At 57.8% G+C, this 280,099-nt stretch overlaps 3 protein-coding genes and 2 long non-coding RNA genes across 28 annotated transcripts in view; 2 read left to right on the forward strand and 3 right to left on the reverse strand.

Annotated features, from left to right (window-relative positions):
- Positions 1-26,161: 26,161 nt before the first annotated feature.
- On the reverse strand, positions 26,162-66,969 carry EPPK1 (epiplakin 1). The gene is made up of 3 exons (XM_037892100.1): positions 59,395-66,969; positions 44,148-59,330; positions 26,162-27,277 (listed from the first exon to the last, which is right to left on the reverse strand). The coding sequence occupies exons 1-3, from the start codon at positions 66,967-66,969 to the stop codon at positions 26,162-26,164; spliced, it is 23,874 nt and encodes a 7,957-aa protein (XP_037748028.1).
- Positions 66,970-87,939: 20,970 nt separating this feature from the next.
- LOC122464369 lies at positions 87,940-108,882 on the forward strand. Of its 2 annotated transcripts, none has more exons than XR_006288319.1 (3): positions 87,940-88,105; positions 89,720-89,870; positions 108,720-108,882. It is a non-coding gene; the product is annotated as an uncharacterized LOC122464369 (long non-coding RNA). The 2 variants fall into 2 exon arrangements; XR_006288318.1 differs by lacking the exon at positions 108,720-108,882 and adding an exon at positions 107,729-107,767.
- Positions 108,883-121,465: 12,583 nt separating this feature from the next.
- LOC102930879 (dystonin) lies at positions 121,466-224,596 on the reverse strand. The gene is made up of 40 exons (XM_043538898.1): positions 224,491-224,596; positions 222,004-222,561; positions 219,322-219,393; positions 218,769-218,939; positions 217,895-218,061; positions 198,562-198,721; positions 198,196-198,280; positions 188,159-188,400; positions 186,460-186,579; positions 184,926-185,033; positions 184,451-184,669; positions 182,666-182,869; positions 181,968-182,199; positions 180,382-180,608; positions 180,030-180,152; positions 179,113-179,202; positions 176,917-177,018; positions 176,210-176,356; positions 175,396-175,551; positions 172,783-172,980; positions 171,488-171,616; positions 170,379-170,549; positions 169,198-169,353; positions 167,876-168,082; positions 167,654-167,773; positions 163,030-163,199; positions 156,207-156,366; positions 154,941-155,138; positions 153,730-153,855; positions 153,074-153,217; positions 151,867-152,055; positions 149,894-150,008; positions 146,301-146,470; positions 143,355-143,517; positions 142,849-143,003; positions 135,862-135,936; positions 133,454-133,571; positions 131,869-132,053; positions 122,156-122,276; positions 121,466-122,015 (listed from the first exon to the last, which is right to left on the reverse strand). Exons 2-40 carry the CDS (start codon positions 222,499-222,501, stop codon positions 121,990-121,992), a joined length of 6,219 nt encoding a protein of 2,072 aa, XP_043394833.1. The 5' UTR covers positions 222,502-222,561; positions 224,491-224,596; the 3' UTR covers positions 121,466-121,989.
- On the forward strand, positions 163,535-164,811 carry LOC122464370. Its single transcript, XR_006288320.1, has 3 exons — positions 163,535-163,669; positions 164,283-164,285; positions 164,774-164,811. It is a non-coding gene; the product is annotated as an uncharacterized LOC122464370 (long non-coding RNA).
- Positions 224,597-277,740: 53,144 nt separating the features above from the next.
- The window catches only part of PLEC (plectin), a 180,879-nt gene continuing 178,520 nt past the window's right edge, over positions 277,741-280,099 (reverse strand). For all 23 annotated transcript variants that reach the window (XM_037891746.1, XM_037891743.1, XM_037891741.1 and 20 more), the window contains one exon: positions 277,741-280,099. This exon is cut by the window's right edge and continues 4,117 nt beyond it. In XM_037891746.1, coding sequence (XP_037747674.1) covers positions 277,881-280,099 — 2,219 coding nt within the window. In that variant the 3' untranslated portion in view covers positions 277,741-277,880.

Raw genomic sequence — 280,099 nt, forward strand, 5'->3', positions numbered from 1 at the left:
TTTTTCTAAGCAACTGGATCAGGTTGCAAAGGGTTGGCTGGCATGTTTACGGGCGGTCGCAGCTACTGCCCTAGTGCTTGAGGAAGCCGAGAAGCTAATATTGGGAGGGGTTATGCAAATCTATACTCCCCATATGGTCCGAGCCCTGCTAGACACCAAGGGTGGGCTTTGGCTCACCCAGGCTCGGATTGCTCGGTACCAGGCTAAGCTGTTAGAGAATTCTGAAGTCACCTTACAGCCTTGCCCCTCCCTTAACCCAGCCACCCTCTTGCCAGAAACAGAGGAACAGAAACATGACTGTTTAGAGATCATAGATGCCCAGTACTCCAGCCGTCCGAATTTAAAGGATGTACCCCTCCCAAATGCAGATTATGAGTGGTACACTGATGCTAGCAGTACTGTAATAGATGGGCAAAGGAGGGCGGGTTATGCTGTTGTGACCCTCCATGACACTGTGGAAGCTGAAGGTTTGCCTGCTGGGACCTCTGCCCAGCTGGCCGAACTAGTAGCCCTGACCCGTGCACTTGAACTGTCAAAAGGAAAGCAGGTCAACATTTTTACTGATTCAAAGTATGCTTTTGGTGTGCTGCATGCTCATGCTGGCCTATGGAAGCAAAGGGGAATGCTGACAGCCCAAGGCTCCCCAGTCAAGTACGGGCCCCAAATCCTCCGGCTCCTAGAAGCCGTACAACTTCCCTCGGAAGTGGCGGTGGTACACTGCAAAGCCCATCAAAAGGAGGATCAAGATGTGGCCAGAGGTAATGCCCGGGCAGACAGAGAGGCTAAGCATGCTGCCACCCTGCCATCCCCTCAGACTGAGAACGCCCATATGCATGCCCTTATCCCATCAGTAGGGGAGCTTCCAGCCCCTCAGTACTCTGGGGAGGAGAGACAGCTAACTGACAAACTCGGTCTCCGGGAAAAGGAGGGATGGCTCCATTCCTCAGAAGAGAAGGTCCTCTGACCAAAGGGCCTAATCCAGCCAGTGCTGCAGAAACTACGTCAAACCACTCATGCTGGCAGGGAAGCACTTATCCAGCTAATGGGAAAATACTGTATCACTTCCGGACTCCGACCCCTGGCTGCCCAGGTACAAGCGGACTGCTTAGTCTGCCAAAAGAATAACCCCCGACCGGGACATCCTGTGCCACCAGCTGCCCTAGAACCCACTCTGGGCCCCGGACGAGTGTCGCAAATAGACTTTACTGAGTTTCCCCGGACCCAAGGGTTCAAATATCTCCTTGTTATAGTGGATCGGTTCAGCGGATGGCCAGAAGCCTTCCCCTGCCATAATTGCACTGCCAGAACAGTGGCCCTCAAGTTTGTGAAGGAGATCATTCCTCGCTTTGGACTCCCCCTGTGGATGGAATCTGACAACGGGACACACTTCACGTCAAAAATCATTCAAAGCATCTCACATGCCTTACAGATCCCCTGGAAACTCCATACGCCCTGGAGATCGCAAGCCAGTGGGGTAGTGGAGCGTACCAATCAGACCCTTCAACGGCATCTCTCAAAAGTGTGCCAAGAAGCCTCACTGCGATGGCCTGATGCTTTGCCCCTCCTCCTACTTCGTATCCGCGTTCTCCCAAAGGGTAGATTAGGGCTCAGTCCCTTTGAAATTATGTTTGGAAGGGCATGGCCTATGAATGGCACCCCAGTTCTGTCAGGGGAATGGGAGCTGGGTAATGGTTTTTTGTCACAGTATATGTGTTCCCTGTCTGCTGTTCTCTTGTCTCTTCACAGGATACCAAGGATTCCCAGCCTCTCCCCTTGGACTCTCCCGTCCACTCCTTACAGCCCGGTGACTCTGTGCTTGTTCGCACCTGGAAAGACGAGCCTCTCCAGGAAAAGTGGAAAGGACCCTATACCGTCCTGCTGGTCTCCCATACAGCGGCAAAGATCGAGGGACACAAGAACTGGATCCATCACTCTCGTGTGAAGGCAGCACCCGCCCCCCTCGTCAGCAGAACAGTGGACCGTCCAACCTGCTGACTCCTCATCTAGTGACGATCTCGGGCTAAAGCTACTGTTTAAGAGACACAAATAGCGGGCACCTTAACACCAAAATGAGCCCACCCAAGTACTGTAGACCCTGGGCTGGGAAGACTCTGGTGATAATTAATTGGGTAACATTGTTATTCTCTGTATTGGTATTTCCAAACTGTGCATATCGGGAGCATAACTCCTTTGTTTCGCTTGCGCACCATGTTGCTACTTTAACAAACCAGACTGATTGCTGGGTATGTGCTCCAACTCCACTGTCCCCCAAAACGGGAATGCCCCTTGACATGCTGCCCTTGACCCTAGCAGAATTAGCCGCCACCAAAGAGCAGGAAAGAACGGACTCGCCGTTCTGGAATAAGACCTCTTTACAGCAAGCCACCTATCAGGACCAGGAGTTGCAGTACTCACTGAGGGAGTGTTATGTTTTACCCGAAACCAATCGGATCACTATGGGCGTCCTGTGGGAAAAAGCTCCTGTGTTATTACACAGTGGGCTGATGGGTATTGGATAAAGACCAAGAGGGGAGGTCAGCAGTGTGGGTGTAATGGTTCCTCCTCTTTTGGGGAAACTCTTACAAATAATCTTACCACAAAAGAGGGGTTTGGAAATATAACTTGCCGTCCAGTTAATATCTCCAATGTAGCAAGCCAATGGTGGGTTTGCAGTGGTCTCTATGGCGAGTGTAATTTGAATGGCACAATTAGAAACGCCCCCACTTGTACCCAATCAGGAGGATGGGATGCCCCCCTAGGAGCATATGAACTGTTTGGAAAAGCAGCCAAAGCAGCTTTAAATATCCCAGGAATCCCCTTAAGAAACAGTCCTTACTGGGCCCTACAGGCTCACTATTTTTTATGTGGCCAAAGGCTTACAAGGTGCTGCCAGCCAACTGGACAGGTAGCTGTTATATAGCTCATGAAGTTCCTCATTTGTCAATAACTGCCACACTGCCCAAAGGAAAGATTAGAAAACCCCGAGATACCTCTGTTGAGTCACGAGAAAAGACCCTGCGGCGACTGACTACGGCATTGGAGGGCAATATGAAGAATCCCTTCACAACCGAGAAGCTTGTAGGGTGCTCTGTATTGGGAATAGCGCCACTGTTTTCCGGGCCAGCCATGGCATGCACAGGCCGCTATACTGTAAGGCTGCAAATGGTACTTGAGAAGGTGGCCTTAGAGTTAGAGGACTCGGTTAGTAATTTAGGGTCACCAGTAAAAACATTAAATAAAGAGGTACAGCAGCTCAGGACCTTTTCCCTCCAAAACAGGCTGGCTTTGGACTATCTCTTGGCATCCCAAGGAGGGGTCTGTGCCCTCATCGGGCCCCGATGTTGTGTATATGTAAATGATAGCAGTTATGAGATCTATGAAAAGGTGGTACAGGCTGAGGCCCATGCCCGAGCCGGAGCACAGGTTGCCTATACTGCCCCAGAGAGTGATTGGTTGCAAACCTTGTTTTCAGGCTGGGGTTTGTCGTCTTGGCTTGGTGGTTTATTTAGCCTGTTATTGAAACTTCTCTTTCCTGTATTGCTTGTATTAATGGTGGTATGCTGTGCAGTCTCATGTGTCAGGGCCCTTTTGCAAAAGTTAATAAGTCATTCTCTTCAGGGCTATCACAAAGTGCTTATGCAAAGTCCTACTGTAAAGAAATAAGTAGCCCAAGTGAGAAAACTCAGAGCCAAGGCTGCTGAGTGTTCTCAAAGGAGGGAGTTGTTGGGGACACTGGGGCATGGCCACTAGGTAACTCGAGGGGATGGAAGACCACGAGTGTCGATGAAGCCCCCTTGCACTAGGCCCAAGTGTCCTTGGCCCCCCCGCCGGGAGGCACTCGCAGCAGTTATGCTGAGGATCTGCAACAATATGTTGCAGAGTCAGACTGCCTGAAACTAAGCAAGGCCAAACAGGGCAGATATGGAAGAACAATGCTGAATAAAGCAGCTTTATGTCTAGGTTAACAAATGATACAGAGAACAAGGGAACTAGCTGGGAACTGGATTGGCTGGCTAGATGGATACTTAGGGCAGCTTGCTATTGGATGAGTATGCTGAAGAAAGGATGTATAAAAGCCTGTGTAGCTTCCTGCTCTGGGTGCAGGATTTGAGATTCTATTCTCCCTGGACCTTTTTGCAGCTGCAAATAAACTTTTCTGCTTCTCCACCCCGTTGTGATTATTGGGTGACGCACACCGGGTATCGGACCCCCCCCCCCCAGCTGTTTTTTTGCCTCTCGGCTCTGGGTGCCGGCAACACAGTTAAGACTCCACTTGGGAGCACACCTCCTGTATGAAACTCCAGGGGGAGAGGGCAGAGCCCCCACTTCTTCCCCCTAAATGGCGCCCCTGGTAATGCCCAGGCAGAGGGCCAGGGGAGCTAGATGCACAGGGAGTCGCTAGGTTCCTGCAGGAGACCCCAGGGCAGGGGAGAGGCCCTGGTTCAGAGCCTGCCTACAGTTTGTGTGTCCACATTTTAAAAGGATGTTGGAAAATTGGAGAGGGGCAGAGAAGAGCCACAGAAATATTGGAGGGCTGGAGAAAATGGCTGACAGTGAGCGGCGTAAGCTGCTCACGCTGTTAGCTAGTCGGAACGCAGACTGAGGGGAGCTGTCACTGCAGTGTCTAGGTACCGTCCCGGGGAGCACACACTGCTTACCAAAGGGCTCTGTGATCTAGCCAAGTCAAGCAGAGCAAGAACCAGCGACTGGAAGCTGAAGCCAGACCCATTCAAATCAGAAGTAAATTTCCAGAAGGGGGGGTGATTAACCATTGGCGCAAATGCCCAAGGAGCAGGGTGGCAGCGCTGTCTCTGGGTGTTTTCAGCTCCAGGCTGGCTGCTGGCTGGAAGACACTTTGGCCAAGCAGAAGTGACTGGGCTCTGTTCAGTGTTGGGGTGAGTCTTTGGTGTGTGCCATACAGGGGGTCTGACCAGGTGATCTAACGGTTGCCTTGGGCCTGTGACACCTTGGTTCACACGTGGAAACAGTTGAGCTGTTTTATTCTGGAGGATGAAAGCTCAGCCCTGAAGACAAGGGGCTGAAAGCGGCTGTTCTGGGTGTGGGTTTTATACACAGGCTGATACATTGGCCCACGAGCTTCTTTCAACTCACTGTGTGTCCCTATAGGGCTCCACGACCCTCCCTCCTCCCCTTTACTTCGGAGTTCGAATAGTTGGCTCTGCAGTAGGGAAGGAACTGAGGAGGGATTGCATGCTGGTTAGCCTTGTGGCAGGCGGGGAGCAGCCAGGGGTGAAATTAACTTAAAGGACTTACTGGAACCCTGGAGCCCTGAGCAGGGGGGCGGGGCCTCAACTGGAAGGGGCGTGGCCTCAACCGGAAGAGGGGGGGCCTTTAGTGTCTCAGATATTTAAAGGGCCCCGGGCGGTAGCGGTGGCTGGAACCCCAGGCCCTTTAAATCATCCCTGGAGCCATGCTGCCAGTGCCCTGGGGAGGCAGCGGTGGGGGTCCGTCGGCAATTTAAAGGGCCTGGGTCAGTAGCTGCGGCAGGAGCCCCGGGCCCTTTAAATCACCGCCCAAGCCCCGCCGCCCCTTCCCCACTGCCAGGAGCCCAGGCCCTTTAAATTGCCCCCTGGGGAAGCTGGTCTGGTACACCGCACCGGCTCTCGTTAACATCGTGGGTGGAGTTTTTAAATCTCCAACGGGTTCGGCTGACCGGTGAAAGATGAATGTGAAGGGCGAAGGCTAGAGCCCTGGCAGTGGTAATCATGCTTTGAATTCAGTGCAATGAAACCACAAAGACACATGGTGTCATTGACCATGAAGGTGGTGGGGGCTGGACACTGCTGTCTGCCTAGCAGGGATAATGCTGCTCGCGTGGTGAGTCCTCCTAGGTGCCACTACCTCAGAGGGTAGCATTGGATTGCTGCTGTTCTGCCCAGAGCTCTCTTGGGCGGTGCTGCACGGTTTGTTTCTGCAACCCCTTCTGTTTCACGTGTGGCCACAGAGGGAGAAACAGTGGCATAGTTGGGCGGCAGTGCCAGGAGAGTCCTGACAATGGCCAACTCTAAAACTTCCATTGGGTCCAGGTGATAGTGTCTTCGTTGTGTCTAATCTCCATTCAGTTTTGGATAAGGGCTGAAATTCCAATCCAGACAAAAAGAGGGTGGCGGTGGTTGTCTGGGTGCAGACGTCTAGTGAAAGGAAAGGGGGTTTCCCACCTTTTGTGAGCAAGATGTTTAATCTAGAGGCACTTTTGGATTGAGGGAGTTTAACACAATTGAAAAGCAAACACAAATGAAAAACACACTCTCTCCACAGCAAGACAGGGCAGCTATTTTTTCTCATATAGAGGTGGTGTAAATTTTTGAGGGGTGTTTGGCAGGAATTTTGTTCAGTGGAGGGTTTTTAACTCTGGAATACACTCCCACACACGTGAAGACAGAGGTAGCGTTTGATCTTTAGTTTGTGCAATGGGGCCTGTCCATCTGTCCGGACCTTTTCTTGAACATCCACTCTGGGAAAGGTTTGAGGCTTCACTGGGGTAGGGACTTCAGCAAATCAACTGATTAATTATTCACGTGTTATTGTTTCATATTTTCAGTTTTGTGCAAACACAAAGTATTTTATAAGCACTTTGTAGAGATTGCAATGGATAAATGCTACGGTCGCCATATTACAAGAGCAACAAGGGTTGGAAGATTGGGAAGGGCAAGCAACAAGGGTTGGAAGATTGGGAAGGGCAAGCAAAAAATGCCAAAAATGAACGGTAACGGAATCCGTAATCTCTTTATAACAGTAGCAAATCGTCGTTCAACACGGCAATCCTGGAAAAATGGGAGTCAGGGAGGAGGGTGAAGAATGAGTATAAGGGAAAATTATATTGGCAGCAAAGAAACATGTTAAATGATTCAGATTGGCTTTAAAGTTCCCATTCACCTCGGTGATAGGGGGTGGGGCAGGGACAGAAGTAACTTTTGCATTGGAAAGGTTAACTAAGAACTTTTTAAAATAAGAACACTAAGATTTTTTAAAAGGGCTCCAGAGATGACCCCGGCAATTACAGGCCTGTAAGCCTGATTTCAGTACCGCAGAAACTGGTTGAAACTATAATAAAGAACAATATTGTCAGACATATAGATGAACATAATTTGTTGAGGAAGATTCAACATGTTTTTTGTAAAGGGAAATCATGCCTCACAAATCTACTACAATTCTTTGAGGGTGTCAACAAGCATGTGGACCAAGGGGATCCCGTGGATATAGTGTACTTAGATTTTCAGAAAGCCTCATTCATGATCTGGAGGATGGTGTGGATTGCAGCCTCAGCAAGTTTGCAGATGACACTAAACTGGGAGGAGAGGGAGATACGCTGGAGGGGAGGGATAGGATACAGAGGGACCTAGACAAATTAGAGGATTGGGCCAAAAGAAATCTGATGAGGTTCAACAAGGACAAGTGCAGAGTCCTGCACTTAAGACGGAAGAATCCCATGCACCGCTACAGACTAGGGACCGAATGGCTCGGCAGCAGTTCTGCAGAGAAGGACCTAGGGGTGACAGTGGACGAGAAGCTGGATATGAGTCAGCAGTGTGCCCTTGTTGCCAAGAAGGCTAACAGCATTTTGGGCTGTATAAGTAGGAGCATTGCCAGCAGATCGAGGGACGTGATCGTTCCCCTCTATTAGACATTGGTGAGGCCTCATCTGGAGTACTGTGTCCAGTTTTGGGCCCCACACTACAAGAAGGATGTGGAAAAATTGGAAAGTGTCCAGCGAAGGGCAACAAAAATGATTAGGAGACTAGAACATGTGATTTATGAGGAGAGGCTGAGGGAACTGGGGATGTTTAGTCTGCAGAAGAGAAGAATGAGGGGGGATTTGATAGCTGCTTTCAACTACCTGAAAGGGGGTTCCAAAGAGGATGGAGCTCGGCTGTTCTCAGTGGTAGCAGATGACAGAACAAGGAGTAATGGTCTCAAGTTGCAGTGGGGGAGGTTTAGGTTGGATATTAGGAAAAACTTTTTCACTAGGAGGGTGGTGAAGCACTGGAATGGGTTCCCTAGGGAGGTGGTGGAATCTCCTTCCTTAGAGGTTTTTAAGGTCAGGCTTGACAAAGCCCTGTCTGGGATGATTTAGTTGGGGATTGGTCCTGCTTTGAGCAGGGGGTTGGACTAGATGACCTCCTGAGGTCCCTTTCAACCCTGATATTCCATGATTCTATGATTCTTTGACAACATCCCTCACCAAAGGCTCTTATGCAAAGTAAACTGCCACGGGATAAGAGGGAAGGTCCTCTCATGGATTGGTGACTGGTTAAAAGATAGGAAACAAAGGGTAGGTATAAATGGTCCGTTTTCAGAATGGAGAGAGGTAAATAGTGGTGTCCCCCCAGGGGTCTGTACTGGGACCAGTCCTATTCAACATATTCATAAATGATCTGGAAAAGGGGGTAAACAGTGAGGTGGCAAAATTTGGAGATGATACAAAATTACTAAAGGAAGTTAAGACCCAGGCAGATTGCAAAGAGCTACAAAAGGATATCTCAAAATTGGGTGGCTGGGCAACAAAATGGCAGATGAAATTCAATGTTGATAAATGCAAAGTAATGCACATTGGAAAACATAATCCCAACTATACGTATAAAATGATGGGGTCTAAATTAGCTGTTACCCCTCAAGAAAGATCTTGGAGTCATTGTGGATAGTTCTCTGAAAATATCCACTCAGTGAGCAGCAGCAGTCAAAAAAGCGAACGGAATGCTGGGAATCATTAAGAAAGGGATAGAGAATAAGACAGAAAATATCACGTTGCCTTTATAGAAATCCAAGGTACGCCCACATCTTGAATACTGCGTGCAGATGTGGTCGCCCCATCTCAAAAAAGATATATTGGAATTGGAAAAGGTTTAGAAAAGGGCAACAAAAATGATGAGGGGTATGGAGCGGCTTCCGTATGAGGAGAGATTAATAAGACTGGGACTTTTCAGCTTGGAAAAGAGATGGCTAAGGAGGTCTATAAAATCATGATTGGTGTAGAGAAAGTAGATAAGGAAGTGTTGTTTACTACTTTTCATAACACAAGAACTAGTGGTCACCAAATGAAATTAATAGGCATCAGGTTTAAAACAAATAAAAGGAAGTATTTCTTCACACAATGCACAGTCAACCTGTAGAACTCCTTGCCAGAGGATGTTGTGAAGGCCGAGACAATAGCAGGGTTAAAAAAAGAACTAGATAAGTCCATGGAGGATAGGTCCATCAATGGCTATTAGCCAGGATGGGCAGGGTTGGTGTCCCTAGCCTCTGTTTGCCAGAAGCTGGGAATAAGCGACAGGGGATGGATCACTTGATTATTCCCTGTTCTATTCATTCCCTCTGGGACACCTGGCATGGGCCACTGTCAGAAGACAGGTTACTGGGCTAGGTGGACCTTTGGTGTCACCCAGTATGGCCGTTTTTATGTTCTTATGTTTTTAAGATTCTCCAGGAAACAGCACAAATTATGATTACGGAATCAAACTGTTCTTTGCTCAGACTTGCAATGGCCCTGCTAAAACAAAGTACATAATTTATAATATGTAAATAAAAGCAGGCTCAGGAATGACGGATATAGGAGTGACTAGCATGTAGCATGAAGAAAAGAGGGTGACAGAGAAGCTGTGGAAGTAGATTTTTCAAACTGTATTTTAGCTCCCGGTTTATGTAGTTTTATAATGTGTTTTAAGATGGGACTTCCACATGCACTAAACCTCGCTGCATGGCAATGGGTAGAAGGCCCTGTCCCTTCCATTGGACTCCAGCCGTGATGGAAATTATCAAGTTGCTTTTGGAATTCTGCTGCTCTTGAAAGATATCGCTGTTTTCCCTCATCAGTCTGTCGTTGCCAACGTAATCACTTCACGTTATGCTACACTAAGTGACAGCCTGTTCTGAGTGTGTAATCGAGCAGGTTGGTTTTCAAAGTACAACATTTATTTTTGGCCTGAAATCAACTTTTTGTTTCTCTTTAAAGGATTGTGCATATAGATCCACACACGTGGCATGTAGGTGTGCGCTGTACGGAAAGCAGAAACTCTCTCTAAAAGCCGTCTCTGTTGGGACCACATGCGTGCTAGTGTTACGAATTATACCTGGTAGGACTCGCACACAAATACGACGAATTACACCTTGTAGGACACGCACACAAATGCTGCGAATTACACCTGGTAGGACACGCACAGTTCGAATCTAGGCTGAGGCACATAAACAAAGTCCACAACTGCAGAGTTCCCAAAAAACACCAAGTTTATTATGCTCGAGCGTGGTGCCCCCCTGCTAGCCAGGAGGGGACCCCGAATACAGATTATACAAAGATTATATACCTCTTAGCAAAGCATGTTGCCCTCGTGCATCGGAAACCTTAGCCAATAAACAAACCCTTTTCTTATCTACCACCTATCCCTGCTTGGTGCATTCCTCGTGCTAAACCAGTATGTTAATGACACAGCATGGTCCTAAAGCCATGCATCAGTAACTTTTATTATCAGGATGGGAGGCCTCACATCAAAGGCCAGGAGATAGGGAGTTAGGGACAGACAAAGAACAGATACCGGGAGTCAAGGCAGGCTGGAGACAAGGAGGAGGATTTTCACAGGAATGCAGTATCTAAGGAACACTCCTCCTGGTGCATGATGTGCTTGCTTTTAGACAACGGTGAGCCCCAAACCAAAATGGAGTCACATGTGCTAACTTTTCCTTAACAGTCCTCCCTTTTTTTTTTTTTTTTGTAGGTCAGTAAGCTATATCAGGGCTGAGTAACCGCGATGCAGGGTTAGCAGTTGCCGATAGCACATACCACAACATTGTAGGCATACAAAAAATAACACAAAAGCAATAACAGCCAAAAGGATGAAATACAAAATACACCGTCCCCAAGCCCCCACATCCGGTAGCCATGAGGTGAGCCAGTTCCAGACCTCCTGGAACCCAGTGCTGGTATTCGCAAAAAGAAAAGGAGTACTTGTGGCACCTTAGAGACTAACCAATTTATTTGAGCATGAGCTTTCGTGAGCTACAGCTCACTTCTATTGTTGAGGCTGGCGTGGTGGAATAGGGCTGCCTGCTGCATGAGGATGTGGATATCAGTTTTTACCCTGTGCTACTGATTTACAAATACACAACAGCTTGAGGAGGTTTTGCAACAGGTTTGCAAGGAGATAATCCAGGGCTAGGCGGTTTTGCAATGTAGTTTGGGAAGGCTGAGTTACTTCAATTTGAAGGGCAGATAAGGCATCTGCAGTTGCATTTGCCATTAATTTCAAAGCAGCTGAAATGTTAACTATAGCTTTTTCTAGCTTGCTTACTCCCAACCATGGCAGAAACCAACGCACAAAGGAGTGAAAGCCTTTGAGCCGTTGAGAAAGGGGGTTTAAAGGAATACTTCGTCGGTCCCTCCATACTAGATTGCGGGTTTCTCCTCGGGTCAGGTTCTGGTGTACTGTCACGGCGGGTACTATAGCCCCTAAGGTACATGTACCACACCATCCTGCTGGGAGAACCTTATAGGCTGTGTGATTGCATAACCAATACCAGCCAGACCCCTCGGGGACTGGCCACCGGGTCCTGGAGTAGGTAGAGGGGCCTCCCGCACCAGAGCTGATTTGGGTGGTGTCCTTGCACCCCACAAAATTCCCTACAAAAACTGTATTTTCTATGCCCTTACTTCGTGACACACATAAAGCATAATTACCCTGGGCCACCATATCAATAGACCATATTTGGATTGTAACATTTCAGTTAAATGTAGTGTTTGCCCATAGCTTAGTTTGGAGTGTTCGATTAAGGGGAATAGGTACCCCTACGAACGGGACCCTCTGACCCAAATATATGGGGGTATGAATACTAATCCAACGCTGCGTTTGATTTACACCCTGTTTGATAGCGCGGGTTAAATTCAAGAAGCTATTGCCCTCCCATCCTTGTACTGGAATTGGGAATAGGGAGAAGAACCCCCCAGGCAAACCATACCAATGTCGGCATCCTCCTCTATACCATACAAAAAACAACACCACCAATGTAAGTCCGATAAACAGGAACACAAGAAGTCCTGGTGGGCTGTAAAGGTTCCAATAGCTGGAAAGCTTAGTCCATGGGTTGGTCGTGGTGTTCATTCGTGAAGTGGCTCGTCCAATGGCTTGTCAGGGTCAGGTGGGGGTCCCAGCGCTAACTTAACGTAGCTATGATGGATCCAGGAACCTTTACCTGCAAAGGAGTGGTGGCAGTAATGTTCGTGGCTGTAAGGCGTTTTTGGTATTCATACTTGCCCACAAGTACAGATTCCAGCCCCTGGAATAAACCCATCCCACCACTTCACTGCACATTCCCAAGAATATATCCCGCAACTGCCTCCCTGCCAATGTACAATGCTCCGTCTTTGCCACCAAGGCCAATTTTCAGTGTCTTTTGCAGTCAGGAATCCTTGGATCTTGGTGGTTTCAGCAGAGCAGGCGTTTCTTCTTTTTTCTTGGAACAGTCATGGTTTTGCATTATACAGGGGAGAGGTTACTAGCACGTCACCCTGTAGTGCTTTGGTTTCTTTAGCAAATACTGAATGCAGGTTAGCTCTGTCAGTGGACAAGGGAGAGGTGACTAGCACTTCACCTTGTCCTTTTCCCTGCTGTCCAAAAGGAGGAAAGAAAAAAAAAACCCAGAAGGAGGGACAGGCTGACCAGTAGTCGAAGTGAAGTCATCTCGAGGTGGAGGGGTCTTTTTGCAATAAGAAGCATGGGTCCAGGCAGTCAGTTCTTGGCACTTCACAGCGGTGTTGGTAGTTAGCAGGTCTTAATAAGGGCCTTTCCAGCATGGGGCCAGAGTAGTCTTTTGTTGATGGACCTTTATGTAGACCCAGTTACTTGGTTTTAACAAATGGCAGGTTTGCTCAGGATTCTTGAAGCAGGACTTCTTTTACCTGTAAATACAGAGACCTCACACATTTCATTAATGTCTGGCAGTGTGTTGCAGATCTCACAGCTGCTTGGGCACATTCAAGCCCCCCTCTTTCTTGGCTGTTAGCCAAATCCTAGCTGTGAGGATTGTCCTTGGGCAGGCCAGCGTCTTATCTTTGGACTGAGCCTGCCAGGCCGTCCTCCGTTTTATTTCTTTTCCCCTTCTTGGCTTTTATTAACCTGCAAAGGAAACTTTCACTTTCCACTCACACACCTTTGTTCAGAAATGAACACATGTACATTGCCCATTATACAGCACTTTAGTCTTATTGTTCAATGTATGCCACATACACCCTTCTAGGAAAATGACTTTATTACAGAGCTTTGGAGCTACAAGCCAGGACAAGCACACCCACTTTTGAGGAGTCCACTGGTACAACCTCTGGTGTCCAATAGCTTTCCTCCCTTCCCAGCCCTCTGGCTAGAAATTTGAGGTAGCCAGAAGGATCCCATGTATAATATGGGGAGTGGGTTAACCTTTCATGTCATTGCTTCCAAAGACTGTTGGTGTGCAAATTTTAACAACAATTTTTTTCAATTAAAAGATCTGGCCAATGAAATTTTTTTTTTTTTACTTAAGCAAATGTATTAAACTTTAGTATATCACATTTTCCTGATATTATCCAAACACTTTGTATTCCAAGTTGAATAAAACAAGTATCTGCATTTTGATTTAACCCTTCTATTTAGTTTTAAACTAAACTGTCCTATGAAAAATTAAACACAGCAATTCTGGCCACAAGACAAACACCACAAGACAGGACACATAGAACACAGAACAGAATTCCTATTGTGCCAGTAAATTTATGATATGTTGAATTGCTTTTTAGCTGGCATCAGTTTTCTCTGATTTTCTGAGAGACAAAAAGAACATAGATCTACCACTTCTGGTCAGTCAGTCATTGCTTAAAATATTTTCTTTTTATACAAATACCCTTGTTAATTGCAGGCAAAACAGAGGAATTACACATATTTTCTCGTATTTGTTTCATAGGCAGCCCAGGTTTTAGTGGTTTCTACCTTATTAGTTAGGTAATTTACATTAAAACAAATGCTTTCCGGCTTGCTTTTGGATCCACAGCTTAAAAATTCTTACTTTAAAAAGTATAAATAAAAGCACAATAAACTTTACCAGACTTTTGATTGCCTTTTACTTTTAACTCCTGCTGTCAAAAACACAGCGACCTGAAAAGGAAGACACCACCTATTGTAGCCCCTTGGAGCCTAATAAGATATTAATTATGTAGCACTGTATAATTGCATTCCTTTGGAAAAGGGCCCATTTTCCTCCAAATGGCTGCAGAGAAACCAAGAATTCTTTTTTTTCTCAGTATTTTACAAAGTTCAACTGCTTAATTCTTTCCAGCAACTACAGAGTTAACTTCTCACTTTTCTTTCTTAAATCACTTGCTTATCTCCCAAAACGACACCCAATTAACTTAGATTTTACCATTCCAAGTATTATTCCAGGATTTACGTTTCCCATTCCTGTAATTATTTACTCCTCTTTTTTCACTATGACCTTCAAGTTTTCAACCTGTTTTCCAATCTCTCTATCTGTTGCCTGCCCGCTTGGGCCCGATCCTGTTTTTTTTCTCTGAACTGTCCCTTCCATGAGCACCAGCTTTGTTTCACTACCAATTTAACAAGGAGGGTGGGCTTCTTAACTAGCCCCCCAGCACTCCTGGTCTCTTCTCTTAAATATTCTCACTCACAAGGGCTACCCGAGTCCTCCCCCCGTAAGGCTTGTCACCTGGACAGAAAGCACGGCTAATTGGCAAGCAAGGAAGTGACGGGCATAAGTCAGAAAGCCGAGGGTAAGCCGAAGGAGGGGCAGAAGCAGGCATAGCACAGAGCGGGGCTTGAGACCCCTGAGACGAATAAGAAAAGGAGGAGGAAAGAGGACGTCCTTTTGCATGCGCATAAGCCCAGTTGTCCCATACATACCAATAATCCATCTGGGCTGGAGCTTTGTTCTCCAGCCTTTTTCTAAGTGCTGTTAATTTTTCCCCAGCAAAGGAACCATCCGGTGGCCATTCGAAAGGTGTTTGAGTTGTTAGTGCTGGCCACTCAACCTTGAACAAGATTACAGCTTTTTTTTTTTTTTTTTTTTTAACCTAACCCATGGGTACCAGAAAGATTCCCCCAATTCTCGAGAATTTCAGCCAAAGGGGTCCCCTTACTTACACTCTGCCCAGAACCCATAATGGGCTACCAAAAGGACACCAAATGTGCCACCTTATCGCCTAAGCGACGGCTCACACCCCCCCTCCTCGGAGTTCTCAAAGGTGAACTCACCCTGTGCCGGCTGGAGCTGTCCGAGAGGAGGAGTGTAGTCTCGCTTGTCGGGGCGAGCCTAGAGTCCCTTCGTGGTCGCCAAAACTGTTACGAATTATACCTGATAGGACACGCACACAACTGCTGTGAATTACACCTGGTAGGACACGCACGCAAGTGCTACGAATTATATCTGATAGGTCACGCACAGTTCGAATCTAGGCTGAGGCACATAAACAAAGTCCACAACTGCAGAGTTCCCAAAAAACACCAGTTTATTACGCTCGAGCGTGGTGCCCCCCGCTAGCCAGGAGGGGACCCCGAATACAGATTATATAAAGGTTATATACCTCTTAGCAAAGCATGTTGCCCCCGTGCATCGGAAACCTTAGCCAATAAACAAACTCTTTTCTTATCTACCACCTATCCCTGCTTGGTGCATTTCTCGTGCTAAACTAGCATGTTAATGACACAGCATGGTCCTAAAGCAATGCATCAGTAACTTTTATTATCAGGATGGGAGGCCTCACATCAAAGGCCAGGAGATAGGGAGTTAGGGACAGACAAAGAACAGATACCGGGAATCAAGGCAGGCTGGAGGCAAGGAGGAGGATTTTCACAGGAATGCAGTATCTAAGGAACACTCCTCCTGGTGTATGATGTGCTTGCTTTTAGACAATGGTGAGCCCCAAACCAAAATGGAGTCACATGTGCTAACTTTTCCTTAACACTAGCTAGTGGATCTGAACATTCAGACTTGAGGATATATGCACTGTGGCCTTGACGCCACCCAGTTTTTGTTAATCTACTGTGATAAAGAACTTCAAAGGTTGGGTCGTCTGTATTTACCTTGAGGAGCTTTTTGCCTGTTTTGTTTCGTGGTGTTAACAGTTAAAAGACAACTCCCGTGGTACAACTCGTCCTGAGCAGTGCCTGCTGTCCTGGTTCGTCCCGCACCCTTCAGCGGCTGGGCCCTGGTGGCACTGAAGCGTCAGGATTCCTCCAATGCCTCTTGGAAGACTGCTTGTCTCTGTACACCTTGCTCAAGTGCCTTTGAGAGGGACCTTCCCTCCCCTCCCTGGGCCTGCTCTATTTGTACGCACTTATGTGCAAATCAAGGAAAGGCTGAGAACCAGCTGAAGACTTTTCTATTGGAATTGGTCTTACATATTCAGTATTCAGTTTCTCATGTCCCTAGGCAAAGCACCTGCTTGACACCAACTCTGTTTTGAAGTTCCTGAGGCAGAAGTGCACAGCCTCTTTGAGATGCCAATCTGACTGAAGGCTGGCTTCAATCTACATTCCTCTCCACCCCATACCCCTGACTATAGACTCTCCAGATTTGAGTAATAGGAGACACCATGGATCCATCTGGTCATTTACTGATCCAGAGGGGCACAGGGTCATTTTGGGCTAGGTCTGCACTGCACAGCTTTTAGCAACATGGCTATCTCGCCACTGCCATGCCGGTAAAAGTCACGCAGCGTAGCTGCTGTTTGTCGGCTCTCCTGCCGACAAAAAACGTCCACCCACAATGAGCGATGCGCTGTTCACACTGGCACTTGTCGTGGCCGGGCTTTTGTATTTCAGGGTGGTTTTTTTTTTAACACCTCTGAGGGACGGGAGTTTTGTCGTTCAATTGCCAGAGTAGACACGGCCTTAGTGACCAGTGACTCTCTGTTTAGTAATTCTTCTCCACCTGCCAGCAGCAGCAGCTCTTGGCAGATTCTGCTCTCCCCCGTGACACCCACTTTTCTGATTCTTCCTCTTTGTTGAATCTCAGTGGAACTTGCACTATCTCTTGGGGTTCATCTGCTTGTAAGATCTGAGATCGGGATTCAGGGTTTGGACTCTGCACCATCTGGGATTTTGATAAAATCCCTTTTCAGAGCTCAAAGTGGTAGCCGTGTTAGTCTGTATCAGCAAAAACAATGAGGAGTCCTTGTGGCACCTTAGAGACTAACAAATTTATTTGGGCATAAGCTTTCATGGGCTAGAATGCACTTCATCAGATGCATGCAGTGGAAAATACAGGAGCAGGTATAAATACATAAAAAGATGTGAGTTGCCTTACCAAGTGTGAGGTCAGTCTAACGAGACAATTCAATTGACAGCAGAATACCAAGGCGGGAAAAATAACTTTTGAAGTGGGAATGAGAGTGGCCCATTTCAGACAGTTGACAAGAAGGCGTGAGTAACAGTAGGGGAAATTAGTATGGGGGAAATTAGGTTTAGGTTTTGTAATGACCCAACCACTCCCAGTCTCTATTCAGGCCTAATCTGATGGTGTCCAGTTTGCAAATTAATTCCAGTTCTGCAGTTTCACGTTGGAGTCTGGTTTTGAAGTTTTTTTGTTGAAGAATTGCCACTTTTAGGTCTGTAATCGAGTGACCAGAGAGGTTGAAGTGTTCTCCAACTGGTTTTTGAATGTTATGATTCCTGATGTCAGATTTGTGTCCATTTATTCTTTTGCGTAGAGACTGTCCATTTTGACCAATGTACATGGCAGAGGGGCATTGCTGGCACATGATGGCATAGATCACATTGGTAGATGTGCAGGTGAACGAGCCCCGGATGGTGTGGCTGATGTGATTAGGTCCTATGATGGTGTCCCTTGAATAGATACGTGGACAGAGTTGGCTCCGGGGTTTGTTGCAGGGTTTGGTTCCTGGGTTGGTGTTTTTGTTGTGTGGTGTGTAGTTGCTGGTGAGTACTTGCTTCAGCCACACCACCACTGTTATCACGTCCCCTCTCAGTCTTCTCTTCACCAGACTGAACAAACTCAGGTTTTTCTTAAACCTTCCTTCAGAGGTCATGTTTTCTAGCTCTTTAATCTTTTCGTTGCTCTTCTCTGGACTTCCTCCAATTTGCCCATATCTTTCCTGAAATGTAGCACCCAGAACTGGAGACAGTACTCCAGCTGAGCCCTTATCAGTGCAGAGTAGAGCAGCAAAATTACTTCTCGTGTCTTGCTTACAACACTTGTACTAATACATCACAGAATGATGTCCACTTTTTTTTGCACCAGGATTACTTTGTTGATGCATATAAGTTTGTGATCCACTATGACCCAACATCCTCTGGCAAGGAGTTCCACAGGTTGACTGTACGTTGTGTGAAGAAATACGTCCTTTGGCTTGTTTTAAACCTGCTGCCTATTCATTTCATTTGGTGACCCCTAGTTCTTGTGTTATGAGAAGGAGTAAATAACACTTCCTTGTTTACAGGTTTCAGAGTAGCAGCCGTGTTAGCCTGTATCCGCAAAAAGAAAAAGAGGACTTGTGGCACCGTAGAGACTAACAAATTTATTTGAGCATAAGCTTTCGTGAGCTACATTTATAGACCTCAGTCATATCCCGGCTTAGTCGTCTCTTTTCCAAGGTGAGAAGTCCCAGTTTTATTAATCTCTCCTCATATGGCAGCCGTTCCATACCCCTAATCATTTTTGTTGCCCTTTTCTGTACCTTTTCCAATTCTAATATATCTTTTTTGAGATGCGGCGACAACATCTGCATGCAGTATTCCAGATGTGGGCGTACCATGGATTTCTATAGAGGCAACATGATATTTTCTATCTTATTATCTATCCCTTTCTTAACGATTCCCAACATTCTGTTAGCTTACTTGAGTGGTAATAGCTAATATAGACCCCCACTATGTTGTATGTATAGTTGGGATTATGTTTTCCAATGTGCATTACTTTACATTTATCAACAATTGAATTTCATCAGCCATTTTGTTGCCCAGTCACCCAGTTTTGAGAGATCCTTTTTAGCTCTTCACAGTCTGCCTGGGAGTTAACTATCTTGAGTAGTTTTGTATCATCTGCAAATTTTGCCACCTCACTGTTTACCCCTTTTTCCAGATCATTTATGAATATGTTGAATAGGACTGGGCCCAGTACAGATCCCTGGGGGACACCACTATTTACCTCTCTCCATTCTGAAAACTGACCATTTATTCCTACCCTTTGTTTCCTATCTTTTAACCAGTTACCAATCCATGAAAGGACCTTCCCTCTTAACCCATGACAGCTTACTTTGCTTAAGAGCCTTTGGTGAGGGACCTTGTCAAAGGCCTTCTGAAAATCTACAAAACCAGTCAGAGAACACTTCAATCTCTCTGGTCACTCGATTACAGACCTAAAAGTGGCAATTCTTCAACAGAAAAACTTCAAAAACAGACTCCAATGAGAGACTGCTGAATTGGAATTAATTTGCAAACTGGTTACAATTAACTGAGGCTTGAATAGAGACTGGGAGTGGATGGGTCATTACACAAAGTAAAACTATTTCCCCTTGTTTATCCCCACCCCACCCCCCGACTGTTCCTCAGACGTTCTTGTCAACTGCTGGAAATGGCCCACCTTGATTATCACTACAAAAGGTCTTCGTGTCCCACCGCCCGCCGACACCCCCGCTGTCCGGCTGGTAATAGCTCACCTTACCTGATCACTCTGGTTACAGTCTGTATGGTAACATCCATTGTTTCATGTTCTCTGTGTACATAAATCTCCCCACTGTATTTTCCACAGTATGCATCCAATGAAGTGAGCTGTAGCTCACGAAAGCTTATGCTCAGATAAATTGTTAGTCTCTAAGGTGCCACAAGTCCTCCTTTTCTTTTTGCGGATACAGACTAACACGGCTGCTACTCTGAGACCTGAAAATCTAAGTACACTATATCCACTGGATCCTTTTGGTCCAAATGCTTGTTGACCCCCTCCATCATTGAAGCCTTCTTTTGCTCAGTGCTTGATGGGGGTCTCAGTCTGGAACCACGTCCCTGATCAACCTCCTGGTTGCTGTTTGCAGTGTTGTCGCCTTGTTGGTCCCAGGATATTAGAGAGACCAGGTGGGTGAGGGAATATCTTTTATTGGACCCATTTGTGTTGGTGAGAGAGGCAAGCTTTCAAGCGACACAGAGTTCTCCTCCAGGCCCAGTGTGTCACCAGTAAATACAAGGGGCAACAGACTGTTTAGCATAAACTGGAAGACCCTGTGTTAGCTGTGTACGCTAAACAATCCGTCCCCTTGTATTTACTGGTGACGCACTGGGCACCTTTCCCAGCCCTGAGGGAGAATTCTGTGTAGCTCGAAAGCTTGAATACTCGTATCTGACACTGGCTTCTCCGGGGCAGGCGTTGGCACTCGGGTGCTGTGCAGACACTGCCCTATAACACAGAACACAGAGACGAGGCAGAGTGCAGCCATGTCAAGTGAGCCACGTGAGCACGTGGCAGTTCTCTGCAGAGGCTTGTTGTATGGGAGCAGCTAGTTCAGTGGCCTCGTCTGTTGTCAGCTGCAGCCCGGGGGGGTGCTGGGGCTAGTGCTTTGGCTCTCCTGTGTGGTTGCAGGACTGGGGGGGCCTGTGCTCTGTACTTAGCAGTTCTGGAGGCAAGTTTGCTCTCAGAGGTCACGTTCAAGTAGAGAAAGTTAAAGCGGATTGAAGCTCAAGGATGCAGTAGGTTTAACGTTGCAGTGAAAGGTGGATATGAGGAGGTGGGGGAGTGCCTGCGGCTGGTGCACGGGTGCTCCGGGAGCATGGCCAAAGTGCACTTTACATCTCAATACGGTGTAGCCGGACTCTGCCTTGTAGGCACATTCATCCAGACCAGGCCTCTTCACCGTGCCCAGTAAATCTCCCATGTCAGCTGCTGCCTCCCTTTCAAGGCCTCAGCAAGCAGGGCAGGGGAGGCCCTGTATGCAGCATGTATGCAGTGGGATGGGTGAGTCACGTGGGACAGGAGGTGCTGCTGAGAACGCCCCAGGCTGCAGGAGCCTGGAACAACATGAGAGAGAACTGTGCAGAGACTCTGGTTTTTCAAGCGCTCTGTGGCATGGGGCTGTCTTGGGTGGGTCTTTCTTGGGTATTTGAGTTGGGAAAACCTCCTTCCCTAGAGCTGAGGTCATAGAATCGTAAGAATATCAGGGTTTGAAGGGACCTCAGGAGGTCATCTAGTCCAACCCCCTGCTCAAAGCAGGACCAACACCAACTAAATCATCCCAGCCAGGGCTTTATCAAGCCGGGCCTTAAAAAGCTCGAAGGATGGAGATTCCACCACCTCCCTAGTAACCCATTCCAGTGCTTCACCACACTCCTAGTGAAATAGTGTTTCCTAATATCCAACCTAGACCTCCCCCACTGCAACTTGAGACCATTGTTCCTTGTTCTGTCATCTGCCTCCACTGAGAACAGTCTAGAGCCATCCTCTTTGGAACCCCCTTTCAGGTAGTTGAAAGCAGCTATCAAATCCCCCCTCACTCTTCTCTTCTGCAGACTAAACAATCCCAGTTCCCTCAGCCTCTCCTCATAAGTCATGTGCCCCAGACCCCTAATCATTTTCATTGTCTTTCGCTGGACTCTCTCCAATTTGTCCATATCCCTTCTGTAGTGGGGGGCCCAAAACTGGACACAGTTCTCCAGATGTGGCCTCACCAATGTCGAATAGAGGGGAACGATCACGTCCCTCGATCTGCTGGCAATGCCCCCATTTATACAGCCCAAAATGCCATTGGCCTTCTTGGCAAGAAGGGCACACTGTTGACTCATATCCAGCTTCTCGTCCACTGTAACCCCTAGGTCCTTTGCTGCAGAACTGCTGCCGAGCCATTCGGTCCCTGGTCTGTAGTGGTGCATGGGATTCTTCCGTCCTAAGTGCAGGACTCTGCACTTGTCCTTGTTGAACCTCATCAGATTTCTTTTGGCCCAATCCTACAATTTCTCTAGGTTACTCTGGACCCTATCCCTACCCTCCAGCATATCTACCTCTCCCCCCAGCTTAGTGTCATCCACGAACTTGCTGAGGGTGCAGTTCATCAAGGGGTGAGGTGGTGACATACGTCCTTTATTTCTGTGCCTCTCTGGGTGCCTGGTGCAGCTTCCTTGCCAGTAGGCAAAGCTCCGTGCATTGGGCAGCTGTATCAGACTGGGCAGCCCAGCCATGTCTGCCGAGTGTGAAACCTTCAATAACTATCTGTCTCACTGCAAGGGTGCTGAGAAAGCAGCGGAAAGTAGAATCCATGCCCGAGCTGGCAGGAAGCCCCCAGGGCAGGCGCAAAGCAGGGCTGTGAGGCTGATGAGAGCAATGGAAAGCCTGCCCTGGGGGCTTCCTGCCAGCCCCAGGAAGTGTGGTTTGTGTGACGGACTCACAGGACTCGTGCTCTCTCTCGGCTCTGTACGGTCCCTGGCAGGAACCCCCTTCAGTGGGACAGCCCTTCTTGGAGGTTCACGCTCTCTCAGGGTTAAGCCGTAGGCCCCTCCGCCTCCTAGAACCGCACCTCACTGAGCCTCCAGCACGCCCATCTCTGCCATGGGCCCCCTTGTAGGGGGAAAACGTCGGTGCTTAACATCATAGGTGCCCCTTCTTGGAATGCCCAAACAATAACCAGGAATCCTTCTTGGTTGCCCTTCTTCCCCCTCCTCAGCTGTAGTTTCCTGCCCTTTCTGCTGAAAGGCGGGACCATAGGACCTGTGATCTGCCAGTAACAGCCGGGCCTGTAAGGGCCAGCACAGCGGAGGGAAGGGGCCGAGTCTGGAGGTGCTGCGGCTCCTGCGGCCATTGGCGAGCACAGGAGACACCTCAGCGCCCTAGGTGGCTTCAGAGAAGTACGCTGAGCACCGTGCTCGTTCGCCCGGGTGCGGGAGGGTGAGTCTCACTTGCACACAGGGAGTGTCACCAGCTGCCACTCGTTCACCGAGGACAAACACCCCCCACGACGGTGCAGGGGGAGCACAAGCCGAGTCATTGCTGGGGCAGAGCCGTCAGCGCCTGACCCTGAGGTCCCTCCTCACCTGGGGGTTCCACCTTCCTGGCCGAGGCCGGAGCTGTCCTGGCGTCGCGAGGGGCCTCGGAGCTGCAGGACAGGGGCGTGGTCCATTGATCCTCCATCCTCTTACCTGGGTCCCGTCCTAGGGGAGGGAACTTACCCTTAGTCACAGCACATTGCCGGGCCTTTACTTACCGTATATCACCTGTTGTGCGGGTCCTTGCTTCACCTGTGTTCCTAGTCATTTGGTTCAACTCAGCTTCACCTTGTTTGGAACTGTTGATGGTCTAATAAATACCTTGGTTGTCTACACCCACACATCCTAGTTGATTTACTTGTGTTTTTAAGGGCTGACAGCAAACCCCGATGATCGATGCGGTTGGAGGACGTTCCTTTAGACTGATTCTCTGTTGGCCTTACTAGCTAGTCAACACCCACAGGGAGTCCACTCGCTCTAGGCCCTTGGGGCCTCCACCCCCAGAGGGAGCAACGCAACCCGGTCTCTAGACCGGAGCAGCCCTCAGCCAGCGTAAAACAGGAGGGTTTATTGAACGTCTGAACCCAGCATAGGAGGTTATCAGGACCCTTGGGCCTAGAATCCCTCAACACAGGTCATCTAGGTCTCTCCTGCATCTAGATGGGCTTCGGCCGCTATCTCTCCCCATTCCAGAAGCCCCCTCCTTCCAGCCGATCACCCTATATCACCTTCCCCCAAGCCCCGCCTCTGTCCTTTGTCTTCTGTCCCACGTAAACAGGCTGCTGGGGCCATCTCTCCTCTGCCCTTTGTTCCCTCACTGGCAGGAACCGGCTGACTTCCAAGCTGGGCTGGGCTGGGCCTCTTGGTCACCAGGTCACTGGTCAGTAGGATCCCCCATCTCCAGGCCATTGTCTGGGGTCCCGACTGCTAGGCGAAGTCACCGCTGGTCCTGTGCAACAACAAACTTCCTCTCGCACCACCTCGTTACACAAGCAACACACAGGGAGACCGAATCCCACACACTCTGCATGCAAAGCACTGAAAAAACAAGACCCCCCCTAGCCCCACTTAGTCACAGCTTGTTTAGCCTAAAATGCAGGGGCCTGGGGATTGGATTGCTCCCCATAATTACATTGGGGATGGGTGTAAACAGCAGGAAGGGGGAGGAGCCACTGAAGTTAAAGGACGAGGCTGGCACAAGAACAAAGGGGCCAGGAGGAGGCTGGAAATTCGTATCTCTCACCATTGGAGGAGTGAGGTGCTGGAGCAGCCTCCCCTTCGGCGTCGCAGCAAACAACTCAACTGGCTTCGAGCTGGAGCTTGATGAGCGTACAAAGGGGATGATCTGGTGGGGCTGCCCGGGAGGGCTGAGACTGGCCTCTGCCCCACGAGGTCCCTGCCAGCCCTATATTCTTCTGACTCAGAAACTGGATGACATACGCAAACCCTCCATTTATTAATATTTAAAACCTCTTCATTGTTAAGTCAATTTAATGAATTTTGGGGCCAGACTCGGAGTTCTGGAATGCTTGGGGTGACGCTCAACGCATTTCCATTATGTGGTGTTTAAAAACCTGTTAACTCCTGGACCTAGATTTGCCAAGGTGCCCAGGGCCAGATGGAAAGGTGGACGTTTATGGCCAGATGTTCAGCACCCCCTCTCCCCCCATTGGGACATGCATGGCCAGATGTTCTGCGCCCCCATTGGGATGTGTCTAGCCAGATGTTCAGCATGCCCCCTTGGGACTGCCTGGCCAGATGTTCAGCGCCCCCACATCGGGACATGCCTGGCCAGATATTCAGCGCCCCCCCCCCCCCCGCCGCTGTTGGGACATGCCTGGCCTGATGTTCAGGAGAGTTCAGTGCCGCGCGTGCTGATGCTTTGGGGAGTCAGGTCTCTCGTGCAGCGTGGGGGTGACACTGTTAGGCTTGTCTACACGATGCAGCTTTTAGCGACAGCTCTGCGGCTACAGCCGTGCAGCTACAAGGGGCGCGGTGCAGCTGCTGTCTGTCGGCCAGAGAAAGCTCTCCCGCCGACAAAACACTTCCACCCCCTCGAGTGGCAGGAGCGACGAAGCTCGACTCACACCGCCGCTCTCTGTCGGCCAAACACCCTGAACCACAGAAATGTTGCCGACGAAGCTCCAGTGCAGACAAAGCCTGAGACAGGTGAGCTGGTGGCCGGCAGCTTTAGCAGGTAAAGCTGTTAAAGCCTGTGTGTACCTGCTGCTTTCCGGTTTGAACCCCACTTAATTAAGTGCAATCCCCCCCCCAAAAAACAACCCACCCCCTTTTTCCTCCTCCAGCAGGGTCTAGGGCTCAGCTGAGGGGCTTGGGAGAGGCGTGGGCAGACAGAGAACAAACTCCTGTCACTCCCTGGCTCCAGGAAACAAGATTTCACAACTCTGAACGCTCAGGGAAACAGAACACCCCACCCCCTGCATGGGATTCCTGAGAACTGGGGCCTGGCTGCCTCTCTCATGCATCCATCTGGGCAGTGCAGGCCTGGGAGGGGAGGGACCCAACCAACCTGTCCCTATCCTGTTCTGCAGGGACTCCAGCACCCTGCCCAGCCAGTAGCTGCTCCATTTAACCCTTTCCCGGCTGTTCGGAAAATGCTCTGAATTTGCTTTCCCAGGTTCCCGGCAGGAGACTGTTCCTCTTTGCAGCTCCCCAGACCCGAGCCAGCAGCAGCAGTGGCCACGGAGCTGCGCAGACAGAGACTCTAGGTATTGGGACAGTAGCCTCTGCCTCTCATACAGGTGGGTGGGCGCCCAGCACAGCAGGGCCTGTCCTGACGAGCTGCACACAGGGACCGCAGACAAGAAGCAATCACAGGAACGCGAGGGTCCGTTCCACTGCTGACCGGGTTGGCTGCCGGCCCCCGTCCTTTCTGTGTCCCTGTCACTCCCGCCAGGCCTGCTTCCCACAGCTGGATACAGGGTCCAGCTGTCCCTGTCGCAAATTCAGATGCAAACGTGTCCCCTCATTTCCAGGCAGTGGGGCCTGGGCCTCATGCAGTTAATCAAGGGCGGCAAGCTCATGAGCGACCAGGACAAATTTCAGCTCCAAGGGCAATTTCTGCAGCCTAAGAGCTGGCAAACCCAGCCCATGGGCATGGGGGGCCCTCCTGTCCCAAGGCTCAGACGCCAGCTGTCAGGGGTAAGAGCACACCTTTCAGGGGAACGATATGTGGATCAGCACAGTGGGGATCCAGTACGTGATAACCCAATCCCAGCGTTCCCCGCGCCGGCCCCGCCCCGGGCGCCGATCCCAGCGTTCCCCGCGCCGGCCCCGCCCCAGGCGCCAATCCCAGCGTTCCCCGCGCCGGCCCCGCCCCGGGCGCCAATCCCAGCGTTCCCCGCGCCGGCCCCGCCCCGGGCGCCAATCCCAGCGTTCCCCGCGCCGGCCCCGCCCCAGACGCCAATCCCAGCGTTCCCCGCGCTGGCCCTGCACCGGGCGCCGATCCCAGCGTTCCCCGCGCCGGCCCCGCCCCGGGCGCCGATCCCAGCGTTCCCTGCGCCGGCCCCGCCCCGGGCGCCAATCCCAGCGTTCCCCGTGCTGGCCCCGCACCGGGCACCGATCCCAGCGTTCCCCGCGCCGGCCCCGCCCCGGGCGCCGATCCCAGCGTTCCCCGCGCCGGCCCCGCCCCAGACGCCAATCCCAGCGTTCCCCGCGCCGGCCCCGCCCCGGTCGCCAATCCCAGCGTTCCCCGCGCTGGCCCCGCACCGGGCACCGATCCCAGCGTTCCCTGCGCCGGCCCCGCACCGGGCGCCGATCCCAGCGTTCCTCGCGCCGGCCCCGCCCTGGGCGCCAATCCCAGCGTTCCCCGCACCGGCCCCGCCCCGGGCGCCAATCCCAGCGTTCCCCGTGCTGGCCCCGCACCGGGCGCCGATCCCAGCGTTCCCTGCGCCGGCCCCGCACCGGGCGCCGATCCCAGCGTTCCCCACGCCGGCCCCGCCCTGGGCGCCAATCCCAGCGTTCCCCGCGCCGGCCCTGCACCGGGCGCCGATCCCAGCGTACCCCGCGCCGGCCCCGCCCCGGGCGCCGATCCCAGCGTACCCCGCGCCGGCCCCGCCCCGGGCGCCGATCCCAGCGTTCCCCACGCCGGCCCCGCACCGGGCGCCAATCCCAGCGTTCCCCGCGCCGGCCCCGCCCCGGGCGCCAATCCCAGCGTTCCCCACGCCGGCCCCGCCCCGGGCGCCGATCCCAGCGTTCCCCGCGCCGGCCCCGCCCCGGGCGCCAATCCCAGCGTTCCCCGCGCCGGCCCCGCACCGGGCGCCGATCCCAGCGTTCCCCGCGCCGGCCCCGCCCTGGGCGCCAATCCCAGCGTTCCCCGCGCCGGCCCAACATAATTTGCTTCAACGTGACCGAGCAGTGAGCACATGGATGCTGTTAAGCTTCATGGCAAAGTGCTCCAAGGTTTTAGGCACGGGGTGCAGAGATTCCTGTGGTCAGGAGGGAGCTGATCTGGGAGAAGGATTTGTTACCAGGGAAAATGGCAGAACTAGAACTGGTGGGAGGTTACAAAGTCCTTGCACCTTGAGCTACGATGCAGGTGGAAACTGGTGATTTGCAGGCTGCGCCGAGTACTGCAGTGGTGGCCCACAATTTTGCACTGTTTCTACTGGGGAATGACTTTTTCGATGTGGCAGAATCTGTCCCAGGGTTTGTGAGCAGCAAGAAGGAATCTTGTGCTGAATGCCCCAGAGGGGAGGGTAAAGTCACAAGTGTTGCTGGAGAAATAGGGGAGTGTCTCTTTAATTCCTTGGTCGCAGCAGGGATGGTCATAACCAGTTCCTGTAGCCCCATGACTCTAGGCAAGTTCCTGGGGGAAGAGATGGATAAAGCCAGCTCCTGTCCTGTGATCATCTCCCTGGGGGAGGGGGATGCTCCACCTTGTAACAGGGAGGCCTTCCCAGCTTCTCACTGCCAGGAAGTTGCAGGTCAGCAGGGGACAGGTCCTGCCCTGGGCTGCACAGGGACATGTATTCTGGAGATCACAGAATCATATTATATCAGGGTTGGAAGGGACCTCAGGAGGTCATCTAATCCAACCCCCTGCTCAAAGCAAGGCCAATCCCCAACTAAATCATTCCAGCCAGGGCTTCCTCAAGACTGACCTTAAAAACCTCAAAGGAAGGAGATTCCGCCACTGTGAGGCAGCAGGGAGGGGGGGAGTGTTGACCTGGGAATGTGGCAGGGGAGTTTCACTGGGGATGGGAGACCTGAGAGCCTGTCACCTGAGCCAGGGGAGGGGTAGGTAACACCTCTTCCCGAGAATGTGGACAAAGGCTGCAGGAGAGAGCCTGCTGATGGGGGGGAGTTGGTTTCAGTTTTGTGCTGGGTGGTGGAACGCAGGGAACCCCAGGGCTGGGGTCTAAGCTCCCTGCTCCCCAGAAGGACTTGACTGAGGGGTCCTGGTTGTTACCACGAGCTCTGTTTGAGACTGTGTTCCAGTGTCCAAAAAACCTTCTGTTTTACTGGCTGGCTGAGAGTCTCAGTGAATCCCAGGAAGAGGGGTGCAGGGCCTGGACTCCCCCACAGTCCGTGACAACCACCTCCCCAGGTAACCCATTCCAGTGCTTCACCACCCTCCTAGTGAAAAAGTTTTTCCTAATATCCAACCTAAACCTCCCCCACTGGAAGTTGGGTTCCTGACGACTGCTGCGGTGGGAGCAGACCCCAAGGACTCTGTAGCTGGAAGCAAGCCCAATCTGAATGAAAGGGCTGGGGGGGATTTTGCTGGCCAGTGAAGGGTCTGTCACAGCTGGTAGCTGTGAGCCCACAGCTGGATCGGGGTCACCTTCCTTTTTGGGGGACACAGGAATGTCCCACAAGCATGTTGCTTTTGAGTTTCTACCTGTAAACAGGCTTAGAGCTTGGCACAGCATCAAAAGCATAACAGGCCAACACTGCCGTGTGGAAGGGGAAACTGAGGCACACCGCCTCATAGCATTGGTGGCTAAATGCCAAGACTCCTACACTTGAACAGATGTTGTTGTCTGCGTTCTGTTAGCAATACTACACCCCAACCTGTTTTCAGGCACCAGGGGACCAGGAACCCTGCACCTTGCTAGGACACCTCTGAGTGACATTGTAGGGTTTAGAGGGGCTGGGAGGGTGTGTAACCAGAGACAAACCGGGATTTTACATGGACTGCCGCCACCATGGACAGTGTCCAAGGCTCTGGCAGTAAGTTCAGGAGGAGGGTGTGACACTGCACTCCATATGCACTGCCATATTTTATGGAAATATGCTAATGAGTGTGAATATGAGGTAACTAGAATATGCTTCATGCAAAAGGTCTCTTGTAAGGTATCATTACAAAGCTTATAATCTACTGAGTGTGGTCATCCCATTTGTTTAAATGTATCATTCTTGTATCTGAAACTAGAAATATGAAGTATTACTCTGAGGGCCTATTGTAACTATGCAAAGTGTGGGCCATCAATAATGGCTTGGAATCTTGATGGCTCCCGTTAACCAGGACAATTGGTTGTAAATGGCTCTGTTTACTCGCAAACCTTCCTGGTAACCTGCAGGCCAACCCTGAAAGAATGGAGAATGAGGTCTTACAGTGACATGTGACCATGTCACCTGGAACTGGAATCCATCTTAAACCTGGTGCTTTTCCATTTAGAGGGAAGGGTGGGAACCCAGAGAGAGAGAGACAAAGGATTCCCACCTTGTGCCAAAGCTATAAAAGGGGGTGGAACAGAACAAGGGGGCTGCCAGTTATGAGAAATCCCCAAGTTACCACCTGAGTTGGAACTAACAAGGACTGTACCAGGGGAAAGGATTGGGCCCAGACTAGGAAGACTCTAGTCTGTGAAAGAAGCTTATTGGAACATCTCGGAGGGTTAGATTTACCTGTATTCAGTTTCTTAAATGTATTAGGCTTAGACTTGCATGGTTTTGCTTTATTTTACTTGGTGACTTACTTTGTTCTGTCTGGTTTCAGAGTAGCAGCCGTATTAGTCTGTATCCACAAAAAGAAAAGGAGGACTTGTGGCACCTTAGAGACTAACAAATTTATTTGAGCATCAGCTTTCGTGAGCATCCTTTTCTTTTTGTTCTGTTTGTTATCACTTGGAACCACTTAAATCCTGCTTTTTATTCTTAATAAATCACTTTTGTTTATTAATTAATCAATCCAGAGTAAGTGATTAATACCTGGGGGGAGCAAACAGCTGTGCATATCTCTCTATCAGTGTTATCAAGGACAGACAATTTATGAGTTTACCCTGTATAAGCTTTATACAGAGTAAAATGGATTTATTTGGGGTTTGGATACCATTGGGAGCTGGGTGTCTGGGTGCTAGGGACAGGAGTACCTGCTGAGTGGTTTTCAGTTAAACCCTGCAGCTTTGGGGACGTGGTTCAGACCCTGGGTCTGTGTTTGCAGCAGGCTGGCGTGTCTGGCTCAACAAGGCAGGGGTCTGGAGTCCCAAGCTGGCAGGCGTCAGGGAGGCCAGAAAAGGTGGGGGAGTTGCACTGTGTGTAAGGGAGCAGTATGACTGCTCAGAGCTCAAGTTTGAAACTGCAGAAAAACCTGAGAGTCTCTGGATTAAGTTTAGAAGTGTGAGCAACAAGGGTGATGTCGTGGTGGGAGTCTGCTATAGACCACCGGACCAGGGGGATGAGGTGGACGAGGCTTTCTTCCGGCAACTCGCAGAAGCTACTAGATCGCATGCCCTGGTTCTCATGGGCGACTTCAATCATCCTGATATCTGCTGGGAGAGCAATACAGCGGTGCACAGACAATCCAGGAAGTTTTTGGAAACTGTAGGGGACAATTTCCTGGTGCAAGTGCTGGAGGAACCAACTAGGGGCTGAGCTCTTCTTGACGTGCTGCTCACAAACGGGGAAGAATTAGTAGGGGAAGCAAAAGTGGATGGGAACCTGGGAGGCAGTGACCATGAGATGGTCGAGTTCAGGATCCTGACACAAGGAAGAAAGGAAAGCAGCAGAATACAGACCCTGGACTTCAGAAAAGCAGACTTTGACTCCCTCAGGGAACTGATGGGCAAGATCCCCTGGGAGAATAACATGAGGGGGAAAGGAGTCCAGGAGAGCTGGCTGTATTTTAAAGAATCCTTATTGAGGTTACAGGGACAAACCATCCCGATGTGTAGAAAGAATAGTAAATATGGCAGGCGACTAGCTTGGCTTCACAGTGAAATCCTTGCTGATCTTAAACACAAAAAAGAGGCTTACAAGAAGTGGAAGATTGGACAAATGACCAGGGATGAGTATAAAAATATTGCTCAGGCATGCAGGAGTGAAATCAGGAAGGCTAAATCACACCTGGAGTTGCAGCTAGCGAGGGATGTTAAGAGTAACAAAAAGGGTTTCTTCAGATATGTTGGCAATAAGAAGAAAGTCAAGGATAGTGTGGGCCCCTTACTGAATGAGGGAGGCAACCTAGTGACAGAAGATGTGGAAAAAGCTAATGTAAAGGAATTGGCGGCTGTGATTGCAGAGCCCTTGGCCATTATCTTTGAAAACTCGTGGCGAACGGGGGAAGTCCCGGATGACTGGAAAAAGGCTAATGTAGTGCAAATCTTTAAAAAAGGGAAGAAGGAGGATCCTGGGAACTACAGGCCAGTCAGCCTCACCTCAGTCCCTGGAAAAATCATGGAGCAGGTCCTCAAAGAATCAATCCTGAAGCACTTACATGAGAGGAAAGTGATCAGGAACAGTCAGCATGGATTCACCAAGGGAAGGTCATGCCTGACTAATCTAATCGCCTTTTATGATGAGATTACTGGTTCTGTGGATGAAGGGAAAGCAGTGGATGTATTGTTTCTTGACTTTAGCAAAGCTTTTGACACGGTCTCCCACAGTATTCTTGTCAGCAAGTTAAGGAAGTATGGGCTGGATGAATGCACTATAAGGTGGGTAGAAAGCTGGCTAGATTGTCGGGCTCAACGGGTAGTGATCAATGGCTCCATGTCTAGTTGGCAGCCGGTGTCAAGTGGAGTGCCCCAGGGGTCGGTCCTGGGGCCGGTTTTGTTCAATATCTTCATAAATGATCTGGAGGATGGTGTGGATTGCACTCTCAGCAAATTTGCAGATGATACTAAACTGGGAGGAGTGGTAGATACGCTGGAGGGGAGGGATAGGATACAGAAGGACCTAGACAAATTGGAGGATTGGGCCAAAAGAAATCTGATGAGGTTCAATAAGGATAAGTGCAGGGTCCTGCACTTAGGATGGAAGAATCCAATGCACCGCTACAGACTAGGGACCGAATGGCTAGGCAGCAGTTCTGCGGAAAAGGACCTAGGGGTGACAGTGGACGAGAAGCTGGATATGAGTCAGCAGTGTGCCCTTGTTGCCAAGAAGGCCAATGGCATTTTGGGATGTATAAGTAGGGGCATAGCAAGCAGATCGAGGGACGTGATCGTTCCCCTCTATTCGACACTGGTGAGGCCTCATCTGGAGTACTGTGTCCAGTTTTGGGCCCCACACTACAAGAAGGATGTGGATAAATTGGAGAGAGTCCAGCGAAGGGCAACAAAAATGATTAGGGGTCTAGAGCACATGACTTATGAGGAGAGGCTGAGGGAACTGGGATTGTTTAGTCTGCAGAAGAGAAGAATGAGGGGGGATTTGATAGCTGCTTTCAGCTACCTGAAAGGGGGTTCCAAAGAGGATGGCTCTAGACTGTTCTCAATGGTAGCAGATGACAGAACGAGGAGTAATGGTCTCAAGTTGCAATGGGGGAGGTTTAGATTGGATATTAGGAAAAACTTTTTCACTAAGAGGGTGGTGAAACACTGGAATGCGTTACCTAGGGAGGTGGTAGAATCTCCTTCCTTAGAGGTTTTTAAGGTCAGGCTTGACAAAGCCCTGGCTGGGATGATTTAACTGGGAATTGGTACTGCTTCGAGCAGGGGTTGGACTAGATGACCTTCTGGGGTCCCTTCCAACCCTGATATTCTATGATTCTATGATACTCAATGCTTTTTTTGCCTCTGTCTTCACGAACAAGGTCAGCTCCCAGACTACTGCACTGGGCAGCACAGCATGGGGAGGAGGTGGCCAGCCCTCTGTGAAGGAAGAAGTGGTTCGGGACTATTTAGAAAAACTGGACATGCACAAGTCCATGGGGCCGGATGCGTTGCATCCGAGAGTGCTAAAGGAATTGGCAGATGTGATTGCAGAGCCATTGGCCATTATCTTTGAAAACTCATGGCGATCGGGAGAAGTCCAGGATGACTGGAAAAAGCCTAATGTAGTGCAAATCTTTAAAAAAGGGAAGAAGGAGGATCCTGGGAACTACAGGCTGGTCAGCCTCACCTCAGTCCCCGGAAAAATCATGGAGCATGTCTTCAAGGAATCAATTCTGAAGCACTTAGAGGAGAGGAAAGTGATCAGGACCAGTCAGCATGGATTCACCAAGGGAAAGTCATGCCTGACTAGTCTAATTGCCTTCTATGATGAGATAACTGGTTCTGTGGATGAAGGGAAAGCAGTGGACCTGTTATTCCTCGACTTTAGCAAAGCTTTTGACACGTATTCTTGTCAGGAAGTTAAAGAAGTATGGGCTGGATGGATGCACTACAAGGTGGGTAGAAAGTTGGCTAGATTGTCAGGCTCAACGGGTAGTGATCAATGGCTCCATGTCTAGTTGGCAGCCGGTATCTAGCGGAGTGCCCCAAGGGTCGGTCCTGGGGCTGGTTTTGTTCAATATCTTCATTAATGATCTGGAGGATGGTGTGGATTGCACCCTCAGCAAGTTTGCGGATGACACTAAACTGGGAGGAGAGGTAGATACGCTGGAGGGTAGGGATAGGATACAGAGGGACCTAGACAAATTGGAGGATTGGGCCAAAAGAAATCTGATGGGGTTCAACAAGGACAAGTGCAGAGTCCTGCACTTAGGACAGAAGAATCCCATGCACCGCTACAGACTAGGGACTGAATGGCTCGGCAGCAGTTCTGTGGAGAAGGACCTAGGGGTGACAGTGGACGAGAAGCTGGATATGAGTCAAGAGTGTGCCCTTGTTGCCAAGAAGGCCAATGGCATTTTGGGCTGTATAAGTAGGGGCATTGCCAGCAGATCGAGGGACGTGATCATTCCCCTCTATTTGACATTGGTGAGGCCTCATCTGGAATACTGTGTCCAGTTTTGGGCCCCACACTACAAGAAGGATGTGGAGAAATTGGAGAGAGTCCAGCGAAGGGCAACAAAAATTATTAGGGGTCTGGAACACATGACTTATGAGGAGAGGCTGAGGGAACTGGGATTGTTTAGTCTACGGAAGAGAAGAATGAGGGGGGATTTGATAGCTGCTTTTAACTACCTGAAAGGTGGATCCAAAGAGGATGGATCTAGACTATTCTCAGTGATAGCAGATGACAGGACAAGGAGTAATGGTCTCAAGTTGCAGTGGGGGAGATTTAGGTTGGATATTAGGAAAAACTTTTTCACTAGGAGGGTGGTGAAGCACTGGAATGCGTTACCTAGGGAGGTGGTAGAATCTCCTTCCTTAGAAGTTTTTAAGGTCAGGCTTGACAAAGCCCTGGCTGGGATGATTTAGTTGGGATTGGTCCTGCTCTGGGCAGGGGGTTGGACTAGATGGCCTCCAGAGGTCCCTTCCAACTCTGTTATTCTATGATTCTATGATTCTGTGACAGGGAAAACCGGCTCAGAGGTAGTTTCAGCACATCAGGTGACAGTCCCAAGGGGGTCTCTGTGACCGAACCCGTCATAGTGCCTGAAGCTGCTTCCCCGCCTTGGCCTGGAACAGAGCTGCCTTCAACCTTTCCTTAAAACCCTGCTCTCGTTCCCTGCTCGGCCTGGCTGGGGGGAGCTCTTTGGGGCGCACCCGGGAAGAACCAGGCAGCAGAGGCAATAGGCATCCCTGGCACGCTCACACCACAGGCCGGGCGCTCAGAGCTGCAGTCTTCAGAAAGGCCGGTGCTCAGCAATTCTGGAGGTTGCACCCACCCTGGGCAAGGGGGCGGTGCCCCAAGAGAAAAGACGCCCCTGGGGGACCCATGAGAGCCGTTGCCTGGCCAGCGCGGGGGAAGGGGAGGGCGTGACGAGCAGGGAGTGGGGAGGATTGATCTGGGGATGTTGCAGGGGAGTTTCATTGGGGATGGGAGACTTCACCGGAGGGAAGATACCTGAGCCTGTAACCTGAGCCAGGAGGGGGGCTGGGGCAAGGTGATACCTTCTGCCCGGGAAACTGGACAAAGGCTGGGTGGCGGGGGGGAGCTGCAGGGAGGCTAGGGGACACGGCTGGAGGGGTTTCCAGTTTTGGGGGAGTTGGCTGGCCAAGAGGAGGGAGCCCCAAGCCCCCATCTCTGAGGCCCCACCCCACTCACTCCATTCTCCCTCGCTTGCTCTCCCCCATCCTCCCTCACTTTCACCTGGCTGGGGCAGGGGGTTGGGGTGCAGGAGGGGTTGGGGGCTCTGGGCTGGGGCCAAGGGGTTCGGAGTGTGGGAGGGGGCTCCAGGCTGAGCCTGGGGCAGAGGGCTGGGTTGCAGGAAGGGATGCAGGGTGCAAGCTCTGGGAGGGAGGTTGTGTGCAGGAAGGGGCTCCAGGCTGGGGCAGGGGGTTGGGGTGCAGGAGGGGCTGTGGGCTCTGGGAGGGAGTTTGTGTGCAGGAAGGGGCTCCAGGCTGGGGCAGGGGGTTGGGGTGCAGGAGGGGCTGTGGGCTCTGGGAGGGAGTTTGGGTGCAGGAAGGGGCTCCAGGCTGGGGCAGGGGGTTGGGGTGCAGGAGGGGCTGTGGGCTCTGGGAGGGAGTTTGTGTGCAGGAAGGGGCTCCAGGCTGGGGCAGGGGGTTGGGGTGCAGGAGGGGCTGTGGGCTCTGGGAGGGAGTTTGGGTGCAGGAGGGGGCTCCAGGCTGGGGCAGGGGGTTGGGGTGCAGGAGGGGCTGTGGGCTCTGGAAGGGAGTTTGGGTACAGGAAGGGGCTCCAGGCTGGGGCAGGGGGTTGGGGTGCAGGAGGGGCTGTGGGCTCTGGGAGGGAGGTTGTGTGCAGGAGGGGGCTCCAGGCTGGGGCAGGGGGTTGGGGTGCAGGAGGGGCTGTGGGCTCTGGAAGGGAGTTTGTGTGCAGGAGGGGGCTCCAGGCTGGGGCAGGGGGTTGGGGTGCAGGAGGGGCTGTGGGCTCTGGGAGGGAGTTTGTGTGCAGGAAGGGGCTCCAGGCTGGGGCAGGGGGTTGGGGTGCAGGAGGGGCTGTGGGCTCTGGGAGGGAGTTTGTGTGCAGGAAGGGGCTCCAGGCTGGGGCAGGGGGTTGGGGTGCAGGAGGGGCTGTGGGCTCTGGGAGGGAGTTTGGGTACAGGAGGGGGCTCCAGGCTGGGGCAGGGGGTTGGGGTGCAGGAGGGGCTGTGGGCTCTGTAAGGGAGTTTGGGTGCAGGAAGGGGCTCCAGGCTGGGGCAGGGGGTTGGGGTGCAGGAGGGGCTGTGGGCTCTGGGAGGGAGTTTGTGTGCAGGAAGGGGCTCCAGGCTGGGGCAGGGGGTTGGGGTGCAGAAGGGGCTGTGGGCTCTGGGAGGGAGTTTGTGTGCAGGAGGGGGCTCCAGGCTGGGGCAGGGGGTTGGGGTGCAGGAGGGGCTGTGGGCTCTGGGAGGGAGTTTGTGTGCAGGAAGGGGCTCCAGGCTGGGGCAGGGGGTTGGGGTGCAGGAGGGGCTGTGGGCTCTGTAAGGGAGTTTGGGTGCAGGAAGGGGCTCCAGGCTGGGGCAGGGGGTTGGGGTGCAGGAGGGGCTGTGGGCTCTGGGAGGGAGTTTGGGTGCAGGAAGGGGCTCCAGGCTGGGGCAGGGGGTTGGGGTGCAGGAGGGGCTGTGGGCTCTGGGAGGGAGTTTGGGTGCAGGAAGGGGCTCCAGGCTGGGGCAGGGGGTTGGGGTGCAGGAGGGGCTGTGGGCTCTGGGAGGGAGTTTGGGTGCAGGAAGGGGCTCCAGGCTGGGGCAGGGGGTTGGGGTGCAGAAGGGGCTGTGGGCTCTGGGAGGGAGTTTGTGTGCAGGAAGGGGCTCCAGGCTGGGGCAGGGGGTTGGGGTGCAGGAGGGGCTGTGGGCTCTGGGAGGGAGTTTGGGTGCAGGAAGGGGCTCCAGGCTGGGGCAGGGGGTTGGGGTGCAGGAGGGGCTGTGGGCTCTGGGAGGGAGTTTGGGTACAGGAAGGGGCTCCAAGCTGGGGCAGGGGGTTGGGGTGCAGGAGGGGCTGTGGGCTCTGGGAGGGAGTTTGGGTACAGGAGGGGGCTCCAGGCTGGGGCAGGGGGTTGGGGTGCAGGAGGGGCTGTGGGCTCTGGGAGGGAGTTTGGGTACAGGAAGGGGCTCCAGGCTGGGGCAGGGGGTTGGGGTGCAGGAGGGGCTGTGGGCTCTGGGAGGGAGTTTGTGTGCAGGAAGGGGCTCCAGGCTGGGGCAGGGGGTTGGGGTGCAGGAGGGGCTGTGGGCTCTGGGAGGGAGTTTGGGTGCAGGAGGGGGCTCCAGGCTGGGGCAGGGGGTTGGGGTGCAGGAGGGGCTGTGGGCTCTGGAAGGGAGTTTGGGTACAGGAAGGGGCTCCAGGCTGGGGCAGGGGGTTGGGGTGCAGGAGGGGCTGTGGGCTCTGGGAGGGAGTTTGGGTGCAGGAAGGGGCTCCAGGCTGGGGCAGGGGGTTGGGGTGCAGGAGGGGCTGTGGGCTCTGGAAGGGAGTTTGGGTGCAGGAAGGGGCTCCAGGCTGGGGCAGGGGGTTGGGGTGCAGGAGGGGCTGTGGGCTCTGGGAGGGAGTTTGGGTGCAGGAAGGGGCTCCAGGCCGGGGCAGGGGGTTGGGGTGCAGGAGGGGCTGTGGGCTCTGGAAGGGAGTTTGGGTCCAGGAAGGGGCTCCAGGCTGGGGCAGGGGGTTGGGGTGCAGGAGGGGCTGTGGGCTCTGGGAGGGAGTTTGGGTGCAGGAGGGGGCTCCAGGCTGGGGCAGGGGGTTGGGGTGCAGGAGGGGCTGTGGGCTCTGGAAGGGAGTTTGGGTGCAGGAAGGGGCTCCAGGCTGGGGCAGGGGGTTGGGGTGCAGGAGGGGCTGTGGGCTCTGGGAGGGAGTTTGGGTGCAGGAAGGGGCTCCAGGCTGGGGCAGGGGGTTGGGGTGCAGAAGGGGCTGTGGGCTCTGGGAGGGAGGTTGTGTGCAGGAAGGGGCTCCAAGCTGGGGCAGGGGGTTGGGGTGCAGGAGGGGCTGTGGGCTCTGGGAGGGAGTTTGTGTGCAGGAAGGGGCTCCAGGCCGGGGCAGGGGGTTGGGGTGCAGGAGGGGCTGTGGGCTCTGGGAGGGAGTTTGTGTGCAGGAAGGGGCTCCAGGCTGGGGCAGGGGGTTGGGGTGCAGGAGGGGCTGTGGGCTCTGGGAGGGAGTTTGTGTGCAGGAAGGGGCTCCAGGCTGGGGCAGGGGGTTGGGGTGCAGGAGGGGCTGTGGGCTCTGGGAGGGAGTTTGGGTACAGGAAGGGGCTCCAGGCTGGGGCAGGGGGTTGGGGTGCAGGAGGGGCTGTGGGCTCTGGGAGGGAGTTTGGGTACAGGAAGGGGCTCCAGGCTGGGGCAGGGGGTTGGGGTGCAGGAGGGGCTGTGGGCTCTGGGAGGGAGTTTGGGTGCAGGAAGGGGCTCCAGGCTGGGGCAGGGGGTTGGGGTGCAGGAGGGGCTGTGGGCTCTGGGAGGGAGTTTGGGTACAGGAAGTGGCTCCAGGCTGGGGCAGGGGGTTGGGGTGCAGGAGGGGCTGTGGGCTCTGGGAGGGAGTTTGTGTGCAGGAAGGGGCTCCAGGCTGGGGCAGGGGGTTGGGGTGCAGGAGGGGCTGTGGGCTCTGGGAGGGAGTTTGGGTGCAGGAAGGGGCTCCAGGCTGGGGCAGGGGGTTGGGGTGCAGGATGGAGTGCAGGCTCCGGCCGGGCAGTGCTTACCTCGGGCGGTGTCCGGGTGGTGGCACAGTGGAGCTAAGGCAGGCTCCCTGCCTGCCCTGGCCCCGCACCACTCCTGGACGCGGCCGCTATGTCCCTGTCGGGGGGTAAGGGGGGCGCGGAGGGGTCTCCGTGTGCTGCCTGAGCCTGCAAGTGCCACCCCCGCAGCTCCCATTGGCTGCAGTTCCCAGCCAATGGGAGCTGCGGAGTTGGTGCTCGAGGTGCAGGCAGCGTGCGGAGACACCTGCCCCCACCCCTCAGGGGTTGCAGGGACGTGCCAGCCGCTTCCAGGAGTGGCACGGAGCCAAGGCAGGTAAAGAGCCTGCCCGATTCTGGGAGACTCCCAGCGAAATCAGGAGGGTTGGGAACCCTACCAGAGCCCCCTGTTCAAGCCGTTTCGTGGCATGTGACGGTCCCAAGTCCAGCCCTGTCTCTCCCACGGGGACACAGCGGTGCGCGGGAGAATTTCACAGGTGTGGCAGTGCCCCTAGGAGCCCCAGGGACGGCTCGAGGCCTCCGCACACAGCCTGTTCTATGGGAACAGGGCAAAGAAGAGGCCAGGCTGCCCGTGCTGCTCACCGTGGGCTGTGCTTTCGAGGCCCCCAGAAGCCAGCCAAAAGAGCAGTGTAGGTAGCCAGGTGTGGTGTCTTTGCGGATCACCAGTAAGCCACCGACCTGTCCCCAGCCGGGCTCTGGGGTTTCAGAGAGAAAGACCCAAGAGTAGTGACAGTGGTAATGAACCCGCTGAGCAGGAGCCTATGAGTCCCATCAGCTCCCTCCCCACTGCACAGCCCCTCCTCCCGGCCCAGGGCCTGTCCAGCACTTCTGGCCAGGGCACTACGGTGCCCAGCAGCCTCCTCCCTAGGGCACTTTCCGTTGCCCTGGCCAGGCAGGAGGAAAGACCTTGAGCCAGGCAGTGACGGGGCCTGTGGGAAGCAGCAGCCACACCCCGGCTGGCCAGGAGCTGCAGAGGGGCTCCTGGGACTGCACAGAGTCATGCCTGGGATGGGCCGGGAGCGCCGGCCATGGCAGCTGGGGCAGGTCTGTCTGTAGGGCTCCCATATTTCTGGTCGGGGGGGTGGCTGCAGTTGGGGGAGCTGGAGGGGTGCCTGCGGTGGGGTACTCGCTGGAGGCGGGGGGCAGTGTTGCTCTCTCCCACGGTGGCAGGGCGGCTGGCACAAGCCCAGGATGCAGAGACAGTGCCTCCCCTCGGCAGAGACCCTCGCCAGGGCTGGGAGCTGGGGCTTGGGAGGGCAGGGTCCGGCAGCTGGGGCTTGCAGGGGAATGGGCCCATCAGCTGCGGATGCAGGGGAGGGACCAATCGGGAAGTGGGCCAATCGGGGCTCTCTCTGAGCTGCAGCTTGTCTGGTCTGCCTGTTGTTTGAAAAGTGCCCGGACAGAGGGCGGAGGCTCAAAGACGAGGCTGGCCTGGGAAAGCCCAGCCGTGGCCCTGGGTGCATGGGACCTAGGGGGAGCAGCAGCGGCTGGGCAGGGAGCGGTACAGAGGCCCCCAGTGAGAGACACGAACTGAGCCTGGCCTGGAACCTGCCAGCTCCTGCAGGCCTGGACAGACACAGGCCTGGGAAGGGCAGCCCAGACACTAGACCTGAGAAGCCCTGACTCTCAGGTTGGACCGGCCCCAAACAGGCCCCACCGCTGCTCACCATGCACTGTAACTGTCTACGCTTCTGCAGGATTTCCCCTGTCCTGCCAGCCCTAGTACAAACCTTTCCTTGAGCCTTGGCTTTGAGTGGTTATTGGCACCCACCAGGGCTAGGACCTACAAGCCCAAGCTGCTGAAGTGCCTGCAGTGCTGGCCTCAGTCCGGGTGCCCCTGGCATGCTGCTGGCACCTTGAGGTATGGTGCGCTCCAGCCCTGAGCATCTGCAATAATTTCACGTGTGGGCTCACTCCCGAGGAAAGCCCAGTAACCTCTTGCAGCTTAGAGGCTCTCAGGCTCTCAGGCTCTCAGCACAGGCTGTAAGGGCATCTTCCGGGTTATCTGCATCCCCAGGGAGAGGAGGAGCGCAGAGTTCCCAGCAATCTGGACAGGTTTCAGAGTAACAGCCTGTTAGGATATAGATATTCAGGCCTGTCTGTAAAGGCCTGTACTTTAAGAATTTAGGGGTATTCTTATTACTTGTCTAGTTAGAGGTATAAAAGAAAGAATCAAAATCAATGTCTGCCGGTGTAAGGGCCTTCTCTCCCTGTGACAGTCTGAGGCCTTGTGCTTAGGCTAAGGCCTTTGGCTAAGCAGCAGAGGCAGCCATAAGCCAGGAAGCGACCGGTCACCTCCTCACATTCCAAACTAGCCACATTGAAAGAAGGTGCTATTGGGCTGTTAGGAACACAATCCTGTCCTGATAATTCCTATCACCTCCAGAGAAAGGGAAGTGCCTAGAAAATGTAAAAGGAAACTTAGTTTAATAGCATCCTGTCTGGCAAGAACTCACTTATCAATAGCTGGGATGTGAAATCCTCACTTCTGTATTGTTTTGTCATTAGAGTTCCCACTTTGCTATTGTTTGTCTGTATAATCTCTGTCTGGTTCTGTGATTGTTTCTGTCTGCTGTATAATTAATTTTGCTGGGTGTAATCTAATTAAGGTGGTGGGATATAATTGGTTAGCTAATCACGTTACAATATGTTAGGATTGGTTAGTTAAATTTCAGTAGAATGATTGGTTAAGGTATAGCTAAGAATATTACTATATAAATTAGGGGCAAACAGGAAGTAAGTTGGGATTCGAAAATAAGGAAAAAGGAACTTGTATTTAAGCTTGCTGGAAGTTCACCCCAATAAACATTGAATTGTTTGCACCTTCGGACTTCGGGTATTGTTGCTCTCTGTTCATGTGAGAAGGACCAGGGAAGTGGGAGAGTGAAGGAATAAGCTCTCTAACACAGCCGTGTTAGTCTGTATTCGCAAAAAGAAAAGGAGTACTTGTGGCACCTTAGAGACTAACCAATTTATTTGAGCATAAGCTTTCGTGAGCTACAGCTCACTTCATCGGATGCATACCGTGGAAAGTACAGAAGATCTTTTTATACACACAAAGCATGAAAAAATGGGTGTTTACCACTACAAAAGGTTTTCTCTCCCCCCACCCCACTCTCCTGCTGGTAATAGCTTATTATGATAATCAAGGTGGGCCATTTCCAGCACAAATCCAGGGTTTAAAGTACAGAAGATAGATCTTCTGTACTTTAAACCCTGGATTTGTGCTGGAAATGGCCCACCTTGATTATCATACACATTGTAAGGAGAGTGATCACTTTAGATAAGCTATTACCAACAGGAGAGTGGGTTTGTGGGGGCGGGGGAGGAGAAAACCTGGATTTGTGCTGGAAATGGCCCAACTTGATTATCATACACATTGTAAGGAGAGTGATCACTTTAGATAAGCTATTACCAGCAGGAGAGTGGGTTTGTGGGGGGAGAGAAAACCTTTTATAGTGGTAAACATCCATTTTTTCATGCTTTGTGTGTATAAAAAGATCTTCTGTACTTTCCACAGTATGCATCTGATGAAGTGAGCTGTAGCTCATGAAAGCTTATGCTCAAATAAATTGGTTAGTCTCTAAGGTGCAGCAATCTGGAGGAGTGGTTTCAAAGCTGTCAGTTTGCACGAGCTCAGGAATTATGGCTTCCTGCAGATGGCACTGCACTGCCACAGACTAGGGCTGCGAAGACTGGCCGGCCTAATCCCAGCACAGACAGGTGTGGTTTAGCCTCCTGGATGGGGATGGGGACAGGGACTGACCGGCCTCCTGTGGAGGGAGGGCCCAGGGACTAATCAGGTCGTTAACCCGTAAACTGCCTTCCACACTGATAGTGCTGCATCCTGCCGCTGTCACGGTAATAGGGCAACTCTGGGCCTCTTTCCTGCTCCCCAAATCTCTCGGGGTTTGTCCACAGCCAATGCACAGCGTTGGCTTCTGAGAGTCCCAGGGTCTGTAATAGGGAGACACAGGTTTCCTACTGGAACAAAGCTGCCTCCCCTTCTGCTAAGATCTCTGCTCTCTGCCTGGCTCAGGGCTTGATCTGGATCTGAGCACTGACACGCTGCCCTTTATCCAGTGGCAGCTTTAGAAGTCCTGGGGTTGAATCCATTTTCCATCACACAGCTGCAGAGGCCACTTTGGCGGGGTTAGTTAAGACAAAGATCCATTCTGCTCACGTCATCCTCTGCAGGTGTTTAAACATTCCCTTTATTGAGAGAGGAGAGCTGGTCAGCGCCTGGGAACCCCCGGGCTTCAAGCAGGCGCAGAACGTTGGCAAAGTGAGCTCAGGAGTTGGAAGGAGAAGAGGAGCTGAGCCTGGGATAGACCTGTCTGGAAATGCCCTGTCAGACAGGAAAGGCCCCTTTATTTCTGGCTGCTCCACTGAAAAGTCCATGTTGCAAACCCAATTTTGAATAAACAAACCCTTCTGAAAATATGCCTCATGATTCCTCAGCTCCTGGCTAGAGTTCACAGACCTCAGCTCGAGGGCAGCTGTCAGGCGGGAAGGGGGACTTTGAAAACAACACACCACTGTGTTTGTGAGTGAGTCTAGTGCTTGAAAGGGGAGGGACACAGTATCCCCAGCTACAGACTAGCATGGCATTGGATCGCTCAGGGAGGGGTGCACTTGGAGAAACTAAATCAAATAGACGAGAACAGTGCAGGCCAATGCTGCGCAACCCTCTGCCGCTCAGCTCTGCCAATGCAACCCACTCCCCCGACAAGTTCCCATGGTCTTCAAGTTCTGGCCTCCACCCAGCTCTGCTGATACGCCTCGATCCAGACCTGTAGTCTCCCCCCGCACTCAGCCTCAACTCTGACTTGAAAAACATTGGAATTCCGATTCTGGAACTATCCTGAGCAGAACCTGTAAAGAGAAGACCCAGCCACTTCCTCCCTTACCCTGGCCTATGCTGAGCACCTTTCTTTCCCACAGCGGCTGCAATGCATTCTTTGGTCCAGGAGAATCACGGGGATTGCATGTTACACTGAGATTCCCTGAGGTAATTCAGTACAATTGCTGCATGACCCAGAGCGCTGTGCAATATCAGGGACCCAATATCCCTGACAACCTGGGAGACATTTTACATGGCATTCCACAGCAAGCAGTAAGCAGACAGGCCTGAGAAAAAGAGGATGATAACAAAGAGAAGCATCGCTGAGACCTTTGTCCTGCAAAGCATGCTGGGAATTTCACCAAACAACCAGAGGGACAGAACAACAGTGCTCACAGAGACAGAATGACTACAGACAAAGGGATAAAAAGTGCTATTTGCAAAATAAAACAAAACTCGGATCAGAGTCATAAAATGAAATATAATTAGCTCATCCCCACCTTCAGCAAACAGAGCCCCGTGTCTGGGTCTGGGACGCATCTGCTGAGGAGCTGCATGTAAGTGAGGTTCTCGTGAGTGTTGGGGTCGAAGAAGCCCTTGGTGTCATCGCTGGGGTCACAGAGGATCCGGTTCATCTCTTCGTCGAAGTAGCCCCGCTTGTAAGCCACCTCCACGGGGAGGCGGTGACTGTGCACGGGGTCGATGATGCCCCCGGTGGCGATCTGGGCTTCCAGCAGGCGGATGCCGTGGTCTTTGACAAGCAGGTCTTTCTTCATGGCCTGGAAGAGGGAGATCTTGTTGCCTGTGTAGGGGTCAGTGTATCCGGTCACTGCTCTCTCTGCAGAGAGCAGCTTCTCGTGGACCTCACTGCCCACCAGGCCGGCGGAGACGGCTTCATCGACGGACAGCTTCTCGTTCTTCAGCGGGTCAGTGATAAAGCCGGTGGCAGCCTGCGCCTCCAGCAGCACCAGCGCGGTGCCCGGCCTCAGAATTCCCTTCCACATGGCCTGGTAGATGCTCATCTTCTCTGTCCTGGATGGGTCTGTGTTGGATGGCACAAGGACTCCGGCAATGCAGCTAGTTCCTTCAAGGTATCTCTTTACGGAATCCATTTCCGTGATCTCCTGCACCGTCTTGGTGCCCTGGGTGAGTTCAGTCAGCGTGTTCTGGTCAATAATGTCAGAGCTGAACAGCTCTGAGGCAGTCACCTGCCTCCTGAGGCCGGAGAATTTCAGTTTGCTGCTTCTCTCTTCTTTCTCCTCAACGATGGTGGTGAGGATTCTGACCAGCTCCTCCAGAGTCACGGTCCCTGCTCTGTACTTCTCCAGCACCTCCTGCCTTTTCTCTTCCGAGAGGTATTTGGAGAAGAGAAGTTCCCACACGGAGACCTTTCGCCCTTGGAACTCGCCGACCGATACATCGACGGTGGCGAGCCGGAGAGTCTTTTCCGCTTGTTCGTCCTGCGGAGAAGGGGCGCGGGCAGCTCTCCCGGATGTTCTCTCCTCTCGGCAGGGGCCTTCCACACCTCTGGGCTCTTTGCCGCTCTTTTTCTCGGTCTCGGTGATGAGGGTGGTGATGATGGTTGTCATTTCCTGAATGGTTAGCGTCCCCGCTTTGTACTTCTTCAGAAGCTCCTGCCTTTTTTGGTCAGGGACGTATCTGGAGAAGAGAAGCTCCCACACGGTCACGTTCTGCCCCTGGAAGAGTCCCACGCTGACGGTGGCAGGGGCAGACTGTAAGGAGATTCGTGTTTGTTCATCTAGCTGGAAGAGCACGGAGCCTTTGTGCATCAGCTGAAGCATAAGGAGCCCCGTGTCTGGGTCTGGGACGCATCTGCTGAGGAGCTGCATGTAGGTGAGGTTCTCGTGAGTGTTGGGGTCGAAGAAGCCCTTGGTGTCGTCGCTGGGGTCACAGAGGATCCGGTTCATCTCTTCGTCGAAGTAGCCCCGCTTGTAAGCCACCTCCACGGGGAGGCGGTGACTGTGCACGGGGTCGATGATGCCCCCGGTGGCGATCTGGGCTTCCAGCAGGCGGATGCCGTGGTCTTTGACGAGCAGGTCTTTCTTCATGGCCTGGAAGAGGGAGATCTTGTTGCCTGTGTAGGGGTCAGTGTATCCGGTCACTGCTCTCTCTGCAGAGAGCAGCTTCTCGTGAACCTCACTGCCCACTAGGCCGGCGGAGACGGCTTCATCGACGGACAGCTTCTCGTTCTTCAGCGGGTCAGTGATAAAGCCGGTGGCAGCCTGCGCCTCCAGCAGCACCAGCGCGGTGCCCGGCCTCAGAATCCCCTTCCACATGGCCTGGTAGATGCTCATCTTCTCTGTCCTGGATGGGTCTGTGTTGGATGGCACAAGGACTCCGGCAATGCAGCTAGTTCCTTCAAGGTATCTCTTTACGGAATCCATTTCCGTGATCTCCTGCACCGTCTTGGTGCCCTGGGTGAGTTCAGTCAGCGTGTTCTGGTCAATAATGTCAGAGCTGAACAGCTCTGAGGCAGTCACCTGCCTCCTGAGGCCGGAGAACTTCAGTTTGCTGCTTCTCTCTTCTTTCTCCTCAACGATGGTGGTGAGGATTCTGACCAGCTCCTCCAGGGTCACGGTCCCTGCTCTGTACTTCTCCAGCACCTCCTGCCTTTTCTCTTCCGAGAGGTATTTGGAGAAGAGAAGTTCCCACACGGAGACCTTTCGCCCTTGGAACTCGCCGACCGATACATCGACGGTGGCGAGCCGGAGAGTCTTTTCCGCTTGTTCGTCCTGCGGAGAAGGGGCGCTGGCAGCTCTCCCGGATGTTCTCTCCTCTCGGCAGGGGCCTTCCACACCTCTGGGCTCTTTGCCGCTCTTTTTCTCGGTCTCGGTGATGAGGGTGGTGATGATGGTTGTCATTTCCTGAATGGTTAGCGTCCCCGCTTTGTACTTCTTCAGAAGCTCCTGCCTTTTTTGGTCAGGGATGTATCTGGAGAAGAGAAGCTCCCACACGGTAACGTTCTGCCCCTGGAAGAGTCCCACGCTGACGGTGGCAGGGGCAGACTGTAAGGAGATTCGTGTTTGTTCGTCTAGCTGGAAGAGCACGGAGCCTTTGTGCATCAGCTGAAGCATAAGGAGCCCCGTGTCTGGGTCTGGGATGCATCTGGTGAGGAGCTGCATGTAGGTGAGGTTCTCGTGAGTGTTGGGGTCGAAGAAGCCCTTGGTGTCGTTGCTGGGGTCACAGAGGATCCGGTTCATCTCTTCGTCGAAGTAGCCCCGCTTGTAAGCCACCTCCACGGGGAGGCGGTGACTGTGCACGGGGTCGATGATGCCCCCGGTGGCGATCTGGGCTTCCAGCAGGCGGATGCCGTGGTCTTTGACGAGCAGGTCTTTCTTCATGGCCTGGAAGAGGGAGATCTTGTTGCCTGTGTAGGGGTCAGTGTATCCGGTCACTGCTCTCTCTGCAGAGAGCAGCTTCTCGTGAACCTCACTGCCCACCAGGCCGGCGGAGACGGCTTCATCGACGGACAGCTTCTCGTTCTTCAGCGGGTCAGTGATAAAGCCGGTGGCAGCCTGCGCCTCCAGCAGCACCAGCGCGGTGCCCGGCCTCAGAATCCCCTTCCACATGGCCTGGTAGATGCTCATCTTCTCTGTCCTGGATGGGTCTGTGTTGGATGGCACAAGGACTCCGGCAATGCAGCTAGTTCCTTCAAGGTATCTCTTTACGGAATCCATTTCCGTGATCTCCTGCACCGTCTTGGTGCCCTGGGTGAGTTCAGTCAGCGTGTTCTGGTCAATAATGTCAGAGCTGAACAGCTCTGAGGCAGTCACCTGCCTCCTGAGGCCGGAGAACTTCAGTTTGCTGCTTCTCTCTTCTTTCTCCTCAACGATGGTGGTGAGGATTCTGACCAGCTCCTCCAGGGTCACGGTCCCTGCTCTGTACTTCTCCAGCACCTCCTGCCTTTTCTCTTCCGAGAGGTATTTGGAGAAGAGAAGTTCCCACACGGAGACCTTTCGCCCTTGGAACTCGCCGACCGATACATCGACGGTGGCGAGCCGGAGAGTCTTTTCCGCTTGTTCGTCCTGCGGAGAAGGGGCGCTGGCAGCTCTCCCGGATGTTCTCTCCTCTCGGCAGGGGCCTTCCACACCTCTGGGCTCTTTGCCGCTCTTTTTCTCGGTCTCGGTGATGAGGGTGGTGATGATGGTTGTCATTTCCTGAATGGTTAGCGTCCCCGCTTTGTACTTCTTCAGAAGCTCCTGCCTTTTTTGGTCAGGGATGTATCTGGAGAAGAGAAGCTCCCACACGGTCACGTTCTGCCCCTGGAAGAGTCCCACGCTGACGGTGGCAGGGGCAGACTGTAAGGAGATTCGTGTTTGTTCGTCTAGCTGGAAGAGCACGGAGCCTTTGTGCATCAGCTGAAGCATAAGGAGCCCCGTGTCTGGGTCTGGGACGCATCTGCTGAGGAGCTGCATGTAGGTGAGGTTCTCGTGAGTGTTGGGGTCGAAGAAGCCCTTGGTGTCGTCGCTGGGGTCACAGAGGATCCGGTTCATCTCTTCGTCGAAGTAGCCCCGCTTGTAAGCCACCTCCACGGGGAGGCGGTGACTGTGCACGGGGTCGATGATGCCCCCGGTGGCGATCTGGGCTTCCAGCAGGCGGATGCCGTGGTCTTTGACGAGCAGGTCTTTCTTCATGGCCTGGAAGAGGGAGATCTTGTTGCCTGTGTAGGGGTCAGTGTATCCGGTCACTGCTCTCTCTGCAGAGAGCAGCTTCTCGTGAACCTCACTGCCCACTAGGCCGGCGGAGACGGCTTCATCGACGGACAGCTTCTCGTTCTTCAGCGGGTCAGTGATAAAGCCGGTGGCAGCCTGCGCCTCCAGCAGCACCAGCGCGGTGCCCGGCCTCAGAATCCCCTTCCACATGGCCTGGTAGATGCTCATCTTCTCTGTCCTGGACGGGTCTGTGTTGGATGGCACAAGGACTCCGGCAATGCAGCTAGTTCCTTCAAGGTATCTCTTTACGGAATCCATTTCCGTGATCTCCTGCACCGTCTTGGTGCCCTGGGTGAGTTCAGTCAGCGTGTTCTGGTCAATAATGTCAGAGCTGAACAGCTCTGAGGCAGTCACCTGCCTCCTGAGGCCGGAGAACTTCAGTTTGCTGCTTCTCTCTTCTTTCTCCTCAACGATGGTGGTGAGGATTCTGACCAGCTCCTCCAGGGTCACGGTCCCTGCTCTGTACTTCTCCAGCACCTCCTGCCTTTTCTCTTCCGAGAGGTATTTGGAGAAGAGAAGTTCCCACACGGAGACCTTTCGCCCTTGGAACTCGCCGACCGATACATCGACGGTGGCGAGCCGGAGAGTCTTTTCCGCTTGTTCGTCCTGCGGAGAAGGGGCGTGGGCAGCTCTCCCGGATGTTCTCTCCTCTCGGCAGGGGCCTTCCACACTTCTGGGCTGTTTGCCGCTCTTTTTCTCGGTCTCGGTGATGAGGGTGGTGATGATGGTTGTCATTTCCTGAATGGTTAGCGTCCCCGCTTTGTACTTCTTCAGAAGCTCCTGCCTTTTTTGGTCAGGGACGTATCTGGAGAAGAGAAGCTCCCACACGGTCACGTTCTGCCCCTGGAAGAGTCCCACGCTGACGGTGGCAGGGGCAGACTGTAAGGAGATTCGTGTTTGTTCATCTAGCTGGAAGAGCACGGAGCCTTTGTGCATCAGCTGAAGCATAAGGAGCCCCGTGTCTGGGTCTGGGACGCATCTGCTGAGGAGCTGCATGTAGGTGAGGTTCTCGTGAGTGTTTGGGTCGAAGAAGCCCTTGGTGTCGTCGCTGGGGTCACAGAGGATCCGGTTCATCTCTTCGTCGAAGTAGCCCCGCTTGTAAGCCACCTCCACGGGGAGGCGGTGACTGTGCACGGGGTCGATGATGCCCCCGGTGGCGATCTGGGCTTCCAGCAGGCGGATGCCGTGGTCTTTGACAAGCAGGTCTTTCTTCATGGCCTGGAAGAGGGAGATCTTGTTGCCTGTGTAGGGGTCAGTGTATCCGGTCACTGCTCTCTCTGCAGAGAGCAGCTTCTCGTGGACCTCACTGCCCACCAGGCCGGCGGAGACGGCTTCATCGACGGACAGCTTCTCGTTCTTCAGCGGGTCAGTGATAAAGCCGGTGGCAGCCTGCGCCTCCAGCAGCACCAGCGCGGTGCCCGGCCTCAGAATTCCCTTCCACATGGCCTGGTAGATGCTCATCTTCTCTGTCCTGGATGGGTCTGTGTTGGATGGCACAAGGACTCCGGCAATGCAGCTAGTTCCTTCAAGGTATCTCTTTACGGAATCCATTTCCGTGATCTCCTGCACCGTCTTGGTGCCCTGGGTGAGTTCAGTCAGCGTGTTCTGGTCAATAATGTCAGAGCTGAACAGCTCTGAGGCAGTCACCTGCCTCCTGAGGCCGGAGAATTTCAGTTTGCTGCTTCTCTCTTCTTTCTCCTCAACGATGGTGGTGAGGATTCTGACCAGCTCCTCCAGAGTCACGGTCCCTGCTCTGTACTTCTCCAGCACCTCCTGCCTTTTCTCTTCCGAGAGGTATTTGGAGAAGAGAAGTTCCCACACGGAGACCTTTCGCCCTTGGAACTCGCCGACCGATACATCGACGGTGGCGAGCCGGAGAGTCTTTTCCGCTTGTTCGTCCTGCGGAGAAGGGGCGCGGGCAGCTCTCCCGGATGTTCTCTCCTCTCGGCAGGGGCCTTCCACACCTCTGGGCTCTTTGCCGCTCTTTTTCTCGGTCTCGGTGATGAGGGTGGTGATGATGGTTGTCATTTCCTGAATGGTTAGCGTCCCCGCTTTGTACTTCTTCAGAAGCTCCTGCCTTTTTTGGTCAGGGACGTATCTGGAGAAGAGAAGCTCCCACACGGTCACGTTCTGCCCCTGGAAGAGTCCCACGCTGACGGTGGCAGGGGCAGACTGTAAGGAGATTCGTGTTTGTTCATCTAGCTGGAAGAGCACGGAGCCTTTGTGCATCAGCTGAAGCATAAGGAGCCCCGTGTCTGGGTCTGGGACGCATCTGCTGAGGAGCTGCATGTAGGTGAGGTTCTCGTGAGTGTTGGGGTCGAAGAAGCCCTTGGTGTCGTCGCTGGGGTCACAGAGGATCCGGTTCATCTCTTCGTCGAAGTAGCCCCGCTTGTAAGCCACCTCCACGGGGAGGCGGTGACTGTGCACGGGGTCGATGATGCCCCCGGTGGCGATCTGGGCTTCCAGCAGGCGGATGCCGTGGTCTTTGACGAGCAGGTCTTTCTTCATGGCCTGGAAGAGGGAGATCTTGTTGCCTGTGTAGGGGTCAGTGTATCCGGTCACTGCTCTCTCTGCAGAGAGCAGCTTCTCGTGAACCTCACTGCCCACTAGGCCGGCGGAGACGGCTTCATCGACGGACAGCTTCTCGTTCTTCAGCGGGTCAGTGATAAAGCCGGTGGCAGCCTGCGCCTCCAGCAGCACCAGCGCGGTGCCCGGCCTCAGAATCCCCTTCCACATGGCCTGGTAGATGCTCATCTTCTCTGTCCTGGATGGGTCTGTGTTGGATGGCACAAGGACTCCGGCAATGCAGCTAGTTCCTTCAAGGTATCTCTTTACGGAATCCATTTCCGTGATCTCCTGCACCGTCTTGGTGCCCTGGGTGAGTTCAGTCAGCGTGTTCTGGTCAATAATGTCAGAGCTGAACAGCTCTGAGGCAGTCACCTGCCTCCTGAGGCCGGAGAACTTCAGTTTGCTGCTTCTCTCTTCTTTCTCCTCAACGATGGTGGTGAGGATTCTGACCAGCTCCTCCAGGGTCACGGTCCCTGCTCTGTACTTCTCCAGCACCTCCTGCCTTTTCTCTTCCGAGAGGTATTTGGAGAAGAGAAGTTCCCACACGGAGACCTTTCGCCCTTGGAACTCGCCGACCGATACATCGACGGTGGCGAGCCGGAGAGTCTTTTCCGCTTGTTCGTCCTGCGGAGAAGGGGCGCTGGCAGCTCTCCCGGATGTTCTCTCCTCTCGGCAGGGGCCTTCCACACCTCTGGGCTCTTTGCCGCTCTTTTTCTCGGTCTCGGTGATGAGGGTGGTGATGATGGTTGTCATTTCCTGAATGGTTAGCGTCCCCGCTTTGTACTTCTTCAGAAGCTCCTGCCTTTTTTGGTCAGGGATGTATCTGGAGAAGAGAAGCTCCCACACGGTAACGTTCTGCCCCTGGAAGAGTCCCACGCTGACGGTGGCAGGGGCAGACTGTAAGGAGATTCGTGTTTGTTCGTCTAGCTGGAAGAGCACGGAGCCTTTGTGCATCAGCTGAAGCATAAGGAGCCCCGTGTCTGGGTCTGGGATGCATCTGGTGAGGAGCTGCATGTAGGTGAGGTTCTCGTGAGTGTTGGGGTCGAAGAAGCCCTTGGTGTCGTTGCTGGGGTCACAGAGGATCCGGTTCATCTCTTCGTCGAAGTAGCCCCGCTTGTAAGCCACCTCCACGGGGAGGCGGTGACTGTGCACGGGGTCGATGATGCCCCCGGTGGCGATCTGGGCTTCCAGCAGGCGGATGCCGTGGTCTTTGACGAGCAGGTCTTTCTTCATGGCCTGGAAGAGGGAGATCTTGTTGCCTGTGTAGGGGTCAGTGTATCCGGTCACTGCTCTCTCTGCAGAGAGCAGCTTCTCGTGAACCTCACTGCCCACCAGGCCGGCGGAGACGGCTTCATCGACGGACAGCTTCTCGTTCTTCAGCGGGTCAGTGATAAAGCCGGTGGCAGCCTGCGCCTCCAGCAGCACCAGCGCGGTGCCCGGCCTCAGAATCCCCTTCCACATGGCCTGGTAGATGCTCATCTTCTCTGTCCTGGATGGGTCTGTGTTGGATGGCACAAGGACTCCGGCAATGCAGCTAGTTCCTTCAAGGTATCTCTTTACGGAATCCATTTCCGTGATCTCCTGCACCGTCTTGGTGCCCTGGGTGAGTTCAGTCAGCGTGTTCTGGTCAATAATGTCAGAGCTGAACAGCTCTGAGGCAGTCACCTGCCTCCTGAGGCCGGAGAACTTCAGTTTGCTGCTTCTCTCTTCTTTCTCCTCAACGATGGTGGTGAGGATTCTGACCAGCTCCTCCAGGGTCACGGTCCCTGCTCTGTACTTCTCCAGCACCTCCTGCCTTTTCTCTTCCGAGAGGTATTTGGAGAAGAGAAGTTCCCACACGGAGACCTTTCGCCCTTGGAACTCGCCGACCGATACATCGACGGTGGCGAGCCGGAGAGTCTTTTCCGCTTGTTCGTCCTGCGGAGAAGGGGCGCTGGCAGCTCTCCCGGATGTTCTCTCCTCTCGGCAGGGGCCTTCCACACCTCTGGGCTCTTTGCCGCTCTTTTTCTCGGTCTCGGTGATGAGGGTGGTGATGATGGTTGTCATTTCCTGAATGGTTAGCGTCCCCGCTTTGTACTTCTTCAGAAGCTCCTGCCTTTTTTGGTCAGGGATGTATCTGGAGAAGAGAAGCTCCCACACGGTCACGTTCTGCCCCTGGAAGAGTCCCACGCTGACGGTGGCAGGGGCAGACTGTAAGGAGATTCGTGTTTGTTCGTCTAGCTGGAAGAGCACGGAGCCTTTGTGCATCAGCTGAAGCATAAGGAGCCCCGTGTCTGGGTCTGGGACGCATCTGCTGAGGAGCTGCATGTAGGTGAGGTTCTCGTGAGTGTTGGGGTCGAAGAAGCCCTTGGTGTCGTCGCTGGGGTCACAGAGGATCCGGTTCATCTCTTCGTCGAAGTAGCCCCGCTTGTAAGCCACCTCCACGGGGAGGCGGTGACTGTGCACGGGGTCGATGATGCCCCCGGTGGCGATCTGGGCTTCCAGCAGGCGGATGCCGTGGTCTTTGACGAGCAGGTCTTTCTTCATGGCCTGGAAGAGGGAGATCTTGTTGCCTGTGTAGGGGTCAGTGTATCCGGTCACTGCTCTCTCTGCAGAGAGCAGCTTCTCGTGAACCTCACTGCCCACTAGGCCGGCGGAGACGGCTTCATCGACGGACAGCTTCTCGTTCTTCAGCGGGTCAGTGATAAAGCCGGTGGCAGCCTGCGCCTCCAGCAGCACCAGCGCGGTGCCCGGCCTCAGAATCCCCTTCCACATGGCCTGGTAGATGCTCATCTTCTCTGTCCTGGACGGGTCTGTGTTGGATGGCACAAGGACTCCGGCAATGCAGCTAGTTCCTTCAAGGTATCTCTTTACGGAATCCATTTCCGTGATCTCCTGCACCGTCTTGGTGCCCTGGGTGAGTTCAGTCAGCGTGTTCTGGTCAATAATGTCAGAGCTGAACAGCTCTGAGGCAGTCACCTGCCTCCTGAGGCCGGAGAACTTCAGTTTGCTGCTTCTCTCTTCTTTCTCCTCAACGATGGTGGTGAGGATTCTGACCAGCTCCTCCAGGGTCACGGTCCCTGCTCTGTACTTCTCCAGCACCTCCTGCCTTTTCTCTTCCGAGAGGTATTTGGAGAAGAGAAGTTCCCACACGGAGACCTTTCGCCCTTGGAACTCGCCGACCGATACATCGACGGTGGCGAGCCGGAGAGTCTTTTCCGCTTGTTCGTCCTGCGGAGAAGGGGCGTGGGCAGCTCTCCCGGATGTTCTCTCCTCTCGGCAGGGGCCTTCCACACTTCTGGGCTGTTTGCCGCTCTTTTTCTCGGTCTCGGTGATGAGGGTGGTGATGATGGTTGTCATTTCCTGAATGGTTAGCGTCCCCGCTTTGTACTTCTTCAGAAGCTCCTGCCTTTTTTGGTCAGGGACGTATCTGGAGAAGAGAAGCTCCCACACGGTCACGTTCTGCCCCTGGAAGAGTCCCACGCTGACGGTGGCAGGGGCAGACTGTAAGGAGATTCGTGTTTGTTCATCTAGCTGGAAGAGCACGGAGCCTTTGTGCATCAGCTGAAGCATAAGGAGCCCCGTGTCTGGGTCTGGGACGCATCTGCTGAGGAGCTGCATGTAGGTGAGGTTCTCGTGAGTGTTTGGGTCGAAGAAGCCCTTGGTGTCGTCGCTGGGGTCACAGAGGATCCGGTTCATCTCTTCGTCGAAGTAGCCCCGCTTGTAAGCCACCTCCACGGGGAGGCGGTGACTGTGCACGGGGTCGATGATGCCCCCGGTGGCGATCTGGGCTTCCAGCAGGCGGATGCCGTGGTCTTTGATGAGCAGGTCTTTCTTCATGGCCTGGAAGAGGGAGATCTTGTTGCCTGTGTAGGGGTCAGTGTATCCGGTCACTGCTCTCTCTGCAGAGAGCAGCTTCTCGTGAACCTCACTGCCCACCAGGCCGGCGGAGACGGCTTCATCGACGGACAGCTTCTCGTTCTTCAGCGGGTCAGTGATAAAGCCGGTGGCAGCCTGCGCCTCCAGCAGCACCAGCGCGGTGCCCGGCCTCAGAATCCCCTTCCACATGGCCTGGTAGATGCTCATCTTCTCTGTCCTGGATGGGTCTGTGTTGGATGGCACAAGGACTCCGGCAATGCAGCTAGTTCCTTCAAGGTATCTCTTTACGGAATCCATTTCCGTGATCTCCTGCACCGTCTTGGTGCCCTGGGTGAGTTCAGTCAGCGTGTTCTGGTCAATAATGTCAGAGCTGAACAGCTCTGAGGCAGTCACCTGCCTCCTGAGGCCGGAGAACTTCAGTTTGCTGCTTCTCTCTTCTTTCTCCTCAACGATGGTGGTGAGGATTCTGACCAGCTCCTCCAGGGTCACGGTCCCTGCTCTGTACTTCTCCAGCACCTCCTGCCTTTTCTCTTCCGAGAGGTATTTGGAGAAGAGAAGTTCCCACACGGAGACCTTTCGCCCTTGGAACTCGCCGACCGATACATCGACGGTGGCGAGCCGGAGAGTCTTTTCCGCTTGTTCGTCCTGCGGAGAAGGGGCGTGGGCAGCTCTCCCGGATGTTCTCTCCTCTCGGCAGGGGCCTTCCACACCTCTGGGCTCTTTGCCGCTCTTTTTCTCGGTCTCGGTGATGAGGGTGGTGATGATGGTTGTCATTTCCTGAATGGTTAGTGTCCCCGCTTTGTACTTCTTCAGAAGCTCCTGCCTTTTTTGGTCAGGGATGTATCTGGAGAAGAGAAGCTCCCACACGGTAACGTTCTGCCCCTGGAAGAGTCCCACGCTGACGGTGGCAGGGGCAGACTGTAAGGAGATTCGTGTTTGTTCGTCTAGCTGGAAGAGCACGGAGCCTTTGTGCATCAGCTGAAGCATAAGGAGCCCCGTGTCTGGGTCTGGGATGCATCTGGTGAGGAGCTGCATGTAGGTGAGGTTCTCGTGAGTGTTGGGGTCGAAGAAGCCCTTGGTGTCGTTGCTGGGGTCACAGAGGATCCGGTTCATCTCTTCGTCGAAGTAGCCCCGCTTGTAAGCCACCTCCACGGGGAGGCGGTGACTGTGCACGGGGTCGATGATGCCCCCGGTGGCGATCTGGGCTTCCAGCAGGCGGATGCCGTGGTCTTTGACGAGCAGGTCTTTCTTCATGGCCTGGAAGAGGGAGATCTTGTTGCCTGTGTAGGGGTCAGTGTATCCGGTCACTGCTCTCTCTGCAGAGAGCAGCTTCTCGTGAACCTCACTGCCCACCAGGCCGGCGGAGACGGCTTCATCGACGGACAGCTTCTCGTTCTTCAGCGGGTCAGTGATAAAGCCGGTGGCAGCCTGCGCCTCCAGCAGCACCAGCGCGGTGCCCGGCCTCAGAATCCCCTTCCACATGGCCTGGTAGATGCTCATCTTCTCTGTCCTGGATGGGTCTGTGTTGGATGGCACAAGGACTCCGGCAATGCAGCTAGTTCCTTCAAGGTATCTCTTTACGGAATCCATTTCCGTGATCTCCTGCACCGTCTTGGTGCCCTGGGTGAGTTCAGTCAGCGTGTTCTGGTCAATAATGTCAGAGCTGAACAGCTCTGAGGCAGTCACCTGCCTCCTGAGGCCGGAGAACTTCAGTTTGCTGCTTCTCTCTTCTTTCTCCTCAACGATGGTGGTGAGGATTCTGACCAGCTCCTCCAGGGTCACGGTCCCTGCTCTGTACTTCTCCAGCACCTCCTGCCTTTTCTCTTCCGAGAGGTATTTGGAGAAGAGAAGTTCCCACACGGAGACCTTTCGCCCTTGGAACTCGCCGACCGATACATCGACGGTGGCGAGCCGGAGAGTCTTTTCCGCTTGTTCGTCCTGCGGAGAAGGGGCGCTGGCAGCTCTCCCGGATGTTCTCTCCTCTCGGCAGGGGCCTTCCACACCTCTGGGCTCTTTGCCGCTCTTTTTCTCGGTCTCGGTGATGAGGGTGGTGATGATGGTTGTCATTTCCTGAATGGTTAGCGTCCCCGCTTTGTACTTCTTCAGAAGCTCCTGCCTTTTTTGGTCAGGGATGTATCTGGAGAAGAGAAGCTCCCACACGGTAACGTTCTGCCCCTGGAAGAGTCCCACGCTGACGGTGGCAGGGGCAGACTGTAAGGAGATTCGTGTTTGTTCGTCTAGCTGGAAGAGCACGGAGCCTTTGTGCATCAGCTGAAGCATAAGGAGCCCCGTGTCTGGGTCTGGGATGCATCTGGTGAGGAGCTGCATGTAGGTGAGGTTCTCGTGAGTGTTGGGGTCGAAGAAGCCCTTGGTGTCGTTGCTGGGGTCACAGAGGATCCGGTTCATCTCTTCGTCGAAGTAGCCCCGCTTGTAAGCCACCTCCACGGGGAGGCGGTGACTGTGCACGGGGTCGATGATGCCCCCGGTGGCGATCTGGGCTTCCAGCAGGCGGATGCCGTGGTCTTTGACGAGCAGGTCTTTCTTCATGGCCTGGAAGAGGGAGATCTTGTTGCCTGTGTAGGGGTCAGTGTATCCGGTCACTGCTCTCTCTGCAGAGAGCAGCTTCTCGTGAACCTCACTGCCCACCAGGCCGGCGGAGACGGCTTCATCGACGGACAGCTTCTCGTTCTTCAGCGGGTCAGTGATAAAGCCGGTGGCAGCCTGCGCCTCCAGCAGCACCAGCGCGGTGCCCGGCCTCAGAATCCCCTTCCACATGGCCTGGTAGATGCTCATCTTCTCTGTCCTGGATGGGTCTGTGTTGGATGGCACAAGGACTCCGGCAATGCAGCTAGTTCCTTCAAGGTATCTCTTTACGGAATCCATTTCCGTGATCTCCTGCACCGTCTTGGTGCCCTGGGTGAGTTCAGTCAGCGTGTTCTGGTCAATAATGTCAGAGCTGAACAGCTCTGAGGCAGTCACCTGCCTCCTGAGGCCGGAGAACTTCAGTTTGCTGCTTCTCTCTTCTTTCTCCTCAACGATGGTGGTGAGGATTCTGACCAGCTCCTCCAGGGTCACGGTCCCTGCTCTGTACTTCTCCAGCACCTCCTGCCTTTTCTCTTCCGAGAGGTATTTGGAGAAGAGAAGTTCCCACACGGAGACCTTTCGCCCTTGGAACTCGCCGACCGATACATCGACGGTGGCGAGCCGGAGAGTCTTTTCCGCTTGTTCGTCCTGCGGAGAAGGGGCGCTGGCAGCTCTCCCGGATGTTCTCTCCTCTCGGCAGGGGCCTTCCACACCTCTGGGCTCTTTGCCGCTCTTTTTCTCGGTCTCGGTGATGAGGGTGGTGATGATGGTTGTCATTTCCTGAATGGTTAGCGTCCCCGCTTTGTACTTCTTCAGAAGCTCCTGCCTTTTTTGGTCAGGGATGTATCTGGAGAAGAGAAGCTCCCACACGGTCACGTTCTGCCCCTGGAAGAGTCCCACGCTGACGGTGGCAGGGGCAGACTGTAAGGAGATTCGTGTTTGTTCGTCTAGCTGGAAGAGCACGGAGCCTTTGTGCATCAGCTGAAGCATAAGGAGCCCCGTGTCTGGGTCTGGGACGCATCTGCTGAGGAGCTGCATGTAGGTGAGGTTCTCGTGAGTGTTGGGGTCGAAGAAGCCCTTGGTGTCGTCGCTGGGGTCACAGAGGATCCGGTTCATCTCTTCGTCGAAGTAGCCCCGCTTGTAAGCCACCTCCACGGGGAGGCGGTGACTGTGCACGGGGTCGATGATGCCCCCGGTGGCGATCTGGGCTTCCAGCAGGCGGATGCCGTGGTCTTTGACGAGCAGGTCTTTCTTCATGGCCTGGAAGAGGGAGATCTTGTTGCCTGTGTAGGGGTCAGTGTATCCGGTCACTGCTCTCTCTGCAGAGAGCAGCTTCTCGTGAACCTCACTGCCCACTAGGCCGGCGGAGACGGCTTCATCGACGGACAGCTTCTCGTTCTTCAGCGGGTCAGTGATAAAGCCGGTGGCAGCCTGCGCCTCCAGCAGCACCAGCGCGGTGCCCGGCCTCAGAATCCCCTTCCACATGGCCTGGTAGATGCTCATCTTCTCTGTCCTGGACGGGTCTGTGTTGGATGGCACAAGGACTCCGGCAATGCAGCTAGTTCCTTCAAGGTATCTCTTTACGGAATCCATTTCCGTGATCTCCTGCACCGTCTTGGTGCCCTGGGTGAGTTCAGTCAGCGTGTTCTGGTCAATAATGTCAGAGCTGAACAGCTCTGAGGCAGTCACCTGCCTCCTGAGGCCGGAGAACTTCAGTTTGCTGCTTCTCTCTTCTTTCTCCTCAACGATGGTGGTGAGGATTCTGACCAGCTCCTCCAGGGTCACGGTCCCTGCTCTGTACTTCTCCAGCACCTCCTGCCTTTTCTCTTCCGAGAGGTATTTGGAGAAGAGAAGTTCCCACACGGAGACCTTTCGCCCTTGGAACTCGCCGACCGATACATCGACGGTGGCGAGCCGGAGAGTCTTTTCCGCTTGTTCGTCCTGCGGAGAAGGGGGCGTGGGCAGCTCTCCCGGATGTTCTCTCCTCTCGGCAGGGGCCTTCCACACTTCTGGGCTGTTTGCCGCTCTTTTTCTCGGTCTCGGTGATGAGGGTGGTGATGATGGTTGTCATTTCCTGAATGGTTAGCGTCCCCGCTTTGTACTTCTTCAGAAGCTCCTGCCTTTTTTGGTCAGGGACGTATCTGGAGAAGAGAAGCTCCCACACGGTCACGTTCTGCCCCTGGAAGAGTCCCACGCTGACGGTGGCAGGGGCAGACTGTAAGGAGATTCGTGTTTGTTCATCTAGCTGGAAGAGCACGGAGCCTTTGTGCATCAGCTGAAGCATAAGGAGCCCCGTGTCTGGGTCTGGGACGCATCTGCTGAGGAGCTGCATGTAGGTGAGGTTCTCGTGAGTGTTGGGGTCGAAGAAGCCCTTGGTGTCGTCGCTGGGGTCACAGAGGATCCGGTTCATCTCTTCGTCGAAGTAGCCCCGCTTGTAAGCCACCTCCACGGGGAGGCGGTGACTGTGCACGGGGTCGATGATGCCCCCGGTGGCGATCTGGGCCTCCAGCAGGCGGATGCCGTGGTCTTTGACGAGCAGGTCTTTCTTCATGGCCTGGAAGAGGGAGATCTTGTTGCCTGTGTAGGGGTCAGTGTATCCGGTCACTGCTCTCTCTGCAGAGAGCAGCTTCTCGTGGACCTCACTGCCCACCAGGCCGGCGGAGATGGCTTCATCGACGGACAGCTTCTCGTTCTTCAGCGGGTCAGTGATAAAGCCGGTGGCAGCCTGCGCCTCCAGCAACACCAGCGCGGTGCCCGGCCTCAGAATCCCCTTCCACATGGCCTGGTAGATGCTCATCTTCTCTGTCCTGGACGGGTCTGTGTTGGATGGCACAAGAACTCCGGCAATGCAGCTAGTTCCTTCAAGGTATCTCTTTATGGCATCCATCTTTGCTATATCTTTTGCAGTCTGTTTTCCGTCCTCTAGCTTTTCCATTGTGTCCTTGGTAATTATCTGTGCATTGAGTAGTTCTGATGCAGTGATTTGTTGTCTGATTCCCTGGAACCATATATCTTTTCTGCTCCTCTCTTTTTCGTGTATAATTGTTAAGATGATATCAATGATCTTTTGTAGAATAGCTGTGGATTCCTTTTTGTATCGTTTTACCAATTCTTTCCTCTTTTCCTCAGTGATATATTCGGAACAGAGGAGTTCCCATAGAGATAAATTATGTCCTTTGTATTTCCCTACCGGTACTTGAACCATGGTGGATAACATTGTATTTTTTGTTTGCTCATCAATGTAGAAATAGTCTTCCTTCTTTTCTATTATCTGGAGCAGGCACAGTCCTGTGTCTGGGTCTTTGCTACATCTGTGCAGAAGCTGCGCATAACTGAGTTTTTCCTTGGTGTTAGGATCCATAAATTGTTTGTTGCCATGTTGTGGATCAGAAAGAAGGAGAAATGTGTCATCGTCCAAATATCCCCGCTTGTAAGCCATCTCCACAGGGAGGCGGTGACTGTGCACGGGGTCGATGATGCCGCCGGTGGCGATCTGGGCCTCCAGCAGGGGGATGCCGTGGTCTTTGACGAGCAGGTCTTTCTTCATGGCCTGGAAGAGGGAGATCTTGTTGCCTGTGTAGGGGTCAGTGTATCCGGTTACTGCTCTCTCTGCAGAAAGCAGCTTCTCCTGAATCTCACTGCCCACCAGGCCAGCGGAGACGGCTTCGTCGACGGACAGCTTCTCGTTCTTCAGCGGGTCAATGATAAAGCCAGTGGCAGCCTGCGCCTCCAGCAGCACCAGCGCTGATTCTGGTGTTAGGAGACCTCTCTCTCGGGCCTGGTAGATGCTCATTCTCTCTTTCTTGGCTGGCAGCAGAACTCCAGCAATGCAGCCAGTTCCATCCAGATACCTCTTGACAGAATCCATGTGGGTGAGTTGATGGACTGTGAGAGTTCCTTTTTGCAGATTGTCCAGTGTTGTTTTGTCAATTATCTCAGCATTGAATAATTCTGACACTGATACATCTCCTCTGAGTCCTTTTACCTTAAGGGCTTGGGTTCTGAGTTCCATTTCCTCAATGATGGTGGTGATGACTGTGATGAGCTGTTCTATTGTCAGGGTTTCACATTTATATTGCTTCACTAGTTCTTTTCTTTTCTGTTCTGAGATGTACTGAGAGCAGAGCAGGTCCCAGAGGGACACTGTTTGGCCTTTGAACTTCCCAACATGCATTTTAATGGGTTTTGAGCATAAAAATTGTTTCATTGACTCATCGATAAAGAAGTAGCTCCCCCCATGCTTTACTATTTGGAGCATGTACAGCCCAGTCTCAGGGTCTTGGACACATCTCTCCAGGAGTTGTATGTAGGTGAGGTTCTCATGAGTGTTGGGGTCGAAGAAGCCCTTGGTGTCGTCGCTGGGGTCACAGAGGATCCGGTTCATCTCTTCGTCGAAGAAGCCCCGCTTGTAAGCCACCTCCACGGGGAGGCGGTGACTGTGCACGGGGTCGATGATGCCCCCGGTGGCAATCTGGGCCTCCAGCAGGCGGATGCCATGGCTCTTGAGGATCAGTCCCTGGTTCATGGCTTCGAAGAGGGAGATTTGGCCTTTTGTGCAGGGATCAGTGTATCCGGTCACTGCTCTCTCTGCAGACAGCAGCTTTTCATAGACCTCTTGTCCAATGAGCCCAGCAGCAAGTGCCTCCTCCACTGACAGCCTCTTGTTCTTCATCGGGTCAATAACAAACCCGGTGGCAGCCTGCGCCTCCAGCAACACCAGTGCAGTGCCCGGCCTCAGCATGCTTCTCGTCATAGCCTGGTAGATGCTCATCTTCTCATTGGCTGGCTGTACTAGCACTCCAGCTATGAAGTTACCCCCCTCCAGGTATCTCCGGACGGAGTCCATCTCTGTGACTTCTTTGACAGTTTTCTGTCCCTGCTTGAGTTCATCCAGGGTTTTCTTGTCTATCAGCTGAGACTGGAAGAGGTCGCTGGCAGACACTTGCTTCCGCAGGCCCTTGAACGTGAGCCTCTTGCCCTGCTTCTCAGATTCTTCAATGATTGTGGTAACGGTGGTGATGATTTCTTGCAGAGCCACAGTGTTCTCCCCTTTGTATAGTTTCACCAGCTCTCTCTGCTTGCAGTCTGTGATATACTCGGAATTGAGAAGGTCCCAGAGGGAAACTGTTTGCCCTTTGAACCGACCTACTGCGACACAGACTGTCACAGATTTCAGCACCTCCATGGTTTGTTTGTCCACATAGAATGCTGCAGTTTCAGACAGAGGTAGTAGCCAGAGGCCTGTCTCAGCATCAGGGACACACTTGTCTTTCAGCTGCTGGTAGGTCAAGTTTTCCTTTGTGTTTGGATCAAAGAAGACTTTGGTGTTGTCAGTGGGCTGGGTTAGGGCCTGGTTCATTTCTTCATCATAAAAGCCGTGCATGTAGGCAGCAGGAAGAGGAAGATGATGATGGTGGATGGGATCGATGACCCCTCCTGTAGCCAGCTGGGCCTCTATTAAGGGAACACCATCACTCATGGGAATGAGGCCTTTCCTGACTGCTTGACAGACTGAGATTGAGTTCCCCGTGTATGGGTCTGTGTAACCAGTCACTGCTCTCTCTGCTAGAAGCAGCTTCTCCATGAGTTCCTCACCGACAATGGCTGCTTTGACGGCATCTTCCACACCAAGTTTCTGGTTTGTTACTGGGTCTATAACAGCTCCTGTGGCTGCTTGAGCCTCTAGCAACAACACCCCTGTCCCAGGCAGGAGGAGATTGTTTTTCATTGCTTGGTAAATGCTCATCCTCTTCTTGGAGGCCTGTATGAAAATCCCAGCAATGCTCCCCGTGCCCTGTAAGTATCTCTTCACGCTCTCCATCTCGGCTACTTCTCCAGCCGTTTGTTTTCCCTTAGCCAGCTCCACGAACGTCTTCTCAGTAATGATGCCAGCATCGAACAGCCAGACAGCAGGCACGCTGCCCCGCAGGCCTTCAAAGGTGATGTGGGTATGGGCTTTCATCTCTATTTCCTCAACAAGCTTCAGGACAAGAGTGACCAGCTGCCAGACAGACATGTCCTCAGACCGGTACTTCTCCACAAAGTCATTTCTCTGCTCCTCAGTGAAGTAGCCAGAGTGGATCAGCTCCCAGAGGGAGACCCCTTTTGCCTTCACCATGGTGTCCTTGAATAGCTGCTGGATCTGCTCATCTGTGCGGACAGGCACAGCTGTCTGTGGCAAAGGCAGCAAGTGGAGGCCAGAGTTTTCATCCTTCTGGCAGTGAGCAATGAGCTGAGCGTAGGTCACAGGCTCCTTGCTGTTGGGGATGCAGTAGACCCTGGTATTATCAGAGGCACTAGAGAGGGTTTTGCTCATGTCCTCGTCCAAGTAGCCTTGTTTCTGGGCAAATTCCACAGGGACATAGTGGCCGTGGTGAGGGTCGATGATGCCTCCTGTGGCAATTTGGGCTTCCATGAGCTGAATAGCCTGTTTGTCAGCGATGAGGCCCTTCTTCATGGCTTGGAAGAGGGAGATCTTTTCTCCGGTGAAAGGGTCTTTATAGCCCATTACGGCTCCTTCTGCGTGCTGCAGTTTCTCATGGAGTTCTGGCCCGATAACCCCTTCCCTTACGGCTTCATCAACGCACAGCTTCTGGTTGTTCACTGGGTCGATGACGAAGCCAGTAGCAGCCTGGGCCTCGAGCAGTGGGAGAGCCACCCCTGGCATCACAATCTTCTGCTTCATGGCTTCATAGATGCTCATTCTCTGGTTTGATGGCTGGAGCACGATCCCCCCAATGCTGCCGGAGCCGTAGAGGTATTTGCGGACAGAGTCCATGCGCAGGACGTCCTCCGGGCTCACGGCTCCCTCCAGCACCCTCTCGAACAGGGCCTTGTCTATGATGCCAGTTTCTAGCAGGTGGTAGGCCGTGACGCTGCCTCTCATGGCTGGGAATTTGATGTGGGCCCATTTTTTCATCTCTTCCTCCAACATCAGTCTGATCTGCTCCAGGGTGAGCTTCCGCAGCTGGTAGTGATTAAATATCTCCCGCCGCTTTCCCTCGCTGAAATACTCAGAGTTCAACAGGTCCCACACAGAGACCCTTTCTCCTTGGAACCTCCCGTACTTCACGAGGAGCCAGGTGCTCCTGAAGGCTTGTTTGGTGGTGTCGTTGATGAACTGACGCTTTTTGCTGTTCAGAGGCAGGAGGCAGAGTCCAGTGGAGGGCTCTGTGATGCACTTCTCCTTCAGCTGCAAGTACGTGAGGTTCTCGTGCGTGTTGGGGTCGAAGAAGCCCTTGGTGTCAACGCTGGGGTCAGAGAGGATCCGGTTCATCTTCTTGTCAAAGTAGCCCCGCTTGTAAGCCACCTCCACAGGGAGGCGGTGACTGTGCAAGGGGTCGATGATGCCGCCGGTGGCGATCTGGGCCTCCAGCAGGCGGATGCCGTGGTCTCTGATGATGTGGCCTTTGCTCATGGCCTGGAAGAGGGAGATCTTGTTGCCAGTGTAGGGGTCTTTGTAGCCAGTGACTGCTTTCTCTGCTGCCAGAAGCTTGTTGTAAATATCTGGACCGATGACATTGGCTCGCAGAGCCTCCTCCACAGAATATTTCTTGTTTGCAGCTGGGTCGATGATGAATCCAGTGGCAGCCTGTGCCTCGAGGAGGATGAGGGATGTCCCTGGCATTAGAAGGCCTTTCCTCTTTGCCTGGTAGATGCTGATTTTCTCCTGGGAATCGGGCAGCAGCAGCCCACTGATACTGCCTGTCCCTTCCAGGTACTTCCTGACTGTGTCCATGCAGACAACTTCTCTGGCTGATGTCTCCCCTTGGCTCAGTTTCTCAAACAAATCCCTGTTGATGATGTCAGCGCTCAGGAGCTGGCTAGGGGTCACTTTGTGCCTCAGGCCTTCAAAGGTGATATTAGCGGTGGAAGCCATTTGCTGAACTGTGGTGCTGATGGTCTTAGCCAGTTCCTTCATGGAGAAAGTTGCGGTGCGGCACTGCTGGGTAAGCGTGGCCCTTTGCACGTTTGTGAAGTAGTCCGAGAAGAGGAGTTTCCAGAGCGACACTGACTTCCCCTTGAATTTGCCACAGGCCACGGGTACTGTTGTGTCTTCCAAAGCCATTCGGGTCCTGTGGTCTATGAAGGAATGCATGCCCTGAGACCCTTCCCCATTTTCTCCGAAGAGCGGCAGCAGGCGGAGACCGGTGTCTGGGTCAGTGACACACCTCTCCAATAACTCTGCGTACGTGAGGGTCTCCTTCGTGTTGGGGTCGAAGAACCCTTTCATGTCATGGGTGGGATGGAAGAGGAGCCACTTCATCTCTTCATCAAGGTAGCCCCGTTGGCAGGCCATCTCCACTGGGACACGGTGATTGTGGACTGGATCGATGAGGCCACCGGTGGCCAGCTGGGCCTCCAGTAGGTAAGTCCCCTGGTCCCTGGCAATGAGCCCCTTATTCATGGCTTGAAACAGAGAGAGCAGCTCCCCAGTGTAGGGGTCTCGGTACCCGGTGGCAGCTCTCTCAGCGGACGACAGCTTCTCATAGAGCTCCGGCCCAACCACACCAGCCTTGACACAATCATCAACTGAGAGTCTCTGGTTCTTGGTGGGCTCTGTCAGGCAGGCAGTGGCAGCCTGGGCCTGCAGGAGGGCCAGTGCTGTGCCTGGCATGAGGAGGTGCTCTGTCAGCGCCTGGTACAGACTCTTCCTCTCACCGGTCGGCAGTATGGCAACACCTGCAATGCTTCCCGTGCCCTCCAGGTACTGCTGAACATGGTCCATCTCTGCTACCTCCTGGACAGAGACCCGGCCTTCCTCGAGGGCCCTGAACGTGTCCATGTCAATGATGCTGGAGCTGAGCAGCTCACTGCTGCTCACTCTCCCTCTCAGCCCTGGGAAGGTGATTTTCAGAGGCAAGAGGAGGAGCCCTGTGGAGGGATCGATCATGCACCGTTTCTTAAGCTCCAGATAGGTGACCGTCTCGCTGGTGTTTGGGTCAAGAAACCCTCTGGCAGCAGCAGAGCTGGGGTCAGAGAGGAGCTGGCTCATCTCGTCACCAAAGTGTCCCTGCTCGTAGATAACGTCCATGGGGACGCGGTGGCTGGTGGCTGGATCCACGAGGCCCCCTGTGGCGATCTGGACCTCCAGCAGGCGAGCGCCCTGATCCCGCCCGAGCAGCTCTTTTTGGATGGCTTGATAGAGTGAGATCTTCTCATCTGTGTAGGGGTCCATGAAGCCAATCGCTGCTCTCTCTGCAGACAGCAGCTTTTCTTTCAGCTCCAGGCTTACCAGCCCCAGTCTCACGGCCTCTGCCACGGAGAGCTGCTTGTTCCCCACCGGGTCAATGAGGAAGCCTGTGGCTGCCTGAGCCTCCAGAAGAGCAAGTGCTGGCTCAGACATCAGGAAATGCTCTCTGGTGGCATCATAAAAGCTCATTGTCTTCTTGGAAGCCTCCACGTACACCCCAGCAATGGTCCCAGTCCCCGCCAGGGGCTCTCCCACACCGTTTGACTCCACACCCGTCTGTCGCCACTTGCCAGGCTGCATGCCCTTATGGAAGTGACTTCCTCCTGGGGTGTCTTTTGGGTGAGCTGTGGGGGTGGCATGTCCATTCACTGCCGGCTGGTGCTCCATGCCTTCTTGCGCTGCGCTCCCCTCCAGTGACGGGTGGGGCCTCGCTCACCTCCCGGGGCAGCGCCCGTGTCTCTGCAGAGAGAGAAGAGGCTCCATGAGACACAGCCACGTGCAGTTTTCATGGGACATGCGGACAAGAGAAGTATCTCCGCAGACACAATGCCAGGAACGGACGAGAGGCAGGGAGTGGAGCCACTGCAGCCCCCTGGCTGGAGGCATCCAGACAACAGTGAGAGCAAGACGAGAAATGCCAGAGGCAAGACTCTCCCTCTCCCCGTGGGCTGGATGAGCAGCAGGAGTGGCAGAAGGCCCGTAAACATGGCAGGGCCACCAGGGCCCGAACTGTGGCCATGCCACCCCTTCACCCTGAAGCCCCACTCCTTGAAGCCCCGCCCCTTCCCCCTGAGGCCCCGCCCCTTCCCCTGAGGCCCTTCCCTTGTGCCACCCCTTCCCCCTGAAGCTCCGCTCCTTGAAGCCCCGCCCCTTCCCCTTGAGGCCCCACCCCTTCCCCTGAGGCCCTTCCCTTGTGCCACTCCTTCCCCCTGAAGCCCTGCTCCTTGAAGCCCTGCCCCTTCCCCCTGGGGCCCCGCCCCTTCCCCTGAGGCCCTTCCCTTGTGCCACCCCTTCCCCCTGAAGCTCCGCTCCTTAAAGCCCCGCCCCTTCCCCTTGAGGCCCCACCCCTTCCCCTGAGGCCCTTCCCTTGTGCCACCCCTTCCCCCTGAAGCCCGCTCCTTGAAGCCCCGCCCCTTCCCCTTGAGGCCCCACCCCTTCCCCTGAGGCCCTTCCCTTGTACCGCCCCTTCCCCTGAAACCCCGCCCCTTCCCCTGAAACCCCACCCCTTCCCCTGAGGCCCTTCCCTTGTGCCACCCCTTCCCCCTGAAGCCCCCCTCCTTGAAGCCCCGCCCCTTCCCCCTGAGGCCCCGCCCCTTCCCCTGAGGCCCTTCCCTTGTGCCGCCCCTTCCCCTGAAGTCCCGCCCCTTTAAGCCCCGCCCCTTCCCCCTGAGGCCCCGCCCCTTCCTCTGAGGCCCTTCCCTTGTGCCACCCCTTCCCCCTGAAGTCCCGCCCCCACCCAGCCACCTTCTCTCCGAGTCTCTGCCTTTGCACCGCCCCTTCTCCCTGAGCCCCTGCCCTTGCACCGTCCTCGCACGGCAAATGCTGCCCCATCAGCTGCCATGTGAGGAGCCTGTTGGGGTGTCCGTGCGGCTGCAAGGCCATTGCCCTGTGTGGAGGTGCCCGTTCCCCACAAGCCCTGCTCCTGTGTATCCACCAGGGTGACCAGAGAAGTGACACGGAGCGGCCTAGAGGTGTCAGAGATGAGCGGGAAGGGGCTCGCTGACCCCCTTTGCCCCGTACAAGCAGCAGACTCCAACTGTCTCTTCCTGATGGGAGGGTGCAGATGGAGAGTTCAGCAGCAGCCGGAGGTGGGGGGGGGAAGCAAAGCCAGCCGGTGTCCCGGCGTCCCCGGGCGATGCTCTGGAACTGCTCCCCATGAAGCCAGGCAGGACTCTGGGGCAGTCGCCTTTCTGGGAGCAGCCTGTCTGCAGGACACACAGCTCACACAGCTTCCACCTTCCTGGGTCTGACCTCGGAGCATTCAGCATCCTCTGCCCCTCTGTGCGCTTCCCACAGCCAGTCCACTCAGGTGGGTCCTGGGGAAGCCAGAGGGTCCTGCCCCCCAACTCCGCAGTCAGACGGGACTCTCAGCCAGCCAGTAACACAGAGGTTTATTAGACGACAGGAACATGGTCTAACACAGACCTTGCAGGTGCAGAGAACAGGACCCCTTAGCTGGGTCCATTTTGGGGGGCAGTGAGCCAGACAACCACGTCTGCCCTTCACTCCATGTCCCCAGCTAGCCCCAAACTGAAACTCTCTCCAGACCCTCCCCCTCTGGGCTTTGTTCCTTTCCGGGGCCAGGAGGTCACCTGATTCCTTTGTTCTCCAACCCTTTAGCTCTCACCTTGCAGGGGGGAAGGGCCCAGGCCATCACTTGCCAGGAAACAGGGTGTCGGCCATTCTCTGTGTCCAGACCCCTGCACACACCTGCCCTCTAGGGCTCTGCAACGATCATACACACTTACCCCACCACCTAGATACTTAAGAACTGCAGAGGGGAAACTGAGGCACCCCCACACTATTCAGAGGAAACATTAAGAACAGTCCCACTTAGTCACAGCTGGAAACCCCATGGAGAGGGGCGCGCTGGAGGCTGCGTGATTTGAGGTGGGTGGGGGAGGGTTCCTGGTGAGTGAGCCGAGGGGGACAGGTGGCTGGGGAGGGTTTCTGGCTGAGCAATCTGTGGGCAGGGAATGGGCCGGGGCAGGCTGGGGCGGGTTCCCCGTGAGCGTGCGGAATCAGGGCAGGGCCGGATGCTGGCGGCTCAGTGACATTCCAGCCAGGACTGTACCTGAGGGCCCAGGTCGATGCACTGGGGATTTCCGCTCTCCCCGGCGGCCCTCGTGCAATGGTTGCCTTGTTTGCAGGAGCCAGTGCAGAGACTGGGGGATTCGCAGCTGAGCATCCAGCAGCCGGCCCAGGGTTAGCGTGGGGCTGTCTGGTACAGAGAGCTGGGCTTTGAAAGGGGGCATCCCTGGGAGGCTGGCATCCTGGCCAGTGTCCCAGGGACAGCACTGGGGCAGCAGCAGCTGCTTCTCCCAGCAGCAGCCCCTGCTGCCTCTCCACTTTGCCCACCACAGCCAGCTCCGGCTCTGCCTCCTGGCAGCTGCTGCTCAGCGGACGGGGGGCAAGCACATTGGAAAGTTCACCAAAGCACAGTTAATCGTGCAGCTGGAGGAGGACGACCACTCTAAGGAGCAGATTCCCGACCCCAGATGGGGCTATAGCAGGATCTGGGAGCAGCTGGAGTAGTAGCCAGGCACCCCTAAGACTCCTATCCCCAACCAGATGGGGTTCTTTACAATCGGGTTCCCCATCCGGGGATCAGAGATGAATGGGATTGGAGCTGAGTCCCAGAGAGCAAGAGGACTGTGAGAGACAGCGAGAGCCCGAGAAAGAGCTGCAGCAGCATGAACTGGCGGTGGGGGAGCGGAGAGGCCTAGGGGACCCCCCAGGGGTGAGTGGGGATAGACCCCGGGGGGCCAGTTCCGCAGGGAACCTCGAGACTAAATTGCTGCCCCGGTTAAGGAGGGGGGGGATGTGGATGCCCACCTCACTGCCTTTGAGCAGGCTGGCGATTTGAACCAGGGGGACCCAGAGGAAAAGCCCCGGTGTCTAGCTCCCTTGCTGGGTCCCAAGGCCATAGACTCCGTCAGCCAGATGGGTGGGGAGGTGGACAGGCTCCCACTCCTGACCCCAACCTATATGTCTGTGTGGAGTTTCCTGGGGCCAGGCCCCTCGGACCTTCAGTGGGAGGAGAAGGTGATGGTCAATGGGGAGACATTCCTGGGGTGGCGAGATCCTGGGACAGAGAGAACTGTTGTCAGGCCCTGGGTGGTGCAGCCTCAGATGCTGAGGGGCTGGGTGAGGGTCCCAGGGACGAAGCCCCTCGCCCTGCCTACTGCCCAGATCCCTGTGCAGACCCAGGAGGGGTGGGGCTGGCTGGCCGTTGGGGTTCTCCAGGACACCAGCTGCGAGACCCTGTTGGGGGGCGACTGTGTCTCTTTGGGACAGGATCCAGGCCCTGCTCCGGTAACTGCCAAGGGTTTGAATTTGAATCCAGGGAACCAATCGGTGGAGAGGGAAATGGTCAGTGAAAATGCAGATGACCTGGCTGGCAGCAGGGAGGAGCCGCTAGGCTCAGGCTACCTGCCTGCCTGTAACCAGACCCCTGGGGCTCCCCGCCCCCCTTGCACACCGGAGAGGGGGCTCAGGCTGGCTCTGATGCAGTGAGGAAAGCAGCGAACTCGCTGCCTACCCCCCTGGGACAGCAAGGGCAGCGCTGAGCACAGTGGGAGCTGAGACCCCAGCTGAGTGGGGGGAGACACAGGCAGGGCAGGGGATCTGCTGGGAGTGGCAAGGTGCTTGGTAAGGAAAGTTTGGATGAGCCTAGGCAGCCTTGTGAGCTGATGGCTGTGTCTCGTCAGCAGGGTGGGAAGGCGAGGAGAGTGGAAGATGAGTGTCTCTGGACCTTACCTGTTAGCTGGGTGGAGAATTGTGACAGTGAAGGAAACGTGCCTGTGTCTGTCAGGGGTATTGACTTGCCTATGGAGGGAGCTACCCTGATCTCCAAGCAGTTGTCTGTGACCAGCCCTCTGTGCTAGGACCAGGAGAATGAGATCCCAAGCTGTGTGTCTGGGAAAGGAGAAAGTGTGTCCGGCTCTTCTTTGTCTGTGGAGCAGAGAGAAGGGGCCTTTCAGCCTGTGATGGTTGAGGGTCGTGCAGTTGTCTCAGAGCTGGTTCTGGATTCAGCTAAAGCCCAAAAAGGGAAGGGTCCTAAGTTTGTGTCTGCTCGGGAGAATGGCCCTGTAACTAGGTCGCATCCAGTTAGTGTCTATGTAAGATCCCAGAGCCCAGACAATTTGGGCGCTTCTATTTTGCCTGTTGCTAGTGTGTGGGTGGGAAAGGGTGTCGCAACTCTGTCTAATCAGGGTGAGATCCTAGCCAGGGCACAAGGAGAGCGTGAAGGTGATGTGATTGTGTTACTTACTGAGAGTGTGGAAACTGGTAGCAAGAAGGAAAAGATTCCTGGACTTGTGTGTGGCAAAGGGAAGGAGAATGCTTCTGACCTTTTATCCAGGAAGTCTGTGAGTTTGCCTGAAATGGGCTTGTGTAGGAATCCGCCGGATGGGCCAGAGGTGATTCTGGATGTAAGGGAGACCCAGAAAGAGTCTGTTGTTGCTCAGGAAAGTGTTCCTCTAGAGCAAGCCCTCGTTAAAGAGGGTAAGAGCAGAATTTCTGTGAGGGGTGAATTGTTGCATAGAAAAGCCCCTCGGGAAAGGAATCCTCATGGAGTCTTTGCAAGCAGTTTACTGCAACTGAAGGGTGTGAAAGTGATTTAATCAAGAAAGTTTCAGTTCCTAACAGCCAGAAATTTTCTGTTGTGAATGGATCCACGGACTTTCCTGTTGAAGGATCCAGTGTGGGTAGCTTTGAGAAGGTCTCAGATGAAGTGGAAGCTGTTAAGAAAGTTAAACAGTCCGATAACGAAGTGGCTGTGTCTGGCCAGCTTGTTGGGGAGATAAGGTTGTTGAGAAAGGGATGTCTCCATGCTAGTTCTGTTAGTGAACAGTATGTGGCCCAGGTCAAGATGGGGGCTCTTAACCAAGAGAGCCCGAATTGCAGCCCTCCAGACTGGAGCGCTGGGAGAAGACCCGATCCCAGTTTGACCCCCGGGGGTTTTGGGGTGGCAAAAGGCACAGGCCACATAAACCTTCCCACATGCGGCCTGCGAGTGCTATCGACCACCCCCGACCTAAGGGAGGGCATGAAACTGGAAGAGCCTGGTGTGACTCCTACCAAGGAATGGGAGAGATGCTGGGGCATCCATGGGAACGTTGGTGGCTTCGAACTTCCCCAGGTCACAGGCTAAAGTGACCCTGCTCAGTTCGGTATCGAAGGGGGGAGAGATGTGACGAAGTGGGACTGTTCTTAATGTTTCCTCTGAATAGTGTGGGGGTACCTCAGTTTCCCCTAGGCAGTTCTTTAGTATCTATGTGGTGGGGTAAGGGTGTATGATCCTTGCCCTAGAGGGCAGGTGTGTGCAGGGGCCTGGACACAGGGAATGGCCGACACCCTGTTTCCTGGCAACTGATGGCCTGGCCCCTCCCCCCCTGCAAGGGGAGAGCTAAAGGGTTGGAGAACAAAGGAATCAGGTGACCTCCTGGCCCAGGAAAGGAACAAAGCTTAGAGGAGGACCATCCTGGCCACTATGGATGTAAAGCCCTCTGCACCAACATTCCACACAAAGATGGACTACAAGCCGTCAAGAACACTATCCCCGATAATGTCACGGCTAACCTGGTGGCTGAACTTTGTGACTTTGTCCTTACCCATAACTATTTTACATTTGGGGACAATGTATACCTTCAAATCAGCGGCACTGCTATGGGTACCCGCGGGGCCCCACACTATGCCAACATTTTTATGGCTGACTCAGAACAACGCTTCCTCAGCTCTCGTCCCCTAATGCCCCTACTCTACTTGCGCTATATTGATGACATCTTCATCATCTGGACCCATGGAAAAGAAGCCCTTGAGGAATTCCACCATGATTTCAACAATTTCCATCCCACCATCAACCTCAGCCTGGTCCAGTCCACACAAGAGATCCACTTCCTGGACACTACAGTGCTAATAAACGATGGTCACATAAACACCACCCTATACCGGAAACCTACTGACCGCTATTCCTACCTACATGCCTCCAGCTTTCACCTGACCACACCACACGATCCATCGTCTACAGCCAAGCTCTGCGATACAACCGCATTTTCTCCAACCCCTCAGACAGAGACAAACGCCTACAAGATCTCTATCAAGCATTCTTACAACTACAATACCCAACTGCTGAAGTGAAGAAACAGATTGATAGAGCCAGAAGAGTTCCCAGAAGTCACCTACTACAGGACAGGCCTAACAAAGAAAATAACAGAACCCCACTAGCTGTCACCTTCAGCCCCCAACTAAAACCCCTCCAACGCATTATTAAGGATCTACAACCTATCCTGAAGGATGACCCAACACTCTCACAAATCTTGGGAGACAGGCCAGTCCTTGCCTACAGACAGCCCCCCAGCCTGAAGCAAATACTCACCAGCAGCCACACACCACACAACAGAACCACTAACCCAGGAACCTATCCTTACAACAAAGCCCGTTGCCAACTGTGCCCACATATCTATTCAGGGGACACCATCACAGGGCCTAATAACATCAGCCACACTATCAGAGGCTCGTTCACCTGCACATCCACCAATGTGATATATGCCATCATGTGCCAGCAATGCCTCTCTGCCATGTACATTGGTCAAACTGGACAGTCTCTATGTAAAAGAATAAATGGACACAAATCAGATGTGAAGAATTATAACATTCATAAACCAGTCGGAGAACACTTCAATCTCTCTGGCCACTCAGTAACAGACTTAAAGGTGGCAACTTTGCAACAGAAAAGCTTCAGATCCAGACTCCAGTGAAAGACTGCTGAATTGGAATTCATTTGCAAATTGGATACTATTAATTTAGGCTTAAATAGAGACTGGGAGTGGCTAAGTCATTATGCAAGGTAGCCTATTTCCCCTTGTTTTTTCCTATCCCCCCCCCCTCAGACGTTCTGGTTAAACCTGGATTTGTGCTGGAAATGGCCCACCTTGATTGTCATGCACATTGTAAGGAGAGTGGTCAGTTTGGATGAGCTATTACCAGCAGGAGAGTGAGTTTGTGTGTGGGGAGGGGGGTGAGAAGACCTGGATTTGTGCTGGAAATGGCCCACCTTGATTATCGTGCACATTGTGGGGAGAGTGGTCCCTTTGGAGGGGCTGTTACCAGCAGGAGAGTGAGTTTGTGTGTGTATGGGGGTGGGGGGGGGTGAGAAAACCTGGATTTGTTCTGGAAATGGCCCACCTTGATTATCATACACATTGTAAGGAGAGTGATCACTTTAGATAAGCTATTACCAGCAGGAGAGTGGGGTGGGAGGAGGTATTGTTTCATGGTCTCTGTGTATGTAATGTCTTCTGCAGTTTCCACAGTATGCATCCGATGAAGTGAGCTGTAGCTCACGAAAGCTCATGCTCAAATAAATTGGTTAGTCTCTAAGGTGCCACAAGTACTCCTTTTCTTAGAGGAGGAGGGGCTGGAGGGAGTTTCAGTTTGGGGCTGGCTGGGATATGGAGTGAAGGGCAGACGTGGTTGTCTGGCTCACTGCCCCCCAAAATGGACCCAGCTGAGGGATCCCGTTCTCTGCACCTACAAGCTCTGTTTTAGACCATGTTCCTGTTGTCTAATAACCTTCTGTTTTCCTGGCTGGCTGAGAGTCCCGTCTGACTGCGGAGTTGGGGGGCAGGACCCTCTGGCTTCCCCAGGAGCCCCGCCTGGGCGGACTCGCTGTGGGAAGCGCACGGAGGGGCAGAAGATGCTGAATGCTCCGAGGTCAGACCCAGGAAGGTAGAAGCTGGGTGAGCTGTGTGTCCTGCAGACAGGCTGCTCCCCGAGAGGAGACTTCCCCAGAGTCCTGCCTGGCTTCATGGGGAGCAGTTCCAGAGCGTCGCCCGGGGACACCGTGACAACGGGGTCCAGTCACTGAGCTGGGGGTCTGAACGACCTCTCCTCTGCCATCTAGCGATGAATTGCAGGAAGAGACCTCAGGAGCCCCCATATTTTCATGGGTGCCCTACTGTGGCTAGGTGACCAGCAGCCCAAAGTGACCAGTTTGGGTTTAAGCTTCCCTTTAGCCCAGGAGCAATGCACTGTTATTCTCCTGGGTGGGTGAGTTCGGGCAGCAGAACTGTACTGAATGGGCCCCAGTTGGGGCTCACGCTGATTAATCACACGCACTAAGCGGGAAGCGACGCTGAAGCGAGGGACAGACAGAGCGGTTGGGTCGGTTCCTGGCTGGTGCGTGCCCGTGGTATACACCCCAGTTGACAGGTAGCGCTGACCCGCGCCAGCTGAGACTCCTGGTGCTTTCTCGGCTGGCCAGAGCTGTAACTACCCACCAGACGGCCAGGGGCGTGGGGGGAGGGCTGACCCGAGACCTGGGCCGGGGGACAGAGGCGGTGGAAGAGGCGATGGAAAGCCAGCCCGAGGCACCGCAGTTAGACACAGCGGCAGTGCTGGGGTCAGAGCCCAGAGCCACACCGGAGGCACCACTCAACCACCAGCGACCTCGGGGGCAAGAGGTGACCCCCAGGACCACCCCCCTTGGATTCTGGGGTGCTGCACAGGGAAAGCGGAGCGGTGTGTCGAAGGGACATTTGGCTGTGGACTGTCACCCAGCAGGGTGGGAAACTGAGGCAAAAGACACTGCCTGTCATACCATGGGGCAGTCGTTTACTTAGGGTTTCCACACTTGGGAATTGTTGGTGTTTTCCCAAACTAAAGCTGGGTTCCCTCTCCCCCTGAGTAACAGTTATTCTGTTACACGCAGACCCAGCGCTGCCTCTGAGAGACGCCCGGGGCTTGGTCCCTAGGTCTCTGGCTCGGGGCTCGAGCCGGTTCTGTTCTGTAATCTTAAGAGGAACCCCCAGATATTGAACCCAGCGCTTGATGCTGCCCCTTGCCCAGCCCAGCCTGGGCAGGGTTTTATCTGAGCACTTCACGGGGTCAGTGTGTCTCAGCTCTCCTGAAATTCACCCACCTGCAGCCAGGAGTCTCCAGCCGCCCCTGGCCATCCTGCCCCCCACCCCCAGCCACTTGGCCTGGCTCCCAGGCCCCTGCCTTCTGGGGAGAATTGTTTCACTCTGGGCCCTTGCACAGGCCCCCCAGCCCTGAGAGCTACCCCCGGGGGGGCAGGAGCAGGATGCTGCCTGGGCCAGGTCTCTGGGGCAGCAGCGAGGGTCCCTGCGCAGGGCCCCGGTGGGCCAGGTGCTGCACTCACAGGTGACAACAGCCCCTGGCCAGAGAGCCGCGGGCTCAGCACAGGCTGAGAGGTGGGTCCAGCTGGCTGCTCCCCTCCCCTCTGCTGCTTCCACCCCATTTGCAGGCTGCTGTTTGCCAAAGGTTCGGGGGAGGGGGCGGGGAATCCAGGCTTCTCCCAGCCCCACGCTGTCTGCCCCACAAGGAGAGGAACCGTGTGCACAGAGGCCTGGAATTCAGGAATGGCGGGGAGAGGCTCAGCCGCCCACTGTGAGGATCTACCCCTCTCCTGGCAGACACGGAGGAAACCTGAATGATTCCCCCCCACACAGGGAACCCGGCGATCGCCCCCACTCCCCGTGCAAGGAACCTGGCGATCCCCCCCTCACCGTGCAGGGAACCTGGCGATCTCCACCCCTCACTGCGCGGGGAACCCGTCAATTCCCCCCCCACCGCGCAGGGAACCTGGCGATTCCCCCCCCGCACCGCGCGGGGAGCCGGCGATCCCCCCACGCAGGCAGTGCCAGGTTTACAGTGGTGCCACGGAGCCAGGCCCATGCTCAGAAGGGTCCCCGGCCTGCTCCACTTGCCCTGCGCCCCGAGACCCCGCTGGCTCCCCCCGCCCACCACTTGCTCCTCTCAGCCTGCCTGCCGGCCGGCCGAGCACTCCTCTCCATCCCCGTCCCCACCCCCCTGCTCCTCTCTGCCCCCTGGCCGGACCCCAGGGCACCTCCGGCTCCGGGCAGTCTCTGCTTCCCACCACCTGTGGGGCCCCGCCTGTCTCCCTGGAGCCGAGCCGCCTGGGACTGGGGAAGAAGCCTGGCCAGTCTCAGGTCTCAGCTTGGGGGGCTTGGCTGGGCCCCTCCAGGAAAGTGGGTCCCCCGGGAGCCCTGGTGGGGCAGGGCCTGGCCTGGCTGATTGCGCCACTCCCGCGGGGATGGACCGATTCCCGGCCGGGACCAGCCCGGCAGACACAGTCGTCTCCCAGGAGGGCTGGTGAGTGCGGCTGGGAGGCAGGGCGTGGGGGAGGGGGTCTCTTAGGGGTCTGGGGAGGTGCTGGGCTCTGAGGGGGCAGGGAAGACGTGTGTGTTGGGGCACTAGGGAGTGGGGCTCTGTGGGGGGTGCTGGGCAGTTGTGGGCAGGGGTGGTGGTGTGCAGGGTGCTGTGCATTTGTGGAGGGGTCTGGGGGGGTGCTGGGCAGAGTGGGTCCGGGGGGGCCATAGGGAATCGGTGGGGTGTTGTGGTGTTGGGTGGGGGGCTGTCTGGCGCAGCAAGGGCCTGCCCCCCGAGGGGAAGGGGCAGGCTGGCAGCACAGGGCTGGGCAGGCCAGGGTGCGTCTGGCAACTGCTGGTTTGTATACAGTGTCCTTGCACTGGGCTGGACGGAGTGGGGCCGCCCCTGCCATGCCATGGCCCATTGCCCCCCCACTCCAACCCCCTGCCCCAGCCCAGAGCCTCCTCCTGCACCCTGAACCCCTCATTTCTGGCCCCACCCTGGAACCCTCCCCCCCAGCCGAGAGCCTGTACCTCCACCCACACCCCAACCCCCGGCCTCAGCCTGGAGCCCCTCCTGCACCCCAAACCCCACACCCCCAGCCGGAGCCCTCACTCCCTCCCGCGCCCCAACCCCCTGCCCCAGCCCGGTGAAAATGAGCGAGTGAGCAAGGATGGGGAGAGCGAGCAATGGAGGGAGGGTGGTGGAGGGAGTGGGGGCGGGGCCTCAGATAAGGGGTGGGGCATGGGCGGGGCCTCAGAGCAGGGGTGGGGCAAGGGTGTTTGGTTTTGTGCAAGTAGAAAGTTGGCAACCCTCCCCTGCCCCTGCCCAGGAGCCCTGTTACTCTCTCGCTCTCGCTCCTTTCCCCTCTGACTCCCCCCGGCCCCGGCACAGTAAATGGGAAGCCCTGGCTTTCTCTGCAGAAGCTCCCCGGGGGGGTGGCTCCGGCAGCCCCCAGGGATATGAGCCCTACAATCCTGCGCATGCCCCATTCGTGGCAGGAACTTGCCTGGCCAGAACGTGCCTGGGTTTGCCCCGTGCAGATCACAGAGAATAGCTACAAGCGTCTCCCTGCGCGCGCCCGGCCTGGAGGCTGCAAGGGTGCAGCCGGCAGGCCCCGTAGGGGGTGGGAGCCAGGACTCCTGGGTTCCATCCCGAGCTCTGGGGGGGGAGTGGGGTCTAGTAGGTAGTGCAGTGGGGCTGGGAGCCAGGACTGGTGCCGTCTGTGGTGCTGTGTGGTGCTGGGAAAGTCCCTTGTCTCCGTGCGGCAGACTCCGGGCTGTGCTACGGGGGTCCCCGGGGTGGGCATGGCCGCGCTTGCGCGGGGCTGTGGGGGGTTCTGGGTCTGAGGGGCGGTGCCGTCGGTTGCTGTGTAAACAGCCCTGTGCAGACACGGCTGGCTCTGGCACACGCGGCGAGTGGCACGAGGCCATGAACGAGCCCCGGGAGCCCTAGGCCTGTCGCAGCACGCCGTGTCACCAGCCCAGCGTGCCATCTCGGTGTGAGGCCAGCTCCCCTGTGTGGCTCGGCCTCTGCCCGACCCCAGGCAGGGATGGGACAAAGGCTGGGCAGGGAGGGGGGCAGGCTTGGAATTGGTCAGGGGCCTCCCTCTGCCCCATGGACTGCGGCTTAAAAGACTTGAAGCTTCCTCTGCCGGACCCAGGACCAGGCTCGATGCGCACCTGGCCTGCCAGCTCTGGGCTGGGGACCACGCTGCCTCTGCACGGCGCCCGCCCCAGTCACCAGGGCTGGATGCCACGAGGGCCGTGCTGGGCCGGGGGGGCTTTGCCAGGGGCTGCTCGGGGGCAGGACCAGCGACGGGCTCTTCCTGCAGGTTGGGGTCCGGGGGCTTCTGTGAGCTAACCCAGCCCCCTGCTCCTAGCCAAAGTTCTGACCACACAGAGAGGTGGGGTCAGGCAGTGACAGTGTGAGACCTCAGAACCCAGCAGGGGGCGCTGTGGGGAGCGGGGCAACAGTGTGGGTGGAGGGGGGGGGCTCCCAGCAGGGGGCGCTGTGGGGAGCGGGGCAGAGGGGCAGCTCCTGGTTACTCCAGCCCTGGCCTCTCCCTGCAGAGGGACCTGTCTGCAGGGATTCCCCAGCTAGTCCCGGGAGGGGGTGCTGTGGGGGGTCAGGGCAGGAGCATGGGCAGGGGGGAGCTCCCAGCAGGGGGCGCTGTGGGGGGTCAGGGCAGGAGCATGGGCAGGGGGGAGCTCCCAGCAGGGGGCACTGTGGGGGGTCAGGGCAGGAGTGGGGCAGGGCAGGCAGCTTCCAGTTACTCCAGCCCCGGCCTTTTGCTGCAGAGGGACCTGGCTAGTCCTGGCAGGGCACCCAGGGCCCAGCAGCGAGGGCTGGGAACGGTGTGTGGGTTCAGGCTGCGTGCCCAGTCCCAGGCGATGGGGTGGGGTAATAGGGAGGAGCTGGCTGGGGGCGGATGCTTCTCAGGGCACTCGAAGGGCGTTGGCCTGTGGAAACTTTTAATAATTGACTTTTCCTAGGACATGAGGGAATTTCCTGGCTGGGCTTCAAAGGCTGCCGGCACCTGCCACTCCCTCAGGTGCATGGCTCGGGACAGGGGTGCATGTGGGCCTGGACTCTTCCCAGGTCCAGGCCAGACGGGCCCGTTGGGGGATCTACCGTGGCGGCCAGTGCAGCACCCGCCACGGCCCTGCCCCTGTAACGCCGAGAGCACCTGGGGCTGCTGCCAGAGAGAACCGTAGAACCGTAGGACTGGCAGGGCCTCGAGAGGTCTCTAGTCCAGGCCCTGCACTCGTGGCAGGACGAAGCACTATCGAGCCCATCCCCGACAGGGGTCTGTCCAACCTGCTCTTAAAAATCCCCAAGGACGGAGACTCCACAACCCCCCGGGCAATTTGTTCCAGGGCTCCATTGTCCAACCTAACCCGCCCTTGCTGCAATGTAAGCCCATTCATGAGAAGGGGTGGGGGGCAGGGAGCTTAGCAGAGGGGGGCTGATGCTGGATTGGGGAGGGGCAGGGGAGCTGTGAGGTGGGGGGAGCTCAGAGAAGGGGGTGATGCTGGGTGGGGGAGGGGTGAGGCGTGTTTCTCGTGGGTCCTGACCCCTGGCTGGCTGTGCCTGGTGATGTGCTAATCTCAGGCTCCTGCCCTGACCTGCGGCCCCATGGTCTGTGCAGGGTCACACATGGATGGGGGTGTGGCAGAGTCCGGAGCAGACGGGACACCCCAGTAGGGAACAACAGACTGGGCTGGGTGCTGTCACATGGGAAAGGGCCCTTCAGCCTGGGACAGCACCCCCCTCCCCCCGCCTCCCAGCTTCACACAGTCTGTGCAACTGCTGGGGGGGGAGCTCGCAGCCAGGGCTGGTCCCTGCTGGGGGGCAGGGGGAGGTCGCAGCCAGGGCTGGTCCCTGCTGTGGGGGAGCTCGCAGCCAGGGCTGGTCCCTGCTGGGGGGGAGCTCGCAGCCAGGGCTGGTCCCTGCTGGGGGGGAGCTCGCAGCCAGGGCTGGTCCCTGCTGGGGGGGAGCTCGCAGCCAGGGCTGGTCCCTGCTGGGGGGAGCTCGCAGCCAGGGCTGGTCTCTGCTGGGGGGGAGCTCGCAGCCAGGGCTGGTCCCTGCTGGGGGGGAGCTCGCAGCCAGGGCTGGTCCCTGCTGGGGGGGAGCTCGCAGCCAGGGCTGGTCCCTGCTGGGGGGGAGCTCGCAGCCAGGGCTGGTCCCTGCTGGGGGGGAGCTCGCAGCCAGGGCTGGTCCCTGCTGGGGGGGAGCTCGCAGCCAGGGCTGGTCCCTGCTGGGGGGGAGCTCGCAGCCAGGGCTGGTCCCTGCTGGGGGGGAGCTCGCAGCCAGGGCTGGTCCCTGCTGGGGGGGAGCTCGCAGCCAGGGCTGGTCCCTGCTGGGGGGGAGCTCGCAGCCAGGGCTGGTCCCTGCTGGGGGGGAGCTCGCAGCCAGGGCTGGTCCCTGCTGGGGGGGAGCTCGCAGCCAGGGTTGGTCCCTGCTGGGGGGGAGCTCGCAGCCAGGGCTGGTCCCTGCTGGGGGGGAGCTCGCAGCCAAGGCTGGTCCCTGCTGGGGGGGAGCTCGCAGCCAGGGCTGGTCCCTGCTGGGGGGGAGCTCAGAGCCAGGGCTGGTCCCTGCTGGGGGGAGCTCAGAGCCAGGGCTGGTCCCTGCTGGGGGGGAGCTCGCAGCCAGGGCTGGTCCCTGCTGGGGGGGAGCTCGCAGCCAGGGCTGGTCCCTGCTGGGGGGGAGCTCGCAGCCAGGGCTGGTCCCTGCTGGGGGGAGCTCGCACCCTGACACATCCACAGAGGTGTAGTAGGGAGAGAGAGTCTGGTGCCCTGGGCCTGGTGCAAGACCTGAGGCCGAACCAGAGGCTGTGACCCAAAGTCAGGCCATGGATTAAAGCAGACGCTCACAAGTTCACTGCCCAGTACATGAAGTTGGCCAATATCTAGGCACCAGATCTTTCCATAAAGCTATTCCCGTGAGTACAGACACATCCCAGTCGGGTGCAAGAGACAATGGTTTAACAGAGCAATGAACAGGAATGCAGAAATTCCCGCTGCTGACTGAGCCACTCCTTGCTGCTAAGCACCCGTGTGTCAGTGTGAGGCCGCTGGGACTGTGCCCAGGGGACAACAAACCTGGCTGGGTGCCTTTGTCACTAAACCGTGCCCGGGGTCTATCGTTATGAGTAACCGCGCGGGCTGCCGACTGAGCCGGCTGGTAAGAGTGACAGCGGCAGAGCTCCAAGCACAGGCTCGGGGCGGCGGTTACTCAGACACCATTCCAGCTTTCAGCACTTAACCGGGGGGGTAGTACCGTCGGGGTCTGTGGCACCCGCTCCCTGCACAGCGCCCGGCGACAGCGCGCACACAGGCCAGCCAGCGGGCAGCCCGCTGGCATTCTGTTTGGAGAGACATTTTTCAGTCAGCTCCACTAGAAAAATAAGTACGGGGGTCCAGGCAGAGGGGGAGCGAGCAGCAGGGGCACAGGGCACATAAGAACGGCCAGACGGGGTCAGACCAAAGGTCCGTCCAGCCCAGCGTCCTGTCTACCGACAGTGGCCAATGCCAGGTGCCCCGGAGGGAGTGAACCTAACAGGGAATGATCTAGTGATCTCTCTCCTGCCATCCATCTCCACCCTCTGACAAACAGAGGCTAGGGACACCATTCCTTACCCATCCTGGCTAATAGCCATTAATGGACTTAACCTCCATGAATTTATCCAGTTCTCTTTTAAACCCTGTTATAGTCCTAGCCTTCACAACCTCCTCAGCAAGGAGTTCCACAGGTTGACTGTGCGCTGAGTGAAGGAGAACTTCCTTTTGTTTGTTTTAAACCTGCTGCCTATTGTTAGGATAGAGATATTCAGGCCTGTCTGTAAAGGCCTATACTCTAAGGATTTAGGTGTTTTCTTATCACTTAGCGAGTTATAGAGGTATAAATGAAAGAATCAAAATCACTGTCTGCTGGTGTCAGGGCCTTCTCTCCCTGTGACAGTCTGAGCCCCTGTTCTCAGGCTAAGGCCTCTGGCTAAGCAGCAGAGGTGAAAGTACGCCGGTAGGCCTGGTACAGCGTACTGGTAAAGCCGGTGCGCTACCAGGACCGGCTTTCCCAGAGGGCAATTTAAAGCCCTGGGGTAGCGGTGGCAGGGCTGTGGCGGGGATTTAAAGGGCCCCGGAGCTCCAGCCGCTGCTACTGCCCCGGGGCCCTTTAAATCCCCGCCTGAGCCCTGCTGCTGGACCCCTGAGGTAGGGGTGGGGGGGCTCTGGCGGGGATTTAAAAGGCCCCGGAACTCCAGCCATCGCTACTGCCCAGGGCCCTTTAAATCCCTGCCGGAGCCCTGCTGCCGAAGCCCTGGGGTGGCGGCGGTGGGGCTCCGGCGGGCATTTAAAGGGCCAGGGCGGTAGTGGCAGCTGGAGCCCCGGGGCCCTTTAAATCCCCGATGGAGCCCAGGCGCTGCTACTCCAGGGTTCGGGCAGCAGGGCTCAGGCAGGGATTTAAAGGGCTCAGGGCTCTGGCAGCCGCTACCCCAACAGAACACCAGGCACTTTAATGCTCTGCTAGAGCCCCAGGGTAGCAGTGGTAAGTGGGTGAGGGAATAAGCCCCCTAACACCTATTAATTTCATTTGGTGGCTCCTAGTTCTTATATTATAGGAACAAGTAAATAACTTTTCCTTTTTCACTTTCTCCGCACCACTCATGGTTTTATAGACCTCTTTCATATCCCCCCTTAGTCTCCTCTTTTCCAAGCTGAAAAGTCCTGGCCTCTTTAATCTCTCCTCATATGGGACCCGTTCCAAACCCCTCATCATTTTAGTTGCCCTTCTCTGAACCTTTTCTAATGCCAGTATATCTTTTTTGAGACGAGGGGACCACATCTGTACGCAGTATTCAAGGTGGGCGTACCATGGATTTATATAAGGGCAATAAGATATTCTCCGTCTCATTCTCTATCCCTTTTTTAATGATTCCTAACATCCCGTTTGCTTTTTTGACTCTGCTGCACACTGCGTGGACATCTTCAGAGAACTATCCACAATGACTCCAAGATCTTTCTCCTGATTAGTTGTCGCTAAATTAGCCCCCATCATATTGTATGTATAGTTGGGGTTATTTTTTCCAGTGTGCATTACTCTACATTTATCCACATTAAATTTCATTTGCCATTTATTGCCCAATCACTTAGTTTTGTGAGATCTTTTTGAAGTTCTTCACAGTCTGTTTTGGTCTTAACTATCTTGAGAAATTTAGTAGCAGCTGCAAACTTTGCCACCTCATGGGGGAGCGAGCAGCAGGCACACAGGGTGGGGGGGGAGCGAGCAGCAGGGGCACCGGAGAGAAAGCAGCAGGGGCATGGGGGGCGGGTGAGCAGCAGGCGCACAGGGCGGGAGGGAATGAGCAGCAGGGGCAGAGGGAAGTGGGGAGCAGGGGCACGGGGGAGCGAGCAGCAGGGGCATGGGGCATGGGGGAGCGAGCAGCAGGCGCACAGGGGAGCAAGCAGCAGGCGCACGGGGCAGGAGGGAGCGAGCAGCAGGGGCACAGGGAAGGGGGGAGTAGGGGCACGGGACACGGGGGAGCGAGCAGCAGGCGCACGGGGCGGGAGGGAGCGAGCAGCAGGCGCACGGGGCGGGAGGGAGCGAGCAGCAGGGGCACAGGGAAGGGGGGAGTAGGGGCACGGGACACGGGGGAGCTAGCAGCAGGCGCACAGGGGAGCAAGCAGCAGGCGCACGGGGCAGGAGGGAGCGAGCAGCAGGGGCACGGGGGAGTGAGCAGCAGGCGCACGGGGCAGGAGGGAGCGAGCAGCAGGTGCACGGGGGAGCGAGCAGCAGGCGCACGGGGGAGGAGGGAGCGAGCAGCAGGGGCACAGGGAAGGGGGGAGTAGGGGCACGGGACACGGGGGAGCGAGCAGCAGGAGCACGGGGGAGCGAGCAGCAGGCGCACGGGGCAGCGAGCAGCAGGCGCACGGGGCAGCGAGCAGCAGGCGCACGGGGGAGGAGGGAGCGAGCAGCAGGCGCACGGGGCAGGAGGGAGCGAGCAGCAGGCGCACAGGGGAGCAAGCAGCAGGCGCACGGGGCAGGAGGGAGCGAGCAGCAGGGGCACAGGGAAGGGGGGAGTAGGGGCACGGGACATGGGGGAGCGAGCAGCAGGAGCACGGGGGAGCGAGCAGCAGGTGCACGGGGCACAGTGGCGCGAGCAGCAGGCGCACGGGGGAGCGAGCAGCAGGCGCACGGGGCACAGTGGAGCGAGCAGCCGGGGCACGGGGCGGGAGGGAGCGAGCAGCAGGGGCACAGGGAAGGGGGGAGCAGGCGCACGGGGGAGCGAGCAGCAGGGGCACGGGGCAGTCAGTAGGAGCAGTATGTGGCCCCAGGTCTGTTGGCGGGAGCAGCTGGTGGCAAAGTTCGCTGCTAAGGGAACAGCAGCAGGCCCGTGACCCCGTCAGCGGGAGAGGAGCAGCCTGGGCACAGGAGTTACACGTTCAGCCAGCCGTGCTAAGCAGCTGGGCCTGTTCCCTATGGGGAAATGCAAAGCACCTGCCTGACCTCCCAAGAGCATGGGGGACCCTGGGACCTCATGGACACGCACGTCTCTAGCCTCTTCACTGTCCCCTGGAGCCTGCCCTCCGGCTCTGAGCCCCGGCTCCCTGGATCGGACCCTGCCTGTGGGTCTGAGGCTCAGCTGCCCCGGTCCGGACCCTGCCTGTGGATCTGAGCCCCAGCTGCCCCGGTCCGGACCCTGCCTGTGGGTCTGAGCCCCAGCTGCCCCGGTCCGGACCCTGCCTGTGGGTCTGAGCCCCAGCTGCCCCGGTCCGGACCCTGCCTGTGGGTCTGAGCCCCAGCTGCCCCGGTCCGGACCCTGCCTGTGGGTCTGAGCCCCAGCTGCCCCGGTCCGGACCCTGCCTGTGGGTCTGAGCCCCAGCTGCCCCGGTCCGGACCCTGCCTGTGGGTCTGAGCCCCACTGCCCAGACGTCCGTTGTTTTACAGGGTTTTGCTGAGCGTTTCATACAGCCATGGCTACACCGCCTCCCTCTGCCCCAGGCCTGAGGTCTCCCCCGGGTTGCGGGGCCGATGAGAGGTGTTGGAGCAGGGTGAAATGACGGGGCTGCCAGCGATAACAGGGCGGGACGTGAGGACCCCCCAGGGCCCTTCCAGACCCATGGCCTAGGAGTGTCCACCTCAGGCCCCTTTGGGGTCAGCCCCCAGCACTGCCCCAGCTGGTTCCTCCTGAGCATTTGGCCCGGCAGGAGCCAGCCCCAGGCGTCTGTGGCTCCCCGGTGCAGCCCTGCCAGAGGCAGCAGCCAGGCTCCGACTGCGACACAAATGCCCCGGGGCTGCAGCTGCCCAGGGAGCCTGGTGCCCTCCTCCCCCGGCCCGGCTCTGTCCTACCTGCGGGGCTGGGCTGGGCCGCTGAGACGCTGGCAGGTGCTCTCCGTCCTGCCGCTGCGCCGGGCTGAGCCCTGGGCCGGGAGCCGGCGTTAAACCCTTCCCTTCCCCGCCCCTGGGGATGACACACCGGCCCAGCCCCATTGCTAGCGAGGCACACAGCTTCCCCTGCTCCCCCGCCCCCCAGCCAGCCCAGCCCAGGGGCCTCCTGCTGCCGGCACCAAACGCCCCTCTGCACCTGGCACACCTGGGCTGCTTCCCCGGCCCCAAGCCCGGCGTCTCGGCGATCTCCCCACCTCCCCGGGGGCAGTCCCCAGCTCGGCCCCAGCTGCCCCGCGGGGCATCTCCGGGGACGAGTGAGGGGCACACGTGGATGGGGTCTGCTGGCCCGCCCAGCCCCGGGGAGCGCAGCTTCAACACTTCCCTGGTGACCCAGCCAAACCCCAGGGCCCCCTCGCGGGCCAGGGACCCGCAGCAGCTGACCCAGGTGGCCCCCCGCTCCCCGCCGGGCTGTGAGCGCTTCCCTGCGGCGAGCAGGCCTCAGTGCCCCCTGCCAACCCAGCCAGGGGCGCAGCCTCGCTCCGTCCGGCCCCATCGCCGCTCTTCCTCTGCCTCGCTGGCTGCCACAGCCGGACAGCCGCTGGCCCACCCAGCTTCCCAGCGAAGCATAGCGCCAAGGGGGTGTGCAGCGGGCACGGGGGGAGGGAGGAGGGCAGGGGCGTGGGGGAGGGAGGAGGGCCGGGCATGTGGGGGAGGGAGGTGTGTAGGGGGTGTGGGGGAGGGAGGAGGGCAGGGCATGTGGGGGAGGGAGGAGTGTAGGGGGTGTGGGGGAGGGAGGAGGGCAGGAGGTGGGCGAGGGGGGAGGGCAGGGCATGTGGGGGAGGGAGGAGTGTAGGGGGTGTGGGGGAAGGAGGAGAGCAGGGCATGTGGGGGAGGGAGGAGTGTAGGGGGTGTGGGGGAGGGAGGAGAGCAGGGCATGTGGGGGAGGGAGGAGTGTAGGGGGTGTGGGGGAGGGAGGTGTGTAGGGGGTGTGGGGGAGGGAGGAGGGCAGGAGGTGGGCGAGGGGGGAGGGCAGGGCATGTGGGGGAGGGAGGAGGGCCGGGGTGTGGGGGAGGGAGGTGTGTAGGGGGTGTGGGGGAGGGAGGTGTGTAGGGCGTGTGGGGGAGGGAGGAGGGCCGGGGTGTGGGGGAGGGAGGTGTGTAGGGGGTGTGGGGGAGGGAGGTGTGTAGGGCGTGTGGGGGAGGGAGGAGGGCCGGGGTGTGGGGGAGGGAGGTGTGTAGGGGGTGTGGGGGAGGGAGGAGGGCAGGAGGTGGGCGAGGGGGGAGGGCAGGGCATGTGGGGGAGGGAGGAGGGCCGGGGTGTGGGGGAGGGAGGTGTGTAGGGGGTGTGGGGGAGGGAGGTGTGTAGGGCGTGTGGGGGAGGGAGGAGGGCCGGGGTGTGGGGGAGGGAGGTGTGTAGGGCGTGTGGGGGAGGGAGGTGTGTAGGGGGTGTGGGGGAGGGAGGAGGGCAGGGCATGTGGGGGAGGGAGGAGGGCCGGGGTGTGGGGGAGGGAGGTGTGTAGGGGGCGTGGGGGAAGGAGGAGAGCAGGGCATGTGGGGGAGGGAGGAGGGCAGGAGGTGGGCGAGGGGGGAGGGCAGGGCATGTGGGGGAGGGAGGAGGGCAGAGGGTGTTGTCGGTAGCTACCGGTGCGGTGCTCTGCTCGTGTTCGGTGATGATAACGGTCGGCTGCGTGCGTGTGTGTTCTCCCTGCGTGCTGCCCCAGCTCTGCGCAGAAGGCTGGCACAGCAGACCCCGAGAGAACCCCCAATGACCACAGACTCTGGTAATGTACGAAGGCCCCGGCCCGGTTTATTGTCCAATGAAGCCCAGTGATAGCTCCCTGTAGACTCTACAGGACGTACTACGAATATGTGCCCCCTGCAATGGACACAGCTCAGTCAGGGGCGGGACACTCCACTGCCCCCTCGGCTGGACGACGATGTGCCCTTCCAGACCTAGTCTTCTACAGGTGCAGAACAGGTTACTCATCCCTCCTGACGCACTGGGGCGCAGCCCCTGGACTCGCCAGGGTGCTGCTTCTCCCCTGTTACATGTTGGTTCAAACAAATCTATCCATGACACTGATAAAGAAAAGAACCAGAAAACAACCCTATAGTCATGTACAGCTAGGCTTCTGTCTTTTTTCTGTGCTTATCTGTCCTTTCCCTATGTTTATGGGTAGAAAGAATTTGAACTATGTGTAACCTGTACTCCCCGTTTGGGGAAAGAATTCCTTATACAGAGAGGCCTCCATGTTCATACCTCAGGACTCAGACCAACAGGGGCTGACCGGTTTGAACTAGAAGAGATATCACAAAGTATGTTGAACCAAGCTATAAAAGCTCTACCTTGTTCTTTGTTCTGGGCTTCGCCGTATTCCTCTGTGTAGGAATTGGTGAGCCCTTCAGCTGTCGTACTTGCTAGCATTAAAGTGCCTCATTTTATCTAAGAGTCCTGACTCTGTGTTTGTTTGGCTAATACAGAAGTCCAGGGAAGGCTACCCTCCCAACCCTAGACGGGAGGGAAACCCTTTTTCCCTAACAACGCTGTCCTTTTGACCCTGTCTTTACGATGCACCTGCCTGTTCCTTGTTATCTCTGTGGAGTAGTCTGATGCCATCTTGGCCCAAGTTCCTCTTATTGGCATTTATGTGTGGATGCACCTGCTTCTAGCCACCCTCTTCTTGCCAATGTCTGTGAGTGGGGCCTGCCTCTGGCTCACACCCCAGCCTTTGCTTAGCAATGCCTGGAAGTACTTTGGTTCAGGCTTCAGGCCTCAGACTGGGCCTCTGATACAAGAGTTTATGTTTCAGGGCCTCATCTTATTACATTCCCCCACTTTTTGTCTTTTTAAGGGGAGGATGTTTACCCATTGTCCCGGAAAAGCATAATGTATGGACTGAGGACAACCTAGTGGGCTAAACACTGTCATGTGGTTATCCCATTTTACCATCCATACACTCATGCCCCATCCGTCGTTCAGTCTGCACCTTCCCTCGTACGACTGATAGACAGATTTTATTATCCAATTAATTTTAGTCCCTTATCTAGGGCCTGGGAATGTTAGGCCCGAGACCTGATATAGATGTGCATGGTTTGTGTGTGTGTGTCAGCATTGGTAAAAGACATGCGATGCCCTGTTGGTCACCTGAGGACTTTGCAAGGATAGGATAAATATCCAAAGCATACAGACGAAGTCTGTGGATATGATTACATGGCTATATCAGTATATATGATGTCCCCAAGCCATCCAAATCGCGAAGGTTGACACCCTGAGGATGTTTTCCTTTTGGTGCTTTCCTTCAGTTTCACACACTACTTTTAAAACAGTTCCGGTAGGGTGCTCCTGCCTTACTGCATCCCATCCTGTGGCGTTGTTAACTGTTTCTTTCCAAAAGGTTCTGGTCACCGAATGTGTTGATCTTTGTCACATCGACCAATCCCTTTGCGCTGTGGGTCCCCACCAGGACACCCAACAAGATCCACGTCCAGATTGGCATCATAACCTGCAAAAATAAAAAAAGCCACACTCGCCTCTCTCTCCCACGGGTAAGTGTGTAGTTAATTACTTTTATTTTTTTTTAAAATAGCAGCGATATCAGCCTGGCATGGTTGTGAGACTGGGGGTATCTCTATTCCTCCCATTTTGGTTTCTTATTGGGCTGCTCCTTGATAATGTAATCCTGCTTCAATAATTCCAGAATCATTTGGTCACTTTAGGGATTCAGGAACAGAAATCTTGTTCCCAAAGGAATGGTGGGTGTGTTACTGGCCCAAGAGATTCCTGGCCCCAACATCCACAAAGGCTATTTTCCAACTTGTTCCAGTATCCACACTGAAGTACCTTTGTCATTCCACCAAATGGTGATCACATTTCCAATACCCCATGTACATTGTCCTTTTGCCCTCCATTGTCTGACGGGGTAAGGCCTGGACACTTCAGATTGCTTTAACGGACCCCAAGCAAAGTACAGCAATAAGCGAGGTGCAGAAGAGGCTCGAAGATTAAAGCTTGTAAAACTTCCATTGTTCATCTGGAAGGTTTCCATTGTGCTTACCTTAATCGCTTGTTCTGTATGGTTTTCCGTAAAATAAGCACAAACACGTCATATGCAGCTTAGCCCTTATATTGCTTCAACGGCATGACATGCTTCCACTGAGGTTGTTCCTTGGTTTGGACCAAGTACAGGGAAGGCCCTAATTTATCTCTAATTGGCCAGGGGCCTGACCATTCTCCTTTCGGGAATGTTTTCTTGGGAGCAGGTTCACCTTGAACCATAACATGGCTTCCAGTTGGCCACTGTTCGACATCACCGTTTCCGTCAAATGCCTCCTTCATTTTGCTGTCCTGCAGCGTCTTGTGCTGCAGCTGCTCCCTGGATGGCGCCCAGCTGGTATTTAAAGCTGTTCATCCAGGTGGTGGTTGCCAGTGCTGTCAGAGTCTCCCCATCGGGGGTGGGGGTACAGCAAGGGTTCCCAGCCGGGCAGGGGTCTTCCAAAAAGGATTTCCTAAGGGCTAAATCCTGTTATGCGGTTTGGTCGGCTTCGGATTCGCATCAGAACCCATTTGAGTACCATGTCCCCATTCGCTCCTAGCTCATTACACACTTTAGACAGTTCAATTTTTAGAGATTTATTCATCCTTTCCACCTGCCCCCCAGCTTGAGGGAGGTAGGGGATGTGTAATGGGAGGGGAATACCGGCCCAGGTACCCATACTTCGGTACATCTGTCCAAGAAAAGCGGGGCCATTATCAGAATCAATACTATGTGGCAGCCCCCATCTTGGAGAAATTTCAGTTACTAACATTTTTGCTGCAGCCCAGCTGGTCTCTTTTCCAGTTGGAAATGCTTCCACCCACTTACTGAAGCTATCCACAATCACAAACAAGAATCTGCTTTTCCTAGGGGGGATCGGCAAGGGCCCTACAAAGTCCACCTGTAAGCGCTGGAGGGGTCCCTTGAACACTTGGTGCATTAACTCTCCACGTCTTTTCCTTCTAGCAGGGTCTTGCTTAGCACATGTCAAACAGCTATGGACATGCAGGTTTAAATCCTCTCTCATTCCTGGCCACCATCCTCGTTTTTAAAGTTTTTCCAATGCCTCCTCCTCTTTCGGGTGACCTCCCACAGTTGAACCATGGACCCATCCGAACAGGAGGTACTGCGTTTGCGGAGGGGTTACTAAAACCCACTCGTTTTCTGGTTTTGCCAGAATCAGATCTCCCTCCTTTCTCAGGTTTCAGAGTAACAGCCGTGTTAGTCTGTATTCGCAAAAAGAAAAGGAGTACTTGTGGCACCTTAGAGACTAACCAATTTATTTGAGCATGAGCTTTCGTGAGCTACAGCTCACTTCATCGGATGCATACTGTGGAAACTGCAGAAGACATTATATACACAGAGACCATGAAACAATACCTCCTCCCACCCCACTCTCCTGCTGGTAATAGCTTATCTAAAGTGATCATCAAGTTGGGCCATTTCCAGCACAAATCCAGGTTTTCTCACCCTCCGCCCCCCCCCCCCCACACACACACACAACTCACTCTCCTGCTGGTAATAGCCCATCCAAAGTGACCACTCTCTTCACAATGTGTATGATAATCAAGGTGGGCCATTTCCAGCACAAATCCAGGTTCTCTCACCCCCTCACCCCCCTCCAAAAACCACACACACAAACTCACTCTCCTGCTGGTAATAGCCTATCCAAAGTGAGTGGTCACTTTGGATAGGCTATTACCAGCAGGAGAGTGAGTTTGTGTGTTAGGGGGCGGAGGGTGAGAAAACCTGGATTTGTGCTGGAAATGGCCCAACTTGATGATCACTTTAGATAAGCTATTACCAGCAGGAGAGTGGGGTGGGAGGAGGTATTGTTTCATGGTCTCTGTGTATATAATGTCTTCTGCAGTTTCCACAGTATGCATCCGATTAAGTGAGCTGTAGCTCACGAAAGCTCATGCTCAAATAAATTGGTTAGTCTCTAAGGTGCCACAAGTACTCCTTTCCTCCTTTCTCAGTGGGACACCCTGCCACTGTGAGGGACGTTCCCCTATCCACTGCTGAATAATGTCATCTTTTACCTGCAGGTCCTGTAAAAGCTGAAGCTCTTTCTGGTTGTTTCCCTCAATATCTTGTTTTGGCTTTGCCTGAGCCCAGGTGGTTACGGCTACAGGCGTTGGCTCCCACAATGTTCAGATAAGGGCTGCTTCTTTAGCCAATGTATCTGTTTGTTCATTTCCCCACTGAGAAGGGACCCTTTCCTCTATGGGCTTTTATTTTAACCATCCGGATCCTCTGGTACTGCCCTGCCAATTTTTCCATTTGCTGCCACAAAGGTTTGTGTTTAATTTCGGATCCATTGGTTCCTGTAAAACCTATACTATTCCACCATGGCAGATAGATAGTGGTTCTCTTGTACACATAATCTGAATCAGTTCCTATTATTATCTCTATTTGTTTATTTTGCATTCTAGCTAAGACTTCTAAACCTGCTGACACTTCTGCAGACTGTGTTCCTCCTTTAGTCCATTTGTACGGGTGTGACGCAGCAGGGAGCGAGGTGGATTGACCAGGAATGTCGTCTAGTTTTACTGGGACTGTCTGCATTGGGGATGGGAGAGCAGGGGATGAGCCTGTAACCTGAGCCAGAAAGGGGGTTGGGGCCAGATGACACCTTGGCCCAGGAAACTGGACAAAGGCTGGGGGAGGAGCTGACGGGAGGGGAGAGAGCCTGCTGGAGGGGTTTTGGTTTCTATTTTGGGCTGGCTGGGAGGACACAGGGAACCCCAAGCCTGGGGTCTAAGTTCCTTGCCTCCCCAGAGGGACCTGGCTGAGGGGTCCTGGTTGTACTTACAAGCCCTGCTTGGAACTATGTTCCTGTCATCTAATTAACCTTCTGTGTTCCTGGCTGGCTGAGAGTCACGGTGAGTCACAGGAAGAGAGGGTGCAGGGCCCAGACTCCCGCACATTCTGTGACAACTGGAAAGAGTTAACTGTCTGCAGGTCTCCAGTTAAACAAATCCCTGCAAAGCCAGTGACTCGCTTTCCTTCCGTCCAAAAACCAGATCGTTTTCCCAATCACCTGATCAATTGGGGTTGCTTTAAAGATAGGGTGTGTTTTGGATTCCTGCTGGGGTTCACAGACATGTTCTCCACCGTTTACAGTCAGTCCCCATACAGATATTTCAGGTTCTTTTAGCGGGACTAATTGCACATTCTCGGACATGAGAGCAAAGACCCATTGAATGGCTTTCTCTACTCTCACATGTCCTTTAGACAGATTTTCCTGACTGAGTAATTTTCCCAGTGCATGGTGACTCTTTACAATCACCTTGCTGGCTCCCATGATGGCCTGAGCTTTTTGCAGTGTCCAGTATGCAGCTAGGGCAGTTTGCTCACAGATTCCCAGTCTGTTTTCTGCAGCTGTTAGTGCTCTGCTATAATAAGCCACAGGTCTTTCCCCAGCACCAGTATCCTGTGTAAGCAAGCTAACAATACAGAAATTCTTAATACTGGGGTACAAAACAAAGGGGAATTCGTTACTAGGGGCGGCTAAGGTAGGTGCTTCCATTTACCCTTTTTTCAGGCTTTCCCATGTGTTAGTTGCCTCCTCTGTCCAAGTCCACTGTGGTCTTTTAAGTACTTCATACAGAGGACCTGCTTTCTCTGCATAACCAACCATAAATTCTCTGCAAAAGTTAGTGAGTCCCAAGAAAGACTGCAAAGATTTAGCATCCACCAGCATAGGAAGGTTAACGATACACTTCACCCTTTCCTTATCCACAGATCTCCCCCCACCCCGTACTGAGCCGAATTCCAGGCTATTGCACTTCTCTCTGTTTGAGCTGGGATTTAGAGGGGTTAAGTTTCAAGCCCTCTTCTTGGCAGCTAGTCAGCAGCTGCTGCATTGACGCTTCGTGTCCTTGTTCTGTTCACCGACTATTAAAATGTCATCTACATACTGGACTATTCTTCCCATTTGTAATAATCCCTCCTTTTCTAGCATATTTCTCACTACAGTATGAAATACTGTGGGTGCGTCACAGTGCCTCATAGGCAAAACATTCCAACAGTATTGTACGCCCTGGAACACAAAAGGTGTTCTGTATTGGGACTCTGGGTTTAGAGGTAAACTCCAAAAGCCATTTGCCACGTGGAGTATGAGAACCACTTCGTGTCAGGGGTTACCGCCTCCACTTGGGCTCCCCGTTTGCAGTTCTGTTTAACCCCCGAGAGTCAAGAGTTAATCTCCATGTTCCATCAGGATTTTTAACTGGCCAGATTGGTGCCGCATTAGGTGCTGAGCACCTTCTAATTAATTCTCAGTTTTCCAATTCTTCTATTACTTGTCTTAAAGATTCTTTTGCTTCCTGAGGGACTGGGTATTGTTTTATGTATGGGGGTGTATCCCCTTCTGAAGTGATGGAGGTCTGCATTGTTCCCGTATCTAGGGAGTCCGCTGCCCAGACGGCTTGAATCTCAGCCCACCAACCTTCCCAGCCTTTCGGTGAAGGAGGAGGTGGTTTAGATTTTATTGCTTTTACCCTCTGCGTAGCAAGCCCCATAGGGATCAGGTTAGTGTCATTTGTACCTTCCGTTACAGTGAGACTTTGCCTGGTACACATATTTGGGAAATCTAGGATTAATCCCAGTCGCTTGATAGTTTCTGCCCCAATTAAGTTTTCTCTCCCTGTGATAGCACCCTTCTCCTGAATGGTATGTACACCAAACTGGAGAGGGCAGGTTTTAACATCATATCTTTGCTTAGTTCCTGATATGCCCTGGATCCGAATGGAATCCCCAATTGGATATACATTAAATTCATCTTTTACTCTCGGAATTCCAGCCCCCGTGTCCAATAGAAAATCTACAAGCCCATCCCCAACTCGGATGCTTAAGTGGGGGCGTCCCCAGATGTCTATTGTCATGGGTTGTGGAAATGCATTCTGAGTTACAGGGAGGGCTGTCCTATTCCTTTGAATTAGTGACATTTGGGTCATTCAGTCCAGATGCCAAGACGGTCGCTTGAGCTACCTTCATCCCTGTCTTATCTTCCTCCTTTCGAGACTCCTTGCCAGTCATACATGCCTGCAACTGTGCCCGCAGCTTCTCAATCTCTCCCTTAAGATCTAAATTCTCCTGTTTCAAAACGCCAGACGTTACCCATTCACTCTCTCTATTTCCTCCTCTGCCTTTATTCATTCCGCGACCTCTCCAACCCCGGCCACGGGGAGAGTATCCAGGACCCTCTGTTTTCCACTGTCCTAACTGTGTTCGCAACTCATGGACAGGAGTTCCTTCCTGTTGTTTAACTGCAGTTTCCACTTTTTCAATCCATTCATTCCAGGGTATATCTCTACCTCCGTTCTCGCACCAGGCATTCATCCAGTCCCACACCCCAGAAGGCATTGCCTCCAAAACAAGTTGCTTCAAATCCTCAAGATTAGTAACCCCCGCTGTTAACTCAGTATATGTTTGTATTCTGTCAGCCAGCTTAGCCGGAGCTTTCCCTGGCATTCTTGTAATTCTTTTGAACCACACGTTTAACCATTTGCATAACATCAAAGCCAAGGGTATGACAGTTCAGTGGTCCCAAAGGTGTTTGTACCAGAATTGGTTCCTGTAACATGTCAATTCCCACAGCTTTGAATAACTGCGAACACTTATGGAGCCACGCCATAAATTCATTGAATGTCTCGGAAGGCGGGGGGCCGACAGCTCCCGCTAGCGCAGTTAGCTCGTTAATTTTTAAAGCATCGCGTCTGGCAGTTAAGCTGCTCACTCGAGGCGGGTGAGATGTGTATGTACTTTTAGGTGCCTGATATCTCTCCCTCTCTATATACTTAGGTGCGTGATTTATTTCTCTTTCTGCGCAATTGCCACGGGACCATGGTTCTCTTAAATTGTCAGTTAGTCTTTTTGTTGCAGTTTCCACTGCGTTCCATAGCCTCAATGGCGGGGGACCCTCAGCGTGTGGGGTAGCATCAAGGGTAAATTGGGGTGTATGCGGAGTGTTGGGGTCAGGTTCTTCGGTAGGGGTCTCTCTCCCAATTTCTCCCATTTCTCCTGTTTTAACTGGAATTGATCTAGGTTTTGGGGAGGGTTTGCCCATAACATGGTTCTCATCATAAGATGGCGGGTGCAGAGCTGTAGCCCCTGCCCATGGGTCCATAGAGGATGATTCAGCTGGGTCATTCCACATGTCCCCATTGCAGCATTCGTTCCAATTGTCCCATGTCCCAGCTTTTAATTTAGCTAGGGCTACCTGTTTCCATTTCTGTCCCCACACTTCAGGTACAGTAAAAGCTGGTGAAGCCTGCTGAGCGATGGGGGACGGTACCTTTTGCTTTGCTGGTTTTCTACAGCTGTCTCTAATTTCTTACTTTCCTGCTTTATTTGCTTGAGCATATCATGAGTTTGAACGGCCTGTTGCCCTGTTAAAAGGGGTTGGGCTTTCCAGTGCTCGACTGGCTGGGTTGCTTCCTCCAGAGCTTAGTTACCTCTTCTGCTTCCCGGGTCTTTTCCATTACCTGTCTGGCCAGCATGTTCTTCATGCACATTGCAAATGTGATTGAGTCTTGATCACTTGTACCGAAGCTACCATTGCTTTTCAGTTCTGTGATCAGTTCCTCTCTGTCTCTTAGAACAAGGTCTCGTACAGCATTCCTCCGTGCTGGCTGCCACGCTTTCCAAGCTAGGAAATTATCATCTATTACGTGGAGCAATTCCAGGGATGCTTTAGTAGCGGCAGCATGAGCCCTCCGGCACATAGTCAAACTGACATCCCCCATGATCACACAGCTTTTATTTGTACACATTGTAGTTAGGTGCGTAAAGCAGCGGTTCCCTAGTGGGGTGTCATGGGATAAGAGGGAAGGTGCTCTCATGGATTGGTAACTGGTTAAAGACAGGAAACAAAGGGTAGGAATAAATGGTCAGTTTTCAGAATGGAGAGAGGTAAATAGTGGTGTCCCCCAGGGGTCTGTACTGGGCCCAGTCCTATTCAACATATTCGTAAATGATCTAGGAAAAGGGGCAAACAGTGAGGTGGCAAAATTTGCAGATGATACAAAATTACTCAAGATAGTTAACTCTCAGGCAGACTGTGAAGAGCTAAAAAGGATCTCTCAAAACTGGGTGACTGGGCAACAAAATGGCTGACGAAATTCAATGTTGATAAATGCAAAGTAATGCACATTGGAAAACATCATCCCAACTATATGTACAAAGTGATGGGGTCTAAATTAGCTGTCACCACTCAGGAAAGAGATCTCGGAGTCATTGTGGAGAGTTCCCTGAAAACATCCACTCAATGGGCAGCAGCAGCCAAAAAAGCAAACAGAACGTTGGGCATCATTAAGAAAGGGACAGAAAATATCACACTGCCTCTATAGAAATCCATGGTACTCCCACATCTTGAATACTGCGTGCAGATCTGGTCGCCCCATCTCAAAAAAGATATATTGGAATTGGAAAAGGTTTAGAAAAGGGCAACAAAAAATGATGAGGGGTCTGGAACGGCTTCCGTCTGAGGAGAGATTGATAAGACTGGGACTTTTCCCCTTGGAAAAGCGGCCACTAAGGGGGGATATGACTGAGGTCTATAAAATCATGACTGGTGCGGAGAAAGTAAATAAGGAAGTGTTATTTACTCCTTCTCATAACACAAGAACTAGGGGTCACCCAATGAAATGAATAGGCAGCAGGTTTAAAACAAACCAAAGGAAACATTTCTTCACATAACGCACAGTCAACCTGTGGAACTCTTTGCCAGAGGATGTTGTGAAGGCCAAGGCAATAGCAGGGTTCAAAAAGAACTAGAGAAGTTCCTGGAGGAGAGGTCCATCGATGGCTATTAGCCAGGATGGGCAGGGATGGTGTCCCTAGCCTCTGTTTGCCAGAAGCTGGGAATGGGCGACAGGGGATGGATCATTTGATGATTCCCTGGTCTGTTCATTCCCTCTGGGGCCCCTGGCACTGGCCACTGTCAGAAGACAGGACACTGGGCTAGATGGACCTTTGGTCTGACCCAGTGTGGCCGTTCTTATGCTCTTATGCGGTGGTCTGTAGCAGACACCAGCTAGTACCCCCTTGTGATTTGTCTGTTAGACACCGCTCTGCAAGCATTCCAGACCACAGTGACTCAGAAACAGCCAATGCCATAGGGTGCCCCTCCGCATCCCCCTTTCCCCATTCAATTCTTCCAGAATAGGTTATAACCATTGATTTTAACATTCCAGAGTGGCTCAGCCGCCAGGTTTCCGCAATATGAGCTAGATCGAATTTATGCTCATAAATGAGCAATTCCAGTTCCCCTGGTTTGTACCCAGGCTCCTAGCATCGGTGTCAGGCAATTCGCCCATGCCTATTCCAGGCACCGAGCACCCATCCCTGCCTCCCCACTGCCACCCCCCAGTCCTGTCCCCACCGCCTGCTCCAGTCACTGAGCACCCATCCCCCCATCCCCCACCCTGCAGACAGGCTGCTCACGGAGAGGAGACTTCCCCAGAGTCCTGCCTGGCTTCGTGGGGAGCCGTTCCAGAGCATCGCCCGGGGACTCTGTGACAAACTGCTCCCTACGAAGCCAGGCCGGACTCTGGGGGAGCCTCCTCCTCTCTGTGAGCAGCCTGTCTGCAGGACACACAGCTCCCCCGGCTCCACCTTCCTGGGTCTGACCTCGGAGCATTCAGCATCCTCTGCCCCTCTGTGCGCTTCCCACAGCGAGTCCGCCCAGGCGGGGTCCTGGGGAAGCCAGAGGGTCCTGCCCCCCAACTCCGCAGTCAGACGGGACTCTCAGCCAGCCAGTAACACAGAAGGTTTATTAGACAACAGGAACATGGTCTAAAACAGAGCTTGTAGGTGCAGAGAACAGGACCCCTCAGCTCGGTCCATTTTGGGGGGCAGGGAGCCAGACAACCACGTCTGCCCGTCACTCCATGTCCCAGCCAGCCCCAAACTGAAACTCTCTCCAGACCCTCCTCGCCTGGGCTTTGTTCCTTTCCCGGGCCAGGAGGGCACCTCATTCCTTTGTTCTCCAACCCTTTAGCTCTCACCTTGCAGGGGGGAAGGGCCCAGGCCATCAGTTGCCAGGAAACAGGGTGTCGGCCATTCTCTGTGTCCAGACCCCTGCACACACCTGCCCTCTAGGGCTCTGCAACGATCATACACCCTTACCCCACCCCCTAGATACTTAAGAACTGCCTAGGGGAAACTGAGGCACCCCCACACTATTTAGAGGAAACATTAAGAACAGTCCTGCTTTGTCACATCTCTCCCTCCTTCAAGATCGAACTGCGTGGGATCACTTTAGCCAGTGACCTGGGGAAGTTCCAAGCCACCAATATTCCCATGAATGCCCCAGCATCTCTCCCATTCCTTGGTAGGAGTTACACCAGGCCCTTCCAGTTTCATGCCCTCCCTTAGGTTGTGAGTGGTCGATAGCACTCGCAGGCTGCATGTGGGAAGGTCTCTGCGGCACGTGCCCTTTGGCCACCCCCAAAACCCCAGGGGGTCAAACTGGGATTGGGTCTTCTCTCCAACAAGCTGGCCAAACACAGCCACTTGGTTATAGGACTGTTTAACTTTCTTAACAGCTTTCACTTCATCTGAGACCTTCTCAAAGCTATCCTCACTGGATATTTCAACAGGAAAGTCAGTGGATCCATTCACAACAGAAAATTTCGGGCTGTTAGGAACTGAAACTTTCTTGATTAAATCACTTTCACACCCTTCAGTTGCAGTAAACTGCTTGCAAAGACTCCATGAGGATTCCTTTCCTGAGGGGCTTTTCTATGCAACAATTCACCCCTTACAGAAATTCTGCTCTTACCCTCTTTAACGAGGGCTTGCTCTAGAGGAACACTTTCCTGAGCAACAACAGACTCTTTCTGGGTCTCCCTTACATCCAGAATCACCTCTGGCCCATCCGGCGGATTCCTACACAAGCCCCTTTCAGGCAAACTCACAGACTTCCTAGATAAAAGGTCAGAAGCATTCTCCTTCCCTTTGCCACGCACAAGTTCAGGAATCTTTCCCTTCTTGCTACAGGTTTCCACACCCTCAGTAGGTAACACAATCACATCACTTTCATGCTCTCCTTGTGCCCTGGCTAGGATCTCACCTTGATTAGACAGAAAGAAAAAGGAGGACTTGTGGCACATTAGAGACTAACCAATTTATTTGAGCATAAGCTTCCGTGAGCTACAGCTCATTTCATCGGATGCATACTGTGGAAAATACAGAAGATGTTTTTATACACACAGATTAAACAGAGTTGCTCCACCCTTTCCCAACCACACACTAGCAACAGACAAAGTACAAGCACCAGAATAGTCTGGGCTCTGGGATTTTGCATAGACACTAACTGGTTGCGACCTAGTTACAGGGCCATTCTCCCGAGCAGATGCAAATTTAGGACCAGATGCAAATTTAGGACCGTTCCCTTCCTGGGCTTTAGCTGAATCCAGAACCAGCTCTGAGACAACTGCACCACCCTCAACCATCACAGGCTGAAAGGCCCCTTCTGTCTGCTCCACAGACAAAGAAGAGCCGGACACACTTTCTCCTTTCCCAGACACACAGCTTGGGATCTCATTCCCCTTGTCCCAGCACACAAGGCTGGTCACAGACAACTGCTTGGAGATCAGGGTACCCCCCTCCATAGGCAAGTCAATACCCCTGACAGACACAGGCACGTTTCCTTCCCTGTCCCACTTCTCCACCCAGCTAACAGGTAAGGTCCAGGGACACTCATCTTCCACTCTCCTCGCCTTCCCACCCTGCTGACTAGACACAGCCATCAGCTCACAAGGCTGCCTAGGCTCATCCAGACTTTCCTTACCCAGCACCTTGCCACTCCCCACTGTCACGGAGTCCCCGGGCGATGCTCTGGAACTGCTCCCCATGAAGCCAGGCCGCACTCTGGGGGACCCTCCTCCTCTCTGTGAGCAGCCTGTCTGCAGGGCACACAGCTCACACAGCTTCCACCTTCCTGGGTCTGACCTCAGAGCATTCAGCCTCCTCTGCCCCTCCGTGCGCTTCCCCCAGTGAGTCCGCCCAGGCGGGGTCCTGCAGAAGCCAGAGGGTCCCACCCCCCAACTCCGCAGTCAGACGGGACTCTCAGCCAGCCAGTAAAACAGAAGGTTTATTAGACGACAGGAACACGGTCTAACACAGAGCTTGTAAGTGCAGAGAACAGGACTCCTCAGCTGGGTCCATTTTGGGGGGCAGGGAGCCAGACAACCATGTCTGCCCTTCACTCCATGTCCCCTGCCAGACCCAAACTGAAACTCCCCCCAGCCCCTCCTCCTCTGGGCTTTGTCCCTTTCCCGGGCCAGGAGGTCACCTGCTTCCTTTGTTCTCCAACCCTTTAGCTCTCACCTTGCAGGGGAGAAGGGCCCAGGCCATCAGTTGCCAGCAAACAGGGTGTCGGCCATTCTCTGTGTCCAGACCCCTGCACACACCTGCCCTCTAGGGCTCTGCAGTGATCATATACCCTTACCCCACCACCGAGACACTCAAGAACTCCATAGGGGAAACTTGAGGCACCCCCACACTATTCAGAGGAAACATTAAGAACAGTCCCACTTCGTCACACCAGGTGGGGGCCTGCAGGGGGGGACTTTGCAGGCCCCCTGCCAGTGCTGCTGTCTCTATCCTTGGCCCCACATGCAGGGAGCAGAGCTGCACATCATGTGGGCTGCAAGCGATGCTGGGGGAGAGGCAGAGATGGACGGTCACTGACAGACGGGGGAACAAACCCACTGTCACCCCCTGGCTCCAAGAGACGATTCCAGAGCCACTCTGCCCCCCCAGCCCCTGCCCCGCATTCCCAGGCAGTGGCAGCCTAGGCCAGCTGGCTGACGGTCCAGGCTGCGCCAGTCTGAGCACAACACCCCCAAGGTGGGGTTCCCCTCCCGCAGGGCCAGCACCTGCCCTTCGGAGGCTCTCTGGGGGCAGCTGGGGACTGAGCTAGGGCAGTGAGTTCTTCGGTTCGCTATGGAGAGACGCATGGTGCCTCCCAGTAAGCGGTGCCCATCCACAGCCAAGGTGTGCCCCGTCGGGCACCCAGCGTGAGCACACCGCTGGGACGAGAATAATCAGGTGATGGAAAATGTGGAGGCTGTCAGGTGGGAGGTGCCCCACGCCCGCCCCCCCGGCAGACTCTGCCGTGTTCATGCCATGCTCCCCAGCCAAGGAGCTGCCCAGCCAGCTTGGCCTGGACGGAGGGGTCTTGCAGGGAAAGACAGAAAGACCCAAACGTGGGTAACTGGGCTGGGCAGTGACTTGGGCATGGGGGGTGTTACTTAGCTGTGGTTGTGACAGGCTCAGTAGGGAGAACAGGGTGTGACCAGCAAGGCAATGGCTCTGGCTGGGGATCATCCCCGGGGGAAGGTGTGGGAGCCGCATTGCTGGGGATGTTTAACGCTAGCCTGTCAGCACCCTGGACCAGAGTCTGTAGGGAAGGATCCAGCCCAGGCCTGCGGGGTGGGTGCAGTGTAGGTTCTCTGATGACTCTAGACACCCCGCTCTGCCCTGGGGGTCAGAGTGGCTGCTCCACTTCACCCTTTCCAGGGCACTTTGGAAAATATTGGGAACTTGCTCCCGTCAGCAGAGATTCCCTGGTGGCTCCTGTCTTTTCATCAAGGACACAAAGCCGCCTCCCTGGGGAGAAACCGCTCAGTGCCAGTGTTTAACCAGGGTAAATGGGATGAAACGGACAACTACAGGCCAGTTAGCTGGGCATCGATCCTGGACACTGTGAGGCTGAGACAAGTGCAATCAGGGAATACAATTAAAGCAGGTTCTAGATTCCAGGGCCAGAACTGACCTTTGTGATCATCTGCTCTGACCTCCCCTATGACACAGGCAGATGACCCTAGAGCAGACCCTGGGGAAAACCAGCCCATCTGGATTTGGCAAGGAAGGATTACTCTCACTGTTAAAAATTCACGCCTTATTTCCAGTCTGAACGTGTCTAGCTTCAATAGCTGTTTTTAAAGAAGACTTATTGAGGGCGCAGGAACAAACCATCCCGATGAGTCGAAAGAATAGCAAATATGGCAGGCGACCAGCTTGGCTTCACAGTGAAATCCTTACAAGAAGTGGAAACTTGGACAGATAACTAGGGAGGAGTCTAAAGATATTGCTCAAGCATGCAGGGGTGTAATCAGGAAGGCCAAGGCACAATTGGAGTTGCAGCTAGCAAAGGATGTGAAGGGGAACAAGAAGGGTTTCTACAGGTATGTTAGCAACAAGATATAGATCAGGGAAAGTGTGGGACCCTTATTGAATGGGGGAGGCAACTTAGTGACAGAGGATGTGGAAAAAGCTGAAGTACTCAATGCTTTCTTTGCCTCAGTCTTCACAGACAAGGTCAGCTCCCAGACTGCTGCACTGGACAGCACAGCATGGGGAGGAGGTTGTCACGGAGTCCCTGGGCGATGCTCTGGAACTGCTCCCCATGAAGCCAGGCAGGACTCTGGGGAAGTCTCCTCTCTGTGAGCAGCCTGTCTTCAGGACACACAGCTCACACAGCTTCCACCTTCCTGGGTCTGACCTCGGAGCATTCAGCCTCCTCTGCTCCTCCGTGCGCTTCCCACAGCGAGTCCGCCCAGGCGGGGTCCTGGGGAAGCCAGAGGGTCCTGCCCCCCAACTTCACAGTCAGACGTGACTCTCAGCCAGCCAGTAAAACAGAAGGTTTATTAGACGACAGGAACACGGTCTAAACAGAGCTTGTAGGTGCAGAGAACAGGACCCCTCAGCTGGGTCCATTTTGGGGGGCAGTGAGCCAGATAACCACGTCTGCCCTTCACTCCATGTCTCCAGCCAGCCCCAAACTAAAACTCTCTCCCACCCACCCTGCTCTGGGCTTTGTCCCTTTCCCGGGCCAGAAGGGCACCTGATTCCTTTGTTCTCCAACCCTTTAGCTCTCACCTTGCAGGGGGGAAGGGCTCAGGCCATCAGTTGCCAGGAAACAGAGTGTCGGCCATTCGGCCATTCTCTGTGTCCAGACCCCTGCACACACCTGCCTTCTAGGGCTCTGCAATGATCATACCCCTTACCCCACCCCCTAGATACTTAAGAACTGCATAGGGGAAACTGAGGCACCCCCACACTATTCAGAAGAAACATTAAGAACAGTCCCGCTTCATCACATCTCTCCCCCCTTTGAGACTGAACTGAGTGGGGTCACTTTAGCCGGTGACCTGGGGAAGTTCGAAGCCACCAACGTTCCCATGGATGCCCCAGCATCCATCCCATTCCTTGGTGGGAGTTACACCAGGCCCTTCCAGTTTCACGCCCTCCCTTAGGACGGGGGTGGTCGATAGTACTCGCAGGCTGCATGTGGGAAGGTTTATGCGGCCCGTGCCCTTTGGCCACCCCAAAACCCCCGGGGATCAAACTGGGATCGGGTCTTCTCCCAGCGCTCCAGTCTGGAGGGCTGCAATTCAGGCTCTCTTGGTTAAGAGCCCCCATCTTGACCTGGGCCACATACTGTTCACTTACAGAACTAGCATGGAGACAGTCCTTTCTCAACAACCTTGACTCCCCAACAAGCTGGCCAAACACAGCCACTTGGTTATAGGACTGTTTAACTTTCTTAACAGCTTCCACTTCATCTGAGACCTTCTCAAAGCTACCCACACTGGATCTTTCAACAGGAAAGTCAGTGGATCCATTCACAACAGAAAATTTCTGGCTGTTAGGAACTGAAACTTTCTTGATTAAATCACTTTCACACCCTTCAGTTGCAGTAAACTGCTTGCAAAGACTCCATGAGGATTCCTTTCCCGAGGGGCTTTTCTATGCAACAATTCACCCCTTACAGAAATTCTGCTCTTACCCTCTTCACCTAGGGGTTTGCTCTAGAGGAACACTTTCCTGAGCAACAGCAGACTCTTTCTGGGTCTCCCTTACATCCAGAATCACCTCTGGCCCATCAGGCGAATTCCTACACAATCCCCTTTTGGACAAACTGACAGACTTCCTAGATAAAAGGTCAGAAGCATTCTCCTTCCCTTTGCCACGCACAAGTTCAGGAATCTTTTCCTTCTTGCTACAGGTTTCCACACCCTCAGTAGGTAGCACAATCACATCACCTTCATGCTCTCCTTGTGCCCTGGCTAGGATCTCACCCTGATTAGACAGAGTTGCGACACCCTTTCCCACCCACACACTAGCAACAGGCAAAATACAAGCACCCAAATTGTCTGGTCTCTGGGATTTTACATAGACACTAACTGGATGTGACCTAGTTACAGGGCCATTCTCCCAAGCAGACACAAACCTTCCCTTCCTGGGCTTTAGCTGAATCCAGAACCAGCTCTGAGACAACTGCATGACCCTCAACCATCACAGGCTGAAAGGCCCCTTCTGTCTGCTCCACAGACAAAGAAGAGCCGGACACACTTTCTCCTTTACCAGACACCCAGCTTGGGATCTCATTCCCCTTGTCCCAGCACACAAGGCTGGTCACAGACAACTGCTTGGAGATCAGGGTAGCTCCCTCCATAGGCAAGTCAATACCCCTGACAGACACAGGCACTTTTCCTTCACTGTCCCACTTCTCCACCCAGCTAACAGGTAAGGTCCAGGGACACTCATCTTCCACTCTCCTCGCCTTCCCACCCTGCTGACTAGACACAGCCATCAGCTCACAAGGCTGCCTAGGCTCAGCCAGACTTTCCTTACCAAGCACCTTGCCACTCCCCACAGATCCCCTGCCCTGCCTGTGTCTCCCCCCACTCAGCTGGGGTCTCAGCTCCCACTGTGCTCAGCGCTGCCCTTGCTGTCCCAGTGGGGTAGGCAGCGAGCTCGCTGCTTTCCTCACAGCATCAGAGCCAGCCTGAGCCCCCTCTCCAGTGTGCAAGGGGGTGGGGAGCATTTCTCTGTCCCACCAAGCCCCAGGGGTCTGGTTACAGGCAGGCAGGTAGCCTGAGCCTAGCGGCTCTTCCCCCCTGCCAGCCAGGTCATCTGCATTTTCACTGACCATTTCCCTCTCCACCGATTGGTTCCCTGGATTCAAATTCAAACCCTTGGCCATTACAGGAGAAGGGCCCGGATTCTGTCCCAAAGAGACACAGTCACCCCACAACAGGGTCTCACAGCTGGTATCCTGGAGAACCCCAACGGCCAGCCAGCCCAACCCCTCCTGGGTCTGCACAGGGATCTGGGCCATAGGCAGGGCGAGGGGCTTCATCCCTGGGACCCTCACCCAGCTCACACAGCCCCTCGGCATCTGAGGCTGCACCACCCAGGGCCTGACAACAGTTCACTCTGTCCCAGGATCTCGCCACCCCAGGAATGTCTCCCCATTGACCATCACCTTCTGCTCCCACTGGAGGTCCGAGGGGCCTGGCCCCAGGAAACTCCACACAGACATATAGGTTGGGGTCAGGAGTGGGAGCCTGTCCACCTCCCCACCCATCTGGCTGATGGAGTCTACGGCCTTGGGACCCAGCAAGGGAGCTAGACACCGGGGTTTTTCCGCAGGATCCTCCTGGTTCAAATCTCCAGCCTGCTCAAAGGCAGTGAGGTGGCATCCACATCCCCCCCTCCTTAACCAGGGGCAGCAATTTAGTCTCGAGGTTCCCTGCGGAACTGGCCCCCTGGGGTCTATCCCCACTCACCCCTGGGGGTTCCCCTAGGCCTCTCTGCTCCCCCACCGCCAGTTCATGCTGCTGCAGCTCTTTCTCGGGCTCTCACTGTCTCTCACAGTCCTCTTGCTCTCTCGGACTCAGCTCCAATCCCGTCCGTCTCCGATCCCCGGATGGGGAACCCGATCGTGAAGACCCTCGTCTGGTCAGGGACAGGAGTCTTGGGGATGCCTGGCTACTGCTCCAGCTGCTCCCAGATCCTGCTATCGCCCCATTTGGGGTCAGGAATCTGTTCCTTAGAGCGGTCATCCTCCTCCAGCTGCATGATTAACTGTGCTTTGGTGAACTTTCCAATGCTCAACCCTCTCTTTCTGCACAGGGTTACAGTGCCCTTCTTAAGGAGACGGTGACAGGCCATCACTCCGCTCTTGCCACGTTGTTGTGGACTCACAGGCCTGTGTGCTCTCAGCTCCCCACGGTTTCCAGGGAGAACCCCTAGTGTGCCAGCCCTTCTCGAGGTCACCACCTCCCTGCCAGGGTTGAGCTGCAGACTCCTCCACCCCTGGGACCGTTCGCTGCAATCCCCAGGGGAACCCTGTTACTGCAAAAGTCCTTCTCTCTCCCAGAGCCAAGCCGCAGGCTCCTCCGCCCCTGAGACTGCTCATCGCAGTCCCCAGGGGGACCCCATTACTGCACAGTCCTTCTCGCTGGTCACACACTCCCAGGGGTTAACCGCCCCCTGAAACCGTCTCTTTCTGAGCCTTCAGCATGCCTGGTCCTCTCAATCCCCCTTCGTTTTACTGCTCCCCAGTCACTTACTGCAGGAAGCACCGTCCACGGGGTGCAGTACATCCCACCGCTGCCACCACTTGTCACAGAGTCCCTGGGCGATGCTCTGGAACTGCTCCCTACGAAGCCAGTCAGGACTCTGGGGAAGTCTCCTCTCTGGGAGCAGCCTGTCTTCAGGACACACAGCTCACACGGCTTCCACCTTCCTGGGTCTGACCACGGAGCATTCAGCATCCTCTGCCCCTCCGTGCGCTTCCCACAGCCAGTACGACCAGGCGGGGCTCCTGGGAAAGCCAGAGGGTCCTGCCCCCCAACTTCGCAGTCAGACAGGACTCTCAGCCAGCCAGTAACACAGAAGGTTTATTAGACGACACGAACATGGTCTAACACAGAGCTTGCAGGTGCAGAGAACAGGACCCCTCAGCTGGGTCCATTTTCGGGGGCAGTGAGCCAGACAACCATATCTGCACTTCACTCCTCATCCCCAGCCAGCCCCAAACTGAAACTCCCTCCAGCCCCTCCTCCTCTGGGCTTTGTCCCTTTCCCGGGCCAGGAGGTCACCGGATCCCTTTGTTCTCCAACCCTTTAGCTCTCACCTTGCAGGGCGGAAGGGCCCAGGCCACCAGTTGCCAGGTGACAGAGTGTCGGCCATTTATGTATCCTGGCCCTTTGCTCTGCAACAATTACACTCCCTTGTCCCACCACCTAGAGACTTAAGAAATGCATAGGGGAAACTGAGGCACCCCTACAGTATTCAGAGGAAAGATTAAGAACAGTCCCGCTTCGTCACAGAGGTGAGCAGCCCTCAGTGGTGAAAAAACAGGTTAAGGACTATTTAGAAACGCTGGACAAGCACAAATCCATGGGGCCGGATGCGTTGCATCCAAGGGTGCTGAGGGAGTTGGCGGATGTGATTGCAGAGCCATTGGCCATTATCTTTGAAAACTCATGGGGATCGGGGGAGGTCCCGTACGACTGGAAAAAGGCTAATGTAGTGCCCATCTTTAAAAAAGGGAAGAAGGAGGATCCTGGGAACTACAGGCCAGTCAGCCTCACCTCAGTCCCTGGAAAAATCATCAAACAGGTTCGGAAGGAATCCATTTTAAAGCATTTGGAGGAGAGGAAGGGAATCAGGAACAGTCAACATGGATTCACCAAGGGCAAGTCATGCCTGACCAACCTGATTGCCTTCTATGACAAGATAACTGGCTCTGTGGATGAGGGGAAAGCAGTGGACCTGATATATCTGGACATTAGCAAAGCTTTTGACACGGTCTCCCACAGTATTCTTGCCAGCAAGTTAAAAAAGTGTGGATTGGATGAATGGACAATAAGGTGGATAGAAAGCTGGCTAGATGGTCGGGCTCAACGGGTAGTGATCAATGGCTCCATGTCTAGTTGGCAGCCGGTGTCAAGTGGAGTGCCCCAAGGGTCGGTCCTGGGGCCGGTTTTGTTCAATATCTTCATAAATGATCTGGAGGATAGTGTGGATTGCACCCTCAGCAAGTTCACGGATGACACTAAACTGGGAGGAGAGGTAGATACGCTGGAGGGCAGGGATAGGATACAGAGGGACCTAGACAAATTGGAGGATTGGGCCAAAAGAAATCTGATGAGGTTCAACAAGGACAAGCGCAGAGTCCTGCACTTAGGATGGAAGAATCCCATGCACCGCTACAGACTAGGGACCAAATGGCTCGGCAGCAGTTCTGCAGCAAAGGACCTAAGGGTTACAGTGGACGAGAAGCTGGATATGAGTCAACCGTGTGCTCTTGTTGCCAAGAAGGCTAACACCATATTGGGCTGCGTTAGTAGGAGCATTGCCAGCAGATTCAGGGACATGATCGTTTCCCTCTATTCGGCATTGGTGAGGCCTCATCTGGAGTACTGTGTCCAGTTTTGGGCCCCACACTACAAGAAGGATGTGGAAAAATTGGAAAGAGTGCAGCGGAGGGCAACAAAAATGATTAGGGGACTGGAACACATGACTTCTGAGGAGAGGCTGAGGGAACTGGAATTGTTTAGTCTGTGGAAGAGAAGAATGAGGGGGGATTTGATAGCTGCTTTCAACTACCTGAAAGGGGGTTCCAAAGAGGATGGATCTAGACTGTTCTCAGTGGTAGCAGATGACAGAACAAGGAGTAATGGTCTCAAGTTGCAGTGGGGGAGGTTTAGGTTGGATATCAGGAAAAACTTTTTCACTAGGAGGGTGGTGAAGCACTGAAACGCGTTACCTAGGGAGGTGTTGGAATCTCCTTCCTTAGCAGTTTTTAAGGTCAGGCTTGACAAAACCCTGACTGGGATGGTTTAGTTGGGGCTTGGTCCTGCTTTGAGGAGGAGGTCGGACTAGATGACCTCCTGAGGTCCCTTCAACCCTGATATTCTATGATTCTATGAAAGTCTGAATGAAGGAAATGTGCCTGTGTCTGTCAGGGGTATTGACTTGCCTATGGAGGGAGCTACCCTGATCTCCAAGCAGTTGTCTGTGACCAGCCCTGTGTGCTGGGACAAGGGGTATGAGATCCCAAGCTGTGTGTCTGGGAAAGGAGAAAGTGTGTCCAGCTCTTCTTTGTCTATGGAGCAGACAGAAGGGGCCTTTCAGCCTGTGATGGTCGAGGGTCGTGCAGTTGTCTCAGAGTTGGTTCTGGATTCAGCTAAAGCCCAGGAAGGGAAGAGTCCTGAGTTTGTGTCTGCTCGGGAGCATGGCCCTGTAACTAGGTCGCATCCAGTTAGTGTCTATGTAAAATCCCAGAGACCAGACAATTCTGGTGCTTGTACTTTGCCCGTTGCTAGTCTGTTGTTGGGAAAGGGTGTAGCAACTCTGTCTAATCAGGGTGAGATCCTAGCCAGGGCACAAGGAGAGCATGAAGGTGATGTGATTGTGTTACCTACTGAGGGTGTGGAAACCTATAGCAAGAAGGAAAAGATTCCTGAACTTTTGTGTGGCAAAGGGAAGGAGAATGCTTCTGACCTTTTCTCTAGGAAGTCTGTCAGTTTGTCCAAAAGGGGATTGTGTAGGAATCCGCCGGATGGGCCAGAGGTGATTCTGGATGTAAGGGAGATCCAGAAAGAGTCTGTTGTTGCTCAGGAAAGTGTTCCTCTAGAGCAAGCCCTCGTTAAAGAGGGTAAGAGCAGAATTTCTGTGAGGGGTGAATTGTTGCATAGAAAAGCCCTAGGGAAAGGAATCCTCATGGAGTCTTTGCAAGCAGTTTACTGCAACTGAAGGGTGTGAAAGTGATTTAATCAAGAAAGCTTCAGTTCCTAACGGCCAGAAATTTTCTGTTGTGAATGGATCCACTGACTTTCCTGTTGAAAGATCCAGTGAGGATAGCTTTGAGAAGGTCTCAGATGGAGTGAAAGCTGTTAAGAACGTTAAACAGTCCTGTGTTTAAGTGGCTGTGTTTGGCCAGCTTGTTGGGGAGAAGACCCAATCCCAGTTTGACCCCCCTGGGGTTTTGGGTTGGCAAAAGGGCACGGGCCGCATAAACCTTCCCACATGCGGCCTGCGAGTGCTATCAACCACCCCCGACCTGAGGGAGGGCGTGAAACTGGAAGGGCCTGGTGTAACTCCTACCAAGGAATGGGATGGATGCTGGGGCATCCATGGGAACGTTGGTGGCTTGGAACTTCCCCGGGTCACTGGCTAAAGTGACCCCGCTCAGTTCGATCTCGAAGAGGAGAGAGATGTGACAAAGTGAGACTGTTCTAAATGTTTCCTCTGAATAGTGTGGGGGTGCCTCAGTTTCCCCTAGGCAGATCTTAAGTATCTAGGTGGTGGGATAAGGGTGTATGACCATTGCAGAGCCCTAGAGGGCAGGTGTGTGCAGGGGTCTGGACGCAGAGAATGGCCGACACCCTGTTTCCTGGCAAGTGATGGCCTGGGCCCTTCCCCCCTGCAAGGTGAGAGCTAAAGGGTTGGAGAACAAAGGACCATGTGCCTGGAGAACAGCTGATGTCGTGCAGGTATTTAAGAAAGGGACGCAAAGCGACCCGGGCAATTACAGACCCGTTAGTCTGCCCTTGGGAGCACACAAGGCTTGAGAATCAACGGGGGAGGAAAGCAGAACGAAATTCCTGCAGGTCCATGGGAAAGAGGCCGTAATGCAGCTGGGCTTACCAAGGCAGCCCGGGCCAGACTCACCTGTTCCCCTTGGAACAACTCCGTTCTTTTCTCAGGGAAGGAATACGGCAGACCCGATACACTGGGATTTCAGGGCAGCCTTTGGCACAGGAAAGCGAGTTATGTTCGGGAAGCTGGGGCTCAGTCGAAGCCTGGTACGGTGGGGAGGACCTGGCCGAAGGCCTGTGCTGCAAGATGAACTATCGCCCCGCAGGGAGGGGACCTGGGGAGCGTCTCCAGGATCAGCCTGGGGCCCAGTCTCCTTCAGCAGCAGGAGCGTGCGAATGAAACGGGCCGATGGGAAGCCGGGAGGCCTGGTCAATCCGGGGGAGGCTCGGAAGTTTCCAGGAAGCTCTGGCTTACCTGGCAGACTGGAGCGAGCAATGGGATGTAATTCAATAGCCCAGAGCTACTCGGACTCGGCGTCCCTCCAAAGAGCCCTGGCCGTGGGAATTCAGGGTTTCATTTCCCAGAGTGTGAGCGATTCCTGCGTAAACCGCACGTTTCGATAGCCGTCGATTATTCGCACCGTAAAATGACTGGCCAAGTATGATTATTTGATCAGCTACGATTGGCTAATAACATCCTTAAAAGCCTCCAGAGCGGCTAATCGCGGAGGTTGGCTAATATCTAAATCACACGCTGGTTTACTACCACGTGCTGCCATGTTACCGAGCTGCTTGCGGCCCAGGAGCCTCCGGCCAGGCCACAGGGCAGCGTTAGGTCGCGGTACAGCTGCTCGCCTCGCCCCGGCGCTCTCGGGGTCTCCACGGCAGGGGGCCCTCGGCCCTGTCAGTCGCCCACTGCATCAGCCCGTAATGCCGCCCCCGCGAGAGGCGCCGCGCCCGGGGGATGTAGTCAGGGCAACACAGCGTCCGCCGTGCGTTGGCTGGCCGCCCCGTGCGGGGCTCACAGGGGCAGCCCCTCTCCTCGGCCCTGGGCTGAGCCCTTGGGCTGCCAGTGTGGGGAGCAGGGGGCTCCAGCTGTGAACCCCGCGCCGGGCGGGGCCCCCAGCTGTCAGTTCCCGGCACCTTCAGTCGGGGGAGACGCTCCTGGTACCGCGAGCAGAAGGTGCCCAGGGCGGCCATGAGCCGCTGGCTGCTGTGATCGCTGCGGGGCTGGGTGACCTAATTCTGTGGCGTAGCCAAGACCTGGGTGCAGCCGCGGAGCCGGGGGGTGGGGCCCATGCTCGGTGCAGCCGGGGGGGGGGGGGGGGAGTGGGACCAGGGGGGTCCGTGGTCGGTGCGGCTGCGGGAGTGGGGGGGGCGTGCTCGGTGTGGCCGGAGGGGAGGGGGCCAGGGGGGTCCGTGCTCGGTGCGGCCGGGGGGGAGGGGGACCAGGACGGGCAGTGCTCGGTGCAGCTGCGGGGGAGGGGGACTGGGGGGGCAGTGCTCGGTGCAGCTGGGGGGGGGATCAGTGCTCGGTGTGGCTGCGGGAGTGGGGGGGGCATGCTCAGTGCAGCCGGGGGGGAAGGGGGACGGGGGGGGCCATGCTTGGTGCGGCTGGGGGGGAGGGGGACCGGGGGGTCCGTGCTCGGTGCAGCTGGGGGGGAGGGGGACTGGGGAGGCAGTGGTCGGTGCAGCCGGGGGGGAAAGGGGATGGGGGGGGGCCATGCTTGGTGCGGCTGGGGGGGAGGGGGACCGGGGGGTCCGTGCTCGGTGCAGCTGCGGGAGTGGGGGGGGAGGCGTGCTTGGTGCAGCCGGGGGGGAAGGGGGATGGGGGGGGCCATGCTTGGTGCGGCTGGGGGGGAGTGGGACCGGGGGGTCAGTGCTCGGTGCGGCTGCAGGAGTGGGGGGGGGCGTGCTCGGTGCAGCCGGAGGGGGGAGGGGGACGGGGGGGGCCATGCTTGGTGCAGCTGGGGGGAGGGGGACTGGGGGGTCAGTGCTCGGTGCGGCTGCGGGAGTGGGGGAGGCAGTGGTCGGTGCAGCCGGGGGGGAAAGGGGATGGGGGGGGCCATGCTTGGTGCGGCTGGGGGGGAGGGGGACCGGGGGGTCCGTGCTCGGTGCAGCTGGGGGGGAGGGGGACCGGGGGGGGGCCGTGCTCGGTGCAGCCGGGGGGGAGGGGGACTGGGGAGGCAGTGCTTGGTGCAGCCGGGGGGGAAAGGGGATGGGGGGGGCCATGCTTGGTGCGGCTGGGGGGGAGGGGGACCGGGGGGTCAGTGCTCGGTGCAGCTGCGGGAGTCGGGGGGGGCATGCTCGGTGCAGCCGGGGGGGGAAGGGGATGGGGGGGCCATGCTTGGTGCGGCTGGGGGGGAGGGGGACCGGGGGGTCAGTGCTCGGTGCGGCCGGGGGGGAGGGGGACTGGGGAGGCAGTGCTCGGTGCAGCCGGGGGGGAAAGGGGATGGGGGGGGCCATGCTTGGTGCGGCTGGGGGGGAGGGGGACCGGGGGGTCCGTGCTCGGTGCAGCTGGGGGGGAGGGGGACCGGGGGGGGGCCGTGCTCGGTGCAGCCGGGGGGGAGGGGGACTGGGGAGGCAGTGCTCGGTGCGGCTGCGGGAGTGGGGGGGGCGTACTCGGTGCAGCCGGGGGGGAAAGGGGATGGGGGGGGCCATGCTTGGTGCGGCTGGGGGGAGGGGGACCGGGGGGTCAGTGCTCGGTGTGGCTGCGGGAGTGGGGGGGGCGTGCTCGGTGCAGCCGGGGGGGAAGGGGGACGGGGGGGGCCATGCTTGGTGCGGCTGGGGGGGAGGGGGACCGGGGGGTCAGTGCTCGGTGCAGCTGCGGGAGTGGGGGGGCCGTGCTCGGTGCAGCCGGGGGGGAGGGGGACCGGGGGGCCGTGCTCGGTGCGGCCGGGGGGGAGGGGGACTGGGGAGGCAGTGCTCGGTGCAGCCGGGGGGGAAGGGGGACGGGGGGGGCCATGCTTGGTGCGGCTGGGGGGGAGTGGGACCGGGGGGTCAGTGCTCGGTGCAGCTGCGGGAGTTGGGGGGGGGGCGTGCTCGGTGTGGCTGGAGGGGAGGGGGCCAGGGGGGTCCGTGCTCGGTGCAGCTGCGGGGGAGGGGGGCCGGGGGGGCAGTGCTCGGTGCGGCTGCGGGAGTGGGGGGTCCGTGCTCGGTGCAGCTGGGGGGGAGGGGGACCGGGGGGGCCATGCTTGGTGCGGCTGGGGGGAGGGGGACCGGGGGGTCAGTGCTCGGTGCGGCTGCGGGAGTGGGGGGGGCGTGCTCCGTGCAGCCGGGGGGGAAGGGGGACGGGGGGGGCCATGCTTGGTGCGGCTGGGGGGGAGTGGGACCGGGGGGTCAGTGCTCGGTGCAGCTGCGGGAGTGGGGGGGGGCGTGCTCAGTGTGGCTGGAGGGGAGGGGGCAAGGGGGGTCCGTGCTCGGTGCAGCTGGGGGGGAGGGGGACCGGGGGGGCCGTGCTCGGTGCGGCTGGGGGGGGGAGGGGGATGGGGGGGGCCATGCTTGGTGCGGCTGGGGGGAGGGGGACCGGGGGGTCAGTGCTCGGTGCAGCTGCGGGAGTGGGGGGGCCGTGCTCGGTGCAGCCGGGGGGGAGGGGGCCAGGGGGGCCGTGCTCGGTGCGGCCGGGGGGGCCATGCTTGGTGCGGCTGGGGGGAGGGGGACCGGGGGGTCAGTGCTCGGTGCGGCTGCGGGAGTGGGGGGGGCGTGCTCGGTGCGGCCGGGGGGGAAGGGGGACGGGGGGGGCCATGCTTGGTGCGGCTGGGGGGGAGGGGGACCGGGGGGGGCAGTGCTCGGTGCAGCTGCGGGAGTGGGGGGCCGTGCTCGGTGCAGCCGGGGGGGAGGGGGCCAGGGGGGCCGTGCTCGGTGCGGCCGGGGGGGAGGGGGACTGGGGAGGCAGTGCTCGGTGCAGCCGGGGGGGAGGGGGCCAGGGGGGCCGTGCTCGGTGCAGCCGGGGGGGAAGGGGATGGGGGGGCCATGCTTGGTGCGGCTGGGGGGGAGGGGGACCGGGGGGGGCAGTGCTCGGTGCAGCTGCGGGAGTGGGGGGGCAGTGCTCGGTGCAGCCGGGGGGGAAGGGGGATGGGGGGGCCATGCTTGGTGCGGCTGGGGGGGAGGGGGACCGGGGGGGCAGTGCTCGGTGCAGCTGCGGGAGTGGGGGGGGCGAGCTCGGTGCAGCCACTGGCTCTTGCTCCCCTGCTCCGGGGCTGGGACTCCCCCACTCTGGGATTGGCAGAACCCCCCCGCCCCCATGCGGCTGTGACCTTCCCTGCCGCCGGGGGGTTTTCACCGGCCTCTGCAGCCCGGGGAGCGGGTCCAGCTCAGGGACCCCCCGGCCCCGGCGCATCGGCCACCCGCGGGCCTGGTCTGTACGTGCCGGCCGCGGCCCAAGACCTGGCTCCTGAGCCCGCCGAGCCGGCCAGGCTGTGGCATGTCAGCGGCTGTGGACGGTTCTCGCTCGCCCGCTCCACCCTGGGCAGGGGCCGGGGCCAGGCCGGGCAGCAGACGGCACACGGGGAGCTGCTCTGCAGGGTTTGCCGGGCTCGGCTTCCAGCTCGCTGGCCAAGGCCCCCCAGGGCTGCCGCCTGGCCCTGCCAGCTCTGCCGGCCCTGGGCGCAGACATTCACACGGCTCCTTAGCGGGGCTTCGCAGGGCTCACAGCGAAGCCAGGCGACGAACGTGCTTAGCAATGAAGCCGTCTCTGTGGGCATCGCACGGCCGGCCGGCACGGGGCTGCATCGCCGCTGGCACAGAGAAGGGCAGGCACTGGCCCAGGGAAGGGGGCAGGGGCTGGCACAAAGGGGGCAGGGGCTGGCACAAAGGGGGCAGGGCTGGCACAGGGAAGGGGCAGGGGCTGGCACAGAGAAGGGGGCAGAGGCTGGCACAGGGAAGGGGCAGGCACAGAGAAGGGGGCAGGGGTGGCACAGGGAAGGGGGCAGGCGCTGGCTCAGGGAAGCGGGCAGGGGCTGGCACAAAGGGGGCAGGGGCTGGCACAGAGAAGGGGGTGGGGGTGGCACAGGGAAGCGGCAGGGGCTGGTACAAGGGGGCGGGGCTGTCACAGGGAAGGGGCAGGGGCTGCCACAGAGAAGGGGCAAAGGCTGGCACAAAGGGGGCAGGGCTGGCACAGGGAAGGGGCAGGGGTGGCACAAGGATGGGGGCAGGCGCTGGCCCAGGGAAGCGGGCAGGGGCTGGCACAAAGGGGGCGGGGCTGGCACAGAGAAGGGGGTGGGGGTGGCACAGGGAAGCGGCAGGGGCTGGCACAAGGGGGCGGGGCTGGCACAGAGAAGGGGGTGGGGGTGGCACAGGGAAGCGGCAGGGGCTGGCACAAGGGGGCGGGGCTGGCACAGAGAAGGGGGTGGGGGTGGCACAGGGAAGCGGCAGGGGCTGGTACAAAGGGGGCAGGGGCTGGCACAGAGAAGGGGGTGGGGGTGGCACAGGGAAGCGGCAGGGGCTGGTACAAGGGGGCGGGGCTGTCACAGGGAAGGGGCAGGGGCTGGCACAGAGAAGGGGCAAAGGCTGGCACAAAGGGGGCAGGCACTGGCACAAAGGGGGCAGGCACTGGCACAAAGGGGGCAGGGCTGGCACAGGGAAGGGGCAGGGGTGGCACAGGGATGGGGGCAGGCGCTGGCCCAGGGAAGCGGGCAGGGGCTGGCACAAAGGGGGCGGGGCTGGCACAGAGAAGGGGCAAATGCTGGCACAAAGGGGGCAGGCACTGGCACAAAGGGGGCAGGGGCTGGCACAGAGCATACAGAGGGCAGGACGGGGATTAAGAGCAGGGGCTGCAGTCTGGGCCTGGCGTTGGGCTGAGCAGGGAGCGGCAGGGTTGGCAGCTGGCACCAGGTGATTTAGGCAAGTGGCGAGGGCGGCTCTCCAGGGGGACCTGACCACGCTGGGTGAATGGGCAGCCGGGGGGTCCTGCCCATTGCAGGGTGCTCTGACAGCTCACCCCCATGCTGGGCCTGGTGCTCAGGGCACCGGCTCCGGCGAGGGGCCAGGGCAGGTCTGTCGAACGCCCTCGTGCCCTTCTGTACGTGGCTGGGAGGCTGCGTCCCGGGCGGGCCCCGCGGCTCAGAGAGGGCCCAGGGGGTGCAGAGGGGCGCAGAGATGGGCGAGGGGCTGACAAGACCCTGGCTGGGCCAGCCAGCGCCTGGGGCTGCACGGTTGGGAGAGGGGCCGTGATGGAGAGACGCAGAATAACGGCGGGGGCGGGGGCCGCTCGTCACTGCCCAGCAGCGCGTGGTGCAAGGCGGGCTCCGTGCCTGGGGGCCGTGAAACGTGTGTTTACGCGCCTGCCGTTGTGATGATCCCAAAGCACCGGTCGCACGGGCGGGACGCCCATCCTCAGGCACCGCCCGCGGGGCTGGCGCCCGCTCACGATCCCTCGCTGCCTGGGGCACAATGGGGCCGTGCCCGGGAGAACAGGCCGCTGCGAGGGCCCCGTGTTCCCCGTGCGGGGCGCGGCGTGTCTCGAGGGTCGGGATCTGGCTGGGGGGCCTGGTCTCTTGGGGCCTGCTGCAGCAGCCGCCGGGCAGTCTGATGGCAGGGCTCACCCCGCCCAGGCGGGGATGGCGCTGCACCCGCAGGAGTGGCAGGCCCAGCCGCTGGCTCCAGCCCTGCCTGACGGGCAGGGGCACAGCCCGGGGGGAGCTGGGGCCCTGGCCCTGAGAGCCGCAGGCCCCCGGCCCAGCGGGCGCGGCGGGAAGGCAGCCGCCATTGGCTTGCTGTCCCACCTCCTGGCACCTGCCCTGGGCAACCGAGGGGCCTGATCCTGCCCACCTCCCTCCCTGCTGCACCAGACCCACAGAAGCCCCAGTGTCAACCTGCTCTCCTAGCAGCCCCCAGGTGCCCCGTCCCCGGCACCCCCCAGGCCCGTCTGCCCCCCCGCAGCTGGGCGCAGGGTGTGCTGCCCATCAGGTGACGTTAGCGGCTACATGCCAAGTGGGTAACTCAGTCATCTGCATGAGGTTTCACCGGGGGCAGAGCTTTTGCTGACCCCTGAAGGCTCTTTGGAGCCTTGGCTCCAGGCTGCCCTGACGCCGGGGTGGGCTTGGCTGCAGGCCACGTTGCCTCCGGGCCGGGCTGCCCACAGGCCCCATCGAGCCCTGGGCCCTTGTCCCTGCTCTGTGCTGCCATGAGCAGGGCCAGGGCACCGACTGGCGCGGGGGTCAGGACGCCGGGGTTCCATGCTGCGCCGGTGGCCGCCGGCTGATGCCTGCCCTGGGCGGGGAGCCGTCAGCTCTGGTGAGAGCCGGGCGGCTGCGACGCCCCTTTCGCAAGGACCGTGGCGATGTTTGCGTTGGCAACAGGGCGAGTAGGAGCCGCTGAGCACGTCTGCGCCCGCCCCGGGCGTGTCAGCCCTGCCCAGGGGCAGCAGCCGTGCCAGCTCTGGTGGGAGTGGCATGGGTGAGCGTGGCGCGCTGGCCAGGGCACAGGGCCCAGCGCGGCGCTCTCCGTGCCGAGCCCAGGGCTCCGGGGAGTGCGGTGCCCAAGGCCAGAGCCATCGCCGAGGGCTTCCCCGCCCGCCGTCATGCCCTGCGGGCTGGGGAACAGCACGAGGTGCAGGCCGGCTGGGAGCTCGGCTTGGGCCTGCAGCCCTGAGCGAAGGGCAGCCCCTGCCCTCCCTGCTTCCCCACAGGGGCCCGGAGCAGAGCTGGCCTGACCCGAGGCTGTTCCAGGGGCCCGTGTGTCCCCAACGGCCCCCGAGACCCGGCCTCGGCAGCCTGCAGCCGGGCCCGGTCACACGCCTCGGGGGCCCAGGCGGCGAGCGGGCGGGCGGGCGCAGCTGGACAAACGCGCCGGGCGGCGCCGGGGGCCGATCGAAAAACCGACTCTTTATTGTCCCTGGCTGCGGCCGCGGTTACATTCAGCGCTGGCAGGTCAGCGGGCGACGGGAGCAGGCTCCGGGCATGGCGGGGCGGGGCCCTGCTGCCAGGGGTCAGTGCTGCGGCAGGGCGGGGGCCAGGGGCTCCGGGCCGCGGGCAGGACCCGCGGCGGGTGCAGCAGGGGGATTGGAGGGCGGCTGGTCACCCTCGCTCCCCGGGGGGGCCTGCTGCTCACACCCAAGGGGGCCAGAGAGGGTTAGCACCAGAAATGGGCCAGGCAGCTGGGCTGGGACCCCAGGTTCTGCCTGCACCAGCCCTGCAGCGGGCTGGGGGTTAGCGTCTGACCGGGGCGCAGGCTGCAGGGCTGGGCCTGTCCCTGCGGCCCCACACGGGGCGGGTGGGGGTCAGGCAGCAGCTTCAGCGACAGTGGGGCGCAGAGCCCAGCCTCCCAGCAGGGGGAGTTGAGGGGAGTGGGGCAGGAACGCTGTGTGGGGGGCTTCCAGCAGGGGATGCTGGGGGGGGGGTCAGGGCAGGAAGGCTGGCTGGGGGTCTCCCTGCCGGGGCTGTGGGGGGTCAGGGCAGGAACGCTAGCTGGGGGGGGCTCCCAGCAGGGGGCGCTGGGGGGGGGCAGGGCAGGAAGGCTGGGTGGGGGGGCTCCCAGCAGGGGGCGCTGGGGGGGGCAGGAACGCTGGCTCGGGGGCTCCCAGCAGGGGGCGCTGGGGGGGGCAGGGCAGGAACGCTGGCTGGGGGGTGGCTCCCAGCAGGGGGCGCTGGGGGGGGCAGGGCAGGAAGGCTGGGTGGGGGGCTCCCAGCAGGGGGTGCTGGGGGGGGGGCGGGGCAGGAACGCTGGCTGGGGGGCTCCCAGCAGGGGCTTGTGCGGGATCAGGGCAGTAAGGCTGGGTGCGGGGGGCTCCCAGCAGGAGATGCTGGGCGGGGCAGGGCAGGAAGGCTGGGTGGGGGGGGCTCCCAGCAGGGGATGCTGGGGGGGGGTCAGGGCAGGAAGGCTGGCTGGGGGTCTCCCTGCCGGGGCTGTGGGGGGTCAGGGCAGGAACGCTAGCTCGGGGGCTCCCAGCAGGGGGCGCTGGGGGGGTCAGGGCAGGAAGGCTGGGTGGGGGGGCTCCCAGCAGGGAGCGCTGGGGGGGTCAGGGCAGGAACGCTGGCTCGGGGGCTCCCAGCAGGGGGCGCTGGGGGGGTCAGGGCAGGAAGGCTGGGTGGGGGGGCTCCCAGCAGGGGGCGCTGGGGGGGTCAGGGCAGGAACGCTGGCTGGGGGGCTCCCAGCAGGGGGCGCTGGGGGGGCGGGGCAGGAACGCTGGCTGGGGGGCTCCCAGCGACTGCAGTGGCAGGTTTACCAGTGCAGCACCAGAGCAGAAGATGCCCACGGGGACGGGCTGGTCCTTGCGCATGGTTTTACAGCCCCAGGGATGCTGGGGGCAGAGTCTTCGGGGCCGGGTGAGATCCCAGGCTCTGTCTCCAGGTGCAGGGGCTGGGGGTGCCTCTGCCGTCACCCTGAGCCGTCTCCCCGCGGCACCGGGGGAGCTGGTGAGTGCCCGGAGGGGGCGCAGGCTGGTGTGTTTCACGGGGGTGTTTGCGAATGTCCTGGGCCAGGCCAGTGGCACGACAGATGGACACAGCAGAGCCCTGCCCGCGGGTCCCTCTGGCTTCCTGCCCTGTGAGCCAGGGACGGGCAGAGCCCTCAGCAGAGCACGTGTGCACACGCACACACCCCGAGGTACACACACACCCCCGAGGCACACACAACCCCCCGAGGTACACCCCCCCCCGAGGTACACACACCCCGAGGTACACCCCCCCCCGAGGCACACCCCCCCCCCGAGGTACACACACACCCCCGAGGCACACACAACCCCCCGAGGTACACCCCCCCCCGAGGTACACACACCCCGAGGCACACCCCCCCGAGGTACACACACCCCCGAGGCACACACACCCACACCCTGATGTACACACACACACGTGTGCACACTTCCAAGGTACACCCACCTGAGCTACACCCACACCCCCGAGGTTCAACCCCCAGAGGTGTACACACATGCACCCTGAGGTACACACACACCCCACGAGGTGTACACGCAGGTACACACACATGCACACACACACTCTCCCGAGGTACACACGCAAGAACACACACCCTGCAAGGTACACACACAAGCACACCCCCCCCCCGAGGTACACGCCCTCTGAGGTACACACACCGGTACACCCCCACCCCTGAGGTACACAGACCCCGCGAGGTACACACACACACGCACACACACAGCTCTCTGCTGAAGGGTTGGGCCAGGGTCTTCCATCCTCTCCAGCCTTGGAGCCACATCCCCGGCGTGGAAACGGCTCCGCTGGTGCAGCCATTGGGAAGGGCAGAAAATCCTGAGTGGGGCTCGGCTGTGCCGGGGAGGGCATCTGCCCTGGTGCAGGGGGGCTGCTCCGACGGGCTGTGCTCTCATGTGGGGGGGCCTTCGGGGGGCTCTGGAAGCAAAGCAGAGAGAGGGCCTGGTCCGAGAGCAGCTTTGGCAGCAGGGACAGGCCCACGGGCTGGGGGTGGGAGCCCACCCGGGCCCTCCCGGTGTCCCTGCCCAGGCTGCCGGAGTCTGCTCATGGGCTCTCACCTGGGGGCGCTGCCTCTGTGCTGGTCTGGGGTGAGGAGAAGCTCAGCTCAGCCCCGTCAGCCAGGAGGGAACTGCGGGAACGGGGGCACCGGTCTCCGGAGCGTGTCCGGCGCTGGACAGCCTGGGGCAGAGGAGAGGCGGTTACTCGAGGACACGGCTGGGAAGGAGCTCAGTGCAGGGCTGTGGCCAGACAGAGCCAGAGTTGGGGAATCCAGCCCTTGTGTGATCATAGAATCATAGAATATCAGGGTTGGAAGGTGTGACGAAGTGGGACTGTTCTTAATGTTTCCTCTGAATAGTGTGGGGGTGCCTCAGTTTCCCCTAGGCAGTTCTTAAGTATCTAGGGGGTGGGGTAACGGTGTATGATCATTGCAGAGCCCTAGAGGGCAGGTGTGTGCGGGGGGCGGGGGGAGGGGGGGTCTGGACACAGAGAATGGCCGACACCCTGTTTCCTGGCCACTGATGGCCTGGCCCTTCCCCCCTGCAAGGTGAGAGCTAAAGGGTTGGAGAACAAAGGAATCCGGTGACCGGAAAGGGACAAAGCCCAGGGGAGGAGGGGCTGGAGGGAGTTTCAGTTTGGGGCTGGCTGGGGACGAGGAGTGAAGGGCAGACGTGGTTGTCTGGCTCATTGCCCCCCAAAATGGACCCAGCTGAGGGGTCCCGTTCTCTGCACCTACAAGCTCTATGTTAGACCATGTTCCCGTCGTCTAATAAACCTTCTGTGTTACTGGCTGGCTGAGAGTCCCGTCTGACTGCAGAGTTGGGGGGCAGGACCCTCTGGCTTCCCCAGGACCCCACCTGGGCGGACTCGCTGTGGGAAGCGCACGGAGGGGCAGAGGATGCTGAATGCTCCGAGGTCAGGCCCAGGAAGGGGGAAGCTGGGTGAGCTGTGTGTCCTGCAGACAGGCTGCTCCCCGAGAGGAGACTTCCCCAGAGTCCTGCCTGGCTTCGTAGGGAGCAGTTCCAGAGCATCGCCCAGGGACTCCGTGGCAACTGGTGGCAGAGGTGGGATGTACTGCACCCCGTGGACGGCGTTTCCTGCAGTAAGTGACGGGGGAGCAGTAAAACGAAGGGGGATTGACGAGGACCAGGCGTGCTGAAGGCTCAGAGAGGAGCGGTTTCGGGGGCTGGTTAACCCCTGGGAGTGTGTGATGAGCGAGAAGGACTGTGCAGTAATGGGGTCCCCCTGGGGACTGCGGTGAGCAGTCTCAGGGGCGGAGGAGCCTGCGGCTTGGCCCTGGGAGAGAGAAGGACTTTTGCAGTAACAGGGCTCCCCTGGGAATTGCAGCGAGCGGTCCCAGGGGCGGAGGAGTCTGCCACTCGACCCTGGCAAAGAGGTGGTGACCTCGAGAAGGGCTGGCACACCAGGGGTTCTCCCTGGAAACCGTGGGGAGCTGAGAGCACACAGGCCTGTGAGTCCACAACAACTTGGGAAGAGCAGAGTGACGGCCTGTCACCATCTCCTTAAGAAGGACATTGTAACCCTGTGCAGAAAGAGAGGGTTGAGCATTGGAAAGTTCACCAAAGCACAGTTCATCGTGCAGCTGGAGGAGGATGACCGCTCTAAGGAACAGATTCCTGACCCCAAATGGGGCTATAGCAGGATCTGGGAGCAGCTGGAGTGGGAGCCAGGCATCCCTAAGACTCCTGTCCCCGACCAGACGGGGGTCTTCACGATCAGGTTCCCCACCCGGGGATTGGAGAGGGACGGGATTGGAGCTGAGTCCGAGAGAGCAAGAGGACTGTGAGAGACAGCGAGAGCCCGAGAAAGAGCTGCAGAAGCAGCAGCAGCATGAACTGGCGGTGGGGGAGCGGAGAGGCCTAGGGGAACCCCCAGGGGTGAGTGGGGATAGACCCCGGGGGGCCAGTTCCGCAGGGAACCTCGAGACTAAATTGCTGCCCCTGGTTAAGGAAGGCGGGGGGATGCGGAGGCCCACCTCACTGCCTTTGAGCAGGCTGGAGATCTGAACCAGGAGGACCCTGCGGAAAAGCCCCGGTGTCTAGCTCCCTTGCTGGGTCCCAAGGCCGTAGACTCCATCAGCCAGATGGGTGGGGAGGTGGACGGGCTCCCACTCCTGACCCCAACCTATATGTCTGTGTGGAGTTTCCTGGGGCCAGGCCCCTCGGACCTCCAGTGGGAGTGGAAGGTGATGGTCAATGGGGAGACATTCCTGGGGTGGCGAGATCCTGGGACAGAGAGAACTGTTGTCAGGCCCTGGGTGGTGCAGCCTCAGATGCTGAGGGGCTGGGTGCGCTGGGTGAGGGTCCCAGGGATGAAGCCCCTCGCCCTGCCTATGGCCCAGATCCCTGTGCAGACCCAGGAGGGGTGGGGCTGGCTGTCCGTTGGGGTTCTCCAGGATACCAGCTGCGAGACCCTGTTGTGGGGCGACTGTGTCTCTTTGGGACAGGATCCAGACACTACTCCTGTAACGGCCAAGGGTTTGAATTTGAATCCAGGGAACCAATCGGTGGAGAGGAAAATGGTCAGTGAAAATGCAGATGACCTGGCTGGCAGGGGGGAGGAGCTGCTAGGCTCAGGCTACCTGCCTGCCTGTAACCAGACCCCTGGGGCTGGGTGGGACAGAGAGATGCTCCCCGCCCCCCTTGCACACCGAGGAGGGGGCTCAGGCTGGCTCTGATGCAGTGAGGAAAGCAGCGAGCTCGCTGCCTACCCCACTGGGACAGCAAGGGCAGCGCTGAGCACAGTGGGAGCTGAGACCCCAGCTGAGTGGGGGGGAGACACAGGCAGGGCAGGGGATCTGTGGGGAGTGGCAAGGTGCTGGGTAAGGAAAGTCTGGATGAGCCTAGGCAGCCTTGTGAGCTGATGGCTGTGTCTAGTCAGCAGGGTGGGAAGGCGAGGAGAGTGGAAGATGAGCGTCCCTGGACCTTACCTGTTAGCTGGGTGGAGAATTGGGACAGTGAAGGAAACATGCCTGTGTCTGTCAGGGGTATTGACTTGCCTATGGAGGGAGCTACCCTGATCTCCAAGCAGTTGTCTGTGACCAGCCCTGTGTGCTGGGACAAGGGGAATGAGATCCCAAGCTGTGTGTCTGGGAGAGGAGAAAGTGTGTCCGGCTCTTCTTTGTCTGTGGAGCAGACGGAAGGGGCCTTTCAGCCTGTGATGGTTGAGGGTCGTGCAGTTGTCTCAGAGCTGGTTCTGGATTCAGCTAAAGCCCAGGAAGGGAAGGGCCCTAAGTTTGTGTCTGCTCGGGAGAATGGCCCTGTAACTAGGTCGCATCCAGTTAGTGTCTGTAAAATCCCAGAGCCCAGACAATTTGGGTGCTTGTATTTTGCCTGTTGCTAGTGTGTGGGTGAGAAAGGGTGTCGCAACTCTGTCTAATCAGGGTGAGATCCTAGCCAGGGCACAAGGAGAGCATGAAGGTGATGTGATTGTGTTACCTACTGAGGGTGTGGAAACCTGTAGCAAGAAGGAAAAGATTCCTGAACTTGTGCGTGGCAAAGGGAAGGAGAATGCTTCTAACCTTTTATCTAAGAAGTCTGTCAGTTTGTCTGAAAGGGGATTGTGTAGGAATCCGCCGGATGGGCCAGAGGTGATTCTGGATGTAAGGGAGACCCAGAAAGAGTCTGTTGTTGCTCAGGAAAGTGTTCCTCTAGAGCAAGCCCTCGGTGAAGAGGGTAAGAGCAGAATTTCGAGCAGAATTTCTGTGAGGGGTGAATTGTTGCATAGAAAAGCCCCTCGGGAAAGGAATCCTCATGGAGTCTTTGCAAGCAGTTTACTGCAACTGAAGGGTGTGAAAGTGATTTAATCAAGAAAGTTTCAGTTCCTAACAGCCAGAAATTTTCTGTTGTGAATGGATCCATGGACTTTCCTGTTGAAGGATCCAGTGTGGGTAGCTTTGAGAAGGTCTCAGATGAAGTGGAAGCTGTTAAGAAAGTTAAACAGTCCTATAACCAAGTGGCTGTGTTTGGCCAGCTTGTTGGGGAGACAAGGTTGTTGAGAAAGGGATGTCTCCATGCTAGTTCTGTAAGTGAAGAGTATGTGGCCCAGGTCAAGATGGGGGCTCTTAACCAAGAGAGCCCGAATTGCAGCCCTCCAGACTGGAGCACTGGGAGAAGACCCGATCCCAGTTTGATCCCCGGGGGTTTTGGGGTGGCCAAAGGGCACGGGCCGCATAAACCTTCCCACATGCAGCCTGCGAGTGCTATCGACCACCCCCGTCCTAAGGGAGGGCGTGAAACTGGAAGCACCTGGTGTAACCCCCACCAAGGAATGGGAGAGATGCTGGGGCATCCATGGGAACGTTGGTGGCTTTGAACTTCCCCAGGTCACCGGCTAAAGTGACCCCACTCAGTTCGGTATCGAAAGGAGGAGAGATGTGATTAAGTGGGACTGTTCTTAATGTTTCCTCTGAATAGTGTGGGGGTGCCTCAGTTTCCCCTATGCAGTTCTTAAGTATCTAGGTGGTGGGATAAGGGGCTATGATCCTTGCAGAGCCCTAGAGGGCAGGTGTATGCAGGGGTCTGGACACAGAGAATGGCCGACACCCTGTTTCCTGGCCACTGATGGCCTGGGCCCTTCCCCCCTGCAAGGTGAGAGCTAAAGGGTTGGAGAACAAAGGGATCAGGTGACCTCCTGGCCCGGAAAGGGACAAAGCCCAGAGGAGGAGGGGCTGGAGGGAGTTTCAGTTTGGGGCTGGCTGGAGACATGGAGTGAAGGGCAGACGTGGTTGTCTGGCTCACTGCCCCCCAAAATGGACCCAGCTGAGGGGTCCTGTTCTCTGCACCTACAAGCTCTGTTTTAGACCATGTTCCTGTCGTCTAATAAACCTTCTGTTTTCCTGGCTGGCTGAGAGTCCCGTCTGACTGTGGAGTTGGGGTGTGTCACAGAGTGTGGGGGAGTCCAGGCCCTGCACCCCTCTTCCAGGGATTCACTGAGACTCTCAGCCAGCCAGTAAAACAGAAGGTTTATTGGACAACAGGAACACAGTCCAAAACAGAGCTTGTGGGGTACACCCAGGACCCCTCAGTCAAGTCCTTCTGGGGGAGCAGGGAGCTTAGACCCCAGCCCTGGGGTTCCCTGTGTTCCTCCACCCAGCACCAAACTGACACTAAACCCACCCAGCAGGTTCCCTGCTGCAGCCTCCGTCCACATTCCCGGGCAGAGGTGTTACCTCCCCCTCCCGGCTCAGGTTACAGGTTCTCAGGTCTCCCATCCCCAGGGCACATTCCCAGGTCAACACTCCCCGCTCCCTGCTGAGTCACATCGTCGCAGGGTGCAGGACCCTCTGGCTTCCCCAGGACCCCGCCTGGGCGGACTCGCTGTGGGAAGCGCACGGAGGGGCAGAGGAGGCTGAATGCTCCGAGGTCAGACCCAGGAAGGTGGAAGCTGGGTGAGCTGTGTGTCCTGCAGACAGGCTGCTCACAGAAAGGAGACTTCCCCAGAGTCCTGCCTGGCTTCATGGGGAGCAGTTCCAGAGCATCGCCCAGGGACTCCGTGACAGAAGGGACCTCAGGAGGTCATCTAGTCCCACCACCTGCTCAAAGCAGGCCCGATCCCCGACTAAATCATCCCAGCCAGGGCTTTGTCAAGCCGGACCTTAAAAACCTCTAAGGAAGGAGATTCCACCACCTCCCTAGGGAACCCATTCCAGTGCTTCACCACCCTCCTAGTGAAATAGTGTTTCCTAATATCCAACCTAAACCTCCCCCACTGCAATTTGAGACCATTACTCCTTGTTCTGTCATCTGCTACCACTGAGAACAGCCGAGCTCCATCCTCTTTGGAACCCCCTTTCAGATAGTTGAAAGCAGCTATCAAATCCCCCCTCATTCTTCTCTTCCACAGGCTAAACAATTCCAGTTCCCTCAGCCTCTCCTCAGAAGTCATGTGTTCCAGTCCCCTAATCATTTTTGTTGCCCTCCGCTGGACGCTTTCCAATTCTTCCACATCCTTAGAATCATAGAATCATAGAATATCAGGGTTGGAAGGGACCCCAGAAGGTCATCTAGTCCAACCCCCTGCTCGAAGCAGGACCAATTCCCAGTTAAATCATCCCAGCCAGGGCTTTGTCAAGCCTGACCTTAAAAACCTCTAAGGAAGGAGATTCTACCACCTCCCTAGGTAACGCATTCCAGTGTTTCACCACCCTCTTAGTGAAAAAGTTTTTCCTAATATCCAATCTAAACCTCCCCCATTGCAACTTGAGACCATTACTCCTCGTTCTGTCATCTTCTACCATTGAGAACAGTCTAGAGCCATCCTCTTTGGAACCCCCTTTCAGGTAGTTGAAAGCAGCTATCAAATCCCCCCTCATTCTTCTCTTCTGCAGACTAAACAATCCCAGCTCCCTCAGCCTCTCCTCATAAGTCATGTGCTCTAGACCCCTAATCATTTTTGTTGCCCTTCGCTGGACTCTCTCCAATTTATCCACATCCTTCTTGTAGTGTGGGGCCCAAAACTGGACACAGTACTCCAGATGAGGCCTCACCAGTGTCGAATAGAGGGGAACGATCACGTCCTTCGATCTGCTCGCTATGCCCCTACTTATACATCCCAAAATGCCATTGGCCTTCTTGGCAACAAGGGCACACTGCTGACTCATATCCAGCTTCTCGTCCACTGTCACCCCTAGGTCCTTTTCCGCAGAACTGCTGCCTAGCCATTCGGTCCCTAGTCTGTAGCGGTGCATTGGATTCTTCCATCCTAAGTGCAGGACTCTGCACTTATCCTTATTGAACCTCATCAGATTTCTTTTGCCCCAAACCTCCAATTTGTCTAGGTCCTTCTGTATCCTATCCCTCCCCTCCAGCGTATCTACCACTCCTCCCAGTTTAGTATCATCCGCAAATTTGCTGAGAGTGCAATCCACACCATCCTCCAGATCATTTATGAAGATATTGAACAAAACCGGCCCCAGGACCGACCCCTGGGGCACTCCACTTGACACCGGCTGCCAACTAGACATGGAGCCATTGATCACTACCCGTTGAGCCCGACAATCTAGCCAGCTTTCTACCCACCTTATAGTGCATTCATCCAGCCCATACTTCCTTAACTTGCTGACAAGAATACTGTGGGAGACCGTGTCAAAAGCTTTGCTAAAGTCAAGAAACAATACATCCACTGCTTTCCCTTCATCCACAGAACCAGTAATCTCATCATAAAAGGCGATTAGATTAGTCAGGCATGACCTTCCCTTGGTGAATCCATGCTGACTGTTCCTGATCACTTTCCTCTCATGTAAGTGCTTCAGGATTGATTCTTTGAGGACCTGCTCCATGATTTTTCCAGGGACTGAGGTGAGGCTGACTGGCCTGTAGTTCCCAGGATCCTCCTTCTTCCCTTTTTTAAAGATTGGCACTACATTAGCCTTTTTCCAGTCATCCGGGACTTCCCCCGTTCGCCACGAGTTTTCAAAGATAATGGCCAAGGGCTCTGCAATCACAGCCGCCAATTCCTTCAGCACTCTCGGATGCAACTCGTCCGGCCCCATGGACTTGTGCACGTCCAGCTTTTCTAAATAGTCCCTAACCACCTCTATCTCCACAGAGGGCTGGCCATCTCTTCCCCCTTTTGTGGTGCCCAGCGCAGCAGTCTGGGAGCTGACCTTGTTCGTGAAAACAGAGGCAAAAAAAGCATTGAGTACATTAGCTTTTTCCACATCCTCTGTCACTAGGTTGCCTCCCTCATTCAGTAAGGGGCCCACACTTTCCTTGGCTTTCTTCTTGTTGCCAACATACCTGAAGAAACCCTTCTTGTTACTCTTGACATCTCTTGCTAGCTGCAGCTCCAGGTGCGATTTGGCCCTCCTGATATCTTTCCTACATGCCCGAGCAATATTTTTATACTCTTCCCTGGTCATATGTCCAACCTTCCACTTCTTGTAAGCTTCTTTTTTATGTCTAAGATCCGCTAGGATTTCACCATTAAGCCAAGCTGGTCGCCTGCCATATTTACTATTCTTTCGACTCATCGGGATGGTTTGTCCCTGTAACCTCAACAGGGATTCCTTGAAATACAGCCAGCTCTCCTGGACTCCCTTCCCCTTCATGTTAGTCCCCCAGGGGATCCTGGCCATCTGTTCCCTGAGGGAGTCAAAGTCTGCTTTCCTGAAGTCCAGCGTCCGTATCCTGCTGCTTACCTTTCTTCCCTGCGTCAGGATCCTGAACTCAACCAACTCATGGTCACTGCCTCCCAGATTCCCATCCACTTTTGCTTCCCCCACTAATTCTACCTGGTTTGTGAGCAGCAGGTCAGAAAAGCGCCCCCCCTAGTTGGCTCCCCTAGCACTTGCACCAGGAAATTGTCCCCTACGCTTTCCAAAAACTTCCTGGATTGTCTATGCACCGCTGTATTGCTCTCCCAGCAGATATCAGGAAAATTAAAGTCACCCATGAGAACCAGGGCGTGTGATCTAGTAGCTTCTGCGAGTTGCCGGAAGAAAGCCTCATCCACCTCATCCCCCTGGTCCGGTGGTCTATAGCAGACTCCCACCACTACATCACTCTTGTTGCACACACTTCTAAACTTAATCCAGAGACACTCAGGTTTTTCCACAGTTTCGTACCGGAGCTCTGAGCAGTCATACTGCTCCCTTACATACAGTGCTACTCCCCCACCTTTTCTGCCCTGCCTGTCCTTCCTGAACAGTTTATAACCATCCATGACTGTACTCCAGTCATGTGAGTTATCCCACCAAGTCTCTGTTATTCCAATCACGTCATAGTTCCTTGACATCACCAGGACCTCCAGTTCTCCCTGCTTGTTTCCAAGGCTTTGTGCATTTGTATATAAGCACTTGAGATAACCTGTTGATCGCCCCTCATTCCCAGTATGAGGCAGGAGCCGTCCCCTCACAGACATTCCTGCCTGTGCTTCCTCCCGGTATCCCGCTTTCCCACTTACCTCAGGGCTTTGGTCTCCTTCCCCCGGTGAACCTAGTTTAAAGCCCTCCTCACTAGGTTAGCCAGCCTGCTCGCAAAGATGCTCTTCCCTCTCTTCGTTAGGTGGAGCCCGTCTCTGCCTAGCACTCCTCCTTCATGGAACACCATCCCATGGTCAAAGAATCCAAAGCCTTCTCTCCGACACCACCTGCGTAGCCATTCGTTGACTTCCACGATTCAACGGTCCCTACCCAGGCCTTTTCCTTCCACGGGGAGGATGGACGAGAACACCACTTGCGCCTCAAACTCCTTTATCCTTCTTCCCAGAGCCACGTAGTCCGCAGTGATCCGCTCAAGGTCATTCTTGGCAGTATCATTGGTGCCCACGTGGAGAACCTTCTTGTAGTGTGGGGCCGAAAACTGGACACAGTACTCCAGGTGAGGCCTCACCAGTGTTGAATAGAGGGGAATGATCACGTCCCTCAATCTGCTGGCAATGCCCCTACTTATATAGCCCAAAATGCCATTGGCCTTCTTGGCAACAAGGACACACTGCTGACTCCTATCCAGCTTCTCGTCCACTGTCACCCCAGGTCCTTCTCTGCAGAACTGCTGCCGAGCCATTCGGTCCCTAGTCTGTAGCAGTCCATGGGATTCTTCCGTCCTAAGTGCAGGACTCTGCACTTGTCCTTATTGAACCTCATCAGATTTCTTTTGGTCCAATCCTCTAATCCCAGGCTCCCAGGCCCCAGGCTCCTCCCGCCTGGAGGAGAGTCCCTGTGGGGCCCTGCCCTGCCTTGCAGGGGGCACACGCTGCCATGGGTCCCCCTCCCGTCACTCCCTGGGCTCCCCGGCCCGGCGGTTCTTACCTTCCTGGCCAGGGGGCTGCTGGGGGCTGAGGCGCTGCTGTAGAGGCTGAGGCTGGAGTTGGAGCGGCTGGGGGACAGCACTTTGGAGGGGGGGGCTGACTGGCTGCCGGCACAGGCGGCTGCGGCCCCGAAGGCGTCTGGGGACAGGTATTTCTCATTGATCTTCAGGTTGGTCCGTCCCTTCACTGTGCAGGGGAGACAGACACGGTGAGCGAGAGGTGCGGGCATGGGCAGCGGCTGCCCGCCCGCAGGGCCATGCTGAGCGCCAGGCGTGGGCGCAAAGGGCCTGGTCAAACTGCAGCGTGCCAGGGAAGCGGGCAGAGGTGCCTGTCAGAGAGTCACCAGGGCTAACAGCTGCCCTGGGCCCTGGCTGGGTCTCCCAGTGAGGCAGCCACGGCTGGGATGAACTGCTGCCCAGCGGATGATGCCCAGGGGACCAGCTGGGTGCGGTTTGGGCGGCAGATTCTATGAGACGTGAATTCTAGCAAAGTCGAGTGGGTAAAGCGGGGTTCTCTCCCCGGCTCTGGGAGGCGCGGGGGTTACGGCTGGAGGCCGGCACTCCTGGGTTCTCTCCCTGGTTCTGGGAGGCGCGGGGGTTATGGCTGGGGAACGGGACTCCTGGGTTCTCTCCCCGGCTCTGGGAGGCGCGGGGGTTACGGCTGGAGCCGGGACTCCTGGGTTCTCTCCCCGGCTCTGGGAGGCCCGGGGAGGCCAAGCACAGACACCGAGCCCCACACTCGCCCTCGCTCCAGGCTCCCCACCTCTGGCCATTCTGGGGGCAGCTCAGTCTCACCCTGCGGGGCGTGCGGGAGCTCGGGCCCAGCTACCCCTGCCCTGCTCAGCCAGTCAGTGAAGCCCCCACCCCGGAGCCCCACAGGGTCGGGGGTGAAACCCTGCTAGTCTCAGCCAGTTCCCCTTCCCCTGCTGCTTCCTGGGGGCTCCAGCGCAGCCACACACCTGGGCCCCCAAGAGCAGCCCTGGATGGGCCAGGGCTCCCCAGAGGGCCCCTGTCCCCCGAGCCTGGGTCCCCTCCTCTCACTACTGGGCCGGGTGACCTGCGGGTTAGCAGGGAGGCCGGGGACTCAAGCGTTTAGGGCACGTGTAATGGAGCCAGGGGGCTAGCGAGGGGCCCTGGGGGCTGCACAGAGGGTCTGGTCCTTGGGGGGCAATGGCAGCGGAGCAAGCCAGGCTGTGCAGGGCCCACCCGGGCACTGCTGTGAGAGGGATGCAGGGGGCCCATGGCAGGGGCCCCCATCATGCCCTGAGCCCTGTGGACAGGCCCGGACTGGAGTGGGAAATGCAGAGGCCGTCGGCAGCCGGGGAGCTGAGCAGGGCTCTCTGTGCACCCGGGAGGCCACAGGGCCTTTTGCAGCCCCCTTGCTCCCTGAAGGCAGCCCAGCCCTCGACCCACAGGAAAACCAGCCCCCGGGGCAGGGGACAGCCTGAGCCGTTTCCAGGCCACCAGCTGGCTGGCAACCGCACCCCCAGGCACAGGGCGAAGGGGTATTCCCCTCGCTGAGCCCCCAGGCCCCCAGGCTCTGCCCCACGTGCTGCAGGGAGCCCAGGCCCCGCCCGCGCCGCCTACCTCGGCAGGGGTCGTTCTTCACCAGGAACTCGTCGAGCGCGATCCAGCCTCCCCCCACTCTCACCATCAAGGTGCTGCGCAGGATCCGCACCATGCGCAGCTGCTGCGACTCCCCGAACTGCGGCGGCAAAGCACGGGGGCAGCGTGAGGCGCCCCGCAGCAAGGACGCGGCCCCCGGCAGGGCTCGCTGCGTCGCGCCCGAGCCCCTCCCAGCCTGGCGCCAGGGCCTGGCCCGAGGGGAGCAGCAGGGTGACCAGACAGCAGGGCGACCAGTCGGGTCGGGGGGGGTAATCGGCCCCTATACGAGACAAAGCCCCGAATATTGGGACTGTCCCTGGTCACCCTAGTCGTAGGACCTACAGCCCCTTGTGCTCCAGAGGCAGCCGGCCAGGGCACGGGCCGCTGAGGGGTCTGCAGGGGCTGAGCTGGGCAGGGCTAGGGTGATCCAGCGCCCACACAGGTTGGGACACCGGTGAGGAGACAAATTATCATGGACCCTCTCCAAACCCCAGCCCCTGGTGCTGGCACAGACCCAGTCTCTGGCTGCTGCCAGGCCAAACGCCTTCTCCAGCCAGTTACAGACGCTGGAATGAGGCTTCACCGCAGGAGCTGGTTCCCCCAATGAGGGGGAGCCACGGCCTGGCTGTGCTGATGTGGGGGTGGGGCACGGCCTCTCCATACTGACCGCGGGCGGGGAGGGAGCCACAGCCTCGCTGTACTGATGGGGGAGAGAGGCCCCTCTGTACTGACCTGGGGAACTGTGGCCCCTCTGTACTGATGGGGTGTGACGTTATTGACTGAACTGGGACCGTATAGAACATGGTTGCAACCAAGGTCCTGTCGTGGCACCAAATCTTGTATAAAGGGGGTCAAATGAGGTGTCTCAGACAAGGTGATGGTTTGCTGGTTAGGATGATGCTGTCTGTGTGTGTGTCTCATTTTTGTAGTTGAAGTTATGAATATTGGCTCTGTACTGTCTGCATTTCAAACTTCTGCTCTGCTTCTGGGGGACACCCCAGACAAGTTGGTGTCAGCTCTGCCTAGCCTGCTGGGTGGCCCATTAAGGACCATCCGCTATACAACTGACCCATTGAGAGAAGGCAGACACGCCTTGGGACTCAGCCAGGTGTGCAGGGACCTGCCTAGGGACAGAACTCTGAGGAGTTTCCAGGCCATGGGATGGGCGGCTTGTCTTTGGGACACAGAAAGCAGAGACCACATGGCAAGAGATTATACAAAGCTGCTGCAGCTCCTCCATCTTGTCTTCAATCCTGCTTCCTACCTCTGGAGGGACTTGGCTGCACTGAAGCTTTGAACCAAGGACTGAAAGACCCATCCCAGCTGGGGATCATAGAATCATAGAATATCAGGGTTGGAAGGGACCTCAGGAGGTATCTAGTCCAACCCCCTGCTCAAAGCAGGACCAATCCCCAATTTTCGCCCCAGATCCCTAAATGGCCCCCTCAAGGATTGAACTCACAACCCTGGGTTTAGCAGGCCAATGCTCAAACCACTGAGCTATCCCTCCCCCCGGAGACTTGATTTTCTTGATGTTCTCCAGAGACTTGATTTGAACCTGCCGTTTATTCCCTCACTGCTGCAAGCCTGAACTGAGAACTTGGCCGTTACTGTCTGTCATTGATTCCATTGAACCCATTCTAGCTCTCATCTCTATCCGTTTCCTTTTCTGGATAAACCTTTAGATTTTAGATTCGAAAGAATTGGCAACAGCGTGATTTGTGGGTAAGATCTGATTTGTATATTGACCTGGGTCTGGGGCTTCGTCCTTTGGGATCGGGAGAACCTTTCTTCTTTTGCTGGGGTATTGGTTTTCATAACCATCTGTCCCCATAACGAGGGGCACTGGTGGGGATACTGGGAAATTGGAGTGTCTAAGGGAATTGCTTGTGTGACATGTGGTTAGCCAGTGGGGTGAGACCAAAGTCTTCTCTGTCTGGCTGGTTTGGTTTGCCTTGGTGTGCGCGGGAACCCCAGCTGGGGCTGTGACTGCCCTGCTCTCTGCTATTGGTCCTGAACTGACACTCTCAGTTGGGTCCTGCCAGAACCAGCAAAGTTACATGCGGGGAGCCGTGGCCCCTCTGTACTGATGCGGTGGGGGGAGCCGCAGCATCTCCGTACTGACCTGGGGGAGCTGTGGTCTCTCTGTACTGACTGGGCACCTCACCAGGCTGCTGCCTGGGGCCCAAAGGGCAGGGAGGACTCAGCCCCAAGTCTCAGCTCTGGCCAAGCGGGGAATCTCTCCCAGCTCCCCGGCAGAGAGGGGTCAGGGCTGAGGGAGACTCAGGATAAGCGCGGTGCCCCTGCTCGTGGACCCAGGTGTCCAAGCGGGCAGGGACATGCCAGGCTGCGGCAGTCCCATCTCGCCGAGGGCAGGGGGTGGTACTTACCCGGTACCGATTGGCACTGATTTGCTCCACCTGGAAGCGCTTGGCACAGTTGCACTGGGCCACCTGCCGGTTTACCTGGAACACAGCACAAGGTCCTGGGCAGTGTGAGGCCTGTGACCGCCCAGCACGGCTTCCAAAGGCTGGGACTCCATGAGCTGGCTGACAGCCTGGAGAGACCCCTCCCGCCCCCAGCATCTGCCCTTCCTCCCTCCATCATCTGCCCCACCTGCTGTGAGCCCTGGGCCCTGCACCGGTCTGCAAGCTGCCCAGCCCTGGTGTGGCCCTCACAGATGCCACGGTGAAAGGGCAGGAACAGCTCCAGCCTGCGAGCCAGCCCCGATTCAACCCATCAGCCAGATGGAGCAGGACGGCTGTGGCTGGCACCCTCCCGCCCATGTACCCTGTGTCAGGGTGGGCTGGGATGGTGATATCACAGGGAGTGACTACGGCAAAGGGCACCTGCAGCCCCCCCATCCCCTCATTTCTGATTTTTTTCCTCCCCCAGGCTCTGAGGGAGGCACAATTCATAGCTCCAGGCAAGGGAGGCCATTAGAGTATCTCGTCTGAGCTCCTATGTAGCGCAGGCCAGCGACCCCTGGGCTGAGCCCCGTGGCTTGTGCTTGGCTAAAGCATGTTCCAGCCAGGCTGGACTGGAGGCCTCCAGAGCGGGAGAGCCCACCCCGACGCTTGGCAAATTGTTCCATGGCTAACCACCCCCCTGTTAAAAACCTGCCCCTCTTTGCCTGGCTGAATTGGTCCAGCTTCAGCTTCCAGCCGGTGCCTCTTTCTCGGGCCTTTTTCTGGTAAAGAGCCAGCTGCTGTCAGCACTCTCCTCTCCCCTTGCAGGCTGTGAGCACGGCACCTCCCCGCCGGTCTCTCAAGCCAGCGGAGGGAGCGCTTTGAGGCTCTCGCTGGCAGCCCTGGAGTTCTGTCTGTGGCTCTCCAGCGTTGCAGCCTCCTGTCTCCAGTGCGGAGCCCAGGGCAGGACGCAGAATCCCAGTGAGGGCTCGGCAGTGCTGCACACAGAGGTCGTCACCTTCCTGCTGCCCCTCTCTATTCCCCTGCGCACGCACCCTGGGATCATATCACCCGGCTGGGCCCAGGGCTGCACCAGGAGCTGTGCCACAAGCCCTCAGTCCTTTGCAGGGTCCCTGCATTGGAATCCAGCCCCCATGCGGTGCCGCCTATGGCTTTGTTGCTAGATGTCTGACCTTGCATTTCACTGTGTCCAAACACGCCCTGTCCAAATGAGCCCCCGTCCCAGGCGATCCAGCTCACCCTGTGACCAGTTCCCGGCATTATTCGCCCTGCGCCAATATCTGTCTTCTTCAGCGCTTAGCCAAGCGGTTGGCTGGAGTGATCATTCACCATTTGGGCCGTTCCTGCGCGGCCACAAGGGTTTGATGGCCCAAGAGTCAAAAACGGAACAGACTTGATGAACCCAGGTAATAGGGGGTCTGCCTCTGTGCCACCTGCAGCCCTCAGGTGGTGGAATTTTATCCGAGCCACCCGGAGAATGATGTTGCTGGAATGCCTTGTGGCATTCTCGTGACATGTCCGAAAAGCATAAGACGCTGTCTGCGGACAATGGCCCCGGGAGTCTGTAGACCAGAGCGACCATAAACATCTGCATTACAGGTGAAGTCATCCCACTTTATGCCCAATATACAACGCTGGCATGTTGTGTGGAAAGCCTCCAGCTTTGCCCAGTCTGAGCAGCACAGCGTCCACATTTGGCAGCCGGACAATGGTACGGAGAGGATATAGACCCTGAACTTGATTGTTGTGCTGGGATGATGTTAATTCCATATTTGTTGTAAATGACACTGCGATGCCAATCCGATGGGGAACCTCCATGTGAGAGTTGGAGGAACTGGTGAGTATAGAACCCAAATAGCAAAAGCTGGAGACTGCTTCGACAGTTTTGTTATGCAGAGATTGGAGTTGCGGGTGGACCTGGTCCCAGATTTTGCAGCTTTGTCTTTGACCACGAAACATGGAGGCCAATCTTAGTCGACTCCCCCTGAGTCCAACCTGTACCGCATCGTGGTGCGGGGAGTGTAACATCTGAAGTAGGGGATCGCTGCTTGGAGCTACGCCATCAACAAGGAAGGCTTGTCTGAAATATCACCCTGGGCATTGCAGGAGGTGGACAGTCCAGCGTGAGCCCTGGACACGATGGCTAACACCGGCGCCGAAGATGCAGGGCAGCAGCTGCCCCTCGCTATCTGAGGTGAGGAACGTCACTGAGAAAGACTCAACGGCTTGGGTCACGCAGCATGAGCCAGTGCTGGTAGCCCAGGGAAGGGCCACGTTACCGCGCCTCCGGCTCCTCCCAGCGGGACAAGGTATTTTCCGGGATAATCGTTCGCTCTTGCTTTCCAAATATCCCTGAACGACACACATCAGCGAGTCTGTCTGTTCTTCCAGATCACTGGTAGAGACGCCAGCCTGATTCCACTGCTAGGTTTAACCCGCTCCCAATATCGTTAAACAACGTGAGACGCTCCCCAGCCCAGGCACGTGTCCCAGACAGGGCTCGGCCCAATCTCCCTCTGCGAACTCCAGCCTTTTAAAGGATGCAGTGATGGCATCTAACCTTGCCCATCAAAAAGACCCAGGTCGTGGCCCCCCTACACCCTGCCAGTGCCCTGGGGGGAGGGTCATCTCGCTCTGCCCTGCCCCGTGACTAAGCCCGCAGGCCCTGCACACGGCCCCAGGGCACAGGCTCTGCTGCCTGAGATGCCACTGGAGTTCCCTTCCTGAAGCCCGGGGCGAGTTCAAGAAGATGGGGAGACGTGCCGGGGAATTACAGACCTGTCAGGCTGACTTCGATCCCCGGCAAGATAACAGAGTGGTTGACATGGGACTCAATTAATAATGAAGTAAAGGTGGGTAATGTAATTAATGCCAGTCGATGTGGCTTTATGGAAACTAGATCCTGTCAAACTAATGGTGTCTTTTTCTGATGCGATTCCGCGCTTGGCTGATAAAGGTGATCGTGCTGACAGAGAGACTGAGACTTCTGAAGGCGTTTGACTTGGTGCCGCCTGGCACTGATTGCTAAACTAGAATGACATAAAATGACCGTGGCCTGAAAACTGGCTAACTGCTTGGTCTCGAACTGTCACTGTAAACGGGGTACTTGTGGCACCTTAGAGACTAACCAATTTATTTGAGCAAAAACTCTGAAACCTGTAAACGGGGCGTTGCCACTGAGCGGGCGGGTTTCCAGGGGGTCCCCCAGTGATCGGTCCTACACTCTTTAACACCTTTATCGATAACCAGACGGAAACATAAAATCATCAGAGTGATCATCATCAGAAACTCAGAAGCCTGATCACCTCTGCAAATGACACAAGAATTGGGGGCATGGTAAATTCAGATTGAAATTCTGATTCAGAGTGACCTGGTGTGACGAAGCGGGACTGTTCTTAATGTTTCCTCTGAATAGTCTGGGGGTGCCTCAGTTTCCCCTAGGCAGTTCTTAAGTATCTAGGGGGTGGGGTAAGGGTGTATGGTCATTGCAGAGCCCTAGACGGCAGGTGTGTGCAGGGGTCTGGACACAGACAATGGCCGACACCTGTTTCCTGGCAACTGATGGCCTGGCCCTTCCCCCCTGCAAGGTGAGAGCTAAAGGGTTGGAGAACAAAGGAATCAGGTGACCTCCTGGCCCCGGAAAGGGACAAAGCCCAGAGGAGGAGGGGCTGGAGGGAGTTTCAGTTTGGGGCTGGCTGGGACATGGAGTGAAGGGCAGACGTGGTTGTCTGGCTCACTGCCCCCAAAATGGACCCAGCTGAGGGGTCCTGTTCTCTGCACCTGTAAGCTCTGTGTTAGACCATGTTCCTGTCGCCTAATAAACCTTCTGTTTCACTGGCTGGCTGAGAGTCCCGTCTGACTGCGGAGTTGGGGGGCAGGACCCTCTGGCTTCCCCAGGAGCCCGCCTGGGCAGACTCACTGTGGGAAGCGCACGGAGGGGCAGAGGAGGCTGAATGCTCCGAGGTCAGACCCAGGAAGGTGGAAGCCGGGTGAGCTGTGTGCCCTGGAGACAGGCTGCTCACAGAAAGGAGACTTCCCCAGAGTCCTGCCTGGCTTCATGGGGAGCAGTTCCAGAGCATCGCCCAGGGACTCTGTGACACCTGGATCACCTGGTCAACTGGGTGCAAGCAAACCAGAGGGCTAAATGCAAATGCATATATCCAGGAACAGAGAACACAGGAGGGGGAACTCTACCTTGGGAAGTAAGGACTCTGAAAAAAATCTGAGGGCTGTGGTGGATAATCAGGTGAACATGAGCCCCAGTGCGATGCGGTGTCCAAAGGGCTAATGGGATCCTTGGGTGCATAAATGGGGGACTCTCGAGTAGGAGCAGAGAGGTTCTTGTATCTTTGTATTTGGCACTGGTGTGACCACTGCTGGAGCACCACACGGTACAGTTCTAGCATCCACAATTCAAGGATGTTGATAAATTGGGGAGGGTTCAGAGAAGACCCACAAGAACGATTAAAAGGATTGGAAAATCTGCCTTATATTGAAAGACTCAAAAAGTTCAATCAAAAATAGGAATGGCCATGTTGGGTCCATCTAGCCCAGTAACTTGTCATCCAACAGTAGCTGGAACCAGGTGCTTCAGAGGGAATGAACAGAGCAGGGTAATTTTGAGTGACACATTGTGACGATGTGACGCAGCAGGGAGGGGGGAGTGTTGACCTGGGAATGTGCCCTGGGGAGGGGAGACCTGAGAGCCTGTCACCTGAGCCAGGAGGGGGAGGGGGAGGTGACACCTCTGCCCAGGAATGTGAACAGAGGCTGCAGGAGGGAGCCTGCTGGGGGGGTTTAGTTTCAGTTTGGGGCTGGGTGGAGGAACGCAGGGAACCCCAGGGCTGGGGTCTAAGCTCCCTGCTCCCCCAGAAGGACTTGACTGAGGGGTCCTGGGTGTACCCACAAGCTCTGTTTTGGACTGTGTTCCTGTTGTCCAATAAACCTTCTGTTTTACTGGCTGGCTGAGAGTCTCAGTGAATCCCAGGAAGAGGGGTGCAGGGCCTGGACTCCCCCACACTCCGTGACACCCATCCCCTGTCATCCAGTCCCAGCTTCTGTCATTCAGAGGTTTAGGGAAACCCAGAGCATGGGGTTGAATCCCTGACCATCTTGGCTAATAGCCATTGATGGAACTGTCCTCCAGGAACTCATCTAATTATTTTTTGAACCCTGTTATTGTCATGGCCTTCACTACATCCTCTGGCAAGGAGTTCCCCAGGGTGACCGTGCATTGTGGGAAGAAATACTTCCTTTTGTTTGTGCTAAACCTGCTGCCTGTTAATGTCATTGGGTGACCCCTGGTTCTTGTGTTACATGAAGGGGTAGATAAGCTATTACCAGCAGGAGAGTGGGGTGGGAGGAGGTATTGTTTCATGGTGTCTGTGTATATAATAATGATATTCTGCAATTTCCACAGTATGCATCCGATGAAGTGAGCTGTAGCTCACGAAAGCTCATGCTCAAATAAATTGGTTAGTCTCTAAGGGGCCACAAGTCCTCCTTTTCTTTTTGCGAATACAGACTGACAAGGCTGTTACTCTGAAACATGAAGGGGTAAATCACACTTCCTTCTTCACTTTCTCCACTCCAGTTATGATTTTATAGACCTCTAGCATATCCCCCTTAATGGACACGGAAGGTCTGATCCAGTCTGGCAATTCCTACATTATCAAACAATGAGCTCCAATAAGGCAAGGAACATGCCCACCAGCAATCACCCATAACCACCAGCCCTTTGCTGTCTTTGTCCCCTTCTCGGTATGGGTCAGAACCTGAGCTCCTTTCTCAGGGTCAGCAGCTACTGCAGCCAATGGGAGCTTTGCCTAAGGAGTGCACAGGGCTGCCAGGGCGTGGCCATGTCTGTGGCTGTCTCCCTCCCTCTCCATTGTTCTCTGTTGTTCTCCCCTTGACACAGTTCCCAAGGCCTTGTGCTGCAGAAAGCGCAACCTGCCAGTTAAAGCCAGACCCAGACCATCCTCCATCCCTGCACAGGTCCCCAGTCCCCTGGTCCTGCTGCTAACTCCTCTCCAGCCTGCCTGGACTGTCTCGGGGACAGATACTGGAGCACAGGAGCTGTCTCCTCATCCAGACAGATCCCAGCTCTCCAGCCTCCCCTTCTCAGCCTTTCACCAGCACTCTGCCCAGCCTGTTGGAGGCCGGGTGCCTGGCGTAAACCCTGCTAATCGCTGGCAGAGGGAAGCGGAGAGAGTGTAGTGGGGAAGACCCACCTGGTGACCAATGCCTGGCCTGCAGGCACCGGCATTGCAGCCCCGTCCCGTCCCCACGGCTGCACTCTACCCGGGGAGAAGCGGGGGCCTTAGGAACTATATGGAAAACCAAATGTTTCCAGTGGGGTTTGCCCAGCACGCAGGTGGCCTGTCTATTTGCTCACAACGAGCAGGGCCGGGGCGAGTGGAGCACGATTGGTGAGCGCGTACACAAGGAACGAAGATCTGATAACGGGTGTCACGGACTCCCAGCTCATGCCCACTCTTGACCCCGTGTGGTCCCTGGGGGGAGCCCCCTTCAGTGAGACAGCCCTTCTCGGGGGTCCACTCTCTCTCGGAGGTTCAGCCCCTCCACCTCCTGGAGCCGCACCTCTCGGAGCCTTCGCACCAGGGCTGGAAGCGGAAGCCAGACGAATGCGGGCAGGAAGTGAGGTGACGTTTCTCACAGGGAGGGCAGTGAAGCGGTGGGACAATGTACCAGGGCGGTGGCGGGGTGTTTAAATCTGGGTTGGGTGTTTGTCTGCAAGCTCTGCTCTAGGAGTTATCTGGGAGCATCTCTGGCCTGCATGACACAGGAGGCCAGCGCAGATGATGCCAGGGGTCCCCTCGGGGTCCCACTCACTGCCCATTGCCCCCGCAGTAGCTGCGAACGCTCCTCTCCTGCAGCTCCTGGTGCCCTCCCAGTGCCTGAGCTGCCCAGCTCCGCACCCTGCCATACCTCGTCCTGGATCTGGTCAGCATCAGCGACCCTCCGCAGCGGGTCTCGGCTGGGGTGCAGCGCACTGACGAACTCGTAGTAATCAATGAAGCCATCACTGTTCATATCAAAGATGCTGGCCACAGCGCTCATCTCCAGGATGTTAGTGGGGAATTCTGGGTCGGGGGAAGCGCGCTGTCAGAGAACCCTTCGGTGCCCCTGCAGTGGTTCCCCTGCGAGCCAGGCGGCTCCCCGGCTCTGGTCTGGGTCTCCCTGGCCCCAGTCCTTCCCAGAGGGAGAAATTCCCCAGTGTCGGGGCCCTGCCTCTCCCCCACCCACCTCCGCCAGTATCAGCCCTCACAGCCCTACAAAAACATCACTCCCCAGTGACGCCTTCTAGTCACCATGGAAGCCAGGTGATGTGGGGAGCATGCAGCTTGCATCAACCAGGTCAGCCAGACCCAGGCTCCCCAGATCCCCCGGAGGGACCCCACCTCCCCACCTCCAGGGCCCGGGCCCCTGCTCACTGGAGGAGAGGACGCTCTGGACGAACTCCTCCTGGCTGATCCGCCCGTCCTGGTCCCGGTCGATGCCTCGGAAAACATCCAGGATGCGGGATTTCCTGTGGCTGATCCACTGCACATACCGCTTCCTCCAGACGCCAAAGTCAAAGTGTGCGAACTCCTCCACCTCAGAGACAGGGACGCCAGGAATGACCCACGGGGGCAGCTCGGACGGGCACGGGCCATAGGGGGGGAATGGAGCATCTGTGCCCCCAAGACGGCTCGGCCAGGCACGGGCCATAGGGGGGGAATGGAGCATCTGTGCCCCCAGGGCGGCTCGGCCGGGCACGGGCCATAGGGGGGGAATGGAGCATCTGTGCCCCCAAGACGGCTCGGCCGGGCACGGGCCATAGGGGGGGAATGGAGCATCTGTGCCCCCAGGGCGGCTCGGCCGGGCACGGGCCATAGGGGGGGAATGGAGCATCTGTGCCCCCAGGGCGGCTCGGCCGGGCACGGGCCATAGGGGGGGAATGGAGCATCTGTGCCCCCAGGGCGGCTCGACCGGGCACGGGCCATAGGGGGGGAATGGAGCATCTATGCCCCCAGGGCGGCTCGGCCGGGCACGGGCCATGGCTGGGGTTCTAGTTGCCCGAAGCAGAGTGTGGAGCTGTGGTGCACACTGCAGCCAGGCCTGGCTTCCATCCCATCAGCCAGCCTGCACCCCCCCAGCCTGCCGCTCCCACGGACCCTCCCTCGCGCAGCCGCCGCAGGGCCCCCAGGCTGCGCCGCCCCCCGTGAGATGAGGGCAGGAGCCCAACTCCCCTACCTCGCGCAGCCGCCGCAGGGCCCCCTGGCTGCGCCGCCCCCCGTGAGACGAGGGCAGGAGCCCAACTCCCCTACCTCGCGCAGCCGCCGCAGGGCCCCCGGGCTGCGCCGCCCCCCGTGAGACGAGGGCAGGAGCCCAACTCCCCTACCTCGCGCAGCCGCCGCAGGGCCCCCTGGCTGCGCCGCCCCCCGTGAGACGAGGGCAGGAGCCCAACTCCCCTACCTCGCGCAGCCGCCGCAGGGCCCCCGGGCTGCGCCGCCCCCCGTGAGACGAGGGCAGGAGCCCAACTCCCCTACCTCGCGCAGCCGCCGCAGGGCCCCCGGGCTGCGCCGCCCCCGTGAGACGAGGGCAGGAGCCCAACTCCCCTACCTCGCGCAGCCGCCGCAGGGCCCCCTGGCTGCGCCGCCCCCGTGAGACGAGGGCAGGAGCCCAACTCCCCTACCTCGCGCAGCCGCCGCAGGGCCCCCGGGCTGCGCCGCCCCCCGTGAGACGAGGGCAGGAGCCCAACTCCCCTACCTCGCGCAGCCGCCGCAGGGCCCCCGGGCTGCGCCGCCCCCCGTGAGACGAGGGCAGGAGCCCAACTCCCCTACCTCGCGCAGCCGCCGCAGGGCCCCCGGGCTGCGCCGCCCCCCGTGAGACGAGGGCAGGAGCCCAACTCCCCTACCTCGCGCAGCCGCCGCAGGGCCCCCGGGCTGCGCCGCCCCCCGTGAGACGAGGGCAGGAGCCCAACTCCCCTACCTCGCGCAGCCGCCGCAGGGCCCCTGGGCTGCGCCGCCCCCCGTGAGACGAGGGCAGGAGCCCAACTCCCCTACCTCGCGCAGCCGCCGCAGGGCCCCCGGGCTGCGCCGCCCCCCGTGAGACGAGGGCAGGAGCCCAACTCCCCTACCTCGCGCAGCCGCCGCAGGGCCCCCGGGCTGTGCCGCCCCCCGTGAGACGAGGGCAGGAGCCCAACTCCCCTACCTCGCGCAGCCGCCGCAGGGCCCCCGGGCTGCGCCGCCCCCCGTGAGACGAGGGCAGGAGCCCAACTCCCCTACCTCGCGCAGCCGCCGCAGGGCCCCCGGGCTGCGCCGCTCCCCGTGAGACGAGGGCAGGAGCCCAACTCCCCTACCTCGCGCAGCCGCCGCAGGGCCCCCGGGCTGCGCCGCTCCCCGTGAGACGAGGGCAGGAGCCCAACTCCCCTACCTCGCGCAGCCGCCGTAGGGCCCCTGGGCTGCGCCGCCCCCCGTGAGACGAGGGCAGGAGCCCAACTCCCCTACCTCGCGCAGCCGCCGCAGGGCCCCCGGGCTGCGCCGCCCCCCGTGAGACGAGGGCAGGAGCCCAACTCCCCTACCTCGCGCAGCCGCCGCAGGGCCCCCGGGCTGCGCCGCCCCCCGTGAGACGAGGGCAGGAGCCCAACTCCCTTACCTCGCGCAGCCGCCGCAGGGCCCCCGGGCTGCGCCGCCCCCCGTGAGACGAGGGCAGGAGCCCAACTCCCCTACCTCGCGCAGCCGCCGCAGGGCCCCCGGGCTGCGCCGCCCCCCGTGAGACGAGGGCAGGAGCCCAACTCCCCTACCTCGCGCAGCCGCCGCAGGGCCCCCGGGCTGCGCCGCCCCCCGTGAGACGAGGGCAGGAGCCCAACTCCCCTACCTCGCGCAGCCGCCGCAGGGCCCCCTGGCTGCGCCGCCCCCCGTGAGACGAGGGCAGGAGCCCAACTCCCCTACCTCGTGCAGCCGCCGCAGGGCCCCCGGGCTGCGCCGCCCCCCGTGAGACGAGGGCAGGAGCCCAACTCCCCTACCTCGCGCAGCCGCCGCAGGGCCCCCGGGCTGCGCCGCCCCCCGTGAGACGAGGGCAGGAGCCCAACTCCCCTACCTCGCGCAGCCGCTGCAGGGCCCCCGGGCTGCGCCGCCCCCCATGAGACGAGGGCAGGAGCCCAACTCCCCTCCCTCGCGCAGCCGCTGCAGGGCCCCCGGGCTGCGCCGCCCCCCATGAGACGAGGGCAGGAGCCCAACTCCCCTACCTCGCGCAGCCGCTGCAGGGCCCCCGGGCTGCGCCGCCCCCCATGAGACGAGGGCAGGAGCCCAACTCCCCTACCTCGCGCAGCCGCCGCAGGGCCCCCGGGCTGCGCCGCCCCCCGTGAGACGAGGGCAGGAGCCCAACTCCCCTACCTCGCGCAGCCGCTGCAGGGCGCTCTGCAGCCGGTACTGCCGGTCCAAGGCCAGGAGCCAGAGCTGCTGCCAGCGGTGCAGGAGCTGCGCCATGGGGGGGCTTGGGGGCTCCAGGTCGACGAGCGGCACCTGGGGAGCGGCGCGGGGGAGTTTCACGGCACTGCGTCGCCCTGCAACCAGCCGAGAGACGGGCCTCAGTACCCACGGGCGGGGGGATCGAGGGGGAGGGGGCAGTGAGGGGGGCTCCACGGGTCAGTGAGGGGGGATACCAGTGGCAGTGGGAGGAGACAGATTGAGGGGGGCAGTGAGGGGGGATCCAGGGGACAGCGAGGGGGGATCCAGGAGGTGGGGGGCAGATTGAGGGGGTGGGGTGTGACGTTGCACTCCATATGTTTATGGAAATATGCTTATGAGTGTGAATATGAGGTAACTGGAATATGCTTCATGCAAAAGGTCTCTTGTAAGGTATCATTACAAAGCCTAAAACCTACTGAGTGTGGTCATCCTATTTCTATGTATGTATCATTCTCGTATCTGAAACTAGGAATATGAAGTATTACTCTGAGGTCCTATTGTAATTATGCAAAGTGTGGGCCATTAATGGTGGCTCCCATTCACTAGGACAATTGGTTGTGAATGGGTTTATTTACCTGCAAGCCTTCCTGTGTACCTGACCTGGGTAATGAAGAATGAGGTGACCATGTCACCTGATACTGGAATCCATCTTAAATTTGGTACTTTTCCATTTAGAAGGAGGGGTGGGGACCCAGAGACAAAAGATTCCCACCTTGTGCCAAAGCTATAAAAGGGGGGTGGAACAGAACAAAGCGGGCTGCAGTCATGAGAACACCCCTACTTTCCACCTAAGATGCCTGCTGGAGCTAACAAGGGCTGTACCAGGGGAAAGGATGGACCCAGACTAGGAAGGAGTCTAGTCTGTGATAGAAGTTTATTGGAACATCTCTGAGGGTGAGATTTACCTGTATGCAGTTTCTTAAATGTATTAGGCTTAGACTTGCATGTTTTGTTTTATTTTGCTTGGTAACTTACTTTGTTCTGTCTGTTATTACTTAAAACCACTTAAATCATACGTTTTATATTTAATTAAATCACTTTTGTTTATTAATTAACCCAGAGTAAGTGATTAACACTTGGAGGAGCAAACAGCTGTGCATCTCTCTCTATCAGTGTTATAGAGGGTGGACAATTTATGAGTTTACCCTGTATAAGCTTTATACAGAGTAAAACGGATTTATTTGGCGTTTGGATCCCATTGGGAGCTGGGTGTCTGGGTGCTGGAGACAAGTGACTTGCTGAGCAGTTTTCAGTTAAGTCTGCAGCTTTGGGGGCGTGGACCAGACCTAGGTCTGTGTTGCAGCAGGCTGGCGTGTCTGGCTCAACAAGGCAGAGGTCTGGAGTCCCAAGCTGGCAGGGAAAATGGGCTCAGAGGTAATCTCAGCACATCAGGTAACAGTCCCAATGGGATCTCTGTGACAGAACCCATCACAAGGGGACAGTGAGGGGGTATTTAGGGGTGAAGTGGGAGGAGGCAGATTGAGGGGGTGTGACGTTATTGACATAATCTGGGACCATATAGATCATTGTTGCAACCAAAGTCCTGTAGTTGCACCAAATCCTGTAGTTGCAACCAAAGTCCTGTAGTTGCACCAAATCTTATATAAAGGGGGTCAAAAGAGGTGTCTAAGACAAGGTTATGATTTGCTGGTTAGGATGATGCTGTCTGTGTGTGTGTCTCATTTTTGTAGTTGAAGTTATGAATATTGGCTCTATACTGTCTGTATTTCAAACTTAGAATCATAGAATCATAGAATATCAGGGTTGGAAGGGACCCAAGAAGGTCATCTAGTCCAACCCCCTGCTCGAAGCAGGACCAATTCCCAGTTAAATCATCCCAGCCAGGGCTTTGTCAAGCCTGACCTTAAAAACCTCTAAGGAAGGAGATTCTACCACCACACTAGGTAACGCATTCCAGTGTTTCACCACCCTCTTAGTGAAAAAGTTTTTCCTAATATCCAATCTAAACCTCCCCCATTGCAACCTGAGACCATTACTCCTTGTTCTGTCATCTGTTACCACTGAGAACAGCCGAGCTCCATCCTCTTTGGAACCCCCTTTCAGGTAGTTGAAAGCAGCTATCAAATCCCCCCTCATTCTTCTCTTCTGCAGACTAAACAATCCCAGCTCCCTCAGCCTCTCCTCAGAAGTCATGTGCTCCAGCCCGCCTAATGATTGTTGTTGCCCTCTGCTGGACTCTTTCCAATTTTTCCACATCCTTCTTGTAGTGTGGGGCCCAAAACTGGACACAGTACTCCAGATGAGGCCTCACCAATGTCGAATAGAGGGGAACGATCACGTCCCTCGATCTGCTGGCAATGCTCCTACTTATACAGCCCAAAATGCCATTGGCCTTCTTGGCAACAAGGGCACACTGCTGACTCATATCCAGCTTCTCGTCCACTGTCACCCCTAGGTCCTTTTCCGCAGAAAACTTCTGCTATACTTCTGGGTGACTCCACAGACAAGTTGGTGTCAGCTCTGCCTAGCCTGCTGGGTGGCCCATTAAGGACCATCCGCTACACAACTGACCCATTGAGAGAAGGCAGACACCCCTTGGGACTCAGCCAGGTGTGCAGGGACCTGCCTATGGACAGAACTCTGAGGTGTTTCCAGGCCATGTGGTGGGCAGCTTGTCTTTGGGACACAGAAAGCAGAGACCACATGGCAAGAGACTATAAAAGGCTGCGGCAGCTCCTCCATCTGGTCTTCAATCCTGCTTCTTACCTCTGGAGGGACTTCGCTACACTGAAGCTTTGAACCAAGGACTGAAGGACCCATCCCAGCTGGGGATGTTCTCCAGAGACTGGATTTGAACCTGCCGTTTATTCCATCACTGCTACAAGCTTGAACCAAGAACTTGGCCATCACTGTCTGTCATTGATTCCATTTCACCCATTCTAGCTCTCGTCTCTATCCTTTTCCTTTTCTGGATAAATCTTTAGATTTTAGATTCGAAAGGATCGGCGACAGCGTGATTTGGGGGTAAGATCTGATTTGTATATTGACCTGGGTCTGGGGCTTGGTCCTTTGGGATTGAGGGAACCTTTGTTCTTTTGCTGGGGTATTGGTTTTCATAACCATTCGTCCCCATAACGAGTGGCACTGGTGGGGATACTGGGAAACTGGAGTGTCTCAGGGAATTGCTTGTGTGACTTGTGGTTAGCCAGTGGGGTGAGACCAAAGTCTTCTCTGTCTGGCTGGTTTGGTTTGCCTTGGTGTGCACGGGAACCCCAGCCTGGGCCGTGACTGCCCTGCTTGAAGCAGTTTGTCCTGAATTGGCGCCTCTCCGTTGGGCCCCACCAGAACCAGCCTCGTTACAGGGGGGCAGTGAGGGGGCTCCAGGGGGAAGTGAGGGGGAATCCAGGGGGGGAAGTGTGAGGAGGCAGATTGAGGGGGGCAGTGAAGCTCCATGGGGCAGTGGGAGGAGGCAGATTGAGGGGGCAGTGAAGGGAGCTCCGGGGGCAGCGAGGGGGGATCCAGGAGCAGGCGTGGGAGCCAGCAGCGGGCGCCCTTACCTGCAGCCAGCCTGCGGGTGCCCGGCGGCCCCAGCTCCGGGGCCAGCTTGCGCTTGCAGCTCTTGGTGACCTTCTCCACATCTGGCTGTTTGCGGTTCAGCTCCTCCATGAACTCCTGGGCAGGAGAGTTGGCCGTGAGCGGGAGCGGGGCCTGGGCTCCTCCCAGCGGGGCCCCCATGATGCGTGCGCCCCACCCTTGGGGGTGGCGGGCAGGGCCCCAGTACAAGCCAGGGCAGATCCCATGGGCCGGCTGGGCGGTGCTGTCTGTGGCCAGGCTGGTTGCTGGAGCAGGGCTCTCTCCCCCCGCCCCCAGGATGCTCTGGATGGGCCACAGAGCGACCAGGCCTGGCCCCAAAGAGCTGACACGGGGCGTGTGGCGGTGGGGGCGAGGGACCTCACTCCCCACGGGGGCGGGGCTGGGGGAGGGTCAGAGCCCCATGGGGCCAGGGCAATGTGGGGCGGGAGGGGGAGGGCGAAGCATGTCACTGCCCCATGGGGGTGGGGCGGGGGAGTCAGACCCTGGGCCAGTAGGGGCAAGAAGCAGTGAGCTGCTTGGCTGGGCAGTTGATGGCAGAGGAGGGGGGCGGCCGGGGTGGCAGAGAAGGAGATGGCGGGGGGCGGGGGCAGAGGAGGTGTCAGGGAGTGACAGAGGGGGCAGCAGGGGGGAATGGCAGAGGAGGGGGCGGCAGAGGGGGCAGCAGGGGGGGCAGAGGAGGGGGCGGCGGGGGGGCAGGGGCAGAGGAGGGGGCAACAGAGGGGGCAGCAGGGGGGAATGGCAGAGGAGGGGGCGACAGAGGGGGCAGAGGAGGTGTCAGGGGGCGGCAGAGGGGGCAGCAGGGGGGAATGGCAGAGGAGGGGGCGGCAGAGGAGGGGACGGCGGGGAGGCGGGGGCAGAGGAGGGGGCGGCAGAGGAGGGGGGCAGGGGGGCAGAGGGGGCAGCAGGGGGAATGGCAGAGCAGGGGGCGGCGGGGGGGGCGGGGGCAGAGGAGGGGGAGACAGAGGGGGCAGCGGGGGGGCAGAGGAGGTGTCGGGGGCGACAGAGGGGGCAGCAGGGGGGAATGGCAGAGGAGGGGGCGGCAGAGGGGGCAGCAGGGGGGGCAGAGGAGGTGTCGGGGGCGACAGAGGGGGCAGCAGGGGGGAATGGCAGAGGAGGGGGCGGCGGGGGGGCAGGGGCAGAGGAGGGGGCGACAGAGGGGGCAGCAGGGGGGAATGGCAGAGGAGGGGGCGGCGGGGGGGGCGGGGGCAGAGGAGGGGGAGGCAGAGAGGGCAGCAGGGGGAATGGCAGAGGAGGGGGCGGCGGGGGGGCGGGGGCAGAGGAGGGGGAGGCAGAGAGGGCAGCAGGGGGAATGGCAGAGGAGGGGGCGGCGGGGGGGCAGGGGCAGAGGAGGGGGCGACAGAGGGGGCAGCAGGGGGGAATGGCAGAGGAGGGGACGGTGGCAGAGGGGGCAGCAGGGGGGAATGGCAGAGGTGGGGGCAGCAGGGGGGCGGCAGAGGGGGCAGCAGGGGGAATGGCAGAGGAGGGGGCGGTGGCAGAGGGGGCAGCAGGGGGGAACGGCAGAGGAGGGGGCGGCGGGGGGGCGGGGGCAGAGGAGGGGGAGGCAGAGAGGGCAGCAGGGGGAATGGCAGAGGAGGGGGCGACAGAGGGGGCAGAGGAGGTGTCAGGGGGCGGCAGAGGGGGCAGCAGGGGGGAATGGCAGAGGAGGGGGCGGTGGCAGAGGGGGCAGCAGGGGGGAATGGCAGAGGTGGGGGCAGCAGGGGGGCGGCAGAGGGGGCAGCAGGGGGAATGGCAGAGGAGGGGGCGGCGGGGGGGCGGGGGCAGAGGAGGGGGAGGCAGAGAGGGCAGCAGGGGGAATGGCAGAGGAGGGGGCGACAGAGGGGGCAGAGGAGGTGTCAGGGGGCGGCAGAGGGGGCAGCAGGGGGGAATGGCAGAGGAGGGGGCGGCAGAGGGGCAGGTACCGGCCCGGCCCCGTTACCACGTGCTGGGAGCTGAGCTCCTCCAGCTGCTGGGCGTCCTCGGGCAGCGTCTCCTGGTCCCTCAGGCTCAGCGACTCCTCGGCAGCCGCGATCCAGTCGACGAGCTGGCCCATCTCCTCCCGCTCCGCGGCCAGCCTGGCCGTCTGGGCCTGGAGCCGCTCGCTCTGCTGCTGGACCCAGCTCAGCACCTGCACATGCGGGCAGTGACCGGGGGCGGCATGGAGCAGAGCCTGGGGGAGGCACCCCTGACCACAAACCGTGGGTGGAATGAGGGCACAAACAGGCCCTGTGGGCACAGGGCACCAAGGGACCAGGGCACCGAGGAAAGAGACCCTGGGAAAAGGGCACGGAGGACACGGACTGAGGGGCACCAGGACACAGATCGGGGGGCCCACGGGCACCGAGGACACGGAGTGGAGCCCCGCGGGCACAGGGCGCCACAGAGACAGACCAGGGCCCCGTGGGCACAGGGTGGCAGGCTGTGGCACTGTGTCCCCCTTAAGGTCTCTGTCACTTGTCTAGGCTGCGCTGCCTCCAGGGGTGATGTGGCCGCTTCATGTCCAGTGTTGTGGCAGGCTCGGGTGGGGAGGGGGGGGGGGGTCACCACTCACACAGGTTGCCCCCCCGCCCGCCCAGGGAGACGCAGCAGGAAGCTGGTGACTGACACCTGTCAGCCGCTCTGCCGGGGCTGCCCGTGGGTGTTCTCCCGGACAGACCCTGCTGGGTGCCCCGGCCAGCCGGGAGATGCCCCGCCGGGCCTGGAAACCCGGACAGGGGAGGAGTGGGGCCCCGGCAGGGGCTGGGAGCGCAGGGTCTCGCAGGAGGGGCTGTGCGCGGCGGAGGGGGCAGGCGGGGTCTGTCCTGGTGGGTCTGGCGCTGGGCAGCGGGAGGAGGGCAGCCCGACCACCTGCGGCCTGAGCCTGTGGCATTGTGCAGCCTGGGCACGCCGGGCGTGTGGGAATCCCCTCGGCTCCCAAGCCCCCAGGCCCTGCCCCAGGGCCCCTGAGGACGCAGGGCAGGCCGTGAGGAAGCCCCTGTTTGGGTCGGGAAGCTGAGGCCAGGGGAGGGGTGATGCAGGCGGCCGGCCCAGGCCCAGCGTGGCCATGTGATGGGCTGCAGGAGCCCATGGGTCCCAGCCCCCCCGGGTCCTGGCGGGCGCCCTGAGGCTCTGCCTGCCCCGGCCCGACGGGGTCTGCTCACACCCACCTCCTGGAAGCGGCTCTTGGCCACGGTGATCCAGGACTTGATGGTGACGATGGAGTCGGGGTGGCAGGCGGACAGGATCTCCTCTCCCAGCGACGTGAGACACTCCAGCTCCAGCTGCTGGCACTGCAGCGTCTCCATCAGCTCCTGCTCCCGACGCAAGGGCAGCTCAGCTCCGCAGCACGCCCGAGAGCTGCCAAGCCGGGCTGGGGGGCTCCGGGCTGGGGGGGGGCTGCCAGGCCGGGCAGGGGGGGCTGCCGAGCTGGGCTGGGGGGCTCCATCGGGATGGAGAGGCAGTGCCAGTGTGGTGGCTGCAGAGACCCGGTCCTGAGGCCTGGGGGTGCAGAGGCTGCCTGGCAAGACAAGGGGTCAAAGCCCTCCCTGACTTCGGCCGGCAGGATGGGGCCAGGGCTGGGCCAAGGGGGGGCTCCTGCCTCGCCCTGCCCGGCCCGGGGCGTGGCCAGGAACAGACTTGGGGCAGGCAGGGGGCAGGGCGAAGGCGGGGGGCAGGAGCTGACACTGGGCGGTGGGGGCCGGAGGCCCCGTGCCCCTGTCTCCAGGCCAGAGTGCGAGGCAGCGGAGCTGGCTCCCCGGGCCCTGCTCCAGGCCTTGCTGCACCCAGGAGAGGCGGGGCAGCAGCTGGGGTGGGGGGCACTCACTTGCAGCTGGCTCTGGCACTCGCGCATGGCTGCCTCCTCCTCCGGGAAGACGCCGTGCCGGAGGGTTTTCTCCGACTCAGCCAGGTGGGCCAGGAACGAGCGCACCAGGGTGTGGAACTCCTCCGCCTGCACAGAGAGCGAGGGTGGGCAGGGACCGGACCAGCCTTGGGCTCAGAGGCTGGTGCCCCCTCTCGCCCGGCTTGCCCCCCGCTCCCCGTGTGGCCAGGTGGCCCTGTCCCGACTGGGGGGGCTGGGGGCTGGCTCAGCCTGACTCTCTCCACAGACGCGCCGAAGGGCCGGGAGGCCCTGACGGTGCCGCTCAGACCGGCCTGGTCTCCCTGGGAAGCTGATCCAGTGAGATGGGCGCCATCCCTGTGCAGACCCTGCGATTTCGGGCCAAGAGCAGCTCCTGGGGGTTCAGCTCAAAGCGAGTGGACACAGGGAGGAGCTAACCCGCAATGGCCTCTCCTGGACTGAAATCAGCACGTCCACACTCGTGCCACAGGCTCCAACCCTCCTAGCCAGAAAGTGGTGCTGCTTCCCTGCCTGGACAGGGTCCAATAGCCCCGGCCACGGCCCCCTGCCCTCCCTGCGAGTCTGGGCCCCCGGCCACGGCCCCCTGCCCTCCCTGCGAGTCTGGGCCCCCGGCCACGGCCCCCTGCCCTCCCTGTTAGTCTGGGCCCCTGGCCACGGCCCCCTGCCCTCCCTGCGAGTCTGGGCCCCTGGCCACGGCCCCCTGTCCTCCCTATTAGTCTGGGTCCCTGGCCACGGCCCCCTGCCCTCCCTGTTAGTCTGGGTCCCTGGCCATGGCCCCCTGACCTCCCTGTGAGTCTGGGTCCCCGGCCACGGCCCCCTGCCCTCCCTGCGAGTCTGGGCCCCCGGCCACGGCCCCCTGCCCTCCCTGCGAGTCTGGGCCCCCGGCCACGGCCCCCTGCCCTCCCTGCGAGTCTGGGCCCCCGGCCACGGCCCCCTGCCCTCCCTGCGAGTCTGGGTCCCCGGCCACGGCCCCCTGCCCTCCCTGCGAGTCTGGGCCCCCGGCCACGGCCCCCTGCCCTCCCTGCGAGTCTGGGTCCCCGGCCACGGCCCCCTGCCCTCCCTGCGAGTCTGGGCCCCTGGTCACGGCCTCCTGCCCACGGCCCCCTGCCCTCCCTGCGAGTCTGGGGTCCCAGCCCCACAGCCACTGCGCCTAGCCCCTCTCTCCCTCCTCTCACCTGCTGTAAGGAAGCCTCCAGCCGGCCCTGCTTGGAGACGGAGAGTTTGCAGATCAGGTCCCAGCGGCCGCTCAGCTCCTCCATTTGCTTCTGCAGCCACTGGGAGTCCACGCTGCTGCTGCCCCGTGTCAGGTCCCTCACCGAGCGCTTCAGCATCTTAATGCAGCTGGCTCGCTTGCCCAGCTCCTTCTGGAAAACCTGGGGCGGGAGAGCAGGTGTGGGCCAGGGTCAGGCTGGGGTGGGACTGTGCAAGGTCAGTGTGAGAGCAGCTGCAGGGAGCCCTTGGCCCGCAGCTCTGCCTGTCCCTGGGGCCCCAGGCATGGAGCTGAGCGGGGCTCTCGCTGGGCCCTCTCTTTGCCTGGGGCATCCGGGCCCAGCTGGGAGCCTGCAGGGGACTGTAGCGGCGGGAAGGTGCCAGGGAGAGAGACCGTCGGCATTTCTGGGCGAGCTCAGCGGTGCTCTCGAACTGCTCCCTACGAAGCCAGGCCGGACTCTGGGGAAGTCTCCTTTCTGGGAGCAGCCTGTCTCCAGGACACACAGCTCACCCGGCTCCACCTTCCTGGGTCTGACCTCGGAGCATTCAGCCTCCCCTGCCCCTCCGTGCGCTTCCCCCAGCCAGTCCGCCCAGGTGGGGTCCTGGGGAAGCCAGAGGGTCCTGCCCCCCAACTCCGCAGTCAGACGTGACTCTCAGCCAGCCAGGAAAACAGAGGTTTATTAGACGACAGGAACATGGTCTAAAACAGAGCTTGTAGGTACAGAGACCAGGACCCCTAGGTCAGGTCCATCCTGGGGGACAGGGAGGCCAGAGCCCCAACTGGGCCTCCCTCCATTTCCCCAGCCAGTTCCAAACTGAAAATCTCCAGCCCCTCCTCTGGCCTTTGTCTCTTTCCCGGGCCAGGAGGCCACCTGATCTCTTTGTTCTCCAGCCCCTTCAGTCGGCACCTTTGCAGGGGAGGGGCCCAGGCCATCAGTTGCCAGGAGACAGGGTGTCGGCGATTCTCTGTGCAGAGACCATCACACCTGCCCTCTCGGGCTCTGCAGCAATCACACCCCCTTATCCCCCCCACCTAGATACTTAAGAACTGCCTAGGGGAAACTGAGGCACCCACACAGTATTCAGAGAAAACACTAAGAACATTCTCATTTCGTCACAGCTCCTGCCCCAGCGTGCATCATCCCCGCGTCCCGGGCAGGGATTGTGAATCCTGAAGAGTGTGGGGCAGGGGGAGGCAGAATCAGGGGATGTGGCACCAGAGGAATACAGACCTTGTGCTTGTCCATGAGGTCGCTGACTAGGTCGCGATCCCCTCCAACTGGCACCTCCTCACACAGCTGCGGCTCGGCCCGGTACAGCCAGTCCAGCAGGGCTTGCAGGGCATCCGTGAACTTGCCCGAGAACAGCAGGCTCTCCTCCAGCTTGTGCTGCCTGAAAGAGAACGGGCAACGGGCAGCGACCACGCCATGCGCAGGCCTTGGGCAGGGAGATGGTCGCGCTGCCTTGGGAAGGATCTTCCTCCAGCCGGGAGAGTGTGTGTCAAGTGGGGGCCTTGCCCCAGCAGTGTGTGTATGTGGAGTGGGGGCCCTGCCCCCGCAGCGTGTGCATGACCTGGGGAGGGGAAAAGGTAAGAGCCAAAGGGAGGCATTTTTATGAATTTGCCGAGGTGCCAGTTCGATGTTAAAGAAGAAATCTACCAAACGAGCTTTGCAAACGCGCTGAGTGTCACAGCCGCTCCTGGGCTGGCCCCACAGGCGAACCCTGCTTCTCTGAGCCTAGGCAGCACTACCTAGGTTCACACTAGGTTCACGGAAACATAGACCTACGGGGTCAGAAGGGCCCGCAAGGGTCAGCTAGTCTAACGCCCGCCACGATGCAGGATTGGTTGTTTCTAAACCAACCAAGACCAGACACACGGCTCCAGCTTCCTTTTGAAACCTCCCATGAAGGAGCTTCCACGACCTCCCCAGGCCCCTGCTCTGTCCCATTGTCCTGCTGTTCTTTACACTTAGGAAGTTGATCCTGAGATTTAATCTAAACCTGCTCTGCTGGAGTTTGACCCCATCGCCTCTTGTCCTGCCCTCTGGGGCCAGAGAGAACAACTTTTCTCCCTCTTTATGGCAGCCTTTCAAGTATCTGAAGACCACAATCATGCCCCCCTTAATCTTCTCTTCTCCAAACTAAACATACCCAGGTCCTTCAGCCTTTGCTGCTATGGCTGCATTCCACCCCTTTGATCATCCTTGTCGCTCGCCTCTGGATCCTTTCCAGTTTCTACATCCTTTCTAGACACTGGTGACCAAAACTGGACACCGCACTGCAGCCGAGGCCTGACCAGCGACGAGTAGAGCGGCACGGTCACCTCCTGTTAACGCAACCTGAAATCGCATTTGCTTCTTTTGCAACAGCATCGCACTGCTGACTCGTGTCCAGGGTGTGATCCACCACAACCCCCAGAGCCTTCTCAGCAGTGCTGCTGCCAAGCCAGTTATCCCCCGTGTGACGTTGCCCTCCATATGCTTTATGAAAATATGCTTGGAGTGTGAATATAATGTAACTGGTATATGCTTCATGCAAAAGGTCTCTTGTAAGGGATCATTACAAAGCCTATAACCTACTGAGTGTGGTCATCCCATTTGTATAAATGTATCATTCTTGTATGTGAAACTAGAAATATGAAATATAACTCTTAGGTCCTATTGTAATTATGCAAAGTGTGGGCCATTAATGATGGTTTAGAATCCTGATGGCTCCCATTGACTAGGACAATTGGTGGTGAATGGCTCTGTTTACTTGTAAGCCTTCCTGTGTTCATGTGAGTCAGGCTGGAAAGAACGGAGGCTTGGGGGTCTCACAGGACATGTGACCATGTCACCTGGTACTGGAATCCATCTTAAATCTGGTGCTTTTCCATTTAGAAGGAAGGGTGGGGACTCAGAGAGACAAAGGATTCCCGCCTTGTGCCAAAGCCATAAAAGGGGGTGGAACAGAACAAAGGAGGCTGCCAGTCATGAGAAAGCCCCTAGTTACCACCTGAGCTAGAGCTAACAAGAACTGTACCAGGGGAAAGGATTGGGCCCAGACTAAGAAGGAGTCTAGTCTGTGAAAGAAGTTTATTGGAACATCTCTGAGGCTGAGATTGACCTGTATTCAGTTTCTTACATGTATTAGGCTTAGACTTGCGTGTTTTGTTTTATTTTGCTTGGTAACTTACTTTGTTCTGTTTATTACTTAAAACCACTTAAATCCTACTTTTTATACTTAATAAAATCACTTTTGTTTATTAATTAACCCAAGGTGATTAATACCTGGGGGAGCAAACAGCTGTGCATCTCTCTCTATCAGTGTTCGAGAGGGTGGACAATTTATGAGTTTACCCTGTATAAGCTTCATACAGAGTAAAACGGATTTATTTGGCCTTTGGATCCCACTGGGATCTGGGTGTCTGGGTGCTGGAGAAAGGTGACCTGCTGAGCAGTTTTTGGTTAAAGTCTGTAGCTTTGGGGGGGTGGACCAGACCTAGGTCTGTGTTGCAGCAGGCTGGCGTGTCTGGCTCAACAAGGCAGGGGTCTGGAGTCCCAAGCTGGCAGGGAAAACGGGCTCAGAGGTAATTCCAGCACGTCAGGTGACAGTCTCAAGAGTCTGTGACCAAACCTGTCACACACCCCAAGTCTGTGTTTGTACATTTGGTTTTTCTTCCCTAAGTGAAGCACCTTCCATTTGTATTTGCTGAATGTCATTGTGTTGTCTGTAACCCCATTCTCGAATTTATCAAGATCCATTTGAATTTTAGCTCTATCCTCCAAAGTGTTGGCAACCCATCCCCCCCCTTCGCTCCCCCTTCGTCATCTGCAAACTAGATCAATGAGCTCTCTATTCCTACATCCAGGTCATTGATACAGATGTTAAATAACACTGGACCCAGAACAGATCCCTGTGGAACCCCACTTGAGACCTCCCTTCAATCTGACATCATCCCATTCATAGTTACTCTTTCTTTGTGATTGTTTAACCAATTCTGTATCCACTTAACGATAGTTCTGCGAAGCCCGCATTTCTCCAGTTTACTTATCAGAATGTCACATGGGACTGTGTCAAGAGCCTGGCTGAAGTCCAGGTATATTACGTCCACCGCATGCCCCCTATCCACCAAAGAAGGAAATCAAGCTGGTTTGTTCTTGGTAAATCCATGCTGGCTGCTAAGGATCACCCCTCCATCCTCCAGGTACTTGCAGCTTTTCAGGTCAACTTTTCACTTGAACAGCATTTCTCAAATCAGCACACTTGGCTAATCTGAACCACTCAGCAATGTATCAATGTACTCGCAACCACATCTGCCTGCCATCAACAGTTCAGAACCCGGGGTCTGCCCAACCCTGCGGACAGCCTCTCCCTTTGTCCAGGCTCAGGGGACAAAGAGGCGTCGACGGAACCAAAGAAGCTGCAGCATCTCCAGTGCAACCAATGCTCAGACTCGCCAAGTGGAAAGGACTCCACCTTGTCGCAGGCGTAAGGGAAGAAGAAGTGGTCAGTCATTCCCAAGGCGGTATTCCTCTCGCTGGTCTTTAACAGGAACCAGGGCAGGTGACCTCGCTGAGCGCGCATTCTGCAGCGAGAGCACCTGGCACCGGAGTTTAGGTTCTAACATATGCCGTGCCAGTGGTTCTCAACCAGGGGTCTGGGCCCCTTGGGGGACCACGAGCAGGTTTCATGGGGTCCGCCAAAAAAAACCAGACAGCAGGGCCAGTGTTAGAGTCACTGGGGCCCAGGGCAGAAAGCTGAAGCCTGAGCCCTGCTGCCTGGGGCTGAAGCCGAAGCCCGAGAAACTTATTTTCGTGGGGCCCCCTGTGGCGTGGGGTCCTGGGCAATTGCCCTGCTTGCTACCCCCTAACGCCGGCCCTGGCTTTTAATCTACTGAAAACCAGGTGTTGTGGCACAGGTGGGCCACAGAATTTTAGAGCATGTTGGGGGGCCTCCTAAAGAAGAAGTTTGAGAACCCCTGGGCTGTACACAGGCCCTGCTCCCTCCTTCATTCCTCCAAGCCAACCGGCCTGAGATGTGAGCTCTGGCTTCTGACGTTACAGTCTTGTCCCTTCCGCAGCAATCCACTCCAATGGCAGGGCCCACGCTCTGAAACGGGCCGGAAAGACCAGGAGGGGGATCGTCGGCGTGTTGGATACTAAAGAATGGATGATAAATACTGCACCTGAGCTTGGAGATTTGCACTGCTCCTGGGCGGGATAGCTGAGTCTCTGACACGGCGTCACTTGTAAGGAGAAAGGAGCCAGGCCGGAGGGGCCGGGGCTCTGAACCGCCAGGCCAGAGGGGCCGGGGCTCTGAACTGGCACAAATTAAGCACTGGTCTCAACCACAGCCTATGACAATTGCTTGCGGGGCTGTACTAGTCTGTGCAGTAACTGTGTTCGTGGGGAGGGGGGAGAAATGTGGGGCTGCCCTGGCAGTGGGGGGTGGGGGGAGGATGCAGCGCTGCCCCATGGATCTGACCTGGCGGGGGGCGGGGGGGAGGATGCAGCACTGCCCCATGGATCTGACCTGGCAGTGGGGGGCGGGGGGAGGATGCAGCACTGCCCCATGGATCTGATCTGGCGGGGGGCGGGGGGGAGGATGCAGCACTGCCCCATGGATCTGACCTGGCAGTGGGGGGCGGGGGGAGGATGCAGCGCTGCCCCATGGATCTGACCTGGCAGGGCGGGGGCGCGGGGAGGATGCAGCGCTGCCCCATAGATCTGACCTGGCAGGGCGGAGGCCGGGGGAGGATGCAGTGCTGCCCCATAGATCTGACCTGGCAGGGCGGAGGTGGGGGAGGATGCAGCGCTGCCCCATGGATCTGACTTGGCAGGGCGGAGGTGGGGGAGGATGCAGCGCTGCCCCATGGATCTGACCTGGCAGTGGGGGGCGGCGGGAGGATGCAGCGCTGCCCCATGGATCTGACCTGGCAGGGTGGGGGCGGGGGGAGGATGCAGCGCTGCCCCATGGATCTGACCTGGCAGGGCGGGGGCGGGGGGAGGATGCAGCGCTGCCCCATGGATCTGACTTGGCAGGGCGGGGGCGGGGGAGGATGCAGCACTGCCCCATGGATCTGACCTGGCAGGGGGCAGGCGGGAGGATGCAGCGTTGCCCCATGGATCTGACCTGGCAGGGCGGGGGGAGGATGCAGCGTTGCCCCATGGATCTGACCTGGCAGGGCGGGGGCGGGGGGAGGATGCAGCGCTGCCCCATGGATCTGACCCGGCAGGGCGGGGGCACGGGGAGGATGCAGCACTGCCCCATGGATCTGACCTGGCAGGGCGGGGGCGGGGGGAGGATGCAGCGCTGCCCCATGGATCTGACCTGGCAGGGCGGGGGCGGGGGGAGGATGCAGCACTGCCCCATGGATCTGACCTGGCAGGGGGCAGGCGGGAGGATGCAGCGTTGCCCCATGGATCTGACCTGGCAGGGCGGGGGCGGGGGGAGGATGCAGCGCTGCCCCATGGATCTGACCCGGCAGGGCGGGGGCGGGGGGAGGATGCAGCGCTGCCCCATGGATCTGACCTGGCAGGGCGGGGGCGGGGGGAGGATGCAGCGCTGCCCCATGGATCTGACCCAGCAGGGCGGGGGCGGGGGGAGGATGCAGCGCTGCCCCATGGATCTGACCTGGCAGGGCACTCGCAGCTTGCACAGGGAGGTGGGGTACAGGGCCGTACACACACCCAAGCCGCTGCCCAGAGCCGTGTGGACAGGAGGGGCAGGCGCTGAGGGGCTGCAGGGCCGAGGGTTGGGACAGGTGTGGGGAAGGGGGTAGGGGATGGCACCTGGCCCAGGGAATGGGAGACTGTGCCGGGCGAGGGGGCACTGCTGGTGCGAGGGGGGCAGGGGGGTGTGTTGCGATAACGGGGCCGATAAAACGTCCCCCGTTGGGAAGAGAAATGTAGAGAGCACCCGCGGGTGTGATCCAAGGGCGCTCCCAACAGCAGACGCAGAGCCAGGACTTAATGGCCCCAAGTCGGTGGGGGGGCTTTAGGGCTCACTGGTGGGCAAAGTACGAGGGGCTGAACCGTGCGGCTCCCTCTCCCTTTTCTGTGCTTCGTGACAGGAGACACGTACCCTCCCTCTCGCCTCCCGTCCCCCCGCGCACCCAGCTCGGCCCCGCTCGCCGTCCCTGAGCCAGGCCCAGACGGACAGAGCAGCCGGAAAGGCGTCCATCCACAGGGGAGGCCACGGGCCTTGCTCTGGTTCTAGGAACGTCCACACGCAGCCCTTTGGGGGACACCCAATTGCCAGCACCTCACAGACACAGGAGCTCCTGCTCTGCTCCCTTCCTCTCAGGTTACTTTCTGCTCCCCACCCACCCCTTCCTGTCCCATCGCCCTCTCTCAGCTGCTCACCAGCCCCTGAAAGCCACGGCACTGCCTCGGCACCATGCGATGACCTGCCCACCAGCCGCCCTGGCTAGGGAGAAAAGACCCAGCCAAATGACATTGCTGCCGGGTGGGAACCAGGGTCCAAGCCCCAGGCTCTGTGGGCCACCCATGGCTGACCAGCCATCCCATGATCCTCAGACATCAACAAAAGCCGGATTCTCCCCTTTCTAGCCTCCCTCGCCTGCAGCTTGTGCCAGTCTGGCTGGCCGTGAGACACAGGAGCCGGGCGCACCAGGACAGCGTGAATTACCCTCCCCGTGGCAGCACAGCAGGCTGCTGTGGGAATAAGTGGCCCTGCTAGTTCGAGGGCGACTTGCAGGGTTTGATTCCGTTTGTTCTGCACAGATTTAAAGGCTGGTTTTCAGTTCCTGTGCTCAACGAACTTCCCCTCTGGGGTGTCTGCCAAGGAGCCGCGAGCCCCCGGTCGCCGCAGAGCAGAACCCCGACCCTCTGCATCACCCGCCGCACGCTGCACACTGGAGACTGCAACTCTAACTCTTTCGACCCAACAGATCCCAGGGCGGGGGCGGTGGGGGCCAGGAGAAGAGGGGACCGCAGGCACCAGCAGGGGTGGGGGTGGCAGGGTCTCAGGCCCTGCACAGGGACCCAGCCCCCCGGGCCCTGGCCCAGCAGAGACCAGTGCCAGCAGACGAGGGCAGAACGCCAGCCTCACCTCTCCACAGCCCGGCCACCCAGGTCGTCCCAGCGCTCCTTCAGCTCCCCCAGCAGCTCCTCCAGCGGCTGCAGGTCCTCGGCCAGCTGGGCCTTCTCCCGCAGCAAGCGCCCGCTGCGCAGCGTGGCCTCGTACACGGGGCGCTTGGACCGCAGCAGCTTCTGGAACTCCTGCAGCGCCGGGGGGGGGCAGGTTAGTCCAGGGGAAAGGGGCAGGGGCGAGAGACTAGGCCTGGTGGGGTGGCCCCTGGGGAGACGGGCCTGGGGAGCAGGCAGGTCAGCGCAGGAGGGATGGGTAGGAGTCGGGCGGGGGCAGGAGAGGGTGAGTCAGCCCCAGGGAGATGGGGTCTGTGACAAAGTGGGAATGTTCTTAATGTTTTCTCTGAACACTGTGTGGGTGCCTCAGTTTCCCCTAGGCATTTCTGAAGTATCTAGGTGGTGGGATAAGGGGGTGTGGTTGTGGTAGAGCCCTAGAGGGCCAGTGTGATGGTGTCTGCACAGAGAATGGCCGACACCCTGTCTCCTGGCGACTGACGGCCTGGGCCCCGCCCCTGCAAAGGTGCCGACGGAAGGGGCTGGAGAACAGAGAGATCAGGTGGCCTCCTGACTCAGGAAGGAGACAAAGGAGAGGAGGGGCTGGAGTATGGGCTGGATGAATGCACTATAAGGTGGGTAGAAAGCTGGCTAGATTGTCGGGCTCAACGGGTAATGATCAATGGCTCCATGTCTAGTTGGCAGCCGGTGTCAAGTGGAGTGCCCCAGGGGTCGGTCCTGGGGCCGGTTTTGTTCAATATCTTCATAAATGATCTGGAGGATGGTGTGGATTGCACTCTCAGCAAATTTGCGGATGATACTAAACTGGGAGGAGAGGTAGATACGCTGGAGGGGAGGGATAGGATACAGAAGGACCTAGACAAATTGGAGGTTTGGGCCAAAAGAAATCTGATGAGGTTCAATAAGGATAAGTGCAGAGTCCTGCACTTAGGATGGAAGAATCCAATGCACCGCTACAGACTAGGGACCGAATGGCTCGGCAGCAGTTCTGCGGAAAAGGACCTAGGGGTGACAGTGGACGAGAAGCTGGATATGAGTCAGCAGTGTGCCCTTGTTGCCAAGAAGGCCAATGGCATTTTGGGCTGCATAAGTAGGGGCATTGCCAGCAGATCGAGGGACGTGATGGTTCCCCTCTATTCGACATTGGTGAGGCCTCATCTGGAGTACTGTGTCCAGTTTTGGGCCCCACACTACAAGAAGGACGTGGATAAATTGGAGAGAGTCCAGCGAAGGGCAACAAAAATGATTAGGGGTCTGGAACACATGACTTATGAGGAGAGGCTGAGGGAGCTGGGATTGTTTAGTCTGCAGAAGAGAAGAATGAGGGGGGATTTGATAGCTGCTTTCAACTACCTGAGAGGTGGTTCCAGAGAGGATGGTTCTAGACTATTCTCAGTGGTAGAAGAGGACAGGACAAGGAGTAATGGTCTCAAGTTGCAGTGGGGGAGGTTTAGGTTGGATATCAGGAAAAACTTTTTCACTAGGAGGGTGGTGAAACACTGGAATGCGTTACCTAGGGAGGTGGTGGAATCTCCTTCCTTAGAAGTTTTTAAGGTCAGGCTTGACAAAGCCCTGGCTGGGATGATTTAATTAGGGATTGGTCCTGCTTTGAGCAGGGGGTTGGACTAGATGACCTCCTGAGGTCCCTTCCAATCCTGATATTCTATGATATGCTATGACGGGCTGGAGAGTTTCAGTTTGGAGCTGGCTGGGGAAATGGAGGGAGGCCCAGATGGGGCTCTGGCCTCCCTGCCCCCCAAGATGGACCCAGCTGAGGGGTCCTGTTCTCTGCACCTACAAGCTCTGTGTTAGACCATGTTCCTGTCGTCTAATAAACCTTCTGTTTTCCTGGCTGGCTGAGAGTCCCGTCTGACTGCGGAGTTGGGGGGCAGGACCCTCTGGCTTCCCCAGGACCCCGCCTGGGCGGACTCGCTGTGGGAAGTGCACGGAGGGGTGGAGGATGCTGAATGCTCCAAGGTCAGACCCAGGAAGGTGGAAGCCGGGTGAGCTGTGTGTCCTGCGGACAGGCTGCTCCCAGAGAGGAGACTCCCCCAGAGTCCTGCCTGGCTTCGTAGGGAGCAGTTCCAGAGCATCGCCCGGGGACTCCGTGACAACACTCTCAGGGGCTGTGGGGAATACAGGGCTGGGAAGCAGGCGGGACGGCCCAGGAGAGATGGGTAGGGGCTGTGGTGGGAAATGGGGCTGGGGAACAAGTCGGTCAGTGCAGGACAAATGGGTAGGGATGGGGGGAGGGATAGCTCAGTGGTTTCAGCATTGGTCTGCTAAACCCAGGGTTGTTAGTTCAATCCTTGAGGGGGCCATTTAGGGACCTGGGGCAAAAATTGGGGATTGGTCCTGTTTGAGCAGGGGGTTGGACTAGATACCTCCTGAGGTCCCTTCCAATCCTGATCTTCTATGAGTCGAGGGTGGGTCGGCCCAGGGGAGACTGGCAGGGGCTGAGCGGAGATGAGGCCAGGAAGCAGGTGGGTTGGCCCAGGGGAGTCTCCTGCACCCCAGGAGCAGCTTCCCCAGGGCGACTCCTCCCTAGGCTATGTCCCCTACCTCCCAGCCCCTGCGAACACCCCCCCAGCATGCCCAGCCCCTCACCCAAGACCTCCTTGGGCTGAGCGGGGCCTGGGAGTGCAGCTGGTCAAAGGGAACACTACCAGCGTGTCACACAGGGGCCCCAGGCCACCGGCTTTCTCCCGGAGGAGCGTGGCATGTGAGACACGACGTGTGAAGAAGTGGGAATTTTCTGCAGTAGGGGTATGGCTGAGAGGCTGTGGGGGGTGATGGCCCCTAGTCCTGGGGACCCCCTGTACCCAAGGGGGGTTCTGCAGTAGGCGTATGGCTGAGAGGCCTGGCGTGACTGACCAGGGATTTCCCCAGTTGTGCCGAAGGGTGACAATGCCCGGGGGGATGCAGAGCAGGAGTCCAGAGGTGCTGGGTCAATGCCCCATTGAAGGGAGCGAAACCCAGCCCCGTGGAGGCTCCAGGAGGCAACGGGAGCTCTGAGGGCTGAACCCCGACACCTCCCAGGGCAGGCGGGAACTGTGACCTCAGCCAGGGGCTGCAGGAGGGGATCCGAACTGGCTTTGGGGAGACCAAGGATCTCTCACCTGGCACTGACAGGGACCTGGGGAGGAGGCCAAAACTTGTCATCTTTTCCTGGCTAGGCCAGGCTGGAATATGTCTGAACCCGGGTATCTCAGTGCTAACCTAAGGCCATCCTGAGGCCGCCTGACAAATACGGCTCTGGCCTGAGCCAGCCGCTGCGTGCTGCAGCAAGTACTGGCTGGGAGCAGAGAACTGTCTGTAATATTTGTATGAACCCCACACGTGCCTCAGTTTCCCTCTGTAGTTTGCATTGTACCGGGGGGGAGGTATGAGGCATAGATTTTTAAGGGCAATTAACCTTTGGCCCAGTTTCCCCAGGCTGGGGGTGGATTCCCCGTCACTGACAATGTCAGATCCTGCCTAGCTGGGTGTCCAAAGGCCCAGGGATTCTTTGGGGAGGCTATGGGGCCTGTGCTAGGCAGGAGGTCAGATGAGGTGGCTGCAGCGATCCCTTCTGGCCTGGGAATCTATCGCTGGGGTGAGTCTGCTTCTGGCCAGTGCAGCGACCTGAGCTGGAGTCACCGTGCTCTGGGGCCTTAAGGGACTGGCTCAAACTGGCCCAGGTCAACAAGGGCTGCAGAGAGAAAGGCAGGCTCCAAAGACCCAGGAGCTGGGGTGCGAACGCGGCCCTGCCTGGAGAACACAGGACGGGGATGTGATGGGCAGGGGATATGGGGCTGGCTTCGGGAGCAGGCCGGCTGCTCTCTCCAGGGACTGACAAGGAGTCAGAGAGAGACGGAGCCACTCCAGCTTGGCTGGCCGATTGCTCCAGCTCAGCAGACGGACGACGCTTTTACCTTCAGTTCTCTGTGCTGAGCTAGGGCCGGCCCCGGCTGTGTCCCCGCTGACTAACGAACCCTGCGCTGTTTGGAACCGCGGCCGGGTGTCACTGCAAACACTGGCTGGTGCACCCGTCCCTGCACGTCTCTCCCAGGGTCTGGCTCAGGGCAGAGCTCCCGGCATGACGCAGGAGCGCTGGAGCCTAGTGGCTCAGGACGGAGGCCGTGGGACCTGGAGGCCTGCCCTGGAGGAAGAGTGGGACCCTTGGCGCCCCGAAAGGGCATTGCACAGAGCCCGTGGACGCACTGCGGTCTCGGGAGTTTGGCAGCAGAGGGCAAAGGCTGCAGGCCCCTGATCAGGCACTTGACCCCCGCATCCGGCCAAAGGCTCAACAGCTCTCCTGGGCCTAGCACCTCCCACCTCTGCTGTCTCCCAGTTCCGCCCAGCCCTGGGGATGCAGCAGCCTGGCCCTGCTGAGAGCAGAGAGATGGGCATAGGGACCTCGTGGTCGGCACAGGGAAAGCCCGGGGCACCCCCAGGAGAGCCCTAAGGAGCACCACCCTTGGGGGCATCTCAGAGTCCGGGGAATCTGCAAGCCGCCATGTGCTGGCGTGACAGCCCGGGCCAGAACACACGTCCCAGGGAGCTGGGGGAGGGGAGCCACGGCACCGCACCTTGTGCTCAGCCAGCTGGCACTTGATCTCCTCCTGGCTCATGGCGGCGTCGCTGGGGATCTCGAGAGTCGGCTCCACCTCATCCATCCAGTCCAGGAGCAGCTGCCGGGACTCGCTGAACTGAAAACGAGCGAGAGGGTGTGTCAGCGGGAACGCTGGAGACCAGCCCCACCTGGCGACAGGGCCCGCTCCCCGCCACACCCTCGGGGCCCCGCACGGTACCTGCTTGGCACGCTTGCGAGCGTCCTCCAGCGCGGCACCCCGCTCGCCAGTGCGCCGCAGCACCTTGGCCACCCGCTCCTTGGCCGTCAGCACCAGGCTCTGGATCACAGCACAGTCCTGCTTCCTGCTCACGTCCTTCAGGCGAGAGGCCACCGCCTCCAGGCTGGACAGCTGCTCCCCACGGGCGGTCACCTCCTTCAGCAGCGCCTGCCAAGCGAGCCACAGCTAGCCGGGACTGGCGCAGCAGGCCCTGGGGGAGGCCACCCGCGGCCAAGGGGCAGCAGCCCGGTTCAGCGGGGGGCTTTCCGAGCAGGCTCCAGGCACCGAAAGAGCCGTGGTGCTGGGAGCAGGGGGATCCCCCCCACTGCTGCGGGGAGCGAAGACACGCTGCGATGGGGTGTGGTGACAAAAGGGTGAAAGTGACCAATTAAGCTCGGAGGGGTGGGGGTTAGGCCGAAGCTGGGGGCTGGGTCTCCAAGGGCTGCTCCGGGAGGGGCCAGCACGGAGACCCAGGTGACCAGGGCCCGCTGCCAGCCTGAGCCCTGGGTAGAGGGAGGGTGGGACAGGTCCCAGGACCTGGGGACCGGCTGGGACGGCCTGAAGCGGGGGCGAGCCGGCAAAGGAGAAGGCTCCAGGTGAGCTGAGGAGTCGGTTGTCTTGCTGTGTTCTGTGGCTTTTGAGCCCTGTGAAGGGCTGGGCTCTGGTACCTGCTTGGCTGGAGGGCCAGGGCACAGCTCTTGCAATGCCACGTATCGACGCTGGGGGCGGGTATTCCGGCCACTTCGTCAGGCACCCACCCCGTACTGCCAGCATCTCCCCGGGGAGCCCCCCGCCCGCCCCAGTGCCCCGGCCTCCCGCGCCCCAGGGGGGCTGCACCCGAGCACTGTTCCCAGCAGAGCCTGGCATGGACGCGGTGCCTGGCGGGGCCCCTGGGGCCATGCCCTGGGACAGAAGAGGCCGTGCTGGGAGCCAGGCCCTGTTCCTGTCTGGCCCTGGCTGCAGGCTGTGGAAGCTCACACCGGGCACCGCCGGGTGAGATCAGGTCCTTGCAGCCACGCACCAGACCGGCCAGGCTGCTCCAGGGGGCCCGCGACCCGGACTGGGCCTTGCGAGCCCCCGGGTCAGCGAGGATGCGGGGCCCCGGGTGCCAGCCCCCACAGGCGAGCTGCAGTGCAGGCTCTTTAGGGGGCAGGCGCCGTGGCGGGGATTCCACAGCAGCAAGGCCTGCCAGGGCCCTGAGCAGAGGCCGGGGGGGTCTGTCTGGGGCTTTGGGTCACAGCCCTGCCAGCTGTGGGGAAAGCCGCTGGGCCAGCCACACTCACCTGGTGCTCCCGGACCTGCCTGAGGACCGTCTCCAGCAGGAAGCTGGGCGGCTCCGGGGCACTCAGGCTCTCCTCCGTCTGCCCCAGCCACTGCAGCAGCTCCTGCGCCGTGGTGTGGAACTCGGTGCTGAGAGTCAGCCCCTCCGCCAGCCGCTCCTGCGGGAGAGCAGCCATGGTTAGAGACGCGCCGGGCCCGCCGGGAGAGCCGGCCACCGCCCGCAGGGCTGGGGACGAGCTGGTCCCCGGGCCGGCCAGGGAACCGACCGGCTGTGCCTGCCACAGGCTAAACCGCACTCCTTCCAGCTGGGGGGGACACCCTGGCCCCCCATTCCAGCTGGGGGGACCCCCTCCTATTCCAGCCGGGGAACCGACCGGCTGTGCCCGCTACAACCTAAACTGCGCCCCTTTCAGGTGGGGGAGATAGACAGACAGACACAGTCCCGGCCCCCCGGACACGCGCACACACACGCTCCCAGCCCCAGGATGGACACACACACACACACACACTCCCAGCCCCAGGACGGAGACACACACACACACACACGCTCCCAGCCCCAGGACAGATACACACACACACACACACACACACACACACTCCCAGCCCCAGGACGGAGACACACACACACGCACACACTCCCAGCCCATGGGACACGCACACACACACGCTCCCAGCCCCAGGACGGATACACACACACACACACACACGCTCCCAGCCCCAGGACGGAGACACACACACACACACACACGCTCCCAGCCCCAGGACGGAGACACACACACACACACACGCTCCCAGCCCCAGGACGGATACACACACACACACTCCCAGCGCCAGGATGGAGACACACACACACACTCCCAGCGCCAGGATGGAGACACACACACACACACACGCTCCCAGCCCCAGGACGGAGACACACACACACACACACACGCTCCCAGCCCCAGGACGGATACACACACACACACTCCCAGCGCCAGGACGGAGACACACACACACACTCCCAGCGCCAGGATGGAGACACACACACACACACACGCTCCCAGCCCCAGGACAGATACACACACACACACACACACACACACACACACACGCTCCCAGCCCCAGGATGGAGACACACACACACACACACACAATCCCAGCCCCAGGACGGAGACACACACACACACACATACACACACACCTTCCTCTCCTGGACCTGGCTGTGGACGCTCTCCCATCTCTGCTCCAGGATGCGCAGGCTGTGCTCGGTGCTGCATGCCCGGGGCAGGCTGCAGGAGGCCAGCAGGCGCTGCAGCCGGTCCCTCACGCGGTTATACGCCTGCTGCTTGGACTCCAGCTCCTTGGCCAGCTCCTGCAGAGGCACGGCAGAGGGGCAGCGCTGGGCCTGGCTCTCCCGGCAGCACTGTGCAGCCGGGGGCTCGGAGCGGGGCCGGGGCCGCCTCTCGCGCCGCGCGGCTGCATGGGACCGTTCTCCTCCAGGGAGGGAGCCAAGGGCCCAGGGGGACGCCCAGGGGCCACAGGCCCGGCAGCTTGGCAAGGAAAGGCGCAGTGTGTGGGTTCAGCCCCAGGGCCACCGCTCTGGCATGGGCGGGGGAGCTGGGGCAGGTGTGGCCGGGGGGGGAGGGTTGCCAACTTTCTACTCGCACTAAACCGAACACCCTTGCCCCGCCCCTCCCCTGAGGCCCCGCCTGTGCCCCGCCCCTTCTCCAAAGCCCCGCCCCCACTCACTCCACACCCCCGCTTGCTCTCCCCTCCCTCCCTCATTTTCACTGGACTGGCTCAGGGGGCTGGGGTGTGGGAGGGGGTGAGGGCTCCAGCTGGGGGTGCAGGCTCTGATATGGGGCTGGGGATAAGAGATTTGGGGTGTAGGAGTGGGCTCCGGGCTGGGATCAAGGGGTATGGAGGGCGGGAGGGGGATCAGGGCTGGGGCAGGTCTGCGGACAGTCAACGGCAGTGCTGAGCGGAGCTGCCAGGATCCCTTTTCAACCGGGTTTTCTGGTCGAAAACTGGACACCTGGTCACCCTACCCGGGGGAGCAGGGGCAGACGTGCTCTGGAGGGTGGGGCAAATGTGGCTCGGGGGGCGCTGGGGCAGACGTGGCTCGGGGGGAGCAGGGGCAGACGTGCTCTGGAGGGTGGGGCAGATGTGGCTCGGGGGGAGCTGGGGCAGATGTGGCTCAGGGGGCGCTGGGGCAAACGTGGCAAAGGTGGGAGCTGGGGCAGACGTGGCAAAGGAGGGCGGGTCAGACGTTCTCCGGGGGCTGTCCAGGGGCTGGCAGGAAGTGCTCACCAGGTGCGCTGCCAGCTTCTCCTTGGTGGTTTCGGGGTGGTCCCAGACGGGCTTGGAGAAGAAGAGCCGCAGCTCCACGTGCTCCAGCCACTGCAGCAGGTCCATGATCTCCAGCGTCACGTCCTGCGCCTGTGGGCGGCCTGGGCACTAAGTGAGCGGGTGCCCCCCGCCGAGCCGGGCCTCGGATGCCAACAGGGCATGGAACTGCGGGGGACCCAGACCCACAGCCACCAGCAGAGCACAGGCCGGCCGGCTCCCCCCGCATCCCACGCCCCAGCGTGCCGCGAGGTCCTGGCCCAGGCCAGCCGGCTCCCCCCGCATCCCGCGCCCCAGCGTGCCGCGAGGTCCTGGCACAGGCCGGCCGGCTCCCCCCGCAGCCCCGCGCCCCAGCGTGCCACGAGGTCCTGGCACAGGCCAGCCGGCTCCCCCCGCATCCCGCGCCCCAGCGTGCCGCGAGGTCCTGGCACAGGCCGGCCGGCTCCCCCCGCATCCCGCGCCCCAGCATGCCGCGAGGTCCTGGCACAGGCCGGCCGGCTCCCCCCGCATCCCACGCCCCAGCATGCCACGAGGTCCTGGCACAGGCCGGCCGGCTCCCCCCGCATCCCGCACCCCAGCGTGCCACGAGGTCCTGGCACAGGCCGGCCGGCTCCCCCCGCATCCCGCGCCCCAGCGTGCCGCGAGGTCCTGGCACAGGCCGGCCGGCTCCCCCCGCATCCCGCGCCCCAGCGTGCCGCGAGGTCCTGGCACAGGCCGGCCGGCTCCCCCCGCATCCCGCGCCCCAGCGTGCCGCGAGGTCCTGGCACAGGCCGGCCGGCTCCCCCCGCAGCCCCGCGCCCCAGCGTGCCGCGAGGTCCTGGCACAGGCCGGCCGGCTCCCCCCGCAGCCCCGCGCCCCAGCGTGCCGCGAGGTCCTGGCACAGGCCGGCCGGCTCCCCCCGCAGCCCCGCGCCCCAGCGTGCCGCGAGGTCCTGGCACAGGCCGGCCGGCTCCCCCCGCAGCCCCACGCCCCAGCGTGCCGCGAGGTCCTGGCACAGGCCAGCCGGCTCCCCCCCGAGAAACATTCCCAGTGAAATGAATACACAGTGCGGGGAGCCTGGCCACGGGAGCTGCCCGGGGCGCAGGCAGGAGGGAGGCTGGCCCCAGGAGCTGCCCAGGACACGGGGGGCGCTGTTGGCAGGACCCGCGGGCACAGCTGCGTGGAGCTCCCTGGCACGTCTCGGCTGTGGCGGAGCCGTGGGGCTGGTGAGTGCCCCGTGTGCCGGGCAGCGCCGTGGCAGGGGTGGGGGCTCCACGTACCTGGCTGAGGTTGTTCTCCAGCTCCAGCTGCCGGCTCTCGGTCTCACTCCGTACGACGTCCCAGCGCTGGTTGAGCTGCTGGAGGCTGCGCTGCAGCACGGCCGTGCTGTCCCCAAGGCTGGAGAGCAGCAGCCCCTGGCCGGCCTCGTTCACAGACTGGACAGTCCGGGCGTGGGACATGACGTCGTTTCTCAGCACCTGCGGGGAGGCGCAGTCCGGGCGTGGGCCATCCCCACCCCCCAGCTGTGCCTCTGCCCAGGGGAGGGGCGGCCAGGCTCCTTCTCTGCCTCTGACCCCCCACCCCCGAGTCCATACTGCAGTGCCGCTGAAACCCGCTCCCGGAGCAGCTACAAACGTCTGCCCCGCTGCAGTGGGCCCCAGTGCTGCGGGCGCTGCCCTGTCTCTGGGCCTGTCAATGCTGATCAGTAGGGCCCTTATCTGGACCGAAATCTGATCTCCCCCCGTTGTGATGAAGTGGGACTGTTCTTAATGGTTCCTCTGAATAGTGTGGGGGTGCCTCAGTTTCCCCTGTGCAGTTCTTAAGTCTCTAGGGGGTGGGAGAAGGGTGTAGGATCACGGCAGAGCCCTAAAGGGCAGGTGTGTGCAGGGGTCTGGACACAGAGAATGGCCGACACCCTGTTTCCTGGCCACTGATGGCCTGGGCCTTTCCCCCCTGCAAGGTGAGAGCTAAAGCGACCCGGCCCGGGAAAGGGACAAAGCCCAGAGGAGGAGGGGCTGGAGGGAGTTTCAGGACCCGGCTGAGGGGTCCTGTTCTCTGCACCTACAAGCTCTGTTTTAGACCATGTTCCTGTCGTCTAATAAACCTTTTGTTTTACTGGTTGGCTGAGAGTCACGTCTGACTGCGGATTTGGGGGGCAGGACCCTACGGCTTCCCCAGGACCCCACCTGGGCGGACTCGCTGTGGGAAGCGCACAGAGGGGCAGAGGAGGCTGAATGCTCCGAGGTCAGACCCAGGAAGGGGGAAGCCGGGTGAGCTGTGTGTCCTGCAGACAGGCTGCTCCCAGAAAGGCGACTGCCCCAGAGTCCTGCCTGGCTTCGTGGGGAGCAGTTCCAGAGCATCGCCCAGGGACTCTGTGACACGTGACGAAGGGGGGATTTTCGTAGTGTTTTGCATGAGTACGGTGTGTGCCTCAGTTTCCTCTGTGTGCTGCGTGTGTAATGAGGAGGTGGGAAAGGGGTTTGTGGTTGCAGAGGGCCAGGTGTGACCTCACCCAGCAGCTGGGACCCTGGACAAGGGCCTGTTGTGACAGAGCAGGGAGGGGGAGGATCGACCTGGGGACGTGGCAGGGACTTTCACTGGGGATGGGAGACTTCCCTTGAGGGACGATACCTGAGCCTGTCACATGAGCCAGGAGGGGGGTTGGGGCCAGGTGACACCTTCTCCTCGGGAACTGGACAAAGGCTGGAGGAGGAGCTGCAGGGAGGCTGAGGGAGACGGCTGGAGGGGTTTCCAGTTTTGGGGAAGTTGGCTGGGGAAGAGGAGGGAGCCCCAAGGTTGGGGTCTAATCTCCCTGCCCCCCAGAAGGGCCTGACTAAGGGTCCTGTTTATGCCTGCAAGCTCTGGTCTGGACTGTGCTCCTGTCGTCGCTAATAAACCTTCTGCTCTACTGGCTGGGTGAGAGTCATGGGGAATCGCAGGAAGTGGGGGTGCAGGGCCCGGACTCCCCCTCACACCGTGACACCTGGACTCTGGACTCGTGGAACTTAGCAGCCAGTGACCTGGAGGCCCAGCCCAGCTTGGGAGCAGCCGGTTCTGGCCCATGGGAGGATAAAGGATGGAGGGAGAAGGCCCAAGAGATCTGTTTGCCCAGGAATGCCCAGGTGAAACACTGGAATGCGTTACCTAGGGAGGAGGTAGAATCTCCTTCCTTGGAAGTTTTTAAGGTCAGGCTTGACAAAGCTTTGGCTGGGATGATTTGATTGGGGATTGGTCCTGCTTTGAGCAGGGGGTTGGACTAGATGACCTCCTGAGGTCCTTCCAACCCTGATACTCTATGATTCTATGATTCTATGAATGAAGACAAAGGGTGGAGGAGGGGCAATCGGGGAAGGTGATATTGGGTGACCGGTCATGGCTGGACAGGGGACAAAGAGGGGTCTGGACCCAGCGGAACTGGGACAGAACCAGATGGACAGTGCTGGGGCTTTCTATGCTTGAGAGCCCTGAGAACTTCCTGTGCTGGGTTCAGATGTTCAATAAATCTCCTGTTTTACCCTAGCTGAGAGTCACTGCAGGCTCGAGATGGGGGAGCATTGCTCCCTCTGGGGGTGGAGGTCCTGGGGATCCAGAGTGAGGGGACTCCCTGCGGGGGCTCATGGAGGGAGACAGACGTGCAGAAAGCTCAGAGGTGCGGTCCCAGAGGCGTCAGGGCCAAAGGGCCTAACCCCGAGAGAGAGTGCACCCTCGAGAAGGGCTGTCGCACGAAAGGGAGTTCCTCCCAGGGGCCGTACAGAGCCATTGGGTGTATTCAAGTCATCAAGGCCTGCTGAAATTCACCCTGGGGTTCTTAAGGAACTAGCTGAAGGGATCTCAGAACCATTAGCAATTAGCTGTGAACTCGGAAGACAGAGCCCTTCTCTGCTGCTCCTTACCTTGTGCTTGGCCAGCTCGATCTCACAGCTCTGCAGATCCAGGCTCACCGGGGTCCGGCCCTGCAGCTGCTCTGCCGTGTGGGAAATCCACTGCACCAGCTCCTCCAGCTGGTTCTGGAACTGCCCCAAGCCCAGGAGCGCCGCTTCCAGCTGGTGCTGGGAACGGGAGGGAAAAATGGACCCACCAGACCCAGCCTCCCTGGAGCTGTGGCCCCCAGCTCCCCAAGTCAGCTAGGGCAGTAGCATCTAGGGGCGCCAGCTCCACGACTGAACGAGTAGAACTGTTTGTGCATGGAGTGCTCCGAGCCCTGAAATCACATGACCAGCACCCACGGGCCCCGGCCCCACCTCCCTGGGCCCGGCAGCTGGGTGACCAGCACCCACGGGCCCCGGCCCCACCTCCCTGGGCCCGGCAGCTGGGTGACCAGCACCCACGGACCCCGGCCCCACCTCCCTGGGCCCGGCAGCTGGGTGACCAGCACCCACGGGCCCCGGCCCCACCTCCCTGGGCCCGGCAGCTGGGTGACCAGCACCCACGGACCCCGGCCCCACCTCCCTGGGCCCGGCAGCTGGGTGACCAGCACCCACGGACCCCGGCCCCACCTCCCTGGGCCCGGCAGCTGGGTGACCAGCACCCACGGACCCCGGCCCCACCTCCCTGGGCCTGGCAGCTGGGTGACCAGCACGCACGGACCCCGGCCCCACCTCCCTGGGCCTGGCACCTGGGTGACCAGCACCCACGGACCCCGGCCCCACCATGGGCCCAGCGGCTGGCGAGTGACGTTTATGACTTGGGGAGCCTGGAAAGCCCTACCTGGCGGCTGACAATCTCCTCTTCCAGGCGATCCCAGCGCTGCCGGAAGTCACTAAGCAAAGCTGGGGGGCCTCTGTCCTCAGCCCCCCCATGGTGCCGCAGGCTCTCCACATCCACCTTGCACTGGTACAGCTCCCTCTTGAACTCCTGGAGGGATGGGAGCAGCAGGCTTGAGGGCACCTCCGAGCACCTCCCAGCACAGCAGCCCCATGGCCCCCTGGCTTGGCACCCACCCAGCTCTGCTCTGCAGTGGGACCCTGCTGCTCCCCCAGTGCAGGCGTTCCCCCTCCCCACCTCCCCAAGGGTGTGTGGCCCTGGCCAGGTCCAGGCAGCTGCCCCACACAGGGGCAGGGGTACCAACCTCCCCAGACCCACATGGGACCCAGGGCCTCCCTTTCCATCTGTCCAGGGCACCAGGTGCAGCCTGGACCCTGGGCCCCGCCCCCTGGGGAAAGCAATCCCACTGCACACCACCCGGCGCAGCGCCCCACACCCTGCCCCACCTGGCTGAGCAGCCCCCCCCAGGTCTCTAGGGTGCCAGGGAGCAGGAGGGCCTCACTGGGCAAGGGCTCCGCCCCGCCCAGGTGCCCAGTGCTGGATCCCCTGTGACAGGTGAGGGGCAGGGCAGGTGGCCGCCAGCCATGCCAGCAGATCCAGGCCCACCCCAGCGGTGTCTGCGAAGGGCAAAGACCCGGAGCATTTCCCACCTTCAGCTCCGCCAGCTGCTGCCTCAGCAGCTCCAGGTCCCCCCCAGCCAGGAACTCCTCCGCCATGCGCAGCTCCGCCGCGGCCAGCCACTCACAGAGCCTCTGGGAGGGAGGCAGGGAAAGGGGGTGAGGGAGGGGAACCCCCGCGATGGGGGGCACAGCCACGCACGCACGCGCCGGTCCCTGAGCTGCCCGAGCACATGAAGCGCGCCCGCTGCAATTCCTCCAACAGGGAACAGCTGGGGCGAGCCGGGTCAGAGCCGCGGCTCCGGCCTTGCCCTGGGCACGGAGCAGGGACCGGCAGCGTCTGCATGGCCAAGGGGGCAGCTCCCGAGACAGCCGGCTCTGCTCGCTCCACAGCTCCGGGGGGGCCTGTCCAGGTGGGGTGATAACCTGGCCCCAGCCAGCCAGGCTCCCGGCTCCCCGGGGCGCAGCCCCCACCCCAGCCAACTCCCCCCGGCCCAGCCAGCCAGGCTCCCGGCTCCCCGGGGCGCAGCCCCCACCCCAGCCAGTTCCCCCCGGCCCAGCCAGCCAGGCTCCCGGCTCCCCGGGGCGCAGCCCCCACCCCAGCCAGCGCCGCCCGGCCCAGCCAGCCAGGCTCCCGGCTCCCCGGGGCGCAGCCCCCACCCCAGCCAACTCCCCCCGGCCCAGCCAGCCAGGCTCCCGGCTCCCCGGGGCGCAGCCCCCACCCCAGCCAGCTCCCCCCGGCCCAGCCAGCCAGGCTCCCGGCTCCCCGGGGCGCAGCCCCCACCCCAGCCAGCTCCCCCCGGCCCAGCCAGCCAGGCTCCCGGCTCCCCGGGGCGCAGCCCCCACCCCAGCCAGCTCCCCCCAGCCCAGCCAGCCAGCCAGGCTCCCGGCTCCCCGGGGCGCAGCCCCCACCCCAGCCAGCGCCGCCCGGCCCAGCCAGCCAGGCTCCCGGCTCCCTGGGGCACAGCCCCCATCCCAGCCAGCTCCCCCCGGCCCAGCCAGCCAGGCTCCCGTTTCCCCGGGGCTGTGCGTGTCTGGGGGCAGGGTGGGTGTGGGGGTGGGGACAGAGCTGTGTGTGTCGGGGGGCGGGTGGGCCTAGGGGTGTGCGTGTCTGGGGGGCAGGGTAGGGCTGTGCATGTCTGGGGGCGGGGTGGGCCTGTGGGTGTGCGTGTCCTGGGGGGCAGGGTGGGGCTGTGCATGACTGGGGTGCAGGGTGGGGGTGGGGCTGTGCGTTGGGGGGCAGGGTGGGGATGCGGCTGTGCGTGTCTGGGGGGCAGGGTGCGGGTGGGGCTGTGCGTTGGGGGGCAGGGTGGGGGCGGGGCTGTGCGTGTCTGGGGGGCAGGGTGGGGGCGGGGCTGTGCGTCGGGGGGCAGGGTGGGGCCGGGGCTGTGCGTGTCTGGGGGGCAGGGTGCGGGTGGGGCTGTGCGTTGGGGGGCAGGGTGGGGGCCGGGCTGTGCGTGTCGGGGGGCAGGGTGGGGGCGGGGCTGTGCGTCGGGGGGCAGGGTGGGGCCGGGGCTGTGCGTGTCTGGGGGGCAGGGTGGGGACGCGGCTGTGCGTTGGGGGGCAGGGTGGGGCCGGGCTGTGCGTGTCTGGGGGCAGGGTGGGGCTGTGCGTCGGGGGGCAGGGTGGGGCCGGGCTGTGCGTGTCTGGGGGCAGGGTGGGGACGCGGCTGTGCGTCGGGGGGCAGGGTGGGGGCCGGGGCTGTGCGTGTCTGGCGGCAGGAAGGGCCGGGGCTGTGTGCGTCGGGGGGCAGGGTGGGGGCGGGGCTGTGCGTCGGGGGGCAGGGTGGGGCCGGGGCTGTGTGCGTTGGGGAGCAGGGTGGGGCCGGGCTGTGCGTGTCTGGGGGCAGGGTGGGGCTGTGCGTGTCTGGGGGCAGGGTGGGGCCGGGCTGTGCGTGTCTGGGGGCAGGGTGGGGCTGTGTGCGTTGGGGAGCAGGGTGGGGCCGGGGCTGTGCGTGTCTGGGGGGCAGGGTGGGGGCGGGGCTGTGCGTCGGGGGGCAGGGTGGGGCCGGGGCTGTGTGCGTTGGGGAGCAGGGTGGGGCCAGGGCTGTGCGTGTCTGGGGGCAGGGTGGGGCCGGGGCTGTGCGTGTCTGGCGGCAGGAAGGGCCGGGGCTGTGTGCGTCGGGGGGCAGGGTGGGGGCGGGGCTGTGCGTGTCGGGGGGCAGGGTGGGGCTGTGCGTTGGGGGGCAGGAGGCGCCGTGGGGGCCGAGGGCAGGGGCTGCGCACACACCTGCATGGCCTCCTGGTCGCGCAGCGAGGCCTGGAGCTGCTCCTGCCGCGCCGTCCACACCCGGCTCAGCCCGTTCCAGGACGCGTAGAGCTGCCGCGGGGGGAGCGGCACCGCGATCAGCCTGGCCCTGCCCCATGGGGAGCCCCCCGACCGCCTCCCGGAGCCCCCGACAGCCCCACGGAGCCCCCGCCGATCACCATACGGGGCCCCCCCCCCGACCGCCCCACAGAGTCCCCCGACAGCCCCACAGAGACCCCACCGATCACCATACGGGGACCCCCCCGACAGCCCCACGGAGCCCCCACCGATCACCATACGGGGACCCCCCCGACAGCCCCACGGAGCCCCCACCGATCACCATACGGGGAGCCCCTCGACAGCCCCACGGAGCCCCCGACAGCCCCACGGAGCCCCCGCCGATCACCATACGGGGCCCCCCCCCGACCGCCCCACAGAGTCCCCCGACAGCCCCACAGAGACCCCACCGATCACCATACGGGGACCCCCCCCGACCGCCCCACAGAGTCCCCCGACAGCCCCACAGAGACCCCACTGATCACCATACGGGGACCCCCCCGACCGCCCCACAGAGTCCCCCGACAGCCCCACAGAGACCCCACTGATCACCATACGGGGACCCCCCCGACCGCCCCACGGAGACCCCACCGATCACCATACGGGGACCCCCCCGACCGCCCCATAGAGCCCTGCCCACTCTGTTCCATGGGGATCCAAGCCACAGAGAGGCCCAGGAAGTTTACCCCACAGAGCCCCATCCATTCCCCCCACAGGCTCCTGGGGAGCCCTGCCCATTTGACCCCACAATGGCCCCACACACGCGCTCCAAGGGGCCCTCTTCGGGGACAGGTGGTGCTCCCCACTCCCCACCCTTCGGGGCCCCCGTCACACCCCCTCACATCGTCCAGGCTCTTGGTGACGTCTGGCTTCTCCGGGTGGCCGCAGGACGACATCAGCTCCACGCCCAGGGTGCCAAGCGTGTCCAGGTCGTTCTGCAGCGCGTCGATCTCCTCCCGCAGCGCCTGCAGGGCAGGGGCAGGGGCTGGGTGCCCGGCCTCGGGCACATGCCCGGGGCGCCAGGCACCGCTCTCCGGGCCCACGCCGGGGCCCTGCCCCAGGGACTGAGCCTGGCGCGCTCAGCTCCTGCCTGCTGCCCCCGGGTGCTGAGAGCGCCCTGCCAGCCCCGGGCGCCACGGGGCACCGCACCCCCCACCCTCTCACAGCCCCTGGCCCTGGGCCGCTCGCGGGTACCTGCATGGTGTGGAGCTGCGCCCGCACGGCTTCGGGGTCGGAGCAGGGCTCCTCCAAGTCCAGCACCAGCTGCTGGGTGTCTGAGAGGGTGACGGCCAGCTCGGCGAGCCCCTGCCAGAACCGCTCGGCCAGCGCCAGGAGGCCCCGGAGCCAGCGCGCCCGCTCCTCGCCCTGCTCACGAAGACACCGCCACTGGCTCAGCAGCTGCTCCGTGCGCTCCCGGATCACTGCGGGCAGGAGACAGGCCTGAGGGGCTGGAGAAAGCCCTGTCCAGCCCCCAGCCCCCCCAGGGCACCGACCTCCCGTCCCCAGGGTCCCGCAGCAATGCCGCCCCCCAATGCCACCCCAGCCCCAGGGGCACTGACCTCCCGTCCCCAGGGTCCCGCAGCAATGCCGCCCCCCAGTGCCACCCCAGCCCCAGGGGCGCTGACCTCCCGTCCCCAGGGTCCCGCAGCAATGCCATCCCCCGTGCCACCCCCATCCCCAGGGGCACTGACCTCCCGTCCCCAGGGTCCCGCAGCAATGCCCACCCCAGTGCCACCCCAGCCCCAGGGGCACTGACCTCCCATCCCCAGGGTCCCACAGCAATGCCGCCCCCCAGTGCCACCCCAGCCCCAGGGGCACTGACCTCCCGTCCCCAGGGTCCCGCAGCAATGCCGCCCCCCAGTGCCACCCCAGCCCCAGGGGCGCTGACCTCCCGTCCCCAGGGTCCCGCAGCAATGCCATCCCCCGTGCCACCCCCATCCCCAGGGGCACTGACCTCCCGTCCCCAGGGTCCCGCAGCAATGCCCACCCCAGTGCCACCCCAGCCCCAGGGGCACTGACCTCCCATCCCCAGGGTCCCACAGCAATGCCGCCCCCCAGTGCCACCCCAGCCCCAGGGGCACTGACTGCCCGTCCCCAGGGTCCCGCAGCAATGCCGCCCCCCAGTGCCACCCCAGCCCCAGGGGCACTGACCGCCCGTCCCCAGGGTCCCGCAGCAATGCCGCCCCCCAATGCCACCCCAGCCCCAGGGGCGCTGACCTCCCGTCCCCAGGGTCCCGCAGCAATGCCGCCCCCCAGTGCCACCCCAGCCCCAGGGGCACTGACCGCCCGTCCCCAGGGTCCCACAGCAATGCCGCCCCCCAATGCCACCCCAGCCCCAGGGGCACCAACAATTCCCCCATCCCCAGGGTCTAACAGTGCCACCTGCCACCTCCCAGCCGCTGGAGCACTGACCTGCCATCCCCAAGGACCCTGCAGAACCACAGATCCCCATCCCAGGGGTGCCCCCCAGTAATTCCTCCATCCCCAGGGCCCAGTAGTGTCACCTGCCACCCTCCAGACCCAGCCCCCACCCCACTCCGGGGCCTTGCTCCCTGGCTCCCCAGTTCTGGGCTCATGCAGCTTTCACTGTGCAAAGGGGCTGGTGTTTGGGGTGGGAGCAGCGCTCCGCTCTGCCCAGGGGAGCCTGGCCCCGTCTGTCTCCACCACACAGGCAGCAGGCTCGGCCCCGGGGTCTCTCGGGGTCGGGAGCTGCTGGGGCTGGGCGCCTGTGCCCATGGGGCGGCGCCGGGCAGAGTCTCGCGGGCTGCAGGCACCGGTACCTTTCGCCGCAGCGTCGGCGGGACCCGTCTGCATGCTGGCCAGCAGCTCGGCCCCCTGGCTGCGCACGGTCTCCAGTGCCACCCCCAGCTTCTCCAGCTCGCCCAGTGCCAGGCTGTTCTCGCAGATCTGCTCCCGCAGGTGGGCTGCGTCGCCCCGGACTGCAGGGGGGTTCTGCACACGTCCCTGGAGCCGCTCCAGGCTCTCCAGCAGAACGTCCATGCGCTCCGTGAGCTGTGGGAGACAACACGGGGCCACCGGGGGTTTCTTGGGGGCCCAAGGGAAGGGCCCCCAAAGCTCCGGCTGCCTGTTGGGGATGGGGATGGGGCAGGCTGAGACCTGGGGTGCGGCTGGAGCACAGGCCAGACCGGTTCCCCCGAGCAGGGTCCCACCCGGGCTGGGCAGCACCCAGGGACCCATCGGTCCTTCAGGCACTCCTAGGTCTCCTGCCCCGGCGGGCCAGGGCCCTTCCTGGGCGCCGAGCAATGGCTCTGGCCAGCCCATCGCTCGCCACCCACAGTGTGTGGGGTGGGGACACCGGGCTGGCTGGGCCCCTGGAGACGCTGGGCGAGGTGCCCACTGGCCAGCCCCGGGCACATGGGGGCCACATGCTGGGCCCACCGGGCCCACGGGCCTGGCTGGAGGCGGGAATCCGGGGCATGATGGGCCGGGGGCTCTGCCACGGAGCTGCCCTGTGTACCTGGCTGTAGCGCGGGATGGCGTCTTCCAGCACCGTGGCTGCCTGGCGCACGCGCTCCCGGATGCTGCCGTACCGCTCCTCTGCTGCCTGGCACCGCTGCTGGAACGGGGCTCCCTGCTCCGGGCTCAGCTCCGCCAGCTGGGCGCAGACACGCTGCAGCTTCCCCATCAGGGGCCGGTGCTCAGCAAGGGCCTCCCGGAGACTCTGCGGGGACGGGCGCGAGGCAGGGAGAGGGGTAAACACCCAGCGCGAGGGCAGAGGAGGGTGAATACCTGGGGCGAGGGGGGTAAACACCTGGGGCGCGGGCACGGGGGGAGGGAATACCCAGCGTGAGGGTGGCAGGGAAACCCACAGAGCACGTGTGGGAGCGAGGGGAGCTCTGCTCTCTCCAGCTGCCCCCTGTGCCTCCCCAGACGTTATTTGTTTGGCCCCGCTCTGCCCACCCCGCTCCCCCATGTCCCAGCGATGCTCCGGTCCATCTCTGCCCACCGCCTCCCCTGCCCCAGCCTGGCCTGATTCCCCTGTGGGCTGCCAAGCTCCCCGGTCACTGGCAGCCCAGTGGATGGCACCGCCTGGGCCCTCAGCGCAGGGCAGTGTGGCGTGGAGGACGGCCCGTGCCCCGAGCTCCCGGTGACAGACCCTGCACGCCGCTGGAGCCGCTGGGTGCTTGGCACCTGGCAGGATCAGGGCCCTGCCGCTCATCCATTTAGGGTTGCCAACTTTCTGATCACACAAAACCGAACCCCCTTGCCCCGCCCCCTTCCCTGAGGCTCCGCCCCCTGCTCATTCCATCCCCACTCCCTCTGTCACTCGCCCTCACTCACTCGCTCATTTTCACCGGGCTGGGGCGGGGGTTGGGGCGCGGGAGGGGGTTCAGGGCGCAGGCTCCGGGAGGAAGTCAGGGTGCGGGAGGGGGTGAGGGCTCCGGCTGGGGGTGTGGGGTTTGGGGTGCAGGAGGGGCTCCAGGCTGGGTGGTGGAGCCGAGGGGTTCAGAATATGGGAGGGGGCTCCAGGCTGAGGCCGGGGGTTGGGGTGTGGGTGGAGGTACGGGCTCTGCGCTGGGGGTGAGGGTTCCAGGGTGGGGCCAGAAATGAGGGGTTCAGGGTGTGGGAGGGGACTCAGGGCTGGGGCAGGGGTTGGGGCGCGGGAGGGGGTTCAGGGCACAGGCTCCGGGAGGAAGTCAGGGTGCGGGAGGGGACTCTGGGCTGGGGCAGGGGGTTGGGGCACGGGAGGGGGTTCAGGGCGCAGGCTCCGGGAGGAAGTCAGGGTGCGGGAGGGGACTCTGGACTGGGCCAGGGGTTGGGGCGCGGGAGGGGGTTCAGGGCGCAGGCTCTGGGCAGTGCTCACCTCGGGCAGCTCCCCAGAAGTGGCCACGCGTCCACCCCGAAGCGGAGGTGGGGCCAGGCAGCTCTGCACTTTATGGGCTGCCTCTGCCCACTGGCACCGCCTCTGCAGCTCCCATTGGCTGCGGTTCCCGGCCAATGGTAGCCGTGGAGCTGGCTCTTGGGGCGGGGGCCGTGCACGGAGCCCCCCTGGCCTCACCTCGGAGCTGAGGGACATGTCACCGCTTCTGGGGAGCTGCACGGAGCCGGGCAGGGAGCCTGCCTTGGACCCACAGCCCCCCCCACTGGACTTTTAACGGCCCGGTCAGGACTGGGCTCCCTTTTCGACTGGGCGATCCGGCTGAGAACCGGACACTTGGCAACCCTACTCCCCTTCCACAGGGCCCCTCCCGGTCCCGGGGCTCATGCCCCGCAGCCTCGCTCGCCCTCCAGCCCCGCTCACCTGCAGCAGGTCCTGCTGCTCCTTGAAGGCTTCCCAGCTGATGGCGTCAGGGGAGAGCCGCGCGGCCACCCGCTGCGTCTCCTCCAGCCAGGGCGTGAGCTCGTCGTGGGCCTCGGCGAACTGGGCGAGCAGGGCCTGGGCGCGCTCCAGCTGCACCGCGCACGCTGCGCTCTCCAGGAAGAGCCGCTCAGCCTGCTCCCGGAGGGACTGCGCTGGCGGCTGGGGCAGAGACAGCTCACAGGGGGGCGCACAGGGCCGGGGACATGGGCCTTCTCCCCAAGGGCACTGGCTCTGCCCCAGCCCAGCCGCGGGCTGTGGGCCTTTTCCCCGTCACCCGCTGGCTGCTTCGGGGACCGCAGCGTGTCAGGTACCCGAGGGGACGCCCCGGGCTGCCCATCGCCCAGGCCTGGCGGCGCAGGGCAGCCCGGGGGCGCAGACCCACGGGCCCCTGGCCGGAAGCCGTGCCGGTTCTCACCTGCGGGGGCTGGCGTGAGGGCAGGGGCCAGGCGCGGAGCAGCGGGTCGGAGATCCCCAGCAGGCGCTCCGCCAGGCCACGGTGGTGCAGAATCTCGGCCGAGAGGAGCTGAGAGAGAGAGAGGCCTGAGCACGAACCCCGCTGCTGCCCTCGCCCACGGGGGACACAGGCAGGTGAGGGTCCAGCTGCCTCTGCCCCGCCCCAGCCCCCCGCACAGCCTCTGTAACGACACAGCGGCCCCCGCTATAGGCTGCCAACTCACCCGCTAGGACCACGCTCACTTCCCCACCCCTCCAGGCCCCAGGGGGTTCCCTCGGCGGACAGGCAGGGCAAACCCAGCTCTCTGTGGCCGCTCACGTGCGAGGAAAGCAGGTCCTACCCCGGCTGGCCAGCAGTGCTCAGGAGCTGCTCGGGCTGCGCGCCTCGCGGGCCTGAACATCCCGAACTGCTCGTGAGAGAGACGCCTGCACTCAGTCGGCGTCTCCGTGTCTGCGTGCACACGCTAGCGTGGCTCCGTCCGTGCGACTCGGTGCGTGCCGTGCGTGGCGGTTGGTGCGTGTACGTGGCTCAGTCCGTGTGAATCGGTGCGTGCCGTGTGTGGCGGTCGGTGCGTGTAAGTGGCTCCATCTGTGCAAATCGGTGCGTGCCGTGCGTGGCAGTCGGCGCGTGTAAGCGGCTCAGTCCGTGCGAATCAGTGCGTGCCGTGCGTGGCGGTCGGTGGGTGTATGTGGCTCAGTCCGTGCGAATCGGTGCGTGCCGTGTGTGGCGGTCGGCGCGTGTAAGCGGCTCAGTCCGTGGGAATCGGTGCGTGCCGTGTGTCGCGGTCGGTGCGTGTACGTGGCTCAGTCCGTGCGAATCGGTGCGTGCCGAGTGTCGCGGTCGGTGCGTGTAAGCGGCTCAGTCCGTGGGAATCGGTGCGTGCCGTGTGTGGCGGTCGGCGCGTGTAAGCGGCTCAGTCCGTGGGAATCGGTGCGTGCCGTGTGTCGCGGTCGGTGCGTGTACGTGGCTCAGTCCGTGCGAATCGGTGCGTGCCGTGTGTCGCGGTCGGCGCGTGTAAGCGGCTCAGTCCGTGGGAATCGGTGCGTGCCGTGTGTCGCGGTCGGTGCGTGTAAGCGGCTCAGTCTGTGCGAATCGGTGCGTGCCGTGTGTGGCGGTCGGCGCGTGTAAGCGGCTCAGTCCGTGCGAATCGGTGCGTGCCGTGTGTCGCGGTCGGCGCGTGTAAGCGGCTCAGTCCGTGGGAATCGGTGCGTGCCGTGTGTCGCGGTCGGTGCGTGTAAGCGGCTCAGTCCGTGCGAATCGGTGCGTGCCGTGTGTCGCGGTCGGTGCGTGTAATTGGTCAGTCCGTGCGTGTACATGTGGCCACGTGCCTGGCTCAGTCCGAGTGTCCAGGGGCATCCAGCGGTGTGGGGGGAATCCAGCAGCCTGAAGTCCCGGCGCTGGCCGGGGCAGGTGGAACGCCTGGTGCCTTTGGCTGCCGCCCTGGGCGTCCGTGTGAAGGGGATCACGGGGCTGGGCGCTGGGCCGGCGTCCCTACCTGCTGAGCGGAGCGCTGCGAGCAGATGGCCTGGGCGTCCAGCTGGACCTGCCTGAGCTCCTCCAGCCGCTGGCTGAGCCTGGCCAGGTGGGCGTGTTCAGCCCCCAGGACCTGCTCAAACTGAGACAGAGACGCCCGGGTCACACGCCGGGTGTGTTTGTGGGCGGGGGAGGGGGAATGGAGCATGTGCTAGGTGCTGCGGGGGGAGGGGAGTGTGCGCAAGGTGCTCTGGGGGGGGAGTGGGGCGTGCGCAAGGTGCTGCAGGGCGGGAGTGGTGACGCGCGAGGTGCTTCCTGGCGGGGGGGAGTGGGGCGTGCACAAGGTGCTGCGGGGGGAGGGGAGCGTGCGCCAGGTGCTGCGGGGGGGAGTGGGGCGTGCGCAAGGTGCTGTGGGGGGGAGGGGAGCGTGCGCCAGGTGCTGCGGGGGGGAGTGGGGCGTGCGCAAGGTGCTGCGGGGGGGAGGGGAGCGTGCGCCAGGTGCTGCGGGGGGGAGTGGGGCGTGCGCAAGGTGCTGCGGGGGGAGGGGAGCGTGCGCCAGGTGCTGCGGGGGGGAGTGGGGCGTGCGCAAGGTGCTGCAGGGCGGGAGTGGGGCGTGCGCCAGGTGCTGCGGGGGGGAGTGGGGCGTGCGCCAGGTGCTGCGGGGGGAGAGGAGCTTGTGCCAGGTGCTGCGGGGGGGAGTGGGGCGTGCGCAAGGTGCTGTGGGGGGGGAGTGGGGCGTGCGCCAGGTGCTGCGGGGGGGAGTGGGGCGTGCGCCAGGTGCTGCGGGGGGGGAGTGGAGCGTGTGCAAGGTGCTCTGGGGGGGGAGTGGGGCGTGCGCCAGGTGCTGTGGGGGGGAGTGGGGCGTGTGCAAGGTGCTCTGGGGGGGGAGTGGGGCGTGCGCCAGGTGCTGCGGGGGGGAGTGGGGCGTGCGCAAGGTGCTGTGGGGGGGAGTGGGGCGTGCGCCAGGTGCTGCGGGGGGGAGTGGGGCGTGCGCCAGGTGCTGTGGGGGGGAGTGGGGCGTGTGCAAGGTGCTCTGGGGGGGGAGTGGGGCGTGTGCAAGGTGCTGCGGGGGGGAGTGGGGCGTGCGCAAGGTGCTGCGGGGGGGAGTGGGGCGTGCGCCAGGTGCTGTGGGGGGGAGTGGGGCGTGTGCAAGGTGCTCTGGGGGGGGAGTGGGGCGTGCGCCAGGTGCTGCGGGGGGGAGTGGGGCGTGCGCAAGGTGCTGTGGGGGGGAGGGGAGCTTGTGCCAGGTGCTGCGGGGGGGAGTGGGGCGTGTGCAAGGTGCTCTGGGGGGGGGAGTGGAGCGTGTGCAAGGTGCTGCGGGGGGGAGGGGAGCGTGCGCAAGGTGCTGCGGGGGGGAGGGGAGCGTGCGCCAGGTGCTGCGGGGGGGAGGGGAGCGTGCGCAAGGTGCTGCGGGGGGGGAGGGGAGCGTGCGCAAGGTGCTGCGGGGGGGAGGGGAGCGTGCACCAGGTGCTCTGGGGGGGGAGTGGGGCGTGTGCAAGGTGCTGCAGGGCGGGGGGGAGTGGCGCGTTCCCAAGTACCCACCCTGGGGAGACAGGGGCCTGGGTACGATGTGGAACCTGGCGGGACGATTTGCGTGGCTTGAACGTTGCGACACTGGCCCGCGTGTGCCCACGAGAGGCGTGAGGCGAGATCAGGGACGGGGGTGGAGTCTCAGCCCCAGGAGGGACCCTGAACCCTTCCCTCACCCTTGCCCCCAGTACCTTTTCTCTGTCACTGGCACTGACCCGGTGCGGCCCGTCCCCGGGCTGGCTGTCCCCAGAGGCCAGCTCCTTCTCCATTCGACCCAGCCAGAGAGCCAGGTCCTCCTGGGCAGAGTCTACACGGGACGAGGCCTCCAGGGCCTGCGCCAGCCGCTGCCGGATGTCGCCGCTGCTCTGCCCCATGATCAGATACCTCATCCTCAGGGACTCCATCTTCTCCTGGGCCAGCTGGGCTTCCTCCCCTGCCGAGGGATTTGGAAGTCAGGCAGGAGCACAGACCCTCTGGTCTGACCTCCTCCACCGCTCGGGAGAGCCCCCTCGTCCCTGCCCTGAGCCCACAGCGCCTGGCTGAGCTACAGCAGAGCTTCTGAAAGATCCAGGCTGGGTTCCCATGCGCCAGGTGACGGGGAGTCCACCAGGGCCCTGGGCGGGCTCGTCCCATCACTGCTAACCACGGCCCCTTAGCTCTAGGCTGCATTTCTCTCGCTTCAGCTTGCAGCCCTCCGAGCTCATTCGGCCTTTGTCGGCTAGCTCAGAGAGCGGTGGCCTCCTCCCCGGGCGTGACCTGCATCCCAGGTACAGCTCCCAGGCTTTGCTCCGCGGTCGTAAACAGCTATTGTTCTCGAGCCCATCTCCCCAAGCCATCCAGCTGACCTGTCCCCAGCATTACTGACCACTTCTGTGCACCTGCAGATGTCACCAGCAAAGAGTTTATCTTTTCTTCCAGGGGACTGATAAAGACACTGAACCACCCTGGGCTGAGAACAGGTCCCGGTGGGACCCCACTAGAAACAGCCCCAGTGGATGACGTCTCCCCATGTACAATTATTATTTTTTGCACTCTGTCAATTAACTAATTTGTAATTCAACTAATATGGGACATAAGAACATAAGACCGGCCATACTGGGTCAGAGTAGTGGTCCATCTAGCCCACTTCTGACAGTTGCCAATGCCAGGTGCTTCAGAGGGAATGAACAGAACAGGGTAATTATCAAGTGATCCATCCCGTCGTCCAGTCCCAGCTTCTGGCAGTCAGAGGTTTAGGGACACCCAGAGCAGGGGGTTGTGTCCCTGCCCATCTTGGCTACTAGCCATTCATGGCCCTATCCTCCAAGAACTCATCTAGTTCTTTTTTGAACCCAGTTATACTTTGGGCCTTCACAACATCCCCTGGCAAGGAGTTCCACAGGTAGACTGTGCGTTGTGTGAAGAAATACGTCCTTTGGTTTGTTTTAAACCTGCTGCCTATTCATTTCATTGGGTGACCCCTGGTTCTTGTGTTATGAGAAGGAGTAAATAACACTTCCTTATTTACTTTCTCCACACACGTCATGATTGTATAGACCTCTATCATATCCCCCCTTAGCCGTCTCTTTTCCAAGGGGAAAAGTCCCAGTCTTATTTATCTCTCCTCATACGGAAGCTGTTCCAGACCCCGAATCATTTTTGTTGCCCTTTTCTGAACCTTTTCCAATTCCAATATATCTTTTTTGAGATGGGGCGACCACATCTGCACACAGTATTCAAGATGTGGGCGTAGCATGGGTTTATATAGAAGCAACATGATATTTTCTGTCTTATTCTCGATCCCTTTCCTAATGATTCCCGACATTCTGTTAGTGTTTTTGGCTGCCGCTGCACATTGAGTGGATGTTTTCAGAGAACTCTCCACAATGACTGAAAGATCTCTTTCTTGAGTGGTAACATCTAATTTAGACACCATCAATTTATACGTATAGTTGGGATTATGTTTTCCAATGTGCATTACTTCGTGTTTATCAACATTGAATTTCATCTGCCATTTTGTTGCCAGTTTTGTGAGATCCCTTACTCTTCGCAGTAAGCTTTGGACTTAAGTATTCTGAGTAATTTTATATCGTCTGCAAATTTTGCCACCTCACTGTTTACCCCTTTTTCCAGATCATTTATGAATATGTTGAATAGGCCTGGTCCCAGTACAGACCTCTGGGGGACACCACAATTTACCTCTCTCCATTCTGAAAACTGACCATTTATTCCTACCCTTTGTTTCCTATCTTTTAACCAGTTACCAATCCATGAGAGGGCCTTCCCTCTTATCCCATGACAGCTTACTTTGCTTAAGAGCCTTTGGTGAGGGACCTTGTCAAAGGCTTTCTGAAAACCTAAGTACACTATATCCACTGGATCCCCCTTGTCCACATACTTGTCGACCCTCTCAGAGAATTCGAATGGATTGGTGCCACCTTCATGTTGTACAGTGCTAATGTGTTTGGACAGTGCTAATGTGTCCAGCGTGACTAAGTCACCCGTCTTACAGAAGGTTCAGCACATTACATCAACCAGGCACCACACTGGGGTTAAGGAGACCTGGGTTCTTGTCCTGGCTGTGCCCCTGGCTTTCTGGGTGACCTTGGCCAAGTCCCTTTCCCTCTCTGTGCCTCAGTTTGCTCACCTGTACCTTGAGGGTAATGATAAGAATGACCTTGAGCGGATCACTGCGGACTACATGGCTCTGGAAAGAAGGATAAAGGAGTTTGAGGCACAAGTGTTGTTTTCGTCCATCCTCCCCGTGGAAGGAAAAAGCCTGGGTAGAGACCGTCGAATCGTGGAAGTCAACGAATGGCTACGCAGGTGGTGTCGGAGAGAAGGCTTTGGATTCTTTGACCATGGGATGGTGTTCCAAGGAGGAGTGCTAGGCAGAGACGGGCTCCACCTAACGAAGAGAGGGAAGAGCATCTTCGCAAGCAGGCTGGCTAACCTAGTGAGGAGGGCTTTAAACTAGGTTCACCGGGGGAAGGAGACCAAAGCCCAGAGGTCAGTGCGGAAGTGGGATACCGGGAGGAAGCACGAGCAGGAGCGCGCAAGAGGGCAGGGCTCCTGCCTCATACTTAGAAAAAGGGACGATCAGCGAGTTAGCTCAAATGCCTATATACAAATGCATGAAGCCTGGGAAACAAGCAGGGAGAACTGGAAGTCCTGGCACAGTCAAGGAATTATGATGTGATTGGAATAACAGAGACTTGGTGGGATAACTCACATGACTGGAGCACTGTCAAGGATGGATACAAACTGTTCAGGAAGGACAGGCAGGGCAGAAAAGGTGGGGGAGTAGCACTGTATGTAAGGGAGCAGTATGACTGCTCAGAGCTCCGCTATGAAACTGCAGAAAAACCTGAGTGTCTCTGGATTAAGTTTAGAAGCGTGAGCAACAAGGGTGATGTGGTGGTGGGAGTCTGCTATAGACCACCGGACCAGGGGGATGAGGTGGATGAGGCTTTCTTCCGGCAACTCACGGAAGTTACTAGATCACAGGCCCTGGTTCTCATGGGAGACTTCAATCACCCTGATATCTGCTGGGAGAGCAATACAGCGGTGCACAGACAATCCAGGAAGTTTTTGGAAAGTGTAGGGGACAATTTCCTGGTGCAAGTGCTGGAGGAACCAACTAGGGGCAGAGCTCTTCTTGACCTGCTGCTCACAAACCGGGAAGAATTAGTAGGGGAAGCTAAAGCGGATGGGAACCTGGGAGGCAGTGACCATGAGATGGTCAAGTTCAGGATCCTGACACAGGGAAGAAAGGAGAGCAGCAGAATACGGACCCTGGACTTCAGAAAAGCAGACTTTGACTCCCTCAGGGAACTGATGGGTAGGATCCCCTGGGAGAATAACATGAGGGGGAAAGGAGTCCAGGAGAGCTGGCTGTATTTTAAAGAATCCTTATTGAGGTTACAGGGACAAACCATCCCGATGTGTGGAAAGAATAGTAACTATGGCAGGTGACCAGCTTGGCTTCACAGTGAAATCCTTGCTCATCTTAAACTCAAAAAAGCAGCTTACAAGAAGTGGAAGATTGGACAAATAACCAGGGAAGAGTATAAAAATATTGCTCGGGCATGCAGGAGTGAAATCAGGAAGGCCAAATCACACCTGGAGTTGCAGCAAGCAAGAGATGTTAAGAGTAACAAGAAGGGTTTCTTCAGGTATGTTAGCAACAAGAAGAAAGTCAAGGAAAGTGTGGGCCCCTTACTGAATGAGGGAGGCAACCTAGTGACAGAGGATGTGGAAAAAGCTAATGTACTCAATGCTTTTTTTGCCTCTGTCTTCACGAACAAGGTCAGCTCCCAGACTGCTGCACTGGGCAGCACAGCATGGGGAGGAGGTGACCAGCCCTCTGTGGAGAAAGAAGTGGTTCGGGACTATTTAGAAAAGCTGAACGTGCACAAGTCCATGGGGCCGGATGCGCTGCATCCGAGAGTGCTAAAGGAGTTGGCGGATGTGATTGCAGAGCCATTGGCCATTATCTTTGAAAACTCATGGCTATCGGGGGAGGTCCCGGACGACTGGAAAAAGGCTAATGTAGTGCCCATCTTTAAAAAAGGGAAGGAGGAGGATCCTGGGAACTACAGGCCAGTCAGCCTCACCTCAGTCCCTGGAAAAATCATCAAGCAGGTCCTCAAGGAATCAATTCTGAAGCACTTAGAGGAGAGGAAAGTGATCAGGAACAGTCAGCATGGATTCACCAAGGGCAAGTCATGCCTGACTAATCTAATTGCCTTAGATGACAAGATAACTGGCTCTGTGGATGAGGGGAAAGCAGTGGGCGTGTTGTTCCTTGACTTTAGCAAAGCTTTTGACACGGTCTCCCACAGTATTCTTGCCAGCAAGTTAAAGGAGTATGGGCTGGATGAATGGACGATAAAGTGGAGAGAAAGCTGGCTAGATTGTCGGGTTCAACGGGTAGTGATCAATGGCTCCATGTCTAGTTGGCAGCCGGTGTCAAGTGGAGTGCCCCAAGGGTCGGTCCTGGGGCCGGTTTTGTTCAATATCTTCATAAATGATCTGGAGGATGGTGTGGATTGCACTCTCAGCAAATTTGCAGATGATACTAAACTAGGAGGAGTGGTAGATACGCTGGAGGGCAGGGATAGGATACAGAGGGACCTAGACAAATTGGAGGATTGGGCCAAAAGAAATCTGATGAGGTTCAACAAGGACAAGTGCAGAGTCCTGCACTTAGGACGGAAGAATCCAATGCACCACTACAGACTAGGGACCGAATGGCTCGGCAGCAGTTCTGCAGAAAAGGACCTAGGGGTTACAGTGGACGAGAAGCTGGATAGGAGTCAACAGTGTGCCCTTGTTGCCAAGAAGGCCAATGGCATTTTGGGCTGTATAAGTAGGAGCATTGCCAGCAGATCGAGGGACGTGATTGTTCCCCTCTATTCGACATTGGTGAGGCCTCATCTGGAGTACTGTGTCCAGTTTTGAGCCCCACACTACAAGAAGGATATGGAAACATTGGAAAGAGTCCAGCGGAGGGCAACAAAAATGATTAGGGGACTGGAACACATGACTTATGAGGAGAGGCTGAGGGAACTGGGGATGTTTAGTCTGCAGAAGAGAAGAATGAGGGGGGATTTGATAGCTGCTTTCAACTACCTGAAGGGGGTTCCAAAGAGGATGGATCTAGACTATTCTCAGTGGTGGCAGAGGACAGAACAAGGAGTAATGGTCTCAAGTTGCAGCGGAGGAGGTCTAGGTTGGATATAAGGAAACACTATTTCACTAGGAGGGTGGTGAAGCACTGGAATGTGTTACCTAGGGAGGTGGTGGAATCTCCTTCCTTTGAGGTGTTTAAGGTCAGGCTTGACAAAGCCCTGGCTGGGATGATTTAGTTGGGGTTTGGTCCTGCTTTGAGCAGGGGGTTGGACTAGATGACCTCCTGAGGTCCCTTCCAGCCCTGATATTCTATGATTCTATGATAACGACCTGCTCTGTGAAACACTCAGAGCCCTGATGAAGGGGCTAGAGCAGAGGCAGGTATCTTAGAGTCTTGCCCACATGCTCAGGGTTTAGCTGATCGCCATATTTGGGGTCGGGAAGGAATTTTCCTCCAGGGCAGATTGGAAGAAGCCCTGGGGGCTTTTTGCCTATGATCATAGTGTCCCTTCTGACCTTAGTATCTATGAATCTATTATTACTGACAATCACAGTCGAAATCACGGAGAACTGGTATTTCTTATGCATCCATCTTCTGAGTTTCTCTGGATCCTGTCAGCCTTGCCATGACCTGCCCAGCTCAAGATCAGGCTAATCAGGTCACTTCTGCTTTCAAAATACAAAAAGAAAAGGAGTACTTGTGGCACCTTAGAGACTAACAAATTTATCTGAGCATAAGCTTTCGTGAGCTACAGCTCACTTCATCGGATGCATACCGTGGAAAGTACAGAAGATCTTTTTATACACACAAAGCATGAAAAAATGGGTGTTTACCACTACAAAAGGTTTTCTCTCCCCCCACCCCACTCTCCTGCTGGTAATAGCTTATCTAAAGTGCCCACTCTCCTTTCAATGTGTATGATAATCAAGGTGGGCCATTTCCAGCACAAATCCAGGTTTTCTCACCCTCCGCCCCGCCCCCCGCAAACTCACTCTCCTGCTGGTAATAGCCCAGCCAAAGTGACCACTCTCTTTACAATGTGTATGATAATCAAGGTGGGCCATTTCCAGCACATATCCAGGTTTTCTCACCCCCCCCCACACACAAACCCACTCTCCTGCTGTTAATAGCTTATCTAAAGTGACCACTCTCCTTACAGTGTGTATGATAATCAAGGTGGGCCATTTCCAGCACAAATCCAGGGTTTAACACGAAGTCTGAGGGGGAGCGGGGTAGGAAAAAACAAGGGGAAATAGGTTACCTTGCATAATGACTTAGCCACTTCCAGTCTCTATTCAAGCCTAAGTTAATTGTATGCAATTTGCAAATGAATTCCAATTCAACAGTTTCTCACTGGAGTCTGGATTTGAAGTTTTTTTGTTTTAATATTGCAACCTTTAAGTCTGAGATCGAGTGACCAGAGAGATTGAAGTGTTCTCCGACTGGTTTTTGAATGTTATAATTCTTGACATCTGATTTGTGTCCATTGATTCTTTTACGTAGAGACTGTCCGGTTTGGCCAATGTACATGGCAGAGGGGCATTGCTGGCACATGATGGCATATATCACATTGGTGGATGTGCAGGTGAACGAGCCTCTGATAGTGTGGCTGATGTTATTAGGTATTTTTATATATATATATATATATATATAAGTATTTTTTCATGCTTTGTGTGTATATAAAAAGATCTTCTACACTTTCCACAGTATGCATCCGATGAAGTGAGCTGTAGCTCACGAAAGCTTATGCTCAAATAAATTGGTTAGTCTCTGAGGTGCCACAAGTACTCCTGTTCTTTTTGCGAATACAGACTAACACAGCTGTTACTCTGAAACCTTTCAAAATACAGGCACTGCCTCAGCTTTCTCCAGAGCGCTGGGAAGTCCCCAGTTCTTCAAGATTTACTAGAAATCAGCATTAGTGGGTCAGTGAGCACCTCTGCCAAGCTGATGATACCCCTGGGGCAGTTATACAGGGCGAGTAGTTGCTATTTACCCATCCGTCCTAGTTACAGCTGGGAGACACTATTCCCTGGTCACTGTAAGATGTGAATACCTCCCCCTGCGTCTTTCTGAACGGAACAGAAATAGTTATTGAATACGTCTGCCTCTTCTGCAGCATGCCTGCAGCATTGCCCTCCTTGCCTGGGATCAGACCTAGACCATTGCTGGGATTTCATTCCTTCCTGCTACACACATGGCCCAAGACTTTTCACTGATACCGTTAGCTTCTCTTGTCAATTATCTGCCTTTCCTAACTGCTGATTTGTCCTCGCGGCTGTCAGCTTCGCAGCTTTTCCTTGCATTTGATACTAAATCACCTCAATGAACACAGAAATAATTGTTACTGCTTCTTTAAATACTTCCTGAGATTCAGTTTTGCTCAGAATTGTTTTACGCTTTGGAAGCTTGTCCATTTCCAAGGGCCCATTCTGTGTATTACTGGTCCAGGTCGGGATCCCCTGCACCTAGACAAGGCTCAGTCTTTCCTGTGATCAGTTATTCTTTGTCACGGTGAGGTCTCCTGTGTCTGTCTAGACACAAAGGCCCCGAGTGGCTGCCAGGTCTCTAGCCTGGAAAGTTAGCACCTAGAATTGTTAGATATTTAAGTGAGCCCCAGAGGGGCTGATTCCAGCGAATGCTCAGGGAGGAACAGGCTGAGAACAGCATGTGGGGAGGAGAGGTTCAGGGTGAGCAGTGGGACAGGAATGGGGCAAGGGGAGCACCGGAGCTGAGTCAATCCAGACGAGATTGTGGAGCACACAGGGAAGGAAGGGATCAGGGTGGCCTGTGGTGGGGGAGTGAACTGGGGTGAGCAGTTTGGGAAAAGCAAATTTCAGCACACTCCCAAGCAGGAACGGATTGTAGAGAGCGCGCCGGGGAGGAGGGGGTGAGAGGGTGAGCCCCCGGGTAGGAGCCCCCAGCAGTTTGGTTGGAGGATCCAACCACGTCCCACTGGGAAATGGGGGGTGGTAGGATCCAAGCGCCCCCTGGTGGGGAATGGGAGGTTGGTTGGGGGATCCGAGCACCCCTGCTGGTACATGGGGGGGCAACAGGATCTGAGCGCCCCCTGGTGGGGAATGTGGGGAGAGAGGATCCGAGCAACCACTGCTGGAGAATGGGGGGTTGGCTGTGTGATCCAAGCGCCCCGCACTGGAGAATGGGGGGGCAGTAGGATCTGAGCGCCCCCTGGTGGGGAATGTGAGGATGGGGGATCCAAGCACCCCTGCTGGTACATGGGGACAGTAGGATCTGAGCGCCCCCTGGTGGGGAATGTGGGAAAGGGGGATCTGAATGCCCCCTGCTGGTACATGGGGGGCAGTAGGATCCAAGCGCCCCCTGGTGGGGAATGTGTGGAGGGGGGATCCAAGCACCCCTGCTGGTACATGGGGGGCAGTAGGATCTGAGTTGCCCTGCTGGAGAATGGGGGGGCAATAGGATTTGAGCCCCCCCGGTGGGGAATGTGGGAAAGGGGGATCCGAGTGCACCCCAGTGGGGAATGGGGGGCAGTAGGATCCGAGCGCCCCCCAGTGGGGAATGGGGGGCAGTAGGATCCGAGTGCCCCCCCCGATGGGGAATGTGGGAAAGGGGGATCCAAGCGCCCCCTAGTGGGGAATGGGGGTCAGTAGTATCCAAGCACCCCCTGCTGGAGAATGGGGGGGAAATAGGATCTGAGCACCCCCCGGTGGGGAATGTGGGAAAGGGGGATCTGAGTGCCCCCTGCTGGTACATGGGGGCAGTCGGATCCGAGCGCTCCCTGATGGGGAATGTGTGGAGGGGGGGATCCAAGCACCCCTGCTGGTACATAGGGGGCAGTAGGATCTGAGTGGCCCTGCTGGAGAATGGGGGGGGCAATAGGATCTGAGCGCCCCCTGGTGGGGAATGTGAGAAAGGGGGATTTGAGCACCCCTCTGGTGGGCAATGGGGGGCAGTAGGATCTGAACGCCCCCCCGGTGGGGAATGTGGGAAAGGGGGATCTGAGCACTCCCCGGTGGGGAATGGGGGGCAGTAGGATCCGAGCGCCCCCTGGTGGAGAAAGTGGGAAAGGGGGATTCGAGCGCCCCCGGTGGGGAAAGTGGGAAAGGGGGAGACAAGCGCCACCGGTGGGGAATTGGGGGGCAGTAGGATCCAAGCGCCCCCCGGTGGGGAATGGGGGGCAGTAGGATCCGAGAGCCCCCCGGTGGGGAATGTGGCAAAGGGGGATCCGAGCACCCCCAGTGAGGAATGGGGGGCAGTAGGATCCGAGCGCCCCCCAGTGGGGAATGGGGGGCAGTAGGATCCGAGAACCCCCCGGTGGGGAATGGAGGGCAGTAGGATCTGAGCGCCCCCCGGTGGGGAATGGAGGGCAGTAGGATCTGAGCGCCCCCCGGTGGGGAATGGGGGGCAGTAGGATCCGAGAGCCCCCCGGTGGGGAATGGAGGGCAGTAGGATCTGAGCGCCCCCTGGTGGGGAATGGGGGGCAGTAGGATCCGAGCGCCCCCCGGTGGGGAATGGAGGGCAGTAGGATCTGAGCGCCCCCCGGTGGGGAATGGGGGGCAGGGATTCACCGCTCGGCAGTCTGGGCCTGGGGGCTGCAGTTCCCAATTCTCAGCAGCCAGCTGCTCTGCCACTTGCCTGTCACCAGCTCCAGCACCTGCTGCCCCCGCTCCAGGGCTTGCTCCAGGTCGCCCAGCCTGGAGCGAATCTCCTCGCAGAGCCCCTGAGGGAAAGCGACAGGTGAGACTCACCAGGCCTGCTCAGCCCAGCCCCACAGCCTGGCCCCTGCACCGCCCCCCACGTGCCCACTGCCCCTACCCTAGGTGCCCACCCCCCAGGTCCTCCCCCTCGTGCGCAGGGATGGCTGGGGGGCTCTGGCGTTGGGGGCTGCTCCATGCTCTAGGGGCCCCTGCCCTGGTACCCGTCCCTCCCCTCGGCCATGCGGCAGGGCCGGCTACAGGTCCCAGCCAGGCCAGCCCGGCCCACCCACCCTCCTGCCCTCACCTGGCTTTGCTGGTGGGCAGCCTGCAGGTGGCTCACACAGCCGTTGGCGTGCCAGAGCTGGGCCAGGCACCTCTCCGTCGCGCTCAGCCACTCCTGGAAGGAATCCACAGACTCCTGGAAGCGCTGAGCAGCTGGCAGGATCTGCTCCAGGCAGCTGTGTCTGTGGGGAAAGGAGGCTAGGGAGAGCCAGGCGGGGGGCAGCGCCACGTGTCCCCCAGCAATGGCGGAAGGGCTGAAGGTCCCCAGGGTGCCCAAAGAGCTACTGCCCCACTGGTGTTTCGCCCAGGGGAGCCCCTGGTGCCAGGAGGCTCCAGGTTAGAGCATCTTTGCTTTGCTCAATGGGCTCCTCTCCCCCATTTCCCAGTGACCCTTCTGCCCCTCTCCTCAAGCACCCCCTGCTTCCCCTACCCCCTCTCCTCCGCCAGCCTCCAGGGGCCACCTGCCCCTTCCACGCTGCGCCCCTCCCGCCTTGTGCTGCCTGACCCCCCCAAGCTCCCGAGGGCCTGTGCCCCTGCCCCATAGAGAGGCATGAGCAATGCTCCTCTGGTTCCCAGACATATCCTGGCCCAGGCAGTGCAGCCCCAGAGGGCGACATGACACCCTGCACGTCTCTGCAGCAGAGCTGGCCCACACTGGGAGCCGCAGGTCGGGGGCCCAGCCCGGCTCAGAGCTCTCCCCCAAGCAGCCCTGACTTGGTGGACACAGGACCCCAGGAAGTGCCTGGCAGAGCAGCCCAGCAGCTAGCCAGGCCAGGCTCTGAGAGAGGAGACCCCATTGGGATGGTCCCTCCTAGCCAGACAGCAAGGGGCTGGCACTTGCCAGGGGCAGGCAAGACTAGCACCCTGTTTGTAGCCCTCACTGTTACAGCCATTGGGCTCTTTCTCCAGGTAAGCACCTGGTCCTCTGCTAAAACCTGCTCCTGGCCTCATTGCTACCTAGTGGCAGGGAGTTCCCCAGGACACACGATACTGCAGGAGACTCCAAGGAAGGAGACATGAGCAGCTCCATAAATAAAGTGCCCCAGGCTCCGTGTTCTACTGAGGCCTGGGACAGTGAGTAATGGCCAACACCTACCCATCTGCCCCATGGGGGCTGGGGCAGGCAAGGGACAGAAAGCTCCTCTGATTGGTCCCTTCATCCTATAGCAGGGGAGCTCGAGTCACGGCAGGGGCCCTGGAGCCAAGCCCCGCCCCAGTTCCAGTTCCAGTTCCAGCCCTGCTCGTGCATGCTCATGGGCAACTCACGGCCTCACTCTGTGCCTCAGTTTCCCTCTGTACCATGGTGACCGGGAACTGCTCAGGAATGGCTATCAGGCGTTAGGGGGCCCTTGGGGAGAGCGTGCAGGATGCAGCTGGGATCCACCCCGCAGCAGGGAGGTCAGAGGCTGTGGACCCCCTGCAGCTCCCTCACCACTTGCCTCACGGCTGCAGCGGCTCTGGTCTGCCTAGGACGGCCTGAGCCTCACCCAGGCGCGCTTTGTGTCCCGATGCAAATAGCAGCATGCCCAGCCAGAAAGCACGAAGGCCCTTTCACCCCCGAGCCCACACGCCCTGCACCCCAGACTGCACCGCACCACGGGGTGCCCTGGCCCGGGGAGGGGGGTATAAGGCCCTCAGAGCGCCGGGAAGGGTCTGGCCGGGCCAGCGCACCCAGCGCCATGCAGTGGGGCAGACGCAGGTTACACTGAACAAGGGGAACTGTAGGAAACCTCGTGGGCTGCTGTGTCCGTGTGGCTGAGCCACTGCCAGGCAAGCTATTCCACGGTGTCCCCTCCGGCCTGTGCCACTGACCCTGAGGCAGGCGCATCCCCTGTGTCCATCCCCCCGCCCGGGCTGGCAGGCTGGGTGAAGCTGACAGGCCCGCAGGAAGGTTGACAGTTTGGGCTTCTCCCTTCCCTGCCCCACTCCACCACCTGTTCGTGTGCCCCCACCCCAAATGTCCATGAGCCTCTCCCCACGGAACGCCCTCCCCCCCGGGCCACAAGCCCTTCCGCCCTCGCAAGGCCAGAGGCCTTCGCAGAAAGTCACCTCCCCACATTCCTTCTAAGTTACATGAAAACACTGTCCACTCCGGCTCTTCCGAAGGCTCCTGTCCCAGTGGCACCCCCCACCACCAGATAAAGATGGTTAAAGAAAACTTAGTGTGACGGCATTCCGCCTGGCAAGCAATCACTTCCCAATGGATGCGGGTGTGAAATCCCTACTTCTTTATTGTTTTGCCTTTATGGTCCCCACTTCTCTATGAAGCTGTAGCTCACGAAAGCTGACGCTCTAATAAACTGGTTAGTCTCTAAGGTGCCACAAGTCCTCCTTTTCTTTTTGTGAATACAGACTAACACGGCTGCCACTCTGAAACCAACACTTCTCTATTGTTTATCTGCATGGTTTCTGTCTGGTTCATTGATTGTTTCTGTCTGTTGCATAATTAGTTTTACAAGATTTAAGTCAATGAAGGTGGTGGGGTATGACCAGGTAAAAAATGATTTCACAATGCATTAAGATTGGTCAAAGAATTAGTTTGTAATATCTTAATAAAATCATTGGTTAAGGCACAGCTAAGCTGGACTCAAGTTTCTATATAAACTGAGGTCCAAGAAGGAGACCAGCTGGGAAGGAAAGAGAAAGGAAAAGGGAAAAGAAGAAGGAAAGACCTGAAAAGAAGAACTCACGACCATGACATGCAGCAGCCAGAACCCAGACAAGACCGACCTTGCCTGGCCAACAGGGAAAGGCCGCCTGCCAGATCAGGATTGGTGAGCAGAGCACTGTATACTTAGTGCGTGTATTTTGCTTGATGAGTGTTAATAAATAGAGGACAAGGATATTACTGTGTAAGGCTCTTTCACTGGGAAAAAGATCCTGCAAACCCACAAAAGAGTAAGCCCTGAGCCCTAGGAACTGGGTAAGGGTTGGTGCCTTTCGCCCACAGCCTGAGGAACTGGGTAACAGTGGGTGCCCCAAGGTGTGCGGGTAACACATTTAGTGGAGAGAATGCAAGCTGGCTAAGGTTGTTTGGACTGCACTGATAGGGCCTCTGTCCCGGCGTCCCCGGGCGATGCTCTGGAACTGCTCCCTACGAAGACAGGCAGGACTCTGGGGAAGTCTCCTTTCTGTGAGCAGCTCTGCAGGACACACAGCTCACACAACTTCCACCTTCCTGGGTCTGACCTCGGAGCATTCAGCCTCCTCTGCCCCTCCGTGCGAGTCTGCCCAGGCGAGGTCCTGGGGAAGCCAGAGGGTCCTGCCCCCCAACTCCGCAGTCAGATGTGACTCTCAGCCAGCCAGTAAAACAGAAGGTTTATTAGACGACAGGAACATGGTCTAACACAGAGCTTGTAGGTGCAGAGAACAGGACCCCTCAGCTGGGTCCATTTTGCGGGGCAGTGAGCCAGACAACCACGTCTGCCCTTCACTCCATGTCCCCAGCTAGCCCCCAAACTGCCTCACCCTCCAGCCCCTCCTCCTCTGGGCTTTGTCCCTTTCCCGGGCCAGGAGGGCACCTCATTCCTTTGTTCTCCAACCCTTTAGCTCTCACCTCCCAAGGGGGAAGGCCCAGGCCATCAGTTGCCAGGAAACAGGGTGTCAGCCATTCTCTGTGTCCAGACCCCTGCACACACCTGTCCTCTAGGGCTCTGCAATGATCATACACCCTTATCCCACCCCCTAGATACTTAAGAACTGCCTAGGGGAAACTGAGGCACCCCCACACTATTCAGAGGAAATATTAAGAACAATCCCACTTCGTCACATCCTCACACAGTGAATAACAGTTGATAGCAGCTGAATCCCTGTGCCATTTTGTCACAAAGGGTCGCTCCCTGCTTGACAGAATGACCCCTCTGAAGCGTCAGGAGGGAACAAAGCAAAGGGACCAGGAGGGCTAGGGATTAATTAAGGAGCCCACCCCCCTTGCTAAATGGGTAGCCAGCAGGGTCCATGCCCGGGGGGACAAAATTCCTTCCAGAGGAGGGATGCCCTGGAGTCCGCATGTAAGGGGTTTGAAGCATTCTGTGAGTGCATGAAACCCAAGCTAAAGAAGAAGGTTATCAAAGCAGCAGCAACGTGGGCATTGTGGAAAGCTGTCACTAATCTCTCCAGCCTGGGAGCACTCCAGGAAAGACAACTGGAGGGTTATGAATTGGAGCTGGACACAGTTAAGGCGAATCTGGCTCAGTAGAAGGCATCCGAGGGCACCAGTGCAGCGTCAGCATTGCAGACTGTAATACAGGAGAGTGAGCAGCTGAGACTGGAAGTAGAAAACCTGAACGGGGAGGGATCTACATTGCAGATGAAGCTGGGGGGTGCTCAGGCAGCTGTCAGAACGGTGTTACGAGAAAATAAGGATCAGGCCCAGGCAGGCAGTGACCACACCGTCTGCAGGCAGCGACCAGAGAAACCAGAAACGGTGGTGGGAGCCCAGAGGAACACAGTAGCAGCAGTAAGGGGAGGCGTGAGTGTGGGCACCGGGGATACAGGCACCTGGAATGACACTTGGAGTGGGGATAGTTGGATGGATCCCGAACAGAGAGATCCTGGCTGGTCAGACCCTCCCTGATGCCTTTCCTGAAGGGCCCTATGCCCCTGTGCAAAGGGAATTGCAGGATTTGAAGTTAAAGGCTCAGCAATTCAATCCTGTGGCTCCAGTTCCCACGAGGGCAGTAACAAGAATAAAACCTGTCCCAGATGACCCACAGCAACAAAGGAAAACAAGGCAAAATATTAGAGATTTCTGACTGTACCCCAGACCAGGCGCAGACGACTGCTCAGTTATTAGGACCCCTAGAAAGGGACGCGTGTCTGGACTGGATGGTGAAGGTGTTGGCACGAACTGGGTGGAGGCCGGCAGATTAAGAGGTCCTAGCCCAGGCCTGTACTAACACTTCTGACTGGGCAGTAATACGCAGTGCTGAGGGGCGGTTAGGTGCGAGCAGTGTCCTTGCTACCGGTTGTGCCAACGGTATTTAGGAACTCCCCCCCCACCCCCCGATTTCAATGTATTAGCTTTTAAGGCTGAATTGTTAGACCGTTTGAACTAAAAAATGAAGGTGACTTTAGGGCCCATAGATCCAGCTAGGGGACAGGTACCCCAAGCTAAAACAGGACATTTTTCAAGAAGCTATAGTTTTTCGAGACACGCAGGGACAAGCGGGAAAAGGAAATAAGGACAGGAGAATGGAGCCTGTACGGGTGATAACTTGTGACAACAACAGGCCCCCAGATCTCCAAGGGGAGCTGGGGGAAAGGGGCCAGATGCACTATGGCATGTTAGAGGAAGAGGACGGGGAGGTGCCAGGAACAGCAGAGGAGCAAGAGGAAGAAATGGATCTGGATGTGGGTATCAGATGCAGACTAGAGGATGTCTGGCTGAAGGTGGAAAAGAGAGAAATGGGATGGGAAGCCCACAAGTGAGTTACTGCAGAGGGCTGCCCAGTTACAGAGGCAAGAGGAATTGACTGGCGGGGCTCCTGTAACTCCCAGAACGGACCCCGAACCATCGGCACCACCCCAATAGGGGTGCCCGCCTCCCTGGACTCCCCCTGAGGTAGTGGCCCAGCTAGAGTATGACAAATGGGAGCGTCCCATTGTAGGGGCAATAATGGGGCGATTAGGGGAACAAACATGCCCCACTATGTTAACTGACACCGGTGCATCAGTAGGTGTGCTTGGAGAGCAGTGGCTTCCTGGGGACACTGTGGAAACAGAAAATTCAACACAACTAGTATCATACACAGGGGAGACAATGAAAGCATTTATCATGAGACCAATCCTGACCCACGTAGGGAATTGGGAATTATGGGTAATATGTGTTCAGAAGCAGAATCAAACTGGGAATGGGGGTAAGGAGGATGGAATATTGAGAATGCCTTATCTTAATGAGGGGAGACTCCTCGTGGATTTAGTTTACAGGTTCCTATGGACAAATAGTGAAGGGCTAGTAGAAACATCCACCCCTCCATTAATGCTGTACATAGCTGTGTGGCTGTAAAGGCCCCGGAAGGAGGGAAAGCAGAAGAAGGGGACCCATGAATGGACAAATTTCCTGCGGTATGGGCTGAAAATAAATTGAAGTGTGGGAAAATTGATGCTGAGGTTTTAATCCAAGGGCCTGACCCCCCTCCACAGCGTCAAAACAAGTATCCTCAGGAAGCAGCAGACGGGATAAAATCTACCACTGAAAGTTTGTTAGAACAGGGTGTTCTTGGCACACGGCAGGTACTAATACTGCCCCATTGGCCTGTACCGAAAGGGGAGGGGAGACCTGGAGAAGGTCAGTGGGTTTTAGAGCATTAAACGCAGTAACCCTGCCACTGCACCGGTCGTGGCCAAGTACCAAGAAGTAATCACTGCAGCAGCAGCAGGGAGATAGTGGTTCTCAGTAACAGATTGACCAAATGCCTCCTCTGCCATTCCCTCACGCCCTGAGTCCTGGTACAAATTTGAGTTCACTTACAGGGGACAACACAAGGGTCCCCCAGGGTTTTCATAACATACCTGCAATTTGTCCCTCCCATGTGATTAAGATGTGGGAAAAATTGACAGCTGAAGCCCAAAAGGGGTAATTTCCTATGGGGTGCCCTCCATAAGGCTTTATGGAAATATGCTTACGAATGTATATATGACATAACTAAAATATGTTTTATGCTACATATGCCATGTAACATCTCTCTGTAGAGGTTATGATCTACTGATTCTATTCATCCTATTTGAATGCATGTATCATTTTTGTATTCAAAGTTATGAATATTGGCTGTGTACTTGCTTGATTTTTAAGTAGCCTTTGTAAAGCATTTGGTCAGCTTCTTGAGAAAGGAATGTGCAAGTTAAGTGCCCAGTCAAGAAGCATTTAATGAACAATGGATGCTGGAAGGTCCCAATCCACATAAGAAGTCTTCCTGGAGACATTCAAGATCGCATGTGGGCAACGGCTGCTGCCTGTAAAAACTGAGTCATGCATGGACATGTGACTTGCCCAAGTGACTCCAAAACTCCATCTTGGAGCTGGACTTTGCATAGGAGAGAGGAGGGGGTCTCCACTCACAAGAGTCTATTTAAGCCCGTGGGAGACCCCTCAATTCTGTCTTCAGCTGGCTTAAGAGATCACCTCTCCACCCAAAAGGATACCTGAAAGAAACTGGAACAAAGGACAGTAACCACAGGGGGTGTGAGTGATTGCTGGACCCAGACTAGAAGGAGACTAGTCTGTAAAAGGAAGCTTACTGGAATTCCTCTAAGGGTGAGGTTTTATCAGTATTCAGTTTTCTTAGACATAGACTTGCAGGTTCTATTTTATTTTGCTTGGTAATTCACTTTGTTCTGTCTGTCACTACTTGGAACCACTTGAATCCTACTTTCTGTATTTAATAAAATCATTTTTTACTTACTAATTAACCCAGAGAATGTATTAATACCGAGGGGGGGGGGAGGGGGGGGGCAAATAGCTGTGCATATCTCTCTATCAGTGTTACAGAGGGCGAACAATTTATGAGTTTACCCTGTATAAGCTTTACACAGGGTAAAATGGATTTATTTGGGGTTTGGACCCCACTGGGAGTTGAGCATCTGAGTGTTAAAGACAGGAACACTTCTTAAGTTGCTTTCAGTTAAGTCTGCAGCTCTGGGGCCCGTGGTTCAGACCCTGGGTCTGTGTTGGAGCAGACTGGCGTGTCTGGCTCAGCACGACAGGGTGCTGGAGTCCCAAGCTGGCAGGGAAAGCAGGGGCAGAAGTAGTCTTGGCACGTCAGTTGGCAGTTCCCAAGGGGGTTTCTGTGATCCAACCCGTCACACAAGGGTCCCCTGGGGTTTTCATAAAGCAGCCACAATTTGTCCCTCCCATGGTTAAGGTGTGGGAAAAATTGACAGCTGAAGCCCGAAAGGGGTAATTTCCTATGTTGATGCTATCCGGGTGCATGGGGACCCAGGGAGGAGGTTGGTAGGATCACTGAGCAGATGTTACAGACCATCCAAGATACTGGACTCCAGGCTAGCAGAGCCAAGGCCCAGCCGGTACAGCGAGAGGTAAAACACGTAGGGGTCATATTGGGAAAGGAAGGACGAACCCCGGATGCACAACGGGGGGAACTGACTGGAAAACTTCCCGCCCCCACTGATATGGCACCCTTAAGAGCCCTTTCGGGAACTGAACCTCTCGAGACATGTTACTGAAATGTCACCCACTGGGTTTTCTCCTAAAGAAAGGGCAGCAGCGGGAGTGGGGGTCTGATCAGGCAAAGGCATCACTGACCCTGGAACAGGATTTGGCCCAGGCCAGGCCCCACATATCCAAAGGTGGGAGAACCATTCATCCTGCGACTGCCCAGTCCTGCTGTGGTGCAGGGAGCAGCACTGTTACAGCAGCAAAGCACCGGGAAATTACAAATCGTGGCCTATGGGTCCAAAACACTGAATTACACTGAGCAAAATGTCACCCCCTGTGAGAAAGAGAAAGAGTGCTGGGCCTTCGTGTGAGCCTTGCAGCATTGGGAGTATATAACTGGAGGATCCAAAGTCATAGTACAGACAGAACATTCCCCATTGAAATACAGAATATCAGGAACGGCACGGGAGGGGCAGGTATCTAATCCTAGGTTGGCACAATGGCCTCTGGCCCTCGTATATCGAGGAATAACTTTAGAAAAGGGAAAGGTGCTATCCCCTGTATCATCTGGCCTTGCAGTGCAAGGGCAGGAGCATGAGTGCCCCGCCAGAGGGGCCAGTGAAATCAGGACTCACCCTACAGAATGCTCAGGAGAAAAATGCACAAATCTGGTTCGTGGCTGGGTCGAGCTATTTTGGTGCTGGAGGAGCTAAGACCGGGTGTGGAGCGGTAAAGGTAAATACCAACCAGGAACGAAAGGGACCAGTAAAGCCACACATCAGAGAAGTGGTGGCGGTACCACAGGGGGAGGATCAGGAAGCCTCCCTGGCAATATTTACCGATTCGGACTGGGTGTGCAGAGCCGTAGTGGGGTGGCTACCCATCTGGGCAGGCAGGGGTTCTGTACAGGAGATGGAAAGCCACTCGCTCATGAGCGATACTGGGAGCCAGGAGTAATAAAGGGGCGAACGCGAGACACTTACGTAACACATGTGAAGCACATCAGAAACCAGGAACTTTGGAATAACAAGGCGGATGTTTTAGCCAAAGAAGAGGCCCTGTTAACACAAGGTGAGGAAGAGGAGGTAATCAGTGTAGTAACCAGAGCACGAAAACAGGTGACAAGCCCAGAGACGCTGGAGCTGAAAGCCCTAACGAAGGGGATGAAGAAACTCAACAATTCCTGAAGCAAGGAACAATCTGAGGAAAATGGTAAGTACACAACGACCCCGATGGGGTAGCGTGGGCCACCGAGCATGACTCGGACCTTGGGGAACAGCCTGAAGGTGGTTAGTGCCTAAGAAAGTCAGGACTGAACGGGTTCACCATGAACACGAGCAAGGGGCATTTGGGACAAAACTCTAGAAAGGGTCAAAGATACAGGGTGGTGGCCCGCCATACGGGAAGATGTAAAGCGGCAGTGTAATCACTGTTTGCAATGTGCAGACCCTCAGGTACAAAAGGGTCCCATTGCTCACCAAAGGATTGAGGGTCTGTGGGCCCGGTTACAGATAGACAAGAGTGGACCCCTACCAGTCACCCCGCGAAATACCAAGTTGTTTGGTCGTGTAGATCCCTTTACAAAATGGATAGAAGCCATCCCAGCAAAGACTAACCCAGCTTTGACTGCAGCCCGGCAATCGTTTAAGGTGGTGTTTAGCCGGTGGGGGCTGCCCAAGGAAATCGATTGGGACCAAGGCCCACACTTCATTGGGAAACTCTGCAGGAACTGTGTAAGATACTTGGTGTGACGAAGTGGGACTGTTCTTAATGTTTTCTCTGAATAGTGTGGGGGTGCCTCAGTTTCCCTTATGCAGTTCTTAAGTATCTAGGTGGTGGGGTAAGGGTGTATGATCATTGCAGAGCTCTAGAGGGCAGGTGTGTGCAGGGGTCTGGACACAGACAATGGCCGACACCCTGTTTCCTGACAACTGATGGCGTGGGCCCTTCCCCCCTGCCAGGTGAGAGCTAAAGGGTTGGAGAACAAAGGAATCCGGTGACCTCCTGCCCCAGGAAAGGGACAAAGCCCAGGGGAGGAGGGGCTGGAGGGAGTTTCAGTTTGGGGCTGGCTGGGACATGGAGTGAAGGGCAGACGTGGTTGTCTGGCTCACTGCCCCTAAAATGGACCCAGCTGAGGGGTCCAGTTCTCTGCACCTACAAGCTCTGTGTTAGACCATGTTCCTGTCGTCTAATAAACCTTCTGTTTTACTGGCTGGCTGAGAGTCACGTCTGACTGCGGAGCTGGGGTGCAGGAGCCTCTGGCTTCCCCAGGAGCCCCGCATGAGTGGACTCGCTGTGGGAAGCGCACAGAGGGGCAGAGGATACTGAATGCTCCGAGGTCAGATCCAGGAAGGTGGAAGTTGTGTGAGCTGTGTGTCCTGAAGACAGGCTGCTCACAGAAAGGAGACTTTCCCACAGTCCCGACTGGCTTCATGGGGAGCAGTTCCAGAGCATCGCCCAGGGACTCCGTGACACTTGGCATTAAGCAAAGGTTCCACATTGTGGGACACCCCCAATCCTCAGGACCAGTGGAACGAACTCACCGCACTCTAAAGGAGGCTCTAAGAAAAATGGTGAAAGAAAATGGAAAAGATTGGGATGAAAAACTGCCTATGATTCTAATGGCCTTAAGGTCGGTCCCAGCAAGTCACGGTTATACTCCCTTTGTAGCAATGACGGGAAGGGACATGAGAACACTCCGACAGTGGGGGCTAGATGTAGATATTCCAGGTGGTTGGCTACCCAAAGTGCTAAATGACCAGTGGATCCAGTCCCTTTTAGCAAATACTCACCAGCAACCACACACCACACAACAAAAACACTAACCCAGGAACCTATCCTTGCAACAAAGCCCGATGCCAACTCTGTCCACATATTTGTCCACAAATGCAAACAGATGGACATCGTACCAAAAGGACTGAAGGTAAAAAATCCATTACAATCTACACACCACACAGACTATGCTGACAGCTTGTGCCACACGCTCTCAAAGAAACTGCGGAACCACCTGATCAACATCCTCTACAGCAAACAGGGAAAGATTAAGAATGAGCTCTCAAAACTGGATACTCTCATAAAAAACCAACCTTCCACACAAACTTCCTCGTGGCTGGACTTTACTAAAACTAGATAAGCCATTTACAACACGCACTTTGCTTCTCTACAAAAGAAAAAGGACACTAAACTATCTAAACTATTACATGTCACAAGGAGCCACAACAGTGGTTCCCTTAACCCACCCAGCGATATTGTTAATTTATCCAACTATACTCTCAGCCCAGCAGAAGCAGCTGTCCTATCTCGGGGCCTCTCCTTCTGCCCCTCCACCCCCATGAACATGATACAGTTCTGTGGTGACCTAGAATCCTATTTTCGACGTCTCCGACTCAAGGAATATTTCCAACAAACCTCTGAACAACATACTAATCCACAGAGACCTCCCTACCAACACTACAAAAAGAAGGATTCTAGGTGGACTCCTCCTGAAGGTCGAAACAACAGACTGAACTTCTACATAGAGTGCTTCCGCCGACGTCCACGGGCTGAAATTGTGGAAAAGCAGCATCACTTGCCCCACAACCTCAGCCGTGCGGAACACAATGCCATCCACAGCCTCAGAAACAACTCTGACATCATAATCAAAAAGGCTGACAAAGAAGGTGCTGTTGTCATCATGAATAGGTCGGAATATGAACAAGAGGCTGCTAGGCAGCTCTCCAACACCACTTTCTACAAGCCATTACCCTCTGATCCCACTGAGAGTTACCAAAAGAAACTACACCATCTGCTCAAGAAACTCCCTGAAAAAGCACAAGATCAAATCCGCACAGACACACGCCTGGAACCCCGACCTGGGGTATTCTATCTGCTACCCAAGATCCATAAACCTGGAAATCCTGGGCGCCCCATCATCTCAGGCATTGGCACCCTGACAGCAGGATTGTCTGGCTATGTAGACTCCCTCCTCAGGCCCTACGCTACCAGCACTCCCAGCTACCTTCGAGACACCACTGACTTCCTGAGGAAACTACAGTCCATCGGTGATCTTCCTGACAACACCATCCTGGCCACAATGGATGTAGAAGCCCTCTACACCAACATTCCACACAAAGATGGACTACAAGCCGTCAGGAACAGTCTCCCCGATAATGTCACGGCTAACCTGGTGGCTGAACTTTGTGGCTTTGTCCTCACCCATAACTATTTCACATTTGGGGACAATGTATACCTTCAAATCAGCAGCACTGCTATGGGTACCCGCATGGCCCCACAGTATGCCAACATTTTTATGGCTGACTTAGAACAACGCTTCCTCAGCTCTCGTCCCCTAACGCCCCTACTCTTCTTGCGCTACATTGATGACATCTGCATCATCTGGACCCATGGAAAAGAAGCCCTTGAGGAATTCCACCATGATTTCAACAATTTCCATCCCACCATCAACCTCAGCCTGGACCAGTCCACACAAGAGATCCACTTCCTGGACACTACGGTGCTAATAAGCGATGGTCATATAAACACCATCCTATACCGGAAACCTACTGACCGCTATTCCTACCTACATGCCTCCAGCTTTCACCCAGACCATACCACACGATCCATCGTCTACAGCCAAGCTCTACAATACAACCGCATTTGCTCCAACCCCTCAGACAGAGACAAACACCTACAAGATCTCTATCAAGCATTCTTACAACTACAATACCCAACTGCTGAAGTGAAGAAACAGACTGACAGAGCCAGAAGAGTTCCCAGAAGTCACCTACTACAGGACAGGCCCAACAAAGAAAATAACAGAACGCCACTAGCCGTCACCTTCAGCCCCCAACTAAAACCTCTCCAGCGCATCATCAAGGATCTACAACCTATCCTGAAGGACAACCCATCACTCTCACAGATCTTGGGATACAGGCCAGTCCTTGCCTACAGACAGCCCCTCAGCCTGAAGCAAATACTCACCAGCAACCACATACCACGCAACAGAACCACTAACCCAGGAACCTACCCTTGCAACAAAGCCCGTTGCCAACTGTGCCCACATATCTATTCAGGGGACACCATCATAGGGCCTAATCACATCAGCCACACTATCAGAGGCTCGTTCACCTGCACATCCACCAATGTGATATATGCCATCATGTGCCAGCAATGCCCCTCTGCCATGTACATTGGTCAAACTGGACAGTCTCTACGTAAAAGAATAAATGGACACAAATCAGACGTCAAGAATTATAACATTCATAAACCAGTCGGAGAACACTTCAATCTCTCTGGCCACACAGTAACAGACTTAAAGGTGGCAACTTTGCAACAGAAAAGCTTCAAAAACAGACTCCAACGAGAAACTGCTGAGCTTGAATTAATATGCAAACTAGATACCATTAACGTGGGTTTGAATAGAGACTGGGAGTGGCTGGGTCATTACACATATTGAATCTATTTTCCCCATGTGAATTATTGTGACAATATCCTCCTCTACCTTGGTGGGTCTTGTGCTTATTGGCGGATTTGCTCGCCTTGGAGCTTCACGGCAGCCCGCAGCTTGGCCATTTTTCTGAACCCACAGTCCAGGTCGACTCCTACTCTGTCTGACCAGGAGTTGGGAGGTTTGGGGGGAACCCGGGCCCGCCCTCTATTCCGGGTTCCAGCCCAGGGCCCTGTGAAATGCAGCTGTCTAGACTGCCTCCTGGAACAGCTGTGCGACAGCTACAACTCCCTGGGCTACTTCCCCATTGCCTCCTCCCAACACCTTCTTTATCCTCACCATAGGACCTACTTAGCCTGGGGCTAAAATATCTGCCTTCTATTACTCTCCTGTAGCCATCTGGCCCAGCCCTGTCACAGTGTCCTCACACCTTCTTGTCAACTGTCTAAATGGGCCATCTTGATTATCACTACAAAAGTTTTTTTCTCCTGCTGATAATAGCTCATCTTAACTAATTAGCCCCTCACAGTTTGTATGGTAACTTCCACCTTCTCTGTATGTATATATATATCTTCTTACTCTATGTTCCATTCTATGCATCCGATGAAGTGGGCTGTAGCCCACAAAAGCTCATGCTCTAATAAATTTGTTAGTCTCTAAGGTGCCACAAGTACTCCTGTTCTTATTGTGAAAAAGACCAGCCCAACAGTATACCAGGTAGAAATCAGGTCAAAGAAGCTAAACAAGCCAAAGTTAAAATGGTTCTATTTGTCACAGCTTAAACCATGGAAAGGGGATTTCAAGTAGAAACCTCCAATTAGCCCCACCAAGGGGAGTCAGAAAAATGTTTATTTTGTCTTTTGGAGTTCCAAGGAAAGGCTGGAACCAGCAGAAGAACACCAGTGACCTGGGCACCATGATAAAGAAGCTGCTGTTTCAACTATGTGTATGTGTGTGGTTTATGTTACACGTTGTTTGTCTGGTAGTGAATCCTGTCGACATCCATGCAGTAAATGTATGGAGAAATGATTTCTGGATGGTGGTCCAGTGTTGGATTGATCCATCAGTATTCAATCACACCAGCTGTTGCTTGTGTTGGGAAAAGGGGTTTGCCCATTACTATACCAGAACGGCCGGCAGGCTATCACCAAAAGCCCCATCCCAATCTAGGTTGTCCTTAATGACTGGATACTCGAACACTATGATGGGAAATTGTACAGGACCTAAAGCCACAATAGATAATATTGACTGCTGTAAGCTTGCATGGAAACAAGAAGGGATCAGTCTTTTTAGGATCCCTATATTCACCCCCAAAATGTGGTATTCTGAAGGTCATGGGGTTTGCTTGGCAGCCAGAAGGGGACATTGACCTTACCAGTTTAAAGGTGTCCAGGGTCATACCTCAATGTGCCCCATATGTACAAACATTCCATAAGGGGTGGGCAGCAGGGTTAAAATGTTGGTATATTGAAAAATCCGTCAGGAAAAGGACCCCAAAGGGCGTATTGGAAACGGTTTTGGGTGGATCTGGATTAGGAGTTGGGATACTGGATGCTACTAACATAGCGGTATTGGCAAACAAAGTAAGTTATGTTACAGCTGAAACACAAGAATTGGAAAAGCCCATCAGTGCATCCTTGTCAAATGAGGAATGGGACAACAACTGTTTTCTAAAATGCTGCCAGTGTGGCAACAGCAAGGGGGAGAGGATTTGTTATGGTTAGCAGGGACTACGGAATCAATACAAGAAAACGTGTCCTTAGCTTTCGCCTGTACACAGGCCCAGGAAACAGTCAGCAACTGGTCATTCAAACAATCCGGGAAGGCGTGCAAGGGAATTTCCCTTTAGAAATAAAAAAGTACTTGTGGGGAAATGATACAGAAGGGACGAGACAATTAATGATCTGGTGGAAATTGCGGGAATCCAGCTAACCAAACATTGGGTTCTGTAGTCCACTGATCCTCATTCCTGGACATATACATAAAACCAACACTGGAAAACCATTGGCATGTTTCAGTAGGTGGCTCATCAAAATTTGGAATATGTGTGTGAGAATCAAAATTTACAAAAATGAGATAAATGTTTCCATGTTAAAGGCAAAGGAACCCAATGGTGCACGTTTGATATATTCACTGAGCAAAAATCGGCTGTTGTATATGCAGGAAGGGGATGTATTGCGTTAGGAGTCATTGTCCAATGGCAGCAGTAGATAATAATGAATTGTATTTTATGACTTATTTAGTTAATAGATGTTTTTCCAATATTATAAAGATTAAAAGTTGGGATTTTGAATACTGTGTACCTGTATGGACTGTAAACTACTTGAAGTTTAACCACAGTTGTATCACAATGTAACGTCTATAACCTTAGGCATGAATATGACCACGATAAGAGTGTTGATCCATCCTAAGTTACATTCCCATTTACAAGATATTGCACAGACAGGAGAACAAACACGTATTGAAGTCCAACACAATAATACAGAAATCAACTTGTATACTGAAAACTATTGCAGATGCAGGACATCACTATTAGGGTGGTCGCCTTCTGCAACTGGTGTGCTAAATACCATGGTTCACCCCACTGTGGTGATCACTGGAATCCAATTGGCTTTATTAGTGAGCATAGTAGCTTTGGCTTTGGCTAGCTTTGGCTAGCTGGATGAAGAGAACAGTTCGAAGAATGCAGGAAGCTGGCCTGCAAAGTCAAATAAGGCTCTTGGTAATTATACCCAGGAGGCAAGGCCAAGCTCAGCAGGTCAGAGTATTGGACTCCTGTGATAGTAACGACGGCTTTGGTAAAAGCATCATTAAGGAGGGGACTGTAGGGTATTTTTCTGCAGCCATATTAGGAGACCAGCAGCCATGAGCCAAGAAGCAGGAAGTCACCTCCCCACATTCCTTCTAAATGGTATCAAAACAATGTCCTATCGGGCTGATCAGAAGGCAACTCCCCTAACAGTCCCCACCATCACCAGATAAGCAAGGAACCTCTTAAGATGTTTAAAAAAACTCTGTTGGATGCTTTCTGTCTGATTCTTATCAACAATTGTGGGTATGAAATCCCTACTTCTATATTGTTTTGCCTTTATGGTCCCCACTTCTCTATTGTTTATCTGTATGATCTCGGTCTGGTTCATTGATTGTTTCTGTCTGTTGCATAATTAATTTTACAAGGTGTAAATCAACTAAGGTGGTGGGGCATGACCGGGTAAAGAATGATTTCACAATATGTTAGGATTTGTCAAAGAATTATTTTGTAATATCTTAGTAAAATCATTGCTTAAGGTATAGCTAAGCGGAACTCAAGTTTCACTATATAAACTGAGGTCCAAGGTCAGCTCCCAGACTGCTGCACTGGGCAGCACAGCATGGGGAGGAGGTGACCAACCCTCTGTGAAGAAAGAAGTGGTTCGGCACTATTTAGAAAAGCTGGACGTGCACAAGTCTATGGGGCCGGATGCGTTGCATCTGAGAGTGCTAAAGGAGTTGGCGGATGAGATTGCAGAGCCATTGGCCATTATCTTTGAAAACTCATGGCGATCAGGGGAGGTCCCGGATGACTGGAAAAAGGCTAATGTAGTGTCCATCTTTAAAAAAGGGAAGGAGGAGGATCCTGGGAACTACAGGCCAGTCAGCCTCACCTCAGTCCCTGGAAAAATCATCAAGCAGGTCCTCAAGGAATCAATTTTGAAGCACTTCGAGGAGAGGAAGGTGATCAGGAACAGTCAGCATGGATTCACCAAGGGCAAGTCATGCCTGACTAATCTAATTGCCTTCTATGACGAGATAACTGGCTCTGTGGATGAGGGGAAAGCAGCGGACTTGTTGTTCCTTGACTTTAGCAAAGCTTTTGACACTGTCTCCCACAGTAATCTTGCCAGCAAGTTAAAGAAGTATGGGCTGGATGAATGGATGATAAGGTGGATAGAAAGCTGGCTAGATCGTCGGGCTCAAAGGGTAGTGATCGATGGCTCCATGTCTAGTTGGCAGCCGGTATCAAGCGGAGTGCCCCAAGGGTAGGTCCTGGGGCAGCTTTTGTTCAATATCTTCATTAATGATCTGGAGGATAGTGTGGATTGCACTCTCAGCAAGTTTGCAGAAGACACTAAACTGGGAGGAGTGGTAGATACAGTGGCAGGTAGGGATAGGATACAGAGGGCCCTAGACAAATGAGAGGATTGGGCCAAAAGAAATCTGATGAGGTTCAACAAGGACAAGTGCAGAGTCCTGCACTTAGGACGGAAGAATCTCATGCACCACTACAGACTAGGGACCGAATGGCTCGGCAGCAGTTCTGCAGAAAAGGACCTAGGGGTGACAGTGGACGAGAAGCTGGATAGCCCTTGTTGCCAAGAAGGCCAATGGCATTTTGGGATGTATAAGTAGGGGCACTGCCAGCAGACCAAGGGACGTGATCATTCCCCTCTATTCGGTGAGGCCTCATCTGGAGTACTGTGTCCAGTTTTGGGCCCCACACTACAAGAAGGATGTGGAAAAATTGGAGACAGTCCAGCAGAGGGCAACAAAAATGATTAGGGGACTGGAACACATGACTTACGAGGAGAGGCTGAGGGAACTGGGATTGTTTAGTCTGCGGAAGAGAAGAATGAGGGGGGATTTGATAGCTGCTTTCAACTACCTGAAAGGGGGTTCCAAAGAGGATGGATCTAGACTGTTCTCAGTGATAGCAGATGACAGAACAAGGAGTAATGGTCTCAAGTTGCAGTGGGGGAGGTTTAGGTTGGATATTAGGAAAAACTTTTTCACTAGGAGGGTGGTGAAGCACTGGAGTGGGTTCCCTAGTGTGGTGGTGGAATCCCTTCCTTAGAGGTTTTTAAGGTCAGGCTTGACAAAGCCCTGGCTGGGATGGTTTAGTTGTGGAATGGTCCTGTTTGGGCAGGGCGTTGGACTAGATGACCCCTGAGGTCCCTTCCAACCCTGATATTCTATGATTCTATGAAGGAAACCAGCTGGGAAGGAAAGAGAAAGGAAAAGGGAAAAGAAGAAGAAGGAAAGACCTGAAAAGAAGAACTCACCCCCAAGACACAGCCTGAAATCAGAGCTGCTAAGAAACCTCTGCACGACCGTGACGTACAGCAGCCAGAACCCAGATGAGACCAACTTTGCCTGGCCAACAGGGAAAGGCCGCCTGCCAGATCAGGATTGGTGAGCAGAGCATTGTACGCTTAGTGTGTGTATTTTGCCTGGTAATTGTTAATAACTAGAGGACAAGGATATTACTGTGTAAGGCTCTTTCACTGCGAAAAAGATCCTGCAAACCCGCTCTGAGCCCTAGGAACTGGGTAAGGGTGGGGGTGCCTAAATCAACCAGGTTACACTTTGAGCTCTAGGAACTGGGTACGGGTGGGTGCCCTGGAGTGTGCGGGTAACACCACCCGCCCTCAGCTCCCAGGACAAGGTAGTGACAGGAATCGACACGGCAGCACAGGGCAGGGGATTGACATGGCTGTGGCCAGTACCTAGCTGTGCCCTCTGCCCTGATCCCCCTCGCCACTGGTTTGGGGCAGCCTGTGGGGACAGGGACCACAGCTCCCAGCATGAGCAGTGCCTCGCACCGGGACCCCGAGTCTGGCCAGGCACTGTCCCAGCACAGACAGTGACTGACTGACCCAAAGGGAACTGCTGTGAGGTCCAGAACCTGCACCCCAAACCCAGCACCAGGAGGGGGTACTTAAAGGCAGGGAACTGCTGAGCGTGGGAGGCCAGAGCCCAGCGTGCCCCCCTCACCCACTGCAGCCCCACTGGCCTCCACAGAGCCTTGCTGCACAGATCGCAGCTCCGCTAACTCACCTGGCGTTTGCCTTCTGGATCAGTTTTCCCCACTTCTCCTGCAGGTCTGAGAGGCCCCCGCTCGCCTCCTGTCCATTTGTCCTGTCAGCTTGCTCACGAGGCAGCTGTCTGTCCTGCAGGACACACTCCACTCGGGGTCTCCGCTCCTCCAGAAGCCGTTTCAGGAGCTGTTAGGGAATCAGGGCACGGGGTGATGGCAGCACTGTCCTCATGGCGAACCCAAGGGAATTTCCCCCAGTCTAGGCATGTCATGGCCCTCAGCTTCAGGACAGCGATCCGAGCACCTTGCACAGCACCATGCACCCAGGGGACCAACCCACTACACCCCCCCACCCCAGCAGGGCCAGCCGCAAGCAGCAGTCAATTATCCCCAGCCCCGGGGGTGGGGGGTGGCAGACAGACCCCCTCCAGACTGCAGGCAAGGCAGGGGCAGTGAGCAGGAGGCCAGGCAAGCATGTCCTGGAGGTGATGCCTGCCCCAGGTCCCAGGGCCGAGAGGCTGCTCAGCATCCGTCAGGCATTAGCCCCAGCAGGAGCAGCTGCCGAGGCCTGCCATGGAGCCAGAGCGCGGCCAGAGCAGGGCTCACTCCTGATGCGCTGCCCGGCACTGGCCGCGGGCTGTACGCTGGGCCTCCTCGTCATGCCCTGCCTAGCGAGACGTCACCCCCCAGGGAGCGGGCAGCACCCTGGGTGCAGGCGTGGCCGTGCTCAGCCACCCACAGCAGGGATGCCTTGTCCTGGCAGCTCCCCCCAGGACCCAGCAAGCACAGCCAACCTCTCCCCAGAGCCCCCCCTTCCCCGGCACCTACAGCCCATGGTGGTGGCTGCGGTGGAAACCCCGGGGAGGGAGGGAGGGACCCCAAGGGTTCGCTCACCTTCTGCTCCTGCAGCTGGGCTTTCACCACCTTCACTTCAGAAGAAGGGGGCTTCTGGTTGCCAACCAGGTCCTCCATGTCAGCCACCCAGATCAGCAGCGTCTCCAGCGTGTCCTGGGCCTGCTCCACGCTCGGGGAGCCCTCCGGGAGCACGATGGCCTGCAGGGCACCCTGCGGGGAGAGGAAGATGAGCCTGTGAGGACCTGGGATCCCCTTCCCCCCTGAGATCGGAGGGGCACAAGACCCAGCTGGCAAAGCAGCAGCCACAGCTCCCTGCGACTCCTCAGGGCAGAGGGGCTGCCGGCTGGTTATCATGGACACGCCACCCCAGGGGTCTGCAATCATGACAGGACGCAGCCGAGCATCCCATGGGCAGCACCAACGGCCCCGGTTAACAGCCCAGTCCCAATCCTGGACACCCTGTCACTTTCGGCAGCATCCTACCCCACTGCCCCATGGTAACCGCAGTGCCAGGCCCATGTGGGGCCAGCCCTCCCCTCGCCCCCCTCGGGGACCGGCCCTTATCATTGCCCTTCCTTGGGGCAGCTGTTACCTTGCTGCTGAGCAGGTCCCACTGCTCCTGCGAGCTGTCCCGGTCGGCAGGCTGGGCCCCTTTGCTCTGGAGCTGGTGGAGAGTCAGTCACAAAACAGCTGCTTTACACCCCCTGGACCAGGCGCCAGGGACTCCGACCCTCTGCTCCCAGCCAGCTGGGAGAGGGAGGCAGAGACCTCCCGCACCACGCTGCTGCCTCTGCTGAGAGAGCCATCGGCTTCAAGGGCAAAGCGGGGGCGCAAGGCTGTCTCCCCCTTCCAGCTTCTCGCTGGTAGCCGCAGCCACGGCCCAGCCCCGTCTGGGTGTAGGGATGAGCTGAGCACCCTGAGTGCGCAGAGGAGGCTCCACAGCACAGGTGGAGCTGGGTGCCACGTTCCTGGGAGCTCTCCCTACAGGCTGCACCCAGGGGAGGCTCTCAGACCATTTGGCTAGGGGCCACTGCACGGCGTGGGCACGAGGCAGGTGGGGTTTGCTGGCCCGCCCCAGTGAAATGCAGGAGCAAGGAGCCAATGAGACACGGACAGAAACCAGGGTGCCACAAGCCCTTCCCCCGCTACGGTGCAGGGGGCTCAGGGGCTGGGCCTGAGACGGGCCGGAGCCAGGATACGTGTAACCCCCTGAGCCCTGGGGGTGACGATGTCTCCTGTGAAAGGAACAAGACAGTTCACTGGGAACACGGTCCCTGCTCCACACCCAGACCACGGCACGAGCCACAAGAAACAGCCCGCCCAGCCCAGCCCCCATAATGCACCCACCTGGCACTGGAACCCCCCCAGCCCGGCCCCACAACACACTGGCCTGGCCCCCGTAACGCACCCACCCAGCACTGGAACCCCCCCAGCCTGGACCCCCCAAAGCATCCGCCCGGCCTGGGACCCCGTAACGCACCTGCCCAGCACTGGAACCCACCCGGCCCAGCACCCCCAAAGCATCCGCCCAGCCCGGGCCCCCTAATGCACCCGTCCGGCCCAGCCAGCCCGGCCCCCCGCAAAGCACCCACCCAGCCCGGCCCCCAGTAACGCACCCACCCAGCCGGGCCAGCCCAGTCCCAGGCACCTGCCAGGCCTGGCCCCCCAATGCACCCACCCGGCTCTGGAAATCACCCAGACCAGCACCCCCAAAGCACCCACCCGGCACTGGAACCCCCCCAGCCTGGACCCCCCAAAGCATCCGCCCGGCCTGGGACCCCGTAACGCACCTGCCCAGCACTGGAACCCACCCGGCCCAGCACCCCCAAAGCATCCGCCCAGCCCGGGCCCCCTAATGCACCCGTCCAGCCCAGCCAGCCCGGCCCCCCGCAAAGCACCCACCCAGCCCGGCCCCCAGTAACGCACCCACCCAGCCGGGCCAGCCCAGTCCCAGGCACCTGCCAGGCCTGGCCCCCCAATGCACCCACCCGGCTCTGGAAATCACCCAGACCAGCACCCCCAAAGCACCCACCCGGCACTGGAACCGCCCCAGCCCGGCCCCCCAAAGCATCCGCCAGGCCCAGGCCCCTAACACGCCCGCCTGGCCCCAGGGCCCGCCTGGCCCATCACGCCTAGTCACGGTAGCATGTGACTCCTGGCCCATGGCCCCACCCCGGGGCCCACTCCCCTGAAAGCTGCACCCAGGCTGCACCCCTGGCCCTGCTTGGCCTCCTCCCCCGAGGCCCCCCTGCAGGTGGAGGGGGACGGGCAGAGGCAGAGGGAGGGCAGGGCCTCGGGGGGAGAGGACGGTGGCAGTGGGGTGGAGCATGGCGGGAGCTCGAGGGGGGGCGGTGGCAGTGGGGTGGAGCATGGCGGGGGGTCGCCTGGGCACCCTTTGGGAGTCAACGCGCTCTGCTCCCTGCCCAGCTCCAGGGAGAGCGGCCGAACGTGTGGGGGGAGGCGCGGGGAGAGGACAGTCCTCCCTCCCCCGCGGGTCACGTGGGGCGGGGAGAGCGCAGTGGGTGCAGACCGGGGGGCGGGTCTCTGGGCAGGGGAGACACAAGAGGCCGTCACATGTCCGCCCCTTGAGATTGTGCCCCACCAGTATGGGGAAGCACCAGTCTCTATCCAGCCCCCCAACGCACCCGCCCCGCACCAGAGCCTGCCCAACCCCCTAATTCAAGACACTCGGGACCCGAGCGCGCCTGGCCCTCCTAACGCACCCGCCCAGCACCAGAGCAGGCTGGGCATGGTCCCCTAATGAACCTGCCAGCGCCACAGCCTGGCCCTCCTAGCGCCCCTGCCCGACGGCCCAGCCCATCGCACACACCTGCCCGGCACTGCAGCCCGGCCTGGCCTGGTGCCCCTGAGTCGCACCCTCCCGGCGCCCCAGCCCAGCCCCAGAGCAGAACCTGCCCAGAGCCAGCCAGGCCTGGCTGTCGGAGACGCTCCGACATGGTCCTGCCGCCGGAGGTCGCTGGGACACCCCGGGACACCTGCCCCCCCGGTCAAAGACTCTGGCCCTGTGCAGGCAGTGGGGCCATGGGGCGTCACCAGAGCCCGCAGCGCGCTCCCCTCACATTGGTGCGCTCCCCACCCCGCCCCAGAGGATAAAGGCCAGGACTCCTGGCCTGCTGGGGGAACCCCACAAACAAACAGCTCCAGGGCAGCGAGCCCCCCGCAGAGCCCTGTGTGCGGCCCGGGGGCCGATGCGGCATCCCTGGCCTGGCTGCCGGCCGCCGAGGGGTCCGAGAGGCTGGCACAGGTTATTAACCTCCGTCCGCTCCCCGGCACACTCCGTCAGCACCTTCACCGTCCTGGTGACGACGGGCTCCCCGCCCGGGTACTCGGTCACTTCCACAATCTCCGTCACGATGGTCTCCGTCACCTCGGTCACCTCGGTCACCTCCCTGGTGCTGACGGGCTTCCAGGCCCAGCTGCTGCCCGAGTTCCTGTGGGGGGCACCGCTCGAGGGGGTCCAGGCTGCCCCAGCCGCTTCCAGCTGGGCTTTGAGGGGGTTGCAGCCCCTGCTCCCGTTCTGCACCTTGGGCAGGGGGCTGCTCGCCTGGCTCTTAGCCGGGCCTGGGCTCAGGCTCCAGCCGTTCTCGATCACCACCGGGTTCAGGGGAGACTTGTCAGGGGCCCCAGCTCTGGCGTCACAGTTGTTCCTCCCCGCCGGGTGCTCGGGGCCAAGCCCCACGTCCTTCAGGAACTCCTCCGGCGCCTGGCTCTTGTCTCCCAGGCAGCTGGGCCTGCCCGGCGCGTTCCCCATGGCCAGAGGGTGGCCCCGAGCAGGCGGGCCGGCCCGTCAGCCCTGCTGCTCAGAGCCAGCCTAGAACAAACGAGGGGCAGCCACATTACTGGCGTGGGACAGACAACGGCGGGCCATTCGGGACACAGGTCAGCAGGCCCCTGGGGACCTGCAGGCCCCAGGTCCCCCCGGGAGCATGGGCCGTTCCCACCCCCTCTGGGAACCGGCCCAGGAGCCACCTGCGGCTGCCCACACAAGATGCGCAGCCTCCCCCGAGGGATGGCGCGGAGGCTGCCTGGTGCGAGAGGGGCCTGGGCTGAGGCCCATCCTGCCATCCCGGGCACCAGCCCCCGACCCGGGGGTTTCAGCCCTTCCAGCCGGTCTCTTCGTCTCCTGACCAGCTGCCCAAATTCCTGCCCTGGGGGCAGTGCAGCTCCCAGAGCCCGGATCTGAGCACAGGGCTGCGAAGGGCTGAGCTCGGGTGCGAGGAAGGGACGAGGCACCTGCAGCCGCCAGCCAGGAGAGAGGCTGCAGCCCTAAGGGGCCCGGGGCAGAGCAGGGCTGGGCTCGGGATGGGGACTGGAGCGGGGAGCAGGGCGAGGAGACAGGCTTAGGGAGAGGGGACAACAGGGCACAGAGGGACCTTGCTGCCCCAGGCCACCTCTGGGCTGGCAGGACATTCCCGGGACCTGTGTGGTGGGCGATGCCGGTGCTTAGGGCTAACAGGAATGTAGATGAAGGGGAATGAGGGAGGCAGCACAGGGCACCAGGCAGACGGGCAGCTGCTTCCAACCGGCATCGCTTTGTACCATTGGATTAACTCCTGGCCAAGCTGGAGCTGGGAGAAAAGAGCCATCTGTCTGCAGCGCCCTGACAAAGGGAGCACCGGGGGGTCTGAAAGGGGCGAGCTGCTACAGACCGTGGGGCTGGCGAACCATCAGTCACTGAAACACCCACACTGCAGACAGGAGTCAGACAGCCAGCCCCATTCCGCTTTCAGCCAGCCACAGCCCATAAATCCCAGCATCACCCGGACACGGCCCCACCATCCCTGTGCAACCCCCCAGCCTCGCCATCTGCACCGTGCATCCATCACTCGGACACCAAGGCTCAAAGTCCCGCAGAGACGGATCGCCTGACCCCCACCCCCACCCACCGCCACTACGGAGCACCTGCCACCAGACACCAGCTTGCTGCTCAAAACACCCCCACCTTCCCCAGCAGTCACCCCACGGGCCACAACACACACACATGCCGGCAGAGTCCCTACCCCCTGGCAGGAATCAGTACACCCTGCAACACACACACACACACACACACACACACGAGTCCTTACACCCTGCAACACACACACGAGTCCCTACACCCTGGAACATACACACACACACACAGAGGAGTCCCTATACCCTGCAACGCACACACACATGAGTCCCTACACCCTGGAACATACACACACACACACACAGAGGAGTCCCTAACCCCTGCAACACACATCCCTGCGAGTGGGAGCCCACATATCCTACTCTTGTGGCCGTATAATAAGTAACTTACACGGGAGCCCCCAAACCCTGCAACCAACAACCCCCCTGGAGTCCATCAGCACCCTGCACTAGACCCCCACCCATGGACAGCATGCCCCCATGGGAGTCATACAGGAGCCACCGGCACCCTGCGACTGCCACACACAGACACGTGCACACTGACCCGTGCCCTGACACACACACACGCACAGGAACTACCCACCCGACCCTAGTCACCTCCCAAAGGAGCCGCCCACCCACCACCCCTGGACCCAGGTGTCTCAGCCAGCCACGCCCTGCCGCCCCAACAGGAGCCACCAGGCAGGTGAGCTGTGTCCGGGGGCAGAGGAGGGAGGTTCTGTCTCAGTGGTTAGAGCAGGTGGCTTGGGACCCAGGACGCCTGGGTTCTGTGTCTCTCGCCCGGCTTGGGTCAGTCATTCCCGGCGCTGGCCACAGGTTCCCCAGCTGGGGGGAGGAGAATGACACTTACCCCTCGGTGACGTGCCCTGAGCTCCGCGGGCCAAAGGCTGGTCCAGGGAGAGCGTAAACCTGCTCGTTCCAGACAGACCCACGCCAGGGTGTGACAGACGCTTGGGCAGCCTCTGGCCTGGGACAGGCCCGAAGGGCTGGAGGAGCAGCAGCAACAAGCCGGCGAGTCAGCCGCGGCTCCCGCTGCAGCGTCCGGCTGCCCGGGCGCCCGCCAGGGGCTCCCGCGGCCCGTGAGGCTGGCAGTGCCGGGCCCGCGGCGCAGGGCGGAAGCGTGCCCACCGACGCCGGCAGAGACTTTGGCTGAAGTTACAGAGGCAGCGACGTCGTCTGGGCTGCCTGAACGGGCCTCGTGCAAACCTGGTGGTGCCGGGGGTGCCTTTGGTGCCACTTCCAAGGTGCTTGGCTGGCTGCTGCGTCCCACGCCGGCCACGTTCCGCAAGTGGGGTCTTCTCGGCCAGGCTCGGGGCAGGCTGCTGCGAAGGGCCAAGCGGGCCCCTGAGGCCAGCCCAGCTCAGCTCCTCGCTTCACCCGCTTGCTGGTGGCTTGGAGCGGTCACGCTGCAGCCACCGGGCTGGCCGGGGGGACGGGGACAGGAGAGGCGCTGGCCAGGACGGGCTGCTGGGAAACCAACTTTCCCGAGCCTCCACCCTCCCTCTGCCCAGGGCAGGAATCCCTGGTGCCAGGCGCCAGTCCGGCAGGTCAGGCCCCAGCGCCCGCCCTGTGCCGGGGCAGGTAGCAAGGTGCCGGCGGGGCCGGAGGAGAGGGTGGCCTCTCTCTGCAGCAGGGAAGACCCACCCTCACCCCTCGCCACCTCCCCTCCCCCCTGACCCCTCTGCACACTCGCACTAATACAATAAGCCTGCTCCCGTTAACTCTTTGCTCACTAATTCACAACTGGCCCTGTTACCGGGGAAACCCTCCGGGGACTCTCAGCCATCCTCGGAGGGGGAGGGGGGCAGGGCTTCCCACTCACAGCCCATGGTGGAGCAGCAGCTTTCCCATAGGATTGCTGCAGGGATCCCCCGGGGCCGGCCAGCCCTCAGTGCCAGCGCCCCAGCTCCAGCCCCGGGCCCAGACGCATGCAGGGGGGGGTTGGCGGCACTTGTGGGGCTGAGGCTTGGCCGGGACCCAGCTCACACCGAGGGGGCACGGGGTGTCTCCTCCCTCCCCACAGTCCCCTGGGCCGCAGTGGCACAGAGCCTGGAGGGGGCTGCCCGTGCTAACGGGAACAGATACGGGTCTTCACCAGGGCACAGGGCCTGTCCGGCTTCCTTCTGCTCCCCGTGGGGAGTCCTGCCCAGCAGCTCCAATGACAGGAGCCGCGGCCTCCGGCGGGGCGCCCACAGAGCCCTTGGCCTGCTCAGCACCATGGGAAGGGAGCCCCCCAGTTGCTGGGGCTGGGGCTCACCCCCCGGGCGGCTTCTGGCTCCCTGCAGAGGGAACGTCCCAGCTGCAGGCCTGGCTGGCTAACAGGATTACAGGGGCGCCATCAGCGCCTGCCTCGTCCCTGGCTGCCCCCAGCCCCCCTCGCTCCCCCTGGGCTCTGGCCGTCTGCCAGTCACAGATGGGCACAGCGCCCTCCCCCAGGGCTGGCATGCCACGCACTTTCCGGCGTGGCCCGGCACAGAGCCGGGGCCTGGAGCAGGCGGCCGAGCTCTGCAGCCAAAGCCTTCCTGAGAGCCGCGGACCCTGGCAGGGGCTCGGGAGTCGGGGCCGGATGCTGCTCCTCCCCCTGCAGAGATGCCAACGCGTGGCCCTGGGTGCAGGCCCCTCCTAAGTCTCAGCCGCCGGCCAGACCTGCCATCCGGGAGCTGCTGCCCTCAGGGCCAGGACCAGCGCCCTGAGCGGGGCAGTACAGGGAGCAGGATCCTCACTGCTCTGGGGTGGGAGCCCACAACCCCACTGGCTTTTGTGCTGCGCACGCCACACCCCACTGCAAACCCCGCCCTGATTTGCTGGCCCCCCACACCCCACGGGCGCAGCCGTGCAGCCCTGGTGCCCTCGCTGGGGGGAGAAGAGCGGCCAGTGCGTTGGGCCTCGCGGCGTGGAAGGCGAGCATGGGGGGCGGAGGGGCGTGCTGACCCCGCCGCCGAAGGGGGAGCCCCCACAGCAGACTCTGCCGGGATGACCAGGGAGTGAGGGGCCGGGAGTGCCTAGCCCCAGCCACGTGGGCGCCTGGCTGCCCTTCAGACAGGCTGCTCCCAGGGAGCCCAGAGCAGACGGACGGGACTCGTTCAAGCCTCTCCACCGGGCTTTCTCCTGAAAGACAAGCAGGCCGAGGGCCGAGCCGGGGGCTTTTGTCTGCCCGGCTGCTGGAGGCACTGGGGGGAAATCAGCATATTCTCAGGCACCCCTTGCGGCAGGCGGGTGCCTGAGCTCTCTCTGACCAGCTCTGTCCCTTCCCGCAGCTCGGCAGCCCGGCTGCGGCCCTGCTCTGAGCACCCTCCCAGGGGCTTAGAGCCGAGCGCCAGACAGAGCCAGCGGGCAGGACCCCTCTGTGCCTGGCCCCCACTTCCCAGTCTCCGTGGCTGCTCCTCCTCCAGCCCCTGGGTTTACCCACCCAACGCCCCCTGCCCCCGCCAGCCGTACTGCCCCCCGCACCAGCCGTACTGCCCCCCGCCCCCCCCGCCCGGCCTCCATGCCTCTCTCACCCTGCCAGCCCCCACTCAACCCCTTTGCTCCTTCCCCGTGGCCCACAGGCGCTCGGGCTGAATGCCACGCAGGCCGCGGGGTGCTCCTCGACCCCCATGGGCCTGGGGGCTCTCACAGTACAGGTGGGCGCTCCCACCCAGGCGGGGCTCTCCTGCCTGCTAGGGTGGGGCAGGCCTTTGCTCTCCTTCCCCTGGAGGGTTATTCCCAGGGCGAGGCAGGGCATGCTCCGCGGCTCCGTCCCGCCGTAGGGCAGGGGGGAGTGGAGCTGAGCGCAGGGGGCTGGGATCTGCGGCCTCGGATCCTGGGCGTTGGGTGGGTTTTGCCGTGGGCTTTGTCTGTGCAGGGGCTGGGATGAATGGCCCTTTCAATTTGTGCTGTCATGGATGCAGCGGGAGCCGTGTGAGGCCAGGCCCGGAACAAAAGGCGCTGGGGAGGGATTCCATTCACCCCGCTGCCTGGCGGGGAGGGGCTGGCCAGGGCAGCTCTGGGCAGCTGGGCACTCCCCGCTGCGCTCCCTGCACACGGCCGACCTGCAGCTGCCCAGAGGACGGGGACGAGGGGCCAGCGCCGTGCGGGACACGTTAACTCCCTGCCCACCACGCTGCGCGGCTGGGCCGGACACAGGCACTTGGGGGGCTGTGAGCACACTGGGGCACAGCCTGAGCAGGGACCCACAGGCAGGGGGGAGTGGAGGGGAGGCTGGACAGGGACACGTGATTCTGGGTGGGGGAGCTGGGCAGGGTCACCCGGGGCCAGGGGCTGGGCAGGGACACACGGGTCCGGGTGGGGAGGGGGCTGGGCAGGGACACACAAGTCTCGCGGGGGGGTGTGGACCTTGGCAAGGTCACATGTGTCCGGGGTGGGGGGAGGTGAACAGGGACACACGGGTCCAGAAGGGCAGCTGGGCAGGGACACATGGATCCAGGGGAAGGGCCTGGGCAGGGACATGTGAATGGGGGGGCTGGGCAGAGACACATGGGTCCAGGGGGCTGGGCAGAGACACATGGATCCGGGGGAGGGGCCTGGGTAGGGACACATGGGTCTGGGGTGGACTGGAGGGCTGGGGAGGGACACATGGGTCCGGGGGAGGGGCCTGGGTAGGGACACATGGGTCTGGGGCGGACTGGAGGGCTGGGGAGGGACACATGGGTCTGGGGGAGGGGCCTGGGTAGGGACACATGGGTCTGGGGCGGACTGGAGGGCTGGGGAGGGACACATGGGTCCGGGGGAGGGGCCTGGGCAGGGACACATGAATGGGGGGGCTGGGCAGAGACACATGGATCCGGGGGAGGGGCCTGGGTAGGGACACGTGGGGCTGGGGCGGACTGGAGGGCTGGGGAGGGACACATGGGTCTGGGGGAGGGGCCTGGGTAGGGACACATGGGTCTGGGGCGGACTGGAGGGCTGGGGAGGGACACATGGGTCCGGGAGAGGGGCCTGGGCAGGGACACATGGGGCTGGGGCGGACTGGAGGGCTGGGGAGGGACACATGGGTCCGGGGGAGGGGCCTGGGCAGGGACACATGAATGGGGGGGCTGGGCAGAGACACATGGATCCGGGGGAGGGGCCTGGGTAGGGACACGTGGGGCTGGGGCGGACTGGAGGGCTGGGGAGGGACACATGGGTCCGGGGGGCTGGGCAGAGACACATGGGTCCAGGGGGCTGGGCAGGGACACATGGGTCTGAGGGAGGGGCCTGGGCAGGGACACATGGGTCCAGGTGTGTGTGGCGGGGCCTCGCCCGGTGCAGGGCCCCAGGGTGAGGGGCCCCCTGCACAGGGCTGCCTAGGGCGGGTAGTGTAGGGCCCGGGATGGGGCTGAGCCCCTCACCCACCCACCCAGCGTGTGAAGGCAGGTGGTGCTGGGCAGGGACCTGGGCTGGGGCCCGGGGCCAGGGGCCCGGGGCCAGTGCCGGGCAGGCTGAGCCCCTGGGGCAGGGAGGCCAAGGCACCGGCTGGATGCTGGGCCGCCATAGGGGAGCCCGGCAGGTGGAGATCCGGTGGGAGCCCTGTGGCCTCCCCACACCAGCCAGCTGGGCGCAGGGCACCCAGCCCACTGCCAGGGGCTCCGGGCAGGGGGCTGCAGCGCCCGGCCCCAGCTCGCCCCGGCTCTCACCTCTGGGCTGGGCTCTCCGTCGGGCAGGGCCGGGAGCCTCTTCTCCATGGCGTCCAGCCAGCGACGCAGGGCGAGCAGCTGCTCCCGCACTTCCAGCCTCCAAGCCTGCCACTCGCTCCTCTTCCAGTCCCTGGGCGCAAGGACAGGGCACAGGGAGAGCTATGGGGAGCAGTGCCACAGGGTGCCCTGGCTGGGAGCAATCTGGGGCCCCCACCCCCATCCCCCTGGGGCTCCCTAGGAACTGGTCCCTCCCCACCCCCTGGGCCCCCCACCCCCACAGAATCATAGAAGATCAGGGTTGGAAGGGACCTCAGGAGGTCATCTAGTCCAACCCCCTGCTCAAAGCAGGACCAATCTCCAATCAAATCATCCCAGCCAGGGCTTTGTCAAGCCTGACCTTAAAAACTTCCAAGGAAGGAGATTCTACCACCTCCCTAGGTAACGCATTCCAGTGTTTCACCACCCTCCTAGTGAAAAAGTTTTTCCTAATATCCAATCTAAACCTCCCCCACTGCAACTTGAGACCCTTACTCCTTGTCCTGTCCTCTTCTACCACTGAGAACAGTCTAGATCCATCCTCCTTGGAACCACCTCTCAGGTAGTTGAAAGCAGCTATCAAATCCCCCCTCATTCTTCTCTTCCGCAGACTAAACAATCCCAGTTCCCTCAGCCTCTCCTCGTAAGTCATGTGTCCCAGTCCCCTAATCATTTCCGTTGCCCTCCGCTGGACTCTCTCCAATTTGTCCACATTCCTTCTGTAGTGGGGGGGGGGCCCCAAAACTGGACGCAATACTCCAGGTGTGGCCTCACCAGTGCCGAGTAGAGGGGAATGATCCCTTCCCTCGATCTGCTGGCAATGCTCCTACTAATGCAGCCCAATACAACCCCCAGGGCTGCCTGGGGCCGGCCCCTCCCCACGCCCAGGACCCCCACCTCCGTCCCCCTGGGGCTCCCTAGGGACTGGCCCCATTCTGCCACAAACTCCCAGTTTAGGGTGGAATGATATTGCCAATGTAACAAAAGGTCCAACTGATTCAGAACATGAGGGCCAGGGGGCTCAGCTCAGGGGTCTCCAAGAGCCCCCACCTGGGGTTCTCGCCTGCCCCCATCTCCCTGAATGCTGCTGCTTCCTGGTTGGGGAGATGAGGCAGCATCACTGGGGGGGGGGTCATATCCCCAGGGTGCCCTGCTGGTGGGGGGGGGGGGGGCAGTGTCATGGGGCGGCGGTGCATTAAGCACAGGTGAAGACGCAGGAACCAGACACGGGCTGGGACCAGGCCAGCCAGGGTGCCTCCTTGCCCTGGCCACCCGCCGGGGGACAGGCTGGCACTGCCTTCGTCTGGCGCGAGGGGCAGCCTGACCCTCCATTGATCACATCCCAGGGGCAGGCTGGCACTGCCTTCGTCTGGCGCGAGGGGCAGCCTGACCCTCCATTGATCACATCCCAGGGGCAGGCTGGCACGGCCTTCGTCTGGCGCGAGGGGCAGTCTGACCCTCCATTGATCACATCCCAGGGGCAGGCTGGCACTGCCGTGGCCACTGCCAAACAGGCGCCGCATGGCTCAGCGACTCCAGTGCCCAGACATGTTCGGGGGCACCCACTGCAGCAAGTTCCCTCGCTTCGCCTTGGCTGCCCACTCCCTACTGCCAGGGGCCCCAGCTCCCGCCCCAGGGCCCAGCCACATGGCCTCTGCTGAGCTCTGCATTCTGCCCCGCGTGTGACTGCAGACAGACAGACCTGCCCACAGCAGCCCAGACCCCAGCATCCCGCCTTCCCAAGCCACCCAGCCCTGCGGGAGCCCACAGTAAAGCCAGCCTCCCAGCGGACAGGGCTCACCCCGTGGTCTGTGGGCTCTGAGACTGCAGCACCCCGGCCCTGCCAGAGCCCCGGCTGGGCTGGCTCCGGCGCCCACGTGTGTCCAGGGGCTTGCCGGGGTCCCTTGCAGCTGGAACATGTATCTGGGCAATTCCCCAGTTACCCCAGCGCGAGGCAGACGTGCAGGGAACATCCCGGCCCTAAACCCCACCCAGCGCGTCTCAGCGCCGGGCTCACAGGGCTCCTGCGACGGCACTAACCGGCCGTAGGGTCCGCGCTCGGGCTCGGCGACCCAGCAGGCTGGCCCGAGCAGGAGCAGCCGCACGGCTACTCTGAGCGCCCTGCTGCGAGCCCCAGCCCATGGACTCAGGCTCAGCCTGGCGGCCCTGGGTTTTTGCAACGTAGCCATACCTTAGAGCGGGGGGGCGGGTCCTCAACATTTTTCTCCCTGGGGCCCCCCCTCAACTTGCTATAAAAACGCCAGGTCCTCACAGGGGGTGGGGGCAAAGGAGCACAGGCCTCCAGGCCTGGGGGGACCTTTGGGCATAGGCATAGTTTTACTTCTATTTGTGGGGGAGGCAAAGGCTGGCAGGGCTCAAGCCAGCTCCGCACAGCGGGGTCCAGGGAGGGAGCGCCACCTCCACCCCCTGACTCACTCAGGGGGCCTCCCATCCGGTCTGGGCTGTGGGGGGGCACAACCAAAAAATATAACTCAAAGCGGGGACGCAGAGAGGGGGTAGTTCAGGGTGCAGGGAGGGGGCAGCTAGGGGCTGTGTGCGGGCGGGGGTGTAACTCAGGGGGCAATGAGGGGGTAGCTAGGGGCTGTGTGCGGGCGGGGGTGTAGCTCAGGGTGCAAGGAGGGGGTAGTTCAGGGTGCAGGGAGGGGGCAGCTAGGGGCTGTGTGCGGGCGGGGGTGTAACTCAGGGGGCAATGAGGGGGTAGCTAGAGGCTGTGTGCGGGCGGGGGTGTAGCTCAGGGTGCAAGGAGGGGGTAGTTCAGGGTGCAGGGAGGGGGCAGCTAGGGGCTGTGTGCGGGCGAGGGTGTAGCTCAGGGGGCAATGAGGGGGTAGCTAGGGGCTGTGTGCGGGCGGGGGTGTAGCTCAGGGTGCAAGGAGGGGGTAGCTCAGGGTGCAGGAAGGGGGTAGCTAGGGGCTGTGTGCAGGCGGGGGTGTAGCTCAGGGTGCAAGGAGGGGGTAGCTCAGGGTGCAGAGACGGGGTAGTTAGGGGATGTGTGTGGGCGGGAGGGGCTACCAGCTGCAGCAGGGGGTATGCTGAGGCTCCTGGCTTCAGCCCCCCACTGCTCCTGGCTTGGGGGCGGAGGTTTGCCAGCTTTAGCCCCACGCCGCTCCTGGCTGGGGCAGCGGTTAGGGGGCTGCTGGCTGCAGCCCTGGAGCTCGGGGAACCAGGTTTCAGTCGCAGCCCCTGAAAGGGCTCACGGACCCCCAGGGGGCTGCGGACCCCCGGTTGAGAACACTGCCTTAGAGCAGCTGCTGGTCAGATGGTCATTTAACCCTTCCACAGCCAGAAGGGGCCACATCCAAGGCAACTGCAGGAGCCTCATTGCTGACTCCTGCGGCTCCAGGTTTGAGCTGACCTGGAATGTAAACCTGGTGCAGGTCCCAGGGCTCTGGGCCCCCCAGTCACTCTCTCCCCTGCCGGCCCCTTGTGTCGCCGTTTACAGCTGTGCGGCGGGCGTGGGAAGGGCTCCCACGGCAGATCCCCGGTCGCTGTCCAGGGCAGGAGTCTTGCACGGCCATTTGGCCCAGGTCGTAGTGACCCCAGGGAGTGCTGGGCAGGGCAGAATGCCCCCCTCCCACCCATGAAATCTGCCTTTTCTGAAGCAGCCTGGCAGAGAGACCACTGCAAGGAGGAACAGTAACCCAGCCGTCTGCTGTGCCAACCCATGGACCTAGACAGGGCTCGCGTCTGCCACCTGGCAGTGCTGGAGGCCTGTGCTTGCCTCTCCCCAGTCTGTCCATCAGGGATCCATACCTCTCCAGCCCCTCTGTGCCTGGCGCTGGGGTCTCCGGGCTCTTTCCAGAGAGACTGGTGTCGTCCACAGCAAAAAGCTTCTGCAAAGATACCGCCGGGAAAGGGACACGGTTACAGCTCTTCTCCAGCCAGGTCTGCACCTTAGGGCTTGGAACGGGGTGAAAACCCAGAGGCCGGCACGCACTGCCGACTGGGCTGTGCCAGCTGGGCAGGGAGGAGAGAGCAGGCCAGGGACATGCACAGACTGGGCTGACGCTGCAAAGCCCAGTGAGGACAGAGAACTGCCCTAAGAGGGGACCAGCCCAGAGCTGGGGCACAATCACATGCCCGCTCCGCTCATTCCTGCAGCTGCAACGTCACTCAGCAGGGCTGCAGGCCGGGAGCAGGATCCCCCCAACGCCTCCCACCAACTAGAGGCTACACAGGTCACTGCTCTTCTCCCGGCTCTCTGCAGGCTCCCACTGAATCCACTCCCCACGGCTCACCCCTTCCTACCAGCCGTCTCTCCAATCTCCTCCTCACCATAGCTCACCCAAACCCCGCCCTACCAGCCGTCTCTCCAATCTCCTCCTCCCCACAGCTCACCCGACTCTCGACCTACCAGCCATCTCTCCAATCTTCTCCTCACCATAGCTCACCCAAACCCCGTCCTACCAGCCATCTCTCCAATCGACTCCTCCCCGCAGCTCACCCGAAATCTCCTCCTCCCCACAGCTCACCCCAACCCCATCCTACCATAGATTCATAGATTCATAGATATTTAGGTCAGAAGGGACCATTATGATCATCTAGTCACCTCCTGCACAACGCAGGCCACAGAATTTCACCCACCACTCCCACAAAAAAACCTCACACCTATATCTGTGCTATTGAAGTCCTCAAATTGTAGTTTAAGAGACCTCAAGGAGCAGAGAATCCTCCAGCAAGTGATCCTTGCCCCATGCTACAGAGGAAGGCGAAAAACCTCCAGGGCCTTCCAATCTGCCCAGGAGGAAAATTCCTTCCCGACCCCAAATATGGCGATCAGCTAAAACCCTGAGCATATGGGCAAGATTCATCAGCCAGATACTACAGAAAATTCTTTCCCGGTAACTTGGATCTTACCCCATCTAAAACCCATCACAGGCCATTGGGCCTATTTACCATGAATATTTAATTACCAGTGACCTACCAGTCATCTCTCCAATCTCCTCCTCCCCACAGCTCACCCAAACCCCTTCCTACAGCCGTCCTCTCCATCTCCTCCTCACCATAGCTCACCCAAACCCCGTCCTACCAGCCATCTCTCCAATCGACTCCTCCCCACAGCTCACCCGAAATCTCCTCCTCCCCACAGCTCACCCCAACCCCGTCCTACCAGCCGTCTCTCCAACCGACTCATCCCCACAGCTCACCCGACTCTCGACCTACCAGCCATCTCTCCAACCGACTCATCCTACAGCTCACCCCCAACCCCCGTCCTACCAGCCGTCTCTCCAATTGACTCCCCACAGCTCACCCCATCCCCGTCCTACCAGCCGTCTCTCCAATCTCCTCCTCCCCACAGCTCACCCGACTCTCGACCTACCAGCCATCTCTCCAATCTTCTCCTCACCATAGCTCACCCAAACCCCGTCCTACCAGCCATCTCTCCAATCGACTCCTCCCCACAGCTCACCCCAACACCGTCCTACCAGCCATCTCTCAATCTCCTCCTCCCATGGCTCCCCAAACCCCGTCCTACCCAGATGTCTCTCCAATCTCCTCCTCCCCGCAGCTCACCCGAATCTCGTCCTACCAGCCATCTCTCCAATCTCCTCCTCCCCACAGCTCACCCAAACCCCGTCCTACCAGCCATCTCTCCAATCGACTCCTCCCCACAGCTCACCCGAAATCTCCTCCTCCCCACAGCTCACCCAACCCCGTCCTACCAGCCGTCTCTCCAATCTCCTCCTCCCTAGGCTCACCCCAATCCTCCTGCCAGCCATCTCTCCAACCGACTCATCCCTACGCTCACCCCAACCCCGTCCTACAGCCGTCTCTCAATCTCCTCCTCCCCACAGCTCACCCGACTCTTGACCTACCAGCCACTCTCCAATCTCCTCCTCCCCACAGCTCACCCAAACCCCGTCCTACCAGCCATCTCTCCAATCGACTCCTCCCCGCAGCTCACCCGAAATCTCCTCCTCCCCACAGCTCACCCCAACCCCATCCTACCAGTCATCTCTCCAATCTCCTCCTCCCCACAGCTCACCCAAACCCCTTCCTACCAGCCGTCTCTCCAATCTCCTCCTCCCCATGGCTCACCCAAACCCCGTCCTACCAGCCATCTCTCCAATCTCCTCCTCCCCATGGCTCACCCAAACCCCGTCCTACCAGCCATCTCTCCAATCTCCTCCTCCCACAGCTCACCCGAAATCTCCTCCTCCCCACAGCTCACCCAACCCCGTCCTACCAGCCGTCTCTCCAATCTCCTCCTCCCTACGGCTCACCCCAACTCCCTCCTACCAGCCGTCTCTCCAACCGACTCCTCCCTACGGCTCACCCCAACCCTGTCCTACCAGCCGTCTCTCCAATCTCCTCCTCCCCACAGCTCACCCAAACCCCTTCCTACCAGCCATCTCTCCAATCTCCTCCTCCCCATGGCTCACCCAAACCTCATCTACCGCCGTCTCTCCAACCGACTCCTCCTACGGCTCACCCCAGCCCTCCCAGCCCCATCCTACCCGCCGTCTCTCCAACCGACTCGTCCCCGCAGCTCACCCGAACCCTATCCTACCATCGTCTCTCCAATCTCTCTCCTCCCCACAGCTCACCCCAACCCCGTCCTACCAGCCGTCTCTCAAATCACTCCTCCCAGCGGTTCAGCCAAAACCCCGTCCTATCCAGATGTCTCGCCTATGTTGCACTCCATAGGCTTTATGAAATATGCTTATGATGTGAATATGATGCAACTGAATATGCTTCATGCAAAGATCTCTTGTAAGTTATCATTACCAAAGCCTATAATCTACTGAGTGTGGTCATACCATTTGTTTGCAGGTGTTTTCTTTCTAGGTCTGGAGTCAGGAAAATAAGACATAAACTTGTATCACTGATGTAAACACGTTAAGTGGAAGCCATTAAGGGTGCTTCAGAATCAATGACCTGTCAATGGCTCTGTTTACCTGCAAGCCTTCCTGTGTAGGTGTGGGCCAGCCCAGGGAGAATGGAGGCTGGCGTCTGACAGGACATGTGACCATGTTACCTGATACTGGAATCCATCTTAAATGTGGGACTTTTCCATTTAGAGGGAGGTGGGGACCCAGAGACAAAAGATTCCCACCTTGTGCCAAAGCTATAAAAGGGGGTGGAACAGAACAAAGTGTGGTGGCCAGTCATGAGAAAACCCCTAGTTAACACCTGAGACGACGTCTACTGGAACTAACAAGGGCTGTACCAGGGAAAGGATTGGGCCCAGACTAGGAAGGTTCTAGTCTGTGAAAGAAGTTTATTGGAACATCTCTGAGGGTGAGAATTATACCTGTATTCAGTTTCTTAATGTATTAGCCTAGACTTGTGTGTTTTTGCTTTATTTTGCTTGGTGACTTACTTTGGTCTGTCTGTTATTACTTGAAACCACTTAATCCTACGTTTTATCTTCATACTCATATACTTTATACTTATAAATCACTTTTTTGTTTAGTAAACACAGAGTAAGTGATTAATACCCAGGGGAGCAAACAGCTGTGCATCTCTCTCTATCAGTGTTATAGAGGGTGGACAATTTATGAGTTTACCCTGTATAAGCTTTATACAGAGTAAAACGGATGTATTTGGTGTTTGGATCCCATTGGGAGCTGGGTGTCTGGGTGCTGAAGACAGGAGTACTTTCTGAGTATGTAATGTGACACAAATATGTGGATGATGATCAGGCAGTGGCCTGATGAGCGCTTGGATCGGCCACCTGCACCAGGAAGGCTGCCCATGATGCCTGTATCCTAGTCAAGTGACCCATCACAATCACCGCCGGGGGCACCTTTGCCAGCTCATAGCAGTGGTGGATGCAGGCCGTGATCCAGGATGAAATCCTCTGTGCAGACACTGGGCGACCTTTCGTCCTGCCTGCCACTGCCATGAACAACTGCGTTGACTTATGGAATAGCTTCGTTCTATCTATGTAGAAGGCCAGCGCCCTCCTGACGTCCAGGGTGTGTAGTCTGAGTTCCTCGTCAGACGCATGGAGCTTCAGATAGAAGACCGATAAGTAAATGTCCTGGCCAGTATGAAACTGGGAAATGACCTTGGGCAGAAACGCCGGATGCAGGACAACCTTGTCCTTGTAGAAGACCATATAGGGTGGCTCAGAGGTGAGCACCCTGATCTCGGATATCCTGCAGGCCGACATTATGGCAACCAGGAATTAAACCTTCCAGGAGAGAAGCAGGAGGGAGCAGGAAGCTAGAGGCTCAAGGGAGACCCCATGAGCCTTGATAGCACAAGATTCAGGTCCCGGGGGGGACCATTCCCGACATGCAGATAGAAGCGCTCCAGATCCTTCAAGAGCTGCGCCATCATAGGATGGGCAAAGAGAGACCTGCCTTGGAACAGAGGATACAATGCCGAAATGGCAGCCAGGTGGACCTTGATCGAAGAGAGGGACAACCCTTGGAGTTTGAGGTGCAGCAGATAATCCAACATGTCCTGTAGTGAGGCTTGCTCAGCCCTGAGACACCGCTCCAAGGCCCAGCACTCGAACCTTTGTCATTTAGCCAGGCGGGTTGCCATGGTGGAGGGTTTCCTGCGACCCAGAAAGACCTGTTGGACGTGGGTGGAGCTTCCCCCCCGTCCGCGCTTAGCCCGCAGTAGCCAAGCCGTCAGTGCAGCACTGCCAGGTTCGGGTGTGGCGGATTGCAGTGGTTCTAGACAGCAATCCGGCCAAAGAGGCGGTGGAAGAGGGGTGGCTGCTGAAAGGCTCAGCAACGTGCCGAACCGGTGCTGACGGGCTATGCAAGGGCTACCAGGATAACCATTGCTCTGTCCTGCTTGACTTTCACGAGGACCTCGTGAATGAATGGCACTGGTGGGAAGGCAAACATCAGTGCCCCCGACCATGGAATGAGGAAGGCATCCGAAAGGGAACCTCTTGTCCAGACCCCAAATCAAACAGAACCCGTGACGCTTTCTGTTCTGCTGGGACGCGAACAGGTCCACCTGGGGAGTCCCCCACGATGGAAGATGATGCTGTCCACCTCTGAGACGAGACGGTCCTGCTGAGGGGCAGGTGGGCAGGTGCCGGGCAGGTGGGCAGTGTTCAGATGAACGTCGTGCCGCACACAGAAGTCCCAGAGTCTGAGCACCTCCTGACAAAGGGCCGAAGACCTTGCACTGCCCTGCCTGTTGACCTAATACATCGTGGCGGTGTTGTCCGTCAGGACCTGCACCCCTTTGCCTCCCAGGAGGGGCAAGAAGGCCTGGCCGGCCAGGGGAACCACCCTGAGCTCCCTCATGTTGGTGTGGAGGGCGAGGCTGTCCCACAGCCCGTGGCCTGGGTGATCAGCTTGCCCAGGTGGGCTCCCCAGACCAAATATGAAGCGTCGGAGACCAGGGTCAGCAACAAGGTGGGGGCCGCGAAGGGAACTCCCTGTAGCACTGACGTGGGGTCCAACCACCAGTACAGGGGCGACAGGACGTGGTTCGGCACCCTGACCACCGGGTCCAGCCCGTCTCTATTGGGAGTATAGACCGAGGCCAGCCACGCTTGCAGAGGCGGTAGATGGAGCTGCGTATGGGTGACCACGTACGTGCACGCGGCCATGTGGCCCATCAGACATGGGCCCTGGTGAGTGGGTGGCTCTTCGAATGGGAGATCAGGTCTGACATAGCCTGAAAACGCGCCTGCAGAAGGAAGGCCCTGGCTCACGTGGAACCAAGGACTGCCCCGAAGAATTCTATGCACTGGACTGGCATTAACATGACTTTGTTATGTTTATTAATGGGTCCAGATTGTGGCAGGTGGAACTCACCAGATCAAGGCTCTCTGCACCTGCTCCCGAGACCTGCCCTTGGTGATCCAGTCGTCGAGATACGGGAAAATCTGGTCCCCTCGACGTCTCAGGTATGTGGCCACCGACGCCATGCATTCTGTGAACACCCTGGGGGCTGAGGACAGGCCAAAGGGCAGCGCCGTGAATTGAAAATGGCGCCTGCCCACCATGAAGCGGAGGAAACACCTGTGACCGGGGAATATGGAAATGTAGAAATAAGTCAAGAGCCGCGTACCAGTCTCCCGGATCCAGGGAAGGGATGGTGGAGGCCAGTGAAACCATGTGAAACTTCAGTTTCTTGAGAGTCTTGTTGAGGCTCCGCAGGTCCAGGATGGGTCTGACGCCCCCTTTTGCTTTTGGGATTAGGAAGTACTGGGAGTAGAACCCCTTCCCTTTCATGTCCCGAGGGATCTCCTCCACTGTCTCAGGCAAGAAGGTTCTCGACCTCCTGAATGAGGAGTTGCTTGTGAGAAGGGTCCCTGAAGAGGGACGGGGAAGGGGGGTGGGGTGGGAGGGAGGGGAGGCTGTAAACTGCAGGGGATAGCCCTGAGATATTATGTCCAGCACCCAGCGGTCCGAGGTGACCTGCGACCAGGCTGCACGGCGGGTGAAGGCGGGTGATGGGAAAAGGAACTGCGGATCTGGTGAATTGGCTGGGGTGTCGCTCTCGAGCGCGTCTGGCCTCCTGACTGTTTCGCCGGGCCAGGCTGCGCCGGTGAGCGGGAGGCAGAAGGGCGGCGCTGGCTGAACCCAGTGTCTCGGTCCCTTCTCCCAGCAGACCCCACACGAGGCTGCCATGACCTTGGCAGCGGAGGCAGCCAGAACTGCGGCGTGTGCCGACTGCGGCTTGTGCCTGCCCAGCGAGCGAAGGGTGCCTCGGGTGTCCTTCAGCCCATGCAGCCTCACGTCCGTCTGGTCAAATAACAGACCGTTCCCTTCGAATGGGAGGTCTTGGACGGAGGTCTGCGTCTCCTGGGAGAGTCCGGTGGTTTGAAGCCAGGAGCTGCGCCTCATCCCCACCGCGGACGCTACCACCCTGGCTGCCGAGTCCGGTGCATCCCAGGCCACCTGGAAGGAGCACCAGGCCACCACGGTGTATCCAACTCCTGGGCCAAGCCCTGCAGAAGGGACTCCTTGAACTTACGGAGGGAGTGCCATAAATTAAAGTTGTAACAGCCCAAGAGGGCCTGGTGATTTGCCACCTGTCACGGCGTGAGGGGGAGTCAGGGCCCTGCACCCCCCCACTTTCTGCGATTCCCCGTGACTCTCAGCCAGCCAGTAAAATGGAAGATTTATTAGGGACGACAGGAACATAATCCAGACCAGAGCTTGCAGGTACAAACGGGACCCCTCAGTCATGTTCTTCTGGGGGGCAGGGAGATTAAACCCCAGATTTGGGGGCTCCCTCCTCTTCCCCAGCCAACTCCAAACTGGACAAAACCCTCCAGCTGTCTCACCCAGCCTCCCCTGAGCTCCTCCTCCAGCCTTTGTCCACTTTCCCGGGCAGGTGTCACCAGGACCCAACTCCCCTCCCGGCTCAGGTGACAGGCTCAGGTATTGTCCCAGCCAGTGAAGTCACCCCCTGCTATCCCATCACCGATCAGACAGTCCCAGTAAACTCCCCTGCCACATTCCTAGGTCAATCCGCCCCACTCAGTCCCTGCTCCATCCCATCTCTCCCCACTTCCAGACTGAACGGAGCGGGGTCACTCTGACCAGTGACCTGGGGAAGTTCGGGGTCCCCTCTCTGGGACAGCGCATCCGCTATCATGTTGGCACTTCCCTTCACGTGGACCACGTCCATGTCGTAATCCTGCAGGAGCAGGCTCCATCTCAGGAGTTTGGCGTTGGCTCCTTTCATCTGGTGCAGCCAGGTCAGGGGAGAGTGGTCGGTGTAGACGGTGAAGTGTCGCCCGCAGAGATAGGCCTCTAGTTTCTTGAGGGCCCACACCACGGCCAGGCATTCCTTCTCGATGGCCGCGTAGTGTTGCTCCCGGGGTAGCAACTTCTTGCTCAGGTATATGATGGGCTGCCTCTCCCCCTTTTCATCCTCCTGCATAAACACCGCCCCCAGTCCCGTGTCGGAGGCGTCTGTGAACACCACAAAGGGCTTGTCAAAGTCTGGGTTTGCCAGAACTGGGCCACTGACCAGAGCCTCCTTCAGCGCCCGGAAAGCCTCCTGGCACTGCTCAGTCCAGACCACCTTGTCTGGCTTCCCCTTCTTGCATAGCTCAGTGATGGGGGTGGCGATGGCGCTAAAGTGGGGCACCAAACCTTCGGTAGTATCCTGCCATCCCAATAAAGGCTTGGACCTGCTTTTGGTGTGGGGAGCGGGCCAGTCTCTGATCACCCTCCACCTTGGCTGGTTCCGGCTTTAGGCGGCCCGCTCCCACCCAATGGCCCAGGTAAGATACTTCAGCCATCCCCACCTTGCACTTCTTCGCTTTGACAGTCAGCCCAGCCCCCTGGAGTCGGTCCAGCACTTGTCTAACCTGGGACACGTGGTCCTCCCAGGTCTGGCTAAAGACACAGATGTCATCAATATACGCCACGGCAAAAACTCTCCATCTCCCTCAGGAGCTGGTCCACCAGGCGCTGGAAGGTGGCCCGGCGCTCCCTTGAGGCCAAAAGGCAGGGCAGGAACTCATAGAGCCCCAGAGGGGTGATAAAGGCCGATTTCAGCCTGGCATCTGCATCCAGCGGCACTTGCCAGTAGCCCTTTGTAAGGTCCATGGTGGTAAGGTACCGAGCTCCTCCCAGCTTGTCTAGGAGCTCGTCCGGCCTGGGCATGGGGTAGGCATCAGATACAGTGATGGCATTGAGCTTCCGATAGTCCACACAGAACCGGACCGACCCATCCTTTTTGGGGACCAGCACCACCGGCGAGGCCCAAGGGCTGGCCGATGGCTGGAATCACCCCCAAAGCCAGCATGTCCCGGACCTCTCTTTCCAGGTCCTGAGCAGTTTTTCCCGGTTGACTCGGAAGGGGGAGCATCTTATCGGCGGGTGCGACCCCGTCTGCACCCGGTGGACAGTCAGATTAGTGCGTCCAGGCTGGTTGGAAAACAGCTGTCGGTACGGATGCAGCACCCCCCTGACCTCAGCTTGCTGGGCAGGGGTTAGCTGATTCGAGAGGGGAATTGTTTCCAGGGGGGAACCAGCTCTGGTCCCAGGGAATAGATCTACTAAAGGGTCATCTCCCTGCTCCTCCCACTGTCCACACACGGCCAACACCACATTCCCCCTGGCATAATATGGCTTCATCATAGTCACATGGTACACCCGGCGGTGGTGCGCCCGGTTCGACAGCTCCACCATGTAGTTTACCTCATTGAGCTGCTTGACGACCTTGAACGGGCCCTCCCAGGCGGCCTGTAGTTTATTCTTTCTCACAGGGATGAGAACCATCACCTGATCCCCGGTGGCATAGGCACGGGCCCGCACCGTGCGGTCATACCAGACCTTCTGCTTCCTCTGGGCTCTGGCCAGATTCTCCCTGGCCAAGGCCCATGAGTTCAGCCAGTCTCTCTCGGAAGGTCAGGACATACTCCACCACTGACTCTCCATCGGGAGTGGCCTTCCCCTCCCACTCGTCTCTCATCAGGTCCAGGGGGCCCCTCACCCTCCTTCCATATAACAGTTCGAAAGGCGAAAATCCGGTAGACCCTCCTGGGGCACCTCCCTGTACGCGAACAGCAGGTGAGGTAAGTACTTGTCCCAATCCTGCGGGTGCTGGTTCATAAAGGTTTTCAGCATCATCTTTAGTGTCCCATTGAACCTCCTCACCAGCCCATTGGATTGGGGGTGATACGCTGAGGCCCCAGTTGTGCCGGACCCCACATTTCTCCACAAGCACCGGAGCAGGGCCGACATGAAGTTGGAGCCTTGGTCTGTCAAGACTTTCCCTGGGGAACCCCACTCGGCTGAAAATGGTCAGGAGCGCATCTGCCACGGTGTCGGCTTCAATGGAAGCTAAGGGCACTGCCTCGGGGTAGCGGGTGGCGAAATCTACCACCCCCAGAATGTATTTCTTCCCCGACCGGGTCGTCTTGCTGAGAGGCCCCACGATGTCCATGGCCACTTTCTGGAAAGGCTCCTCTATGATGGGCAAAGGTCTCAACGCCGCTTTCCCCTTGTCCCGGGCCTTCCCCACCCTCTGACAGGGGTCACAGGATCGGCAATACTGCCGGACCGTGGTAAAGACCCCGGGCCAGTAAAAGTTCTGTAGCAACCTCTGCCGGGTGCGCCGGATTCCCTGGTGCCCTGCGAGGGGGATGTCATGGGCCAGGGACAGGAGCTTGCGGCGATACTTCTGGGGGACCACCAGCTGCCTCCTGATCCCACAGGACTCCCCTTCCCCTGGGGGAGCCCATTCTCGGTACAGGAACCCCTTCTCCCACAGGAACCTCTCCTGGCAACCTCTCCTCATGGTCCGTCCCACACTGAGGTCGGCCAGGTCCCTGAGTTTCCGCAAGGAGGGATCTTTCCTCAAGTCGGCCTGGAACTCAGCGGCTGGGGAAGGGATGGGGCCCGGTTCCCCCTCCGTGGCCAGGTCTGAGGCCTCCACCTCTCTGAGCCGTGCCCCTCGGCGCTCCCTCCCCACCAGGGTAGGGTCCTGCGCCTCCGGTGTGGTACCCTCCCCAGGGTCAGGGCGCAGTGCCCCTCGCCGGCTCTGGCTACAGGTCACAACCAGGGCGGTCTGGGGGTTGCTTGGCCAGTTCTCTAGGTCCCCCCCCCCAACAAAACCTCAGTGGGCAAATGGTGGTGCACCCCCACATCCTTGGCCTCCCCATTTCAGGTGTACCCTTGCCACGGGCACCTTAACTGGGGTCCCGCCCACCCCTGTCAGGGTCAGGTAGGTGTTGGGCACCACCCGATCTGGGGCCACCACCTCGGGCCGGGCCAGCGTCACCTCCACGCCGGTATCCCAGTACCCATTGACCTTCCTCCCATCCACCTCCAGGGGAACAAGGCACTCTCTCCGGAGGGACAGCCCCGCGCCCACCCTGTAAACCGAGCACCCTGAGTCCAGAGCACCCAGCCCTCTGGCGGGGCTGGCCGGGGGTACTCTTCCCTCCGGAGCAGGTGGTAAACTGGCAGCCCCCTTTGCCTGGGCCGTCTGCCCCTTGTCCAGCTGGGTCCCTACCCAGTTAACCCTGGGTAGGTTGGGTCTGCTCAGTTTGTCCCTGAGCCCAGGGCACTGGGTCCGTACGTGGCCTCTCTGGCCACAGTGATAGCAGCTCAGGTCACGTTGGTCCCCTCGAGCGGGTCGGAGGGGCCCGACACCAGGCGTTCCCCTTTGGAGGGGGTTCTCCCTATTTCCCCGCTGGGAGGCCCCATGGTGACTCTCTCTCTGCATTGGGGGGGGGGGCCTGTTCTTTTGGGACTCCTCCCTGCTACCCCCTGACCGACTGTTCACAAACTCGTCGGCCAGCTGCCCTGCGTGCTGGGGGTTCGCGAGCTTTTTGTCCACCAGCCACAGCCTCAGGTCGGACGGGCACTGTTCATACAGGTGCTCCAGTACGAACAGGTCAAGCAGGTCCTCTTTAGCTTGGGCCCCCGCTGTCCACTTGCGGGCATATCCCTGCATCCGGTTGGCCAGTTGTAGGTAGGTGGCCTCAGGCGTTTTACGCTGACTCCGGAACCTTCTCCGGTACATCTCGGGGGTCAGCCCAAACTCACGGAGCAGGGCCTGTTTGAACAGTTCATAGTCCCCTGCCTCTGCCCCTGTCATCCGGCTGTACACCTCCGCGGGTCTGGGGTCCAGTAAGGGGGTGAGAAACTGGAGCCTGTCTGCAGGGTCAACGCTGTGCATCTCGCAGGCATTCTCAAAGGCCGTCAGGAAGCTATCTATGTCCTCCCCCTCCTTCCGCTGGGCCAGGAAGCACTTATCAAAGCTCCTTGCAGTCCTGGGTCCCCCCTCACTCACCGCAGCCGGGGCCCCACTGCTCCTCAGCCTGGCCAGCTCCAGCTCATGCTGTCTCTGCTTCTCTTGATCCTCCAGCTCTCTCAATTTATCTCTTTCTCCCATTCCAGCCACCTCAGCTCCAGGGATGGGGAGCTCCGCCGGGAGGATCCCCTGCTGGCTGCCGGGGTCCGGGTGCCCTCGGTATTTGCTGGGCTCCTCCCAGCCCCTCCCCTAGGCATAGGAAGGAGGGGTCTCGGGATGTCCTGGGCAGCAGTCTGACCCCTCCCAGCCGGGTCAGGCACCAGGGCCTGTGCTGCATCTGCCAGGCTGCTCCCCTCAGGGACAGGGATTGGTGCATCCGAGCGATCGTCCTCCTCCAGCTGGGCAATCAGCTGTTCTTTGGTGAGCGTCCCAGTGCGCAGCCCCCTCTGCCTGCACAGCTCCACCAGGTCGCTCTTAAGGCGCTTCGCGTACATCTCCCTGCTGGCCACTCGCAGGCCTGTGCGCTCTCAGCTCCCCACGGTTTCCAGGAGGACCCCCTAGTGTGCCAGCCCTTCTCCAGGTCACCACCTCTCTCCCAGGGTCGAGCCGCAGACTCCTCCACCCCTGAGCCTGCTCACCACAGTCCCCAGGGGCGTCCCCATTATTGCAACAGTCCTTCTCGCTGGTCTCACACCCCAGGGGTTAAGCGTAGCTCCTCTGCTCCCCGAAACCGCTCCTCTCTGAATCTTCAGCACACCTGGTCCTTGTCAATCCCCCTTTGTTTACTGCTCCCCCCGTAACTTACTGCAGGAAGTGCCGTCCATGGGGTGCAGTAGATCCCACCAGTTGTCACGAAGTGTGCGGGAGACAGGGCCCTGCACCCCCACTTCCTGCAATTCACCGTGACTCTCAGCCAGACAGTAAAATGGAAGATTTATTAGGGACGACAGGAACGCAGTCCAGACCAGAACTTGCAGGTACAAACGGGACCCCTCAGTCAGGTCCTTCTGGGGGGCAGAGAGATTAAACCCCAGACTTGGGGGCTCCCTCCTTTTCCCCAGCCAACTCCAAACTGGACAAACCCCTCCAGCCGTCTCCCCCAGCCTCCCCCCTGGCTTCTCCTCCAGCCTTTGTCCAGTTTCCCGGGCAGAAGGTGTCACCTGGACCCAACCCCCTCCTGGGCTCAGGTGACAGGCTCAGGTATCATCCCAGCCAGTGAAGTCACCCCCTGCTATCTCATCACTGATCAGACAGTCCCAGTAAACTCCCCTGCCACAGTCCTAGGTCAATCCGCCCCACTCAGTCCCTGCTGTGTCACACCACCCGGAACTGTAGACTGGCAGTGGAATAAATTTTCCTCCCAAACAAGTCCAGTCGTTTGGCCTCTTTATTTTTTGGGGTCGAGCTGGACTGACCCTGCTTTTCCTTTTCGTTGGCTGCCGGGACCACCAGTGAGCCGGGGGGAGGGTGGGTATACAGTGTGACAGAGTTCCTCCTCTACCTTGGTGGGTCCTGTGCTTATTGGCGGATTTGCTCGCCTCAGAGATTCACGGCAGCCCTCAGTTTGGCCACTTTCGTGGCTCAAATCTGCTGTTCTACTCAGATAACCTCATCACCGGCCAGCATGGGGAAAAGGAAGGAGAACAATCCCCACAGTCTCTGCTGATCCACCATGTGGGTCGGGGAACAGCCCAGAGACCTTCCCTTCTGGTGGAGCCCACAGTCCAGGTCAACTCCTCCTGTGTCTGACCAGGAGTTGGGAGGTTTGGGGGGACCCGGGCCCGCCCTCTACCCCGGGTTCCAGCCCAGGGCCCTGTGGATCGCAGCTGTCTAGAGCGACTCCTGGAACAGCTGTGCGACAGCTACAACTCCCTGGGCTACTTCCCCATGGCCTCCTCCCAACACCTTCTTTATCCTCACCATAGGACCTTCCCCCTGGTGTCTGATAATGCTTGTACACCTCAGTCCTCTAACAGTCCACGTTCTCACTCTCAGCTCCTAGTGCCTCTTGCTCCCAGCTCTTCACACACACACCACAAACTGAAGTGAGCTCCTTTTTAAACCCAGGTGCCCTGATTAGCCAGCCTGTCCTAACTGATTCTAGCAGCTTCTTGATTGGCTCCAGGTGTCCTAATTAGCCTGCCTGCCTGCCTTAATTGGTTCCAGCAAGTTCCTGCTTGTTCTGGAACTGTCCCTGTTACCTTACCCAGGGAAAAGGGATCTACTTAATCTGGGACTAATGTATCTGCCTTCTAACACTCTCTCCTGTAGCCATCTGGCCCGACCCTGTCACATATCCCCCTCTCCCCACTCAACACCCCGGCATTGGGCAACTTGGGACGTCAGGCAGTGTACCCTTGACAAGCCATCTGCATTGCCATGGTGGCTTCCAGCCCAGGGTTGTATGGTGAATTGAAAAGGTTGTAGGGACAGGAACCACCTGGTTACCCTTGCATTCTTCTCTTTATTTCGCTGCATCCACTGGAGGGGTGCATGGTCGGTCACAAGGGTAAACCGTCGTCCCAGAAGGTAATAACGTAGTGTTTTCATGGCCCATTTCACAGCAAGGCACTCTCTCTCAGCCCCGGCGTACTTCTGCTTTCTCGGGAGGAGTTTCCTGCTGAGGTAGAGGATTGGGTGTTCTTCATCTCCGACCATCTGCGATAGGACAGCTCCCAATCCTACTTCAGATGCATCTGTTTGTAAAATGAATTCTTTGTTGAAGTCTGGGGCTATAAGCATGGGGTTACTGCAGAGGGCTGTCTGTAGATCCATGAATGCTTTCTCTGCGGCATCTGTCCACTTCACTATGTCTGGACCCCAGGCTTTTATCAGGTCTGTCAGGAGACTCGCTCTGGTAGCAAAATGGGGAATAAATCGTCGGTAGTACCCCACCACACCCAGGAATGCCCAGACTTGCTTTTTCCGAGTCGGCGGGGGCCAATTTTGGATAGCCTCTAGTTTGTTCGGTTGGGGCTTGACCATGCCTCTTCCTACAATGTGGCCAAGGTATTTAGCCTCGGCTAGCCCTATAGCACACTTGGCTGGGTTGGCTGTGAGGCCAGCCTGTCTTAGAGTATCCAGAACCGCTTCCACCTTTCCTAAGTGGGTTTCCCAGTCGGGGGTGTGAATAATCACATCATCCAGGTATGCTGCTGCATAACTGGTATGGGGCCGTAGGAGCTTGTCCATAAGACGCTGGAAGGTGGCAGGTGCCCCATGCAGTCCAAAAGGAAGAACAATATATTGAAACAGACCCTCTGGGGTAGAGAATACCGTCTTTTCTTTCCCATCTTTGGCAAGGGGAATCTGCCAGTATCCCTTCGTTAAATCAAGGGTGGTCAAAAATCGGGCATTGCCCAGGCGGTCATCTAACTCATCGATACGGGGTATGGGGTATGCGTCGAATTTGGATATCTCATTCAGCCGGCGAAAGTCATTACAAGACCTAGTGGTGCCATCGGGTTTGGGCACCAACACAATTGGGCTTGACCACTGACTGTGGGACTCTTCAATGACTCCCAGCTCCAACTTCCTTTTTACCTCGCCTTGATCTCCTCCCTTTCTGCTGCTGGGACCCAATAGGGCCTTAAAGTTACCTTTGCCCCAGGGTCTGTGATAATATGGTGATATGCTTCAGTGGTCTGGCCTGATTTGGTTGAAAACACGTCCTGGTATTGGTTGATGATCTCAGTTACCTCCTCCTTCTGGTTCGGTGTCAGATCAGGGGACATCCTGATCTGCTCCTGCAGGTTATTTCCCTGGATCAGGGTCTCTTGGGCCACCGCACCTGCCTCTCGTTGGGGCCAAGGCTTTAAGAGGTTAATGTGATAAATCTGTTCTTGTTTCCAGTGTCCTGGCTGCCGCACCTTGTAGGTTACTTCCCCCAAGGGTTCAACCACCTCATAGGGCCCCTGCCATTGGGCCAGAAACTTGCTTTCTGCCGTGGGTACCAACATCATCACCCGATCCCCTGGTTGGAATGGTCAGACTTTTGCCTGGCGATTGTAATGGGTTCGCTGGGCTTCCTGCGCCTTTTCCAAATGTTCCCGTACAATCGGGGTGACCTGGGCTATCCGTTCACGCATCTGCAACACATGGTCAATTATATTTCTCCCCTCATTGGGTTCCTCTTCCCTTTTGTGATATCTAGTATGCCACGGGGGGTGAAGTCCATATAATAATTCAAAGGGGGAAAACCCAGTTGAGTCCTGAGGTACCTCCAGGATGGCGAACATAAGGTAGGGTAGTAGGGTGTCCCAATCCTTCCATCCTGACTTACTACTTTCCTTATCATTGCCTTGAGGGTTTGGTTAAAACTTTCTACCAGCCCATCGGTCTGCGGATGTTAGACTGAAGTTCTTAGGGTATGTATATGGAGCAGCGTACCGAGGTCCTTCATTAGCTTCGACATAAATGGGGTACCTTGGTCTGTTAATATCTCCTTTGGTAGCCCCACTCGGGCAAAGATCCCCACCAGCTCTTTAGCTATCGTTTTAGAGGCCATGTTCCGCAGGGGGACGGCTTCTGGGTAGCGAGTAGCATAGTCCAAAACAACAAGTATGTATCGGTGGCCTCGGGCTGTCTTCTCTAGGGGTCCCACCAGGTCCATGGCTATTCGCTCGAAGGGAACCTCTATGATGGGAAGGGGTACTAAAGGTGCCCTCAAGTGGGGACGGGGACTGCAGCTGACACTCCGGGCAGGACGCACAGTACCTCCGCACTTCTCCATGTACTCCGGGCCAGAAGAATCGTCACAGGACCCATGCCAGGGTCTTCTCTACCCCTAAATGCCCCCCAAATAGATGACTATGGGCCAGACTTAATACAGCATTGTGACGCAGCAGAGGGGGGGGAGTGGTGACCTGGGAATGTGGCAGGGGAGTTTCACTGGGGATGGGAGACCTGAGAGCCTGTAACCTGAGCCAGGATGGGGAGGGGGAGGTAACACCTCTGCCCGGGAATGTGAAGACAGGCTGCAGGAGGGAGCCTGCTTGAGGGGTTTAGTTTCAGTTTGGTGCTGGGTGGTGGAACGCAGGGAACCCCAGGGCTGGGGTCTAAGCTCCCTGCTCCCCCAGAACGACTTGACTGAGGGGTCCTGGGTGTACCCACAAGCTCTGTTTTGGACTGTGTTCCTGTTGTCCAATAAACCTTCCATTTTACTGGCTGGCTGAGAGTCTCAGTGAATCCCAGGAAGAGGGGTGCACGGCCCGGACTCCCCCACACTCTGTGACAAGCATTCTGGTGTTTTTGAGGTACTAGGATCTGCTGTACCTTCTGCCCCTGTACTGGTGCAACCCAGTATAAGAGATTCTTCTTCATTACGAAGTAGGGTCCTGGTCCCTGGGTTTTCCCTTCCACGGGAACCCTATCTATTTCTGTCACCTCTTTCCTAACGATGTCGTACCTTGGGTCTTCAGCCTGGTCCCATCCAGAATTTCCTCTCCCGGGGCTAATCTGCCCGAGATCTAGCGGGCCAGTCGCTGTTGTCTCTACTGGTTCAGAGGCCTTAGGGTGTGGGTCAGACTCGGGTGCTTCTCTCTCCTGGGCGGCCTCCTGTTCAGCGACCGCCTCGCCCAGGGTCGAAGACGAGGACTGTACCGCAGGCGGGGGCCCCGGTCCTCCGTCTCTGTGGGGGAGGGTGGCTAAGGAGCGAGCACAACCTCTTCAGCCTGGCTTCCGGGCATGCGTCCACACCCCGCCCGGTGCCGGCGGCCGACGAGTGGAGCAACGGACGCATAGCCGTGACCGGAACTCCCCACCTGTTCCAACGAGGCCACTGACCCAGCCACCACTGACCCCACGCTACCACGGACCCTGCCGTGGCCTCGGTCGCCCAGTCACGCTGTTGAGGTCTAGGCAAGGGGCTAAACCATCCTTCAGTACTGATGCCATACCGTAGATGTCTGAGTCTGCATAGAGACCACAGGTAACGGTGCCCAGTACGAGGGGACCGGGACCGGACGTGTGGAGACCAGTGTCGGTGCTGGGAGGAACCGGGGCGGGACAGAGAACGCTCCCACAGTGTAGGCGACCTGGATTGGCGTCAAGACGGCGGGGAGGTGATTGGTACTGGTAATCAGGGGAACTACGCCTCCCTCTCGGTGATCCACGTCGAGACGACAGGGATCGCGATTGCGGTGCCGGTGACTGATGGCGAGCCCCGGAGGATCTCGGGGGCGGCTCCGGAGACTGGCAGGGTGGAGGTGGAGAGAGTGTCATTGTCTCAGGGGATCGGCGGTGCTCCACGGCTCCCTGAGGAGTCTGATAGGGTGGCTTGCCCTCTTGGGGAGCCTTTGCCGAAGCCTGCAGCCCCTGGCGGAGGCCTGTGCTCCCTCGGCGCTGGGGACCAAGCGAGGGCGTCGGTGCTGGCAGGGGAGCTGGTCGGATACCGCTCACCAGAGTCAGAGGAGGATCTTTCACGGGGCTAATGGCTCTGACCAGAGAAGGCCGACTGCGGGGCTCCGGGGTGGACGGGCAGCCCAAGGCAGGTCCTTTGTCCAATGCCACCTGGCCCTTCTCTCCCCGTGCCGGGGAGCCGTGCTTCTTGGCCTTCTTCTTAGGCCCCGGCGACGGGGAACGGTGCCAGGCGGAGCTTGGTGCCTGGGGTGCACTTTGCACTGATGCGGAGGTGCTTGGCGAATCCTGTCAACACGTCTCGTAGGTCGGACTCCATCAGGAGGGCCCGAAGTGGAATGTCCCGCTCCTTCTGCGTGCGGGGCCAAAAGTTTTGACAGATACGGCACTTGTCTTTTACGTGAGCCTCCCCCAAGCTCTTCAGACAGCTGTCGTAGGGGTCACTAACCGGCATAGGCCTGTTACTGTCTGCGCAGGGCTTGAACCCCAGAGACCGGGGCCAGCCCCGCCAGGGCCAAAGTCCCCACTGGGACTCTACTAACAACTAAACACTTAACAGGTACTTCACACTAACTACTGAAGCATCAAATGTATACAAGGCCTTAAGGCACGAAGTCCAAAGATGAAAAACCACTAGCCCTTGCCAAGCAAGGAAGGCGCTCCGACTAACCGTGACCATGGGCGGTAAGAAGGAACGGAGAGGGCACTGGGCCAGCGGTGCCTGATATACCAGCGCATGGGCACGGCACTCCAGGGGGTGCCACGGCTGGCCCTATGGCTAGCGCCAACGCAGAAGTCTCTGATGACCGTGCACCTGGGCTCACGCACACCTAGAATGGAATCGACATGAGCAAGCACTCGAAGAAGAATAGCCATTGATGGACCTATCCTCCATGAATATATCTAGTTCTTTTTTCAACCCTGTTATAGTCTTGACCTTCACAACATCCTCTGGCAAGGAGTTCCACAGGTTGACTGTGTGTTGTGTGAAGAAATACGTCCTTTTCTTTGTTTTAAACCTGCTGCCTATTCATTTCATTGGGTGACCCCTAGTTCTTGTGTTATGAGAAGGAGTAAATAACACTTCCTTATTCACTTTCTCCACAGCAGTCATGATTTTATAGACCTCTATCATATCCCCCCTTAGTTGTCTCTTTTCCAGGCTGAATAGTCCCAGTCTTATTAATCTCTCCTTATACTGAAGCTGTTCCAGACCCCTCATCATTTTTGTTGCCGTTTTCCAATAGATCTTTTTTGAGATGGGGCGACCCCATCAGCATGCAGTATTCAAGGTGTGGGTGTACCATGGATTTATATAGCAGCATTATGGTATTTTCTGTCGTATTATCTATCCCTTTCCTAATGGTTCCTAACTTTCTGTTCGCTTATTTTGATGGCCACTACACACTGAGTGGATGTTTTCAGAGAACTCTCCACACTGACTCCAAGATCTCTTTCTTGAGTGGTAACAGCTAATTTAGACCCATCATTGTACATATATAGTTGGGATGATGTTTTCCAATGTTCATTACTTTGCATTTATCAACACTGAATTTCATCTGCCATTTGGTTGCCCAGTCACCCAGTTTTGTGAGATGTTTTTGATGAGATCACAAGTTTGGGTGGTAAAGATAACTATGACGTAATGTATTTAGTGCTCCACGCCGTTCTGATAAAAACAGCACTAGTCACAAACAATGTAGCTCTTATTGCATGAATTTACCAATGGTTAATTGCTAGACTGCAAAAAGTAATTGTTAATGGTGATTCATCATCCCATGAGGGTGTTTCCCGTGACCTTTCAGAGGGAACTGTTCTTGGCCCAACACTATTCAATAGCTTTATCAGTGAACTAGAAGAAAATATAAAATAATTCCTGGTAAAGTTTGCAGAAATTGGTGAGTGGTAAATAACAGTGGGGATGGGTGGGTTATGCAGACTGAGCTGCATGGCTTGGTAAGGTGGGTTCTTTAAATGCAAAGTCATGCATCTAAGAACAAAGACTATAGGCCACACTTATAAGATTGGCCCTGTATCCTAGCTAGCAGGGACGTTGGCAAAGCGATGGCAGAGACGGGTTGAACATGAGCTCCCAGGGTGATGCTGTAGCTAAGAGAGTGAGCACAATCCTCAGCTGTGTAGGATGCTGAGAAGGAGAAGGGAAGTGATTCCCTCTGCATACAACCTGTGTGAGCCCACCACTGAACACTGGGTCCAGGTCTGGAGTCATAGAATCATAGAATCATAGAATATCAGGGTTGGAAGGGACCCCAGAAGGTCATCTAGTCCAACCCCCTGCTCGAAGCAGGACCAAGTCCCAGTTAAATCATCCCAGCCAGGGGCTGTGTCAAGCCTGACCTTAAAAACTTCTAAGGAAGGAGATTCCACCACCTCCATAGGTAACGCATTCCAGTGTTTCACCCACCCTCCTAGTGAAAAAGTTTTTCCTAATATCCAACCTAAACCTCCCCCATTGCAACTTGAGACCATTACTCCTCGTTCTGTCATCTGCTACCATTGAGAACAGTCTAGAGCCATCCTCTTTGGAACCCCCTTTCAGGTAGTTGAAAGCAGCTATCAAATCCCCCCTCATTCTTCTCTTCTGCAGACTAACAATCCCAGCTCCCTCAGCCTCTCCTCATAAGTCATGTGCTCTAGACCCCTAATCATTTTTGTTGCCCTTCGCTGGACTCTCTCCAATTTATCCACATCCTTCTTGTAGTGTGGGGCCCAAAACTGGACACAGTACTCCAGATGAGGCCTCACCAGTGTCGAATAGAGGGGAACGATCACGTCCCTCGATCTGCTGGCAATGCCCCTACTTATACATCCCAAAATGCCATTGGCCTTCTTGGCAACAAGGGCACACTCTGACTCATATCCAGCTTCTCGTCCACTGTCACCCCTAGGTCCTTTTCCGCAGAACTGCTGCCTAGCCATTCGGTCCCTAGTCTGTAGCGGTGCATTGGATTCTTCCATCCTAAGTGCAGGACCCTGCACTTATCCTTATTAAACCTCATCAGATTTCTTTTGGCCCAATCCTCCAATTTGTCTAGGTCCTTCTGTATCCTATCCCTCCCCTCCAGCGTATCTACCACTCCTCCCAGTTTAGTATCATCCGCAAATTTGCTGAGAGTGCAATCCACACCATCCTCCAGATCATTTATAAAGATATTGAACAAAACCGGCCCCAGGACCGACCCCTGGGGCACTCCACTTGATACCGGCTGCCAACTAGACATGGAGCCATTGATCACTACCCGTTGAGCCCGACAATCTAGCCAGCTTTCTACCCACCGTATAGTGCATTCATCCAGCCCATACTTCCTTAACTTGCTGACAAGAATACTGTGGGAGACCGTGTCAAAAGCTTTGCTAAAGTCAAGAAACAATACATCCACTGCTTTCCCTTCATCCACAGAACCAGTAATCTCATCATAAAAGGCGATTAGATTAGTCAGGCATGACCTTCCCTTGGTGAATCCATGCTGACTGTTCCTGATCACTTTCCTCTCATGTAAGTGCTTCAGGATTGATTCTTTGAGGACCTGCTCCATGAGTCCACACTTCACAGAGGGTTTGATGAATAGGAATGGGTCCAGAAACCCTGCCTTATGATGTGAGAGAAAAGAAACTCAGTCGATTTACTGCAGGAAGGGACTTGGCCAGGACTGCCACAGGGAGGAGATATGCAAGTATAGTGAATCATAGAATCATAGAATCATAGAATATCAGGGTGGGAAGGGACCTCAGGAGGTCATCTAGTCCAACCCCCTGCTCAAAGCAGGACCAATCCCCAATTAAATCATCCCAGCCAGGGCTTTGTCAAGCCTGACCTTAAAAACTTCTAAGGAAGGAGATTCTACCACCTCCCTAGGGAACCCATTCCAGTGCTTCACCACCCTCCTAGTGAAAAAGTTTTTCCTAATATCCAACCTAAACCTCCCCTACTGCAACAGTGCTCTGTGGCTAAGCGATCCTGGTTCTCAGGTAACATGCAGAGATGAGACGTTCTGACACAGCCATTTCTTCACTGCCAGTTACAGTCTCCACGGGCTCTGGAACACGCCCCAGCACGGGGGGGGCAGGAATAATAGGCCGGGGAGGCTCTGCCTCCCCTAGCGCAGCGGCTGCCGCAGGACCCCAGTTGCACGTCTGGTGGGGGAAGTGTTTGATTTATCACGCCCCACGCAGGCTCCGGGGCGGCCGAGGAGGCCGTATGTACTACTCAGCTTCCCGACTCTCTGGACTCCCGGGAGATGACCGATGAACGCAGGAAGCTGAGTAGCAGAATCTGCCTCCGCTGCTGCCCCCAACCTGTATGGGGCAGAGCAAAAGCTCAGGTTCCTCTTCAGGAAGAGAGAAGAAGAGAAGAGCTTCTGAATTTTTGCGAGGCAGCTTGGGGTCTGTGGAGGGAAGGCATGGCTGCGGGGGGCTCTGGCCAGCCCGGGGCTCCTCCAAGCAGGTGCGGGGGGGTGGGGGGGGTGTTCAGGGCTCCGGCTGGCCCGGGGCTCCTCTGGCTGCAAGGGCAGGCAGGGGGTCTCGGGGGGCCATCCAAAAAGGGGGCCCAGGGGGGCTCGGGCCTCCAATCGCGGAGGGGGGTCAGGGGGCTTGGGCCATGGAGAGGGGCCAGGGGTTCTCGGGGCTCAGGCTGCAAGGGGGCAGGGGGGCTTGGGGCTCCGGCAGTGGAGGGAGGCCGGGGGGCTCGGGGCTCTGGCTGGGGGTGGGGGCAGAAGGGGTGGAGCTGGGGGTATGTTAGCAACAAGAAGAAAGTCAAGGAAAGTGTGGGCCCCTTAGTGAATGAGGGAGGCAACCTAGTGACAGAGGATGTGGAAAAAGCTAATGTACTCAATGCTCTTTTTGCCTCTGTCTTCACGAACAAGGTCAGCTCCCAGACTGCTGCACTGGGCAGCACAGCATGGGGAGGAGGTGACCAGCCCTCTGTGGAGAAAGAAGTGGTTCGGGACTATTTAGAAATCTGGATGAGCGCAAGTCCATGGGGCCGGATGCACTGCATCCGAGAGTGCTAAAGGAGTTGGCGGATGTGATTGCAGAGCCATTGGCCATTATCTTTGAAAACTCATGGCGATCACGGGAGGTCCCGGACGACTGGAAAAAGGCTAATGTAGTGTCCATCTTTAAAAAAGGGAAGGAGGAGGATCCTGGGAACTACAGGCCAGTCAGCCTCACCTCAGTCCCTGGAAAATCATGGAGCAGGTCCTCAAGGAATCAATTCTGAAGCACTTAGAGGAGAGGGAAGTGATCAGGAACAGTCAGCATGGATTCACCAAGGGCAAGTCATGCCTGACTAATCTAATTGCCTTCTATGAGGAGATAACTGGCTCTGTGAATGAGGGGAAAGCAGTGGGCGTGTTGTTCCTTGACTTTAGCAAAGCTTTTGACACGGTCTCCCACAGTATTCTTGCCAGCAAGTGAAAGAAGTATGGGCTGGATGAATGGACGATAAGGTGGAGAGAAAGCTGGCTAGATTGTCGGGCTCAACGGGTAGTGATCAATGGCTCCATGTCTAGTTGGCAGCTGGTATCAAGTGGAGTGCCCCAAGCGTCGGTCCTGGGGCAAGTTTTGTTCAATATCTTCATTAATGATCTGGAAGATGGTGTGGATTGCAACCTCAGCAAGTTTGCAGATGACACTAAACTGGGAGGAGAGGTAGATACGTTGGCAGGTAGGGATAGGATACAGAGGGACCTAGACAAATTGGAGGATTGGGCCAAAAGAAATCTGATGAGGTTCAACAAGGACAAGTGCAGAGTCCTGCACCTAGGACGGAAGAATCCCATGCACCGCTACAGACTAGGGACTGAATGGCTAAGGGGCAGTTCTGCAGAAAAGGACCTAGGAGTTACAGTGGACGAGAAGCTGGATATGAGTCAACAGTGTGCCCTTGTTGCCAAGAAGGATAATGGCATTTTGGGCTGTATAAGTAGGGGCCTTGCCAGCAGATCGAGGGACGTGATCGTTCCCCTCTATTCGGCACTGGTGAGGCCTCATCTGGAGTACTGTGTCCCGTTTTGGACCCCACACTACAAGAAGGATGTGGAAAAATTGGAAAACGTCCAATGGAGGGCAACAAAAATGATTAGGGGGCTCACATGACTTATGAGGAGAGGCTGAGGGAGCTGGGATTATTTAGTCTGCAGAAGAGAAGAATGAGGGGGGATTTGATAGCAGCCTTCAACTACCTGAAGGGGGTTCCAAAGAGGATGGATCTAGATTGTTCTCAGTGGTGGCAGAAGACGGAACGAGGAGTAATGGTCTCAAGTTGCAGGGGGGGAGGTCTAGGTTGGATATTAGGAAACACTATTTCACTCGGAGGTTGGTGAAGAACTGGAATGGGTTCCCTAGGGAGGTGGTGGAATCTCCTTCCCTAGAGGTTTTTAAGGTCGGGCTTGACAAAGCCCTGGCTGGGATGATTTAGTTGGGGATCGGTCCTGCTTTGAACAGGGGGTTGGACTAGATGACCTCCTGAGGTCCCTTCCAGCCCTGATATTCTATGATTCTATGTGCCCCAGCTTTCAAACAATCTATTGGCAGAACCCCTTTAGCGTGCCAGACCCCCAGTGGGGCTCACACTTCTTTCAGGGTAGGTCACACAGCCCCACCGCCTCCCAGACTGAGCTACCGGGCTCCAGCCCCCCTGCCTCACCCCTTGTGCTCTGCTCAGCCCGTCCCGCTGAGCCAGACGCCTGGTGGAGACCTGGACACTGCAGGGACCCATATGCCCAGCCCGTATTTGCAGTGACAACGCAAGCAGAATTGGAGTCGGAGTTATTAGCCCAGTGGAACACGGCCCTGGCAGGCCTGAGGGTAACACAGAGCCAGAAAGGTCTCAGCACAGTCCAGCCTGGTCCCGCCAAGCTGCCGTGAACTCCATGGTCAGGCTCTGTCTGGCTCTGACTTCCTTCCTCTGTTAGTCCCCAGGTGAGAGCCCCAAGCCTCTTCCACAGCCCACAGCTCCCACCTCCCAGTGCTTCCTTCTCCCGCTGGGCTTCCTCCTCTGCCCTGCTGAGAGGTGGGGAATCCTCGGTGGCTGGGGGTCCAGCTCCCAGCAACCGGGCTGTCCATCCTCTCGGATTGCCCATCCTCTCGGATTGCCCATCAAGAGAGCTTGGCCTCGGCCAGTCTTTTTAACGACCCATTCAGGCCACTCAGAGAGCTGGGCAGCACATGGTCGCACACACAGAGACATACACACACACAGACACAAACACACACAGACGCGCACACACACAGACACACACAGACACACACACACACACAGACACACACAGACATAACACAACACACACAGACACAGACACACACACACACATTGTCTTGGTCTGCCCCGAGCACAAACTTAATCCTTTCTCCCCCACTGGGTAGCAATACCAAGTATGGGGGAAACTGAGGCACACATAAGATTGATAAACCATATTACCAAAAATTCCCACTTCCTCACAGGTTTCAGAGTAGCAGCCGTGTTAGTCTGTATCCGCAAAAAGAAAAGGAGGACTTGTGGCACCTTAGAGACTAACCAATTTATTTGAGCATAAGCTTTTGTGACTTCATAGGATGCAGTGATTCCTCACAGTGATTCCTCCAGCCTGAGGGGCCTGGCGCTCAAACGAAGGGTACGTACCCTAGAGACACACGTCCCAAAGGACGTTTGTAGGCCCCCCAGGAAACATGAAAGCCTAATTCTCATTTCTCCAGCTCAGTGGCTGACCCAGCCAGTTTCCGGTCTCATTGATGCTAACGTGCTGCCTAATGCCGACTGTCTGCGCGACTGGGCCCCAGGCCTGTGAAGAAGGCCGACACGTCCGACCTGCAGCAAGAGGCTGGCGCTGGAGCTTGGCTGTTGTCTATTCCGACACCATCTGCTGAGGAAACTCTTGGCACGCCCAGAGCAGGGAGCGCTAGAGGCCGGTCCCGCAGATTTGCAGACTGTGTCCTTGGCTTTGCTGCTGTTCTAGAGACCCAGGTGTGACGATGCTGCCTTTGGCCGGACACAACTGAGAGTATCAATTCAGGACAAACTGCTTAGAGCAGGGCAGCCACAGTGCAAGGCTGGGGTCCTTTGCACACCAAACCAGCCAGACAGAGAGGACTTCGGTCTCACCCCACTGGCTAACCAGAAGTCACACCAGCAATTCCCTTAGACACTCCAGTTTCCCAGTATCCCCACCAGGGCCACTCGTTACGGGGATGAATGGTTATGAAACCCAATACCCCAGTAAAAGAAAAAAGGTTCCCTCGATCCCAAAGGACCAAGCCCCAGACCCAAACTCTCTCTGTGACCTGGTTACCACACTAACGTGGCCAGGCACCTCCAGTAGGTTATTTCCTACCAAAACGTCAGCTGCAATTTAATCCAGGACAGCTGCCTTCACATCCCCTTCAGAGCCATCCCACTCCGGGTGGATTCTAGCCATCGGCGGGTCCGCAGAGTATTCAGATCGAGCCACTGCCGTCACATACTCCCCTGGCAACAGGTCCTCTGGCTTCACCAGATGTGCCTTAGCTAGAGTCACATCAGAGCCAGAATCTCGCCACCCCGTGCATTGAACACCATTGACCTTTGCCTCCATAATAAACCTCTCACTCCCCTGCCATGCCTCAGTCCCAACATAACTGGTGAGCTCGTCATCTCCTCCCATGCTGCCGGGCTTGCCCCGGGACTCAAGGTGGTGCTGTTGTGGCTTGGGTCAGCCTGGCAGCTCAGAGTAATGGAGCTGGCATTCACTGTGGCTTTTGGGGTTGCTGGCTTTGGGCTGCTCTTCAGGGTCGGGCATCTGGTCTCATGTGGCCAAGCACACCACAGCGATAGCATGTAACCGGTTTATTCTTGAGGTCAGAGCTCCTACCCTCTGGGCCCCCCTGAGCTCCGTTATAAGAATAAGGGCCAGGTTTACTTTTAAATCCTTCCCTCCTCTTGAACTGGGGAGGATGGTGATTAATTTTCCCCTGGGGTTTACACCCTTCCCGAGACCGGTTTTGAGTATGTTCCACAATTTCCACAGCCCGTAGGACTGACTCAGGATCCTAATCACACACAGCTGCTCTCACACAGTCATGCACGATGTCTAAGAACTGCTCCAAAGTTATTAACTCCAGCAGGTTTTCAAAACTCCTATGCGCCTTTGCTCCACAACCCACTTTTTAACAAAACCCATCAGCTTATGAGCACATTCTACAACAGTACCATCATTGGACATCTTAAACTTTCTAAACTTAACCATGTAAGACTCAGGGGTGACCCTGAATCGCCTCAGCACAGAATCTTTAAACAGCACATAATCCAAGGCTTCTTGTTCCCTTAATTCACTGAATACTTCCCTGGCTTTTCCAGTCAGTCTGGTCAGCAGGACAGGCATTTGCTGCTCATCTGGGATCCCGTGCAGAGCGCACAGACGTGGGAAGGTAGACAAAGCCTCCTCTAGGTCTTCAGTATCTTTGTCAAGGGGACAGATCCTTTCCCAGTTCCTTTCGTTATGGCGGGGAAGTGGAGCACCGGGTGGCGAGGACTTTCTCTGCTCTTCCAATACCTGGAGCTGAAGCTGGCGAGCCCTCTTCTCAGCAGCTAAACGCTCCGTGTGTCTTTCATGAGCCCCTTCCTCTCTTTCAGCCACTTCTCTTTCTAATTCCTTCTTTGGCTTCTTTCTCTGGTTCAGCCGTTCTTTTGCTTTTCCAGCAATCGACTGTCTGCTAGTTTCTGTTCATGCTCAAGTTGCAGTTTACGTGCTGGGTTTTGCACTCTAATTGCTTCTGCAGCTTCTGTAGCCTCAGGTAAGGGCTGTGCTCCGGCCTCCTGATCACCGGCCATTAACAGATCTCTCAGTGCTTGATTCGTAGCTGTCTTTCTAAAGCTTATCCCCTTTTCTGAGCACAGATCTTCCAGGGCTTTTTTGCCGAGGCCTCGTGGGCTCGTCGCTCACCCATTGCAACTGCTCTTTAACCAGCCCGACTCTCGACACCAACGTTCAGATTTGGACAGCGTGGGGCTCTGACCCAAAGCTGAACTGACCTGGTTCTGTGGGTCCTGCCGACTACGCCACCGTGACGGCGCTGCCTTTGGTTGGACAAAACTGAGATATTAATCCAGGACAAATTGACTGGAGCAGGGCAGTCACAGCCCAAGGCTGAGTTTCCTTTATGATTAAGGCAAACCAAACCAGCCAGACAGAGAGGACTTTGGTTTCATCCCACTGGCTAACCAGAAATCACACAGCAATTCCCTTAGACACTCCAGTTTCCCAGTCTCACCACCAGTGCTACTTGTTACGGGGATGACTGGTTATGAAAACCCAGTAAAAGAGAAAAGGTTCTCCTGACCCCAAAGGACCAAGCCCCAGACCCAGGTCAAATGATAACTCAGATCTTACCCAGAATACAAGCTTATAGCCAATTCTTATTCACTAAACTAAAATTTATTGAAAAAGAAAAGAGAGAAAGTTGGTTGAAAGATCAATATACAGACAGATTTGAGTTCAATTTCTTGAGGTCCAGATACAGAGCAGAGATGGTGAGTTTGGAGCTGCCAAAAGTCCTTTTAGAAATAGTCCAGAGGTTATAGTCCAATGTCCATCTTCAGGGTGACTCCAGTCAGTGACTGGGGATCTCAATCCTTATGGCTTAGGGTTTCCCCTTCTTGAAACCCAAAGCAGATCTGAAATGAAGAAGGATCGTGTCCCAGGGTTTTATACATTTCCAGCAGCCTTATGGCCTGAGAAAACAATCAGCTTGACTTTCCTTCTCCCAAACATCCTGGCAATTAGCCCATTAACCCATTAAACAGTTCAGAAACATATAGACAATAATACTATGTCACTCACGTGTCTTCCTAAATGTTAATATTCCCTTTTTGATCATTGAACCAAAGCCATAGCCATAGACAAGACTTGTTTGCTGACATCACAAGACCTGAGCAAACATCTCCCCTTCTCTCCCTAACAATGCCGGCTGCATTTCAAAGCTCTGTTCATTTACATCTCTTCCTAACCAATCTCTACAGTTCCGCCATGGGTCAGGTCAGTCTGGGAGTTAATTAGCTCTTTCTGGCCCTGTGTCACCTGTCAATGCCACATAAGGCTCCCGGGTGACAGTTGCTCGTTGTACAGCCATGACTGCAGAGGGTCCCAGGGCTTTGCGCACCATCGCTCTGAGCGGTAACTCTGCAGAATATTGGTTTAAGTCTGGAAAAGCGTGACCTCTGGCCTGGCTTCAGCAGCGAGTTAAGCTGTGCAGGAGAAAAGGGATTTAATGGAGTTATCCATAAGAGTACCTCAGACTTATTAACAGGTTTCAGAGTAGCAGCCGTGTTAGTCTGTATCCGCAAAAAGAAAAGGAGGACTTGTGGCACCTTAGAGACTAACCAATTTATTTGAGCATAAGCTTTCGTGAGCTACAGCTCACTTCATCGGATGCATCAGACTTATTAGGAACTGGGGAAACTTTGGGGATAGGGGGAACCTATGCAGAAAGGATGGGCTCCACCTAAACCAAAGTGGAGCCAGACTGCTGGCACTTCACATTAAAAAGGTTGCAGAGCAGTTTTTAAACTAAGAGATGGGGGAAAGCTGATTGCTGCAGACGAGCATGTGGATTGGACAGAGACTTCTCTTAGAAGAGAGTCTATTGATAGAGATTCTCTAGGTTTTAGTCAAGAGGAGGGGATGGAAGAGGATGAAGTATGGGCCAGATCAGATGAGAAACATTCACATAAAAAAGAATCTGACACATCAGAAAAGGACAAATAAACAGTGACAAGTTTTTAAAGTGCTTGTACACAAATGCTAGAAGTCTAAATAATAAGAGGGGTGAACTAGAGTGCCTCGTGGTAAAGGAGGATATTGATATAATAGGCATTACAGAAATCTGGTGGAGTGAGGACAATCAATGGGACAAAATATATCGGAAGGACAGAACAGGTCCTGCGGGGGGGGGGTGGGGGGGGTGGAGTGGCACTACATGTGAAAGAAAACGTAGAATCAAATGAAGTAAAAATCTTAAATGAATCCACATGTTCTATAGAATCTCTACGGATAGTAATTCCATGCTCTAATAAGAATATAACAGTAGGGACGTATTATCGACCACCTGACCAGGACAGTGATAGTGACTGTGAAATGCTAAGGGAGATTAGAGAGGCTATCAACATAAAGAACTCAATAATAGTGGGGGATTTCAATTATCCCCATACCGACTGGGTACACGTCACCTCAGGACGAAATGCAGGGACAAAATGTCTCGATACTTTAAATGACTGCTTCTTGGAGCAGCTGGTGCAGGAACCCCCAAGGGGAGAGGCAACTCTCGATCTAGTCCTGAGTGGGGCGCAGGATCTGGGCCAAGAGGTGACTGTAACAGGACCGCTTGGAAATAGTGACCATAATATAACAACATTTAACATTCCTGTGGTGGGAAGAACACTTCAACAGCCCGACGCTGTGGCATTTAATTTCAGAAAGGGGAACTATGCAAAAATGAGGAGGTTAGTTAAACAGAAATTAAAAGGTACAGTGACTAGAGGGAAATCCCTGCAAGCTGCATGGACACTTTTCAAAGACACTATAATAGAGGCCCAACTTAAATGTATACCCCAAATTAAAAAACACAGTAAATGAACTAAAAAAGAGCCACCGTGGCTTAACAACCATGTAAAAGAAGCAGTGAGAGATAAAAGGCATCTTTTAAAAAGTGGAAGTCAAATCCTAGTGAAGTAAATAGAAAGGAGCATAAACACTGCCAAATTAAATGTAAAAATGTAATAAGAAAAGCCAAAAAGAAGTTTGAAGAACAGCTAGCCAAAAACTCAGAAGGTAATAACAAAGTGTTTTTTAAAGTACACCAGAAGCAGAGAGCCTGCTAACCAACCAGTGGGGCCCCTGGACGATCGAGATACAAAAGGAGCACTTCAAGACAATAAAGTAATTGCAGAGAAACTAAATGAATTCTTTGCTGCAGTCTTCATGGTTGAGGATGTGAGGGAGATTCCCAAACCAGAGCCGTCCTTTGTAGGTGACAAATCTGAGGAATTGTCACAGATTGAAGTGTCGTTAGAGGAGGTTTTGGAATTAATTGATAATCTTAACAGTAACAAGTCACCGGGACCAGATGGCATTCACCCAAGAGTTCTGAAAGAACTCAAATGGGGAATTGCGGAACTATTAATTATGGTTTGTAACCTGTCCTTTAAATCAGCTTCTGTACCCAATGACTGGAAGATAGCTAATGTCACGCCAATATTTAAGAAGGGCTCTAGAAGTGATCCTGGCAATTACAGACGGGTAAGTCTAACGTCAGTACTGGGCAAATTAGTTGAAACAATAGTAAAGAATAAAATGGTCAGACACATAGAAGAACATAAATTGTTGGGCAAAAGTCAACATGGTTTCTGTAAAGGGAGATCATGTCTTACTAATCTATTACAGTTCTTTGAGGGGTCAACAAACATGTGGACAAGGGGGATCCAGTGGACACAGTGTACTTAGATTTCCAGAAAGCCTTTGACAAGGTCCCTCACCAAAGGCTCTTACGTAAATTAAGTTGTCATGGGATAAGAGGGAAGAACCTTTCATGGATTGAGAACTGGTTAAAAGACAGGGAACAAAGGGTAGGAATAAATGGTAAATTTTCAGAATGGAGAGGGGTAACTAGTGGTCCTAGGACCAATCCTATTCAACCTATTCATAAGTGATCTGGAGAAAGGGGTAAACAGCGAGGTGGCAAAGTTTGCAGATGAGACTAAACTGCTCAAGATAGTGAAGACCAAAGCAGACTGTGAAGAACTTCAAAAAGATCTCACAAAACTAAGTGATTGGGCAACAAAATGGCAAATGAAATTTAATGTGGATAAATGTAGAGTAATGCACACTGGAAAAAATAACCCCAACTATACATACAATAGGATGGGGGCTAATTTAGCGACAACTGATCAGGAGAAAGATCTTGGAGTCATCGCGGATAGTTCTCTGAAGATGTCCACGCAGTGTGCAGTGGCAGTCAAAAAAGCGAACAGGATGTTAGGAATCATTAAGAAAGGGATAGAGAATGAGACGGAGAATATCTTATTGCCCTTATATAAATCCATGGTACACCCACATCTTGAATACTGCGTACAGATGTGGTCCCCTCGTCTCAAAAAAGATATACTGGCATTAGAAAAGGTTCAGAGAAGGGCAACTAAAATGATGAGGGGTTTGGAACGGGTCCCATATGAGGAGAGATTAAAGAGGCCAGGACTTTTCCGCTTGGAAAAGAGAAGACTAAGGGGGGATATGATCGAGGTCTATAAAATCATGAGTGGGGTGTAGAAAGCGAATAAGGAAAAAGAACAGGAGGACTTGTGGCTCCTTAGAGACTAACAAATTTATTTGAGCATTAGTCTCTAAGGTGCCACAAGTCCTCCTTTTCTTTTTGCGGATACAGACTAACATGGCTGCTACTCTGAAACCTGAATAAGGAAAAGTTATTTACTTGTTCCCATAATATAAGAACTAGGGGCCACCAAATGAAATTAATAGGTAGCAGGTTTAAAACAAATAAAAGGAAGTTCTTCTTCACTCAGCGCACAGTCAACCTATGGAACTCCTTGCCTGAGGAGGTTGTGAAGGCTAGGACTATAACAGGGTTTAAAAGAGAACTGGATAAATTCATGGAGGTTAAGTCCATTAATGGCTATTGGCCAGGATGGGTAAGGAATGGTGTCCCTAGCCTCTGTTTGTCAGAGGGTGGAGATGGATGGCAGGAGAGAGATCACTAGATCATTACCTGTTAGGTTCTCTCCTTCTGGGGCACCTGGCATTGGCCACTGTCGGTAGACAGGACCCTGGGCTGGACGGACCTTTGGTCTGACCCAGTAGGGCTGTTCTTATGTTCTTCTGATTCCACGCTCTGTAACCCAACTCTCAAGCCTGGCCCCCCGAGGGCGATGTGGGGACCCCGCAGCTCCAAGCTGGGCCTCCGAGCATGGTGTGGGGATGCCGCAGCTCCAAGGCTGGCCCCCTGAAGGCGGTGTGGGGACCCCACACGGCCCCATTTTGACAAGCATATATTCAGTAAAAGTCACAGACAGGTCACAGGTTTCCGTGAATTTTTCTTTATTGCCCGTGACCTGGCCGTGACTTTTACTAAAAATATCTGTGACAAAATCTTAGCCTTACCCATCACCCGTCCAGGGGAAAACAGAGACCGCCAGGCTCAGGGGAGGCCTAACAGTGTATGTGTGTGTGTGTGTGTGGCCTGATGAGACCAGCCTGCCCCAAGGCCACGAGAACAGACTGGAGGCTGCCAGTGCCAGTCCGGAGGGTGCTACCAGCACCAGGGAATGTAGGGGAGGTTGCTGAGCTGTGACACCCTGTCCTCTGCCGTGCCAGCCATCCTGGGGGAGGTCTAATGGCACCTGGATGCCACCAGTGTCCAGCGGGTGCCATGGGTAACCTGAACATAAGGAACCCTGGAACTGCAGCTTGCTCCTTGCCAAGCCTACAGTAGGGGCTTGGTACCACATGACGTGCTAATTAACCCACTAAAATACTTTCGACGTCTCCTGGGAGCAGTGACTGGCCAGGTCTCCGAATGTACCGGGAAATGGGGAGTCATCACTGAGTCGGCCTGTTTCTAGTGGGGCCCTGCAGGGAGCACGGCTTGGCCCTACACTAGTTGGCATCTTTATCAATGGCCGTGAAGAAAACATAAACTCATCACTGACAACGTATGTAGGTGACACACAAATGGGCGGGGTGGCAAATAACGAAGAGGCAGTCACTGATCTCGCTCTGTAAGCATGAGGCCACTTCCTCCAGCCACATCGTGAGGCCTGAGGCCTTTGTCTGCAGCCACCTTAGGACTGCAGCAGCCAGGAGCCAAGAAGCAGGAAGTCACAGCCCCACATCCCTTGTACATTACCTTAAACACTGTCCTCTCCGGCTGTTCCGAAGGCTCCTGTCCCAGTGGCACCCCCCACCACCAGATAAAGATGGTTAAAGAAAACTTAGTGTGACGGCATTCTGCCTGGCAAGCAATCACTTACCAATGGATGTGGGTGTGAAACCTTCAATTCTTTATTGTTTTATCTTTATGGTCCCCATTGCCCGATTGTTTGTCTGTACGATCCCTGTCTGGTTCTTTGATTGTTTCTGTCTGTTACGTAACTAATTTTGCCAAATGTAAATCAATTAAGGTGGTGGGGTATGATTGGTTAGAGAATTTTGTTACAATATGCTAGGATTGGTTAGTAAAATGACTGGTTACGGCACAGCTAAGCAAGACTCAAGTTTCACTATATAAACTGGGGTCCAAGAAGGAGACCGGCAGAAAGAACACAAGAAACAGAAGAAGGAAAGACCGGGAAGAAGAAGAACTCACCTCTGAGACACAGCCTAAGATCAGAGCTGCTAAGAATCCTCTGCACGACTGTGACGTGCAGCAACCGACCTTGCCTGGCCAACAGGGAAAGGCCGCCTGCCTGGCCAGGATTGGTGAGCAGAGCACTGTATGCTTAGCGTGTGTATTCTGCTTGATGAGTGTGAATAAATAGAGGACAAGAATATTACTGGGTAAGGCTCTTTCACTGGGAAAAGGTCCTGCAAACCCGGAGAAGGTTACGCCCTGAGCCCTAGGAACGGGGTAAGGGCGGGTGCCCTAGATTGTGCGGGTACCAGCTCTGGGTCGCTTGGTAAGCTGGGGCCATGCTTAGTGGCTGCGGGCTCTCTCCAGGGAAGCAGTGACTCTGAGAAGGGTTTGGGGGTCGTGGTGGATTATCATCAACACTGACCATGAACTATCTGACCATCAACTATCATCAAGCCCTGACCATGAGCTCCTTGTGCGACTGAGGCCAAAGGATCCTGATGCTGATGCGATCCTGGGGTGTATAAACTGGGGAACCAGGAGCGGGAGCAGAGAGGTTATCATACCTTTGTATTGGGCACCCTTGTGATCACTGCTGGAATCCTGGGTCCAGTTCTGGAGCCCAAGTTCAGGAAGGATGTTCAGGAAGGGTCAGGGGTGACCCTCAAGAATGATTAAAGGGTTAGAAAACCTGCCGTAGAGCGATAGACTCAAGGAGCTCAGTCCACTTAGCTTAACAAAGAGAAGGTTCGGGGTGGCTGAGAACCAGAGAGTTGGTGTCCCCTCGTCTAACCCCCCTGCCAAGATGCAGAATTACGTAGAGACCTGCAGTCTATAAGCACCTACACAGGGAAGAAATATTTGACAGTGGACTATCCGGTCTAGCAGAGGAAGGTCTAATACGAGCCAATGGCTGGAAGTTGAATCTAGACACCTTCAGACTGGAAATAAGGCCTAGGTTTGTACCAGCGAGGGTCACTAATCCATGGAACAATTTACCAGGGTGATGGTGGATTCTCCGCCACTGCCAAATCAGGATGGGCTTTTTTTCCTAAAGCCCTGGCCTTGGACTGATTTGGAGCAGTTCCCTGGCCTTTGTCACACAGGGGGTCAGATTGCGTGATCACAATGGTCCCTTCTGGTCTCTAAATCTGTGACCACCCAGAGCCCTCTCTCCTCCCCCGGTTCATTCTCTGCCCTGTCGCACGCGCCTCCTTTCACTGAGGATGGAGCATGTTGACCCCCCACCTCCATTCCCTATTTTCTAACATCTCCTCCTCTGAATCCCAAAGCCCCCCTGCACTGTCACGTGCCTCGTCTGAGCACCCCACCCACCTCGCCCCTCAGGGCATTGCCCAGTGACTGAGCCCTTGAGCACCTTGGCCCATGACTCTCAGCCCCTTGTCCAACCCTGGCCGCCCCCTCCAAAACCTACATGTGAGCACAGTGCCTCACCCTGCCCAGTGTACTGACCAGCCAGGGGCCTGCAGGGAGGCCTCAACGGTCCACCGTGCGCACCACACTCCGATCCAGAATCTCAGCAGCTGCACTGGGGGTTGGGGTTCATTCCTCATCCCCTCGTCCCTCTGCCTGCCCGTCCAGTCTCACCTCTGCTCCAGCTCTCCTCTCGCCTCTGCCATTCCTGCAGCTTCCTTCTGCCCCAGTCCGGGATAGTATCTGTCTGACCCCATCATGTTATTGACTTGAACTTGGACCATATAGAACATGGTTGCAACCAAGATCCTGTCGTGGCACCAAATCTTGTATAAAGGGCGTCAAATGAGGTGTCTCAGACAAGGTGATGGTTGGCTGGTTAGGATGATGCTGTCTGTGTGTGTGTCTCATTTTTGTAGTTGAAGTTATGAATATTGGCTCTGTACTGTCTGTAGTTCAAACTTCTGCTCTGCTTCTGGGTGACTCCCCAGACAAGTTGGTGTCAGCTCTGCCTAGCCTGCTGGATGGCCCATTAAGGACCATCCGCTATACAACTGACCCATTGAGAGAAGGCAGACACCCCTTGGGACTCAGCCAGGTGTGCAGGGACCTGCCTAGGGACAGGACTCTGAGGAGTTTCCAGGCCATGGGATGGGGAGCTTGTCTTTGGGACACAGAAAGCAGAGACCACATGGCAAGAGACTGTAAAACGCTGCTGTAGCTCCTCCATCTGGTCTTCAATCCTGCTTCTGACCTCTGGAGGGACTTGGCTACAGACTGAAGCTTTGAACCAAGGACTGACGGACCCATCCCAGCTGGGGATGTTCTCCAGAGACTGGATTTGAACCTGCCGTTTATTCCCTCACTGCTACAAGCCTGAACCAAGAACTTGGCCGTCACTGTCTGTCATTGATTCCATTGAACCCATCCTAGCTCTCATCTCTATCCTTTGCCTTTTCTGGATAAACCTTTAGATTTTAGATTTGAAAGGATTGGCGACAGCGTGATTTGGGGGTAAGATCTGATTTGTATATCGACCTGGGTCTGGGGCTTGGTCCTTTGGGATTGAGGGAACCTTTTTTCTTTTACTGGGGTGTTGGTTTTCATAACCATTCGTCCTCATAACGAGTGGCACTGGTGGGGATACTGGGAAACTGGAGTGTCTGAGGGAATTGCTGGTGTGACTTGTGGTTAGCCAGTGGGGTGAGACCAAAGTCTTCTCTGTCTGTCTGGTTTGGTTTGCCTTGGTGTGCACGGGAACCCCAGCCTGGGGCTGTGACTGCCCTGCTTGAAGCAGTTTGTCCTGAATTGGCGCCTCTCCGTGGGGCCCCACCAGAACCAGCCTCGTTACACCCCCGCACGTCCCCCTGCCTTACCTCCCTGCCCCCAGCCGTCCTGACTCAGCCAGGCCCACAGGAATGCTGCAGTGCCTCCTCCTAGGACCTCTTCCCCTCCCCTTGCTCTTCCAGCTGGGCTCAGTTACTGGCCCTGTGGGCCGCCCCCTGCCCCTGGGCTGGGTCCCCCTGCTCCTTCACAAACTCTGCCTTGACCCTGCCCTCCCGCCCCGTCTGAGCAAAGTGCCTGAGAAAGTGGCCGCCTCTCAGCCCCAAAGCCCCGTGCTCGGCCAGCCTCGTCTGGCCCATGAGCCCCTCACCTCCCTGCAGTTAATGGCTCCTCCCAGTGCCAGCTCAGTGCCCTGGGGCCAGGCCTGTCCCATGCTCCGGGCCAGAGCTGTCCACCCCTTCCCTTAGGCAAGCACCGACCATGCGAGTCCCTCTGCGTGGGCGCATGCTCATCCCTCTCCCGCTGTGCTGGACTTGGAGCGTGCGGGGCGGCATCGCATGGGCGGCCAGACACGGCCCGGGGCGTCAGCTCAGCACCCTGTCAGCCGACTGGGCTCCTTGGTCCAGCAGGGAGCGCGGGCTAGCGAAGCCAGGCCTTTGGGGCTCACAGCCCTCTGACCGCTGCGGCTTGCTCTCTCCTCGCTGGGCCATGCGAAACATGCCCGTAACGCAGCCCCCTCCAGCCCCTGAGTCGTCCCCCTCCTGGTAATGTGGGGCCCCAAAACATCCCCCGACACCCCAGCTCCCAGAGCCCCGTGGAGAAGGGCTGCCCAGCTCTGCCCCAGGAGGGCAGGCCAGAGCGGAGCACGCTTTCGGGCCGGGGGGTTTCCAGCGGCAGCTTGCCCCTGGCAGGAGGAGCCCCACTCTGAGGCCAGAGACTGCCGTGCATGCGGCTGCAACAATCACACCTAGCCCCCGGCTACACAGCGCTGGGAGCACAGCTCTCGCTGACCGTGAGTCGGGGCAGAGGCCGGGAGCCTCCCAGCCTCCTGCCTCCCAGCCCGCTGCCATCGCACTCGTGTCCAGGGGCCCACAGGCTTTGCCACCGTGTCGTGCTGGATGGAGGCGTCAGGCCGTTCCCCGGCAGCGCGAGGCCTGGGTCTTGTGTCTCCACGCCAAGGTGGACGCGATGGCGCCTCCCACCGCCCCACTCTCTCACCCCGCCTCCGCTGCCAGCTCCTGACCTTACCCAGCACCCACGCCCACGCGCCACACCACCCCGGGACGCCCCCAGCAGCCGGGCTCTGGCCCCTGGCCCCGCCGCGCCTCAGGTCAGAACCGGGGCCAGTCGCGCTTGTGGGGAGACACAGAACAGAGCTGTCCGGGGTCCTGCCGTGGGGAAGGGGCTGCATGCCAGCGGTTTAGGGGTGGCTGTAAGTGCAGTCACCGGGCTGGCCCTTGGCTAGCCCTTTACTGGCAGCAGCTTGCCACTGACGGGGAACCGGCCCTGAGCCAGGCTCGGGGGGAAGGCGAAACCCTGGGGACGCGGCCCGAGGCGGGAGTTCTGGGACCCGACTCCCCAGCAAGGGGCAGGGTGGCCAGTGCTGCAGACTTGGGCTCGCTTGGACTGGCTCCTGCGGCCCGCTGGAGCCCCTCAGCCTGGCGTTTCTGGCACATGCTTGGCACCGAGCAGGCATGCGGCCATCGCACTTGGCCCTCGAGCCTGGCGGGTGTGGCTCCTGCTCTCCATAGCCCTGAGGGCCCAAGGCCGGGCTGCTGCAGCGTTTCCCTGGCCTGGCCACCGCGGGAGCCCCCGTGCCGCTGGCCACGGCCCTGCCCCGGGCTTCGCTGGCTGGGGGGAGCTCAGGGGAGCACAGACCCCCCCAGCAGCCGAGAGGAACCCCGGGTAAAGAGCCAGGCGCCAGCTTGGGGAGGGCCCTGGCCTGGCACCCCCGGCTGCAGGGGTTCAGCACCGGAGCCCTCCTGTGGGCTAACGTCTGGGGGTGGGGGAGCGGGGGCCGGCTGTGCTTGCGGGGAGGTTGGTTGAACGGGTTCTCGGTGTCTGGGGGCAGTTTGGCCCTGAGGGGGTTTTCGGGGGGAAGCGTTTGGCCCGGAGGTGTCTGTGCGAGGGGGAAATGGTCCTGGGGGCGGGTCTGGGCTTTAGGGGTTTCTCTGCATGGGGAGGCAGCGTTTGACCTGGAGGGGAATCGGGGGGGACTGACCCTGAGGGGATGTGCGGGGAGGAGAGGTGGGCAGGACAAGGGGAGGAGTGTGGCCCTCAGAGATCTGTGGGGTGCGGGAAAGGGGGCTTGGCCCAGAGGGGTGTCTTGCAGGGCGGGGGGCTGATGCTGAGGGGAGCTCTGAGAGGGGCCTTGGAGTTGGGGGAACTGTGGGCCAAATGCCCCCTCCCCAGGCCCAAACCCATTCCCCAGAGGGGATTCTCAGGTGGGGCTGGGGGTCAGACGAGGGAGGGTACAATAGGGGCCGGAGGGGCCATGGAGGTTTCTCGGCGGCTGGGTGGATTAAGGCCCGAGGAGAAGATACAGTGCCGCGTGGCTTCCCCGTGGGGGAGCCTGGGGGCTGGCTGGGGGGCTGCAACGGGGCAGACCCACCCCGGGGAGCTCTGCTCCCCAGCTTGGTGGTTTCTGGAGCAGCCCTGCTCCCAGCTCCGTCACTCCCTGCCCTTCGCGAAGAGGCCCAGCTGCTCCCTAGGGGACAGGCCTGAGGCAACCCCAGGCCCAGGCTCCTGCCCCCAGCACCCCGCCCCATAGTGTTGCAGGCTGGGGCTCCTGCAGGCCCAGGAACAGCACCGGGGACCCCCCGCCGCGAGGTCAGAGAAGCAGCCTTGGTTCACCTTGTTGCAGGGAGGGACTCCGCTTTGAACTGACGACCCGTAACATACAAGGGGCATCCAGGTGGCTGCCCCCTGTCCAGGCTCCAGCTCAAGCCGGGCGGGATGCAGAAAAGAAGCTGGTCTTTCCTTGGGCCCGAGGGCTGAGCGGAGACAGGCCTGCTCGTGCTGGCCAGGCAGGGAAGAGGTGAGGCTGCAGGAATTGGTTCTTGCAGACACTCTTGAAAACACCCCTCTGCTGCTGAAGGGGGTGGCCCCATGTTTCAGGCCCCATGGGCATCTCACACAGCTGAGAGCTTTGCTTGGCCATTCCCCGGCTGGCCATCCCCTTGTTACCCTAGGTCCTATCTCGGCGGCAGGCGGGTGCACGGCCCGCAGAGAAGGATTTAGTGAGGGCAGAGTGCCTGCAGCGTCCTCCCTCCCTTTGGGAAGATTCAGGGACTGACAAGGTACGACTGCTGCCTGAATTCTGTCGTTGCTCCTGCTGCAGCCTCCATGTTAGCTCCTTCCTGGGTCCCTTCTAAACAGCACGCAGTACTCCGGTACCTCGCAGCGCTCCTGTTCCCAGGGCTACTGCCCAGAACCCAGCGCCTGCAGGGCTAGCTCTACCGGCACAGACCAGCTCTTTCCACGCTCGCTTGTCCCGCTCAGCCCAGCAAAGTGCGACCGTTCCTGTGCGCAGGCTGCAGAGCACCCAGGAGGGCCCAGCCCACGCTCCAGCAACGGAGGAAAGGAGCAGCCCTTCAGGGCACCAGCGTTATTAGCTGAGCTTGCTTTCTGCACCTCCGCCATGTCCCAGGAAACCGGGCCGCGGCCCCAGAATCCAATACGCACAAGGGCCTGCAGCCAGAGCCAGGCAGGTAGTAGGAAACATTGCAGCAGGGGCACCATCTGGGTTTCTCCCCACTGGAGAAATCTCCCCCCTCTGTAGAAGAACCTATATGCCTCAGGGAATACGGGCGAGCTGAGCAGCAGGCCCAGCGGCTGGGATTCTAGCCGAGGCCTTGGGAGACCTGGGTTCCAGAGGGAAATCTGGGTTCACTCTGCCACAGACTTTGTGGGCGCTCTTGGCCCAGGTACTTAGCCTCCGTGGCGCGGTTCCCAGCTATCCCATGGGAGAACAGCTCTACCCTGCCTCTGGGGGTGGGTGAGAATTGGGAGGGGCTCAGCTACTGCAGGGCTGGGAGCCACGTGAGGATCAGAGTTGGAGGGCTTGGGGGGAGCTCTTTGGGACGAACACAGCTCACAACTCGGGCAGCGGCGCCGGAATAACCACGTTTAGGAGGCCAGGGGAGTGGAAGCAGACTGAGCTGGCTGGGGGCTCTGCCTTGCAGGGTTCCGGCGAGGCCAGGGCTGTGGAATCCCTGGGCACGAGAGTGAGAACGCTGTGAACAGAGCACGCAGAGCTGCCGGCCGGTTTCCGATAATCTCCTTTACTGCCCTCCCTGTGGAGAGGGCCTGGGTCCATACTGCATGTTTTACAAACACTTCACGGTATATACAAGTCAGGTTTTAGTGTTTTGCCCCCCAAAAAGAGAGATGCATTTGGCTTGTTAATCAGCCCTTGCTGCCCTGAACAGAAACAAGCGGGAGCCAGGGGAGCCCAGCGCCCAAGGGGAGGGAGCTGGGACCGGGCGCCCCGGCTCAGGCTGGAATATGTTACACAATCGCCCCTGTTAGTACATCATGCAAAAGCAAAAACTGGATAATGAGAATAATATAGTGAGAAATGAGGAGGGATAACATGACTTGATTTACATGTAGCCAATGAGAGCGGGCGGCGGGGGGGGGAGGAGGAGGAGCAGAAATGGGTTTGGATGCACACGCGTGAGGGGTCGCTGCTGGAACATGACACATGCCGTTCTTTGCCCGTTGCTGGTGATGGGGGAGGGGAAAGGCCGTACTAGTGCAAGGAGTCCGGAGGTGTCTGTGCCCTTGTCTGGGGAGCTGGAGCTGGGAAGGCCCTAGAAGCCAGGGCTCGCCCGAAGGGGGAGCCCCGCATGTACAATTACATCACAAGCCAGGGCTGAGCCCCAGGGGGCCTTCACGGCTCTTAGCGCTGCAGACAGAGGGCGGAGCACCTTTCCGCCCCGGGGGCTGCTGAGAATGGGAGCGGGCGAGACAGGCTGGGGGTCGCCGTGCAGGTCCTGCATCAGGCACACGTGCGTGTGTGAGAGCAGGCAGCAAGCTCGCCCAGGCTCTGCACGGACACCTCCCCCCAGGCATTCTGCTGCCATCTTTGCTGGGCTGCAGGTCTCCAGAGCAGCCCCAGGCACGCCCCAGTCTTCAGGACCGGGGACAGAGGATCAGCTCTCAGTGCTGGCGGGGAAGGACAGCTCCAGCAGCTCCAAGTGGCTGTGCACGGGCTGCCTGGAGGGGTGCTGCCTCTCAGAGTCTCAGACTGGGCCCGTTGGACCAGTGCAAAGGGAGGGGGAGTCCTCAGTGCTGTCCCACTTCCCCCCAGCACGGGGGTACGGGCTCCACGGCAGCGGGGAGGACAGTTGGAATGGACATCCAGCAACACTACAACAAAGTAAACAAAATAAAGAAAAGGGTGGGATGAGATCGGAGGGTTTGTTCATGAGATGACACCATCAAACAGAGCCAAGGACGCTGCACAGATACGCTCACCCACACCCCATCTGTCCCCATCTCTCGCCCTCCCCCCAGCAAGCTAGCACCCTCTAGCTGTTAGCCCCTGCGGAAGGTCACGCCGAAGATAGATGATATAAAACACCCCTGACGCTGTGGGCCACTGACTGGTACCACGACCGGACAGCTCACGTCACTGCAGACAACGGGAGCTGCAGGTGCTCAGAACCAATTCAGTGCGGAATTGTAGGTTATTTTACCCCAAGCCCACCTGAGAGCACAGCAATGGCCACAAGCTAGTTCGTGTGGAACCAGCGCACCTTCAAACTGCTCCAAGGCATGTCGACGCCCCAGTGCTCCGAAGCCTGGGGAACACAACTTCCAGGTGAGTGCAGCGAGCACTAGATTTGCAGAAAGCCCAGTCTCCAAACACAGAGACTCAAAAGCGGTTGGAGTTACCTGTGTGGAGGAGTGCCGCCGAGGAGCTGCTGAGTCCGGGGCTCCCCGGGAACTGATCCAGGACTTGCTAACGTCAGAGACCCAGCTAAGGAATTCTCCCAGTGGCAAGGGGACTTCTTTGGTGGGACTGGAAAAAGATGTCTGACAGAGAGAGAGAGCATCATTACAGGTGGGAAAACATGGCAGACAAATGAAGAGGGAAAGAAATCAAGGTGAGAAAGGAAAGTAAGAATCGGAGTTTTAACAAAGTCAGCACCTCCACGCTGCTGTGCTGGACTACGACCCCCTCCGAGCCAGGCAGACCTTGAAATTTACAGCTGCTACAAAGCCTCTCGCTTTGCATCCAAGGTAAGACATTCTGCAAGAACCCCATTTAGCAAAGGGTATGGGGGGGTGTCTAGCAGGCTTCCACCACAGCTGGCATGGGACCTGGGCACAGAAACCTGCGTGCATACAGGTGTGCGCGCAGGGACTGGGGCTGGTTTGTCAAGGCTCTGGCCAGCCGTGCTGCCAGGCTGGCAGAGGGGTTCTGATAAATACCTCTCAATTCATTAGTCTCATGATTCAGTCTAAACAATCAACCTTGTACAGGGCACTTCCCAGATACACGGAGAGAGACAGAGACAGACAGACAGACACACACATGCAGACATAGCCACTGGCCAACAGCAGCACACGGCAATGTAAGATTCCCCGGGAACTTGGGCCGGAAAAGCAAAGCATGATGGAATGCGTCAGAGTGAACAAGCAGGCTGGAGGAGGAGGCGCAGATGCAACGTAAAACCTCTTGGGGGGTGAAGCTGTGGAGCAGAGAGGCAGGCAGATCCATCCCCATGGCAGCAGGCTCTGTGAAAGCACAGAGGCAGCCCCAGCATGCACTTACAGTCTGAGTGCCGAGGCCACAGCGGCTGTGGGGAGTTCTGGGAGGCAGGCTGAGGAGCTCTTGGGAGGGGGCAGGTAGCAGACAGCAGCCTCCTCCTCTGCCCCACCGAAGGCCAGCAGAAAGGATCCAGGCAACGGCTCCAGAGCTGGTGTGCAGAGGTCACTGTCCTGGGCCAAAGCGCTGAGGGACAGTGTGGTCAGTCCAGGGTCCAAGGTCACAGTCTCTTTTCCCGGGAAGGGGGAGGGCAGCTGGCATGAGCAGCAGGTCTGAGAGCTGGGGACAGTGCCCTCTCCTCCTCTGGGGATGGTAGGGGAGGAAGCTGGCAGAGTTAATAAAAAAAGTCACTAGCTGGTTAGGATCAAAAATGCAAACCTGTTGGCAGGTTCTGCCGGGCTGTGGGAGCGGCTCGGTGGTGGCTGGGTTAGTCGACTCTGCAGATGGTACGAACCGAAGCAAGCTCCTGGGTTACTGAGCTGGAGGGTAGTGTGTTCTCTCTCACCGCTAAATATACAAATACTGTCCCAACAATCATACATATTAATATATATTAGTCTCCTCTTTTTGGTTAAACTTTAGGCACTGCTTTGGAAGAAAATTGGGGTTTAAAAATAATAATCGGATGATTAGCCAGTAGCTTCACCACATGCAGAGCAGGATAAATGGGAAGGTTTCTCAGTGTTTTGGGGGGCTGGGGCAGGCAGGGAGAGGACTTTATGCCACTGTCAGCTGAGGCCTCTGCAGGTCGGGGAGCTTCCTGTTTGCTTCCCATCCGCAGCTCCCATTTAGGCTGCACAAGGCGAGAGTGAGTTCAGCAGCATCCACGTTGCTCTGGGGACCAGATGTGTATCTGCGTCCGTAGCTTGAGGAAGAGTAGGAGGAGGAAGAGAAGGTCATGGAGAAGCCGGAGCCGGTGGCATCAACGCTCCCTCGCCTGGAGCCTGATCTAGATCCTGTTCGGGAGCCCGATCTAGAGCCAGAGGTGGAGCCCGAGCCACTGACGTTGTAGGGGCTGAAGTATCCTTTGCTGGATTGGGAGGAAGCTTCCAGCAGGCGCAGGCCTGTTCCCTCCTCAACCATGCTTCTGTCCATTGCATCCTTGTAGGAGATCTTGAGTTTCGTTTTGGGGCAGGTGAGATACTTGGAGTAGGTGTTCACGTCCCGCAGCTTTTGGGCTGTGCGTGTGTCGATTGTGCCTTTCTGCAGCGCGTCATCGAGCGAGACCCGGCCTGGCACGTCGGGCTCAATCAGCCCACCCGTCAGGTACTGTACCTCCAGGAACCGCTGGCCGGCTTCGTAGTACAGCCAGCCCTTCTTTAAGGCTTGGGCGGCTGACATTTTCGTCTTGGTTCTTGGATCCTCAAAGCCATAGAAGGCCTTCTGAGCAAGGTTGATCCTGTCCACCATGATTTTGTCAACCAGGCCCTTGTTGACTGCATCAGCAACAGAGAATTTCTCCCCAGTGCTGGGGTCGATGATGCCTCCGGTGCAGGCCTGGGACTCCAGCAGCCGCTGTCCAGTGATGTTGTCTACAAGATTGCGGTGCATGGCCTCCGTGATGGACACTTTCTCCAGGGTGTCCGTGTCCAGGATCCCAGCAATCGGACCGGTCTCTTCAGCAGGGTCGCTCCAGGATGTCAGCTGAGCTCTCGCAGGGGCTGGGCTTATGGGGTAGGAGGAAGAGGACCCAACAGAAGAAGATCTTGATCGGAAGCCACTCACGTTTCCAGAGAGCATGTCTGCAAACTCGGTGATGGACAGGGTGCCGGAGCGATACTGGTCCAGGGCAGACTGATCAATCAGGCCCTTTGCAATCGCGTCGTCGATGTCGTACTGTCGCCCGGACCTCCTGTCGATGATCATGGACTTGACCACCCCGTCCGAGGAGGAGATGGTGATCTCTTCCCACTCACACTCTTGCTCAGAGAGCTCCAGGTAGGTCTGGTGGTCGATGAGGCCTTTGCGGTAGGCTTCATAAACCGACATCTCCTTCCCCGTCTCTGGGTCGACAATCACCACCCTGCGCTTGCGGACAGACGACTTGGACGAGGTCTTTCTCTCCCGCTTTTTCTCCTTCAGAGGGAGTAGGCACAGCCCAGTCTCCGGGTCAGTGATGCACCGCTCCATGAGCTGCAGGTAGGTCAGGTTCTCCTCGGTGTTGGGATCAAAGAAGCCCTTGGTGTCGTCGCTGGGGTCCAGGAGGATCTCGTTCATTTCCTCGTCGAACAGGCCCCGCTTGTAGGCCATCTCCACGGGCAGGCGATGGCTTTCCTCTGGATCGATAATGCCTCCCGTGGCGATCTGGGCCTCTAGCAAACGGATCCCATGATCTTTCAGGATCAGGCCCTTCTTCATGGCCTGGAAGAGGGAGATCAGTTTGCCCGAGTAGGGGTCTTTGTAACCGGTCACCGCCCTCTCCGCCGAAAGGAGCTTGTCCTTGAACTCTGGGCCCACAATGCCCATCCGCACCGCCTCCTCCACCGTCAGCTTGAAGCCCTTGATGGGGTCGATCACGTACCCAGTGGCTGCCTGGGCCTCCAGGAGCTCGAAAGCTGTGCCAGGCCGGATGATGCCTTTCTTCATGGCTTGGTACACGGAGAGCCGCTCCTTGGTGGAGTCCATGAAGACACCAGCGATGCAGCTGGTGCCCTCCAGGAACTTCTGAAGGTTTTTGGAGACTTCTTCGATGGAGGTTAAGCCTTCCTGGAGGCGCTGGGCTGTCACTTCGTCCATGACCTGGGACCGCACCAGCTCCTCCACGCTGATCTGCTTCCTCAGGCCCCGGAAGGTCAGCTTCCTCGTGTCGCACAGGGGCAGCAGCAGCTGGCCGTTGTTCTCGTCCTTCCGGCACCGCTTGAGGAGCTGCACGTAGCTGAGCTTCTCATCCGTGGAAGGGTCCACGTAGCTCCGGACCTCGCTGGGCTCTGACAGCC

This window comes from Chelonia mydas, chromosome 2 (genome assembly GCF_015237465.2).
Source record: "Chelonia mydas isolate rCheMyd1 chromosome 2, rCheMyd1.pri.v2, whole genome shotgun sequence".
Taxonomy (NCBI): Eukaryota; Metazoa; Chordata; order Testudines; family Cheloniidae; genus Chelonia; species Chelonia mydas.

What these genes read in the sequence shown, in the direction of transcription:
- LOC102930879 (XM_043538898.1), bottom strand. Translation starts at nt 222,501, where the DNA reads ATGGGGAACGCGCCGGGCAGGCCCAGCTGCCTGGGAGACAAGAGCCAG. An exon ending in CGCCGACGCTGCGGCGAAAG is followed by an intron (nt 180,609 to 181,967) that starts GTACCGGTGCCT and finishes TCCTGCCCGCAG; the next exon opens with TGATCCGGGAGCGCACGGAG. An exon ending in CTGACCAGATCCAGGACGAG is followed by an intron (nt 135,937 to 142,848) that starts GTATGGCAGGGT and finishes GCTGTGTTCCAG; the next exon opens with GTAAACCGGCAGGTGGCCCA.
- EPPK1 (XM_037892100.1), bottom strand. Translation starts at nt 66,969, where the DNA reads ATGGAGCACCAGCCGGCAGTGAATGGACATGCCACCCCCACAGCTCAC. An exon ending in GCGGCAAACAGCCCAGAAGT is followed by an intron (nt 59,331 to 59,394) that starts GTGGAAGGCCCC and finishes CCTTCTCCGCAG; the next exon opens with GACGAACAAGCGGAAAAGAC. An exon ending in CGGGGCTCTGTTTGCTGAAG is followed by an intron (nt 27,278 to 44,147) that starts GTGGGGATGAGC and finishes ATTGGCGCCCAG; the next exon opens with GGCGGGGCCGGCGCGGGGAA.